Genomic DNA, 281,903 nt, shown 5'->3' on the forward strand with positions numbered 1-281,903 from the left:
ACTCTTTATTACTCATTGTTATATCAGGGAATGCTTCTCTCCTGCGCACATCTGGTTTTATGTAGTTCCTAACAACAGAAAAAAAGCAGAGAACATATTGTATGACATCTCTTTGCTGCCATATTTCTTTTCTTACCCTCTATGGGGTACTTATTTTTGTTTGGGGCCATAGTATATTTTTGGAGTAAATCTTTATTTTAATGTGATAAAATTAATGATAGATGATATAATGCTTGAAACAAATTAGTTCATCATTAACATCACTGTAAAATCAATTGAAAAAATAGTCTCTTGGAAGAGACATGTTTATCTTGGTAGTTAACTGCTTTCAGGGACTAATTTGACACCCACATGTATGTCTAACTTCTATTCTCAACAACTTTTGGCCAGCATAAGTAATTGATGATTTTATCTTTGAAGGGGAGAGGTCATCTGAGATCAGAACCTGAAACATGCTATATAATTGATGCTCACGGTAGGATACAAAGAACAACCCTTGAAGACTGACACAGTGTTGTACCAAAATGGGGTAGTTTATGTATATTATTGGATTCACTTGGATGCTGTGTTCCCTGGGGTGGGAGGAGAACATGGAAGGGAGCAGATCTCAGAAATCTCAGGACAGTCCTGGAGAGTGTGTAGATTTGTATATGTTGGGCAGTATTGCCAAACCCAAGCATTCAAAAATCAGGAGTCGGTACCCACCAAATCATGAGGTTTAAAAAAAAAACAGATTTTTAGTTTATTTTTATTTCCCTTCTGGTCTCTGAGCCTTTAGGATGCATTGATTCCTGTTTTCAAGCTGTTCTCTGCAATCATGGGTATGTCTACGCGGCAACTGGAAGCGAGCCCCCCGGCCCAGGGAGACAGACTCATGTTAGCACCCCAAAAATAGCTGTGTGGACATTGCAGCACCCGCAGAGGCTGGGGCTAGACACCTGAGATCAGATCCAGGGGGTTCGGTGGGTCTGAGCTTGGGTGGCTAGTCCAAGCCTCTGCCAGTGTGGCAACATACACAGTGGGGCTCCTGCACACACCATCCACACAGCAGTCCTCAGGATGTTAGCACAAGCCCTGCTAGCAAGAGTCTGTTGACCCGGACTGGGAAGCTTACTCCCAGCCACAGTGTAAACATACCCCATGAGGGGTAGAAATTGATTTTTGAGAGACAGAGTGAGAGATTTTAGTAGATTCTGTTGATTCCAGAAGTTGGTGCTTTAAGAAAAACCCCAAATATTGTAAGACTGCGAATTGAATATGCAAGAGCTGGCAACACTGTTGGAGAAGGGTGACTTTTGTAAAGTGAAAAATGATAATTCTATTTCTTACAGCTCTACCAGTAAGGCATGCTCCTGTCCCCTTGAGGAACTTGGGGATTCTTCTGAGTGAGACATATTTCCTCTACCGTAATGTATGTGGGGAATAAAAATAGGCTTGACCTTTCAAGTGTGGGCCTAATTCCAAATTTAAGCGGTTTCTTGTATGCCTAGCCTTGATTTGGACTGATCTCTAGCTGAAAACTTGAAAAAAATACACATGCACACTACATACACATGCACACACATACAGCACCGCTGCATCCCACCCCAGGAGTCCCCAACTCTGCTCAAGAATTATTGCACTATCCCATTAAAGCATGATGGTCTGTAAGTCCATGTTTATTTAATTCAAAAATATCTTCAGTTGTCAGAAGTTTCCAACATGGAAAATATTTAAAAAAACATGATTTTCTTCACTACTTGGAGTTTATTTATGTAAGGGACACAGAACACTGGAAACAATTCGCATCCACACTATGCAGCAGATCTGACAGCAGCATTTTGCTCATACACTGTGGAAATTGTTTATTGTAACTTCTCTCCTAAAATTCCCCTAATCACAAATTTTAATAGGTAAATCAGATTGGATTTTCTATAATTCAGGAAAATTAAAGTGATGCAAAATAAAATGTCCAAACTTTTGCAAGGAACTTAATTATTGCAATTCAGTTTAATTTAACTTGAAAGCAACAGCCTTGAGAAAGTGCTAAAAGTGTTGCAGAAAGCAGCAGCTCACCTTCTGCACGTCTGCTATGGAGGAGTAGAAAAAGATCTATACGTGGCCTTGGACCAGGTTTGTTCATTGTGTTTGCATCTGTTGGACCTCAGCCTGAGTTTTCTGCCACCAGTACTCTAGTTTCGGTTTCCCTCTCTCTCCATTTGACGTACGTTATCTGAGAACCATGGAGGCCTGTGTGCGCCACTAGAAGGAAGGGGCTGTTTGGGAGCCATGGTGGTGGCATCCACATTGTTGTAAAGACTTACCAGCTCTGCATCCCCTTATTCTGTTGGCCAGAATGTCTGTCATGGAATATGTTTTTTCAGTCTTTAAATCCATGAGCTTTTGGGATCTTCCTGGAGACTTGCTGGCATGAAGTGGCCGTCCAGACTCGTGCCTGGTTAATGAGGTTTTCTTTCTCCGCATTATTCCAAAGATCAGGTTCAGAGTGTGCCTGGCTACACAGGATGGTCTGAAGATTGTCAGTGAGGGTCTAGGATGAAGAATAAAAAGTGTCTGAAAGCTCCACTTGCCAGCCTAGATCTGTAGGTTTCTGCACCCCTCTGCTTGCAGATGCAAAGAGGTGAAATGGGGCCATTTTAAGTCATTTTTATGCAGCGTAATAAAGTGACAGTATTATGATATTGCACTTACTGGTGGAAGTGATGTCAGCTGAAGTCAACAGAGGCAGCAAGGTGTTGAGCACTTTTGAAAATCAGGTCACTTGTTCGGGAACCTAAATGCGGGCTTCACCTTTTAATGTTAGGCTATTGTTCTGTGAAACCGTGGCCTAAAGTTTTCAGTGCTTAGATATGATGGTGATAAGTCTTGTACACTGATAAAATGCGTAGATAGAAAGATAGATATTGCATCTTTGAACAAGAATTTTATTTGGAACCACAGAGAGGAAAATGAATGTCTGAACTGAATGTCAATTACCATCAAGTAGTGAGTTATTCCAAATGACGCATGACTAACTTTTGGTGAAGCCTCTGTGCTATTCAGGTTTGTGGTTTCATCAGTATTAGTTATCAGTAATGCAAAAAAGCAGAAGTGTTTGTTTAAAATAAGTCTCCCCTCCTGTTGTTTTGTCAGTGGGAAGCAAACTCTGGCTGACACAAGCAATGAATCATATTTTATTTAAGAGAGTAATACAGACACACCACTTCCCCCCCACACACACGCACAGCTCGCCTGGAAAAATAATGTTTCTTTATAGTGCTAAACAGCAATAACTGGTCAGATGTAGAGTACTGGCCGTTATCATGCAAGTTGTAACTGAAAATCTAAAACTGTGTCATCAAAACCTAATAATGAAACTACAGGCTCAGACAACTGATGAAGCAGAAATGGTAGGTGTTAACTTCTAGTAAATGCTGCACATTGACATTAGGCCAATTCCTGCTCTCCTTACTCACATGAGTAATCACATTCAAATCAATTTGCTTTGTTTCTGCAAGTAAGTTATCAGGATTTGATTCCTTGTCATATCTCTGCAGATTTTCTAACAAGAAAGGAGCTGGAATATATTCAGTTAATATCGGAGTGTCCTGAATTATTTTCCATCATTTCTCAAAATAATGTTTGATTTCATTATCACCTCAGTTCCAATTCACACATCTGTTCAACTTTTTTCCCCGGTGGCACAATGGTTTTTGATTCATATCAGATGAAGTGCTAAAAATGGGTGCTTTTAGGCAATTACATAGCATACCACCATTGAAATATGAAAAATACATATTTTGAAATAAATACAATTCAAAACGTTTTAAATTGACATAAACTTAATAACACAGTATAATTCCCAACCATTAAATTTAGATAGCAATACTACACCGAATCATAAGCAAACACTGATTATATGTTTCACACATGGTCAGTAAAGCCCTCTCCAGGGGCACATCCCAAACAACCATTCATGTCATTTCTGGTCTACATTTCAGGATGCAATTTTTTAAAAAGATGGTGCAGGAATTGCAACATTACGGGCCTGTTTATTTCAATCTTTTTCTGCCCCCCTTTTTCACACTCCCTCTGCTGCAGCTTCACTCTTCCTGCCACCCATGATCCTCTCCATCCTTCTCTTCCTCCTTTTCCTCTATTTTTTGCTCTTACCCTTCCTTCTTGACTCCTGAATAATTGCCCTTCTCACCCTTCCTTTTCCGGTTCCCATACTCCTGTTAACTAATTTTGTTTCCTCATCCCATTCTCCACTGTGTATTCCCATTAATCATCTGGTGTACATCAGCATCATTATATGGACTTGAGTGGAACTATGTCAGCTGAAAAGCTGGACAATAACATTTTAAAATAATAAAACTAAAAGAATTTTTAAAATGCAGAAACGCAGTAACATGGCCGCTTCCACCCATCAGACTGATCACTCTGCTTGTATATTATATCCCTCATCCAACCCTTCATCTGCCTTGTCTATTTTGATTGTAAGGCCTTCAAGTTGGGGATGGCCTCTCACTGCATGTGCACAAAGGGGCCGCCATCTTGATTGGAGCCTCTAGGCACCATTGTAATACAAACAATAATATATAATAATAATATAATAGGATAACTGTGTCTAATGACTGGAATAGGGAATCAAGCAACTGTCAATCAGTAAAATGTCTAAGCCCCTCTGGCTCAATCTCATGGCTTTTACCAGCTTTAAAGACACCCCCCTCCCAGCCCTTTTGCACATTTGCATTAACCACTGATTGCAGACTGGCTTTCTCTTGTTGTTAGAAAAACAATGGCCTAAATCCACCGCTACATTGTTTTCTTTCTGTGGGATGATCAAAAGGATAGAAACAAATGAACACAGCACTTCAAAACAAGTTTCTGCAGCTATAGCACTGAGGTTGTAAGCAATGGGTAAAGTACAATAAAGTTAGTGAAAGTGAAAAATGAGTAGTAGGGAAAATAAAACCTTGAGAAGCTTGAAAAGCTCTGTCAGTTTATGAAAAAGTGTTTCAGTTCCATGACTAGTCCCTTCTGATTTCTTATTAATGCAGTGACAGGTCTCATCAACAAGGTTTATGCGAGCTGCTTTCATATTGATTTTACTCTGTAACACTATGGCACCTTGGTTTTAGCATACAGCACTGGATATATCACACTCTCTCCTCTGGGAACAATTGCAAAAAGAGTGGTAGATCCAAGTGTTTTGGAAAAGCCCAAGGCATTGTGTTGCTGTCATGCAAACCTGACTACATTATCATTATTATCATAGATTGACATCTTTCATTGCCTTTCTGTTTTTGCAAAACAAAGGAGCCCAGCTGAGACTGAAACAAAGGAGAATACAGGGAAAAGGAGAGAATATATCAGGCAAGAATAGTTTGGAAAGGGCCAAAAGTGGAAAAGGAAGTCTAATTCTGTCTTAGTCCGGGGGAAAAAAAAGTTTTTTGAGAAATGTAAACAAATCAGGAAATCCTGGCACTTACTCCAGTTCCGATTTGGCAAAACACACCAGCCCTTTCCCTGTGTGTGAGCTGCTGTTTGTGAATGAAACCCAGATTAAGTTATTCATTGAGCCCTGCCAGTCCCACAGTTTCCAGGTTTCCTTTTTGCCTATGGCACAGCTTAAACCTTAAAATAATAATAATAAAAAAAACATATGCATGTTATTAACTCTCCATATTCAAATGGAAATACAATGCTATCATAAATCTTTTTTTCCCTAATGTAAATTCCTTTCTCCAGCACGAAGCTGCAGGAAAGCCATTGTATCTGAGTAATCTAAACTTGAAAGAGAATTTTTGTTAAACTAGTTATGATAGGGGAAACATGTTTTTCACTGAGTCAAAAGATTAAAGTTGATCATAAAAAAGGGTGGCGGGGTTGGGGGAGAATTACTGGTTGCTCAACTAATGATTAGATACAGGAATTCAAGGACAAATTAAGGAGCACAAAAAGAAAGATTTCTACAGATAAGTAAACTCCATTCCAATAGTATCACATAAAAGATGCCCTGTTTATCATACATTTTAATCTCCCCCGCTCAACTAGTTTAATTAGACAATGAGAGTATAAATTCCAATAAAGACAACCAATCTTTTATAGACTTTAACATCTACACCTTATTCCTGTCCCTCCCCCTTGCCATTCTCTTCCCTCTGTCACAATTTGTGGATTTTCCTTCTTCCTTTTCTAATGAGATTCCAGTTTTAAATGGGTGTCTATGTAACATTTCTTTATCCTTTTAGATTCTTACAGAAACACTAAACAGGTTGGCAAATTTCCCTGTTTTCTGATCCCCCAAAAATAGTTCTGATTCATTAATACCATTAAAATGTATTTGCTGAAAACTGCTGTTCTTAGGTCAAACTTGATTTTGCTGTGCAGTCATACCAACAAAGTCAGAAGCCAAACTGAGGGCCTGCTCAGGAACTCCTAAAGGGAAGCTCCCTGAGTAAATGGAATGCATTATATAACTCTATGTGGCCAAAAAAAGCATCTGTTGGTTCTGGAGAGTGAACTACCAACTGGTGGACAAACACCAAAGTGGACTTAGGTCCAGGTCCTCAAAGGTACTTTGGCACATAAAGCCCATTGTTTTGGGTGTTAGGGATCTAAATACCTTGGAAGATCTCAGCCCTAGTCTCTTATGGGCCTAATCATCTAACTTCCATTAAAGGCATCCATGCACAGTGAATTGTAAGGTCAAGACAAAGACAACAGAAAGACTCCCGTTGACTTTAACTGTGTCAGTCCCTAACTGGGTCCCTCATTTGATAGATGAACTCACTAGATCAATTTCAGTCATGTTGTAAGTGAGCACAAATCTAATGATTCAATGGAGTTGTGCCTTCTTACAAAAGTACTCAATTTGGACCACTGTGTTTCTGTGGCCTGTGTGCTACCGCAGTCAACAGTGAGACCCCCTCCTGCTGGGCTTCCTTCCAGAATAGATCCGGCTGCCCTGTTACACTTGTATTGTGACAAAGTTCTGTAGGTGCTGGGCTAGAATTGTATAAATAACTTCTTTACTATTTGAAAGTCACCTGGACTTAGCAGCTCACAGTGTTCAAACCAAAAGCCAATTACTGGTCTCCTTACCCACATGTACAGTGCCATTTAACTCAATGGAACAATCAGAGTGAGGAAGGTCAGCAGAATTTGACCCCAACGATCACAGTTTTGCCTCCTCTCCCTGTGGACTCCTAGTACATTTCATTGTTATTAGATACTATGGACAGGCTCCTGCTCCCATTTAAGTCAATGTGAGTTTTTCCACTCACTTCAATGGCAACAGGATTGAGCCTTGTCTCATGAACAGAAAATATTAACTGAATTTCTGCCCTTGAAAGAGATATTTGTAGAACCTGTAGAAATGTGAATAAAATGCAGATTAATTCAAGAGGCTATGGATTAAGTCTGACAGCTAACAAAGCTATAAAAAATCATCGCCTCTTGTCCCTTTATCAGCCTTGTCCTGCTGCATGATACAATACAGAAAGAGGTGAAGTTACAGCTAAGTCTCTGATTCCTTTCTGCTCCACTGAAAGAAGCTTATCCAGCCCCGCACGGGTGTCTGAGTGTGTGTGCGTGAGTGCATGCTTGTAGGAATGTTTGTCAAAGTTGTATGTGGTACATCTTTGTTCCCCTTTCAAGGAAAAAATGCAGCAGCACTATTAATTTCAGGCTACATTCTGTAGCCTGCATAGTGTTGTATTCCCCAGCACCGCAAAGAAGGGAAACAGGTGCTTCATCTCCTCCGCATCTGGTTTGGATGACCACAATACTCCGAACACCTGCACTTTGCAACCCAGCCAAGTCATGCCTCCCATTGTATTGCATTGGACTTTCTGCCTGTAGCAATAAAAAGGCATTGTTTATCAGATTTACCAGAGGAACATGGATTGCGAGGAGGGGGCAGAATAAACAAATCTGGAACAAAACTGATATGAAAGCAAATCAGTACCACGGCTTGAATATTTGTGACCATGAAAGGGAATCTATTGGTGGACACAGAGTGTAGGTCTACACTTGGGGGGAGGGGTTGACTTAAGATACGCAACTTCAGCTACGCAAATAGCGTAGCTGAAGTTGCGTATTTTAGGTCGACTTACCTGGCTGTGAGGATGGCGGTGAGTCGACCGCTGTCGCTCCCCCGTCGACTCCACTTCTGCCTCTCGCTGCGGTGGAGTTCCAGTCTCAATGGCAGAGCTATTGGGGATCGATTTTATTGCGTCTACACTAGATGCAATAAATCAATCCCAGATAGATAGATCGCTACCCGCCGATCCGGCAGGTAGTGAAGACATGCCCAAAGATAGAGAGTGTAGTGGGAGTGGGAGGGTCAGTCTTTAAGGCAGATTTCCTATCTGGTCTGAGAATGGGTGCCCCTTTTAAGATAATGTTGTTCTTTAGCACCATGTATTACATTTTAAGATATGAAGATTCAGTATTAGGAGTGAAATTCTTTGTCCTAAATCTTAAAGAATATAGATTCATTTTATTTTTTTTAATTGTTTTCTCCACAGTTGGCAAAACCAGTTACCTGAATCTACAGGCAAATGACATGTTGATAAAACCATGTCAGAACACATTTTAAAGGCTGTCTGATTTAGATCTCAATTTTGCAAGTGTAACTTTAAGCTTATGAATAGTCCCTTTGAAATCAATGGGACTACTTACATGTCTAAAGTTAAACACATGCTTAAGTACTTTGCTAAACTTGGGCCTTAATAATAAAGGCAAAGGACTGGAAATTGACATATCTGGCTCTTCTGCCACAGGTTTACTCTGTGACCTTGAACAAGTTACTTAATTTATCTGTCGTTGTTGTAATTTATTTGTATTCTCCTAGCACAAATATAGAACAAAAAGACAGTCCCTGTCTCAGAGAGCATTTCAGTTTCTCCATTTGTAAATTTGGGGCTGTATAGATTTACCTAGCACCTAGTGGTGTTGATTAATTAATGTTTGCATAGTTTTTTGAGATCCTCAAATGAAAGGCATTGCAGAAGTGATAAATATTTATCAAGAAATATTATATGAAGTATTTACAACAGTTTTAGCTATAAAACTAAGAAAGATCATTCCAATGGTCCTATTAATATAACTGAACCAAGTTTTCCACAGAAGAAGTGACATCCAAATCCACCTGACAAAGGATGTGTTTTTTAATGTTTGTGTTGAGTGCCAACTAGTGCTATTGCTATAGAACTACAAAAAGGAATAGGACTGAAATTATGCCCTGGTAAAACAAGTGTTAGGGTCTCTATGCCAAGGAATTTAGACAAAGGTAATTTATGGTACAAAGCAAAGGCCTTTGTTGAGGCATATTGAATTGTTGCTATTGTTTTTGCTTGGAATCTACTAAATAGGGGTTATAGATAGTAAAAATGAAGTAGGACAATAAAAATAGTTTGTTGTGTGGAAAAAAGATATCACATTTTGGAAAATTAGTTTAGTAGGAAATAAATGTCCTGAATAGGAGCAATGAACGGGCTGGAGAAGAGGCCTTATCCCACCGGCATGATGAACAAATAGTTGGCATCAGTGTAACAATTCCATTTGTGGGGAGTGGAGGACATGACGATATAACCAGGTATGGAATATCTGTCAGTGCATATGCAAAAAATAGAGCCATTAACTACACAAGAGCTCAAGAACATAAAGGGACACCTGTAAGACAGCATATGGAGCACTGGATTTTGTTAGAGAAACAGCTTTTTTTTTCCCTCTGAAAATCTCCATCCAACTTCACAATTTACTGCATCTCACACATAAATGCCATAGTTTAAGATCCACAGCTACCCTTTCAAATGAATGATGGTATAACACATAAAACTGAAACAGACAAAACCATACACAATGGAGAAATGAGAATAGGTGGAAAATATCATTTTGCTTGCCAAAATCGTTGACATATAGCATGCACACACACTAAGCACTCAGACACATACTCATGTGTGCAGTCCATACACAACCATATACACAAACACACTCATCCATACACATACAACTCTCGCTGTTGCTACTGCTAGTTGAGTTGCGCCAGTACAGGAAAATGTTTATGGATTTTCCAGTGCAGCTGCATCTTTTGAGATTTACCCTGTTTTTACAATACCTACATATACAAAACCATGATCCAATACATATTTTGTTAAAAAGCTAGGAGTCTTACTTGCAGACTAGCAAGTATGAAGATAAGTCACCACTGAATTTGGCTCCAATCCTGCAAAAAGTTCTCTACTGGTGGAGTGCTAGTTATAGTCAAGCAGGTTTTTTTACATAACCGCCAGGAGCCCACATATTAGGATTGTTTACTTGCACCAGTTTGCAGACTGGCATGACAAGGCTAGTTTATGGGCCAGTAAATCTGAAAGTAGCTGAACCATCATTTTCCAATAGGTTAAGCAAAGAAAATCTGCACAAAAATTGCTAAATAAATTTTGGATTTTGAACAATTGTTCGGGGCATTGACTGTTGCTTAAATAATCAGGAAAACACAGATCTTAGTGATGGTCACCTAAAGTTTCCTGGTAATTGTTTAATAGATTGAGATGTCCACAGGATCATTTGCAAAATAGGTTGTTTAAATACCATTTCATTGAGGACCATTAAGTCTCTAGAGTTCAAGGGTAGCAAGGGAGCTAATACCATGGCAATGGTATCAAATCTCTCTTTTTATGACATCAGCTTTCTTATAGATCATACTTTATAAATGGCCTAGCTGTGGAAAAAAGCTGTTATATTAATCTGTCCTATCCTTCACCTCATATCAAGGCAGTTAATTTAAAAAAGTGTGTTTGTGGGGATAACAGGACTAACATAACAGCCATAAATAATCTCCTTGTCAGAACTCGGTGTCATTGCATAGCATGATTTTTTCTACCAAACCCTGGGGTTTTTGTCACATCACTGTTAAGTCACACATCTTTGACTCATGGGCTCATTGGAAATTATTTAGTTTATTAATGAATTTAAAACTATGTAACAGTTTGGGATTATTTTTATGTTATTTCCACATCTCCCTCTAAAGATCTTATTCTCATAGATATTACAATTTGTTCTTCTAATATAAACCAAACAGGGTGATATCCTGGCTCCATTGAAGTCAGTGGCAAACCTCCAGTTGGCTTTAATGAGGCCAGGATTTTGCCCATAAAGTTCAACTCGAAAAAAATGTGCAAATAGGACACAGCAGCATACTCCATGATCATAAATTCACGCCATATCCTGCCATTCATACTCAGGCAAAAGTGCCTTTGAAATGACTGAGTCAAGTCTGATTAAGAATGACAGGATTATATCCTTAAATTGTTGAAGGTTCATGTGCATAACTGAATAACATTTCCTTTGAAATCTAGAAGAAAACCCTTCTAAAAAAAGTGAATCTGAATTTTATATTTTTCTGAGGTCTGTATCAGAGCCTGCAGTTTTTGCTTTGGGTCTTGTTTTTAGAAACTCAGACTTTTGGATGTTGTCCAAAACTTTTTCAGCACCTCATCATTATTAACTCAGTGTTTCTGTGTGAGTGTAAATTTTCCAGTCTTCATTGACTAGACAGACAGACAAAGCTAAATCAGTCAGGGCATGTTTGACACATCTACTGCTACAAAGGAATAATAGAGGGAGAGCTTCAAAAATAATATATCAAAGCACAAAGGAACGAAAATGAATGCATTCCCCTTATATACTGGTGTCAGAGGATCAACTACAATTATGCTTAACAAGACTCCATAGGAAGCAACAGTGAAAACAGCAAGTTTAAAGGAGAATGAGTTTGCTATAAAACTAGCACCTCGGTTTACCAGCAGCCATGAGAATTGAAACAAGGATGCTATTCATCTAAATAGGGTGTTTACCTAGAGTTTTATTAACCAGCCAGGATTTTTCTGTATTTATTGTTGCTCTGCAACAGCCATGTGATTTCTGACTAGAGCGTCAAATAAGTGAACTCTAATCCACAAAAAGAGAAATTCACCATCCATTTGTGATTTATTGACTCAGACAGATTTAGTTCAGCATCTGGTTTCTTTTTCACTTCCATATCTTACCCAGATTTCAAGCTTGGTGGGCTGAGGCACAAGGAGGTCAAGTGACTTGGCCAGTCACACAGTGAGTCAGTGGTTTAGGTGGGATTAGAGTCTAGAACTCTTCAGGTTCCCAGTGGTTTGCGCTAACCACCAGACACTACAGTGTGCCATGAGGGAGAAGTCTGTAGCATTTAGTAGGGATGCTAACAATAGAAATTATTTAAAACATATAGCATTTAACAGAGAATGACAACTTTGATATAGATTTTTTAAAAACCATTCTATTGAATTTAATAGATAATTATATTCTTGCTACAGCCTATTTTAAAGTTATCATTATCACTTTGGGCATGATGCAAAGCCCATTGAAGTTAATAGAAATAATCCCATTCAAACCCTCAAATTATGTAGGACTTTTTTATAAGGGTCCTTGTCTTTACTGAGTAAAATCTCCAGGTTGTGCAGTCTTAGTTGTAGAGATTCCATGTCACCCATAGCAGTTGCCTCTGATCTTAAGAGTGACCCATGAAACAGCTTTACATAATTAATATTTATTTAAAATGTATGTTGCAGTAGCATCGAGAAGCCAACCAGATCAGGATCCCGTTGTGCTAAAAATTGTACGAGACTATAGTGAATGACAGTTCATGTGTTTATAGCCTAAAAGAGAAGACATGGCAGACAGATGAAACAAAGGGGGGCTGGTTTTTATTTATAAATTACAATAAGGTCCCTTTGCACTGTTCTGGGTCATTTATGTCTGCACTCATTTGAAGGCCCCTTTATTCTAAGACGAGGACCAAAAGAGACCTGACTATAAATAAGCACCTACCACCCAGAGCTCAGCCATGGCACTTGCACTCATGTGGATCTGCAAAACAACTCCAGCCCAGCCCAGGCCAAGGCAATGAAAAGTGGCTCATACTTAAGCATCCAGATATACTGACTGAATGAGAATAATGACATTAAGGAACAGTTCTTGGAGGACTACTCCTTTTTGTTATTTTTTTCCTACTGCTGATATTCTTTTCACTCCTTGTGCTCAGATAAGATCTGGTGGTTCACCATGGTCTAACCTCTATGCAGGGACTGACTGAGACAGAACCAGATGATCTTAGATGAGCTTTAAGTATGTACTGTGGTCTTGCGTAATAACTTAGCTATAATTCCTTAATATATGTTGTAATTGTTAATGCCGTTGGTCTTCCTGCTTATCTGAAGTTGCCACACCACTTTTTAAGAAAAGATCCCTATTTCATTTCCTGTCTTTGTTTTCACCTATTTCTAGCCCATCTGTGTGCTCTGTGTTCCAGCATTGTCACTCACTGAGATTGGAAATTAAATACAAAAATGCACCCCACATCTCCAAGAATTAAAAGATGGAAGAAAATCTATTAGGTCATATGGTGCAACTCCCTGATGATGCAGGATTGTCCCTACTTACTAGTGTTTAGTCAGATCTAATTCTACGTGTCCTAAGGTATGGGCTTTTCATCACTTCCCTTGGAAGACTATTCCACAACTTAATAGATCTCACTGTTGGGAAATTTTCTGTGATATTCAGCTTAATTTTTCCCTTATAATCTCATTCCATTATTTCTAGTTTTACCTTGCACTACCTGAAATAATTCTTCCTCCTTAATGATTACACTTTCAAATATTTGTAGTGAAACATCAAAAGCTTTCCTCCTTTAGTAGCTAAACTATACATATTTAACTCTTTTAGTCTTCTCTCATATATCAATCCATCCAGACTTATTACAATTTTCCTTGTTCTCTGAACTCATTCCAATGTATCAACAACTTTCTGGCAATGAGGTATCTATGCACACATAAAAAGGGAATATTTTTGTGTGATGTTTCTGTGTATACAGCCTATAATGGTGTTGGCCTCAGCTGTAGCCACACTGCCTTGCAAACTCATGCCTAATTTATTGTCCAGAAGAACTGGTCAAAAATGTTAAGCATGTTTTGTGAAAAATTCTGGGGAAAATAAGTTGGGGATTTTTGTCAAACAATTTTGTGGAAATTTAGTGATTTTTTTTTCAATAAAAATACCCTTAAAACAGATTTTTAAAAAAAGTTTGTTGTCCTGTTTTGGGTGACCCACAACACCCACTGTTCTTTCCCTTTTTTATTTTTTTTTAATATCCCTCCTTTTTTCAGTGGCAAAATGGAAAAAAAATAAAAATAAAAAAGGAAAAAAGATAGAACGGGTAAAAGAAACCATTTTTACCATCTTTTCTACCCCTCAGGCCCACAGCCTTGATGGAATCCTTGATTTGTCTCCTTCCCCCTGCCTTTGATGCAGCTGTAAAGTCCAGCCAATTTATCCTCTACAATATTTCCAAAATCAATCTATTCCTCTCCATTTTCATTGTGAATATCTTGGTACAGGTCCAGGCTATTTCTCACCTCAGTTATTGCAACAGCCTCCTCTTTGACCTTTCAGATATCTTGGCTGCATTTTGGATGGATGGAAGTAGGCCATCAAGATGACCTGCTTTAATTTGTGAAAATTTTCTACCATTCCCAGGAAGGAGGACCCACTCTCATTTTTTTAAAGTGAAATATAAGAAAAAATACATTTTGGCATGTTGTATTCAATAAATATATTTGAGTAACTTATATATTAAAACTGCACAAACAAAAATTATCTAACCACATTATCCTTTTCTGCAACCTGCCTCATAATCCAGGCCTTCAAGTGTAACCTACTTGGTCTATGACTGAATTTGTCAAATGCCAAAAACTAAGCAGGGTTGGACTGTGTTGGCCATGGGCTGGTAGACTTCCAAAGAATGCCCTAAGTCAGCGGTAGTCAACAGGTGGACAGCAAGCCAAATCCAGACTACCAGCTGCTTTTGAACACACCCCAAAATCTTTTTATTTACTTATTATTATTATTTATTTATTATTTTCTCTGGAGTCTGGACATTGACTATACCTTGACCAAGAAATGTGGACCTTGACAAAAAAAAATTGACTACCCCGGCCTAAGTGCTACCAGAAATTGTGCTGAGGGCGCTGTTCCTTTTAATCTGGACTCATCTGATATCCTGATAAAGGACATTTTGCTGCTGGAACGACAAAGTTCTGACCACTGAGGGCTATTAAAGTTCTCAGGGCCCTTTGTGCAAAATATAGACATTAACCCCGTGATCTGAACAAATTCTACCTTTAAGCTGTGGAAATTTCTCTTTCCCTTCTTTCTTTTTTTTTTACTCCCTTTCCTCCTACCTCTCATGTCAATTATTAAAAAAGAAGAAAATCCCAATGCCTACAATACACACAAATAAAAAAGCTATGCCAATTCTTTATCATATCATTTGCTTGCATATAGTATCCTTATCTCCTACCTTTCATCTGTTTGTCTTTAGATTGTAAGCCCTTCAGAGCAACGATGGTCTCTTTTCTGTATTTGTATGGGGTCTAGCACAATGAGGCCACAGTCTCAACTGGGGCCTTTGGATGCTACCAATATATTTGCTACTACTACAACTACTACAATTACTACTAATAATTATTAATGATAAGTAACTATATTCAGCATACCTAGACATTCCTCTTGGAGTCTTCATTTGCTATGGTATTATTCACTTCCTGCTTTAAGCTGCACTGCTGTGTACAGTAAAACAACTGTTGTGTTATACCCCAGAATGAGTAAAGTGATCTATTTGTAGTTTATAAAGTGCTTTGGGATCCTTTGGAATGAAAGGAGATATATAAGTATAAAATGATGTTAACTTTCTCAGTGAAACGGATTCTAGTGTCCAGTGATGCGATGTATGTAAACTATTGCTGAGTGCTAGCTTCGCCAGAACATCAAATGTATGACCAGTATGTCACTCTTTGAAGTATTGTGATACACTGATGGCCTGATTCTTCATTGCCCTGCAACTTGTGTAGCCATTGATGCCAGTGCAAAGTGAATGTAAGACATGATTATTCTAAAAGGGTAGCATTGCACCAATGTAAATGACTACACAAGGTGCAGGCAACAGATGAGTATGAAAGGCATGATATAAAACCAAAATCTGTTCTTTCTAAGGCACTCCTAGAATGGTGTCAAATAAGAAGCCCAACTGATAAAGGTGAAATGCTTTTTTCTGGTGCACTCTCCCCTACCAGTGGCAGAAATGTGCATTGCCACCACTGAGCAGTCACATTAAACAAATAGTTTCTGCATGGAGACTACTGGGACTAGAATGGGCTAGGGATGGTGGCTTTGGGTGGGGTCTGGTTGGTGGCCCTTCACTCCACCTGCAAACAAAAGAATGTCACTCAAGAAATAAGTTAATTTGTTTTTCAGTTTAAACATTAGAAAGTCAGGAGCTGACATTCATATTTCAAAACATGACAAAATAAACTCTACAGATATGTAGTGATGTTCTTTAAAAAACTACAGATTTCAAAAACACATATTTGTGAGAATTGTAATGCAGTGCCAAGAAACGTCCAGTGTTCAAAAAATGTCTATGTTTATAAACAAACGACTTCACCCATTTTTTAGAACTACAAAGTGAAACTTGTTCCTAAATAACGAGGAGTCCTTGTGGCACCTTAGAGATTAACAAATTTATTTGGGCATAAGCTTTCATGGGCTACAGCCCACTTCATCAGCCGCATGGAGTGGAAAATAAAGTAGCAGGTATATATATACATAGTACATGAAACGATGGGAGTTGCCTTACCAAGTGCGGGGTCAGTCTAACAAGACAATTCAATTAACAGTAGAATACCAAGGAAGGAAAAATCACTTTTGTAGTGGTAATGAGGGTGGCCCATTTCAAACAGTTGACAAGAAGAATTACAGACAGCCCCCCCAACCTGAAGCAAATACTCACTGGCAACTACACACCACACAACAAAAACACTGGAACCAAACCCTGCAACAAACCCTGGTGCTAACTCTGTCCACATATCTATTCAAAGGACACCATCATAGGACCTAACCACAACAGCCACACCATCAGGGGCTCGTTCACCTGCACATCAACCAATGTGATATATGCCATCATGTGCCAGCAATGCCCCTCTGCCATGTACATTGGCCAAACCGGACAGTCGTTACGCAAAAGAATAAATGGACACAAATCTGACATCAGGAATTACAATATTCAAAAACCAGTAGGAGAATATTTCAACCGCCCTGGTCACTCAATAACAGACTTAAAAGTGGCAATTCTTCAACAAAAAAACTTCAAAAACAGACTCCAACGTGAAACTGCAGAACTGGAATTAATTTGCAAACTGGACACCATCAAATTAGGCATGAATAAAGACTGGGAGTGGTTGGGTCATTACAAAATCTAATTTTAACATACTAATTTCCCCCTATTACTCACACCTTCTTGTCAACTGTTTGAAATGGGCCACCCTCATTACCACTACAAAAGTGATTTTTCCTCCCTTGGTATTCTACTGTTAATTGAATTGTCTTGTTAGACTGCCCCAATACTTGGTAAGGCAACTCCCATCTTTTCATGTACTATGTATATATATACCTGCTACTGTATTTTCCACTCCATGCAGCTGATGAAGTGGGTTCTAGCCCACGAAAGCTTATGCCCAAATAAATTTGTTAGTCTCTAAGATGCCACAAGGATTCCTCATTATTTTTGCTGATACAGACTAACATGGCTACCACTCTGAAACTTGTCCTTAAATGACATTTTTGAAAACAACTGTGAACCATAATGTTTCACATATTTTAGATTTGGCATAGTTCTGTCAGAGAATTAGAATTCAGATCCTAGCACAATGGCTGGATCCTTAAAGTATTAGGGACAGGTCTTTTTCTGATCTCCCATTGCAGAGCTTTTTCTTGAACTATTGGAATCAAGGCTGATATAATTCTAGAAGTGCTCTGAGGTTTAGCAGTGTGACTAGGGCTTTCACAACATTAGGAAAGGGAGCAGTGGCTGCCAAACGATATTGTATCTGATGACTCATCTCAGTGAGGCAGGTATTTACCCTGTTATCCAGTGACTAATTGACCATTGAAATCCTGTTCTGAAAAACAGGTGATCCAAATGTAACAGCACCAAGTTTCACAACATTATGGATACATCTATGTTAGCAAAAGGCACTGTGTATCAATCGCAACTCCCCAAATACCTTCCTCAACAATGGTTAAACAAGTCTGGCCACTAGGCCCAAACTACATTCAACACCCTTGATAGAATCATGGTCAACCAGATGGAACAAATAGTTGATCACATTTTCCGTTGGCCTAATTCTAACTCCAATGGAACCTGGATTTGATCCGCTAAGGTGTTCAACCTAGCCAAAATCTAGCAGCCAAATATATAACCACTATGGAGGGGGCCTTCAAAAACACTGACACTTGTTGCTGTCCATAATTGTAAATATTAGTGCAAACCCAAGTGTGAAACTTTATTTTGTTAAATTAGGTCTGATGTTTTAGCCAGGGATGACGTGGCCAATCACCTTGCTTGGAAAGAAAGGTGAACACATCTCTGGAGATTGGAAATTGGAAGTATGGGTCATAATATCTGGTATAGGTAGTTGGAGATTATGCCAGTCTGAAGAATGCAGTTTCCAGTTACAGCAGCCTAAACAGTGTGAAGTTGTAAAGTTTGATTTATGTGTCACTTTTTTAGTGAGTCCTATGAAAATCGTTGCTCGGGTGGCATTAGCTTGTTCAACAATTGAAAGGTTTTAAGTTGAGCTATGAAAGAGCTGAGAGTGTCTCCGGGGTATATATAAAGAAAAGTGGAATTAGGGGGAATAAAAACAAAAGAGGAAATCCTTTCTGACAAACAGCCTTAGGTGAAGGAATAGGTGTTGTTTCCCTGAGTGCTTGGAGGGGCTTTTCCTCATCTTGCATTCCCAGTTTGAAAAGCCTATGTTTTTGTTTGGTAGCATTATCATTCTTTAGGGGTAAAATAAAGGGTAGCTTCCATTGAAATGCTGATCTCAAGGGAATTTTGAAATGTCCCTCTTTGGAACCATTGAGGTGAGTGAAATGAATCACAGACAGGTTCAGGCTTTTTTTGATTGGGGTATTAAGCTAAACATTACCATTATTTCTGTCACTGTGCTATGTGTTGTGGAGATAGATGTGCAGGAAGCTGAGGGGTAGAGAAGAGAATAAAGTATACTTTATGCCATTTTCTTTATTCCCTTCCCTAATTTTTACATATGAAAAATTTAGCGAATAATGGGGATTTCTTAAATAGACTTTAATCTTTAAGTAAAAGGAAAAAAACCTCTTTGAAACGTGCTTTGTATTAGGGTATCTGGTCAGTCACCAATAAGTGTGAAAGGTTTAAACACAGAGACAAACTCAAAGAAGTTCAGTTTCCAGTGTGAAGGGAAATGATATGTGAATTTACAGGTTCATCTGAAGGTTCATCTGAAAATTAAATATGGAACACAGGCTGCAAGGCTGTAGCTGGCAGCTTTTAAGAATATGCAATTTTCTGTTCCTGTACAACTGAGATCTGTTAAATGCATTGCCTCGGTGTAGAATAAATCCCTCATTTCAACAGGGTTATTCCTTAGATACCTTGGGTTAATTCAGCTGAAACATTGACTTAAATTGTTGCAGAGCAGATTTATTTATTTAACATGGTGTTTCACAGAAGGTTTTGTGCTAATTATTGGATTTGGCATGAAGTATTACGCTATTTCAGCAGATTTTTTATTTTCCTTTCAAATATACTCATTAAGGGTCTGATGCAGAACAATCAACTTATTCATTTGGCAGGTTTAAGTATCATGTTTGGTTGATTGCTGATGGCCAGAGATTCTGCACCAGTAAAACTGCTAAATCTGAACTACCATTTTAATGTAAATGATAAATTAAATAAGAGAAAGTGAATGCTAACATGGCCACCTTTCACCCCAAACATTGAGGCTCTGAACTGGAGCCTTTTAGTTAAATCGGTGCAACTTCTGTTTGTAGACAAGCCCTAGATGCAGCCATTAAGCAGATTAGGTGTGCTATTTGTCCATTGTTGAGTCTTTGAAATGCATTGGGTTTTGCATTGAATCTGTTTCTTCAAAATCATCCCATTCTCCATGAAGTATCTGTGCAACTTTTTTCAGGGCATTAAATAAATTCTACTGTATCACATAAGTAAGGAACAGCTCCATGATATTTAGCATTACAAAATAAAATGTTATCCAAACTTAGGAGGGAGGCTTCTGGAAATGTCTTTCTCTGAATTTGAAATTTCCATTATGGGGCTATGGAAAGACTGTATGTATTAGCCATTATTTATTAGGCATATGGTTCTCGGGACATCACTTATTTTTATCCCACATTTTTATTTTGCTCGACAGCGTTTAATTCCTCCTAAATTTCATAATTTAAATGACTCTTTGTTTTCTAATACAATGTCAGTGAAAATAAAGTCTGTTTCTGATACCCAGTATCATACATTTCCCCAGGGCTGCAGGGGTCTAAGGGCCTGATCCAAAGCCTATTGAAGTTGGTGGGACTTTCCATCGACTTCAGTGAGCTTTAAGTCAGGCCCTTAGGGCTTTAGAAAAACAGAGACTGTTATCAGTTTGAATCAAATCACAGCCCAACCAAATAAATGCAAAATATCTGTCAGTTTTCACTAATTACAGCACATGGAGAATTCCATGTATGCCCATAAAGGTCAGATTGAATTGAATCCAAGCAATTTTTCTTTTCCTCATATTTTAACATCTTCAGTTTCACTCTGTTAGCTCACTTTTGAGAAATAAGTTGAATGCCTTCTTGTGAAAGGAATAGCCTTGTACCGTAAGAGCCAAAAAAGGAATTGATATTTATGGGTTTCCGGAACAGAAATTCAATCCCACTTCTGTTGTTGTCATAGCTATGAGTGTGTTCCATTGTACAGAAATGAAAACAGAATCAACAATAAATACCAGATATTCTTTTCACATCAAACAACTTATTTGCCTTTGTTTGAACTCTCTGTGCTCCTCCCCTCAGTTTACTTTCTGTTATGGAGGGCAGAACAATTCTGTATCAGTGGCATAGTGACACCAACTGGTAATAGGAAAGACTGTAATTAGATAATCCATTGTCAATGCTCCTCATTGGAGCAGGAACACAAGAGGTTCTTGTTAATGCTTTTAGCAGCATCACTTTCTGAACGCGGGAGAAAGAATATTGCCTTGCACAATAAAATGCTGCCCTTCTGAAATCATATCTAAAGGCAACAACTCTGTGCTCAGTTACAATGATTTAAATTGAATTGTACTAGAATAAATAAGATAAATATTTGGCCCTTGATTTTTAAATGTCACTCTGATAAGCCTAAATGAAGTGATTTGTAAGGAAAATAAAATGACTGTGCAGGTGGGTGGGTGAGTATGTGTGTGTGTGTGTATGAATAGATGTGCATCTATGTGTATATATATTCAGACAGAGAAAATTACTGTGTTAGCTTTAAGGAATAACACCCATAAAAGTAACAGAGGGTCCTGTGGCACCTTTAAGACTAACAGAAGTATTGGGAGCATAAGCTTTCGTGGGTAAGAACCTCACTTCTTCAGATGCAAGAGTTGTATCTGAAGAAGTGAGGTCCTTACCCACGAAAGCTTATGCTCCCAATACTTCTGTTAGTCTTAAAGGTGCCACAGGACCCTCTGTTGCTTTTTACAGATTCAGACTAACATGGCTACCCCTCTGATACTTGACCCATAAAAGTAACATTTGAAAATGAGTATAAATTTACCCCTTGGAAAATGAATGAACAAAATTAATTTATACCCTTCAGGCCAGATCCTCAGCTCATGCAAAGCAGCATAGCTGGATCATCATCTACCCTACTCTGCTGTAACAAAATTACTTAAGCAATCCACAAGACACATTCTGCCATTCTCTTGTGTTTACTACAGAGGGAGTGGAGTGGAAATATAATGTATATGAGACGACTGTGCAGGATTTAGGGTGTCCTTTTAACAGACCATGTTTCAACAAGTGTTTTGATGCACAACCACATTCCAGAATTTCCCTTATGAAAGGGAAACATGCGGCAGCACATCCTTCTGAACATTAACTTTAAAGCTGCAGCAAGCTCTTTGTCAGGGACTGAGGCAAGAGAGGGGTGAAATTGTTTTGCCTAATTTCAAACCCACTTGACCGTCATGGGTTTTAAAGTTCAACTCAAACTTGAATGGTTATTCAGTTTGCATTCTTCTTTGGTGAGGCTGCGAGGGTGGCAGAGAGGAGGAGAGAGGTGCTAGAATATGTAAGATTAAAAAATGGGTCAGAGAGTGGGAAGAGAGACAAACAAATTCAGCAAAACAATGAAAAAGGAGCAACGAGGAGGAAAGAAAAAATATAAAGAGTAAAAAATATGCAGTACAGTATATTTATACCCTCTATAGCACACCTCATTGCTGATTGCTCTTCAAAGCCTATCATTGTTACGAAATGTGTTTACTATGGTCATGTCTACGGGACAACAGAGAATGGGAACTTGTGCTAGAATAATGTAGAAACATAGAAGAATAGATAGCCCCTGTTCTAAAGAGCTTACAATCTAAGGCCTTGTCTATACTGGCAAGTTTCTGTGCAGTAAAGCAGCTTTCTGCACGGTAACTCCCGAGGTGTACACACTGCCAAGCCACTTAGTGCGCAGAAACTGCGCAGTTGCAGCGCTGTAAAAAAAACATCCCGACCAGAGGCATACAGCTTTCTGCACTGGGGCTACACCACTGGTTGATTACAGCGCTGTGATTGGCCTCCAGGAGGTGTCCCACAATGCCTGTTCTCACTTGTCTGGTCATCGGTTTGAACTCTACTACCCTGCCCTCAAGTGACCAAGCGTGAACCCCCCCCCTTAAATTCCTTAGTAATTTTGAAAGTCCCCTTCCTGTTTACTCGGTGATGCGTGCAGTGGTCTCAGCGCATCTTTCCAGGTGACCATGCCTGCTCCATGCACCAGGCGATCCCCTGCTTGAAGCAATGCAGAGCTGCTGGACCTCATAAGCATTTGGGGAGAGGAGGCTGTCCAGTCCCAGCTACACTCCAGCCATAGGAATTATGATACCTATTGACAGATTTCACAATGCATGACAAAAAGGAGCCATGACTGGGACACACTGCAATGCAGGGTCAAAGTGAAGGAGCTGCAGAATGCCTATCACAAGGCGCAGGAGGCAAACCGCCACTCCGGTGCTGATGGTTCTACAAAGAACTGGATGTGATACTCGGTGGCGACCCCACCTCCACTGCGAAGGCCACTATGAGTATAACTGTTAAAAAGTTTGTTAAGTTCATGGTGGATGGTCAGGGACAGAACACATGTTCTGGGTGTCTCTAAGCCAGAAGCTGGAACTAGACAACAGCGGATGGATCACTTGATATTGCCCAGTTCTGCTCATTCCCTCTGAATCATCTGTCACCTGCCACTGTTGGAAGACAGGATACTGGGTGAGATGGACTATTGGTCTCACCCAGTATGGCCTTTCTTATGTTCTAAAATCGGAAGGGAAATAAAATGTTGAAAATAGAAGACATCAATATTGTCAGCTTGTAAATAAAAAGGAAGATTATATCCATAGGGCTCAGAAATATTATGTAGGTAGAAACCAGATGTTATGACGCAGATACGGAAAAAATTCATGTTTCTCGAGAAAAAGCTCAAAAAATGAACATCCCTATATATATTTGTTATAAAGGAGTTAACACAGCACAATATTAGGGACCAACAGTAAATATGGGTATACAGCCAAACTTTATCATAAACACCAGAGTCTTTAATAGCGCATTATCACCATATATAGAGTAAGTTTCATAACATAGAAATGGGCAAAACCATGTGGGCAAAACTAGCCATCCTATCTAATTTGAAGTTTAGTTACTAATATCATCTTGGAAATGCTAACATAATTCAAATTTTTCCTTATGACTTCTCTAATCAGAATCAGTGTCTGAAAGATCTACAACTTCTGATTCTGAACTTTCACTATGATCTTGGTGAATTCATTTAATTAAACTGAAGATTTGCACAAATTGAAACAGGTTTCTCAACCCTTTTACATTAGCCTGTTTTTTGATTTTGTGTCTGTATTTCCAGTCATTGACCAGTTTCTTTCGCATGCTACAGAACTTGGAGGAGTCTGAAGCAGATGAGAAGCAAGAGGAGTCAAGGCTGTTTTGAACAAAGGCTTTGCCATTATGTTGTAGAAAAAGCAGATTTTCAGATTGTTCTCTTGGGCCAAATACCTGAAGAGGTTCTGTATTCTGCAACATTTGAAAGCACTTTTCAACATTTGGTTCTAAGTATGTGACTTGTTTAGTAATCCAGTCAAAGGCTGTAACAATTCCTAAGGCCTCGTATACATTAACCCTGTAAGTTGATCTAAGTTACAACTAGTTAAGTTACGTAAGTTATGTAATTTAAGTCGATGTAACTTACATAGACTTAAAGCAGTGTCTGCTCTCCTGTCAGTGCTCTCCCATAGACTTAGTTCATCTTCACCAGACCTGCTAAATCAATGGCAGCAGTGCTGATTTAGAACTGTAGTCAAGACAAGCCTTAACATTACTACCTCTGAACCTTAGATCTAAGAGGTTTGCAGCAGCATGTATTGGTTTGCAGCAAAAATCTTCCCATCTCTGAATAAACTCCTTCACTTTTACTCCTTCCTGACTTTTGAGTGGAGGTGCACTTAGATTCTCAAAAACCGTTGACTTGCCCATAAGCTGAGGAATGTCTGACAAAAGTACTTTGTCTGGTTTAGATGCAGTGATTGCAGAAGCAATGGCTGTAGAATCTTCAGAGAGTTCTGCAGGTGAACCCAGAAGATCTCCTGATCAACTACAATGTATCATACACTTGTAACTACTTCAGTATCTTTAAATATCACTGTTTCCTGAAAATATACTCGGTTTTTTAATAAACTTTCAAATGACATCACCACACTTCCCCATCTTGTTTTGCTAGAAAGTTTCAGTGTTACCATTTTACTCTTACCATGCTTTTCTTCTGACTTCTTCTTAAACATGAATAGTTTTTCACATATTTTAGAACTTCTTTTCAGGGCTAAAATTCAGACAGAACTGTCCAGAGCGGAGCTCCAGTAAATATTGTCAAACCCCCTGGAGTTCTCATAGCATGTTGGAGCAGAGGAGGGTCTGAGGGGGCACTGGGAAATATTCTATAATAGTGGATCTCAACCTATTTAACAAAGTGTTACCTGGGCCGCAGGTTGAGAACCACAATGCCCCCCACCTAACTCCCCCCAGAAACCCCTATGCACAGTGCCCTCCACCCAGAGACCTCTCCACAGAGTGGGGTGAGGAGTGGGGCACAGGGCAGGTGGCAGGGACCCCGATCCCAGGCCCTGCTGCGTGGGGACTCCGAACCCCACTGTGCGGGGCTGGGCGGCAGCCTGGAGCCCACAGCCCGGAGCCTAGAGTATGAGGCGAAGTGGCAGCCAGTAGCCTACACCCCGAGCTCACTGTGTGGGCCAGGTGGCAGCCAGCAGCCCGCCACACAGCAGGGCAGCAGGATCCAGACCTGTGGCCTTTAGTACACAGCTGTTCTGGGCTACATCTGTGTGCGCTAATTGGGCCGCATGTGGCCCACGGGCCACGGGTTGAGAACCGATGTTCTGTAAACCCTGCTTCTTTTGCTCTTTTATAGATCTTTTCCAGTGTGCCCCATTTCATGAAATCATTAAGAAGCAACTTTTGACCATGGGGAGCATATCCTACTGTCGTAATATGTGGATATTTGTCCACTATGATACCCATGCTGCTTTCATATTACTGGCATTATGAGTTAGTATAGCAAACACTTCCCCATTTCCAATCTTCTCTAGTACTTCACATATTTCACTACTAATATACTCTGCGGTATGTCTGTTCTCTCCTGTTTCAATGCTCTTGTAATAAACTGGTAAAGGTATTGTTATCACAAAGTTTCTTCCCTCTGTACATGTGTTCAACCATCTGTAAGTACTGCCAAAGTGATTTATTGATATTTTTCTTGCACAGTTTGCATTGTGCATTCATACTCTGACTGCAGAAGAGGCTTGCTTGAAGAATGTCTGCTGGGTAACTGGTATGATGTTCTTACTAGTTTAAATGCTGTCTTCCAATAACTATTTTCAGTGACTGATAATGGAGTGCTAGAGGTGAATATTGCTCTTGAGAGAGCTTTGTCAATTTTTTATTGATGTTCAGGTGTCATCCTGTCTATAAATGAAGTAAATGCTGGTGGTATTTTGGATATAGTTGGTTGAGATGCCCGTTTTCCTGATGATTGAAGAGCTGAACTTGAAAGTACAACACTTCCAGATAGTGATGTCACAGAAACAGAAGGACCTCTGGATTGAAAACGTTTATTGCATGTGCAACCACTGTCATAGTCATTTACCTCATACTCTTCTTCTTGACCTTCATTTCCTCTCAGAAAGGATTTATTAATGTCTGCAGGACGTTTCATACATATGATGTGTTTGGTCATCCTAGTAGCATTTGGAAATGCAGATTTCATTTGGTGCTATTTGGAAAATAGAGGTCCTTTTAGGTCTGAATGACTTTCAGTGTGGAAATGCTTCCATATAGCAGAAGATGGTTACACCATTTTTGCTGAGGCAGAAGAAAAAAGTAATAAGAGCTCCTCCATGCTGGGTGCGGTTGGTTTCTCCTGTGGATCTCAGGGTAAGGATTCAGAGACAAGATCCATTCCAGCCTGCTGAGGTGAGATGACATCTAAGGGATGAGTAGGCTGCTCACCAGGGCTAGGCAGGAGGACAGCAACTTCAGGATAGCAGCTGCTTCTCCCCTCCTGCTCACATTGTCTCCACACCAACTCCACTTCCAGGACAGAAGTCACCCAAAACAGGCAGCCAGCAATCCACAAGAAAGGGCCTCTGTACTCACACACCTGTTCTCTAGCTCCCTCTACTGGTGCGGGCTGTACTAATATGCCCCAGAAGGTTACATAAATATATAAAGTATATAGACCTACAATATATAGGAATTGTACTTGCCTATTATTGTACGTTTTGAAATAAAGGAACATCATTTGAAATACTTATAAGTTATTAGAAAGCATTTTGAAGGACTGAAGTGTAGCATAGTAATATCATTTTAAATATTACTCTAAAAATTCTTTCACTGTATATTCTGAGAGGAAATATTTCACATAAATATTTCTTTTCAGTTTTCCCTCCAAATTTCCAATTTTTCCATACCAGGCCTCAGAGGGGGGAAAAACAGTTTTTTTCCTGAACATTTCAGGGATTTTTCCAGCCCCTCACATCTCTAGGCAGAACCCCTGTATTCTGTTGCTGCGTGTACCAGGTATTCCCTAACAAACCGCTAATTACAATGGGATGCATTGCAATGCAATGACAGCACAGTGGGTGCAGTAGCAGAAGAGCTCCTAATGGGATAATATTCTACTTTTATTACTTCCACCTAAATTTTATGTATTGTTTTTGTCTTCAAATATAATTCCTAATGTTCATTTTAATTGGCATCTGCCTTGGCTCATAAGCAGTACACCTTTTATGTTACACCTCTACCCTGATATAACGTGACCCGATATAACACGGATTCTGATATAACGCGGTAAAGCAGTGCTCCGGGGGGGGGGGGGACTGCGCAGTCCGGCGGATCAAAGCAAGTTCGATATAATGCGGTTTCACCTATAACGCGGTAAGATTTTTTGGCTCCCGAGGACAGCATTATATCGAGGTAGAGGTGTATTTTAAAACAGAAATCACACTCATTGGGCAAGGTTTTTTCAGTCTCTCACCAATCCAATTAAAATGTTTGGAGAGAAAAGGAATAGCCATATGGTTTCTTGCTGATGACATGTTTGTGCTCTCCATAGCTTTCTAACCAAAAAAGGCCACCATAACTCAAAGTTGTCATGGGATAAAAGGGAAGGTCCTTTCATGGATTGAGAACTGGTTAAAAGACAGGGAACAAAAGGTAGGAATTAATGGTAAATTCTCAGAATGGAGAGGGGTAACTAGTGGTGTTCCCCAGGGGTCTGTCCTAGAACCAATCCTATTCAACTTATTCATAAATGATCTGGAGAAAGGGGTAAAAAGTGAGGTGGCAAAGTTTGCAGATGATACTAAACTGCTCAAGATAGTTAAGACCAAAGCAGACTGTGAAGAACTTCAAAAAGATCTCCCAAAACTAAGTGATTGGGCAACAAAATGGCAAATGAAATGTAATGTGGATAAATGTAAAGTAATGCACATTGGAAAAAATAACCCCAACTATACATACAATATGATGGGGGCTAATTTAGCTACAACAAATCAGGAAAAATATCTTAGAGTCATCGTGGATAGTTCTCTGAAGATGTCCACGCAGTGTGCAGAGGCGGTCAAAAAAGCAAACAGAATGTTAGGAATCATTAAAAAGGGGATAGAGAATAAGACAGAGAATATATTATTGCCCTTATATAAATTGATGGTACGCCCACATCTTGAATACTGCATACAGATGTGGTCTCATCATCTCAAAAAAGATATACTGGCACTAGAAAAGGTTGAGAGAAGGGCAACTAAAATGATTAGGGGGTTTGGAACGGGTCCCATATGAAGAGAGATTAAAGAAGCTAGGACTTTTCAGCTTGGAAAAGAGGAGACTAAGGGGGGATATGATAGAGGTATATAAAATCATGAGTGATGTGGAGAAAGTAGATAAGGAAAAGTTATTTACTTATTCCCATAATACAAGAACTAGGAGTCACCAAAGGAAATTAATATGCAGCAGATTTAAAACAAATAAAAGGAAGTTCTTCTTCACACAGCGCACAGTCAGCTTGTGAAACTCCTTGCCTGAGGAGGTTGTGAAGGCTAGGACTATAACAGCATTTAAAAGAGAACTGGATAAATTCATGGAGGTTAAGTCCATTAATGGCTATTAGCCAGGATGGGTAAGGAATGGTGTCCTGTAGTGGGGCGGCTGCCCCACTCCCTGAGAGTATGGGCTGCGGCAGGCGTGGGCCTGCGCAGATGCACAGCCAATGGGAGAAGGGCTTATCCGGAGCCAATCAGGGCCCAGATTGGAGGCAGCCAATCAGGGGCAGGCTCAGCCCTATAAAAAGGCTGCTCAGGGAGAGGAGAGTCAGTCTGTCCCAGGCCTTTGACAGGGGAAGGTCTGTCTCCAGAGCAGCGAGACTAGCACCGTGGACAGCGCAGTGCTGGCCAGGCTCAGGGAGCAAAATGGTGCTCTAGCCCATAGCCTGCCAGGCTGCAGGCCGTGAAGGGAAGGGCCTAGCGGGTGCAAGGGGCCGTAGGGGAAGAGGCCCAGGGAAGCAGACAGATGAGGGGAGAGAAGGAGGACAATGAGGCTGTCACCAGGGAGTCCCTGGGTCAGGACCCAGAGTAGAGGGCGGGCCTGGGTTCCCCCCCACTTCCCCCTTTGCAGTATACCCAGCCATTGGCCGTAGGGAGCGGCCATTACAGACCACGGCAGATCCCTGACAGGAGGGATTAGACTTTGGGGTGTGTGGTTGACCACCATGGCTGGACATAGAGATTGCTGATTGACACACCCCCCCCCGGAAGGAGGTGTGGAAGGACTAAGGGGCACTGCCGGAGGGCAGTGGTCCTGAAGAGGATTCTGTGAGTTGGTGAGCGACATGGGCTCAGAAGCCAACCGAGGGCAAGACAACGGGTGGGATACCACTGAGAGGGGATGCTCCACTGGACTGAGCTAATTCCCAGAGTAACCAGTAGGAGGCACTGCGGTGGTGAGTCCCAACCTTGTTACATGTCCGTAGACTCTGTTTGTCAGAGGGTGGAGATGGATGGCAGGAGAGAGATCACTTGATCCTTACCTGTTCACTCCCTCTGGGGCACCTGGCATTGGCCACTGTCGGTAGACAGGATACTGGGCTAGATGGACCTTTGGTCTGACCCAGTACGGCCGTTCTTATGGTAAAATCTGAGAAGAAGATTCGTGGGCTATACCTTCAGAAATTCCTTTACAGTGGATGTTTGAAATCACCTCATTCTTGTTGTTTTGAAATAAAAGTTGTTGAAATGCATTTACATACCAGAAACTTTCATGAAGACAGAAAAGTCTGTGGTACTCTCTCTTTTCTTATTGTTATATTTTAATATCTGATGTGTTCACAATTCACCACTTGGACTTTTGTTTTCTCCCATTTCCCAATGTATCTGAGGATTTCAGTAAATGAAACGTGTTTAAAAAAATATTCCATTGCCTATAGCAGGAAACTAGACAGCCCTGATCCACCTGCAGTCTCTCCTGTTTCTGTGGCATTTGACAATTATTTTTAAAATCACTAATGTTAAATAAATCACTAGTTTAAGTGACTCTTGACAAGAGCAGAGCTTGAGAATTCAAGAAGTGGGTTTTTTTAGGCCTGCCCAGTCTCTTTATTGTAGAGGTCCCAACATAAGGTCTCCCTGTGCTAGACTTAGTACATACACATAGTATGAGACTGTCCCTCACCCAAATATCTTGCAATCTAAATACATAAAACAAAGGATGGGAGAAAGGAAGTAGTAGTAACCTCCATTTTATAGTTGGGGAAACCGAGGCACATAGATTAAGTGAATTCTCCAGGGATACAAAGGAAATCTGTGGCAGAAGCAGAAATGTAAGCCTGGTCTCCTGAATCCCATTCCAATGCATTTATCACAAGACTATCCTTCTCTATTCTTCTCCTATTCAGCATAACTTCTATGACTACAACATCATTGGCAGTGGCGTCAGGAGCACTGTAGTAATGCAGAGTGGCCTCACACCAGTGCTGATGGGGAGGAACCATTTTCCACCCTCCTGGTGGGCAGAGTCAGGCCAGCCCCACCCCCATGTTGGAGGCAGAGAAGCAGGAAAGGAAGTATAAGAGGTGGGGCCTCCATCTCAGTTGGATGAGATCCAGGGAAGGAGGCAGATGCCCCTGCCTTGCTGCTGAACCCTGGACCGGGGACTGAGTTCTGCAGCGCCCAGACCGGTCGGAGAGACTGATGGTGGGGAGGAACTCCTGGGAGTGCCGTCAGCCGAATACCCAGAGGAGCTGCTGGGACTGCCATCTGGTGAGTACCCTGACCGGACTGCGGTAGGAAGTAGCCCAGGGAATCCAGACATTAGTCTAGTTGAGTTACTGGGAGTTGAGTCAGCATGTTGCAGTGGGATCTTTGCTGACCCAGTGGCAGGATCACGCACCACTGCTAGTGCCATGGGCTGGGACCTGGTGGAGTAAAGTGGGCCTGGGTCCCTCTCTCCCCTGCTGCCAATCCCACCCTTGGGGGGTAGCCTATCCACCTGAGGCTGGAAGGCCTATGTGTGCTTGCTGTCTGCCCAAGCTAGGAAGCTGGGCTAGACTGCTAATTGCTCTGCCCTGCCCAGAGGGCTAGAGTCTGACTGTGTTTGCCATCTACCCAAGCGAGGGACCTTGGGTGACAGACTGCTGGTTACTCAGCCTAGCCCCAGAGGGCCAGGGCCCTTGACCATTAACAGATGCCATACCTTTCTAATCCCTGGCCAATTGACTATCGATAGCTAGGTGGCATAGTGAGACAGAGTGGCCTCCCTCTGAGGCTAACTGGGAAGAACCACTCAAAGCCACTACATATACCCACAGCTGTGTCACCACCAAATGTCCTGAGATGAAGACCAAGGACAGGGTAGGCCACTTCCTCAATGGGGGGGAAAAAACAATAACAGAAAATATAGAAATGGCAGAATTGCTATATTTTTTTTTCTTTCACTAGCGATCGGATATCTAACATAGTGAATGCCAGTGACAATGAGAGGATCTGAGGCTAAAATAGGGAAAGAACAAGTTAAAAATTACTTAGAAAAGTTAGATGTCTTCAAGTTGCCAGGGCCTGATGAAATATATCCTAGAATACTCAAGAAGCTGACTGAGGAGATATTTGAGCCATTTGTGATCATCTTCAAAAAGTCATGAAAGATGGGAGAGATTTTAGAGGACTAGAAAAGAGCAAATATAATGCTAATCGATAATAAAGTGGAATAAGGACAACCTGTGAAATTACGGACTAGTCAACTTAACTTCAGTACCCAGAAAGATAATGGTAGATCACAAGCTAAATATGAGTCAATGATGTAACACTGTTGCAAAAAAAACCCAAACCTCATTCTGGGATGTATTAGCAGTAGTGTGGTAAGCAAGACACGAGAAGTAATTCTTCTGCTCTACTACGCGCTGATTAGACGTCAACTGGAGTATTGTGCCCAGTTCTGGGCACCACCTTTTAGGAAAGATGTGGACAAATTGGAGAAAGTTCAGAGAAGAATAACAAAAATGATTAAAGGCCTAGAAAACATGACCTATGAGGGAAGATTGAAAACACTGGGTTTGTTTAGCCTGAAGAAGAGAAGACCGAAGGGGAACATGATAACAATTTTCAAATACATAAAAGATTGTTACAAGGAGGAGGGAGAAATTTTTTTCTCCTTAATCTCTGAGGATAGAACAAGAAACAATGGGCTTAAATTGAAGCAAGGGAGGTTTAGGTTGGACATTAGGACAAACTACCTAACTGTCAGGGTGGTTAAGCACAGGAATAAATTGCTTAGGGAGGTTGTGGAATCTCCATCATTGAAGATTTTTAAGAGCAGGTTAGACAAACACCTCTCAGGGATGTTCTAAATAACACTTAGTCCTGTCTTGAGTGCAATGTCTTGAGTGGACTAGATGACCTCTTGAGGTCCCTTCCAATCCTATGATTCTATGAGTTTTGGAGGCCGATACAAGAAATTAGGTTTGTTTAGGTAATCATGTATTCTCAACATAAAAAACATAGCTACTTTTCTGACCAAATGCATTTCAATGTATAGATATAGGATCAAATACAACCAGTGTTCAGATGCTCAAGCTAGAAGAGCCCACTTATTTTCTATTGTATCATCATGAAAAGTGCTGAGGCTTATTAGTGAACCATCAGGATTTGTTTATGGCATCGTTCCAACACTGGAAACAACACTAGACAATTTAGGAATACCCAGACTGAGAAGGATCCAGAATGATCACCTATGTCTTTCTCTTTCATTGTGTTAACAATTGAACTGCCCAGTGCTTGTTTCCTGCAAATAACTGCCCAGTAATTGTTTCCTCTTGTCTAGCTCATTTTTAGAATGATATTAATTTCTCCTCCTATTGTTGACCCTGTTAGTTTAGTCTGTAATGTATGTTTATTGCACACACATGGCACCACCTAACTTTCTGACCTTCATTAGCTTTAAGTGCAACTTCAGGGTAACAAACATAAGTAATTTGAAAAGAACTGTTTTTGCCCATGTTACTATTTATAATGCCAACTTATACTATTATTAAAATTCAAATGCACTGTTCATCACTTATGCCATTTGCTTGTTTTATGCATTTCACTTAGACAATGAGACTAGACTGACCAATTTCATTTTGTGATTCTGCTCAAAGATACAAATGTTGCCATACTTTGGTTACAAACACTGTAGTGTATTTACTTTTATTATTTTTAATCCAAGCAAAATCTCTTTTCAATTAACTCTTTGTTTTTAAAAGTTCCTGAAATATTCTATAAATATTAGGATTTTATAATACTTAAATGCTGGGCCTAATACCCGATAGCGTCCCCTTAAATGTTTTCTTGCCTCCGTCTTTAGGAAGAGCTCAGCACCTCCATCTTTTTTGTTCCATTTTGCATTCAGTTTACTTCAAGGAGATTTGATCCAGTTCTGCTCATTTTGAAAGCATTTAAGACTGGCTTCTCAGAAATCCTGATATTAGTGCTTTCCCAATTCTAGCACTATGGTGAAAGTTCTAATGTCAAGATTTTCTCTCTTTCTCTCTATTCTCTATTTCTGTCATATGTTTTAATGTACTGGCTTAGTGTTTCTCTCTAGTAGCTGGCCTGCACTGATGATAAGAGCCTGCTGCTTTCGTGAAGTTAAGGGAATTACTCCTCCAACTGAAATTATAGGGGTTGTGCTTTTGAGGACTGATCCAACACCCACTGACATCAGTGGAAAATTTCCCATTGAAGTCAGTGGACTTTGGATCAGCTCCTGGATGATGAAGGTCTCAGATTATATCACCAATAATAGTCCTTGTGGTTATATGTATGCAGACCTGGGTCCTTTACAAAATGGCATCCTAGATGAGGCTTGAACTTGATCCTTCTCCCCCATACTCTACTCATTGGATAGTCAATGTAAGGAAGAAAGAAAGGCGAAAAAAACCTAATGAAGAAATATTTAAGATAATTTCAAGATTCCATTTCCTGAATTACAGTTGCTGGATGATATAACCAACTCTCACTCTTCTTTATTTTCCACTTTGTTGAAAAAACAGCCATTTTGCTGACAAAAACGTAATTTTACTGTCAAGAATAACTGTCATGATTCATAACCTTAATGACTCCTCTCACATACACCAGGGTGACAAGAACAAATTCAGGAAACCCTGACCTCTGGCTTTCTGTATGTACTTCTCCTTTTAGCTTTGGTTCTCCTATTTCATTACTAAAACCAGCAATTAAACTGAAACATTCAGGCATTTTAAACAATGTTTTCTCTATTCAAATTTTATTGCTTTCTAAATCTTTATATATATATATTTAGAAAGTATTTTAAAGCAATACAGTTAGAAATATATATAGATACACACATGCATGCATTCACAAAAATTAGGATCAAATGGAGAGTCTTCCTGTGAGCGATGGCAAGAGTATGAAAAAGGAAATCTCCCCCTCCTCTGCACCATGCACCCAATGCTGCTAGCTCTGCTTGATCCAATGGGAAGGTGACATAGCCTGCCCAATAGTGTTCTATCGCCAGAAAAGGCACAGCCAGTTAGGTTGGGGTCATGGCCAGAGCCTTGAATCTGCTGTGCTCACCTCTGCATCTGGCAACAGGAATGGAGAGAATATGCTATTACTTTCTAAAGGAAATGTTGTGAGTTCTGGGGCTCATCATGTTCTGGGGTATGTCTACACTGCAAAACAAAATCTACAGCTCGGAATCTCAGAGCTGTGGTCAGTTGACTTGGGCTGTAGGGCTAAAAATAGCAGTGAAAACCTTCCTGCTTGGGCTGGAGCCTGGGCTCCAAGACCCTCCCGCCGCGCCAGGATTCAGAGCCCAGGCTCCAGCCCAAGCCTGAACAACTACACTGTTATTTTTATCCCCGCAGCCAGAGCCCCGTGAGCCTGAGTCAATTGACTCAGGCTCTGACAATGACGCTCAACTGCCAAGGTTTTTCTTTGCAGCATAGATAGACCTCAAATTTCCCACAGGCTCTGTGCCAGACAGGCAAACTAGCTACCTCCATGCAGTTGCTTCAGCTACAAGCTGTATTGTATTTTCCAAGTAGAAACCAGGACACTTTAGGGTCACGAAAGACTTATTCAAAAGACACTTTTTTCCGTGTGTGCTGGTGTTTCTACTGCCAGCCTCTGACTCAACACTAACACAGGCATATTTCTCAGAACCAAGGATTTTATTCTCCAGCAATTTAATGTTCTGAATTAGGTTATCATGAAACCTGTGCTGCTAATCTTCAACAAGGAGCAACAGAACAGCTCTGATAGTGTCTACATACACTCATTCAGCTTTTCTCAGCACTTTGATGACTTATTCTACAGCAGGGGCTCTCAACTTTTTCTTTCTGAGGCCCCCCCCCAACCTGCTATTAAAAACGCCACAGCCCACCTGTGCCACAACAACTGCTTTTCTTCATATAAAAGCCAGGGCTGGCATTAGCAAGCAGGGCAATTGCCTGAGGCCCCACACCACAAGCCCGCTACCCCAAGTTGCTCATGCTTCAGCTCCATGCAGTGGAGCTATGGCTTTCTGCCCAGGCCCCAGCAAGTCGAACACTGGCCCTGCTTGGTGGATCCCTGGAACCTGCTCGCGGCCCCGCAGGGGCCCCCAGATCCCTGGTTAAGAACCACTGTTCTACAGGACTGTTTGTTCAAAGCAACTTCTGTTCAACTATGCTTTGAACAAACATTTTGCTGTTATCAGAAAGCAACAACAAGCATTTAGATTGATGAAATGAAAAACTCTATCTTTTAGGTGTTCTAAAAGAAGTTCCTGGGACATCATATTTCAAGCCATGTGATCTCTCTAACCACTAGGTAGGCTCCTATCCCCAGTGCAGTTATTGTACTTAAAGACATCACTTGGCCATGACTAGTAATAATGAAAATATCCTGTTGAGTTTTGCATAGAAAGAATTTAAAGTAGACACAAATTGCACATTTTGTACCTCATGTCTCTTGATATGTAATGTGTGTAGCATTTCTATGCTTTACTGTATCGGCAGAGGTTTTTAAAATGGTAAGCATTAGCTTATGCATGATCATTTAAGGATTCCTTAAACTCCAGTAAGCTTCGGATAGCCTCCTAAAGAACAGAAGTGATACATTAGCTAGACTTGAGTGACAGAGTTTGCTAACATTTCCATTCATACAAAACAAGAGGAAACCTAACCTTAGGAAGACCCTGCCAATGCTTGTTGCCAGACATTTTAATCATGAAGGAAGGGACAGCTACTGGGTGTTAAATTGCATGAGCCTGTGTGCTGCTGTTTAGATTTGTCTGCACTCTTCAAGCATGAGGGAAAATCCATTTATCAGAATATTTGCTGTATTTCAGTTTGCCCTGAAAGCAAAAATATGGCATCTCCTCACTTACCTGGGAGCAAGTATTTGCACTGGAATATTGTTTACATTTCTGATGAGTTGAGCCCTGCTTGCACATGGCTCATCATGTCACATGTCACTGTGTTATAATATTAAAGGTGGTGCTGTGTAACTTGAATGCTTTTTAGTGCATCAAATGACACAATGAAATGAAGCAGAAAGAATGCTGTGACATTTCTCAATAGGAAACATTTAACTCTGCTTCATCAGTGTTTAATTGACTTGCAAACCACTCAGGACTCCATGAATGTTAAGTGAACAGATCCTTAGCAGACAGTTACACTTTATATTAAGTGTCTCTAAGTACACTTGTTTATAGTGTAAAAGTTCTGGAAATAACTCATTTTAAATAACATTCTGCATGTTAGTGACTATGTATAGCTTGGGCTCTATCCTCACTGAAGTGGGCAAGGGTTTCATGTTTGGAACTCTAAAAATTATTTTTGGAGTTACACAATGAGATCCCTGCTTATGTGTACCTGCAATCAACAACTGTTACAAAAAGCCTGAAAGTCCATTATCCGCAAACTGTGACAATTTTAAAAACAACTTTCAAATAATAACTAACTTACCATGCAAGTTAGGGCCTGAAACCATATTCCTTGGACTCAGTAGAAGTCTGGGATGTATGAGAAATCTAGGATTAGGGCCTTTACTGTCTTCTTTACTTCTAATATAATTTATTTTGAGATTCTGTTGAACCTCAAACTCTGTTTGAGATTCTGTGTAATTTTCTACACCACTTCATCCCATTTAAACGGTGATGATAATCTTCACCTCCTTATTATATCTTCCATGTTTGCTTGTTCCGTTACTTCAAGTTTGAAATATTCTTTGGGCCATCATAAACTACCCAGAATGTAACCCATTTCTACTAAATGAGTTATTGATTAAATATTGACAGATTTCTTCCCTCTTTACAGACTGGTCACTACCAATATGCTGCTCCAGAGCAGGGAAGAGAGAGGAGTTAAGACTCAATCCTTCCTCGCCATCTCTCTGTGAGGGGAGTAGTGGCCTTAATGGGGAGAGAGAAGGAAAGGGGCATTTTCTTCTGCTTTGGTTACCATAAGAGAGAGGGATTTAAAATCCTCAACCTTACAGGACTGTCCTCTCTTTCGATGACAATTCAGTTTTAGGCAAGACTGCTTTCTGTGAGGTGCACAGGCCTTTTCATCCCTCCATCTGTCAGTCATCTGGGCTAGGGCTTTGGTCCTGGCTAGGATGGCCAGGAGCACTGCCTGTTCTCATATCATCATCATCTCCTAATGGCTCCTAAGAGCTCTATGCATGGAGGTGACATTGCCGAGGATTTTGGCCCTAAAAGCACATCACAATTGGCTTTTATAAATTATCATGCTTGAAAGAAGTTAGATTTACAGGTTTGTCAAATTCCTTGGCACAAATGGTGTTTCCTAAACCTCGAGGTAAGGGGTAAACACAGTCCCATCAGAAATTGCATCCTGTAATTTCTATATAGGAACTTCAAGAATAATTTGCATTCCAAAGGTAAAGAGCTGCTTCTGCTACTTAATTATTTTAAACACTCCTCTTAACTTTCTGTGCCACAGTGACAACAAAATGGCCTCCAACAAAAGTCCCAGTATGAGAGATGAATGAAGGGTCATGAATCCTCAAAAACAACAATGCGACAAGTCTATTTTGGTAACTATCTTGGCAGACTAATATGGAAGCTTTTGTTAAGTGAACTACTTCCAAGTTTCAAGGGAGTGGGTCATAAATAGAATCTTCAGGAAATTCACAAATCTAGGGTCTGACATTGAGAAATGAAATTATTTGGTTAAAGGCACATGTTTGCATTTACCCCTCTAACTGAATTACTACAACTATGAAAGTTTTTTCGTAGGACTCTGAAGCTTTTCTTCTTGGCACCCTTCTTTAGATTTTTTTAAATTAAATTCCCCTCCCTTTTTAAAAGGAGAATTTAAATGATCAGGGAAGACAGTGATAAACTTTGAGCAAGGTTAGGGGAACATAGTACAATAAAACACATAGAGGTCTGTGTGATGACAGCAGGAAAAGCGCAAGAAAAGAAAAGAGAGTGCTGCTGAAGGATATGTGCCAGAGAGGGAATGGAGAGCTGAAGGGGAGGGAGGAAGCGGGGGTCAGAGAGTGAAGAAGATGAAGGAGTCCTGGAAGTAACTGTTATTTCAAGAGATGGCACTGATAGGCACAGAGTAGACTATAGAGCATGGCCACTGACCTTTAACTAGATTCATGTTACAACAGCTGTCAATCTCTAACAATGACAGAGTTGGTCCCATCTTCAATATTCCTCGGAAACACTCATACACTGTATTGCACCTAATTCTCCCAACAGTTAAAAAAAGGCTCACTTTCCACTGTGTGTTGTATTTAATCCACTCATAAATACCTCAGCTATTCAAGCAGACTGTGCTTTTCTGCAGATTAGAGATGGTCAAAAAAACATTAATCCAAACAAAATTATGAGGGGGGAAAAAAGGGCATTGTGAAAAAAAATCAAAATGTTTCACTGAAGGATTTGATTTCTTCAACAACAACAAAAAGACTAAAAATTTCAGAATGAAAACATTTATAATGTTCCACATTTTTTTCTTTTGTTTCAGTGAGAAAATATTTTTAAACCTTTTAAAAACACATTATTTTACTTTTTACTTTTTTTCCCCACTAGAAAAACATTAAAATAAATAAAAAGTCACAGAAAATGTGTGTGAGGAACCCTTTCTCTGACCTTTTTATTTTATTCTTTTCCACTGGAAAAAAGATTTTCTCTCTCTCTCTCTCTCTCTCTCTCTCACATATTCCCCCCCCCCCACACACACACACTTTTTCACTATCTTTTAAAAAAGAAGATTAGGGTACTTCCAAACTTAAATGCTTTGATTTTGGCTTAAAGTATTTGGTTTATTTGGTTTTCAATTTTTTATTGAAAAATTTACATTTCCCACAGAAGGGGAAAAATATTTTCTGACTAGCTTTCTATGGAAAGCAAGCAAAATAGAAAGGAATAGGGATAAAATCATTGGTGAATAAAAAAGTTCAAATTATCACTAAAAGAAAACTAAGTTCAACCCATTCTTTATTATTAATAGGAAAAATTTACATTTATATAACACTCCTCTCAAAGGATCCCAAAATACATTAGAAAGACATCTGAAGTACAAATAATACACAGGGATCACTTAATGTTACTGTCATGCCACCGCTCTGTGATGAAACTCAGCAAATAGTTAACAGCAGGAAGTGAAAAATATCTAATTGTAGGGGGAATACATTTATGTTGACAATATAATACTTCAGTTTTGTATCTGAGCATGTCACCACATTTAACAACTCTGTTGTGACAAGTGTTATGAAATCTTTAATGGCTCAAATGATCAATTGCATTGCATCTGCATGATGTCACCCCCCAGGAGCATGGTACTACCATAAAAATAGTGGGGACATTCCTGCCTGCTAAATCATGAACATCACTTTCTACAGCATTTGTGTGTTTCATGGACATCTCCTGCCTAAATACTATTCTGGCTTGACCCTATTCACATTATGAGAGCTGAGGGGCATTGCAGCACACAGTGGCATGGAAACTTAATATAAAGGGTTCATTCAGACTTACCACTCATCCTGCATTTTGTGAGACAGTCCTGATTTAATCAGCTCAGTCCTGGGGCCTTCAAACAGCACAAAACAAAAATTCCTAATTTAGGTTTTGTAGGAAACAAGACCTCTGCAGAAATTTTGTTGTAAACTGGGTAAGCCGCTAAAGAAACTTGATTGAAATCCAAGTTTGCCCAACATTTTACTGAATTTTCTTCCTTTAAATCATGGGGCAAATACAAGTTAAAACTGGTAGTTAGAACTTGTTCAACCTTTTATGCAATTATTTCCAGTGAATATACATGCCTGCAGGTATCATGCCAAGCAAGTACAATGCAAATTCCTGTGTACTAAATAAAGGTGTGCATTCTATTTGTTGTTTTGAAGCTTTCAATATTCTTTGATCAGCCTGCCATACCGGAACTGCTTTCTGAGGGATGTGGAGAGGAATGGCCTCTTAGTTACCCCCTGTTTTGTGAGAGTAAGACAAGTTAATTGGGCTTGACAATACAGATGACCCTTTCAAGTCATGTAAAATGAGACTGCTTTGCTTATCACAGATAGATAACCATTAATATTACTTGTACTGTCTATGGGAAGAGAAAGGGTCTTGTTTGTTTTAAATGTTTTCAAAGGCAGGCAACAAAAGGGTACTAAGGGGGTACCAGCATAGAGGAGACAGTGCTGCCATACAAATAGCTCAAAAGAATTAACAGACAGAATCCTTCAATAAAAATTGATCTTTGCTCCTAAAGATCCATCTATTTCTTTACCATTGGATTAAGCCTGCTCATTGAGAAGAACAAAAATTCAGAAACAGAATAACTTTATATTTTACTCAAGAGGAACTCCTGGGCAAAAATTCCGTTTGGTAAACCAAATCCCGAAATTTTTACCCACTTTTTACTCAATTCTTATTTACACAAAACCCTTATTGACGGTGATCTGCACCACTCAGGATTTGGACCAATAGAAATTTTGCCTGAGTAAGTGACTGAATACAATGCGAGTAAGGATTTGAGGATTTAGCACCTTACTGGCATAAGCATTTATGTGGCACAATTGCTATAGTATACAGGCACACTTTGCAATATTTAGATTTAATAGCAAACATCATAACTCATTAAATGGGCATATATTTTGCAAATCTAAGCAACCCTCAACTATCAAACATAAAATGGAGGGGGAACTAGTCAGTAGGGTAAGTGACAGGAGAATTTATAAGTGCAGCCAGTAGCCAGCCTAGCCAAAGAGAGAAATTTTGCAAACACTGTAGCTGGCCAAGTATTTTGTTTCCGTAGCACTAGTTATAGACCTGATTCAAAGCCTATTAAAGTCAGTTGAAATTGCCATTAAGAAAAGGAGACATGCCTGCCTACGAAAACTGAAAGCAAAATGTACATATTTCTTTGTTACATGTGGCTGTGATGCACCTTATGTGGTATCAGTCTATTGAAGTCCACGAAAAGACTCCCATTGGCTTGAACGGGCTTTGGATCAGGCCCTAGTTGATTTTTTTCAGAAAGATCCTTTGCCTGATGGTAGAAGCTTATTTCAGCTCAAAACTTAATGTTACAATCTAAAGATAGTGCAGGTGGAGACAGTATGCGCTGCTGTATGAACTTGTAGTAAAATAATATGAAAAAGACTACTCTGGTGTTTATTTCCCACCAAATATATCATACAATGATCATTTTTGTATTATTTTAGGGACACCACTGTAAAATATACAAAGCCAACTTCCCAAAAAGGCAGCCAGGCATAGAGCTCATTGTTGAAAGGGAACTCAGTGGAGACAAGGTAGTTCAAGCATTACTGAAGATGCCAAACCCTTAATGGGCTGGAGTTCTTAGTACCTATTTATTAAGGGTCGGGACACCATTTCGTTTTCTGAACTTTCTGATGAACATCTCCAAAACAGCAACAACAAAACAAAAAGAAAAATTTTGCCTCCTCTAATAAGTAAATTTTCTTTAAAGAAATCAATGCATAATTGTTTTGCTTCAACTGAATAATGAATTAAAATACACAAAGAGACTTTGTACAATATCAAACAAGAAGTTGGGTGCCTCATATCAGTAAAAAAGCCAGCATTTTCCAAATACCTTTTAAAAACCTTTGAAACTTTTAAAAAATAAATTCTATGAAAACTACTAGAGTTGGTCTAAGAAACAGAGTTTTTATTCTGCAGTAAATTCTGACATTTTGACATTTGATTTAATTTTGAATTGGAATGAAAAGTCTAAACTTCAACATTTCTCACAGAATGCAAATTAAAAAAAATTTGGAAACTTTGAAGCGTTTCATTTTGATAATGTCAAATTATTATAACATAATATAAAATTTAAAATAAAATATAATATTAAACAGAATATGCACATGTAATACAATAACATTGATATTTTAATATAATATAAAAGTCTAAACTAAATTAATTGAAACACTAAAGTTGAAACAAAATGATAAAGTCAAAATGATTCATTAAGAAATTTTTCTGGAAAAAAAACCTTAAATCTACACATTCCTTTGAAATGTTTTGATTTTGACAAAACTTCATTGGCAATGGAAAACTCTGTGTTCCACCAAAAATATGTCGATGAGCTCTAGAATATATCCTTCAGCATCAACTTCATCTTGGTATTTACAGTACTTTCTGTGTTCATCATTTCAGATGTTCCAGTTTACACTCCTTGATGGAATGGCTATTTACAGAAAGATGGCACAAAAGAGATAATGAACTCTATATTATATCTCAAGGCATATACTCTAAAATATTTTAACATTTTTTTTCAGTGAACATATTTATTAAAGCTGCAAGTGTACAAATCAAATTAAGTTAATGAATAATAAACTTGTTAATGGGCAATGCATTTTTCCATCAGCAGATTTAAGTAGTATTTTATTTCAACAACTCTCTTACTCAGGGATCACAAAGTACTTTACAAAGCTGTGGAGATAAATTTTGCTAGTACAACAGCCATATGTACTGAGCTATAGCTCACATACAGTACTGGACAGTACTGTATATGAGCTACCCTGAGAGAGAATGATGACAAGATATATTGAAGTTATTCTTTTTTCTTTGCAAGAAACATCATTATGTTCTTTTGACTTCAGTAGCTAGCTGAGATTATCATAAGAGAACTCTGTATAAAATTTCAAATGAAGGATTTATCCTCTTTATAAAAGTCTTTCCATCATAAGAATAATGTTCCTTGTCTACACTACAAAGTTTTGCTGACATAGCTATGTCAGCTAGGAGTGTGAAAAAATCACACACCCCTAGCCAATACAGAAATGCGGACAAAACCCTCAGTGTAGATGCAGTTAGGTCAATAAAAGTGTGCTTATGCTGGCTTAGCTAACATCATTCAAGGAGGTGGTGTTAATATGCCGGCAGAAGAACTCTTTCTGTTGGCATATGCTGCATCTACAGTAGGGGGTTACACTGACACACCTAGATCGGCATAGGGTCTGTAGTGGACATATGGCCTTCAGAACGCTGATAACTCCCTTCAGCCACTACCCCTAACCAAACCAAACCAAATGAACAAACTACTCTAAGAAGAGCCCTGACCCCATAATGGAAGAAGTGGCAGAGACTCCATGAAGTCCTCTAGGGACTTCACTATTGCTATTGATTTCATATAGATTGCACTCAGATTCTTCAGTGTTGGTCGGTCAGATAAAACCCTTAGATTAACTAGCTAGCTAGGATTGTGTCTCTAAATCCTCTTTCTCATAAGTAACAGGCTCCCGAGCCATTATTGAAAACAGTTTTAGCCCTCGTGTAAACCTTCATTTTAATTACTTGAGAATCCATTACTCAGACAATTTGTTTTGTCCTTTGGAAAGTCAAAGATTTTGTTTGCTTTCTATAATTTCTGCATGAGAAGTAATTTGCAAGGACAACCCGATGTACATACATTTTGAAGCAGGCCATAAAACCTCATGCACTGGACAAATGAGGCTATATTCTATAGAAAAAATGGACTCTGTCCATAGAGTTATCAGTTGGTCACTAGTTAATAAGTTACAGTCAATCTACAAACCCCAAGAAATGAACTCTTCATAATTCTACATCACCTGGGAAACTGTGCAGATACGGTCGCCTTCCATGATCTTATAAAATTTCCATTCATTGTGCTGGCTTCGTGCATATTAGCTTTAACAAAAATTAGTTACTGTCAATAATTGACCTGCTACAATGTGATTTATTATGCAGTAATACTCAGATAGATGTAGCTATTAACAGAGAAATTAATTTGAAATATTTTATAAATAATAAAACTACAAACAATTATATATGTATATTTATAGTACATGGAATTATTAAACTCTGAAAATATAGCTCTAAATTCAGTTAGTTATGCAGGATCATATAACATAAAATATTTTGTAGGTTATTCACAAAATCTGTCAAGCAAGTAGTTATTTATTTATTAAATCTTGATAACTTTTTGCTCTGCTGAAAACATATCAGCTTTTAATAGGCGGTAAACAGAAATGGAGCTGTTCAGGTTGTCAGGTTGTCTTGTTAGAACTAAATTTCAATCAAAATGCATTGGAACAAGTTTATCTCTGGCATAGCTAATTGGTCCAGATCCTAAATTGATATGTATTTGCGTAACTCCATTGTCTTAAATAGAGCTATTCTGATTTCATGTGCTGAGGATCTGGCCCAGTATTGACTTTAACACCAAGCTTAAATTTAGCCCATTCTTTTTTCCTTTCAAAAAGGAACAGGCACTTGAAGTTCTAAGGCATACAGATATCAGCAAAACTGGGTTCACCCCACCATTGGTGCTGAACCATTAGAGTTCCCCTGGAGTTCCACAAAAGCACTCTGGAATTGGGTAAAAATTATCCTTGCTATGAAGATGGTAATAGTACTCTACCCCAACACAAAACATGCACACAGCAAAATTGTACACAAATGGACACCCAAACTGAGAACATTCCCATCTCTCTCACACACACAAAGTTTCAAAGCGATGCTGTGTTCCCAACTCCTAATATGCCCCTGATCGATCCCGATTCAAAAACTACAGAGATTATTAAACTTTCATTGAACCTTAAAAATGTTTTGGCTCATCCCTTCGGCAATGGTTTGTATTGATTCTTATTTATATCCCTAATTAAAACATTCAGGTTGATTCTTGGGTTTGCTGTCAAATTTAGGAGAGAGCTGTTTTAACCACACATAGAATGTCTCAATTGTTTGCTAAAGGCTCAGCAGGTTGTGGTCAGGGTCAAATACCCTTGCTTTCAACAGATTTTAACTTTGCATAACACTAACTCCTGAGTTCATGATAAGGAGGTAAAGCAAACCAAGAATGAGATCTTCACACTGTATCTGAAGGAAATGCTGAATGTGCAGGGCCAGGTGTGCAAAGCATTTGTGGTGGGGAAAGAGAACAGAGTGCAAGGAGAGTGATCTTCCTTTGTATCTCTATGGAGAGGCCAGGCACATGATACCATGATAGTAGCTGCAGTACAAACGCCCAGATAGACAAATGTTTGGTGCTTGCACTTCAGTGAGCAGAAAGAGTACACAAGATTAGTGGTACAGGTAGTGCACACCTTTCCAAGGGTATGTCTGCCCTGCAGAGTAAACTGAGTCTCTTACTAGGTGTTGCCCCTAACCCACCTCCTGTCCATACACAAAACCTTCTCACCCAAGTTTGGCGGTGCTTTCAATCTGGGCTAGCTGGGCTAGCTTCCCACAATTCCCCCCAAGTGCCCAGAAAGACAGACAAGTTATCCCACAATTCACTGGGAAAGAATCATAGAGTGACCCAATTTACTGCAGCACAAAGAACCATGTGATGTGCTCCCAGAAGTCCTAGTGCTGCACATGGGTAAAACAAAACACAATAACTTGAGTGTGGTTTTTGCAGTATGGTTGCTCACACCTAAGCTAGGTAAATGTGGGTTCTCAGATCCAGGTGCCAATCACTTGAGTTAACTTTGCGATGAAGGCACGTTCCAAGTGGATGGAAGGGAAAACCATGGCTCGGGGAGTAAAAGCACTGGAGAGTATTTTGCCATGTAGTCTCTGCATAGATGTGTGTCTGTTCATTCAGGGCCACACTGTGATAGTCCCTTGTGTGGCTGCATGGGAATAGGAGGCCACATAATCATCCTTCATATGGACTAGAACAAGGAATGATCATAATAGCAGTCCCTCTGATCAGGGACTGTTCATCCTTGTTCTCACAAAGGACCAAATTATTCAGAAAGAGGGGAGAAGAGGCAGAACCTCAACTCCGCTTAACACTGGCCTGGAGAGTAGGAATGGCACACTGGGAGAAGCAATCTGTTCCATTTTAATGACTTACCCACAGTGTATAGCCTGACATGCCCACCAGGCAGCCCTACAAGAGCTTGAGCCCTCTGAGAGGAGAGGCGTTATTTTAACACAGTAAAAGATGTGCACTTTGATATATGCTTGGAACGAATGGACCAATTCCGTTTATTTTCCCTTGGAAAAGAGGGATTACCAGTTCATTTCCGTTGTCAGGAAGAAGGGGACTCTCTTTGTTTATTTTCAGCACCCTCCAGGAAATTAGATTGTTAGGTGCATTATCCTGAAGTTAGAAGACCAGTTTGCTTTCTTAAGTGGGCATAAGGGGTATGGGTACTGAACTTTATGAAACTTTGTCAGAAGACGGAGACTTAAACCAACCCTATTATCTCTCCTCACTGCTTGGTGCCCAGATGTGCATTGACTGAGCTTGCCAAATTCAAACTCAATTCGCCAATCCTCTGCAGAAGCCCTAAACATGCAGTAACCTTCTTTTCAATTAATTCAAAACAGCTCTCCATAAAATTATCAGGAGCTTGGTGAAAATGTATCTCCTCACATAAGTCATAGTTCTGTTTGTGGTAACATCATCCAGAAGCTGCCAGCTTTGTATTGTACATGAAATTCAATGCAGTCATCTTACCAGAGAAAAAGAAAATCCAGGTAACATTACACAAGAGAAAGGTACATTTCTTTATAGGATCTCTTTATTGCTAATAAGGTTTAGATAACATGCTTATCTTTAAACAAATCAAGATATTTTGCAAGTCTGACTTGGTGTGGTAACAACTATTACACTTTATACCTTAGTAAATATTGTGAAATTCACAACAGCAAGGACACAAATAAAGTTAGCAAACAGACCCTAACTCTGAACATCTCTTGCCTTTTAGCATGCATACTTAATTAAATGGTGAAAATTGATGTTTGGAAACTTGGTAATAAGACAAAAAACTCAGGTGACCGGAAAAAAATTCCCCTAAAAGATTTTATCATTTCTTGAAGTTTTTGATAAGAAAAAATGAAAAATTTGAAGAGAAGTAATGAATGAATTCAGTGAAAGGCTGTCTACAGCATTAGCAACATCAGAAGTAGAGATGGAAAAGACCTACTAGATAACCAAGACCATCCCCCTGGAAAAGTAGGAGATATAGCCCCCAATGTATAGTACTTGCATGTTTCCTTTAAAATATGAAAATGAGATATTTATTATTAATCATTATTATTTTATTTTTATTATTATCCCTCAGTATTACAGTATGGGAATAATTAAAAAAAAAAAACAAATAGCCTTCACTACATACAAGATCTTTAAGCATAAAAAGGAAAAAGCTACTGTCTAAACTTTATCCTTATGAGTCACTAATAAATCTGGATCACCACTGTCTCCTTTGAGTTGGGTAATCAGGAGTTTTGTTAAACCCTCCGCAGAATTCTTATATTTTAGGTGCTCAACTGCACTTGCTCCTTAAAATTCTTGCAGTGCCTAAGAGCAATGTCTTTTGGAGGTCACTGATCATGATGTCTGGCACGCCGAATGTGTTCTTGAGCGGCTCATACACCCTCACGGATCAGTCTGAGTGGTCCAATAATCACTGAGCTCTCTTCTGTTCTAGTTTTCCGTAATCATTCCACTTCGTGGCGGAGTTCGCCATACTTCACTATCTTCTCTTCTTGTTTCTTTTTTGTGTGTCTTTCTGCTGGTATGACACTATCTCATTTAACATGGTATTAATGATGATGATGATGATGATACACTGGATTATCATAAAGAAATTGAGTGTTGCACAGATGGAAAATTTGATATCAGTGCTCTGAGATTATAAAATGGAAAAATATAGGTTCTGATTAAGTAGTAACATTGACAAACAAAAACCAATTCAAACACTCAGGAGGACCAGCTCCTCAACTGAACTATGCTGATGTACATCATCTGAGGAGGTGGCCCATGATTTCTTTTTCTCTGCCCTCCAGCTCTGATAATCTTTGGGAAGCACCAATTGTTTCAGGCTGTTGATTAGGCTCCATTCAAATCTGACGCCAAAATTTTGGAGTATGTGAAATTATGGGATTTTATATCCTCATACTTTTTGAGGGAGGGAACGATCTGATCACTGATTCATTTCTCCAGAATGTGTCTCTTATAAGAAAACTCCCAAATAGTTTAGCTCTGAAATTCAAACTAAAAAAAGAAAGAAAGAACCAAGAATTTGTTAGGATGTATTTATTGATTTTCAAAATGTATTTCAATAAAACATTTTTTTTAGTTTTAAACCTTCCTAAAAAGTATAGAAATCACAAATTCAAGATTACAACAGTAATACAGAAACTGAAACAGAGCAATCTAATTTCACTGTCAAAGCGGAACAAAATGGAAAAGGTAAACCGTATAAATGGTTAAAAAGAAAATTAGATTTTTAAAAATATTTCAGTTCTAATAACCCACCTGATATTTGTTACACTTCAAAGGACAATTTCTTTAAATAGGATTATCTTGAAAATGCTCCTCTAGCTCTTTTGGATGTATGTTTTAGACATATACACATTTTATTAAGTATGGGAAGTGCTAGTGTTTTCAAGGCTAAACAAATTCCTTTGTACTTCAGAGAAACTTTTGATACCAGTTAACTTTCCTGCTGAAGGACCTTTACTTAAGTGGTGTAAATTGGGGTGTCCCTGTTCAGCCCTAACTTGGGGCAGAGGGAAAGGGGGATGGGCGGCCCTGAATCACAACTGGCTCAGAGTAAAGAATCAAAACCTCAAATTCTGCTTCAAAGTAATTTTATTTACTATAATATATTTGTCATGATCCTGTTATCAGTTTCCATTGGAGCTGTGCTGTCAGGGAACAGACACGGTGGTTGAATTCTCAAAGCTAGTAGAGAGGCACTCGATTGCCCTGTGCCTTCTGACATTCCCTTTGGGATGCTCAGGGTTTAAGGGTGGCACTTTCTCCCTCAATGATTTGGGTGAAATTCTGTGGAATTGCCTCTTGTGGAGTTTTCCTCCCCCTGAACTCTGTCATGGGTATTTCTGCAAATGGGCACAATCCACTCTGAAGATCCTTGAACTGTGTCATTCTTTTTTTAAATTATGGAGATATACATATCTCATAGAGCTGGAAGGGACCCTAAAGGGTCATCAAGTCCAGCCCCCTGCCTTGCCTTCACTAGCAGGACCAAGTACTGATTTTTGCCCCAGATCCCTAAGTGGCCCCCTCAAGGATTGAACTCCCAACCCTGAGTTTAGCAGGCCAATGCTCAAACCACTGAGCTATTCCTCCCCACCTAAATTAATAGAGATATCCTATCTCCTAGAACTGGAACTGACCTTGAAAGGTCATCGAGTCCAGCCCCCTGCCTTCACTAGCAGGACCAAGTACTGAATTTGCCCCAGATCCCTAAATCTTCTTTTGACAATGTTGAGGAATTCCTTTCCATCAATGACAAAAAGAGTTTCCACTTTATGGAGTGCAGTTTCACACCTGCCAGTTCAAAATCACCTAATAAAGCTAATAACCTATATATATCAATCATTTGGTTGAAATGCAAAATTTTCCTCCAAAATTATTTCCACCAGCTGTGAAGATAGTAAAAATAAATAAATAAAAATATTTAAAAATTGTGAAAATAACATTAAAATTTAAAAATTTAAAAACAATCGGGCTGTTCTAGTATCCAACACATCCTGCAATTTTTATACAGGAGAAATTCCACAGTCCCATAGTAAGGCAAACACTACCAATTGTCCTCTTTAAAAAAATGCATAAGTGGCATTGGATTTCAGCAAGTTTACTGTGTCTTCAGAAGCATAAAATTCATATCCATAAGAGGTAACTAATTAGTAAATCATGTAGAGATTTAATTAGTTTAAATGCTAACCATTTAAAATTAATTAGCTTTTATTAACAATGAATGACACTCTAGAATAGGAAAATAATGTCTCCATGCCCTCTCCAACTTTCTGCGGGAGATCCTTCTTGGAACTCTTCCTGTCTCCCTCTACACCTTATATTGGGGGTAATCTCAGGGTAATCTGATCTGCAATCATAAATTCAACTACCATCTTACTACCAATGACTCACAGATCTATCTTTCTGTTCCAGAGCTGTCTCCTTCTGTTCAAATTAAAATCTCAGTCTGTCTCTCTCACATCATCTCCTTGTGGATGTCTAGCCATCAGCTCAAGCTCCACATGGCTAAAACAGAGCTTTTAATCTTCACCCCAAGCACTCCCTGCTACCTCCTTTCTTAAATGCTGTGGACAACACCACCATCCAGCCTGTCACTCAGGCCCATAACCTGGGCATCATCTTCAACTCAGAGGCCTCTCTATGTTCTCACATCAAGGCTATGTCTAAACTGTGAAGATTCTTTTTTCATAACATCTCTAAAATACGGCCTTTCCTATCTAGCCACACCGAAGGCACCATGGTCAAGCGGCAAAGAGCAGGCTGGCCTGGAGTGCAAGGCTGTGGAAGGGAGCTTGGAGCAACGGGTGGGGATGCAGCAGGGCCTGGGGGCCACGAGGGAGGTAGAAAGCCTGGGGAGGGAATGGGGGACAGAGGGGATGGGGAAGGTGAAGGACCGGGGGAGTCAGTTGGGAACAGAGATAATGGGGATGAATCTGGGGAGGCAGCAGGGGTCAGGGATGCCAAAATACAAGTTAGCCCAAGGCACCATTTTTCCTAAGGCTGGCCCTGACTTGTGGACACTGCAATAATAAATCATAATTAATGAATAATTATTAATATAATTAATGTCAAATTCATTTATTAAAAGATTGGACATTTCTAATTTAATTACAGATTGTGTTTAGATTATGTTCATTTAGAAGAGAATCAAACACTATAGAAATTATCCAAACCTATAAAAATCAATTTTGAATTCTTTATGAATGCACTATTTTTATTCTGTGGTTACCTTGTTTTTCTTAATACACCTATTCGGATATTTATTTTGGAACAGAAATTCTTGTCTCCTTCTTATCATTTTCTCCCTTACGAAATGCCAATGATAATATTTAAAATAAATTGTTTTAAAAAGCGGGTAGAGAAATTTAACATGCAAAATCCTAGCACATTTCTTGATGTCGCATATCAGCTGTACTGATTCAACAATCTCTGAACTGTGCTGGGTTGGGTTTTTTATTAGTTTAGTTGGTTGGTTTGGTTTTGGGGTTTTTTTTTATGTTAAGACGTTCTTCTCAGAGACATTCAGTTGACACTCATACAAGCTGAGCTTGGGATGGCTTTTCTGGTGTTTTTTACTCAAAAGTGTCTACTCTTCCTATAGAAATCTGGGGCATTCTATGAAATTATAATGCAAAATCAAGCATGTGGTGGTAGACTGGGGTGTTGTCAGAATGTATGTATATAATAGAAGACATTTATCCATTTCTAAGAGTTTGATAAATGCAAGCAAAGTGTGTATATATTCAACATATAAAATTACACAATGACTTCCTGAAAAAGATCTTTCATGCTGAGAACTTTTGTAAACAAGACAAAGAGAGAAAATTGTTTTTATTTCCCAGGAAAATATATCAATTTTCCTATATTTAGTATATTCCAGACTCTGTCAACAAGTCATAGCTTGTGAAAAGAAAGTTGATTTCTATGTTGCCTGCTAAGAAATTCTGGCCCCATTGAACTCGATGGCAAAACTTCTTGGATTTCATCCAAAACAACTAAATGTTTATTGTTAGCTTTTGAAGATTGAAAAGAACACTCCCCTCCCATTCACACTTATCTACATTTCCAAGGACTGCACATTTAAAAGCTATTCATAGTATGATCATCTTCAATAAAAAGGTTATTTTTGTAGATATTGATGTTTGAAGATAGAAATTTGTATATAAAGTATTTTTGCAATGTACAACAAAAAGAATAGAGTAAAGCAAAAATAATAGCAAACATATGTAAAAATAAACACACATCTGTACTCCCTTTAATATTTTTGTTCTGTATATATTTCTATAGAAAAGAATAATTTATTGTTTACAGACATATTTTTGTTTTTACAGAGTGATTTTTGCTGAGCTAGGGTGTGATCCAAACACCACTTAAGTCAATGAAAAGACTCCCATTGCCGGCTATGTGTCAGGCCCAGATGCAGTGTAAGACACTACAGAGCAACATAATATAAACAGTTCCAGCTGCTCTGCAATAATTTTCTTTAGAAGAACAGAAAATGTGTATTTTGTTTATGATGTCATAGCTGAATTAAACTATTTAGAGGTTTAAAAAAGTACTGCTTTGTATTAGAGTGGGTAAGTTTCCAGAAATGCTGCAGGAAGTACAATTGATCTAATGGCATACATATATTGAGGGACCAGTCCAGCAAAGTGCTGGGCTTTTCATGGGAAGTAACGATTGTGCTCAACCACACTGAATTTTTCAGTGGGAGTTGAGAGTATTCAGCATCTCCTCAGAGGCACTGAGGCCCAATTTTTCATAAATGGCCTCTAGTTTTTGGCACCTGTATTTTTCAGTGCCCAAGTCTGGTAGAGTTAGGCAGTTAAAAATTGAAGGACCAAAATTAGAGGCCACTTTTAAAAATCTGGTTGTAAGTTTCTTGCCAGATCAGGCCCTAGACTATTTTCTTGTTGAAAGAATATCCTATATTTCATTGCAAAAGAAAGGGAACATGTTAGGCCTTCTCTACACAAAAAGTTTCACCACTTTAACTAAAAGTATGTTTCTAAGCCAATTTAGTTAAACTGGTACAACTTTTTATGTGGATATTTTTATATCAATTTAAACTTGGTTCATATTGCCTTAGCTTGTATCTGTGTGCAAACTAAATTGATATAAGATGCCAACAAGTTTGAACCAGTTTAACTAAATTGTTTTTTTAACCAGTTTAAGTTAAACCAGCGCAACTTCTGTGTGTAGACAAACCATAAGCACTTCACAGGGTGATGGAAGTTCCACATTTCATCTATATGGACAACAAAACTATCCAAAGTTATTCTATTAAATACTAAAAATCAAGTTTTGGAAAAGATATAAAACTTCATCATTCAAGGGTTAAGCCAGTCTCCTGCTTTAGGAGCAGATTTTTCTGAGGGACAGTTTATCCTACTACTTACTTTGAGGCTTTCCCCACCTTCCTTGGAAGCATATAATGCTGACCACTGTCAGACACAGAGATTAGATGGACCATGAGTCTGATCCAGAGTTGCAATTACTATGTATGAGCATTCTCTTTTTTAAAGAGAAACATTTCTTTTTAATTTAATGTATTACAAAATAAAAATATATGTTTGAATCATTTGACTGAATAATTTCTTTCTGAGAGTTTTAGAAAAGTATTTTGCTCATAGAACTTCAGTAATTTCTGGCACCTTAGAGACTAACAAATTTATTAGTTCTGACCTTAGTCTCTAAGGTGCCACAAGTACTCCTGTTCTTCTTTTTGCGGATACAGACTAACACGGCTGCTACTCTGAAACCTGTCAGTAATTTCTGAGTCTAAACAAGCAGCAAGTTAAAGTAAAAAGAACTAAACATTATTTTAGCAATTACTTCCATTTTTAAACAATTGATATTATTGGGGAGTTGTGTACCAAATAATATTTATTTAATATGCTGTTGTATTATACAATACTAAAGACATATATAGAGATATGAATTTCATATTTCATCTCTACAGCCATGCAAGCTATCAATTATCCATAAATGATTTACATGCTAATAAAATCTAAAATGTATATAGTGGGTAAACATGATTTAGGACAGGGGTCAGCAACCTTTCAGAAGTGGTGTGAGTCTTCATTTATTCACTCTAATTTAAGGTTTCGTGTGCCAGTAATACATTTTAATGTTTTTAGAAGGTCTCTTTCTATAAGTCTATTGTTGTATGTAAAATAAATAAGGTTTAGAAAATGTTTAAGAAGCTTCATTTAAAATTAAATTAAAATGCAGATCCCCCTGGACAGGTGGCCAGGACCCGGGCAGTGTGAGTGCCACTGAAAATCAGCTCGCATGCCGCCTTCAGCACGCTTGCCATAGGTTGCCTACCCCTGATTTAGGAGCTTAAGTCTAATTGAAAAACAATGGGATTTGGGCTCATAACTCATTTCGGCATTTTTGAAAAATGTACCCACTATAGTATATATTTTCAGAGGCATATTTCCTCCAAACATTTTCCTGATATTATTAGATAAATTTCAAATAATTCAGCAAACCCTGATAAAGATAAGAAGCTTTACATTTAGCTGGTATTGGTGAGAATGTGAAAGATTGAGGTTTTGCTGCCACCTGTTGGTAAATATCTGAAGAGCAGGATCTGTGTTTTGCAATAACGAAAAAACACAAAAGTTGAGGAAAGCAAGAGTGAGGGTAGAAAGTTGACATCTGGCTTGGGGAGAGAAAAGTTTCAAGTTATTAAGTCATAATGATCAAATGAGGTGGGGAAAAGGGAAGGTAAAAACTGAATTCACAGGATTTTTTTTCACATTTTTCTTTACAGAAGCAATGAGGTCATTTCCTACTGAGTCAATATACTACTGGAAGTGAGTCAGTGTGGATATGCTGAGTAAGTTGAAAGAATGTAGCTAATGACTGTATGATAGCCAGAAATATAATTATTAAAAGAACACAATGAACCAAAATATGTTTTTGAAATGAACAAACTAGTACTAATATGGGAGTGCAGTGGAGAGTATAAACCACATGCAGTGTTTGACCTTCAGCGGTTAAAAACCTTTTTTGAAGAAAAGGAAAAGAACCTTCCTTCACCCACTAACACAGAGTATTGTCTTCCATTTAAAAACTCAGGAACCATCTTGCAGGAACTGTTGTGTTGATAAAGGGGTTTCGGGCCCAACAGAAAATAATAATAATATCTAGCTCTTCTAGTTATCATATTTTGTTAGTAGATCTCAAAGCACTTTACAAAGTTGGTCAGCTTCCTTATTGTCCAGGGGAAACAGAGATGGAGTGATTTGCCTAAGATCACCCAGAAGGGAATAAAACCCACATCTCCTAAATCTCAGCCCAGTGTTCTATCCACTAGGCAACACCCTTGTTTACTGCTACAACCCTGAGGCCTGATCTACACTACAAAGTTAGGTCCACGTAAGCCACCTTGTGTCCACCTAGTTGTGACATGTGTCTACACTTAAATTTGTCTCCCATTGATGTAAGTGTCCAGTTACAGTTATGCAGTAAAACCACCCCTCCTCCTGCCCCCCAGTAGCGTTGAGCCATGGTCAACATACTGAAGTCGACTCAAAGCTAGTGTAGACATTGTGTTACCTATTTCAACCCTAACAGTCCTCTAGCAGCTGATCCGCAAGGCCCAACACTGACCACTGTAATTACAATTGTGAGCGCCACACTGCCCAGTGGTCATGGAGACTAGAAGCCCCTTCTCTCCTTTAAACCCCTGTGAATTTTTGAAATACCTTTTCCTGATTGCCCATCTTGGCAACCACACCTAGCAGCTCTCCATTTTTGTGTGCAACTGCCCAGCAGACTATGCCAGCTAAAGTTTCATTCAACCAATTTCATTCATCCCTCCTCAATTCCATTTCTCTGGTGCCACACTCACCATGGCTGATGCTGTGAGTGGCATAAAGCAGCTGCAGGTAGTGTATAGTTTGTGCGAATGCATACTTGGCTCCTTGCATCGGCACTGTTCATTCTTCCCAGGAGTGCTTGTGTTAATGCACAGTGTGGCACACCATGGGTAGAGATCCCAGTGTGTAACCCACCACCATCCAGCACACTGTCTTTTGGGAAGTTTTGGCAATGCATGGTGGGGCAGAAACAAGTCGCACAAGGTGACTGAGAGCAAGAGGTCAACTTCACAGCATGCAATTTTCTCTGTCCCATAATGTCATCTGTCCCATAATTTAAAAAAAAATCCTATGAACCAGCAGAGTCCTCCTTGCTGTCCACCATCTCTGACAGAAACCTGGACATTACTCTGCACTATTGTCATAAGCATTGAAAGCACAGGACAAACAATCCTCCGGTATTTGCAGAGCCACAAGAAGAAGCGAATCAGCAGGGAACACACTCTTCGTTTAGCTAGCATAGAACTATTATTGCCATGGTTGCTGAACTCTGAGCCTGTTTTCTTTAAGACAAAACAAGACAAACACATGAAAAAGACCAGAGAACAAACAGCAGAGAAAATTTAGCTTCTGTCTCTGGTGCTGACTTTCAAAAGTAATTTCACTACTGTAGAATCACAGGCTCAGTGCATGGTCTTAATCAGCCTGACTCTGACACCTGGTAAACTATAGGCCAGAGATTGGCAACCTTTGGCACGTGGCTCGCCAGGATAAGCACTCTGGAGGGCTGGGCAGGTTTGTTTACCTGCTGTGTCCGCAGGTTCGGCCGATCGCGGCTCCCACTGGCCGTGGTTTGCCGTTCCAGGCCAATGGGGGCTGCAGGAAGCAGCGGCCAGCACATCCCTCGGCCCGCACCGCTTCCTGCAGCCCCCATTGGCCTGGAATGGCAAACTACGGCCAGTGAGAGCTGCGATCAGCTGAACCTGCGGACGCGGCAGGTAAACAAACCGGTGCTTATGCTGGTGGGCTGCGGGCCAGAGGTTGCTGATCCCTGCTATAGGCTGTTTAAGCAGGGCTGGCTCCAGCTTTTTTGCCGCCCCAAGTGGCAAAGAAAAAAAGAAAAGGAAAAAAAAAAAAAAACCCTGATTGAGCTGCCACTGAAGTGCCACCGAAGAGGAAGAGAAGGCGTGAAGGACCCGCCACCGAATTGCCACCGCAGACCTGGACGTGCTGCTCCAATAACGGATGGAGTGCCACCCCTTTCTACTGCCCGCCCCAGGCACCTGCTTCCTTCGCTGGTGCCTGGAGCCAGCCCTTTGTTTAAGGCATTGCTTTTAGTTGTCTTTCTGGTCAAGTGCTCAAAGCACAATAGCAAAAGGTGTGGTTTTCTTGGTGGCTAACACAGAAGGGGGCTATTAGAAGACAAAAAGAGAAAGATAGAACAGAGAAGAAATAAAGTGAAGAAGGAAAAGGACACACAAAGGAAAGAATGACCGAAGGAACCCAAATCTGACATTCCAGGTGTTCAAGATTTAGCTAAAGCTGGTGGAGGTGATGATGTCATTTGGTTCCCTCTTTATGGCCCAATGTGTTCAGAACGTCTTTCAGGATTAGAACGATGAAGGCCCAACAGTGTTATGGTAAAAAGAACGAGGAGAACTTGTGGCACCTTAGAGACTAATAAATTTATTTGAGCATAAGCTTTCGTGGGCTAAAACCCACTTCATCGGATGCATGCAGTGGAAAATACAGTAGGAAGATATATATATATATACACAGAGAACATGAAAAAATGGGTTTTGCCATACCAACTCTAATGAGACTAATCAATTAAGGTGGGCTATTACCAGCAGGAGAAAAAAACGTTTGTAGTTTGTAGTGATAATGACCCATCCACTCCCATGATACTTTGCGTAATGACCCATCCACTCCCAGCCTTTATTCAAGCCTATTTTAATGATGTCCATTTTGCAAATTAATTCCAGTTCTGCAGTTTCTCGTTGGAGTCTGTTTTTTAAGGTTTTTTGTTGAAGAATTGCAACTTTTAGGTCTGTAATTGAGTGACCAGGGAGGTTGAAGTGTTCTCCAACTGGTTTTTGAATGTTATAATTCTTGACGTCTGAGTTGTGTCCATTTATTCTTTTGTGTAGAGACTGTCTGGTTTGGCCAATGTACCTGGCAGAGGGGCATTGCTGGCACATGATGGCATATATCACATTGGAGGATGTGCAGGTTAATGAGCCTCTGATGGTGTGGCTGATGTGATTAGGTCCTATGATGGTGTCCCTTGAATAGATATGTGGACAGAGTTGGCAATGGGCTTTGTTGCAAGGATAGGTTCCTGGGTTAGTGTTTTTGTTGTGTGGTTGCTGGTGAGTATTTGCTTCAGGTTGGGAGGCTGTCTGTAAGCGAGGACTGACCTGTTTTGGGGGGAGAGATAGCTCAGTAGTTTGAGTATTGGCCTGCTAAACCCAAAGTTGTAAGTTTCAATCCTTGAGGGGGCCATTTAGGGATCTGGGGCAAAATTCTGTCTGGGGATTGGTCCTGCTTTGAGCAGGGGGTTGGACTAGATGACCTCCTGAGGTCCCTTCCAACCCTGATATTCTATGATGAGTGAGGGATTGTCCTTCAGGTTAGGTTGTAGATCCTTGATGATGCACTGGAAAGATTTTAGTTGGAGGCTGAAGGTGACAGCTAGTGGCATTCTCTTACTTTCTTTGTTGGGCCTGGAGTAGATTAGGTGACTGCTGGGTATTCTTCTGGCTCTGTCAATCTGTTTCTTCACTTCAGCAGGTGGGTATTGTAGTTTTAAGAACACTTGATAGAGATCCTGTAGGTGTTTGTCTCTGTCTGAGGGATTGGAGCAATGTGGTTGTATCTTCGAGGTTGGCTGTAAACAATGGATCATGTGATGTGGTCTGGATGAAAGCTGGAGGCGTATAGGTCAGTATAGTGGTCAGTAGGTTTCCAGTATAGGGTGGTGTTTATCAACACTGTAGTGTCCAGGAAGTGGATCTCTTGTGTGATAGCAGCCACCTTGGCAAAGCTTGCTCCCTCCAGACCACCTGTTGCCATGCTCCTTTTTGGTGCCTCCCACCCTGAGTTAAACAGTGTCCAGAATAGGTGGCAACCTCATCTCATTAAAATTAACCAGTCAAAACACATATAAGTGATTTCTACTATAAACATTCCCTCCAACTTCTAGAGTCTTTCAGCTCATTGTCCTGCCAACCTATGACAGGAGCCCCTTATCACCATTCTTTTAACTTAATTCCGCTTGTACCAGTTATTAGTTTCCAACTGTTACTGATTTTTACAATTTTATATTACAATTGGACTTCTGTTACCTTGGACCACTTAGACATCTGCTCAACAGAACCTTGGTTGTTCGTGGGGCTAACACTGGTAATTCACAATCAATAGCAATACCATGGCCAGAAATCAAAGCACCCTTGTGTTTGGCCCTGCCTACCATAGTGTGAGAATCCAGCCGATGGTGATTTGTAAGGCATCTCTTTCTACTTTGGACCTGCTCCTCCTCCCACATACACTGATGCAAATCAGAAGTCACTCTGGTGAAATGGTTGGGACAACTGAAGGTAAGACTTAGGTGGCTGAAAAGGGAATCGGGCCCACTGTCCTAATAGTTCACGGCTTGAAAATGTTACCAGATGCCCACTAATTGCAGGATTAAACCTACTAGTTACTACTTAAGAAAATACGTTGTTGGAAGACACATAAGCAAAGTTCAAAGACAATGGCCTGATGAGAAGTCCAACACTCCTGCCACGCCCAGCAGCTGGGAATGGGAAGGGTCACAGTGTTGGGTTTTCTACCAGATTGCTCCACTTTGTGTATCAGACTGAGGGCTTGTCTACACATGGAAGTTATTCCTGAATAAGGTAGGGTGTGAATTTAAAGGGGGCCAGCTTTCATAACCCCATTTGTGGACTCTCCTATTCTGGAATACCAGTGCTTTGTTCTGGTTTACTTCTATCCACTTCCAAATCACTCAAACTAATTTGAAACAAACAAACAAACAAACAAAACCCCACGGTTATTCCAGGTTTGGTGTCCACACTTGGGAGCTATTCCTGAACAGCTCATGTGGAGACAAGCCCACAGGTGCTTGGTGCACGTGCAACTCCATCCCCCCGCTACCTGCTGGAAGGGAACGAAGTGGTCAGTGTTTTTGTCCTTCCCTCCCAGCATCTTCTGCTGTGTACAGGGGCTGCTCCCGGCTGGCACTCTGGGGAGCTGGGCAGGACTTGGCCACTAGCGTTCTCTCTTCCCGCTCTCTGCGGTGGGCGCACATCCCCGCCTCCGGCCTCACTGGGTGCACTGCCCACCGCAGTAGCAGCGGGCGGAGCCCTGCACCAGGATGCCACAGCGCCACCAAGCGGGCAATGTCCCCGCAGCCCCTCTAGCGATCCGCGGCGGGGGGGGACTGGTGCAGCCTCTTCCCTGCAGAGGGCGCTGTGCTCGCTGCGCTGCCGGCTCCCCGGCGCACTCAGCCCTCTTGGCTGCGCGCAGTGGTGCCAGCGCAGCCGCTTCTTGTCAGGTGGGAGGGTCTTGGCTGCCGGCTCCACCTGAGCGCGGCTCCACGCCTGCTTCCGCCTGCAGAGCCAGCGCCGAGCTAGCCCCTCTCGCTGCCCGCCCGGCCCGTGGATCCCGCGCACCATGCAGAGCTTCCAGTACCCGGAGGCCTATCGCGACGAGGCTGCGGTGAGTACAGCCCTGACCCCGCTGCCTTTCCTCCCGCTCCCCGCCGCCTTTGTCTGCAATGGGCGGGTGGCCCCCCCCGGGGTTGCTCCCGAGCAGCTTCCCAGCCCCTGCCCGGCACCTGGGGCCCTTCTCCTGGCCGGCCCCGGCTCTGCGCCTGCCGGGCGTGCTGGGAACTGACAAGGTAGGGCTGGGACTGTCTCTGCTGCTGTTGCCCGCAGAGGGGAGCGGGGCACAGGCTGAGGAAATGGCATTCCCTTGGGGTTAGGTGGAGGGGCAGTGCGCTGTGTTTTCGGCCACTCCGGTAGGGCCTTCCAGCTGGGGAGCCCCAAATGACGTGTAAACCGGAATGTCCCCTCCCCATCTTATCAGTTAGGAGAGTATTAGCAACCCCATTTTACAGATGTAGATATTGAGGCTCTCCCTTCAGTGAGAGGCTAAGTGACCTGCCTGACACGCTAGTTAGCAGTGCTTGCTCTGAGCCTAGGATGACCAGACAGCAAATGTGAAAAATTGGGATGGGGGTGGGAGGTAATAGTAGCCTATATAAGAAAAGGACCCAAACCTTGGGACTGTCCCTGTAAAATCGGGACATCTGGTCACCCTCTCTGAGCCAGCTGGACAAGGGTCTTTCCTTTGTTTTTGTTTTCTTTCAGGAAACTTTGTTAACATGATGTTATAAAATTGTGCTTATTATTTTTGTTGCTAATCGCTGTCAGTATTGTATGATGTGGTGCAATTTGTAGCACTGGTGTCAGTGAAAGGCAAATTTTGTCAGCAACATGTGTACTGTGAGCTTCATCCCAAACTTGAAAATGTTTTCTCACAACCCTCACCATTTTTTTTTCCAGCTAAGCAGGCAGTAATGCTTTAGATTTCACACCCTTGATAAATAAAAGTATAATCTTTGTCCGGTAAATGGTACTTACATTTTGTTTTAGTTTTATAGAACTAAAAAGGTGCTCCTACTGGAATTCTGCACCACTGTGCAATGCAGAATTGTCCAGTTTAATGTTCCCCTGTGCTGCTGGTGCTGACAGCAGGAGTGTGATTATATTGTGTTATTTATAGGGCTGTCAAGCGATTAAAAAATGTAATCATGATTAATCTTGCTATTAAGCAATAATAGAATACCATTTATTTAAATATTTTTGGATGTTTTCTACATTTTCAAATATATTGATTTCAATTACAACACAGAATAAAAAGTGTACCTTGCTCACTTTATATTTATTTTTGATTACAAATATTTACACTGTAAAAAAACAAAATAAATAGTATTTTTCAATTCACCTCATACAAGTACTGTCGTGCAATCTCTTTATCATGAAAGTTGAACTTACAAATGTAGAATTATGTACAAAAAATAACTGCATTCAAAAATAAAACAATGTTAAACTTTAGAGCCTACAAGTCCACTTAGTCCTACTTCAGCCAGTCGCTCAGACAAACAAGTTTGGTTACAATTTGCAGGAGATAATGCTACGCTCTTCTTGTTTACAGTGTCACCTGAAAGTGAGAACAGGCATTCTCATGGCACCATTGTAGCCGGTGTCGCAAGATATTTATGTGCCAGATGTGCTAATGATTCATGTGTCCCTTCATCTTCAACCATCATTCCAGAGGACATGCATCCATGCTGATGACATTTTCTGCTCAATAACAATCCAAAGCAGTGCAGACCGATGCATGTTCATTTTCATCATCAGAGGCTATGTCTACATTACAGCCGGGATCGACGTTCTGAGATCGATCCACCGGCGGTCGATTTAGTGAGTCTAGTGAAGACCTCCCAAATTGACAGCAGATCACTCTCCAGTCGACTCCTGTACTCTACTCTCTGCCCCCCCTCCCCTCCCCCCCCGATGAGAAGAGTAAGGTAAGTCGACGGGAGAGTTTCTCCAGTCAACCCGCCCACAGTGTAGACCCTGCGGTAACTCAACCTAAGGTATATTGACTCCAGCTATGTTATTCACGTAGCTGGAGTTACGTAGCGTAGGTCAACTTGCAGCGGTAGCGTAGACGTAGCCTGAATGAGATACCACCAGCAGAGGGTTGATTTTCTTTTTTGGTGGTTTGGGTTCTGTAGTTTCTGCATCTGAGGGTTGCTCTTTTAAGACTTCTGAAAGTATTCTCCACACCTTGTTCCTCTCAGGTTTTGGACCGTACTTCATATTCTTAAACCTTGGGTTGAGTGCTGTAGCTATTTTTAGAAATCTCACATTGGTACCTTCTTTGTGTTTTGTCAAATCTGCAGTGAAAGTGTTCTTAAAATGAACATGTGCTGGGTCATCAGCTGAGGCTACTATAACATGCACTATATGGCAGAATGCAGGTAAAACCATGGAGCTGGAGACATACTATTTTCCCCCAAGGAGTTCAGTCACAAATCTAATTAATGCATTATTTTTTTAATGAGCATCATTAGCATAGAAGCATGTCCTCTGGAATGGTAGCTGAAGCATGAAGGGCCATACGAATGTTTAACATGTCTGACATGTAAATACACTTCTACCTCGATACAACACTGTCCCCAGGAGCCAAAAAATCTTACCACGTTATAGGTGAAACCGCGTTATATTGAACTTGCTTTGATCCACTGGAGTGCATAGCCCTGCCCCCCCCCCCCCCCCCCCCCCCGAGCACTGCTTTACCGCATTATATCCGAATTCGTGTTATATCGGGTCGCGTTATATTGAGGTAGTGGTGTACCTTCCAACGGTGGCTACAAAGTGCCATGCGAATGCCTGTTCTCACTTTCAGGTGACATTGTAAATAAGAAGCAAGCAGCAGTATCTCCCGTCAATGTAAACAAACTTCAGAGTAGCAGCCGTGTTAGTCTGTATCGGCAAGTACTCCTGTTCTTTTTGCGTAAACAAACTTGTTTGTCTTAGCAATTGACAGAATAAGAAGTATGACAGAGCCTACATGTCCACTCAAACGTTTTACACTTTTTTGTTTTTTAGTGCAGTTATGTAACAAAAAAAAAAATCAGCATTTGTAAGTTACACTTTCGCGTTACAGATTACTCTACATCTTGCATCTGAAGAAGTGAGGTTCTTACCCACGAAAGCTTATGCTCCCAATACTTCTGTTAGTCTTAAAGGTGCCACAGGACCCTCTGTTGCTTATTACTCTACAGTACTTCTATGAGGTGAACTGAAAAATACTATGTATTTTGTTTCATTTTTACAGTGCAAATATTTGTAATAAAAATAATAAAGTGAGCACTGTACACTTTGTATTCTGTGTTGTAATAGAACTCAATATATTTGAAAATGTAGAAAAACATTCAAAATATTTAATACATTTCAATTGGTATTTTGTTGTTTAACAGTGCGATTAATCACGATTAATTGTTTTGAGTTAATCGCATGAATTAACTGCGATTAATCAACAGCCCTAGTTATTTCGATAAATAAAATATGCAGAATTTTATGGAATTTTAAAATATTGTGTACGGAATTTTTAATTTTTTGGTGCAGAATTCTCCAAGGAGTACAGAGGGGTAACAATGTTGTGTTAGTATAGGGATCGGCAACCTTTTAAGCACCCTGGGTAAGCACCCTGGCGGGCTGGGCCGGTTTGTTTACCTGCTGCATCCGCAAGTTTGGCCAATCGCGGCTCCCACTGGCCGCGGTCCCCCATCCCAGGCCAATGGGGGTGGCGGGAAGCGGCGTGGGCTGAGAGATTTGCTGAACTTGCGGACGCTGCAGGTAAACAAACCGGGTCGCATGCCAAAGGTTGCCGATCCCTGTGTTAGTATAATCATAGGACAAATAAAGAAAGGAATCACTTGTGGCATTTTCCCCAAAGAGTAATGTCATTGTTTGGGTATAAGAAATAAAAGCTAAACTAAATCTTAAATTTATGGCAACTTTTAAAAAAAATTATATATGTATAATTTATGTAGAAAAAACAGAGATTTAAATTTTCCAAATGTGACTAGCGTATTGCAGATTTTTGGATCACCAACTTGAGACTTTTAAAATGGCCTGACTCCTATAGTGCAGGTGCTCAGTGTGTCCAAAAATCAGACTCTTTTGAGAGGTCTCAAGTTTAGCATCTAAAAATTGAGGCCTCCAAAATCTCTAGTCTCTCTTGGAAAATTAAGGCCTTAATCTAAATGATGAAAGATGCAGAAAATTAGAAAGTTTATCTTCTTATATGAGGATGTACCTGTAAGACTCTCACTTTGCTTTCTGTACATCAACATTCAGAACATATATTTCTAACACTTAACACCTCTGTGTTCAAATGGTGAAACTGATGTTCATTAAAAATAACCATGTAGGTTCTATTAAAACTGGTCGGTGTTTTCCCCCCCTTCCTGTCCCACAAAAGGCAGTATTTTAGGCCCTAATCCTGTAATACATAGGTATGTGTTTAACGTCCCTCATGAGAAGCAGTGTTTGCAGAATTGGAGCCTTAGTTGATACTGGCAAAAAGATCAGCTTGACTTCCTACTTTTAAAGCCGAGTGAATTATAAAACTTGAAATGTCCGAACTAGATTCACACCCTGCCTTGCCATGTAGTAACTTGTCATGTAGATAAATCACTACTTAAATAATTTTCCTTGGTGTCATTAATACTGGTAGAACAACTACAGTCAAACATACTTACTCTTAAATAATTGGAAACTTTAATTACTGAGTGACTGTAAAGGTTACTAGTGAAATGAAGTCACAATTCCAGTTGAACACTGGTCTTGTGGCCGTCTTAATTGTACCTTCAGATTGCTGAGCAAGACCATGAAGAGGATGCTAAATTACGGTTGGTTTGGTTTGGTTTTCCATATGAAAAGAGTATAGGATTTATATGTACCTTCTAGTAATGAGTATAACTCCTGATAATCATCTGACTTTTTCTTTCACTGTGACTGCACTGAGTTGGCCACCATTCTCCTGGCCATAGAATATTGGCTTGCTCATTTTGGAGCCAGGAATTACTGGGGTGTTTACTCGAGCAGTGCTTCTTACTTCCCAGCTCTGGTGTTCCACAGAGCCTTCATCTTGATGTGGATCATTTGCTAATTTCAAAACAAAACAAAGTTTGCTTTTGTGTTTATTAAAGAAATGTCTTTCTCTTAAATTCAGATACATGATTACCATGGGTGTAAAATATGCGACCCGTATTGCTGGCTGGAAGACCCTGATGGTGAACAAACAAAGGTAACTTTTTAATCTATAAAATTGGATGTTTTGACACTCATCTCTTTGTAGGCCTGCAAAATATTGGTAACTTTGTAATGCAGGGAGATTGTCAGCAGTAACAATACTCTTTGATATCAATGAAACAATGGTATTAAGACACCAAGTCTTGTGACTTTGTTAATGTAGAGATAAAGATATTAAACAATTTAGATAGTTCACATCTTATTTATAGTGCAGCCCACATCGGGGTGCGGCAGTGGTAATAACAAAATAATGCTTTCTGCTTTCAGCACCGCCCCCACTATAAAACTTGTTCCAGCATCTTGCCCCACATCGACAGATGATTCCTGAATATTAAAGGTTACCAAACTCAAGTTTCTGTTTCAAAATGTTTTAACACCTAAAATCACTGTAGCCAAAATAGAGGAAGAAGGCTCTCTTTTCTTTAGTTTGTGTATTTGACAGCACTTTGTGTAAAGTTTCATTCTCCCTCCACCCCCCCACCCCCTGTATAACCAAGATAGCTCTTGATCTTGGGATTACTCTTGTGAATAAGGTTACGCATGTTTATAAGTGTTTGCAGGATTGGCCCAAAAGTAGTCAGGCTATCATATTAGAGTAGGTCTTTCCTGCAGCACCAGGAGGGAGAAAACTATTTTATTAAAAATAAGAAATAGTCATAGGAACTTGGGAAGGATGGGACAGAAGTAGTGTCTGAAATGGCTATTAACTTTTTTTCTTTTAAGGTGACTGTTGTCACAATTCAGGGCAACTGCACCAGTATTTCCCCTCCACCTCTGTGGTCCAATAAGGGCCCATGCTCTCAGGCTTCTGACTCCCCAGCTGTCACCTGTCTTGGGTAAAGACACGTGTCTCTTTCCCTCATGACCAGGATTTTTCCAGACTACGCAATTCTCTGCCTACACTGAATTCCCCAGCAAGTCAAACTGCTTCAGCAGGCCCACTGTGTTTTTCTTCTCAGAGGCGATAAACAGCGTAATTACCCATAGCTTTAAGTTGCAACACAGCTTTTCCTAAGTAAGCACACTTATTCTTAAAATAAAAGCATTACCGAGACAATATTTTAAAATAATAAAAAAAATCTACAGGCATGCTAATAAGCTTACCAGATCACCAAAACTCTGTATAAGGGCTTTGGCAGATGTACTATCCTTTAAACAGCACCAACGATTTTTTTTGTGTGGTCACTGGTCACAAGTTCACAGTAGCCGTTAGCTCAGAACAAGTACGCCCATGAATATGTGATTTTTTTTTTTTAATAGTTTGGGTCTTTGATCCTTAAAAACCGTGAATAGGTAATTTGTCAGGCAATGTATTTTCCTCAAGATGTAGCTTTAATAGGTTGGGCCCAGAAGTGGGGAATTAGCATTCCTGCCCCCCAGGTATTTCTCTAGGTATCCCACTAAAATTTGTTTATCCCAAAAGTACCTCCTTCTGTGTCCCATTGTTCTAAAATAGCCCTTTGAAGCTCATAATGCTTGCCAGCTTTTGCATTAGTCATGTCTGCCTCTTAGAGATGTTACGTACAGTCCCACAATAATACATAAATATTTGCATTTTTAATATGAACTCCTAAAATGCTTAATTCAATAAGGTTTAATTTAATTCGGTAAGGCTTAACTTAATTCAAGTAAAAGTATAAAAAGGCAGGCCATGAAAGAATTTGAAGAGCAACAAGTTAGACCCAAAAATTAACTGCAACTTTTTTTTTAAAGTACATCAGAAGCAGGAAACCTGCCAAATAGTCAGTGGGGCCACTGGCCGATAGAGGTGCTAAAGGAGTACTCAAGGAAGAAAGGCCATTGTGGAGAAGCTAAATGAATTCTCTGCCTCAGTCTTCACTGACTTCACTGCAGAGGATATGGGGGAGATCTGCACACCCATTACATTCTTTTTAGGTGGTAGATCTGAGGAACTGTCCCAGATTGAGGTGTCAAGAGGAAGATTTTGAACAAATTGATAAATTAAACAATAATAAATCACCAGACAGTATTCACTTAAGAGTTCTGAAGGAACTCAAACATTAAATTGCAGAACTACTAATTGTGGTATATAACCTATTGCTTAAATCAGCCTCTCTACCAGATGACTGGATGGTAGATAATAAAACACCTATTTTTAATTAAGGGTCTGGAGGCAATTCTGGCAATTACAGGCCAGTAAGCCTAACTTCAGTACCAGGCAAATTGTTTGTTTGAAATTATATTAAAGAACAAAATTATCAGACACATAGATGAAAATGATATATTGGGAAAGAGTCAACACTTACAAAACCCTGCTTTTGTAAAGGGAAATCATGTTTCATCAATATTTTAGAATTCTTTAAGGGAGTCAACAAAAACGTGGACCAGGGTGATCCAGCGGATATAGGGTACTTGAACTTTCAAAAAACTGACAAGGTCCCTCACCAAAGGCTCTTATCCCATGACAGCTTACTTTGTTTAAGAGGGAAGGTCCTCTCATGGGTCACTAAGTGCTTAAAAGATAGGAAACAAAGGGTAGGAATAGATGGTTGGTTTTCACAGTTGAGGGGGGTAAATAGGGTGTTCCCCCAACAATCTGTACTGAGAGCTGTGGTGTTCAATATATTCATAGTATCAGGGGGTAGCCGTGTTAGTCTGTATCTACAAAAACAACAGGGAATCTGGTGGCACCTTAAAGACTAACAGTTTTATTTGGGCATAAGCTTTCGTGAGTAAAAACCTCACTTCTTCAGATGCATAGAGTGAAAGTTACAGATGCAGGCATTATATACTGACACATGGAGAGCAAGGAGTTGACAGGGCCAATTCAATCAGGGTTGATGTAGTCCACTCCCAATAATAGACGAGGAGGTGTCCATTCCAGGAGAGGAAAAGCTGCTTCTGTAATGAGCCAGCCACTCCCAGTCCCTATTCAAGCCCAGATTAATGGTGTTAAATTTGCAAATGAATTTTAGTTCTGCTGTTTCTGTTTGAAGTCTGTTTCTGAAGTTTTTTTGTTCAATGACAGCGACTTTTAAATCTGTAATAGAATGACCAGGGAGATTGAAGTGTTTACTTACTGGCTTATGTATGTTACCATTCCTGATGTCCGATTTGTGTCCATTTATTCTTTTGCGGAGGGACTGTCCGGTTTGGCCAATGTACATGGCAGAGGGGCATTGCTGGCACATGATGGCATATATAACACTGGTGCCAGGAACTGGGAGTGGCTGGCTCATTACAGAAGCAGCTTTTCCTCTCCTGGAATTGACACCTCCTCATCTATTATTGGGAGTGGACTACATCCACCCTGATTGAATTGGCCCTGTCAACACTGGTTCTCCACTTGCGAAGTAACTCCCTGCTCTCCATGTGTCAGTATATAATGCCTGTATCTGTAACTTTCACTCTATGCATCTGAAGAAGTGAGGTTTTTACCCACGAAAGCTTATGCCCAAATAAATCTGTTAGTCTTTAAGGTGCCACCAGACTCCTTGTTGTTTTAATATATTCATAAATGATCTGGAAAAGTGGGTGAACAGCATGGTGGAAAAATTTGCAGATATTAAATTATTCAATATAGTTAGGGCCAAAGCTGACTGTGAAGAATTACAAAGGGATCTCACAACTGGGTAACTGGGCAACAAAAAGGCAGGTGAATTCAGTGTTAAGTGCACAGTAATGCGTGTTGCAAAAAAAATAATCCCAACTATACATCCAAAATGATGGGGTCTAAATTAGCTGAAACCATGAAAAAGATCTGGGGTCATTGTAGATAGTTCTCTGAATACACCCGCTCAATGTGCAGCGGCAGTCAAAAAAGCTAACAATGTTAGGAACCATTAAGAAAGGGATAGGAAATAGGGACAGAAGCTGGGACTGGATGGTACTGGGTGGATCACTCAAAATTGCCTTGTTCTGTTCATTCCCTCTGAAGCATCTGGCACTGGCTACTGTCAGGGAGAGGATAATGGGCTAGATGTCCCCAGTATGGCCATTCTTGTATTCAATATGGTTTGTCCAGGATGTTTCAGGAAATTGCTGTGTCTGTGGCAACTATAATTTTAGGGTTGCACCATTTAAAGCACTGGTGTGTACTGCCAAATAGAAAATGGAGATCAGCGTCTTGATTTAAAAGTTAATAGATCCTGGAGGGTAGCAGCCCATTAGTGAGATTATGTCTAGTATATTAACTATGTATTTACAAAAAATTTAATAAAGCAGAAGGTGGTTGAAGAATAATGGCTGGAAATGTACTAGAAGCATCAGTAGCAATTGTTAACTTATAGAAATAACTATGACTAAAAAACACCAAATCAGTGTATTATGCTCCTACCACAAATGTTTTAGAGCCTGAGCCAACATCCAGTGAAGTCCACTGTAGTCTTTCAATTGAGTCCATTGGGCTTTGGATAAGGCCCCGATGAAATATATCATCACTGGGGTTAATACTGCTGAGAGTTTAAAATGCAAGAGGGCTTGGAGAATTTTGATAGATTTATTAAATAAAAGGGATATGGTAGAGTATTCCATTTCACTATTGGATGCTGTAGGAACTATATTACTTGCTTTGAGTAGCAGCCTGACCCCCACCCCGCCCCCATTCTGTCTACACTGCAATTGCAATAACCCAGGGCTCAGAATCAGGGTCCCAGGACCCTGCGGGGCTGGAGGATCCGAGCATGACTTAAGTTGGTGGCCAGGGTCTGAGCCCTATTGCTTTGCAGTGTAGACACAGCCTCGCTTGACTCAGGTCCTGGGAGTCAGCTGGACTTCCTTAGTCTCTCTATCCCTACAATCCGCAATCACTCTATTGTAAATGGAAGCTACCCCACCCCACCCAAAGGGCAGCAGCTCAGGTCCGCATTAAACCATTAACTTCTGATCACTGATCTGCAAGCACACTGTTGGGAGAGTCTCCTGGGTTTGCAATGGAGAGTGAACCGATCAAGCCTTTTGCAAAGCGAGTTGCTTCCTGGTAACATGCAGTAAAGTTTTTCACACAGTGCACTACAGTCCTAGGGCCATAGGGGCCACATTTCAGGATGAGGGGAGGGTGGCTAGGAAATCCAAAATATGATTACTTCAACTTGGATCTCTCACTGCAGTGTGAATGCCAGAGCCCTAGGTTCAAGCACAGGTGAGAATAGTCTTTTTATGTAGGGTTAAGATGCAATGTAGACACTCAAGCCCAGGTTTACCTAACATTGGTCAGCTGACTTGACTCCCACTAACCCTGGGCTTACATTGCAAAGTAGACATACCCTGAGAAGAGCTGAAATGTTGGCCCTGAGTGCTAAGCTGCTGCTGCAGAGCCTCTTGTAGTTGTCTACCTACTTTCCTCACTGGCCTCTTGCTCTGCAGCAGAGGGAAGAGGACATGGGTCTGCTTTCTCTCTCCTGCGGGGAGCAGGGAATTTGATACTCCTGTCTTCCTCCTCATCAAAAGGGGTAGGGCGGAAGAGGAGGGACAGCCACGCTTCCAGCAGCAGAACAAATAAGCAGGGACTGAGGGTGTAAGAAGTTTGGACTATCCAGGGTGCTTCAGAGACCTGTGCCCATCCCTTCCCTTCGCCCAAAGGCTTTCCATTTCTTTGTGGGCTGAGGGTGCTTCTCAACACTCCCAGGTATCTTGGGGGTGGGGGGCGGGGAGTGGGGAAGGGAATAAAATCTTACTCAGCTGACCCCATAGATCACTTTTATGTCTTCTGCTTTGCTTTGAAGGAGCAGCCTGTGTCATTTGTCTCCATAGAGTCAGCGTTGCCTGCAGCTGATGCTGCCTCCCCTGCTTTTTCTGGAGTGAGCAACCCCAGCTGGGGGGCGTAGTGTCCTTCCTAGAAACAGGAAGGAAAGCGGGAATCTTGAGTTGAGGGTAAGGTGGGGCAAGAACCTAATGTTAACTTTAAACAAACAAGATCAAAATTTAGTCTCTTATCCAAATGGACCCTCTGTTATTTAAGTAGGTGCTAATGTGTGTATATATAGGTGACCTTTAAAAATAGTTGTTGTTTTTGTTCTTTTAACAATTGTACTTACCCCCTCCGTACCTCATTCTCCAATCCTGTTGTGCCTTTGTATGTTATTTAGAAATGCTACCAGGTGTAGCTAGACTGATCTGAATCCTAGAATGACCAATCACTGACGCTTCAAATTTTCTGTCTTGTTTATTTTTTAAATATTCTCTAATAAAATTTATATCTTTTTTCTATATGATTTTCAAATTCACCTTGAGTCAGGCATGCTTATCCTTACTGAGGGGAGGCACCTAACATTTCATCCAACCAACTCCATAGATAATCTTCGCTGTCTTCTTTTTACACTGTTATGTACCCGTTTAAAAGATACTGCGTTTGAACTCTCCACCTTGGTGCTATCAGGCTATTATTGCTAATGCAGATTAGCTGCAAAATACTGAGGTCAAATTATGTGAAGAGCCTACTTTAAATTTACAAGAGTAAAGAAATTCCAAGCTAAAACTGAAAACTCTGATATTCTCTCCTACCAGTGCGACCAAAGCAGTCACCATTAAAATGCGGTCATGATTAAAATATTGACATCTATATCAGATATTGAATTACGTTCTTGTGAACACACATTAACAGTGGTTGAATTTAGCAAAAGTGTAATGACGTGTTAAGGTGATCCTGAATGCTTATACGTCAATTCATAACATGCATGAAACTCTTACCCAATGACTGTTTGGGTCAGGGAGATTATACTAAATGACTCGCCCTTTATCTGGGCAGTTGAACCTTTTCTGAGGTTCCTTTGTAACGCAGCTGCACGAAGAGGGGTTGATGTCCAGGCTGTCCCATTGTGGCCATTCCATCCTAGAGGAGGAGCTCTGAACAGGGGGTTGGGGTGGACTGTCAGTGATGTTTCCAGGAAGGAACAAGGAACAGTATCCTCTGAGCATTGAGAGGCAGTTCTGAGGCTGCTGCTGCTTGGTGATGAGGCAATGATGCCGTACCTGAGGTTTGCAAGAGGGACTTGCCTGTGAGCAATTCGTGACCATCTCTGTTCAAGGAACCAGGAGTCGTGTACACTTCATAAGTAAACACATTATAGTTGTAATAGGTTAACCCCATGTCACTGATTTTTTTTTTATCTCTGACACAAAACTGATCAGCAAGGGCCGACATCTGCTACTGCTTGGCAAAGGGGCAAAAGTAATCATGCATCTGCTATAGCAATACTGTGATTTTTTTTTTTTTTTTAGACCAATACCCTTAGGAAATAAGCTGAATACTAAGCTTATCCTAGTGGGTGTTATCTTTGAAGGTGAATTGCAAGAAGTTTCTCCTGTTGGTTGGCTGTCTTTAAAGACCCAACTTCAGCATTAGCTGCTGAATGCCCCAGGAGTATGAGCAGACAAGTAACTTTGATTGTTGCAAACTGCCACCTTATCGATCACTTCTTGCTGTGGAATGCCTCAATATGTACTCTGTTAGTAATATAACCACCACAAAATGGGACAGAAGAATATCCTACCCAAGGAAGGAAGGTCCTTCCCTTTCCAGTCCCTATATTTAGATAGTGCATGCAGAACATGAAATAACCGTAATAAAGGAAACCATATAGAATTACTGAATAGTGGGGCCTGGGAGAAACGGTACTTATGCCTTTAAAAACAACGAGGAGTCCAGTGGCATCATAAAGAGTAACAGATTGTTTTATATATAGAATAATATATGCCTGTATCTGCAATTTTCACTCCATGCATCTGAAGTGGGTTTTTTACCCACGAAAGCTTATGCCCAAATAAATGTTACTCTTTATGGTGCCATCAGACTCCTCATTTGTTTTTGTGGATACAGACTAACATGGCTACCCCTCTGATACTTACTCCTTTGTTATACTCCATTTTCGAGTCCATTTATATAGCAGCTGTGACAACAGCAATAGAGCATGTGCTGGAACAAGTAATTGGATTTAGATTTGTGATCAGACTTTGCAGCTTTGGAAAAACAAATTGGAAAAACACTTCTGATAATCCCTTCAAGTCTACATTTTAGGCACATTTTGCATTGTTGATAAATAAGTTAAAATCACTTAATCAACCCTCAGAACTTGAAGAACAATTGCAGTTAGTTCTTACTAATCCCAGTGATCTTCCAAATGTCTGTCATTTATTGCTTGTGTGTTCTCCCCCCCCTTCTCTTATTTATGGATAAGCTATGTGCTCATGAAAATAATGGGCTAGTTGCTGTGTACTGTATCTACTTCTGTGCACTCATATGCCTACAAGCTTAAATCCTAACCTTCAATATGCCTTTTTTTCTCCTGAAGCTTTTTTGATCACACCATATCTTATTTTACAGTATGATGATACCTTCATTTATGACATTGTAATATATTTTAGAGTTTGGAAAAAAAAATCTGGTTTATGTTATGGCATAATATATGGTCGGTGACTAATAATGCTCTGGGTGGCATTGAGCTAAAATTTGTTACTTCATCACAGGGCTAGAACATCTTTATAATCCAGCATAAAAATAGGCAGGAAGAGCATTTCTCAGCTTTACGGCCTCCTTTTCTTATTTATCCCTCTGTTTCTATTTTTATGCAGTTCAGTCTGTGTGCATGAGGTTTGCTTATTACCTTTTGAAGGACAACAGAAGAAATACTATACATCTTATTTTTATGTAGTGGCTTTGATATCCAGTATTGCAAAATGTGTCACCAAAAATGTGTGTCTGTCATAAACTAAAGAGAGAGAGAGGATTTAAGGTGAAATTTAAAGTGAGGCTTGGGAGCCTCAGTCTGAGTATCACTGCGCTAAGAAGGCCTTTGCTCACCTGTGAGGGGGAGGCTTGCTGGGCGTAGAACAGAAGTGGGACAGAACTCCCAGACAGAGTTATCCAGGCCTGAAGTGTGTAAAAGCAACTAGAAGAAAGGGAGAACCTGGCTGCCTCCATTAGTAACTGCTACTGCATAAGAGGCAGAGAGGAAAGCATAACAGGTTTGTCGGCTAGGGTGGATTTTTTTTTTTTTTTTTTTTTTTTTTAAAACACTCCTATCCAGAAAAACTTTTAAGTGTGGGTCAAGCCTAAGCCATGCTGGCAGAAGCCCAGTTTTGTCAGTGTAACTGCATCTACACGAGGGGCTTTTGCCAGGACAACATATCACATCCTTAACTAATGTAGCTATGTTGGCAAAAGTTTGTATTGTTGATCTGGCCTGAGAGGCAGACTGGGAATAAAAAGATCAGAGATCAAGCAGCAAGAGCAGTTAATTTGGGGCGATGGAAATATAATGTAATTATAAGCAGACGGTATGCTTGGAATAATGAAGTGAAGTGGAAGTGAAACTATTTTAAAAGGACACAGTCAGATAGGTTTATAGTTATATCTGACCTATGTTTTGTTTATAAACAGTTTGATCCTTCTCCAGTTGCTCTTTGACTTGTCTCTTTCCCCTTTATTTAGTGAAACACAATCCAGCAGAACTCTGTTTAGTTTTATATTGTAATATTTAACTCCATCAGTGATACCAGCTCTGTTCTGGGGGATGGGTTTTGTTAGAGTGATTACCCTTTTAGTCCTAGGATATATATTTCTGTTTATCTCCTGAACAAATAGAACTCTGTACAGTTCACTTACAGAAATTCTCAGACCACTGCTGAACGCTTTCAAAAATTCCACCCCAACTCTGCTCTCACAGAAGTCAAAGATAAATTCCTCTCTGACTTCAGTGGGAACAGAATTAGGCCAGGGCTGAGCACTTTTGAAAACCCCATCCTGTGTGTGTGAAATTTATTATCCTGTTAAAAGAAAGTATACCTATAACCAGAGAACTGGTGGGTATGACAAAGAATTGGTGAATAACTTAACAAACTCTGCTGCATAATTATTTGAATACTGTTCAACCTGCTCTAGAGTGAGTCAAATATTTTATTAATAAACTATCAAAAATCCATCCAGAATTGCTGAATATTTTACCAGTTGAATATTCAAACAGGAACACGCATTGTTTCTGATGTATTTCACGTTTAGCCATTCAGCAAAAACTTCAGCAAAAAGCCCATGACAAAATAAAACAGGTGGCTAGTTGTGTATGTTATCAAAAAACTGCACACCAGTTATCCTCAGTCCAAAAGTGCAAAATATTAAGGGCACTGGATGGTCCTTGCTGGTTTCACTTGAATAGGGGGATAAAGTTCATCCGTAGTATTTCTGTAGAAATAAGCTATTGTATTTCCAAACTACAGCCCATATTATTCAACTTACAAGCAGGCAGACTGCTGCACCTGTTCAGAGCCACATTGACTGATATGGGATTCTGTGTGGGCGTGGCAGTCCATTGGTGTACAAGTAGCAAGAACAGGGCCTGTTTCAGCTACCTTTAACAAGAAAAGGTAAACCTAACAGGGGTGTGGCTTCTGATACAACACTGAACTTTAAGTTGACATTGTAAGGATAAACTAACTATTGATTGTAAAACACACTGGCGCATACTGGAATTTAACACACTGGCAAATAAGACACCACTCTCTAAGTAGCATTGAATGTTTCCCATGAAAATGTAACAAGGACTGTTTTGTGGTCTCTTCTCTTTGGGTAGATTTTTTTTAAATAAAAAAAAATAGTGGTGGTGAAGTGTCTCTCTTTTTCATGTGTGTATTTTACTTTGTGTTTTTAAAGGTACTGGTTCACATATGACTTCCCCCACCACTTAAGGGCTAGGAATCTTAGCTATTGCTTGGTGAGTTTCCTTGCAGACATGGTGGTTGGGGGAGGAAGTGGAAATTTGTGACTGCCCCTTTTCCCTACACTGCAAGTGAAAGGTGTGATCGTTATGCTGGTAGGTATACCCATGGTAGCTTTAGCAGTATAGCTGTGGCAACACAGGCTAGCAACTGGAGTATCTGCCCAGAGTCCCTGGAGGGCCCATGCCATCACAACTATGCTGCCATTGTTACCTATACTAATGAGATTAAAGCTTGCATGGGTATGTGTATCCTTGCTACATTCATATCTTCATTTGCAGTGTAGCCGTACCCTAAATGGCCAACTCCATGTGCATCACTGAATACAAATGTCCATGCTGAGGTTACAGAGTCTAATCATAGGTCTCTGACCATGTAACTCCCAGACCTTGTCAAAAATGTGCATTAACTTTTTGGGTAAAAAGTAAGGCTGCCAAACGATTATAACATTAATTGTGATTAATCGTGTGATTACAAACAATTAAAAATAAATTGTGCTGTTAAAACAATAATAAAATATTTAAATAAATGTTGTTCTTGGACACAAGTCAAAACATGAAGGGGTATACAAAGGTTTAGCATATCAGGTACGTAAATATCTTGCAACACTGGCTGCAACATTGCCATGCAAATGCCTGTTCTGACTTTCAGGTGACCTTGTAAATAAGAAACAGGCAGCTTTTTCTCCCGTAAATGTAAACAAACTTGTTTGTCTTAGTGATTGGCTGAACAAGAGGAAGGACTGAGTGGACTTGTAGGCTTTGAAGTTTTACATGGGTTTGGTTTTGAGGGCAGTTATGTAACAAACAAAAAATCATTTGTAAGCTACATTTTCATGGTAAAGAGATTGTACTACAGTACCTGTCAGAGGTGAATTGAAAAATTCTATTTCTTTTGCTGCTTTTTCCAGTGCAAATATTTGTAATAAAAAATAATATAAAGTGCTCACTGTACACTTTGTATTCTGTGTTGTAATTGAAATCAATGTATTTGAAAATGTAGAAAAACATCCACAAATATTTACAGTTTAAATTGGTATTCTATTATTAACAGTGCAATTAAAACTACAATTAATCGAGTTATTTTGTTCTGAGTTAATCACTTGAGTTAGCTGTGATTGACAGCACTAGTAAAATAAATATATATACATTCAATATGTTGAATGAATATTTTAAAACACAACTGGTGTGTGTGTGTGTGTGTATATGTGTATATAAAAATAAATAAAAATTTTCCCCCTGGTTTTCATCAAAAACAGAAACTTTGAAATCTTTATTTTTATTTTTTTTCCATTCTCCCTCCCTCCCCTTTTTCTCTTTTCCTTATTTATTTTTGCCACTCAGTGCAGTAGGATAAACTGTCTCTAGATTTTTTTTCACCTTTTCTTTAATTGCTCTGTAATTTCTCAAAGCTTCCTCAAGTTTGGAAATGATAGTTGCAAAAGGAGAAATGAAACTCTTTAACTGTTACTGTGTAACTCTTTATTAGAGAAGTGTTGAGAAATGTATAAAGAACTGAGGGGGCGGGGGGGGGGAAGGAATCTGGAAATAATTCCCAATCCCTGTGAGATGAAAAATTCTTCTTTTTTGGGGGGGGGGGAGGGGGGAGAGAGAATTTTTGGGGGGGGGGGGGGGACCAGATTTAGCAGTTTTAACTGCTGTTCAATTCCTGCCAGCAGATGATCTAGAACTGCCCCTCGTATCCTCTTGTGGTGGTTTGCAGATATTTGGGGATGTTCCGTAACTCTGTAAAGTATTGTAAATTCACTCAGATCTGAGGGGACTGTCCCCCTGCAGAATGGCTGCTGTGACACCCACCTTTATCAGGGCAATCAGTAGAGTGCAGTGGTGTACATTTCTTGCATTCCTGTTGCCCTGCATCAGGTCAGTTGAGCACTGACATGCAAATAGAATGAAGGCATTTCAACTCCCTTTAGATTTATGTAACAAACAAGAGATGGCAAAGCCAGCAGACAGCAATAAGTTTTATTTTTCTCTGGGTAACCTTTTTAATGCAGCTAACACAGATTAGCCCTCCTTTGCTTTATTCTTTTTTCGTCTTTACTTTCCTTGAAATTGGAGCTTCTTGTGTGGTGTTTGTGTGGTTTTGGGGGGTGGTGGTGGTAGTGGTTGTTTTTTATTTTTAATAATTTCTCTTCCCCCCCCCCCCCCCCCCCCCCAGCCCCCTTAGGTGTCCCTTCCTTCTGTGTCTTACACAGAAAAATTGTTTCCTCCAGCCACAATTCTGAGTAAATCCATGGTAGAAGAGTATACTGGTGTGCATTACTTTTCTTTTGCTGCAGTACAGGAAATACCCTACTGTTGAGCCCTTTCTTTGCTGTCAGCAGTCATATAACTGTTTTTAGTCAACAGCTCACCTCTGCAGAAGTGAGATGTTGAACATTGGTAGAACAGGGCATCGGGCTACTAGGGTGGAAGTTGAGAGTTGATGTTGATAGGGGAACAGAAGGAGGGGGCTGAATAGGGAGGAAGGTTGCTGGGAAGGTTGTCTAGTGTATTTAACTGATATGTAATATTTTTAACATTAACCTGTCACCCTATTGTGTTTGCTTGTATGACATATCCTATTCCCTCAGCCTTCATCTGATTTTTGTTTTAATAGAATGTGTGCTTTTGGGGCAAGGACTATGCCTTCTTCGGTGTTGGAAAGTGCCTAGCATGCTTTGGACGTTAACACAATATAATTAATTATAAAACCAGTATATCCTTCATTTAAATTGCTGATATGAAACTGTGGAAAAATAGATACGTGCATTTGGGGTTTTTTGTGCTCTGACAGGGAATGCAAGAGAAATGTGGCTATTACTATAATCTAACTGGATTTAAGATTAAACAAATAAGGGAAAAATGTCTTTTTGGTAGGCGCTATGGTAAACAGCAGAAGTGCTAACAGAACGAGTTATGCTATTTTTGAGGTTGAAAGCAGATACTTTTTTTTATCGATCTATGGATCTATCTATCCTACATATTCCGCTACTGGGTTAGTGAAGAAGATAACTATAATAGCTTTCTGTATAGTGTTTTTCTATATCAAAAGACAATCTAGTATGTTAGAAAAAGACTGTCAAATATTTAACCACGCCTTCCATTTTTGGGTATCTATGTAGAAGATACATGATGGGGTGCTATACTGTTATTTATAATGCTTCATAGGGATCTGCTAGCACAGGTCTCTTAACTACTCAGAGTCCCAGACCTGGGAGACTCTGCTCTGCCCTTTCCTTCATAAGCATTGGGATTCCTCTGATCAGAAACCAGATACAGGGACTGAATATTTGTGAACTACAGCATGAGTTTGATTTGAGGTTCTAGCTAAAGAAAGAGAGGGATGGCAAGTGGAATATAAGTTAGAGGATCTATTCAAACTAATTGTCTGAATTTTTCTTTCAGAAGAACCTGTAGTCCTACAATGTGATCAGCAGGGAATGAAGCTCGCTACTATAAATGCATTTGCTACAGTCTTTAAACATATGGCTGTTCCCCATTTTCTCCTCACTAACTAACTGTGAAGCTTCACTTTGAGTCTTTGTACTGTACAAATCAATCATTTAAAATGGCTTTGTCATTTCACTTTTTTTTCAGGGCTTTTAGCTCGACTAGAGTAGTGCATTCTGTGGTGACATCTTCATAAGAAACTGGCTTTCTTTTTTTCCCTTAAGCACGAACTTGAAAAAAAGCCAGGTTATTTGTATGAAAGACACACGTATTTTGTCTCCTCTTAACCTTTTTATTCTCTCCTTCTCTGCTATTACTCAGTTCTGTACTTCTCCAAATCTTATGCCGTGACATTTTACAGTTGTGAATTTCAACAAAAAATACAGGATCCTTCTCTGTAGGCTCATGAAAGGAGGGAAGGTAGAGAATAATTTTGCTGATCTTTTATATATCTATCCTGAATGGACTCTGGGTTGGAGGGAAAGTAAGCATTCTGTTTAGTGCCTTTCATTTGGATGTGGCTATTTAGTATGAATGTTTCCATTGGCAAATTTAATGTGTTCAGTATATGTTCTATAGAGTAGTGCCTCATTTGCGTGCAATCTTTTGGAAAGTCAGGGTTGTTGTTTGTTTTTTTTTTTTTTATTTTTTTTATTCTTGAGGGTAGTTGTCTGGATCTTCTCTCAACAAAACTCTTGCGGAACCTATTAATTCTAAGTCATTTTTTAGACTCTGATAATATCCCATTTATAAATATTTTTGTAACTTTTGCAACATACTTTGTGATTGAGCAGAGGCAGGGGGAAATATAGTGAAGTATTCCATAATGGTAAAATTGGTCTAATCCAGAGGTTCTCAAACAGGGGAGGTGGGTCCCCTTAGATGGGAGGGGGTTGTGGAATGTATTCTGGGGGGCATGAGAAACTTTATGGAGGAAAAAACCTCACTATACACATTTTACCCCACAGCAACAAATAACTGGCAAAGCTGATTCCTCCAGACATATCCGGTCTTCAGATGGCGCTCTGTGTGTGATGGATTTCTGCTAAGCTTGCATAGTATTATACAAAGTCTTTACCTTAATCCATTTTCTACAACATGATGTGCACAATTAATTGTAAGCATGCATCACAATCACAGTTTTGCTTTTGCTCTTATTAGAATGGATCAAACGAATGAGCCAAACTCATATGAAAAATACAGAAGCCAAAATTGATTCAAGTGAAGTGCCTCTGCCACTTTTATCAGTATATGTACTTGTGTGGCGGGAGGGATGGGGGGCGTGAACTACTACAGACACAAAGAAGGAGGGCGCAATCAAATAAATTTTGAGAACTACTGGTCTGATCTGACAGTGAGCAGAACAGTTAATGTGTAAGTATTACTCTATTCAACGTGCCCTATAGAACATAAGAAAAGTCCTAAAGTGTTTATCCCGGGTCTGATATACCAGTACAATTCAGGATAGCAAATGGAATAAATGTGTGGCTATTTATAATAATTTGCACACTTACATTGTCCCTTTGATCTGCGAATCTTAGTGTTTTGCAAACATTAATTTAATTAAATGAATAGCCAGTGTGTTTGCTATCTACATTCTCATGATGGCTTAATTGAAATAATCAATTTGTTTTCTCTAAATTAATTTTTTTGTTGGGCATTTATAGCTCCTAAATTAGTACTCTTTGCTAGATTTGGTTAGTACCTGTACTAGCAGACCAGGGGCTTATGTGAGTTCCTCTCGCATATGCAAGGTTTGAATGGTACTTTTTACTCCATTGCACAAGAGGTAAATGAGTACTCAAGGTACAAGGCAATGGACCGCTGGGATCCATTTTGTTTGTATAGCACCTTGCTTTCTGAAGAATTGTAAAGTATTTTAGACTGCTATTTAAGCTATAAAGTGCTCCTTTCATCTGCTGCTGAAAAGAACTCAACTCTGGGATAAAATACAGCACCTACTTAACAGCTCCCGGACACCCTACATAATAGTTTTAGGATGTGAAATAGAAGAATATCATTTCTAATTGAAATTGCAGAAGGAACTTGGGTAGGCAAAAGATAATTGAGTTGGATTTGGCCTTGAGACCAGGGTTGACATTACCACCCTTTTGTGACACTGAAATTTTAATGTCCACAAGTGATCAGGAACGTGATCATATGTCTCTCGAGAACAGAGACCCAGCTCAGAACATACCTTTATGCACCATTCGAGTCCTCTTCACATGTGTGAATCTCACCTGCTGTCATGAGGATTTGGCTCAGTGCATTCTGAGAAGGAAGAAGTGCTGTCTTCAGAACTGACAAAACCAATTCCTGTTTGTACCCTGGGCTTTCCTGGGTTTACTGTCCAATTTACTGTACAATTCTATATAGCTTGTGAGATGTGATGGATTGACACAGCTCAGTGTTATGTATGTCTGCTAGTCATACGCTGCCATATAAATACTATCCTTCTTGGTAGAGTACTGGAGGCTGTACTGCAGCTCTGTATACTTCTTGTGATGCAAGTGAAGCTAACACTATTTATATACACACTATAACAGGGGTCGGCAACCTACGGCACGCGTGCCAAAGTTGGCTGATTTTTACTGGCACGCGGCATGGGCTGAGCCACTCAGCCCCACCGCCACTCTGGAGTTCCAGCTGCCGGCTCCTGCGGGACCTGCTGCAGGACCCACCGCGGGTCCAACTCAGCACCCGCAGCTGGCCTGGGGGGAAGGAACCCCAGGCTGGCAGCAGGCTGAGACCCCGGCTGTCAGGAGCCTGCAGCCGAAACCCCAGAGCGGGGGTCGGGCTGAGCCACTCAGCCCGCCCAGCTCTGGAGTTCCCGCTGCTGGCCCCTTGCCAGCCGGGTCCCGCCGCTGGTCCCACTCAGCACCCGCTGCCAGCCTGGGTGAAGGAACCCCAGGCTGGCAGCGGGCTGAGACCTCAGCTGGCAGGAGCTGGGGGCAGAAACCCCAGAGTGGCGGCAGGCTGAGCCAGTCGCTGCTCTGGGGTTCTGGCTGCTGGCCCCTTGCCAGCAGGGGTCTCTACCGTGCAGCTCCACTCACCTTGCTTACGGTTGGAGGCTCTCTTGCAGACAGGGTCCAGGACTCCAGCCCTGCTCAGGCCTACCAGCCACCTACTCCACTCACCTCAGCTGCCAATCTTGGTTTCCAGCCCTTGCTCAGCCTGCTTTCGGGCCTGGAGTCCCAGCAGGCCACCCTGGGCTCTGCTCCTGGCCTTGGATCAGTCCTCTTCAGCCTCCCTGCTGTGGCCCACTGTCCCAAGCCTGGGACAGTGAGGGTTGCATGCCAGGCAAGAGGGGGTGCAGCTCAGAACCCCATCTTAAAATTGCTTATCTTAGACCACACTGCCTTGGACCTTGTGCCTGCCTTCTATTGTCATTTTTTTTCCCACTGAGAGTTAAAGGGAACATTTGACAAAATGGCAGCTCCTAAGAAAGCGAAGCTAGATGTCCGATCATTTCAGCCTGCTTGGACAGATGCATTTGGATTTATTGAAAAGAAGGACCGTGCTATTTGTGCTTTCTGTTATGAAGGTGGTGTTTGTCGCACATCAAGTGTTCGACATTTTGAAACGAAGTACGAGATGAAGCAGACGAGACTGAATCAATCAAAAAGGCAGTAGCAGCCTGAGAAGCAAAGCAGTGTTTTTAAAAGCTTAAGTGTAAGTAAAAATCAAGCTACAGAAGGAAGTTACAAGATTGCACAGTGCATTGCAAAAAACAGAAAGCCATTTACAGATGGGGAATATATAAAAAGTTTTTCTCAGCAGTTCAGAGATTTTGTTCAATGATTTGCCAAATAAAGATACAATCATATCTAGAATAAAAGAACTGCCCATCTCTGCCAGAACAGTTTAGAGACGCATAAGTGAAATGGCAGAAAACATTAAGGAAAAGCAGACGACTGCATTGAAATACACAGCAGTGTTTAGTGTTGCAGTTGATGAGAGCGTGGATATAAACGACGTTCCACGTTTGGCGATTGTTGCAAGATACTGTGCTTCCAATGAAATCCAAGAGAAACTTTGTTGCCTAAAACCCCTGCATGGCACAACAAAGGGGGAAGATGTACTGGAAAGTTTTGTAAACCATTTTGAAGAACGAGTAGTTAACGTGAGAAAAATATTGTGTGACAACAGATGGTGCTCCTGCCATGGTTGGAAAACAGAAGGGATTTGTAAAGTTACTTGAAGATCAAATTGGCCATCCGACAGTCAAATTTCATTGTATCATCCATCAAGAAAACCTGTGTGCAAAAATTTCTAATTCAGAGCTTAATAATGTGATGAATACAGTGGTGCGAATTGTGAATTTCCTTGTTGCTCGATCTGCTTTGACTTGCAGACAGTTTCAAGCACTGCTAGAAGAGATGGACAGTGCTTATAACGACATCCCACTTCACAGCAACATTTGGTGGCTAAGTCGTGGCAAGGTTTTGGTGCGCTTTTGTAAACTGTTTTGAGGCAATCAAGGCCTTTTTGTCGGAAAAAGAACAAAACTACCCTGAACTGGATGATGACAAATGGCTGTGTAAGCTCATGTTCCTAACTGATACCACTGCTCACCTGAACGAATTTAACCTCTGTCTCCAGGGTGCAGGGCAAACAGTTCTGGAACTTTATGAAGCCTGGAAAGCATTTGTTGTGAAACTAGCAGTTTTTTCTAGGGATATTCAAACTTCTACTTTCCGCTACTTCCAACACATAAAAGAGCTATCGACACGTTGCACTGTCAGTATCGATGAGATTGGAAAGTACATGCAAGAACTGGAATCAGAATTTTCTGACAGATTTCAAGATTTCCAGCGATTTGGCCCAATGCTTTCTTTTCTAATTAAACCTGAAAAGTTCAACGAAAGCGACTTGGATTTGTCTGTATTTCAGTGGATGAGTGTTGAAGATTTCGAAATCCAACTCATTCAGTTAAAAAGCTCAGAATTGTGGATATCAAAGTTTGTGGATCTGCGGAGCGCACTTGAAGCTACCGAGAGAGATCATGGGGCCTCTATTCTGACCTGCTGGACATCCCTGCCAGTGAAATTTAACTGTTTGAAGAAAATTGCAATGCTTTCAGCATTTGGATCCACATATCTGTGTGAACAGGTATTTTCACACATGAAATCTGTCCTCTGTCCCTCTCGGAGCCGGTTAACAACGATCACTCAGAAGCCTGTATGCAGCTTAAAGTATCCAAATACGTGCCAGACATTGGAAAACTCAGCAAGGAAAAGCAAGGACAAGGACCACACTAAACAGAAGATCTGCATTTTAATTTAATTTTAAATAAAGCTTCTGAAACATTTTGAAAACCTTGTTTACTTTACATATAACATAGTTTAGTTATATATTAGACTTACAGCGAGACCTTCTAAAAAGCGTTAAAATGTATTACCGGCACGCGAAGCCTTAAATTAGAGTGTATAAATGAAGATTCGGCACACCACTGCTGAAAGGTTGCCGACCCCTGCACTATAATCTGATTTTTACCCAAGCCTCTTGGACAAATATGAGACGCTTTCTTAAATGCTTCTTTTTGGGGGATGGGAGGAAATCTGGTTTTTGGTGGCTGTAATTTTAATTACACAAGTGTGCCACTGAGAGTCAAGATTGAAATCTACTATTTTATCTTGAATACTTTATTTTCTATCACTTTATCATGATATTATGGAGGTAGGCATTGAGATCCTTCATGGGTGACTCTACACATCAAATACATAGAACAATTCTTTCTGTTGGACTTGTGTCAGAAGATAGATAGTATTTCTTGTACGACATATAGGTATGTTTGACTCAGCATGTGCATTATTTTTTACCTTCAGGCTTTTGTGGAGGCCCAGAATAAGCTTACAGTGCCCTTTCTTGAGCAGTGTCCTGTCAGAGGGTTATTCAAAGAACGAATGACTGAGCTCTATGACTATCCCAAGTACAGTTGCCACTTCAAGAAAGGAAAAAGGTATGTAAAGAAGCTGTTGGGTGCTTTTAGATCATAAAGCTGAATTCTAAGTCCTGGTTATAAGTAATAACTAGGATTACTAAGCTGGAAACGTCGAGGGGGGGCCTGAGGAAATTTTGCTATTTTTACCTTGTGCAATTGACAGGACTTTACGTAGTCATTTTCATTATCTTTCTATGGATATTCTTTTGCTCAAAAGACCTTTAAATATCAGCAGAGGAGCAGAAAGTCATACTGTTTAACAAGGATTTAAAAAAAGAAAATAGGACTATAAGGGTACTCATTTAAAAACTTTAGTTACTGACAATTTTGCCAATTTAAATCGCAACTTTTGTTTCTTTTAACTAGGCGAGGGTAGAAAGCGGGATGTTGATTTTTGGGCTTTCCTCAACTGCAGAGATGGAGTTGTAGCTTGGGTTACCTCGTCCTATGACATCACTACAGAGACATGCAACAGTTCTCAAGCAAAAAGAGCAAAGAGGGGACGTGATAGCCTTGTTTGTAATGTCCGTTTGTCCCATGTGGACATTTATTAATTGTAAAAATTCATAAAGAGCCCTTTCTATCTTTCAGTTCAGCCTTTTTTCAGTCAACCAATAGGTTTTGATGCTTTGCCACAACTATCCACAGGTGCAAGGAATTCCCCTATCTTCCTTCCGTGCTGCTTCACAGAGATTGGGAAAGGAGGACTACTCAGAAAGTGGCTTTGCTACACAAAGCCAGGGAGAGGAGCTGTAGCTCTTCCGATAGCATCCCTATCTGAAATATGTATTCACTATCCATTAGTAAAGATCAGCCTCATGTGAGAGACTAACTTCAAAAAACTGTGATTGTTGTACCACTTTTAATCGTATTTATCCAGATCTAGAGATTACATGATATAAAAAGGACTTTCTCATGTACATCTTACTCAGTTGAAAAAAAGGCCTATAAACTTCTTATGGTTATAATATTTAGAAATTCATAAATCATATCATTTCAACTATAAGATAAGAAATAGCAGCTGCAACTAAGCATCTCTGAAACAGCAGCTATTACAGATACTCTTTAAAAAGCTGAGGGAACACAAAAAGTGTTCTGGGAAACAGTGATCCAGTCACGCTAATTTAGTAAACTAGGAAGTGAAAATACCTGGCAACACAGAAGTGAAATTAACTTAACAAAAAAAAAAAAAAAAAAAAAAAACACGTTTGTAGTGATAATCAAGATGACCCATTTTAGACAGTTGATAAGAAGGCGTGAGGATACTTAACATGGGGAAATAGATTCAATATGTGTAATGACCCAGCCACTCCTAGTCTCTGTTCAAACCCAAGTTAATGGTATCTAGTTTGCATATTAATATTAAGTGTCCTCACACCTTCTTGTCAACTGTCTAAAATGGGCCATCTTGATTATCACTACAAACGTGTTTTTCTCCTGCTGATAATAGCTCATCTTAATTAATTAGCCTCTTACAGTTGGTATGGCTACTTCCACTTTTTCATGTCCTCTGTAAGTGTGTATATATATCTTCTTACTATATGTTCCATTCCATGCATCTGATGAAGTGGACTGTGGCCCACAAAAGCTTATGCTCAAATAAATGTGTTCATCTCTAAGGTGCCACAAGGACTCCTGTTCTTTTTGCGGATACAGACTAACACAGCAGCTACTCTGAAACCTGTCTCCTGACACTTATTGCTGTGCTAGACCTTAGCAAGGAAATGCAGGGAAACCATTTCAAATGCAGTTTCTTTTATTTAAAACTTACTTATCAGCCACCAGATACAGTGCTCAGGTTGGAGGGAAACATAAAGGAGTCATTTGCTCTAGGAAGCATATGAGGGGAAAAGTTTAGAGAATGAAAACTGTGAATTATTATTTTAAAAACTTTGAAATAGTAATATTGAGTGCAAAGGTTTTTTTAAGGTAAACTGTCCTATGAACCTTCCCTAACTTGCTAAGATGTCAAAATTGTCAAACTGTTCAGTGTCATGTTGTAGTGTGGAAGTTACTTCATCCTCTATTGTGTATATAGTATGTGTGTGTTTTGTTTGGGTTTTTGGTTTGTTTGTTTTTGGTAGAAGGTGGCTTACATGAATTCCATATCCCTTTATTCCAGAAGCATTTGGATACTCTGTTGTAAAGATGTCACTACTGTATGGCTTCTGTTTGTCTTTTATGGCTTCTTACCAATCTTTCATACCTCCTCCTCCTCCTCCTCCTCCTTTTTCTTTCTTTTTCTTTTTCTAGCTGAGCTGGAAAATAAAAATAGAGTTCCTTTTTTACTCACTCAGTTTGTGTTTTCCAGGTATTTTCACTTTTACAATACTGGACTACAGAACCAACGAGTATTATATGTGCAAGAATCCTTGGATGCTGATGCCAAAATATTTCTTGATCCAAATAAGCTTTCTGATGATGGCACTGTGGCTTTACGAGGTCAGTGAGGCAGGAGTTTTTTTAAGAACAGAGATTGGGATTATTTTGAGGCTACAAAACTATAAAAGTTAAGGTTTTTTTTTGTTTTGTTTATATCAAAACATAATGTTCATAAGTATTTTTGTGGGGAAAGCTATGGGGTCTGATTGGGGTTTTGTCTACTAAAAAAAAAAAAAAAGCAAAAGATAAAAAGATTTCCTAATGATTATATGTATGGGGAAAGAATATCTAAAGTCACTTGGGTAATCTTTCCTCTTTCTCTCAGAACAGTCTGTTGGCTTTCTGGATTGTTTTATAATCCCCATATGCATTTGTGTGATGGACACCTCTAATTCTCAGGTGCCTCAGCACTTTCTAGTGTAGTTTCTTTCAAATGTCAGTTCAAAGTATTTGTCCAGCTTTATGCCAGAAATGGTAATTATTGGGCAAGGCAGAGTGGGAGTTCTCCAGAGTAGTGCTTTGCTTCTCCACTGATTGTCTATACAGTACAGAGTCCAGTTAAAAATGCTGATCTACCTTTTACAAAAGTTTTTGTATATTAATTAAGCTGTACCTGTGGCACAGTCATGTCAGCCTCATGCTACATCCATGCACAGCCCAGCTGCGTTGAACAAGCAAGGAATGCCTCTAACTTGAGGCAGAATCCTAGTGAAGGCCAGGCAGTATGTAGTTTTCAAATGAGTTAGCCGGTTGAGAATGTGTGCGGGAACTTAGGGCTTACCTTAACCTATTAACTCATGTGAAATGTACCCTCTGTAGGCTGAACTGTTTGGCAGTAGTGACCATAATGTAATTAAATTTAACATCCTTGTAGGCGATGAAAATATCAAAACCCCCACCACAGTAACTTTTAACTTTTAAAAAGGGGAACTACACAAGAATAAGGATGCTAGTTAGATGGAAATTAAAAAGAGCAGTCACAAAGGTAAAATGCCTGCAACCAGCATGGAGCCAACTTAAAAACACTAACAGGCTCAGACTAAACGTATACTCTAAATCAAAAAAGACTACCACCGTGGCTAAATAGTGGAGGCAAAAAGGCATCCTTTAAAATATGGAAGTCAAATTCTAATGAGGAAAATAGGAAGGAACATAGACACTGAGATATATCCTAAGTAGCCCTGGGATAAGAGTGAGGGTCCCTTTGTAGATCAGTAACTGGTTGCAAGATAGGAAACAAAAGGCAGGAATAAATAGTCAGTTTTCACAATGGAGAGGGATGAAGAGTGCAGTCCTCCAAGGATCTGTATTTCACCTGTACTGTTCAATATATTCATTAATTATCTGGAAAAGGGCATGAACAGTGAAGTGGTGAAGTTTGCAGATACAAAATTATTCAAGATAAGTCCAAAGCAGGCTGTGAGGAGTAACAGAGGGATTTCACAAAACTAGGTAACAGGGCAACAATGTCCGATGTAATTCAACATAGATAAGTGCAAAATAATGCACATGGGGGGGGGAAAAATAATCCCAACTATACATATATAATAGATTCTAAATTAGCTGTTATCACCCAAAAAAGTGGTCTTGGAGTTACCATGGGTAGTTCTCTGAAAACATCAGCTCAGTGCATCGCAGCGATCTAAAAGGCTAACAGTATGTTTGGAACTATTAGAAAAGGAATAGAAACGAAGACAAAAAATCGTAATGCCAATATATAAATCCATGGCGCACCCATGCTTTGAATACTGTGTCCAGTTCTGGTTGTCCCATCTCAAAAACATTCTAGTGGAACTGGAAAAGGTTCAGAGAAAGGCAAGAAAGATGATCACAGGTAAGGAACAGTTTCCACATGAGGAGGGACTAAAAAGATTGGGGCTGTTCAACTTAGAAAAGAGACAACTAAGGGGGGGGATATAAGACAGGTCTATAAAATCGTAAGCGATATGGAAAAAGTAAATAACACTTCGCTGTTCACCCTGTTTATTTACCTTTTCAAACAATACAAAAACCAGGAGTTACCTGATTAAATTAAGAGGCAGCAGGTTTAATTCAAACGAGAATGTCCTTCTCTCACAAAGCACAACTAACCGGTGGAACTCATTGTCATGACGTATGATGGCCAAAAGTATTACTAGTTTAAAAAAAGACCTACTTATGTTCATGGAGGATAAGTCCATCAGTGCCTATTAGCCAAGATGGTGAGTGATCCAACCCATGCTCAGGCAACCCTAACCCTTTGACTAGCAGGGAGTGAAAGACTGATGGATCATTCCATAATTGCTCTGTTCTGTATACTCCTCCTGAAGCTCTGTTGGGAGACAGGATACTGGGCAAAGTTGATGATAGTCTGGCTCAGCATGGCAGCTCTTATGTTCTTACCTCAAGTGAGTTAACACTTTTTTTCCTATTGAAGACCAGGCCTCATGAGCTATAAAGGTAGGTAGAGGGGTGGTGCGCCTATGCACAGGGGTGAAGGAAGGCTTTTTAAAAAAATAAATAAATCTTAATTTAATTTGTAATTATATTGCTAGTGGAAACACCAGGCCAAATTCAGGCCTGGTGCAATCCATTCTCTTCGGTAGAGTTGAGTTTGTTTATAACCAGACTGAATTGTCCCTCAGTGTCTGGGCCAACATCCATCTAAGGCTCTCCTGAAAGATGTTGCAGAATCTTGTTTTCCTCCCATAATTCAGATAGAACTACATAAATCTCGGGTCTTTTCCAACTAATTCTGTTAGGACTGATGGTGCACAATTTTTCCAGTTTATTTCTCTATATTTTCTATTGCTCTGCAGAGTCTAACTTGAAATGACTGTCTCTGGAATGGCAATCACTTTCTTTGAGGAAGTTTGTCCTTTGTCAGCCCATCTCTACCCCTTTTAAATTAATTCATTATAAGCCTGCCTCTCTACTCTCCCCCAGTATTCACAGGCAAGTGAGGAAAAGGCTCATAGTTCGGATAGTTGTTAGTAGAGTGTCCTCCGCATTTGTCACGTACCAGTCTTTCTTTGTGTAAAAAGGATGGCATGCTAAGCTAAACTCTCAATCAGTGAGCTGTGAACTTCTGGAATCTCCAGGGACTCCAGAAAAGTGAATACCATGTGTTTGGGAACAATTGATTGTACTAAAGATCCCTTCATATCCCCCAGAACGAATTACCAACCATCGCTGATGAGATCTTCTGGGGGCAAGCAGGTGATTCTGCTAATTATGTTGACCTCTCTGGTCGTTAATGAATACTTGAATATTCTGGGTGAAGTAGTATCTTTTATTGGAGCAAGTTCTGTTGGTGAAAGAGACGAGCTTTTGAGCTACACAGAGCTGTGTGTAGGAACTCTAATAAATTTATAGATTTATTATAGGGTCAAACAGTGCAAATTTTGAAAGCTGCATTTGGAAAAAAAGTGTGCCGCTTCCCAATTTAATTACAGACAGGTTTTTAGGAGGGAGCGACTTGAACACTGCAGAGCCCACCAGTAAAGTGCCATGCCTCCTCACTTCAGCTGTGATTTACTCTAAGCAATGGATTGGAAGTGACAGACGCACTAAATAGTTCCATCAGTGGCAGCTCTGGGAGTAGAAATCAAGAGTCCTGCCTCGCTGTCTTTTGGGATAACCACTAGACAGCACTCCTTCTAGTTACTACATATGTGTATAAATAACTTGCATCACCACTTCATTTTGGAAGATGGTAAGATGCTTCCAACCTAAAGATGTGCAGTAGATGAGAGATGGCCAGCAACCAAAGATCACTGGTGCTGCCAGTGCATTCACTACTAGTTGCTGGCGGAGGGAGGAGCCACAACCTACTTCAGTAGTTGAACCCCCCCCCCCCCCAAAAAAAAAGTGTGCTCTAAATGTTTATTTAAAAGTGAAAGTTATTTTTTTAATGCTTTTCAACTTTAAACTGGTGACATGCTTCTGTCTGTCTGTGGCAAATGGTAGAAAGTTGTGCAGCCAAATAGAAAGAGTGACCTAGGCATTTGTTTGTCTTTATCTATAGGTTATGCATTCAGTGAAGATGGTGAATACTTTGCTTATGGTCTGAGTTCCAGTGGCTCAGACTGGGTAACTATCAAGTTTATGAAAGTGGACGGTCCTGAAGAGCTTCCAGATACGCTGGAAAGGGTTAAATTCAGTTGCATGGCTTGGACCCATGATGGAAAAGGCATGTTCTACAACTGCTATCCAAAACAAGATGGGAAAAGTGATGGTAAGTATGCCTTGAATCAGTGGAGAAAAATAACCCCTTTTTTCAAGAGGTGGGTGTAATAGTGGCTAGAAAATTGTTTTACTTGAGCACTGTTTAACCACATACATGGCAAGTTGCCCCAGGAAATTTCCTTAGGCAGTTGAGAAATGTGTAGAATATTGATTGACCTCTTGATACTCACTCCCCTCTGAGATTGCTACTTCTACAAGTACTGTATACTGCACTCTCCATTCCTGCAAAGACTTAACTAACATATATGCATTCCCTGATCATCGTGGTAAAGGTGTGTAAGTCTTTGAATGATCAGGGCCTAAATCCATATACATGATTTTCCTTTAAGTGTTTTTTTCCCCTCTCTCCTTTCTGATCCTTTGTTTATTAAAAAAAAAAATTTACTCATATTTCTTTCCACAGTGAGGTTTTTGAAGATCTTGTACCAAGCACTTTTTGTTACACATACTGGGAGCAAGTCTTTCTCTTATTTTTACACATTCAACTGCAATGGAACTATAATTTGGACAAACTTCCAAATTTTGGAACCTTGCCTGTCCTTTTTGCATTGAAATAATGCTCTAAGTTCAGAAGTTAAAAAATCACATCGCGGTGCTGTAGTGTAAATCTAGAAGTATTTGGTAAGGATTGAGTTACTGACTAAACTGCATCTGTCTGTCACTCCTGAACATTTAAAATAAACAAATGGTTAATGAGAAGAAAAAGAAAAACAGGAAATGCAGCCTAAATGTTAAATGCCCAAAAATTACTGGGCCAATATTCTTTTTTACCTTGATTTGATTAAACAAAATCTAATGGCATGGATTCCTATTTTCCTATCCCAAACTTTATCTAGCACTTCAAGCAAAGCTTTAAAATATCACTTCTTGATTTTCAGCAAGTATTATTATATGAACACTAACTGATAACATTGGTATCACTAGGATATTATCTTACTAAACATCTAAATATCTTACTTATTAAAAGGGATGACTATAAATGGCATCTCATGTTACACGATGCCAAAACCTACTCAGATATTTTGGACTCCTTGAATGTTTGCAGTTGCTGATAGCTTCCAGAAAATGGAGCATGAAACAATGAGTCTTGAAATTAGCAATATTTGTCATACCTGCTTCTCCCCCGAATACACACCCTTCTTGTGTAGTGAGAATAAGAATGGCTGCTGACCCTTATCCGGCTGCAATCCTTGAATAACTCCATTCACCACAAGTGTGTGTACGGAGGCAGAGAAGCTTGCAAAAAGTTTATGGTGTTAATGAAAATTAAATAATTCCCTTCTGAATTATACCAGGCACTGAGACCTCCACTAATGTGCACCAGAAGCTGTTTTACCACATCCTTGGGACAGACCAGTCAAAAGATGTTTTATGTGCTGAATTTCCTGATGAGCCAAAATGGATGGGTGGAGCTGAGGTAAATTGCACACTTTATTTATCTTTATGCATGTTCAGCCTCTTTGATTAAACCAAACTGTAATATTTATTACAAACAAAAAAATCTGTGCTAAGACCATTATTAAGGTTGCAAAGTCAAAGGCTCAAAAGTTAGGAAGTGCCAGAATTAAAGCTACTTATACAGTTTTAATTCGGTCATTCTGTACATCTGCATTATGATACAGACTTTAATTTCATGATCTCATACTATTTTTTTTTTTTTCCCCTTGGGATCCTGCGTCATTCAGCACAAAGTTTGGACAAGCTCTGGGGATGAAGCAGGGTAGTGTAGTGAAGGAGACTGTTGCCTATAGGCCCCCTGACTCATTTGTTGTGGAAGTTGAAAGTGCATTGTGAATGAGGCAGAGTATGTGCAGGAAAAGAAAGGAGGGTTTCAGGGATAAAGCAGGTGAATGCTCTCCTGGAGAATTGGATTTTATCCTTCCCTTGCCACAGAATTCCTGTGTGATGCTGGACAGGCCATGTAAGGGTTGGTCTACACTGGGGGGGGGGATGTAAGAAACGCAACTTCAGCAACAGGAATAGCGTAGCTGAAGTCAACATATCTTATTTCGACTTACCTCGGGTCCTCACGGCGCGGGATTGGCGGCTGTGGCTCCTCCGTCGACTCTGCTACCGCCGCTCGCCCTGGTGGAGTTCTGGAGTCAACGGGAGTGCGTTCAGGGATCGATTTATCGTGTCTAGATGAGACGCGATATATTGATCCCCGATAGATCAATTACTACCCGCCGATTCGGCAGGTAGTCTGCATGTACCCTAAGTCACAATTTTTACAGGTGATCACTAATTGTGACTGCCTCATTGTATGGAGCCTGACGTGGGACCCGGAGGTCTGACTTGCAGAGGTGCTGAGCACTCACAGCTGAAACTGAAGTCCACAAAATCTGTGATTTGAATATTAAGTGTATATAATATATAATGTTAAATACTCTGAGAAATCAGGTCCTAGATGTCTTAATTTGGGTACACAATTAGTTAATACTTTTGACCTTGGTCTCAGTGTCTCAGTTCCCATCTATAAAATGGGGATAATAATACCGTTCATCTCATAGCTGCCGTGTGAAGCTAGATTAATGTTTATGCAGCGCTCAGATGCTATAGTGATGACTACTCCAGAAAAGCCTGCAAGGAAATTAATAGTTGTCTTCAGGGTGGGATTTGAATAGTGTTAAGCAAATAAGCAGAGCCACACACTGAATAATAAAGATAAAACAAAACATTGAATAGCTGCCATTTAGTAAGCAGCATCCTATGGTACATGGAAGGAGGCAGGGTTTTTGTGGAAAAAATTACATGTGATTAAGTAGTTAAAGACACTATCATAATTAAGGCTAAGATTTTGTCATGGATATTTTTAGTAAAAGTCATGGACAAAAAAGATTCACGAAGCCATGACCTGTCCGTGACTTTTACTAAAAATATACCTGACAAAATGGGGATCTGCGGGTCCCCACACTGTCTGAAGCGGGGCAGCTGCGCAGGGGCCAGGAGCTGTGGGGGCCCCCCACTGCCCGTGGGGGCCAGGAGCTGCAGGGGGTTGCCCACGGTGGCCTGGCGTTCCCCCCCAGCTCCCGACCATTGCAGGCTGAAGTCCATGGAGGTCACTGGAAGTCACGGATTCTGTGACTTCCACGACCTCCATGACTAAATGATAGCCTTAATCATAATGCATATTCAGAAGATGCCTGAATTAAGGTTGCATAGGTAGGAACTGCCAGAATTAAAGTTAACTTGTGAGTGCTTAACTTTGCAATCCTAATGTTCTTTTAACATAGTTCTCTGTGTAACTTCCTGGGTTGTGTGTAGAGGGGGGCTTTTTTTGTTTTAATTTTTTAAGGCACACTGAAAAAACAAATGCCATCATATGGTGGCATGTTGACACCCACATAAGTCATTAGCAGGGTTGGAAACTTGAGACCAACTAAACAGACCTCTGCCACATGAACTAACAGAATAACTGATAGCAGTAGTAGGTTGTCATCCTCTATGTGGAGGGGGATGGAAAATTACCTGTGAAATCCACTGGCATCTGCTGACTGTAGAGTAGTGGTGAGACTTGGGATTCTTGGGCTCCATTCCATGCTCTGGTGGGGAGTATGCTCTAGTAGGCACAGATTCTTCTTCGAGCTCCCCAAACGTGACTCCAACCTGTCCATGTCCCAGTCCTGTCTCTTCCCCACTCCTGCTCGCATTCTCCTCACCTAGCCAGTCCTAGGCTTCACTCTTTAGGTTTCTTACCTATCTTACCGCCCAGCCAGTAGTTCCTGCCCCTGGGTGGATGGATGTGATCTCAGTCTGTCTTCTCCTCTTCCCCCTCCTGTTGATTTACCTTACTCTTCTCGTCGGAGGTAGAGTACAGAGGTCGACTGGAGAGCGATCTGCTGTCGATTTGTCGGGTCTTCACTAGACCCTGCTAAATCAACCGCCGGTGGCTCGATCTCAGAGCGGCAATCCCGTCTGTATTGTAGATGTTGCCTTAGTTTCCTTGCCCAACGAGTTTGTCTTCTCTATCCATCCAGTCCCATTGTTCCATTCCCCACTCCTTAGTCCAGCTCTTATCCCTTCTGCATTCCAGTCAGGGGCAGGGGAAATCATTTGGGAGCATTGGGGAGACAGGTTCCCATGCTCTCAGTTTAGGTGACCAGACTTGGCACCAGCAGGCTGAAAGTGTGGGGAAAAGTCCTGCTCATCCCAAGAGTGGAGTCTCTGATAAGCATGTGTAAACTCCAACTTTTTTTAAAATGTCAAATATAGATAGTCTTTAATGGGGATGGTATTTTAAAAAAAAAAAAAAAAAAAGGGGGGGGGGGGTGCATCCCTGGCACAAAGGCCACCGCTGCCAAATTTCAAGTTCCCTATTCCAAAGGATAGCAAAACACTTCCCTGTCCCCACCCCCGAGTCTCCTCTGAAACGGCTGAGCTGTTTTGACTGAAATTTTCCAAAACAATTCAGCATGAGACAGACCGCAGGCGCAGAAAATCAGTCCAAATGGTTAAACTCTGGCAAAGTTTTAAAAGCATCCTTTTAGTGGGATGTGTTGGGCAATCTTAATATTAGGCTGCAGTACCAGTCTCACCTATAATAATTCATTAAAGAGCCACAGGCTTGAGTGGGTTGAAAATAGCAAAGTATTGGCTACAGAGTAACTCCTACCCTGCATATAAATTGGCAGACAGAATCGGTGATAATAGTCATCATTCAGGTAATCCTAGAACTGATCTTCTTAATAGTTGATATTCTCTTGGAATTTTCAGATCTACTCCAGCTACTGTACTTAACCACTCTGCTCTACTGCTATTTATGATCTTTTTATTATTTTTATTTTTATCTCCTTTGTGATGAATAATACTGCTTTTGTCCTGTTTGGTGTACTCAGCACATAGAACTACAGTAGTTAAATATTTTTTTCAAAATTGCAAGTCACTGTCAACAGAAAAGCTGGAACAGTTGGAAGACAAATAGTTTCTATCAAAGAATTTTAAAAATCCATTTAAGAAAAAGGCAGTGATCCAGATTTCGATCCCTCATTTGTGAAATTCCTTGGGGAGAAAAACCTCCGTGAAGCAGGGGTGTGTTTTTTTTGTTTGTTTGTTTGTTTGTTTTTGTTTTTTGTTTTTTTTTTTTTAAATTAGAGCACATATGAATCATAAAATCTAGAGATGGCAAAGACCTCTGAAGCAAGTGGTTTCTCAACCAGGGGCCTAGAGGCCCCTGGGGGGTTGCGAGCAGGTTTCAGGGGGTTCGCCAAGCAGGGCCAGTGTTAGACTTGCCGGGGCTCAGGGCAGAAAGCTGAAGGCGCACTGCATGGTGGTGAAGCATGAGGTCCTGAGCTCCGCCACCTGGGGCTGAAGCAGAAGCCTGAGCAACTTAGCTTCATGGTGCCCCTGTGGCATGGGGCAACTGCCCTGCTTGCTACCCCTTAATGCCGGCCCTGGCTTTTAGATGCAGAAAACCAGTTATTGTGGCACAGGTGGACCATGTCGTTTTTATAGCGTGTTTGGGGGCCTCAGAAAGAAAAAGGTAGAGAACCCTTGTCTTAGGCCATGCAGTCCATCCATGAAGTAGTTATTCAGTAGATCACATACTATAAACTTTAATCTGTCACTGAAAATTAGTCAAATAGTAAAAACTAGAAAGTTTATGGAGCTAAATTGATAAGAAAGGGATGTAACTTGAAAACTATTGTCCTTATTTTCTCACTCTTGTAAATAAACTGATTCCTCTCAGTCTGTTGGTGACAGATGTCTCATAGTGATGAACCCACTGATTCACACTGGTGACGCACATTGTTAGAGTACACATGTTGTTGTGAAAGCTAATTCATTTTCCTTTTGGGCACTGTTTTCTGATATGAACTAAACCTAGGGGATCTTTTTATGCTAGCTAGGTCAATAATATAAGGGGTCGTGGTGTGCTCTCTTGAGGGAAATCTTGCCTCCAAACTCATAGTAGGAACCTGTTGAATGATCTCTTGTCGGTTAATGGAGGGGAAACCTGCAACAGAGGCTTTTCTTATTCAAGTGAAAGAAGCATGGTAGACATATCTTGATGTGTGACATCAAGCTGAGTGTGAGAACTCATTGTAGAATCTTCATGGTGAAAGGCAAAGTGTCCGCCATGCCAGGCACAGAGTTGCTGTCACACCTTTGGCCTCTGAAAACCATGTCCGTGTCAGTTCTGTATGCAGTGGTTCCACCACCAAGACAGGGAGCTTGAGGAAGATTTACATTAATGAAAGATGTGGCTTTTTTTCTAGTAAAATTTGCCTTCTGTGACATTTTGTATGTGATAATGACACAATATAGTCCTTATGTTGAATGAACAAACCACCTTTCTAATGTTTTGTAGCAAGAATTTATCTTTGTATAGCGTGAAAACTAATATGAAGAGCGTAGGGAAGCTGCCAGATCTCTTAGGGCCTGCAGATGTTGAAAGGGGTTGCTGCTGTGAACCCTGGGGAATGTAATCAATAGAGAAATTTCTGGATAATGAATTAGTATTGCTTCCCTGGGATCTAGGAAGAATAATCCTCCTGAAATTCTGATCCTGGGGAGGGAGGGAGAAAACCTAATGGAGTTTGTTTGTTTTTTTTAAAGATTTGAGCGTAGCCTACCTGATTTTACTGAAGAGACAAATCGCTATGTACTAATCTAATAAAGATGCTTAAACTGTTAAAACTTGTAGGAGTGCCCTGGGCTCCTGTTGTGAAATACTTTGCACCTGTATGTATTAGATGAAAAAAACAAGCTAATAAAAAATTAGGACTCTTACGGAGGGGGGAGAGGGAGGCAGTGTGTGGAGCTTGCCCATCAGTTTTAGTATCTTGAATAAAATTGTTTTATTGTTACTTTAATTGTAGTGTTTTCCCAAAGTCCCTTCAGGGTAAAAGGGAAAATGCTGTGTGTAAAGGGTGGGAAAGTAGATCAGAATTTCTCTTTATATGAACTTGGTTGTAAGACTTGACTGAATCTTGTCTGGCAAACTTTTGAAGGGGTGTGTGAGAAAAATGGCCGAGACAAAGTTAATTGGAAAAATTCAAGAGACTTTGTACACCTAAGGCATCTGTTATTAATTAAAATGTTTACTGGCTTTGCTGCGCTCTTTAAATATCTGACTGCTTATTTTCTCTTAAGGTGTTGATATCCTATGAAATGTAACCATCTGCAATTGAACATCTTTTTATTAAGCATATTTGTTGTGTATATCCAGAGTCGTCTTCTACTTCCTTAAGTGACAAAAAGTTTACGTAGTGCTTAGCCGTATTGGCCTAGCAGGGCTGGGAGAGCTGCATTCTCTTCCATTTTATACAGTTATAGCAGTGCAAACCCAAATAAGGCCATGGGGTATACTAAGTGTAATTGAAAAGCTTAATCTGGCCTATAGAACCTTGCTTGTTGCTGGTGCTACCGGAGATGGAAAGAACTCCTTTTGAATCTTGTATCCAAGCCTGAGTTTGCAGGGCTGACCCCTAGGTGGGGGAATACACTTGAAAAGGAAATCCTTGGGATGACAGTCACTGTAAAGCCACTGTACTTTAAAAATTCTCTATGACAGATGTAGACCTGATTAGGTATATTTTTTTTCAAAGGAGAAAAATGAAAATAGGTCACTGACTTGGGGAAAGCAAAATAGAAGAAATTTGGTCAGTTTAATACCTTTGAGAGACAACATGCAATAAAAAAGCCTCAATTCCCTGACTCATTGCTCAGTCACTTGCATGTCTGTCTGATACAATAGCTGTTTGATTTAAACAATTGCTGATGCTGCAAATGGTATTATTGAAAGATTGCTTTGAAAGATTGATTGATAGAAACAATTTAGTTTATTTCCAGTCTGTGCGTTTTAAAAATAATCCAGCTATAAATATAAAGATGATGGCATCAAGTCTCTTCAGTACTCCAGAATATTTTTGTATTGAATTTAAGATGGGAAGGGGGAAAATCAGTTTGACTAATTTCCCAGTAGAGGGCAGTGTGGAATGAAGATTTCTGAAATGAATACAGTGTTGTAGGATATCTTAAAAAAGAACAACAAATGGGTTGTCTTAATTAATACTGATGTTTGTGTATCATGGTGTATTTTTACAAACTCCTACAGAATATATCCTTGTATCATCCAGATTCATATTATCAAAGTTAAGCAGTAAATTTCGTAAAGCCTTTCACAGCTGGTAGAGTTGAAGAACAATCATTTCCTAAGACTTCCCATTGTTGCTACCAGTGGTGGAGCTGAACTTGAGATAGGAGTAGGTGAGGAAACTCTGTGGGCTGGTGGAAAATAAGTTAGAAACAGCCTGAGAGGGCTCCACCAATGTTTCTGGAGTGTTTTAACAGTGAGATCCACCTAGGTGGATATAGAATAAGAGATGGTTCTCAAGGCCAGGTCCTCAGCTATTCAGGGTTTAAACAACTTGCAGTATACTCAAAGGCAAATAGGAAGAAAGTGCCACATGCACATGCCAGTGTTTGCAAGGTTAGAGCTCCGGGAGGAGGTGTGAGGAGAGGGAGGGAGGGAGTTTGGGGTGCAGGGCGGCACTTACCTCAGGTGGCTCCCAGAAGCAGCTGGCATGTCCAGCTCCTAGGCGGAGACGTCAGGATTCTCTGCGTCCTGCCCATGGCTGCAGGCACTGCCCCTGCAACTCCCATTGACCGTGGTTCCCAGTTCCCTGCGGGAGCAGCGCACAGTGCCCCCGTGGCTGCCCCTGCACCTAGGAGCTGGACATGCTGGCCACTTCCAAGAGCCGCATGGAGTCAAGGCAGGCAGGGAGCCTACTTTAGCCCCACTGAGCTGCTATCTGGACGAAAACCAGAAGCCTGTCAACCCTAATGATTGGGGCGGGGGAGGGGGGGGGACTGTCCTAGGTGTTATGATGATACAAATACTTATGAGGTCACTGATTTAATTACATTAACTAATTTTAGCCAAGCGTTCATTTCAAGAATGTACCAGATCATTGCCATAGAATCTCACTCCTGATGGGTCTTAGACTGTCACACAAAACATAGCATGAAGTGCAAAACAGTACTGATGTCATTTAAAAGGTGAAATACAGTAGTTTTGCTTTGTCCTTTCTGCTTGTCAGTTCAGCAGCAGTCCTCCTCTGTTGTGCCTGCAATCTTTCTTTTGGTAGTAGTGCTGGAAAATAGCTCACCGTTGCTGTTGACATCACTGTGGTTTCTGTGCCCCTGGGTATTGGTACTATGCATGGTGCAGCTGGATCTATGTTGCCACCAACTCTTCCTTCTCCAGGTGGTCTAACCTTCCCCCACCTGGTTTATGGGAACAACGAGTCCAGTTCCTAACTCAGCCACTTGGCTCCACTTGAATGTTTTGCTGAGTTTGTTCTGTTTCATTAGGAATACATTATGTGATAATGACCATTATCCTCTTTGGTATGCAAAGAACACCAGTGTTTGAGGAAGAGCAGCAGTTTGTAAAAAAAATAATGATCAGGGTTTCTTAATGACTTGAGGGTGGGAATTATAACAGCATTAAAAATGTTTGGAGTTATGGCAAAGTGAATTTATCTTCCCTCAAACACCAATGTGTTCTCTAATCCCTGAAGTTTTCTGCATTGAAATATATAATTTATATTTCATAGCTTGTTAGGCAAAATAATTTCTGAACTGATTACTTTTCCCTTGCAGTAGTACAATAGGACAAGATGAAGGAAGGTAAATAGGCTTGCTGGCTTGTATCAGAGTAAGATGCATAGTTGCTTGATATATAATATGGCAGACTCGAAGGACAATCCTTTGTGAAATAAAGAGAAAGTAAGAATGCATCCATCTGGAGTGTGGCTGCAGTGACTAGCAAAGTAATTTTAAAAGCATTGGTTGTACTGTTGATGAAATCTTGGACACGATCAATATACTTTAAAATGTTTTTGTTTTTGTGTTTGTTTTTTGCTTTCAGATTAAAATCATTTTATAGATGTTATAGTTGTGGAGAAATACATAAAGCCAAAAAGTGTGAAATTCTCAATCCTTGGTAATTTGAAACACAAAATTGGATGGTTTTCTAAAAGATATATACTCCAGCAATTTTGGGGAAGTTCTGTGGCCTGTGTTATGCAGAAGGTCAGACTAGATGTTCACAATAGTCCTTCTTAGTCTTAGAATCTGTGAAAATCCTGCATTCTCCTTTGTATTTTATTTTATTTTATATATATATAAATTAAATTATGTATGCAAATCTTGGTATTCTCTAAGCAATACACAGATTGAACTCTGTGGCCCTAACATAAAGTTTTTTTTATTAAATTCTCTTTTGCCAGTGGATATGATAGACCATAACTGCTATATGTATTGCATTCATAAAAGTCCGCTCCTTCGGATTGCTAATATAACAAAGGAACTAATCTTTTTCTCTACCAAATAATGTGTAGCCTGCTGGAGAATATATTTGACTGACTGATACTGAATGTTTGAGTTCAAATGTTTTTTTTTTTTTTCTTTTTAGATATTAATGCATCTGTGTGTTTCATGGGTAATCCCATCTATCACCTAACTATCTTCCTAAATAGGTAACTTTGTTTCTTGGAAATAAATATATTGATGTGAACAGAAAAAAACAAAACAAAAGATCCACCAAACCCTAAGTTAGAAAATGAAAAACTCAGCCATCAAAAATGTAATGGTTACAGAACGGGTCCAGTATTTTGAAGGGCCGAATGAAACAAAACTTATCGGACTAACTTTGTCTACTTCCTGGGCCTCATAAACTCACATTTGTGAGGTGGTGTACTCGCAGTGCTTCTCAAAGTTGGGCTGCCGCTTGTTCAGGGAAAGCCCCTGGCGGTCCGGGCCGGTTTGTTTTCCTGCCGCGTCTGCAGGTTCGGCCGATCGCGGCTCCCACTGGCTGCGGTTCGCTGTCCCAGGCAAATGGAAGCTGTGGAAAGTGATGCGGGCCAAGGGATGTGCTGGCTGCCACTTCCCGTAGCCACCATTGGCCTGGGACAGTGAACCGTGGACAGTGGGAGGCACGATCAGCCGAACCTGCAGACGCGGCAGGTAAACAAACTGGCCCGGACCGCCAGGGGCTTTCCCTGAACAAACGGCTGACTGGCTTTGAGAAGCACTGGTGTACTGTATAACTTTGACAAATGTTTTGTCTAGAATGCCATTTAACTAATTGCTTTGTTCATTTCCTAGTTCAGAGGCGTATACCAGTGCGCCGCCCCCCCCCAGCCCCCCCAAAGTTCCAATCTGGCATATTGGCAACGAGGCCAAAGATTTGATGGTACTTGCAAACAAAGTTGAGGTATGCTGCTGGATTAATATGGCGAACTTTGCACTACTGCCTGTGCTCTACCCATTTCATCCATAGAGGCTTTCAATCCAGCAGTTTTTTAGCACTAAAGTCTGTCAAACAAGTTCAATATATGAAAAGTTCTTGACAAATGTTCATGTATGCTTCTATTTGAGGCTATTGAGACCACAGTTTGAGTGTATGCCTAACTATCTAAACAAACATGTGGACCCCAGAGCGTAATCTTAGTTTTGGAACAATTATTGTCCATGTGCCAGCATAACAGTGGTAAATTTGTACATCCTTTTATACCGGCAGTCTTGGGAAATGGCTTCAGCAAAAAGCAAATACAAATGAATTCTAGAGCTTGGCCCTGTACCAAGAATGGTCTGCTGTTTGCCCCTAGGTGTTCCACTGTGGAGATGTAAGGCCATTCTCTGCTGGTAGTAGCTGCCATGATGGGGTATCATGCGAGAGGCAGTCTAGGAAATAGACTAGAAGAGAGCTCTTTTGCAATTCAGGGCTCCATAGATAGCTATGGACATCTTGGATTCCACCCAGGAATGAATGGGAAGCCAATGCAGCAGCCAGACAGAGAGGTTTCAGATAGGGCAGAAGCATTCAATAGGTCTTCAGTGCTAGCCTCAAATAGAGCATGTTACGATAAGGCCACCTGGAGGTGAGATAAACATGGATAACTGTGAGATCTATAGCAGCGAAGAAGGCTGGCATTGTCATCTGGAAGTCTTGCAGCAGTGAAGAATCCCATAATATAAATAGTGATTGTTAGGGTGACCATATGTCCAGTTTTGGCCAGGACAGTTCCTTTTTTAAGCCCTGTCCCGGCCGTCCTGACTTTTTTGGCCAAAGTGGGAATTTGTCTTGTTTGCTCTGCCGACTTGATCAATTGGCAAGAGCAAACAAAACAAATGTCTACTTTTGTCAAAAGGTGGGGAGCAGAGGAATTTGTGTGTGTGTGTGTGTGTGTGTGTGTGTGTGTGTGTGTGTGTGTGTGTGTGTGTGTGTGTGTGTGTGTGTGTGTGTGTGTGTGTGGAGATGCCAGCCCCTTGCAGGGGAAAGAGGCAGGGCTCTCATGGTGGTGGCAAGCAGGATTGCAGTGAACAACAACAGCCTCTTCCAGGGGCGGTAGGTAAGGTTCCTGCCACCCTAGCCTCTTGTGGGATGGGGCAGGATTCCAGCAACCCGAGCTTCGTGGAGGGAGGGGGGTCAGGCAGGGTTCCAGCGACCTCAGCCTCGTGGGGGTGGGAGGGAAGGGGCCTTGGACCAGCCCCATATGTCCCGTTTTTCCCTTTGGGAAACATGGTTACCCTAGTGATTGTGAATGCAGAAGAAAGGAAGTCACACCTGCTCAGTCCAGATAGAAATTGCTCATTTCATTTAACCCCTCATGAATTTTCCACCTTAATTCCAGTCTCTTTCTCTTTTGTGGATTAAGCCTAGCTTTCGTCCAGGGGTTCCCTCGACAGACCCTTCACAAATGTTGAGTTGGATATTGACAGTGCAGTGCCGTGTGTTGGTAAATATGGCTGTCACTAACGGTTTTAGGAGTACAAGTCACATTGAAAGACAATGGGATTTATGCCCCTAAATTTCTTAGGCCCCATTGCCTTTCAATAAAACTCCTGCTCTTAAATCCGATGCTTTTGTTAAATCTCCCCCTTAATACTCATGAATGGGTCTTACTCCTTTGAACATCAGGAATTGTTTTACTGAGGTGAGGCCTGGTCTACACTGGGGGGATCAATTTAAGTTACATAACTTTTCATGTAGCTGAAGTCAATGTTCTTAGATCTACTCATCGCAGTGTCCCCTCGTCGACTCTGCCTGCGTCTCTCGCGGTGGTGGAGTACAGGAGTCCACGGGAGAGCGCTTGGGTCGATTTATCGCGTCTAGACTAGACACGATAAATCGACCCCCGCTGGATCGATCGCTGCCTGCCAATCCAGCAGGTAGTATAGACAAACCCTGAGAGAGGTTTGCATTGACCAGCACTCCAGATCTCTCTCAGAAATTGCCAGGAGATCTTTTAATTTCCACTCGGACTGATAGAGGACACTGGGAAAATTTACCTCCAATTTAAAATCTTGCATAAATTGTCACCTCTCATAATGCAGCTGACTCCCCTGATTGTACTTGTGTTTCAGCATAGGATTTGAACCCAGATCCTAATGTGAAACTTAAACTTTGTGGGCTATCAGTGAGAGTTACTAATTGGTCTCTTTGACAAGATATGGCCACCTGAAGAAAATCCAAATGTGGGTGGGGAGAATACTACTTCATTTTTTTTCTTTTGGATACCACACCCAATCTGTTTACAGCACAGATTGGCCAATGGCATTTTGAGAAATGGATGTCTACCTCTCCAGTATAACATTTGTTAACATTTTAGTATGCTGCAGCCAACAGTGTCTTGCCCTGTTGCTGTTAAATTCCTTTGGGTTACAGAACTCACGGATGTAACAACAATTAGAGTGATGCAGACAGACCTAATTGGCATCCCACCAGCAATATACTTTGGGAATTCCTGCCTCAAATTAAACATAAACTGCTATCAACTCTTCACCAGTCCATCTGGGAAATGCTGAAGGAAAACTCATTAGATATGCTCAAATCTGCTGTTATCAGAGGTCCTAAATTACCCTTTTAAAAAAAATGTGGTGCAAACAAGTTTGTTTCTCTTAAGCATTAACTCACAATATAACTTCAAAAAGTACACTGGTGTCAGTGATCCTGTTCATGGTTGAAGAATTGCAAAGCATCATATTACTGAGTCAAATTATAATTTAAATATACACTAGTCATATAAACACCTTTATGATTCTCTGAAAAGATGAAAGCAAAATATTAAGCAAACTAGTTTATAGTCATTAAGGAAAAAATTAAATATGTAAAATATGAACAATAATCAAAAGTGTATAATCATTTTTGTTTCAGCTGACTGCAGTGCACTTGTCTGTTACACCTTAAACATGCTTATCTCTGCAACAGTTAATTTTGATTTCAATCTCTCTATGTAACTTTGACTTGAAATGGATGAATTTACCTGCTGTGGATAAAGACAGCTTGAATTCATTCATCTGTTTCAGTGTACTGATGTTAATGCAAAATTAAAGCATGTTGCCCTTTGCTGTACCTCTCCCCCTCTATCACCAAAGGTGTTGCAACCTGTTAGAGTGGAGTCAAAGATGGGATTTAGGTACTCTTAAACTTGTTGTATAGCATCAGTTGCAAATATTAACAATCCTTGTATCTAAGAAAGGATTAACATATTTAACCAAGAAATGTAGGGCCACATGAAACTCTTCTGTCACTAAGAATCACATTTCATAACTACAGAGCAAAGTTTGCTTTAGATCAGAGATTCTCAAACTGTGACCTGCGAACCCCCAGTGGTCCGCAAGCTCCATTCAGGTGGTCCGCAGATAGTTCCCTCTAAGGTGCGCGCCTGGGCAGCCGCACACAAGAAAATGAAGGGCCACCCACCTAATTAGTGGAGCCGCGCAGGCATGGCTCCACTAATTAGGTGCCTAGACTCTGGAGAAAACGCACATGTAAGGTGAGGTGGTGGCCTTGGGGGGATATAGGGGGGTGAGAAGAGGGGGGAAAATGCACATGTAAGGTGGGAGGGGGCAGTGGGGTGAGAAGAGGGGGTGGGGGGAATTTGGTACGTGCAGGGCTGCGGCAGCCAGAGAAAGGCAACTTTCCCCAGCTCCAGGGCTGCGGCTGCCAGGGAGAGAGCGCCTTCCTTCCCAGCCTCAGCTATGTGACTGCTGTGGTTGGGGGAGAGACCCTCCTCCTTCCCAACCCCAGTTTGGGAGCTGCTGTGGTGGGGGAGAGACCCTCCTCCTTCCCAACCCCAGCTCGGGGGCTGCCGTGGTGGGAGAGAATGGGCATATCCATCGCACTAGAAAGGTAAGACTACTGATATTAAAATATGAGTTGTGTGCTTTTATTTGTAGAACAAAAAAGTTATTGGTATTTTAATATAGCGCTTTTATCCAAAGAGCTTTACAATAGTTAGCTAACGGTACAAACAACATTTGGAAAGATCATTAAGTGGTCCACTGAGACCCTCAGCAATTTTCAAGTGGTCCGTAGGAAAAAAAAAAGTTTGAGAACCACTGCTTTAGATATCAGATATTTCCTGTACACATTTTGCTACATCCTTACTGCATCAGTGTGACATACCCCATGGTACAATCTGGACTGTTGGATAGCTGTGTCTCCTCAGTTCTCCAACCTGGAATGCCTTTTACACTGCTTTACTGGTAAACAGCCCCTCCTGGCCAGTTAACATACAGCCTCCAGCTGTAACTTGCTCCCAGCTGCACAGTATTGAGTGCTACTAGCTAACCACTCGTAAATTACACTGCAGAAGAACACCAGCAGATTCCTAGTCCCAGCCTTGTCCCCCAGAAATGTCTTATACTGCACAGTACACTACCGAACAATGCAAGCTCATGTAAAATCCCATCATTTCCATCATAGCCTTGTTATCTCAAATGGAGTTTCCCACACACCTTAATCCAAAAGCACTTTTTAAGATAAAACAATAAGATTACAAGTAATGATGCATAAAACTCAGGATAGGTTACAAAAGAAATAAGAGTAAAATGCAAGCTAATACCCAACTTAACAAGCTAAGTGAACTTAAAGCAAAAAGGTTTTGTCTTACCATTTGTACTGGTGGAAGACCCTTCCAGCCAGGACCACTCCTGTCCTAGTTCAATGATGCTTTATTTGTCTTTTGAGAGCATTGTAGCTGACCTGAGCAGAGATGTGGGGGGAGAGAGGTGATTTGGAGGCCATTGTCTCTTTCTTGTACCAGACAGTCTCTACGCAAAAGAATAAATGGACACAAATCTGACATCAGGAATCATAACATTCAAAAACCAATAGGAGAACACTTCAACCTCTCTGGCCACTCAATAACAGACCTAAAGGTGGCAATTTTGCATCAGAAAAGCTTCAAAAACAGACTCCAACGAGAAACTGCTGAACTTGAGTTGATATGCAAACTAGATACAATCAATTTAGGCTTGAATAGAGACTGGGAATGGCTGAGACATTACAAACATTGAATCTATTTCACTGTGTTAAGTATTCTCACACCTCTTGTCCAACTGTCTGTAATTGGGCTATCTTGATTATCACTACAAAAATTTTTTCTCTTACTTAATTAGTCTCTTAAAGTTGGTAGGACAACTCCCACCTTTTCATGCTCTCCGTATGTGTGTATATATCTCCTCACTATATGTTCCATTCTATGCATCTGATGAAGTAGGCTGTAGCCCACGAAAGCTTATGCTCAAATAAATTTGTTAGTCTCTAAGGTGCCACAAGTATTCCTGTTCTTATACCACTTTCCCCTCTTTGAGGATTACCTCTAGCTGGGGTTCAGGCAACAGGCAATCTGTTTACTTTACACCCCACCCCACACCTTCCCACTGTGTCTTTATCAAAATGTAAAGTCCTTTCTCACACCCTTCTTCCTGCCACGGAATGTTTAATTAGGTAATAGACGATTAAGACCTGGCTGTATGTTGGTCTGTCCTTTGTTTCTGAGAAACTAGTTTAGACCTACTTTTCTTAAACTTAGACCAGGTTATAGCAGTGATACATAGTAGAGTCTTACAACTTCAAATACAATGTTGATAAGCTTATCTTACCAGGACAATAATATTCAGACGATTGACATTTCAACTGATACCTCACAAGGCAGACTGCACAAAATTTATCATAGTCTTGTGAAAATGGTGAACATAATAGTGTAGACCATCACAATCGGTTTCTAATGTGACTTCCAACTCCAGGATTTTGGATGACTAAAAATGTACAACGGCTCACTTAAATGGAAAAACTTTAAATTGATTACTTCCCACCACAAAAGCTTTAGGCAAAGGACTAAATATACTTTTTTTTCCTTCCCACTGATCAAGTTAATAATTACATTTTCTCTTACTACATTGGTACATGTTACCATGCCTTTAGCACCAGGAAACAGGACACCTATGAGAGAAGCCTGCATAGAAAAGAGGACTTATTGGTGGCTTCAGTTATGCTTTTCCATTAGAGCAGCAGGTGTTGGAGAAGAATTGAGTATATGCATACCACAAATGCTCAGCTGGATATTATGATGCAGCTGTTGCTCCATAAGGTTGTAACAGAGTTCAGTTTTAACAGGAGCTTCAAACCTTTATTTTGTGTAAATCTCATTGAAATGGCAAAAACTAAAACCTAGAATGTAAACTTTAAGGTCTGCTGAGTTTTTCATGTTGGTTTGTTGAAAAATGAATTAGGAGAATAATAAGAGTTTAAAAATTTCTACTGTGGGGACTTCACTTCCTATAACATTTTAGCCCTCCCGGAAAACTTATGTGCCAACTTGAATGAGTTGGATTTTAATATGAGGGCAAATCTACCATGGTGCAAGTGATGTCACTCACTTCTGGAGATGCTAAATATACACTGACAACCCTTCACTAATTATCCCTACAGCCTAAAGCAAAGTTCCCTGAGCTGGTAAAAAGAAGAACAGGAGTACTTGTGGCACCTTAGAGACTAACAAATTTATTAGAGCATAAGCTTTCGTGGACTACAGCCCACTTCTTTGGATGCATATAGAATGGAACATATATTGAGGAGATACATATACACACATACAGAGAGCATAAACAGGTGGGAGTTGTCTTACCAACTCTGAGAGGCCAATTAATTAAGAGGAAAAAAAAAAAAAAAACTTTTGAAGTGATAATCAAGCTAGCCCAGTACAGACAGTTTGATAAGAAGTGTGAGAATACTTACAAGGGGAGATAGATTCAATGTTTGTAATGGCTCAGCCATTCCCAGTCCTTATTCAAACCGGAGTTGATTGTGTCTAGTTTGCATATCAATTCTAGCTCAGCAGTCTCTCGTTGGAGTCTGTTTTTGAAGTTTTTCTGTTGTAACATATGTAATATGTTGTCTGTACTGGGCTAGCTTGATTATCACTTCAAAAGTTTTTTTTTTTTTTTCTCTTTTTCTCTTAATCAATTGGCCTCTCAGAGTTGGTAAGACAACTCCCACCTGTTTATGCTCTCTGTATGTGTGTGTATATATATATATATCCTCAATATATGTTGCATTCTATATGCATCTGAAGAAGTGGGCTGTAGTCCACGAAAGCTTATGCTCTAATAAATTTGTTAGTCTCTAAGGTGCCACAAGTACTCCTGTTCTTCTTTTTGCGGATACAGACTAACACGGCTGCTACTCTGAAATCTGAGCTGGTAAAGGAGCCCAAATCTCACTTCTGAGTTCTGTTTAAATTCCAGTGCTACTCATGCTACTGTTATTAACTAAGGCCATGAACTTCCTCCTAGAAGACGGTTAGGTAACAGCTGCTGAACATTTCTCTGCCTCTACCTGCTTTTTTTTTTTTTAATTATTATTAAACTCATTTGGCAGAGAGCTTATGCAACATCATGGCAGGCACAGAATTCAGGTCTCTAATGTGACAAACACCAGTCTTACCCGCTGCCTCACACTGTCTGTCTTTCAGAGTGATTCAGCCAGTTTGGTTCATCATGTATTGTCTGTAATCACTATAATCCACACTCCTCTCCCAAAGTCAGTGATAGAATCTAGGATTCCTGGTCACTCATAGTCTGCTGCTGTCTGGTTGTGTAACCCACTAGAAAAGTGTGTGTCCAGGAAGAGGCTCTAGTCTCTTCTCGGCTTAGTGAATAGCAATTATTCCTGTTACTCAAAAGTAGGAATCTAAAAATCAAGGGGTTCAAACCCTGCTGCTGATCTGAGTGGATGGCATGGTTGAATGTGAGTCTCACAGTGAAAAGACCTCTTCAATACAGGTTTTGCACTGAAATGTATATGATGATGTGTAAATTGTGTGAATTGCCAAATACACATTTCAGTAATATGTCACACATTTTGTTTTGTGTAAACCAGGTGGGGGAAGGGTGTTATATATGAGGAGTCTCACTAACCATAGAGGATCTGTCCTCATCTTGGGAACTTGCCTTTTTTGCACAAGCTTTAAAGACTCTCATGCTTTTAGTTCTGGAGGTCATCTGTTTAATCCCCAATGTTGGCTGAGATGGCAGCTGTACACTTGCTAGTGCAGGACATCTGCATGTTTATAGGTGGAGAGACATGCTTGTATGATGCATCTGAAGAAGTGAGTTTTTTACCCACGAAAGCTTATGTCCAAATAAATCTGTTAGTTTTTAAGGTGCCACTGGACTCCTAGTTTTTTTGTGTGGATACAGACTAACACGGCTACCCCTCTGATGCTTGTATACTGTTTGGGATGGGGTGCCCAGAGGAAGGATCAGCACAATAAGCAGACCTGCTGGTATAATAGAGGCACATGCCTCTTGTTTCTCCTGCATCTTCTGTCTTTATCCAATTTCCACAAGTCCATGAGAGGCTATGGAGTATTGTGGGAAGTGAGTCTTGACAGAATCAACTTCACAAAGGTTCTTTCCAGCTGACAGGTTATATTGCTAATTCTAAACACAGAAGGTTGCTCTTGATGGACCTTTTTTTCCCCAATAACTTTAAAACAGGTATAATCTTCTCTCTATCCAGGGTTATGACCGCGTTCAGCCCTTCTTAAAATAGTGAATCAGCAAAGATATTTTATTACAATTCAAGTTTTTCCTTCTTAAATCGGCCTCTGTACCAAGGGACTAGAGGTTAACTAATGTAATGCTGATTTAAAAAAAAAAAAAGGCTCCAGAGGCAGTCCTGGCAATTATAGGCCAGTAAACCTAACTTCAGTATGTGGCAAATTGGTTGGAACTATAGCAAAGAACAGAATTATCAGACACATAGATGACATTGTATGTTGGGAAGAGTTAACATGGCTTTTGTATAGGAAAATCTTACCTCACCAATCTGTTAGAATTCTTTGAGGGAGTCAACAAGCACGTGGATAAGGGTGATCAAGTGGATATAATGTACTTGGATTTTCAGAAAGCCTTTGGCACAGTCCCTCACCAAAATCTCTTAAGCAAAGTAGGCTGTCCTGGGATAAGAGGAAAAGTCCTCTTGTGACTCAGTAACTGGATAAGAGATAGGAAACAAAGGTAGGATATAGTTTTCACAGTGGAGAGAGGTAAATAGCAGGGTCCAAGGATCTGTACTGGGACCAGTCTGTTCAACATATTAATAATTGATCTGGAAAAAGGGGTGAACAGTGAGGTGGTAAAATTTGCAGATGATACAAAATTACTCAAAATACAAAGCAGACTGCAGAGTTATGGAGGAATCTCACAAAACTGGATGACTGGGCAACAAAATGGCAGATGAAATTCATTGTTGATAAATGCACAGTAATGCACATTGGAAAAAAATGCCAACTATACATACAAAGTGATAGGTTTTAAATTAGCTGTTACTACTCAAAAAAGAGATCTTGGAGTCATGTCATCGTGGATAGTTATCTGAAAACATCTGCTCAATGTGCAGTGGCAGTCAAAAAAGCTAATGAAATTAGGAACCATTAGCAAAGGGATAGGTAATAAGACAAAAAATATAATGCCACTACAGGTCTGTCTCATCTTACGCTGGGGTTACGTTCCGCGATCAGTGCATAAAGCGAAACCGCATCTAGTCAAAATTACATTGAGTTCAATGGCGGGCAGAATCGCCTGCACTACAGATACAGTATTGTTGTTTTTCTCTTTTTTGTTTTGTTTTTGTTTTTGCTGACCACGTAAAGCTGAAATCGCTCATGTTAAATGCGCGTAAGATGCGACAGACCTGTATAAAAATCTGTGGGATGCCCACGTCTTGAATATTGCATGCAGTTCTGGTCACCCCGTCTAGAAAATATGTGTATTATAATTGGAAAAGGTACAGCGAAAGACAACAGTAATGATAAGGTGTATGGAACTGCTTCCATACTAGGAGAGATTAATAAGAGTGGGACTGTTTAGCTTAGAAAAGAGACAACTAAGGGGGGATATGATAGAGGTCTATAAAATCTTGAATGGTGTGGAGAAAGTGAATAGGGAAGTGTTATTTGCCTTTTTCGATAACACAAAAATCAGGGGTCACCAAATGAAATTAATAGGCAGCAAGTTTAAAATAAACAAAAGGAAGTACTATTTCACACAATGCATGGTCAGCTGTGGAACTCATTGCCAGAGGATGTTGTGAAGGCCAAAAGTATAACTTGGTTCAAAAAAGAATGACCGGGGATGGCTCAGTTTATAATTGCCATCTTCTGCTCATTCCCGCTGAAGCATCTGGCACTGGCCACTGTCAGAAGACAGGATACTGGGCGAGATGAACCATTGGTCTGACCCAGCATGGCCATTCTTTTATGTTCTTCTTTATACCTAGCTCTCGTCTTCCTTTCTGCTCTTATCTCTTTTAAATTCTTCTTCACCATCCTCTCTTTGCTCAGCGCATACCGCTCATACTGAGGCTCTCCCTGTGACCTTTACTCAAGATCACCTCCATGCCTGCTTTTATCCTTCGCACTCTTCCTAGAACTCCCTTGTTGGACCATGTCTACCTTGCCTTCGCCCTCTCCTTCCTAAGTCCATTTTCAAAACCTGCTTCTTCAAGGATCCATAGCCTCTTTTGTGTACGTACGTACACACACACACACACACACACACACACACACACACACACACGTGTGTATGTATGTATGTACTTGCATTTCTAATACATTCAAATATACTAAATATATAAATCCTCTTTCACTTTATCCAGACATGAGCATTAGCCTGCCAAGCAACAGAAATATCATATTTGTCCTCATCCTCATTCTTCCCTCTGCTGCCTTTCTACATTTCGTTGTTGTTCTCGTCTAAAGTTTTCATTTCCTCTCTAGACTGAGTTTCAAGCAAGCTGGTGGAGCAGTATATGAGAGCCCTCACTGACTGTGATGTGTATACATTCTGTGGCTATGTGAAGGGCATCTGCCTCCAGTGCCATCAAATGAGTGCCTTTCAAGAGCACTAAAACTTGTTTGTTTAAAGTGCAAGATTATATATTTGATGAAAGGTGCAGATCTTATACTTAGAAAATATGGTTGCGTGTTTTAATATTTAAAGCCTGCTAGAAACTGAACTCAGTATCTGCAGACTTGCCTTTTAATTTTTTTAATAAGATGAGTAGTTGACCTCCCATTTTTATGTTTGGGAAGCTAACCCTGATGGTGTATTGGCACAGATGACTATGAAAAAGTGAGGTGTAGAGAGGAGAGTGTAAATGAGTGAATACTACCAAGGATAGTAATGGGTAGCCCAGGGGTCGGCAACCTTTCAGAAGTGGTGCCCCGAGTCTTCATTTATTCACTCTGATTTAAGGTTTTACGTGCCAGTCATACATTTTAATGTTTTTAGAAGGTCTCTTTATATAAGTCTATAATATTGAACTAAACTATTGTTGTATGCAAAGTAAATAAGGTTTTTAAAATGTTTAAGAAGCTTAATTTAAAATTAAATTAAAATGCAGAGCCCCCTGGACTGGTGGCCAGGACCCAAGCAGTGTGAGTGCCACTGAAAATCAGCTTGCGTGCCACCTTTGGCATGCATGCCATAGGTTGGCTACTCCTGGGCTAGACATTAACAAAAATAAGTCCAAGCATTCTTTGTCTCTTCCATTATGTCTCTGCTGTAGTTTGTATGTTCTATAACCAGTATAAAGCTACTTGATCCTATACTGTCAGTAGAAAATGAAGACACAACAGAAGTATCTACTTTTGTTCAAATAGCACATATTAAATAGCCTTCCCTTTCAGTAAAAAACAAAAACAAAAAACCCCCACCAAATTTTAATTGTGAATTTTATGTGCTAGTCTTACTTCCTAGTAAAGTTTAACAGGAAAATTGTGTTCCTTCTTAAATAATTGTCTTGAATGTCTTAAATGTACATGTTACTGATTTTCCTATTTAGAAGTATCTCTTAAAATAATGTGTTGTCCTAACTTTCTGTACTTTCTTGGAGGTATCTGATGATGGTCGGTATGTCTTATTATCCATACGAGAGGGATGTGATCCAGTGAACAGGCTGTGGTATTGTGATCTACAAAAGGAATCAAATGGTATAACGGGTAAGTCTTTCTTTCTTTTTCTTTCTTCGATTGCTTTTTCCATATCCTCTATATAAAAAGATACATAGCTAACATTCAACTTCTTCTGTTTAACATCAAGGACAGTCATTATGTATACATCCCATTTTTGATTTATATGTCTAAAAGCATGATAAACATTAAACATACATTCATGCATATGATTTGGTATTACAGACTGCTAACTTTTTTTCCAGTGTTTAAAAACAATCTGAATATTTCTTCATGCCAGAATTCTGTGGTGCCTTTAAACTCAAAACTATCATGTTCATTTTCAAAAGTGCCTGACTTGGGTATATCTTAGATTTTCTTTGTACATTACACTGGTCTACAGTTTTTTGAGAAGTCATCTGCTTCAGAGATAAAATGTGCTATTTATTTTGTATTTTGATGTGCTGAATTCAAATATGACAATTAAAACAACTGATTGGCTACTGTTTCTAAGATATTTAAGTTTTTACATTTTATGTCTGTGGATATTGTGTAGATAGAGTTTTAATCATAAATTCTAAACCTAGGTCTTTTCATGTGTTTATGGTTGCTTTACATGATGATATTTCACCTGTCCTGTTTATGTAACACTTTAAAAATCAGCAAAAGGGTTATATAAATAAAATTTATTATGAAACAAAAAGCAAAAAACTATTCTGTACATAGTTTAGTTCTATTCAGTGTCTACTCGGCCCTTCTTGGCTTGTCTCTTGTATTCATTAAATGGAGCATCTCTTGTCACTGTCCAGCAATAGTCTGCAAGCATTGATGGGCTCCATTTGCTCTGATAGTGTTTCTCCATTGTTGCAATGTTTTGGTGAAATCGCTCGCTGTGCTCGTCGCTCACTGCTCCGCAGTTCGGTGGAAAAAAATCTAGATGAGAGTGCAAAAAACTTATCTTTAGTGACATGTTGCAACCAAGGCTTTTGTATGCCTTGAGGAGGTCTTCCACCAACAACCTGTAGTTGTCTGCCTTGTTTCCGAGAAAATTTATTGCCACTAACTGGAAGGCTTTCCATGCCGTCCTTTCCTTGCCACGCAGTGCATGGTCAAATGCATCATCTCGAAGAAGTTGACAAATCTGAGGACCAACAAAGACACCTTCCTTTATCTTAGCTTCACTTAACCTTGGAAATTTTCCATGGAGGTACTTAAAAGCTGCTTGTGTTTTGTCAATGGCCTTGACAAAGTTCTTCATCAGACCCAGCTTGATGTGTAAGGGTGGTAACAAAATCTTCCTTGATTCAACAAGTGATGGATGCTGAACACTTTTTTCCTCCCAGGCTCCAATGACTGTCAGAGTGGTCAATCTTTCTTGATGTAGTGGGAATCTCTTGCACGACTATCCCATTCGCAGAGGAAACAGCAGTAGTTTGTGTATCCAGTCTGCAGACCAAGCAAGAGAGCAACAACCTTCAAATTGCCACAAAGCTGCCACTGATGTTGGTCATAGTTTATGCACCTCAAAAGTTTTCATGTTGTAGGTTTCCTTTATATGGACTGCATGACCAACTGGAATTGATGGCAAAATATTGCCATTATGCAGTAAAACAGCTTTAAGACTCGTCTTCGATGAATCAATGAACAGTCTCCACTCATCTGGATCGTGAACAGGCTACAAGATCACCTTCCATGAAGAAGAATGGGACAAGATCCTTTTGACGGTTACAGAACATGGAAACCGTAACATCACCTGCCAGGAGATTCCACTGCTGTAGTCTGGAGCCCAACAGCCCTGCCTTACTCTTGGGTAGTTCCAAATCCCTGACAAGGTCATTCAGTTCACCTTGTGTTATGAGGTGTGGTTCAGAGGAGGAGGGTGGGAGAAAAATGTGGGTCCTGTGACATTGATGGTTCAGGACCAGAAGTTTCATCCTCTTCCTCTTCCTCGTCTGACTCAAGTGAGAATGATTCTGATGCATCAGGAACCGGCAGTCCTTCTCCGTGGGGTACTGGGCGTATAGCTGATGGAATGTTTGGATAATGCACAGTCCACTTTTTCTTCTTTGACACACCTTTCCCAACTGGAGGCATCATGCAGAAGTAACAATTGCTGGTATGAGCTGTTGGCTCTCTCCAAATCATTGGCATAGCTTTCCTTTTCCTGTTCAACCACTGGCGAAGGTTTGTTGCACAAGTGTTGCAGCATATGTGTGGGGCCCACCTCTTGTCCTGATCTCCCATTTTGCAGCCAAAATAAAGGTGATAGGCTTTCTTAACCATAGTGGTTAAACTGCGCTTTTGTGATGCAAAAGTCACTTCACCACAAACATAGCAGAAGTTATCTGCACTGTTCACACAAGTACGAGGCATCTCTGCTCACTTTGGCTAAACAGAAATGTGTCCCTTTGCAAAATCAAACATTGACAAATAAGAGAGCACGACACTGTATGATTTCTAGAGCTGATATAGGGCAATTTGTTCAGCAGAGTGATGTAAGCTTCGTTATGATTGCATCATCCATGACTTCTAGGAATAACATGATGCAATTCATATCATGTATGACGCAATACCAGCTTCAGATTGCATCACTCATTGTTTTGCCTAAAAAGCAAGTACTGTCCGAACCCAGTCATAGATTTATTCATAGATCCAGTCAAAGATGTATTTTAGTAATTTCTGGTTTAACTTGAGATCCCTTCCCTTTATAACTCACTTATCCTCCGCCATTCCCAAGTCAAGGGTCGTATATACTGACCCAATAGCATATCTTGAAAACTAGAGCCAATCAACAATTTTAAGCATCATGTTCGTTCTCAGTGACCCAGAATTAGTAAAGTTTGACTACATTTATTTCAGAAGCATTTTGGCTGTAGAGCAGTGTTATCCATAATAGAGTGAAATATTTCAATTCATTTGACTTAAGTATAGTGTCAAAAATTTTACTTTGTAGTGTCGTTTCATCTCCAAAGGTAATTTTAGTAATTGTTACTTCATCAGAACTTTGAATGTAGTTATATGCATTGCTGTTCTAAGGAATAGTTATCATACATTATAGCTGGATTAACATAGTTATTGTTTATATAATAGCAGTCTTATTTATCTTTCTAGCCACACAAATGAGGTTAAAAAAAAAGGGGGGGGGGGACACAGAACTTATGCATGTGGTGTGTGTAGCTGCAAAGTCTAATATCTTCATGTTGGTAGTTTATCATCCAGTATTTTTGATATTTCCAGAACATTAGCTAGAGAAATCTCCTCCTAATATGCTCTCTGGGTCGGATCATAACAGCACATCTTTGCTCTGCTGGATTCTTGTTGTGTTGAATTAGAAATTTACAGACCGACTGAATAAAATCTACAACAGCTGCCACATCAAATGTTGGAAAATTGCATTTGTGCATGTAAACCGAGTACTAGGGGGCTATTGTGGTGATTTGGTACAATTTGGAAACAATGGAGCATGGGATGGATTTTGATTTTGGTTCCTCAGTCATTGCCATTACTATGCTATATGATTCCTGGGACATCCCTTAATTGACACACATGTTGTTCAGCTTGGCTGGTAAACAAAACTAAATCATTTGAACTTTGAGTATTGCTGGAATTTGTTTCACTTCGGATACTTCATATCCTTGTGCTTGTGCTTAAATAATGCGTAGTTAATTCTTAACAACTCCTTTCCAAGAGGAATACTCCTTTAAAATGTGGACACTCTTTCCGCAAGCAACGCTTTCTAACTGCTGTCAGTGTGCCCTTGTAATACCGTTTTGGACAGCTTAGTAACTGTTTAATGAGCTCTTATAGTTGTGATAACTATAGGATAGCAGGTCCAATGAAAACAAAGTGCAACAGTACAGAAAGGTTCTTGAGAAACATAAAGACAATGTAAAAGACTCTGAAAATGAAAGTGTTAGGGATAGTGGAGACAGACTACAGAGATATTTTGCTAAATAGAAAACCATATACTTTTTCATTTGAGCTGGAGAAGCTGAAGACGGGGGGGATACTGAAACTACATTCAAAACACCTTTCTTCCTTTCCCCCACATCATCCCTCCCACCACAAATGAATATACCACACAGCCTTAGAGAGAGTGCTGCTATGGCGTCTCAGAAGACCACATGGGCTAATGAAGTTTGTATTATGTATAGCTAAGGCCACGATTTAGTCACGGAAGTAACGGAATCTGTGACTTCCAGCAACCTCTGTGACTGCAGCCTGCGGTGGTCAGGAGCTGCCAGGTCCCCCACCTCCAGCGGGGGCAAGGAGCTGCAGGGACAGATCAAGGCTTCCCATGAATTTTTCTTTTTTGCCCATGACCTGTCTAACTTTTACTAAAAATATCCATGACAATATCTTAGCCTTGTGTATAGCTCAGTGTGAAGTAAAAGTTAGTATATACTAAAGTTTAACCTTTTATAGCCTCTTCCTTAAGTCAGGTTGAACACATGCTTGCATGCTAGCAATAATATATAATCCTGCTTTGCTTGACTAAGTTACAAGATACAAAAATAACAATTTTAAAAACTCATAAATGAGAACTTCTAGAATAATAGAAGTATCATTTGTTAATGGGGGTCACAGTAATTGTGCATGCTCAGTGTGCCCTATTCTCACTACACCTGTATGAACCTGACTACCACGATGTTGTAGGGACTTCCATTCCTTTCATGTTAGTTTCTGGGGAGGTGCAGGATTTGAAAATGCTACTATTCCCATGGATTAGTGCTGCAATACATGATATGAAGCAGTAGCGAGCTCTATACCAGCTTTGGGAATACTATTTGAGTCCAGATCATCCCCCTTGGCTTTTTCTTCTGACCATATCACCTCCATTCTTTTAATCACCATGCTGGCTTCTGTTTCTCCTTATCAAGTCTAAGGTCCTGTCTACACTGGCAAGTTTCTTTGCAGTAAAGCAGCTTTCTGCATTGTAACTCCCGAGGTGTACACACTGCCAAGCCACTTAGTGCACAGTTGCAGCGCTGTGTGGTTAAAAAAAAAAAAAAAAAGGGCGACGGATTAGGCTGTTGATTGACTCCCTCACTTTACGGGAATATGCCTCAGAGGTCTCCAGGAAACTCTTGTGGAGATACTAGGAAATCCGCTGCTGCATGTTCTTGGGCAGAGCTGCTTTGTTTCTTGCCCCATTAATGGTAACTTTCCCACACCGCTCTGCCGTCACGGAGGGTGGAAGGGGGGACTATTGCTGCACACAGCTTCAAGTTGCTGCCTCAAGGCATCCCCGATACTTATGGCCCCGCACTGTGCCCCTCTAATAGCCCTGGTCTCTGGCTGGTCAAATTCAGCCTCAAGGTGCTGAGCCTCAACAGTCCAGCCCTGGTGAAGCTTTCACCCTTTCCTTCACAAATATTATGGAGCGTACAGCACACAGCTGTAAGCATAGGAATATTGTCATCGGCCAGGTCCAGCTTCCCATATAGGCAGTGCCAGTGGGTCTTTAAATGGCCCGAAGCACACTCAACAGTAATTCTGCACTTGCTCAGCTTGTTGTTGAACCACTCCTTGCTGCTGTCAAAGTGTCCCATGTATGGCTTCATAAGCCATGGCATTAAGGGGTAGGCGGGATATCCCAGGATTACAATGGGCATTTAGACTTCCCCTATGGAGATCTTCTGGTCCGGGAAGAAAGTCCCTGCTTGCAGCTTCCTGAACAGGCCAGTGTTCCGAAAGATGCATGCCTCACGCACCTTTCCAGACCAGCCTGCGTTAATGTCCGTGAAACGCCCACGGTGATCCCCAAGTGCCTGGAGAACCATTGAGAAATACCCCTTGCGATTAATGTACTCGGTGGCTAGGTGGTCTGGTGCCAGAATTGGAATATGTATGCCATCTATTGCCCCTCTATAGTTAGGGAAACCCATTTGTGCAAAGCCAGCCACAATGTCATGCATGTTACCTAGACTCACGGTTCTTCTGAGCAGGATGCGATTAATGGCCCTGCAAACTTGCATCAACATGATTCCAACGGTAGACTTTCCCACTCCAAACTGGTTAGCGACCGATTGGTAGCTGTCTCGAGTTGCCAGCTTCCAGATTGCAGTAGTCACCCGCTTCTCCACCGTCAGGGCAGCTCTCAATCTCGTGTCCTTGCACTGCAGGGCTGGGGCGAGCTCATCACCCAGTCCCATGAATGTAGCTTTTCTCATCCGAAAGTTCATCATCATCCCAGACTTGCATGACGATGTGATCCCACCACTCAGTGATTGTTTCCCTGAGCCCAAAAGCGGCATTCCATGGTGGTGAGCACCTCTGTGAATGCCACAAGCAATCTTGTGTTTTAGCTACTAAGCATGGCAAGATCAATGTTGCACTCCTCTTGCCTTTGTAGTTTAAGGAATAACTCCACTGCCACTTGTGATGTGTTAGTCCGTGCGAGCAGCATACTGGCCAACAGTTCGGGATCCATTCCTGTAGACCGAAGAGGCAGAGCACACAGTACACAAACTGTTGAAAGATGGTGCCAAATGTGGACGAAAGCACAGAGATTGCTGGAATGCGAAGCAATGCATCACTGGGCATTGAGACAGGAGCCAGGATGCCCCGCAACGACTCCTCCCCACAACTCTTAGCGGCAGAAGAGGAAGAGATTCTCTGTGGGACAGCTGCTCAGAGTGCACCGCTCCGAATACCGCTGCAAGTGCCGCATGTGTGAACACGCTATTGCACAGGCTGCTGACAGTGTGAACACACAACAGCAGTTTCCCTTCAGCGCTCTCTGAGTGGCACTATAACTCTGCCAGTGTAGACCTACCCTTAGCTTTTTTTGTTCTTACTTTGAAGACTCTGCATAGCTTTGCTTCTCCTTCCCTTCTGATGCAGCCTTGTCTCTAATTGTATTGCTCCTCAATTCTTCCACTTCATCACTGCTGCGTATGCCCCCAGTATGCTCTACTTGAGCTCACCAGCAAGGCTACTACTGCTGCTGCCTTCTCATTGAAATTCCTCTCTAAAACCTCTCTCTGCTGTGATGTGTGCACACAATTAAGCAGGTGATAAAGGTTAGATAGAGAGGTGGGTAGTAATTGGTCATTGTAGAAGGACAGTGTGCCCCTTTAAAGGGTCAGCATTCCTTGGGCCAGTCAGCTCTGTTCAGTTAGCCTCACCCTACCCCACTAGGGCAGGGTGGGTATAGGACCAAAGGAGAAAAGCCTGGCAGTTGAAGGCTGGCTGGGGAGGAGAACAGATGGGCTGCTCCAACGTGTGGCAAGAAGCCAGGCTTGAGGAAGGAACTGGCAGAAGACCACAGCCTGCCAGACGCCTTTGGAAGGAGGGGAGACCTGACCCAGATGGTTGTTTAATTGGAGCCCAGGAGCTTGTGGTTAGACAGTGGGAGCCCACCTATAAGGAAGAGGGCTGAAGTCTGACCCAGCAGGACCAAGGACTCTCTTGTTTTGATGTTGTGTTAGACTTGGACTAACAGATTCTGTTATCCCAGAAGGGGTTGACCACTTTAAAGTGCAAGCACATGTCTTAACAAAACCCTAATATTATAAGGCATGTTCCTGCACTTACTGAATATAGTGCGTTTCCACTCTGAGTAGTAATAGAACTACACTTTCAATGCCAGCAGGATCGAACCTGTATTTATTAAAGTTTCTATATATTAAAAATATACAACATTCAGAGGAGGGGGACTCCCCAGCCAGCTAAGCAGAATCTCTAGCCTGCTTCTTTGAATATTATCCTGATCCCTGAGTAAGTAATGTACAATGTAGTATGTTAATGTTTTACTTTATTGTAACTTTGCTTTAATAAAGTTTGAAATTTTATATTAAAAAAATAAACACACACTCAACATTTGCTGTCCTCTGAATCAGTGGCTGTTTTAATGAGATAATTTGCATGTTTTTATCATCTCAGTCACTTCATGCTTAAGCTCCTTCAGGACTCTTGGATGTAAACCATCTGGTTTAGTTGACTTATTGCTTTTTAAATTATCCTTGCTCCAGAATCTCCTTCTGGCACCTCAGTCTCAGAGTAGCTCATCTTTATTACCAGGAAAAAGGCAGGTCAGAGGTAAATATCTTCCCCAATATCTTGGTTGTGAAGACTGATTGAAGAAAGGGAAAAAAAAAAAAATTAGCTTCTCAACAACATTCTTATCTTTTTCAATTTCTCCTTTTAACCCCTGGTGATCCAGCAGATCCACCAATTCTTTTGCAATCTTTCTGCTTCTCATCTATTTATAAAATCTTAAGTTTCAGAAATATCTTTAGACTTCATATTCAGAATGTTAAATCATAACAGCATTCCCAGCCCCAAAGACAAAAGTGTAACAGAAAAATCTAGGAGGATTTTTTGTGGGGCAGAGATGTTAGAGAATATTATTTCAAGTGACCTCCGTAATCTTTGGGGATTTTTCTTTGTGTAACTAAAACTAAATTTTAGAATAAACAATGGATTAAAATCTGACCTCATTGAAGTCAATGACAAAACTTCCACTGACTTCAATGGGGACGGAATTTTACCTTTTTATCTATATCCTTCAAACTGGAATACTGAATGGCAAGGGTCTGAAAAGGAGTACTGGTAGATGTTAGTCTGTAGTGAACATAAGATTATGTAAATAGCCTTTAAGGTATGAGAACAGATGGGCTGCTCCAACGTGTGGCAAAGTAATTCGTATTAAACAAGTTTATAGATCACTTTATTGTTTACAACCCTGTATGTACTACTTTAACATTTTACAGTCTACAAACTTAGTTGCAAATATGTTTACATAGACTATTAACTTTTCTTTGAATATTTGCTTTCTAAATAACTTTTTAGAGTTGAGAATCTAAAAGTTTATGCCATGTGGTAAAGAATAATTATTTGAAACTGAAGAAATCAAGTGCTAAAGTGCGTTGAAATACAATATGTCAAGCTGTGAGATAAAGAATTTTCTGTCTTTTTTTGCTTTTATGGCACACTACAGAAATACCAAGAACTGATTCTAATCTATGATTAATGTTTACAAAACCTGTTTTAAATATAATTAAAGTTACCTTAATTAATTTTTATTCACAGTGGTGTCCAATGTAGTGAACAATTATGCTGGCTTTTCCTCCCTTTCCTATGACAGGAAATACTCACATTCTTGTGCCATGTGTGACAATTTTTTGTTTCAGCAGTAGATGTTCCGGTAGTCAGGAGATATGATCATCACCAGTGGGTTTGTTTTTCTTTTGGTATACTGAGTGCCTTCTAGAGCTAATTGTAGTGCTGTCACTGTTTCTTTGGACTTGATGATAAATGCAGCCTCCATGTTCTGAGTTCTTCACAAATGGTTGTGAAGAAATATTATGAAGTTTAGTCAGCATGTTAGAATTTGAGGCCTGAGTGACAAAATCATGGATTGTAATTTGTACAGACACTTTGGTAAAACATGTCATATATAAACCCCCACAGTTACAGAGAAATCTTCTCTTCACAAGGTTGCAAAACTTAGCTTTCATTAGGACCTAACTTGAGAAATCTTTCCAAAATGTATGATTTAGAGAAGATAACCCATAGGCATTGATTTTTTAGGAATACGTTGTGTTGATTCATTGTAAATCGAAATGATTTTGGAAAAGCGTTTCCCATTACAGATTATTTTGGGATGCCACAGTGAGGTAAAAAAGAATACTTATTTTGTGAATAAAAACAAAAATTCACACATGCCGTGACTGACATTCACAGTTCCTTAAACATCTCTGATGAAAATATTCCTTTGCCTTCTTGTTATTAGCAACCGAAATGGCCAAAAAACCTGGCAAAAGGTGACATGCTGCCATCTGTGTAGAGCAGGCATGGCTGCTTAAGTGGAAGTTGAGGCAGGGGTAAATTCAAGGGTAGTGGCAGCCTGGTCCCTCCCTCTCCATCGGGCCCCAGCCCAGAGCTCTGGTATTGGCAGGAGCGCGTGTCACTGAGTCAGTAGGGGGGTCCAACCAAAACTCGCTGACTCAATGCTCCAGTTGACCAACCAGGCCACTATTTGTTTCCCCTGGGCTGCTTCTTACCATGTTTCTCACTGCTGCAGTCTGGGCATCTCAGCTGTCTCTGGGTTCCCCAGGCTGCGCTGTCCCTGGCAACTCTGGACATTGCAGGGCCTCTGTGGGTAGCCTGATGTCTGCCTGGGTTGCGGCATCTCCGGCTTCAGCTGATCCTTGACTGGAGCCTGCAGTATGCATCCTTCCTTTCCGGCAGTTAGTCCCAACTGACCTGAGCTGCTCCCTTTTATACTGGCACATTTGGAGCATGCTCAGTAGAGTTGAGGAGGCATGGCTTCCTCAGCCCACAATGTAGGGTTAACCCCTCCCAGTCCAATGCAGAGTGAGTGCGCCCATCACAATACCATATAAAGAAATTTCTCTTAGCCACTGCACTAGCAAAAATGCCATCCACAGTTCCTTGGAATAAAGAGGAAATGAGTATGAAAATAGCTACTTTTTCTTTTCCTGAGCTCTGAAATAATTATTAAATTTTTGTGGCAGATTGTCTTAAATCAGTATTGACCAAATCGGATCTCATCCGTGTAGAGGACTCTGTTTCGCACAGCGTATAGAGTTGCAGGTTTTTATTAGCATTTATTTCCTTCTCTTCCTGACTGATTTGTTCAAACAATTAAAAATCCAGTAATTATATTCTCTTTGCTGAAGAAGAGCACAATAACCAGCTTTCTTTATATTTAACCTGTATTAAGGATTTTTAATTAGGATTTGGTTTTGTCAATCCCAAAATGTTGTTGTTGTTTTTTATTTGATAGGAGGTGAACAATTCAAATTGAAAAACAGCAGATGGTAGGGGGCAGTAAAGGAAGAAAAAAGAAAATATGATCTGTTTAGCCTCTTCAATAAATAATGTAATACATTTTCACAATGCACCTCTTTAATCAATGATGATCTTCAGAACTGACAAAACTCCAATTACCAGAGTAATTGGACACTCTTAAGCTAATAACGTCCCTGAATGAAATTAATAAATATGAACAGCTTTTATATAAGATTCCACAGACAAGCGGAGTGATTAATGGTGGTCAATTTTCATATGTTAAAAATTATAGAGATTTGAGTGACTATCTTGTCTTGCCTTTCCTTCCCCTACCCCCAAAAGCCATAGGGGCAACTTGCAGTTATGCCTGGTATCTTTATGCTGTGTCTGCCAATAAGGGGTACAAGGCCCAGTAAATTTAATGCACTTTGGTGCTTTCCACTATTACTAAATAAAAGGCCCAGCACGGAACTTCCTTCCCAGGGGAGGGGATAATGTGGCGTTGAGCTACCTTTGTGCCCTCCCGGTCCTGGACTGCAGAGGTTCCTGACGTAACTGAGAGAGTCTAGGGGCCTGTCTGAGTCATGGCAGCCTCCCTGGGCTGTGGGACCACTAGGAATCTCCATAACACTGTGTGTGTTGTGGACCTACCCTGGCATTTGCCGCACACCCGGTCTTGTGATGGCATCTTTGGGTGTTAGCTTTGCTGCTGTCATCCACAGTGCCAGGGGAATCCTCCCCCAACTGTAGACTTTTCAGGCCTCTTTAAGCTGCTCTGGCTTATTTACCCATTGAAAAGGGTCTGGAACAGAGGGTAAGGAACTTGTCTCAGAAATTTAAGTGAAACTTATCTTGCTATGAGGACAAGTACAGTCAGGAAATGGAATCTCTGGAAATAAGGATCATAATGGAAGTGTTAGTATAACAGCAACGGCTATAATATGTCATTTGTACATTAAGGCTGTATTTGCTAAGGAAGGAAAGAGTTACATGCATGAGCAGTTCTCCATCTCTCTCTCTCTCTCAACATGTACTAGTGTACACATGCCTACATTATAGCCACAGCAGACAGAGTTTGAAAAGCAGTCACCTGGAATAAATGTTGGAATATCATCTCAGCCCCTTTGTCACACTAGCGTGTGTGGATGCCGGAGGAGGCAAAGCCAGTACAAATCCCATAGTGTGCTTATGGTCTCTAAGTTGATCATCTTATAATAGAATAAGGTTTGGGTGCACTTTTTGTTTGCATGGAGAATTGTGATGCTCCATTGTTGCCATCGTTGGTGCCATGACGGTTTGCCAAAAATTGAGAAATTAAAATACTGTTTAAAAAATTGAATTAGATATCATCTGTAGCTGTGTCATTTCATGATTGTTTTGCTAGTTTTGGTGAATGACAGAAAATGTAATAGTTCCAAGTGTCTTTACTTTGAGTCCGTGCATATTAGAAACACTTATTTAAATGCTGACAGAGAAAATACCACTATTACCAAGTGTTTGATACACAGCTACAAAAGAAAAATGTTTAATAATGAAAAACTTTTTTAAAGGTTTTTCATTATTTCTTTGGAAAGGCGCTTTCTCTTTAAAGAAGAAGAATGGTCTTGTGTTTAAAAGTCTCTATTGGACTGAATGGGAGGGGAGGCGGCAGGAGATCTGGATTTAATTCTCAGGCACTACCGCGGACTTCCTGTATGAACTTGGGCAAGCTTTGTCTCAGTTCTATAATATGATATAATATAATTAATAATCCTCTCTCCTTTGGCTCTTGTCTACTTAGATTGTAAGCCCTTTAGGTAGGGGCTGTCTGCTATTGTGTTTGTACAGTGCCTAGCACAATTTGATTGGTGCCTGCTGGCATTACTGTATTCTCTGAATTATAATTTAATTGCAGTGGTTGGAAATAAGATGTCACTTTCAATCATAAAGTCAAAAATGAACAGATGTCAGTAATATTTATTTCCAACAACTGACAAGTCACAGGTTTCCACAGAGCTCCTTAATGAGCTATTAAAATGTTTACTGTGATCATCTGCTCCTGAAAACAGTAACAGTGTAACTTGCACTGCAATTAACAATATGTTAGACAAAGGTGTGCTCAAAGCTTAAATTAGTTCTGACCATTCACACCACATAAGCTATGTCCTGTAGGCCTGGCTGGGCATTCGTAACCTGATATAAATAAGACCTCATTTCTTAGTGGGCATGATTGGGAAGGTGACTGGAAGTTGAGTTGTAAAAAGGGACTTAATAAGCAGTGTGTTGAGTCAGGATGTCTGTGCTAGCTAAGATAAGCAAGAACATCTTGGTATTAGGATCAATGGACAAGATATACCTGGAACAACACATTCTGTTCACGGATTGGTTCCTGAAAAGTAACCAAGCCAATCATGAAGTGTATGATGCAATGTATAGTGAAGAGTGCATGTGTTATTGGTGCTAGTAAAATCGTATATACAGATAAGTTTTCCTGTGTAACTTTGGATGTGTGGTATGCCCTATGCTTGAGTCTGATCAACTCAGCATAGCTTTGCTGTATGCCAAATAAAGGAACCTGAGGGAAAAGTTTGGAGTCAAACTGAGTTATTGGGGAACTGAGTGGAAGAGGTCTCAGGAGAACCCCAACATGTCTACATTTATGGCAGCATGTAGAGTACAGATGCTGCACACCCCCTAGCACTGGTGTAAATAATGAGGCCCTCTTAGGTGAATAAAGAGTTGACAGAACCTTAGTGGTATATACCTTACATGGCTCTCTACATATCCAAGCAGTGCCCCCTCACCCCCATCTAGACTGCTGTTTTTAGCAGTGTAGCGTCCTGCTGTTGGAGCCTTTCCTGACTGCAGTGAAAGACTCCAGCAACAGGGAAAGGCCCTGACAGTGGGGAGTCAACAGGGAAAGGCTGCCGGAGTCTTTCCCCGCTGCCTCCCCACATCAGAGCCTTTCACTACCGCATGTAGCTTTGAACCAGTGTGGACACAGCCTGTTTTTTATTGCAGAATGTGGCTACACCTACACTACATGCTGCTGCGACCTGTGTAGACAAGGGCATAGTAGTGAAAACATATCTGAATCTGACAATCCAACAAGTGGGATGTAGATTGGATATATAATGACTGAGACGTGCTACCATTATGCTATTTCCATTCTTGTGTGTGTTCATTCTGCAGCTTCACTGCATTCAGTGTTCTGAATGGCTGCAGGACTTAAGAAATAGTGGGTGGATAATGGGGCATTCTTAAGTTATACTGTATATTGGGAATTTAATGGCTGTAGAGCTCTGAGGCAGTTCTTAAAGGTTACAAGAGAGAAAGGGGAACATCAGAAATATAAGGTTCCTAACCGGCTATGTGCTATAGGAGGCTAAAGGCCTAAATCAAAGCCCACTGAAGAAAATTTGTGGAGGAGGGTGTTTCTTTTCATTGAATTCAGTGATCTTTGGATAAAGCCCTAAGAGAATTAATCTCTTTTACTCTGTTAGAATGTGTTTCTCCTAACTAGACTAGATTCACTGGGGCACTCTAACTCCTACACAACATTTTGACGATCGAAAACCATTGTCAGCCTGGTCTGATCAGCCACTTAATTTGGGTTTATGGAGTGGCCCAAAGTGGCTGGAGCATAGCAGTGAATTTTGCTCCATATGGGGTAGGATGAAACCCCATCCAAGTAGTTTGTGTATCTTAGAGGTAATTAGAAGATGTTATAGATATTAGTGAGAGCTGTTTTTTAATTTAAAGTAATGTTTCTATGGTATAGAAGTAGACATACCATAAGAGCCTGACTTGCATAGTGATGGACAAGGCATCATGATCTTTGAGAAATGCTGAGGAATTAATGGTTGGTTGGTTGCCATGCAGTATGGATCCTTGTATTTGGTTTCTGTTACACAGTGACGACATTTTCAAGAGTGGTCGGTACATTTGTGAAAACACTTGGTTGCATTTGAGGCCCACGCGCATGAGTCACGAATGCCAAGCAAGTGCCATTTGTGCTCAACTTGCAAGTTTTTCCCTGCGCAAAACTATGGGTTCAGGTACAAATATTTGGGGCTTGATTCCCCATTTCAGCACTCACGTTTTACAGCCATTAATTTAGTTCCAGTAGAGTTACACCAATTTGATACTGGAGTAATTCAATTGGACTGGAAGAGACCTTGATAGGTCATCTAGTCCAGTCCTATGCACTGATGCAGGATTAAGTATTATCTAGCCCAGAATATCCCTGACAGGTGTTTCTCTAACCTGTTCTTAAAAATCTTCAATGACAGAGATTCCACAACCTCTGTAGATGGTTTGTTCCAGTGCTTAACTACCCTTACGTTAGGAAGCTTTTGCTAATGTCTAACCTAAATCTCTCTATCTGAAATTTGAGTCCATTACTTCTTGTCCTGTCCGTAGTGGTTAAAGAGAACAATTTATCATCCTCTTCTCTATAATGTTTTATGTACTTTAAGATTATCATCATTTTTTTTTTCCCCTCCAGACTAAATGAACCCATTTTTTTTTTCAATCTTTCCTTGTAGATTAAATTTGCTAGCCCTCCAATCATTGTTTTGCTCTCCTCTGGACTTTCTCCAAATTGTCCACATCTTTCCTAAAGTGTGGTGCCCAGAACTGGACACAATTCTCCAGTTGAGGCCTTTATCAGTGCTGACTAGAGTGGAAGAATTAGTTCTCATGTCTTGCTTACAACAATCCTGCTAATACATCTCAGAATGACGTTTGCTTTTTTTTTTTTTTTGCAGGTGTTACATTGTTGACTCATATTTAGTTAGTGATCCACTATAGCTGCCGGTTCCTTTTTTGCAGTACACTTTCCTAGGTGGTCATTTCCCATTGTGTATTTGTGTAATTGATTGTTCCTTCCTAAGTGTAGTACTTTGCATTTGCCCTTATTGATTTCATCCTATTTATTTCAGACCATTTCTCCAGTTTGTCAAATCATTTTGAATTCTAATTCTGTCCTCCAAAGCATTTGCAACCCCTCCCATCTTGGTATCGTCTGCAAACTTTAAGTGTACTCTCTATGCCAAATCATTTATGAAGATATTGAATAGAACTGGACCCATGACAGATCCGTGCAGGACCCCACTCGATATGCTCTTCCAGCTCGATTATGAATAATTGATCATTACTCTCTGAGTACGCTTTTCAAACTAATTTTACACCCACTTCATAGTAGGATCTTCTAGGCTATATTTCTCTAGTTTGTTTATGAGATAGTCATGTGAGACAGTATCAAAATCCGTATGATCACTCAAGATCTTGGGTGTTTTAACTAACTGTGTGTGTTTTGGATGTGCCTTGCTACTTAAAGTTGGCATATAAAAGCTGAATTACCTGTTTTACGTTAATATGATATGTGTATTTATTAGTTAAGTTTTGAATATGGGGACTGTATCTTATGGTGACGTCAAACACAAGATAGTCTCCAAAATCCATCTCACACGTGACAGATTTACAATTTTGAGCTCATTTCTGTAGGGCTCCTGCACTATAAGATTTAGCACTACATCACTGCCAGTGAGCATTTTGTATAAATGTGTAAATAGCCTGCACATTGTATATTATGGATAAGATGGATATGTTTTGATTTTCCAAGATGGCAAAGCTAAGGAAAACTTTAGATTTTGGAATTGGGAGGGGGACCGCTAACCTATTCTTGTCTCAGGGTCCTCTGCCGCCTTGCTTTGCCCCTGTAAAAGTTTGGAGGGAGAAGGTCTTCTGCCAGTAGTACAAATCTGCTGCTGGAAGGTGGAGATAGCTAGTATATTTTTAAACACAGATGTGAGTAATGGCCAGGTGGTATTGACTGAACTAGTTATTTGATTGCTAAAGGAGATTGAAAGAGAACAAAGGCTCCTATTAGATATTGACAGAAATATGAGAATGATCTTCCAATGAGATGAAACTGCCAATAGAGTTTTCCCTTTTCCAGGTAAAGGGAACTGTTTTTTCCCTCTTCCCTCCCAACACCTATCCACCTGTCTCTGATGCATAACACATATATAAAACAAGCACAAATAATTTTGGAATATTATGGGGGAACTGGTAGCGAGCCCCATATTTAGGTGACCTAACATTTAATTATAACAGATTCTAGTGAGTTTGTTTGTTTATTTATTTTTAAGAAGATCGAACACTTTCATTTGTTTGTAGCTGGCTTTTGAAATTTGGTAGGGGCGAAACCGTCTGGGTGCAGAAGTGCCTTTCCATTTAGGTTTAGCAGGGTTAAATTATTGAAAGCAAGCGACAGAATGGAAATAGCGATTTGTCAAGAACATTTTGGCAGCATACCAAATGAATACCTGAACATTCTGAAGAGCCATGTCCATACTGCAAAACACTGTATTGGGAACATCTATAGTGATGAGGTGGGAGAGGGGGAAGGAGCTAGGACAGGCTCCTCTTCTCCTATGGGCAACATATGAGGCAGGAGTCACCCATCTCCTGGGCGTGTGCTGAGGAAGAAAGCCAATTGGGCTCCCCTTTGCTCTCTGGATAAGAACAGATTTAAAAATTTTATTAAGATGATGTTAAAAAAAAAAAATAGTGAACAGAGTTTGAAGAAGTTTCTGGTTATCAGGGAATAGCCTACAGATTATCGAGGGTGCAAAGTTTGGTTTAAGATAAGGTGGTATGAGGAATGGTGCTAGTAACCTCTCTTCTCTCCCCGACCCCCCACCCCCTGGGATAACTTTCTCTTCTGTGAATATAGTTAGTCCTATGGCTCAAGTGCTGCAGTGGTGAAGGTTCAGGGTTAAAATCCTGCTGATATGTGATATAATATCAGTTATTATAGTTATATACAACTGAATTTGTTTTTACTTTTTTCCTTTTAAGAAAATACTGTGAAATCACATTTTAAAAAAATGGGATAAAATATGTACATGAAAATGTTATTTTGGTTGCACATTCAAGCACTTGAAAGTTAGGAAGTGCCATAATTAGGTTGCCCATGGAACCGTAATTCCGTTCTCTTGTACATGTACTTGTACATTAGGATAGTCTTTAATTACATGGTTCAATACTGTGTTTTACACCTCTACCTCAATATAACACTATCCTTTGGGAGCCAAAAAATCTTATTACATTATAGGTGAAACCGCGTTATATTGAACTTGCTTTGATCTGCTGGCGTGCGCAGTCCCCCTTTCCCCCCCCCCGCCTCAGAGCACTCCTTTACCACGTTATATCCAAATTCGTGTTATATCGGGTCGCGTTATATCGGGGTAGAGGTGTATTTACAAGACCATGCCTCATTCATTGATTGTACAAAATGGACATACAAAAGGGCAGAATTGAGGTTGCATGGGCATCTGTACATCTGACATTTCCTAACTTTCAAGTGTCTGAGTTTGCAATGTAAGTAACTTACTTTTTTAATATCAGAGGGGTAGCCGTGTTAGTCTGGATCTGTAAAAGTAGCAAAGAGTCCTGTGGCATCTTATAGACTAACAGACGTATTGGAGCATGAGCTTTCGTGGGTGAATACCCACTTCGTCGGATGTATTCACCCATGAAAGCTCATGCTCCAATACGTCTGTTAGTCTATAAGGTGCCACAGGACTCTTTGCTGCTTTTACTTTTTTAATGTAAAGCAATAAATATTCTGTATCTATTTATTAGAATGAGGTAAAGTACTAGCTCAACTATTCCCTTTGTGTGACTGTATTTTTAATGTATGGGAAGATGCCTAAAACATAGGATAGTGCTTATTTAAAATATGTACTATGAACTGGAAAAAAAAATCTATTCCTGTGTTCCCACTTTCTGAAAGTTCTGTGTTAACCAGAAAGTCAAAAAATCTCTACGTTCCTCAGAATCTAAATAAAACAAATACAGCTTCTGGTTATTATTTAGCTTCCATTTTCAGGACAAAGTATAGCAGCACCTCCCACTCCCCAAATCCCAGCCTGGGAAAGCAGGGGAAAAGGCAGGAATGAAAAATGAAGTCACTTTTTTCTGTGGGGGGAATATAGACCATTTCTGAACTCTGCCTGACAGAACTCAAAAGGTTGTGAATTGAGGGATGAGTCAACTACTCTGGCAAGTATCACACAGCACCGTATAGCCCATAGCAAGATTACAGGAGTCCAGAGGGATGTTTCTCACCCCTTAGCAGATAAGATGAACATGGAATTTACTTTATTTTACTTACTACGTATTTTTTTATCTCATACAAAATATGTACCTTCCTCTTCTAAGTTAGTTTCATAAACCTTTCTCTGTTTTGAAAAGATGAAAACAGTAATTACAGTAAAAGAATGAGCTGTTTTAATCTAAAAACAAAGATGTAAAACTTTTTTTTTGCTTCCTTAGATCAGGAGGAGAAGGTGCCTAGCACAAATGGGCCTTGATCCTTAATTGGGCTCGTAGGGCACCCAATCTAGGCTCCTGGCTCTTCACCCATGTCTCTCTCTTTCTCCTGAACAGGGTTTTTCCAGGCTGCACAATTCCCTGCCTACACTGATATCCCCAGTAAGCCAGGCTTGCCTAAGCAGGTCAGTGTCTGTGCTTTGCTTTCTCTTTGAAGATTATGAACAGCCGTAATTGCCAGTAGTTATGTTACCACACAGCCCTTTATAAGCAAGCACATTCATTTTAAGGTGAAAGCGATATAAAGAGAATATATTAAGAACAATAAAAGAACCTATATGTATGCTAATGAGCTTACCAGAGATCACACCTAACTCCAGCAAGGCTTATGGTGGGAGTCAGTCCTCCTAACCCCACAGACGAGTTTTTTTTTTTATGGTCTCTAGTTCATAGCAGTCTTAGCTCAGAACTAGCCCCCAAGTGACTAGTTTAGTTTTTCCTTTACAGTAACTCCTCACTTAGTCGTCTCGGTTAATGTTGTTTTGTTGTTACATTGCTGATCAATTAGAGAACATGCTCATTTAAAGTTGTGCAATGCTCCCTTATAACATTGTTTGGCAGCCGCCTGCTTTGTCTACTGCTTGCAGAAAGAGCAGCCCGTGAGAGCTAGCTGGTGGGGGCTTGGAACCAGCATGGACCGGCAGCCCCTGCATCAGCTCCCCGCTCCCCTAGGTTCCTTGTGTGGCAGCCACCCAGCAGGCTATCAATTGCCAGACAGTTCAGCTGTCCCTCCCTGCACTGCCATGTGCTGCTCCTGCCCTCTGCCTTCGTGTTGCACCTGGGAACCTCCTGCTTGCTGTGCAAGGGGAGGGGTGCTAATGTCAGCTCCTTTACCCCATCTCCACGGGGGGGGGGGGGCAGAGGGCGGACACAACAGGGCTCAGGTCGGAGAGAGCTTGCTGGTAGCAGCTGCTGTCTTAACTTGCTGATCTACTTAAAAAGGCAGTGTACTTAGAGTGGGGTCAGCATACTTAAAGGGGCAATACGCATCTCTCTCTCTCTCTCTCTCTCTCTCACACACACACACACACACACACACACACACACACACACACACACACACACACACACACACAGTGTCTCTTTGTCTCTGCCATGCTCTCTCACCTCCCTCCATTCCTGCTGCCTTGTATAATGTGAGGCTACATTAACAACAATGTGTTAACCCTTAAGGGCCCAGACGAGTGCTAGTTCATCATTTAGTAGTAAGGCATTCCCTGGGAAATATTCCACTCTCTGACTTCACCACCTCAACCAAGCTTCACAGTCATCATTGCTGTGTACAGTATTAAATTGTTTATTTGTTTAAAACATATACTGTGTATATTTGTGTGTGTGTATATATATCTATATAAATATATATATATATAGAGAGAGAGAATGAATCTTTTGTCTGGCGAAAAAAATTTCCCTGGAACCTAACCCGCCCTATTTACATTAATTCTTATGGGGAAATTGGATTCGCTTAGCATTGTTACACTTAAAGTTGCATTTTTCAAGTACATAACTACAACGTTAAGCAAGGAGTTACTGTATACAGCTTGGGCCTACGAACTTGAGGCTGCAGCAACAGGTATTGAGGAGACAATGGTCTCCTCCTCAGGGTGTAACTTGAAAAGGCTGTGGTTTTGCATAAATCGAAGTGGCGGAATTTGTTTTCAGATTCCCCAGGCAAACCACTTGACCCTGTTTGTCCCAAAAGTCCATGCTCATCTGGCACATTGTTCTTTATAGTCCTTTGAAGTTCCCCACATGCAATCCCAGCCCATAATAATTAATAAACCAATACAATGAACACCAAAGATACTTAAACTTATTTCAATAAGGTCTCCCAAGGATATTGCAGGAAATTACCATATCTGTTACAGGTAGCATGACTGATTTATAGAAATGAATTGTTCCTCCTGGAAACTACTGCATTTGGGAGTCTATTTTACAACACTTACTCATCCATGTAGATTTGTTGAAGCTGATGCAAGATTAAGCCCTATGTTTTGACTCTTCTAATGGTATAGATCTTGAGGCTTCATAATCATGCCATTTCTACAGATGGAGAAATAATACTGGATTAAACGCACCACCACACAACTAAATACTGACAATGTGCAGAGTACTGTACAAGATACAAATATAAAGACAGTCCTTGCCCCAGAGATCTTACAGTCTAAAAGTTCTCTCCATAAGCGTTGTCCTGTCGCTGTTTGCTAGCCCTAAATGGTTTCTAAATATGTTAACACAGACCTTTCTTTACCTGTTGGTGGTCATGTTTTCTAAAATATGTTGACACTCTTTTTAAGCCTGTAGGGATATTGTGTGCTGTAAAGCTCACAACAAATCATGTTAGTTTTCAGATTATTGAGCAAGAAATTTCTCTTGTAGCTTACATGTCTTACAGAAAACCAAACAAATTGAAATTCTGGTAAACTGCTCTCAATCCCTCATTAGGGTTGAGGTTTATCAGAGTGTTTACATTTCTGTGAGCGAATGCTCCAATGAAATGGTGTGCTCAGTCCCTCTGAGCTAATTCGGTTTAAACTAAATGGAAGGATTAACAGAATTAAATCAAAGACTAGGGTTTACAATTTTAAAAAGGCTAATTTTAATAAATTAAGAGGATTGGTAAGGGAAGTGGATTGGGCAAACGTATTAATGGATCTAAAGGCAGAAGATGCCTGGGATTATTTTAAGTTAAAGCTGCAGAAGCTGTCAGAGGCCTGTATCCCGAGAAAGGGAAAACGGTTAGTAAGCAAGAGATTTAGACCTAGCTGGATGAACAACCGTCTCAAAGGAGCGATTAGGAAAAAACAGCGTACAAAGAGTGGAAGAGGGGAGGGATCAGTAAGGAAACTTACCTTATTGAGGTCAGAGCATGTAGAATGGAGTGAGAAAGGCCACAAGCCGTGTAGAGTTGGACCTTGCGAGGGGAATTAAAAGCAATAGTAAGAGGTTTTACAGCCATATAAATAGGAAGAAAGCAAAGAAAGAAGAAGTGGGACCGCTGAAGACTATAGCTGGAGTGGAGATTAAGGATAATCTAGGCATGGCACAATATCTAAACGAATACTTTGCATCGGTGTTCAATGAGGCCAATGAAGGGATTAGGAATATTGGCAGCGGGACAGAGGGGGATACAGGAGGGGGGATTACCGTATCCGAGGTAGAAACCAAACTTGAACACCTTAACGGGACTAAGTCGGGCGGACCGGATGATCTTCATCCGAGAATATTGAAGGAACTGGCGCGAGAAATAGCAGGCCCCTTAGCGATAATTTTTAATGAATCTTTAAACTTGGGGGTGGTACAGTTGGACTGGAGAATAGCTAATGTGGTTCCTATTTTCAAGAAAGGGAAAAAAAGTGACCCGGGTAACTACAGGCCTGTCAGTTTAACATCTGTAGTGTGCAAGGTCCTGGAGAAAATTCTGAAGGAGAAAGTAGTTAAGGACCTTGAGGTCAATGGCAATTGCGACAAATTACAACATGGTTTTACCAAAGGCAGATCGTGCCAAACCAATCTGATCTCCTTCTTTGAGAAAGTAACAGACTTATTAGATAAGGGAAATGCGGTGGACCTAATATACCTCGATTTCAGTAAAGTGTTTGATACTGTACCGCACGAGCAATTATTGGTTAAATTGGAAAAGATGGGGATCGATATGAAAATCCAGAGGTGGATAAGGAACTGGTTAAGGGGGAGACTGCAGCGGGTCGTATTGAAGGGTGAACTGTCAGGTTGGAGGGAGGTCACCAGTGGAGTTCCTCAAGGTTCGGTTTTGGGACCCATTTTATTTAATCTATTTATTACTGACCTTGGAGCCAATTGTAGGAGTGGGCTGATAAAATTTGCGGATGACACAAAGCTGGGAGGTATTGCCAATTTGGAGGAGGATCGGGGTATTCTGCAGGGAGACTTGAATGACCTTGTGAATTGGAGTAACAGAAATAGGATGAAATTTAATAGTGAAAAGTGTAAGGTGATGCATTTAGGGATGACTAACAACAATTTTAGTTACAAGCTGGGGACACATCGGTTAGAAGTAATGGAGGAGGAGAAAGACCTCGGGGTCCTGTTAGACCGCAGGATGACTATGAGTCGACAATGTGACGTGGTGGTGAAAAAAGCCAATGTGGTCTTGGGATGCATTAGGCAAGGTATATCTAGTAGGGATAAGGAGGTGCTGCTTCTGTTGTACAAGGCACTGGTGAGGCCTCATTTGGAGTACTGTGTGCAGTTCTGGTCTCCCATGTTTAAAAAAGATGAACTCAAACTGGAACAGGTACAGAGAAGGGCCACTAGGATGATCAGAGGAATGGAAAACCTGTCGTATGAAAGGAGACTCGAGGAGCTCGGGTTGTTTAGCCTGACCAAACGAAGGCTGAGGGGGGGATATGATTGCTATCTTTAAATATATCAGAGGGATAAATACCAGGGAGGGAGAGGAATTATTCCAGCTCAGTACTAATGTGGACACGAGAACGAATGGATATAAACTGGCCGTGGGGAAGTTTAGGCTTGAAATTAGACGAAGGTTTCTGACCGTCAGATGGGTGAAATATTGGAACAGCCTTCCGAGGGAAACGGTGGGGGCGAAGGACCTGTCTGGTTTTAAGATTAAGCTAGATAAGTTCATGGAGGGAATGGTTTAATGGGATAATATGATTTTAGTCAAAGGATCAGCGTGCCATCACTGGTAAATAGTATAATGGCCAATGAGGGCCTGGCTGGAGAATCTTGCATACATGCTCGGGGTTCTACTGATCGCCATATTTGGGGTCGGGAAGGAATTTTCCTCCGGGGTAGATTGGCTGAGGCCCTGGAGGTTTTTCGCCTTCCTCCGCAGCATGGGGCAGGGATCGCTAGCTGAGGATTCTCTGCTAATTGAAGTCTCTAAACCACAGGATTTGGGGACTTCAACAGCAGAGTCAAGGGAAAGGGTTGGGACGGCTTTGTGGCCTGCATCATGCGGGAGGTCAGACTAGATGATCATAATGGTCCCTTCTGATCTTAAAGTCTATGAGTCTATATGTCTGCAATAAACAAAATGACCTCCAGCTGCCCTCCTACTCAACTATTATTAACTAGCTAACCTTTTTGTAGGCTTCACGGAAGAAATAAGTCTATATTATTACATGAGCTGTCACTTACACTACTGTGCCATTGTTAAGTTGATGGGGAAATCTTTTGTTAATTTTTTTAATTTATAATTTATCTTGTGTGTGAAATATGCTGATTGACAGCAATGGCAAATGAAATTTTCTCTCCATGACCAGATTGCCGTAGCATAGGCCCTAGCAGTATGTGTTTCTCCAAGTAATGTCTCTGGTCTAACTGCATGGACTGTCTCTAGTGATTAGATTCCATGCCCATTCAATCACTGGTCTTTCTGCTGAGACTGGTAGCCCCAATGTGACGGTTGACTGAAATATCAGTCTCTCTCTTAGCAAGTGTTACTTTGCAAATAATGGGAATAATAATTTATTAGAAGTTGTAGACTAGACAAGATTTCTCCTCTGTTTTTATTCTCTTCATTTTTATAGTATTTTAATATCTTAATTTTTGGTGAGCCACTTTTGGGCTGCAAGAGATATTGACATGCTCTACTCAACTGAATCAAAGTGTAAAAATATAGCTGTTAAATCAGATATGCTGGGTTTACATCTGGAAAGCATCTTCTGGAACACACTTCAGCTCTGCTCTACATTAGACACTAGAGACCTAGACATAACGTAATAGAAGCATCTGAGCAATTTTTCTGATTTTAGCTTTTACAGAAGTTAATATCTGTTGTTTTTAAACTGTGTTCTGTCTGTTATTTGCCATTTCATAATTGCATGAGTAATCTTTACTCACCACATTTCATGTACACTGTGCTTAGTATGAGTTGTGGAATTCTGTTACACGCACTTTCTGTAAATTTTAAGTGAAGAGATAAGGGTGTCATTAAAGACTAGGCAAGCGTGACATTTTATTAGTTCTGCTGTAGAGAAGGCAGCTGTGTCTTGCACATTCATTGATTCTTGATGTGTAAGTGTCTGTGGAATAGTTTGAAGTTAACTCATCCTATGTCTGGTAAAAAATGAATTTAACTCTGAAAAGGAAGGCACATGTGATTATATGTTACTATCTAGTAGAGTACGCTCTAGTTTAACTCATAAAGCATATGCTGGTTATTTAAAATGTCTCCAGAAGACTTAAGATCAGAAGCATTTCTCTCGTTTCTAGAACACTAATTTTAAGATAGCATGACAGCCTGACCTACTCAGAATGTTTGAGTATTAACTGAAGAAAATTCATAACTTTTTGTCAATACCTGGAAAGCTAAATTAATTTGCAGCATGACATTTTGTAATAGCCGTTGTCGGTTTGTCTTCCCCGCAATCATAATCTACGTGACACAACATTTCCAGTTTTGGGCTACTGGAAAACTGAAGGGAGCATCTGTTCAACTTTCCAGGTTAGTTAAAATGCCTTTCACGCTCAGTTTTTGTAACCTTCACACTGTGTACAATATTTGTTTTATTTCTTGCATGTTGTATATGTATAATAGTTTTAACAGGGCAATCGTGAACTTCTTGATAAAAACCAGAGTAGGGCAGTGACAGGATGTGTAAACCCCAAGTGGTCGAAGAAGGGGCTAAGGAGTCTGTTTGCTAAGGTAGCCCTGCCCCTCTGTTCCTGCCAGTCATGTGTGGTATGGAGGAGGACTTTAAAAGGAGGAAGCTGCAGTCAGCAAAGGGAAAGCCTTGAGAAAGGAGCAGCTTCTGAAGCAGCAGAAGGAATCCCCCACCTCGGAGAGAGAGAGACCCCCAGCTCCGCAAGGAGTCCAGCGAGGCAGGGATAGACTGATTTGGCTAGGTGGCTGGAAGGACTCCAGTAAAGTTGCTACACAGGCACTCCTGAAGAAAGGTGGTGCCATTGACCTTTTCTCTTTTTGTTGACCCCAGGAAGGGCTTGGTCTCTGAGTTTTGAACAAAAGCTTTTTCCCACCCATAAACAAAGTCAGAAGGCCCACAAGGGTGGGGCCCACTGCAAGGACTAGGTGGCTGGGGCCTGAAGTGGGCTGACTCTGTAGTGGTAACTGGACATGGCAAGGGAACCCAAACCCCGCTAGAGAGGTGCCTCAGAGAGACTCTCTTTTACAAGTCCCTTTAAAATAGGGACACTACTTAAAATTGAAAACATTTTTATATAGTGAAAAAGAAAAGAGATGTCTTTTGTAATGTGAACTTTGATTTAGTGTGAAATGTCAAAGGTAGTAAGATTTGTAGGTTGTTTTCACCACCACCCCAACCCAGTTTTTCTACCTCATACTGTGTGTAAACTGATCTCTCTTAATTTTGCTAATTGATATCTTATGGTTAAAATGAAAACCTACTGGGTGCAAACATATGGTCTTTTATAAAGAATTTGTCTCACGGAGAAGCCTACCCATAACCCACCAGTTCTGGGAGTGTGCTGGGATTCCTACTAGGAAGCTGTCCTTGGACTCTGCTTACAGGCTTCACCTTGCCTACTTTACTCAATGGCAATATGAATTTCATTAAATTGAAGCTACGCTGCTTCTTCTACCCTCAGTCATGGCCGTTCAATAAAACCAGGATCTTCCTCTATGGACTACAGAGCTTCCTGAGTGAGTCTTGGGAGTAACGACTATTTTTCATTTCCCCAGCCCACGGCCTGCCATGCAAAGCAAGGAGTCTCACTTGCACACATCTCCATAGCCTGTTTTGGGGGCTTCTGCCCTTGTGTTGTCTCCTCTGTTGCTTATTGTTCTCAGAAGGGACAAGGGGAATAAAAATGTGAAAATTCTTGACCATTTCACACCTAGGGTTTCTCAATCATGAAATTGACTAATCTTGTTAATTTCATTTTGCTGCTTTTTAGGAAATCTAAACAGTTGAGGCACTGGAGCTGTGTGTTGACTCAGAAAGATAGTACTGGGGGTTCATATTTGGAAGGTTTTCTTCACAAGCATAACAGCTATATGTTTTTAAAATAAAAGTGTAAATTTTGCAGAAATTGAAGACTTAATGGCTGTAACTTGAAAAAGTTTCCTAGTGCACTGGCCATTAGCAAGTAGATTTCTAAAGCTCTGGTTTTAAATAAATGTGTGTGTGCTTATTGTGGGATTTATTTATTTTTTGTAGTGGCTATTTTGTCAAGCTTCTTCTGACAGCACTCTGGAGTCTGCTTATATGTTGAACCAGCAGAAGAAGAAAACATATCCCATTAATCATTTTCCTTTGGCTGTTGTCCTGTGCAAACCGGGAAGCATGTCTGATGGTTATCAGAATAAGCTGGACACACAATAGTCATGCACTTATGCATTAGCAAACCTTCCTGGTACTCCTTCCTGTATCCTGTGGTGTTTTTCTTAGCATGCCTGTTCATGTTTCCATTTCTGGTAGTAATTTTGATTTGTCCTTTCACTAGAAATGAGATTGTTCCATTTTATTAAGTTGTCAGTGCTGATTGTTCTTTTGAATATGTATTCATGTTTTAATGCTTTTTGTTGCATAAAGAGAGAGAAATCCAGGCTCTTGAAACAGCAAGTTGCTCCCAAAGAAAAATCAACATTGGGTAAAAACTTTTAAGTTAAAAATTCTTCTCAGCCATCTCTGTGACTAATCTGTCTTGTTAAGACATCCTTTGACATTTGAATATTATTTTGTGTGTTATGGTAGCATCTAGGATGGGGTGGGCAAACTATGGCCCGAGGGCCGGATCAAGTCAGCCCACGAGCTCCTGCTGTGGAGTGGGGTCAAGGGCCGCACCACGTGGCTTGGCCCCACTCCGGCTCCTACGCGCTCCAATGGCCTCCGCCAGCGCTCCAATGGGAGTTGCAGGGGTGGTCCCTGCGGACGGGGCAGCGTGCAGAGCCACCTGGCTGCGCCTCCGCGTAGGAGCCGGAGAAGGGACATGCCACTGCTTCCGGGAGCCACTTGAGGTAAGCGTCGCTCAGAGCCTGCACCCCTGAGCCTCTCCCCATGCCCCAGCCCAGAACACTCTCCTGCATCTCAAACCTCTCAATCCCAGCCCAGAGCACCCTCCTGCACCCCAAACCCCTCGTCTCCAGCCCCGCCCCGCCCCAGAGCCCTCACCCCCAACCAGAGCCCTCACCCCCTCCCACACCACAACCCCAATTTTGTGAGCATTCATGGCCCGCCATACAATTTCTGTTCCCGATGTGGCCCCAAGAAGTCTAGGAACACAAATCAAGGATCAGGGTCTCATTGTGCTAGTCACTGTACAGTCAAGTTACAAAAGAGGCAGTCCCTGACTCAAGGAATTCACAATCTACCTTCAAAAGAAGGATTCTACAGGTGGATGAAACTGTAAGGGTGGGTTGGAAGCAGGAGGTAAAAATAAAATAAAAGCTTAGTAGAAAAGCTGACGTAGCTACTTGCCTAACCAATGCCAGATGGATGTAGTAAAGACCAAAAGGTAGATTTAAGGAGTGATTTTAAGAGTGGCAGCTTTATGAAGTTTTGAGGGGCATGCTTGGGGGATAATTCGGAGGTGCTTGGGAAAGAAGCAGACAAGCAGGCTGGCATCATTGATAAAGCAAAGGTGAGATTTCACAGCATTATAAGCTGATAGATCTGAGTAAAGGTGTGCTGGTATCGGGAGGGAGAGGGGGTTCGATGTGCAGCATAAAAAAATGCACAAATAGTACTAGATACAGTAACTTCACAGGGATGAATCAGAAGAGGGTACGTAGGCTAAAAAATAATCAAAACATTCAAAATGAAAAGGAGGTACATAATAGCAGAGAGATGACAGAGGTACAAAATCACTAGATATCATTAAGAAAGTGAGACATGGGGTGAAAAGAAAAATAATTTAAATAGAGAAAAGGTGAATGATTTTTTTCACTTTCTTATTTCAAGGTAAATCTTTCAGTAATAAATATTAAAACAAGGTCAATCTATCCTAGTTTTGTAACAAGCAGCAAAAAGAAATTTGAACCTTAAGAAATATGGAAAGACATTTAATATAAAAAAAAAAGAAAATCCAAAGTTCACCAACCCTGGAGTTTGATTTAGCAATATGAAGTAAAAGATTTAAATCTGAAGAAATTTTTCACTGCTTGATTTATGCAATTTCCAAAGAGATTGAATATTTATACTTTATAATCTAAGTATAAACTTTAGTCTAGTAGCAAGACTAAATAGCTCCTTGTCAGTATCAAATTGTTCAGATGCATCCGAATAAGTGGTTTTTTACCTACAAAAACTTATGCCCAAATAAATCTGTTAGTCTTTAAGGTGCCACTGGACTCCTCTTTGTTTTTGTAGAGATATGGTTGATTTGGGCTGCTAGTGGGAAAAGTAAACCATATGTTCACATTAATCTTCTTGTTACTAAGATCTTTGCACCCCAAGAAAAAGCACATTGGACTTGAGATAGACAGAGCATATCCTAGGAAAACTGCTCTAGGGTGAAAGGGTATTTTAGTAAAGTTTTTTGTAACAAGAGCTCTGAGAGAGGCCAGAGTGAGGGGTTTAGTACCTGTAAGGACAGCCATGTAATGCACTTTTCTGATGTTGGAGTAGGGAAACCCCATAGAAGAATACAGTTATTCTGAAGAATCCGAAAGAAAAAAGCACGATGGCACTATCTGACTAAACTGAGTGCACTATCCAAAGGAAAATCCGGATTCCTTAACACACTGCAAGAGGCAGTGGAAGCCAATTTTCTTGCATATCCGGAACAGCATGAGATACAATCTGTTCTATGATAGGATGAGAGGGAGAAAAAGGATACAGATGATAAAAGTCCAACAGGAACTGTGAGCAGATTATTTGCTAGGGAAAAGCAGTAACAATTGCTGCTGATGGGATTAGTCTAAAGACGGGAACAAGAGAAAATTTGAATGGTAGAGAAATGAAATCACAATGGTAAATTCTAGATAAAATCTCATGATACCATTGCATTTATTTTTTTATAATGGAAGGCTTTGTGTATCCTATGCTTCAGGTTTTAGAGGGAATGAAAGAGATTGTCTGGTGTGGCTAGCCAGCTAAATCTAATCTTCAGTATGCAATGTTATAGCCCTCAGGATATTAGAGAGACAAGATGGATGAGGCAATATCTTTTGTTGGGCAAACTTCTGTTGGTGAGAGACAAGCTTTTGAGCGTACACAGAGCTCTTCTTCAGGTCTGGGAAACTTGCTCAGGGCAAGTCTACACTACAAAATTAAGTCGACTTAAGTTACGTCAATGTACAGCCACCACAGTAATTAAATCAGATTTGCACGTCTGCACTAGCTCCTTTTGTTGGCAGTGCGCATCCGCACCATGAGTGCTTTCACCGATTTAACTGTCATGGGGGGACACTGACAGCATCCCGGGGCAGTGGGGCTCTGGCTGTCCCTCCGTGGAGGGTTGTTAGGGTTGCCAATTTTAGTTGGATGTATTCCTGGGGGTTTCATCACATGACATAATCTTTAATTAAAGATTATTCTTTAATTCCTGGAGACTCCAGGACAGTTTTGGAGGGCTGACAATCCTAAGGTTATTAGTAGGTTATAGATTGTTGTAATAAATCATAAATCCAGTGTCTCTATTCAGTCCATGATTTTTAATGTCAGGCAAAGTTATGACACTAAAAATCATGGACTGATTAGAGAGACTGCATTCATGGCTTATTACAACAATCTATAACCCACTAACTACCTCCCTCCCCCGCTTCCTTCCCTCCCTGTCACTGGAGGGGTATTAACAGGCTACTTCACCTTGAATTTCCCTTGAAATATCTGTTAACTGCTTATGCTAAACAATTTGTTTCACGTTATATTTAGCTGTGACACTCTGAGGCCTGCTCTACACCATTGGAGATCAAACTTTTTCAGTCACGCCTCCCCCTCCCAATAATGGAATCTGTGCACACACCCCTCCATTACTGCACAGCAAAGACTTCCTCAGCAGCAGAGCTAGGGCTGAAGGCAGAGCTGGGGGTGGAACCAGGGGTGGGGAGGAGCTGGGCTGGAGGCAGAGCAGAGGGCGGAGTGGACCTGTGGCTGGGGTCGGAGCTGGCCTGGGGCTGGAGGGAGAGGGAGGGCGGAGCTTGGCCTGGAGGCAGAGCAGGACTGGGGGATGAATGAAGTTGGAGGCGGAGCAATTTACGTCAACCTAACTCTGTAAGCATCTACACTACAATGTTGCTCCTGCCAATGTGAGTCACCCACTGCACTGATTTAATAACTCCACCTCCGCTCGGAGCCCTGTCACTCGGGCTGACAGCCCAGAGCCTCGCCACCCAGTGCTGAAGGCTGGGGCTCCAGGCTGTCAGCCACGGGCAGTGGGGCTCCGGACTGTCCGTTAAATCAGTGGTAGCACCCCACCGACAGAAGGAGCATAGCATGGCCATGAAAAATCAATTTTATTACTGCAATGGTTGTACGTCAACATAAATTAAGTCAATTTAATTTTGTAGTGTAGACTTGCCCTGAGTAAGTTTCCTAGACCAGAAGAAGAGCTCTGTGTAAACTCAAAAGCTTGTCTCTTTCACCAACAAAAGTTGGTCCAATAAAAGATATTACCTCACCCACCTTGTCTCTCTAATCTTCAGTAATAGAGATTGGCATTCCAAGAACAAAAGTTTTCTCGTTTATATAAAATGTGTTAACTTTTAAACATAAGCACCATTTTAAGAAATATATTAAAGGTTATGTAGACCACTAATCTTAGTAAACTGAATCTTCGAAGAATGATGCAACTTTTAGAAAATGAAAATCTGGAGGCAAGAGGTGCCTAGATGTCAGAGATAATGAGTGGCACTTAAATAGGGAGGTGGAAAGACAGAAATTATGTGGGAACTAGTTAATTCTAAATTGTTTTCCTGTAATACAAAAATTTTTAATCTACTAACAAAATTCTAAATTATTTGGAGTGTAAATATTGCTTTCCTGCAAGACATACATGCAGAAGGAATATCTAAATCTCAGAGGATGGCTAGAAGTGGCTTACAAAGTTTAGTCTTTAAAAAACAAAGAAACAATAGGCGTTCATTGGTGTTGCACACTGAGGTATAAGCGGTGCAACCTAGTGGTTGGAACAGGAATCTTGCCTAGTAGTCTGAGAAGAATCAGAGAGCAGAACCAGAGGAGGGGTCAAGGAACAAGCCAATGGTTGGAGCCAGGAGTTCAGAGGAAGGTAGGGACTAGGGTTGGAGCAGGCATGGTTTGGAGCAAGGGCTGGTCCAGGAAGCATGTCTGGCACAGCTGTAAGCATGGAACACGGTGAACAGCCACTGTGCTGCAGTTGCTACAAGCCTAAAGTGATGATCTATTGGCCCTTCTGTCCACAGTCACTTAGTGAGGGTTTACTGGGCCCAGCTAGTTGCCAGGCAACCGAGATGAGTCAACTGAGTTCCTGACAATGGGTGGGGAAAGCAGTGAAATTCTTATATATATATATAATTAAAATGGGATTTTTGCTCCTGGAGGAACGGGGGCTATAGATAAAGAAGGGAGGCATAATAGGTGAGGCCTATTACATGAACAGGAAGTAACTCTTATATGCCCCCAATGTACAAATAACTTGCATAAATGGATGAATTCCTCTTAATTGCTTGAGTACTGCAAGAAAGTATCACTTATGATTTGAAAGTAACACTTCAGTGTTTATATCCATAACTTCCAGTGCCTTTCACGAGGCTTAAACATCAAATTGGATTAAAGTCTGGGAATTGAAAAATGGAATAAAGTTTGGTACAGACTTAAGTTTCTAAATGTGATTCTTGAGTATAATTTGGCCTATTTTATGTACACAGAATTGTTTAGACGTTAGTGAAACCACCCAATACTAGGTTTAGCTGTAGCCATCCAGCAAATGTTAATTCTGTCTTGCTGAGCCAGGCATTCTGGTTTACAGTCTGACTGTCCCCAGCACTCCAGATTTGTGGAGAAGCAATCATTCTTACACAAAAATATAAGTGGCAGCAATTGAAATGGAACATAACTTTGAGATTAAAATCTGTATCCTTACCAGTTAACACAGAGTGCTACAGTACATAAAAAGGTAATTGATATTTTTTACATTGTTCATAAAACTTGCTGTCCCTCTGATGTTGTAAAACTCCCATGGGAGCGTTAGCTGATCGATGCCTGTCTCTTCAACTTGCACACGTGAGAAGATACTTGCTACAAAATATATGATGTACTGACTTCTCACGAAGTGTGGAGTATAATGGGAATTGCTTCGAACCTCCTCAAACTGATGAATAGTGACTCGCTCCCAATGCATCATCTCTCCCCCAAAGTGGATGGCATTACTATGAGACAAGCAATGGTGAGGGTGGAGGGGGACCCTCTGTAGCCATTCTTGCCGTCATAATTGCATCTTGATCAAATCGGTTTTTCCACCTGTTTAATCCACAGGCCTGAACTTTCAGTGAGCCTTGGGTAGACACATGCCCTGCCCTGTTGTGGCTTGTTCAGAGTTCATAGCAGAACTAGGGCCTGAATTGGTACACTTCACAGATGTGATTTTTTTTTTTTTCCTTTTAGGTTCAATACAAGAACAACATTATTAAACTTTAAAATATTTCAGTCATATATGTTGTGGTTTTGTCCTTACCTTTTTTTTATTGGTATGCTATTGATTTCCTGTTCTGTTGGGTTTATTGATGTTTCAATCAAATGAAGAAAATAATCTAACTGTAGTTCTTATCAGTAATGTAGTAATCTGAACATAGTAATAGTGTAGTTTTTCAATTCATACACTTATCTGTGCAGGCGTATATAGCTCTTCAGCATTATACCTTCCAATGCGAAGACTAGCAATGAGAAGGATTCAGTAAACTGTGTCAAGTGCTTTGCTTCTCCCTCACTGTTTGTCTCCAGTAGAATAATTCTCTCTAAATGCATGCTTGAGTGGCCTTTATATCTGAGCCCTCACTGGTCCCAACATAGGAGACCAAGAAAGATTGACTGGTCCATCAAAAATGCCAGTTTTCAATAGTTGTTTCTGAGACCGACTTTCTCAAAGGGATGCTATGTAAATGTGTAACTGCTTACTCCATCTCATCTACATTAATTTTTAAAATACCTTTTGACTGCATATAGTTATCCCTGTCCCCCTTCTCCCTTTGTACTTTGTCATCTTAGATTGCAAACTCTTTGGGGCAAGAATTGTTGTCTTGTATGGTTGGACAGTTTCTAACAGACACTATTGGATTATAAAAATAATAGTTTCTCCACTTCGTTCAAACTTGCATCTCAGTTTATTGATTTTTTTTCAATGTCATTTTAATTTTTATTCATTTTTGCATTATTTGACATTTTTAATAGCTGGTTTAAAAAAAAAGAAGTTTCCAGACGATTTCCAACCTCAATATCCTGCTTCTGACAGAGTTTCACATGAAACCAAGACCTTCACTGATGTACAAGTAGTCGTCATTGTCATCTGTAGGCATTGTGCCAGGAGCAAATCAAAAGATCCTGTACCCCATTAAGTCCATCAGCCACTCAAGATTCAAATTTGTATGTTTCCTGCTTTGCTTTATTTGTGATTTTTGTACTGCAATGACCTAAAATGCTTTATTATGGTGGGAAAAAATTATGTTGACGCTTCCCCCCCCCCCAAAAAAAAATTTACTGGTACATGGTAAAACCTCTTTGTTGTGAACTCTGATATAGTGCAGTGAAACTCTGCTCACAGGTCCTTATTCATAGGCTTAAGCACTTTGCTGGTGAATGAGAACTTAATGCAGTAAAATGTAGTGAAACGATTTTTGAGTTTTCATATTTAAATTGGAGTGAGGATGTTCAGTTAAGGAAGAAGCAGACTTCACTATGAAAGAGTTCCAAATTGCTGACTTGAAAAACTGTAGTATGTTCTGCCTGTCTTGTGCTACAAATTGCACAGTATTTCTGGTCTGCATGATCCTAAGAGATTTGATTCTGTGGAGAGAAAGAGGGACACATTTACAATAACCCTCCACTGGTAATTTCAATTCCCTCATTGGAAACAGTCACCCAGTCCAAAATGGTTATCAGAAAATACCATCTCTTTGCACAGCGTGGCTGATCCTTTTTATAGGGTTGTGTTATACTAATACTATAGCTTTGAAAAACATTTTAAAGACTGACAACTGCAGTTAAAAATAAAATTAAATACAATACAGAATAGGGAAAAATTAACCTCATGAATTTTGTCTCCGAAAGGATATTACAGAACAGAAGGGGGTTCAGAGAAGAGCAAGGAAAACGGCAGGGGGCATGAAAAAACGTTCATATGAAGAGATAGAAAAGACTGGGATTATTTATTTTAGAAAGGAAATTAATAAAGGGGAACGTGATAAAGTATATGAACTAATGAACGATCTAGAGAAGGTAGATCAGGTGCTCCTGTTGTCTGCATCTCATAACATACCGGTAAGAACAATGTGCCATTCAATAAAACTGAAATATGGAAAATTCAAAACTAGTAATAATTAGATTGTGGAACTTTGCTACAAGATGTAACTGAGGCCAAGATTTTAGCAAGATTGAAAGAGAAAATGGACATTTGTGTGGATAGCTAGAATAGAATTATTATTAACTATTATAACAAACATTTTGGAAGGGATATTAAACCTCAGGCGTCAAGCCTTAAAACAAGCCCCAACTATTATCATAAAGCTTTAATAAAACACAGATTATCCCATATCATCATACCTGCACCATCCTTTTATGCATCTGGGGTAAACTGTTGGCTGGCTCCATTGAAGTCAATGTCAAAACTCCAATTGATTTCATTGGAGACAGGATTTTTCCACATGGTGCTGGCCACTGTCAGAGACAGAATACCGAATTGGATAGAACGCAGATCTGATCCAATATGCAATTCGCAAGCGGCCTTCATTTCACTCTAAATTATTTAATATAAGTTAAAAGTAAATGATTTAAAAAAAAATTGTATTGCTGGGATGTAAATAGATTTAGTTGGTGCATAGATCACCTTTCATGTAAAGAGGAGGAAGGTTTCTCAAACCAGAATGGCAATTAAGAAAAGTTAGCTTTATTGTTGCATTAGAAGGCTCTGATAAACTAACTTGTTACATTAAATGCTGTTAAAGTGGCCTGAGCCACCCAATAGCTCTCTTAGTGATTGTTTTGGCTTTTTTACTTGCAGCAATTAAAGCTCAATTATAATCTCTACTTTTCTTGCATTATTTCAGTTCATATTACTGAATGGGGGGTAATTTTAAAAATAAATTGATGTGATATTTTATGGAGCCGGTACATTGTATATCGGGGATCGGCAACTTTTGGCATGCGGCACGCCAGGGTAAGCTCCCTGGCGGGCCGGGCAGGTTTGTTTACCTGCCACGTCAGCAGGTTTGGCCCATCGTGGCTCCCACTGGCTGTGGTTCGCCGCTCCAGGCCAATGGGGGCTGTGTGAAGCAGCGTGGGCCAAGGGATGTGCTGGCCGTCACTTCCCGCCGCCCCCATTGGCCTGGAGCGGCGAACCGCGGCCAGTGGGAGCTGCGATCGGCCGAACCTGCGGATCCGGCAGGTAAACAAACCAGCCTGGCCCGCCAGGGTGCTTACCCTGGCAGGCCAAGTGCCAAAGGTTGCGAATCCCTGTTGTATATCAACTTAACCTACACACATGGGTTATCTATTTTGCTTAACAAAGAAAAGGCTAGATCTGCAAGTACCTACCTGCAGAACAAAATCTTTAATAATGGGTTCTTCGGTCTAGCTGAAAAATTCTAACACAATCCAGTGTCTGGAAGTTGAGCTAGACAAATTCAGACTGGAAATAAGGTGTAAATTTTTAACTGAAAGTAATTAACCATTGGAACAGTTTGCTAAGGGCTGTGGTGGATTCTCCATCACTGACAATAGTAGGTCAATATTAAGGTTTTTTTCTAAAAGTTATACTCTAGAAATTATTTTGGGGAAGTTCTGTGGTCTGTGCAAATAGGAGGTCAGAGTACATGATCACAATGATCCCCTCAGGCCTTTAAAACTGTGACAGTCTCTGTCCTTGATGGCATAGAATCAAGCCTCAGTTCTTTTGGATGTTTTTGAATCCCCCAAGCAGGCAATTGGTGGTGATGTTCTTGTATCCTCTACTTTAATAAGGAACCTGATTTTCAGTATGGCAGATGCTGCATCTAAGAAGTTTAATTGATTGGTTAGGCTCTGGACGTAGCATAAGTATTGTATATCTGGTTTATTCTTGCCTTCTTTTCTTTCTAGAGTCCTATATACCTATATAAACATAGTAAAATGTAAGAGGAAAAGTATTGGAATTTGTCATACAGTCTGTTTCCCATCCTCAAATTTATTCAATTCTAAGGTTGTGATATAAAGTGACAAAATCAAGCCAATTCAGATTTAAAAGCAAACTGCCCTTATTTTACCCAATGAAGCATTTTCAGAAGTTCCTAGGAAAATCAAAGATTCATGCCACACAAACTTAAAAATTACTTTATAATTAATATTGATGTCTGATCTTCCTTTGGGTAAGTACCAAATGCTGTAAAGTAACAATGTGTTGGAATTTCATTTCTGAATTGGTAAGATCGCTGCTGCTATTCATTAAGTATTCACCACAAGGCTTGTTTGCGATTATATGCAGGAATAACTAATACAGTCATTATTGCAGAAGGAGGAAGAAGCTACGGTGCAGTCAGAAGAACTTTATTGTAAAGTATTAAAATAAAATGTTTCTTGTTTAAAGAGTAAGGAATTAATATGAATGATTTGTTTGCTCTTAGGAATTCTTCAATGGGTGAAGCTGATAGACAACTTTGATGGCGAGTATGACTATGTCACCAATGAGGGAACGGTGTTCACTTTCAAGACAAACCGCCATGCTCCAAATTATCGATTAATCAATATTGACTTCAGTGATTCAGATGAATCCAAATGGAAAGTGCTTGTCCCTGAGCATGAGAGAGACGTTCTAGGTAAGAATATAAACCAAGTGAAAGATGTCCTGTTTTGTTTTTTTCCAAGTCAGTCTGCTACTTTTTGAAAAGGGCTTGTCTTTTAGACCCCCTTTTTTTTCCTATTTACATTTGTAGGGATTCTTTTGAGTTGAAGGATAACTTTGGTTAAGGCACCAGACTGAGACTGGAGAGATGTAGGTTCAGTTCCTACATTTGTCGCAGACTTCCTGTGTGACCTTGCTCAAATTGCTTGTTTCTTTTTGTGCCTCACTTCACTATCTATAAAATGAAGCTAATTTTATCCCCATTTCATGGGGCTTTGTGGAGATTGATTTAACATTTGTCAGGCACTCAGATATGTTCATGGAGGTTAAGTCCATTAATGGCTATTAGCCAGGATGGGTAAGGAATGGTGTCCCTAGGCTCTGTTTGTCAGAGGGTGGTGATAGATGGCAGGGGAGAGATCACTTGATCATTACCTATTAGGTTCACTCCCTCTGGGGCACCTGGGATTGACCACTGGTGGTAGACCAGGTACTGGGCTAGATGGACCTTTGGTCTGACCCAGTACGGCCATTCTTATGTTTCTTATGTTAACTGGGGCCCTGTAAGCAGACAAAAATAAGAGCTAGCTTAACAGTGGTATGGTACACTATAAGCCAGGGGATCAGACTTTGAGACACAGGTTTGATCTGTCGTTCTTGAGCTGACAGGAACTGGGAGTGCTGAAAGGCAAGATTTGATGGCATAAAAGAGGTGGGTAGAGTATTTGATATTTTGAATTTTGTTTTTTAAGGAAAAGTGAAAACAGGACCTTCTGATTTTGAATTAATTAAAATAAAGATGCAGTACAATAAATTCCAGAACTTTGCACTAACTCACTCATTTTGGGAAATTTTTAGTATTTATGTGTGTGAATTAATTGTAGATATTGTAGAAAAGCCTATCCTGATGCATCTTTACCCCAGTGTTTCAAAGTTTAATACATTTCGGTGCTCCATGCTCCTACAGTACATTGTGTAATTATACCTGACTTGCATAATAATGGCTGTTTGAAAACTACACATTTGTTTACCAGTTGTTGTTTTTTTGTTCAAATCCCCTCACTGATTCTGTGGAAATTTTCCTATGCATAGCTTTTTACATTGGTGATGAAATAATAGAGTCCTGTATACTTACAAAGTGACTGCTGTATCCCAGCTAACACAGCCTCCGCTCTCTTCTCTTCCAAAACACTGTTAGATCACTTCTTCCATGACATCCAGAAGCTGTGAGTTCATGAGAATAATGTTTTAAGAACTCTATGGATGATTCCCTCCTTTGGATTTCCCAGTGTATCCAGCAGTCTCTGGGCCACATCCTCGCCATACCCTGGGTTCTATGTGCCACAAAAGGGCTGTAAAGCTGCTTTAAATTGGCAGCTGAGAAATCCCCCAGCATGAGGAATCCCTATCTGGCATAGAACCACCTTAGCCAGCTCTACACCACCGTTTCCTATCTCTATCCCTGGTACAGGGATTATTTGGGGGGGGGGGGGGGGGGGGGAATGGAGCATGACTGGACTATGCTATTCCAAGTTATGCACAAAGTCAAAATGGGCCTTTGGCTGTCGCAAGGTTTTGGGGTTGCAAAGGTGGCAAGCACAGCTTGGTCATACTCAAATATTGAGCCCTCTAGGTCTCTATTTTAGATTGTAAGCTCTTTGATGCAGGGAGCTCCTTCATCTTTTACTTGTGTAGGGTGGAGTACGTTTTCAGTGCTATATGTATAATAAATAATAGTTAAAAGTGACAAATTATCTTCCATTCTGGTCATCTGTTAACTATTCATCAATCTCTGAATCTGTATTTAAGTCATAGGTAACAGCAATGTAAAACATGGGTTTGAGTTAAATATATAGCTAAAAGTCTGACAGTGCCCAAATGCTATTGATCTTGGCACTAATACATTTTGTTACTACTTTTCGGGAATGAAAATCCTGTGCTCTACCTTGATGTTTAGTTTTAGCACATGAGGGGTTATTTCACAGCAGATTTCTGCTTCAGCTTTTCTATTCTATAAGCAAAGTCAAATTGAGTATGTATGTATATTCATATAATAATTTTTTTAATGCATCAAAAACATCTTTAAGGGATTATATTTGGCAACCTTGAGTATTCAAACGGAACTAGGACCTCATTTAGATAACCAAAGGTTCAGATAAATGAGAGTACTGAGGGCAGTGGCCATTAGAAACTAAAAAATTGCTCAAACACTTCAACCCAAACATCAGTGGACATATCTGACCTGCAGTGAACTGAAAGTTTCGGGTGACTGTGGTCTGGATAATCAAAATTTCACTATACATACATGCAGAGCAGCAATACACAATAATATACAATGTCTAGAGCGGAGTACCGGTAAACATTTTCAATCCCCCTGGAATTTTTCTAGCATGTTGGGAGTATAAGAGGCTCCAAGAAATACTCTGAGAATTTAAGCCCTGCATGTACTCTATATTTAGCTCTATAGAGATAGCTGAGTGGCTTCATTAGATAATGGGGATTAAATATATATTAAAGCAAACACTAAAATGAAATAATCTAAAACAGTTTGGTAAAATATGATGGCACCTGTAAATTAAAGGGCTGCATTCTTCTTCGAGTGATTGTTCACGTCCATTACACATTAGGTGTACGCGCGCCGCATGCACGGACGTCGGAAACTTTTTCCCTTAGCGGCTCCCGGCGGGCCGGCGGGCCCCCCTTCCCGCCAGAGCGGCGCCCCGCTCAAGGGTATATATATCCCTGCCGACCCGACCACTCCAGTTCCTTCTTACCGTCCGTGGCGGCGTTGGAACAACTCTGTCTCTCGTCTGAGAGTGTCCCTTAGCAATAGTCAATTAGAGTTCTAACCAGTTATCAGTTAGTTATTGTAGTGTTTAGTCAGTAGTTAACAGCTCATTAGAGTACTTAAAGTTGCTGCCGGGATTGTTTGTTCAGCCCCGGCACCGGCCCCGGGCGGTGGGGTATGCCACACGCCCAAGGCTTAAAGGCTTGTGCCACGTGACGTAGGCCCATGCCATTGAGCGACCCCCATGCTTCGTGTCTTCGTTGCCTGGGGGAGGCTCACCAGAAAGAGCGCTGCAAGATCTGTAAGGCTTTTAAGCCCAGAACTAAAAAAGAGAGGGACTTCCGCCTTAAGCAGCTGCTCATGGAGACGGCGTTACAGCCCTCCACTTCGACGGCACCATCTGCCTCCGTGCGGAGTGCCCCTGCCTCGGTGCGAGAACCAGCGCCGGTGGGTCATCCGAAGACCGCGGCGCCGACCCAGCGGGGAAATACACGACGCCGATCGTCTTCGCCGGCGAAAGTGAAGGGCCAACCTAAGGCCCGAGGTCGCTCCCCGCACAAGAGGGCGGCACCGGTAAAGACCTCGAGTGCCCCTAAGGCCGATACGGCCCCAACACGGACCCCGGTAGTGGCTCCGGCGCCGAAGGGCCCGTCGAGCCCCGGGATGGGCGCGTCGAGCGAGGAGGAAGGGCTGGAGGAGCTAGTGGAACAGCCCTCCACTCCGGACACGTTTGAGGCAGCTAAGGACCTCATTGCCTTGTCCGTCGAGGCCCCGGCACGCGCTGAAGGCGCCCCGCCTATGCTGCCGCGCAGAGGCAAGCCGGCGATGGTGCGCCCATCACGGTCGCCGTCTCGGCACCGTTCCAGGGACCGGTCCCGGTCGAGCTCCGCCTCGGTGGACTCCCGGTTGCCCTCGGCGCAGGAAGCACCGCAGCAGTTGGGCTTCAGCAAACGGTCGGCACCGACTCAGCAACCAAGCACGAGTCGGCACCGCGAAGCATCGGCAGTTCGTTACCCAAGGCCGACCAGCTGTAGCCGTTCCCGGTCCCGAGATCACCGGTACCGTTCCAGGTCGGCAAGGCACCGTTCCAGATCCTGGTCGCAGAGGCGCTACTCCCCAAGACCAGACCGGCACCATCCGACGGCGCCACCGTGGCCTTCCAGATCACCGTCAGTGGTCTCGGGGACTGACTCCGACCGATACGGCGGGTATGCCCATAGGTCACAGGACAGCAGGGACTACGGTCAGTCCCAATGGGGCCAGCCGAGCCAATGGCCATTCTGGACACCCTGGGCCTACCACCAACAAGGGCCCCCATCGAGAGCCTCGAGATCCGGGCCATCCCGGTACCGATCCCGCTCCCCGCGGCACCGCCCGCAATCGTATAGGGAGGCAACGGTCTCTAGACCACCGGAGCGGGAAGGAGTGGACTCGGCACCGAGTACGGTACCGTCCCAATCCCACGCTGCGGGTCAGGCCGCAGAGGAACAATTGGCTGACGCAGGTTTACAGGACAATGAGGATGGGCAGAAGGCCCCGACCTCTTCCTCCTCGCCAGATGAGGCGGTAGCGGGCACACTGGTGTCCGGCCCTCCCCCGATTGACCACCGGGCACACCAAGACCTGCTTCGCCGGGTAGCCCTCAATCTGGGCTTGCAAGCGGAGGAGACTGTAGAGCAGGATGACCCCATGGTCGATATCCTGAGCCCAGAGGGCCCCTCCAGAGTCGCACTCCCCATTATACGGACAGTACAGTCCAACTATAAGACGGTGTGGCAAACACCGGCCTCCAGTGCTCCAACTGCAAAGGGAGTGGAGAGGAAATACTTCGCCCCATCTAGAGGGTTTGACTTCCTCTTTCTGCACCCATCCCCCTGTTCTTTGGTGGTCTCGGCGGTCAATGAAAAGGAGCGGCATGGCCAGCAAGCTCCTGCCCCCAAGGGCAGGGAAGCCAAGAGATTGGACTTGTTCGGGAGAAAAGTCTATTCTTCGGGGGGCCTTCAACTGAGAATCGCTAATCAGCAGGCAATTCTAAACAGGCACAATTTTAATTCTTGGGCATCAGTCGCCAAGTTTAAGGACTCCCTCCCATCTGACGCGCATCAGGAGTTCAAGGCCCTGGTGGATGAGGGAATGGCAGTGGCCAAGACCTCTTTGCAGGCCGCGCTAGACTCAGCAGACGCTGCGGCTAGAACAATTGCGTCGGGAGTCGTGATGAGACGTTCGGCGTGGTTGCAGGCTTCAGGTCTCCCGCCGGAGGTGCAGACCACGCTGCAGGACCTCCCGTTTGAAGGTTCGGGCTTGTTTTCCGACCAGACGGATGCCAGGCTACATAGCCTTAAGGACTCCCGAGCGACCCTTAAGTCGTTGGGTATGCACACCCCGGTAACGCAGCGTAAGCCCTTTAAACCCCAGCCGCCGCAAAGGCAATACCATCCTCGACCCCGACACGAACCGTACCGCCGTCGAGGCAGGGATAACAGGCGGAGACGTAACAATACGCCTAACCAGGGCCAGAGTCACAGCCAGGGCAAGCCACAGCCAGGAAATAAGCCAGGCTTTTGAAGTTATGCCCGAGGACAGCGTACCATATCCCATTTCGGATCCTCCTCTGTCTTTCAAAGACCGCCTGTCCCATTTCTACCGGGCATGGTCGCGCATAACATCGGACCAATGGGTCCTGCGCACAGTGAAGGCGGGCTATACCCTCCAGTTTTCCTTGCCCCCTCCCTGCCATCCCCCTTCCCCGTCCCTCTTCAGGGACCCTTCTCACGAGCAACTTCTCAAGCAGGAGGTTCAGTCCCTTCTCGCTGCTGGAGCAGTAGAAGAGGTTCCAATAGACCTGAGGGGAAAAGGATTCTACTCCAGATACTTCCTGATCCCCAAGGCAAAAGGAGGCCTCCGTCCTATTTTGGCCCTGCGCGATCTAAACAAGTTTCTGATCAAAGCTCGCTTCCGTATGGTCTCCCTGGGAACTATTATTCCATCCCTGGATCCGGGGGATTGGTATGCTGCCCTCGATATGAAAGACGCCTACTTTCACATCTCAATCAATCCGGCCCACAGACGCTTTCTGCGCTTCGTCGTCGACCAGCGCCACTTCCAGTTTACGGTCCTGCCCTTCGGCCTGGCGTCAGCACCACGAGTGTTCACAAAGTGCATGTCCGTGGTAGCAGCCTTCCTTCGAAAGAGAAGGATGCGTGTATTTCCGTACCTGGACGATTGGCTACTCGCGGGCAGGTCGGAGGCCGAGGTCCGGTCTCACGTGACGCTGGCCCTGCAGACGTTCGACAAGCTCAGCCTCCGGGTCAGTGTGCCCAAGTCCACGTTAGTCCCCACACAGAGGCTGGACTTCATAGGTGCAACCCTGGACTCAGTAACCGCACAAGCGAGCCTACCAGAGGCACGGTTCAGGTCAATTCACAGAGCCGTAAGCACAGTCCTAATGTTCCCCACGACAACGGCAAGGTGTTGCATGCAGATTCTGGGGCATATGGCAGCTTGCACACACGTGGTCAGACATGCCTGCCTGAGGCTTCGGCCCCTACAGTTGTGGTTCGCCCATACGCACCGCCCCAACAGAGACCCATTGGATCAGGTGGTCACGATCCCAAACCAGGTGCTCGGCTCGCTACGCTGGTGGCTAGATCACCAACAGGTATGCGAAGGGATCCCCTTCGATGCCCCACAGCCCACTCTGACGTTGGTAACAGACGCATCGGACTTGGGTTGGGGGGCACACCTGGGAGAACTGCGGACCCAAGGGCTGTGGTCCAGAGAAGACAAGCGGCTTCACATCAATCTGAAGGAGCTAAGAGCGGTTCGCCTCGCCTGTCAGACCTTCCGCGCCACCTTAAAAGGTCACAGCATGGCAGTCCTGACGGACAACACTACCGCCATGTTCTATATAAACAAGCAGGGCGGGTCACGGTCTTCTCCCCTCTGTCGCGAGGCACTCCAATTATGGAACTTCTGTATAGCCCATGCGATACACCTCATCGCGACGTATCTTCCGGGGATTCAAAACGGCTTAGCAGACCACCTCAGCCGATCCTACCGAATGCACGAATGGACGTTGAGGCGAGACGTCCTGCATTCGATCTTCCGGAGGTGGGGCTTTCCCCGGGTGGATCTATTCGCCACCAGGGACAACAGCCAATGCCCTCAGTTCTGCTCGTTCCAGAACCTCAGCCGGGGGTCATTAGCAGACGCTTTCATGATTCCATGGGGAGGGAGCCTGGGATATGCCTTCCCTCCATTCCCACTCATACACAAGGTTCTCCTCAAAATCCGCAGGGACAGGGCGACGATCATACTTATCGCCCCGGCCTGGCCACGCCAGCATTGGTTCACGTCCCTGCTGGAGCTGTCAATAGCCGATCCAATCACCCTCCCCCTCCATCGCGACCTAGTCACGCAAGACAAAGGTCGCCTACTCCACCCGAACCTGTCTTCGCTACATCTCACGGCATGGCATCTCTCTGGCTGAATGATGCAGAGCACAGGTGCTCTCACCAAGTCCAGCAAATCCTCCTTAATAGTCGGAAGCCCTCGACAAGAGCAACCTACCTGGCAAAGTGGAAAAGGTTCTCCCACTGGTGTGAGCCTCAATGCATACAGCCTTTACAAGCCTCGGTTCCGTCGATCCTGGACTACCTTCTGCACCTAAAGAATCAAGGGCTTGCGCCCGCCTCTATTAGGGTTCACTTAGCTGCAATCTCGGCCTTCCATCCGGGAGAGTTGGGAGTGTCAGTGTTCTCCAACCCCACAGTGGCCCGATTTCTCAAGGGGCTGGAAAGGGTGTTTCCCTACTCGCGCCCGCCTGTCCCGACGTGGAGTCTGAACCTAGTCTTAACAAGGCTCATGAGTTCCCCCTTTGAGCCCCTAGCCACTTGCTCCCTTACGCACCTCTCGTGGAAGGTGGCGTTTCTCGTGGCCATCACTTCGGCCAGAAGGGTATCGGAATTGAGAGCCCTCTCTTCGGAACCACCCTATACAGTGTTCCATAAGGATAAGGTGCAACTGAGGCCGCACCCCAAATTCCTCCCAAAGGTGGTAACACAGTTTCACATGGGACAGGACATTTGCCTACCGGTGTTTTTTCCTAAACCCCATACGGACCCTCACCACCGCAGCCTACATACCCTGGATGTCCGCAGGGCGTTGGCTTTTTACCTGGAACGGACCAGGCCGTTCCGCAGATCGCCTCAGCTGTTTGTTGCTATTGCGGAACGTATGAAAGGCTTGCCTATCTCGTCACAGTGCTTGTCGGCATGGATTGTGCATTGTATACGCACTTGTTACGAGCTCGCCAATGTTCCGGCCCCGGAGATCCGGGCCCACTCGACTAGAGCCCAAGCGTCCTCAACGGCCTTCTTGGCGCAGGTCCCTATCCAGGAGATCTGTAAGGCAGCCACCTGGTCGTCGGTGCATACGTTCACAGCCCACTACGCGATCCATCATCAGACCAGAGAGGACGCGATGGTCGGTCGGGCCGTGCTACAGTCAGTTGTATCTTGACTCCTACCCACCTCCAATGGTAAGCTTGGGAATCACCTAATGTGTAATGGACGTGAACAATCACTCGAAGAAGAAAGAACGGTTACTTACCTTCTGTAACTGTTGTTCTTCGAGATGTGTTGTTCACGTCCATTACACTTCCCACCCTCCTTCCCCTCTGTCGGAGTCTCCGGCAAGAAGGAACCGGAGTGGTCGGGTCGGCAGGGATATATATACCCTGGAGCGGGGCGCCGCTCTGGCGGGAAGGGGGGCCCGCCGGCCCGACGGGAGCCGCTAAGGGAAAAAGTTTCCAACGTCCGTGCACGCAGCGCGCGTACACCTAATGTGTAATGGACGTGAACAACACATCTCGAAGAACAACAGTTACAGAAGGGAAGTAACCGTTCTTTCCTCTGTGCCAAAGGAACCATGAGTGCTTGTAACAATCTTGAGACATAGCTCTGAATAAAAGAAAACAACACTAGATTGCAGCTGATTAAACCAGAATCCTTCATTCCTAAAGAGCAAGCTATTGTAGTGAAGAAAGACCAGCCTGCCATTATATCATACTGCTTTAATCCTTCCAAGATTTGGTTTGGAAAGACACAATTATAGCAGACGGCACTTAATAATTTATTGCCATGAAAGCCTTAGAGTCAAGTGAATTTGATTTTATTTGTTACAAAGATGACACGGTAATAGAACGCCTCCTACAAAAGCTATGACTATAAGAATTCAAAGGTTAAATGAGTATTTGCTGCTTAGAAAGACAAGGTGAGTGAGGCACTATCTTTTATTGGGCCAACTTCTGTTGGTGAGAGAAATGAGCTTTTGAGCCACACAGAGCTCTTCTTCCAGTCTGGGAAAGGTACTCCCAGTGCCACAGCAGATGGTTTAGCATAAGTAGTTAGCACATATTGTAAGGGACCATTCAAGGTAAGGTGGCCTGTTAACACCTCTGCAGCCATAGAACATAAAGAGGGGTTTAATGGGTTACAGATTGTTGTAATAAGCCATAAATCCAGTGTCTCTGTTCAGTCTGATTTTTAGTGTCTAGAAGAGTAATGAATTTAAGTTTCCAGGCTTGTCTTTTGAGAGTGTTGTGCAGGTTTTCTTTGAGGATGAGGGTTGATAGGTCAGATGTAGTGTGACTGCTTAGTGAAAAGTAATAGGTGATAGGGTGTTTTGTCTTTTTTTCATTTTCCTGCGTTAGTTCATTCAAGAGCCTAGGCATTGCCTAGATTCACCCACATCGTTGTTATCGGGGCATTTAGTGCACTGGATGAGGTACACCACATGTTGTGGTAGGCAAGTGTAGGATCCATGGAGCTTGAAAGGTGTGTTGGGGGGGGGGGGAGAGTTGATCATTGTAGCAGTGGAGATATGTGGTTTTGCATCTGTTGTTCTGTCAGGGTGCCACTTTGAGTTGGTTTGTCCAGACTCCTGGTTTGTGGGGAGCTTGCTTCTGATAATGAGCTTTCAGAGGTTGTGGGGGGTCTGCTTGTCCAATTGGTTGTATATAATAGTGATTATGTACCCAGATATAATTAACAGTATTGGAAATCACAAACATTTTAGCAACTATTACTCAAAGTCACAAATGTTTTTCTTGCTTAGAATGGAATATGGAAATCTGTAACTCAAAATTCTGCTACATTTCCATGATCTACTTGTTAGCCATATCTTCTCCTTTTCTGGATATGAACATAGTCTGAATTTCATAAAACAACCACCACATTATAATGGAAGTAGATTTTGTGAGTCAGGATTAATAAATATGAAACTCTGCCAGTGTTCTCGAGTGGCAAAAAATTTCCACAGAATATAAGGTAATATGTCCTACTGCATTTGTAGTGCAGCTAAAGCCTAACTAACAAAAAAAATACACATACCAAGAGATGAGTGAATTTAATTTAATTTGGCTTGACTGACCCAGTCCTCCCAGGTACAGTTGGCCGTGGGCTTTAACTTGTGTTTGAGAACCAGTTCTGCATTACGAGTTCCATAAAACTTTGAAAAAACAAATGTATTCCGATAATATGGGGTTGTAAATATGACAGATGTTTAAAAGCACAGAGCGTAAAGAATTATTCATTTGCATTCTTATTTTGAGTCAGTCTCTCCCAAACAGTGAGCACTGTCAAGGTTTACTTAATTCTCAGTAGACACTTCACACAAAGTAAAGATAAATTTAGAACTCTAATCAGTGAACGAAGGGGAAAAAAACAAATGCCAACCATTTTAAAATGAAAATAGTTAAGTAAGGGCCCCAGGACATCTGCATTTGCTATGAGATTCATTTCCACCCATGCTCCCCCAACTGGAAAGCATTTGTGTTGTATTACATTTAATTCTCAGAGAGTATAAACCTTGACAAATATTTGTGAATTAATATTAAAATGCAAGTTTAAAAGATAACAAAGGCAGTATTAAGTGTGCAGAGGTCATTCATCAGAGGGATCTCGGAACAATGTGAGATCTTACATACCACAGACAGGGCCGGCGCAACCCATTAGGCAACCTAGGCAGTTGCCTAGGGCGCTGCAATTTGGGGGGCGGCGACCGCGGCGATATTTCTACGGCGGGACCTTCTGCTGCCTCTGTGGGGGGGACGGCATTTTGGGGTGGGACCTTCCGCCGCCCTAGGGCAGCGGAAAACTGGCGGCGCTCCTGACCACAGAGCTTGTTTAAGCACAGCAAGGTGAGTTCAGTATGAAGTTTAGATTATCTCCCTCAGGATGGCTGGTAACTGGACCCATGAGGTCCCACCTCTTCCCTCAAGGCTCCACCCCTACACTGCCTCTCCCCCCAAGGCCATACATCCTTCAGTTTGGTGTCTTCTATATTTGGGGGGGAAAGGAATTAATGTTCCCTTGCTACCAGTGTGGCCACCTCCAAAAGTATTTTTTTTAGTGCCTATATTCAAATATATTGTGATAGCTCCCAAAGGCCCTATGTAGGATCATGACCCCATTATGATGGGTAATGTAAGAACAGATAGGAAGACAGAATATGCCATTGAAGCAGGTTATGCTAGATTTTTACTGCTGGGGACTGACAATGGTATAGTGAGACATGGGGGAAAGATAAAAATACGAATTTTCACTGGTTGACATTATTTTTTTCTTCTCTAGACCCTACATATCACTAGTTTTCCCCCCTGAATGCTTGACTGCAGGAGTTTCACGCTATCCTTTTGACAAAGTATTGTTCATTTTCCTAGGGCGATATTCTTGATTTTTGTCAAAATCCTGTTGAATTTAGCTGTGCTCATAGGGCCTCCCTGCACCTGTCATACAAGGGATTGTTGGAGGAAAGAGTCACACTGCCTAGGCATTTGGCATTTCTCCAGCAGCAGAGAAAAGGAGATTAGACAATAAAGCCACAGAATGTATTTCAACCCTTAGTCCGGAGCACAAGTTGTGAAATGGCTTCACTTCCCCTCTGGAATGTGCAGAGGAGGATTCCTCCCTTTTGGACCTCGCCTGGGGCCCAGTTATTGGCCCCTAAGCAAAGGCTGTAAGAAGCCGATTTTAGTAAGCTTCCAATGTAGTTATACATTGCAACTCAAAAGAGAGAGTAGAGTTACTTTAAAAACATTTCCATAGGGCTCCATGTTTTATTAGTTGCCAGTGATACTGAATCAGATGTGCTTGTTTACAGGTGAAACAATGGTGGTTGTTTGGTTGTTTTGTTTCTCCCTCCTCCCCTTTACTGATCGCCTTGCAGAAATTCACCATGCACTGAGAGAGAAAAGCAAGATTCATTCCATCATGTGCATCTTCACTATGAATAATGGGAGATTAGGCCCTCAGTTACATCTATGTGATACTGCTGGCTTCAGGTGTAGGGTTGCCACCCATCTGTGTTTTAAACCGGGCAGTCCATTTTTTGGCTTCTGTGTCCGGGTACCATTTAGGATTGCCAGGTGCCAGGTTTTCGATGGGAAAGTCCAGGCATTTAGGGAACCTGGCAACCCTAAATGGCACCCAAACCAAAAGTCAGGCTACTGCAGGGTCATTGGAGGTGCCAGGTCATTAACCTGCACCAGTCCCGGCTCAGCCAGGGCCACCTCCTACCTGCAGATAGGCTCCTTGAGATGATCCAGCAAGCAATGGGGGAAGGTGGGGAGAGGAGTGACTGATGGGGGTGGAGCCTTAGGGGAAGAGGTGGAGCCTTGGGGGAAGAGGTGGAGAAGGGGTGGGACCTTGGGGGAAGAAGCAGAGAAAGGGCAGGGCCTTCGGGAGGAGGTGGCGAAGGGGCAGGGCCTCAGGGGTCGGGTTACAAGCCATTAGAAAGTTGGCAATTCTATTCAGGTGTAACTGATTGAAACTAAGTAAAGAATTATTTTGGTAATGCACAAACTAGAATAGAGCCTTCTGTTCATTCAGTCATAGATCGATATATTGGCTTTGCAGGGGTACCAAGAATAAAGAGCAGTCATTTAAAGTGAATAGATAGGACTCTGAGTTTGGAGTTAGCTGTAATGATTTCTAAATTTATATCTTGACCTGGGATTGTGGTGTTTGTTGTATGCATATATTGAGTTAATTCAATAGCAGGGCAGTCAGGAAATGACCCCAGAAAGGCAAAGGGGGTTCCTGATATACCGTTCACAGCAAACACTTGAGACTGTGCAAGAGCTGTTCACATTGGTGCTCTGGTTTGACCCCTTGCTAGGCTTGCCAACCATGTCTCCCTCGGAGTTACTCAGTCTTCGGGGGAAGGAGGAGTTCAAAGCATCCTGGAATGGTTAAGAGTGAGACATAGACAAATTTTGGGGGAGACCATCTCCCCAAAGGTTAGGGGTCTGGAGCAAGACTTAAGCTGTGGGATAAGACAGGCCTTTTGCTGTTTTAAAAAGCCTTATTCTCTTATGTATGCTTAGTTCCTATCGTTAGATAAACAATACTTTTGTTTTAAGAAGGCTGTTTTGAGTCATTGTAATCTACTGGTTGCAGATTCCTGAAGGTAAGGACCAGACTCACACAGAGTTGCTGGGCAAACACAGTCAGCACACAAGATACTGTAGCCCAGCACCTGGTCTAAAAGTGGAAGAATTGCATGGTTCCACCTCAAAGAGAGGTAAAAGTCATGGGGCCTGATACCTGTGGGGCTGCAATCTGGAAAACTAGAGAGGGGACAGAGGTGCAGCAAGTCTAGGGTAGGGCAAACTACAGCCTGCAGGCCAGATCTGGCCCGCCAGCCATTTTAATCCAGCCCTCGAGCTCCCGTTGGGGAGTGGGGTCTGGGGCTTGCCCCGCTTCAGCAGGGGAGCAGGGTCTGGGGCTGCTCCACACGGCTCCCAGAAGCAGCGGCATGTCTCCCCTCCAGCTCCTACGTGTAGGGGCAGCCGGGGGCTCTGCACACTGCCCCTGGCCCAAGCGCCATCCCTGCAGCTCCCATTGGCTGGGAACCATGGCCAATGGGAGCTACAGGGGCAGCACCTACGGACAGGGCAGCATGCAGCTCAGCCACCTGGCCACCCGTCCACGTAGGAGCCGGAGGGTGGACGTGCCGTTGCTTCTGGGAGCCTGCCTGGAGCCTGCACCCCTGAGCTACCCTGCCCCTGCACCCTAACCCTCTGCCCCAGGCCCAATCCCCCTCCCGCCCTCTGAACTCCTCGATCCCAGCCCAGAGCACTCTCCTTCACCCCAAACCCCTCATTCCCAGCCCCACCCCAGAACCCGCACCCCCAGCCGGAGCCCTCAACCCACACATCCCCTGCCCCAGCCTGGAGCTTCCTCCCACATCCTGAATACCCCACCCGAGAGCCAGCATCCCCAGCCAGAGCCCTCACCCCCTCTCACACCCCAACCCCAATTTCATGAGCATTCATGGCCCGCCATACAATTTCTATACCCAGATGTGGCTTTCAGGCCAAAAGTTTGCCCACCCCTGAGCTACCCTATAACTCTGACAGACTCTGAATAGCAATATTGAATGGGTCTATTGAGTAAAAAGGTGTTATTTTTACGTAGTAATTTAAGACTTAGGACTCAAAGATGAGTTTTATGTTCCTGGCTGTCACAGACTTAAGTGACCTTAAGCAACTCGGTTAACCGCTTTGTGCCTCAATTTCCCCTCTCCAAAATGAGAATAGCAACACTTCCCTACCTCACAAGGTCTTGTAAGCCTTAATTCAGTATTTTAAAGTACTTTTATTCCCTCATGTAGAAGGTTATATACAAGTGCAAAATGTTATTTATCTTATCACTTTTTTTCTCAGTTTTAAGCTTCAGATTTGGAGCCTGCTAACATTATAAATACCTAAGCCTTGCCCTGTAGGCATCTTTTTTATGGCAAAGTTTGGTAATAAAATAACCTTTCTGTCATTATTTTGCTGTTGGTATAACACAGATTTCTAATTGCATTTTTTATTTAAATTCACTATAAAGCACCCTTCCAAACCTCTGGGCATTGCCCAATCAATATAAAACTTAAGTGCAATGTGTCAAAAAGTTTGTACATTCTTGCAGAGCTTACTTGTTCAATGCTTTTAAGTATATAGTGCATTGCAATGGAGAGACAAGATCTGAAAACTAAAAACTCTATAATCAAATATATTCCAATAAAAGTAAGATTATAGCAAAACTAGGTCAGAACAAAATCAAACTTTGGAATCAGGGTCACAAAATTGTTGATCCTGATGAGAAGGGATTGTTATCTCTGTGAGTAATAACTATATGTTTATTCCAACTATCAGGAGACTTATGCATTCCATTACTTTCATGTTGTCTTTAAAAATATCCATGACTTTTTACGCTGGAGAGTTTTGCATGCAAATTGAAAGTGGATGAGTGAATGGATGCATGAATATTCTTGAGGAACAGTTGCACAAACTTTGTTTAGAGCCTTAAGAAAATACACTGTGAATTGCACAGAAGGCTAGTTGGGAGCAGGGAATTGGCAGCTACCCAAAGGACCAGATTGGTGAGCTTGTATAGAAACCATTTAGTAGTTGGGGGTGTGGATTATCCCCAGAGTTTCCTAGCAACAACTCTGAGCTGCCTTTGAGATGCTCACACAACCAGAGCATGCTCAGGCCAAGAGACAGTCCATGAGCCTCAGACAGGAGATGTTCTAGTCCAGAAGCACATCTTTGACTGAAATCTTTGTCTGACTTTTCATGACCAGGGCTACCACAGGTCCGTCATGGCTTTTTTCTCAAAAGATACCATGGCAAACCCGCACCAGTCATGATTGAGCAAGGTATAGCCCTGGGTTTCTTGAGAGGCTTAGTTCCCCAATGTTTGCAGCTTCAGAACAACTTTGCACTTTTTTCCTCTCTCACATATAGGGTGACCAGATGTCCCGATTTTATAGGGACAGTCCTGATTTTTGGGTCTTTTTCTTATTTTTTCACACTTGCTGTCTGGTCACCCTACTCATGCATGTATGGCAATATGGGTTGTCTGAGAGGAGGTGTACAATCTTAGCCTTGTTGAAGCCAGTGGGAGTTTTGCAACTGACCTTAAATGTGTTGGGATCTTATTTTAGGGTGTCCTTTGCCTCCTTTTTATGTGTTTGTTAGATAGGGCCACTTATAATATAAATCTACAATTGAGTAATGCTTTATTCTGTAAACTGTTAATATTGTCTTTGCAGGTCTTCCTACACATAAATAACTCTAGGTTTATTGTAGTGGGGGGAAAGTGCTATTTTCTATGAGTTCTACAAACGTGACTGTGACTCTGAAACGTGGACTAACTCACATGGCAGAAGAAAGGAAAATTGCACATTAGCAGCTGTCTTTCAACTCAAGCTTTGAAGCTCCATCGAAATGTTCCCCTTATTAATGGGGTTGACGCATGTGCTTGCTCAGGAAGTGAGTTTGATGTTTCCTCTTAGGAATTATTTGCACATGGATCTTGTCTTCATTTTGGTTCTCTTTTCTCCTCCATCAGTGTTTCAGCATAAGAATGTCAATATGCATCTGTACAGTTGGATTGCTTGACATGATGTGTCTAGCACTGAAAAAATAAAGGGTCAGCACTAATTTCAGTACCTTAAGTTTTCAGGATGGATTTTTGACATGAAGGAATTCAACATACTGCACCTAAAACCATATTAAAATTATTAGGAGGGAAATTTTGTTGATGGAACAGAGACACATCCTTGACCCCAGTGAAATCCATTGTACTAAAGGGACTTTTTTTTTAAATATTAACACATATTTATAAAAATATGGTCTGGACAATCTCTCCTAAACTGGAACTGTTGACACATTTCTGAGCTCCCAGGCATTATTCATGACTAAAATTTTACTCTAAGCCTCTCTCCAAAGCCTAGAAAAAAACAGCTCAGTGCTGAAAACCCCTTGTAGATTGGTTTTAACAAAATCCACACAAACCCCAATGTACAAGCAGTGTGTAGAGTTGCAACACAGCTCCTCTGTGCTCTCTCTGTAGTGGCTTTGAGTCACTATCTCTGCAGAATTTAATATTGTGTAGCCATTCTTACAGCTCACCTCCAGTAGTCCCCTCACCTTGTGTAACCATTCCCACCCCCAAAGTGGGCCGGGGGGCCTTGAAAACACAACTTGGCACTTCGCGAGAATTTCATCCAAGGAAAACAGCATTCAGTATCATAACAGCAAATTCAGTTCTTTAACCATTTGCACCAGCGTTATAAAATGTGGTTTGTATGGGTTTGTTTAAGAAGTCCATAACGGGCATCATCTTTTTCTTTTAGCTGTAACATATACAGTAGTTTGTGTGAATGTTAATAAATATGTGCCAGAGAATATTATGATGGCTACATATTGGTTAAAAAGGAAACTTTCTGGATATACAGTCTAGACTCTAGAAGTTTCCTTGAGGTGGAAAGAAACCAGTTAAAGCATTCTGGATATGTGCTTGGAGTGTCAGCAAAGGAGGTGAGGTTGTGGGCTTGACTACAAAGTACAATAGTGTCTTGTGTCTCCGATTCTCAAAACAGAGATTAGGGTACAGAGAAATTCAGTTCATGGTTTTATATAGAGAAATGGTTATTATTAACAATTTCAGCATTATTTTAGTTTGATAATTTAGCACTTTACTTAGATGTAGGTTCTTTACTGTTCTTTTAAGTCTGGTTCAATTTTTTTCTCTTTCTGTACCTGTATAGCCCATACTAGTATTTATTTTCTGAAAATATATTATGGGGGAGACTTTCAAAAGTGCCCTATGCATTTATGAGTATAAGTCCAATTGACTTTCCATGGGACTTATGCTCCTCAGGCACTTTTGAAAATACTCTTTCCCTCCCCCCTCATCTTGTCATCTGTTTTCTCCACCTTGTGGAGATTATTTATAACCACATAATGTACTAAAGGGATGAATAAGAGGTAATATCACCACCTTCAAAGCATGCTCCATAGTATTTGTAAGAGGTATCAGTGGAAATTAGATGCCTTTGCCCTGAAAAATTGAAATAGAATGTCAGGTTTGGAAGGGACCTCAGGAGGTCATCTAGTCCAACTCCCTACTCAAAGCAGGACCAATCCCCAGACAGATTTTTTCCCCCCAGATCCCTAAATGGCCCCCTCAAGGATTGAACTCACAACCCTGGGTTTAGCAGGCCAATGCTCAAGCCACTGAGCTATCTTTTCCCCCTCCCCCCCCTTAAAAGGGAAATTTGGTGGACGTGAAAATATCTAATTAATTTTAACCTGTATTGAAAAGATCCATCAAATTACATTGTGTAGCCAACTAATCAGTGAGGAATCAGTGATTGTCACAACTGTATTTTAAAATGGAGAACTTTTGCTTGATATTTTTGATGGGGAGTGAGTATTTTCACAAAGAAAAGACTAAATAAATATTTTTGCATGCATGTTATGGGTTGTACCCAATTCTGAGATTAATCTGTGTAGCTCTTTATATATCATCTTATACAGCTTTAAGATGCAGAACATTTTTAATATAAAATTTGAGAATTTTCTAGTTATAGAAGTACATGGTCTACTGGGAACACAAATTGCACTTCCGCAGCCCATATTTGTATTGCCTGACAATTATTTGTGTTGCCAGAAGTAGAATATTGCCATTATTGCATTTATGCTTTTTTCTTGTTCATATTTTTATTAATAAACCAAAGTTCTAAAATGAACTAAAACCAACTTGAACTTTGGCATCTTGCAGATTCTACAGTTTGAATAAAACTGCCTATTGTACGTAGGAACCATATAAAAAGAGGCTATGTAATAATAATGTCGAATTTCTTATTTTAGTTAGAGCTAGGTATGATGTTATAACTTGAAATGCATAATAAGATGTAAGAAATTAAAATGTAAATCTATATTTCTTTATCCGTCCTCACGTATAAGATTTATTCCACACCATAGCAACTACTATTTTATAAAGGGTGCCATACTTATCTATTACAGTATCTTGTTATACCAGGTCATGGCTCCATGATTAAAATTCCAGTTAGTATTCCAGTATAAAGTGTCTGGGTTTGGGTTTGGCCTGAAAGTTGCCAGGTTTACGTTAAAAGAACAGGAGAATTTTTTCCCCAAAAATCTGAAGAAAATGGGTCAATCGCTTGAGTTGCATATGTAATGTTTAAAATAACATAACTAAAAATTTTAAACTAGTGTCAAATTTTCATTGGCCCTTCAGGAAAGAGGGTGAGGGGAAGGTGATGACTCTGTATGGTCATTAGGATTCAAAGGTGAGCAGAAGCCAGGGTGTCACAATGGTGGAAGGACAGATCTGACCTATATAAGGAAAAGAAACAGTTAAAGAAGTTAAGGCTTTATGGACAAATTAGTTTTGATCTACAATTCTGAGAGTTTGTTATCCTTATCTAAAATTATGATGACGAGGAAGAACATAACATATCCTGGAACTTTTGTTCTGAAAATTGGATGTGCAAACATGTTTTTAGTCTGTGTTCAGCTTTGCTCTAGTTGGTTTAAAAAGACGGTTGGGGAAACCCTGAATTCCCATAAAGAGTTTAAAACCGAGGGCAACCTGTAAGATGGGTCTTTGTCATATTTTGGTCAGTTTTGTTTTGCTTGCTTTGTTTCTGTGTTGATTTTCTTTGTTTTCTATTTCTAGTTATACAGTAGAATCTGAATTACAAACACCTTGGGAATGGAGGTTGTCCATAACTATGAAATGTTCGTAACTCTGAACAAAAAGTTATGGCTGTTCTTTCAAAAGTTTACAACTGAACATTGACTTAATACAACTTTGAAACTATAATATGCAGAAGAAAAATGCTGCTTTCCCTTTTTTTACTAGTTTACGTTTAACACAGTATTGTATTGTATTTGCGTTTGTTTTTTTGTGTCTGCTGCTGTCTGATTGCGTACTTCCAGTTCCAAATGTGGTGTGTGGTTGACTGGTCAGTTCGTAACTCTTAACTCTGAGGTTCTACTGTAGGTGCAAAAACTATTGGTCATGATGTTACTTAGTGTAACAACATACCCTTAGGCAATCCTAGGTCTAGTCTTTGCTCATTTAATGGCATCTGCAGTTTCTTGCAACCAGGAGCCAGGAGAAAACTTTGTCCAACAGTTGGACCTTGGCTGTGATCCAGCCCTCCAACCTGATCCAAATGGACCACGTTCTCTTCCTGCCAGGGAAAGAAGCCACAGTTTTGGCCCGAAGAAGACAAGAATTGTTACCCACTTATCACCTGGCAAGAGAAAGGAGAACTTATTTTATATTTTCCCCTAATCTCCTTTCTTATCCTTTACCTCTGTATCCATTTTGTCAAAATTTGGTTGAGGAAGTTGACTTGGCAAAGGAACAACTGTGAGTAAGTGAAAATGTTTGTTAGTTGCCAGCTAAGTAACCCTTTTCCTAAATGACAGAAATACTTAGCGAGAAGCAGTTTTCTATAAGCTGAATTTTTCCCTTATGTGTAAGTTAATAAAGAAAGGCTTATTATGTGGTTAATAGGGATCTAAAGCCTATGGCATGAGAGAAACCCCAGGCATTTTAGGACATACTAAGAATGGTGTGCACCAAGCAACATCTAATCTGTAAGTTAAGGCAGAGCATCCAAGTACCCAGGTGAATGCCACATGATAATATGCGATGTGAAAACTGGCACCATAAAGAGCTCATAAGCTTCCCAGGATAGGGCGTGGTAGGGTAGAATCAGGTACCTTAGGGATAGAGCTGGTCAAAGATTTTTCCGACAGACCAGTTTTCTGTCAGAAAATGCTGATTCAATTAAATCAAATCATTCTGCAGGCTTACCAGCCCAGAAATGTTAGAAAATTCCATTTAGGTTCTTCTGAAACTGAATGTTTCAAAATTTCCATCCTGTGGAAAATTTTGCATTTCTGATTTTGTTCCAATTTAGAGTGAAAATTCTTTCAGAAATGCAAAATTTTCCGTGAGATGAAAATTCGGTTCCTGCCCAGCTGTCTTCCCTATCTGGGAAGTCCTAAACTCTGTACTGGCCTTATATTAGATTAAAAGAAACGACACACACATGCTTGCTCGGAAATTAGCTTTTATATTCTGATGATATCTAGAGGCCTCAACCAGGTTGGTACTCGTGATATGCACTGTACAACCATGATAAATGACAGTCCTTGCCTCTGAGAAGTTACAATCTGAAAGCCAGTACATATAAGCAGTCTGTGTATGTCCCCATAAGAGGTGAATGAACTGCAGTGTGGTGTGTTAGTTACGTATTGCAGTTCAGTGAGGATTTGTGAAGGTTTGTAGCTCAGGTTGGAAATGTAGGTGATGTATGCTGGATAGTTGTAAGAGGATTTCTGGTTCATGATTAGACTCATTGGAAGGGGCAGAGTTAACGTTGTTGTTTTTTTTCAATCTGCAATGTAATATTTTACACTTGTACATTTTAAGAGATTATATGAAGTGTGAAGGTGTGTGAATATTTATATTTCTTTGTGTCTAAATGCTTAAGTTTTTTTCTTTTTCCAACAACATTGCTTGGTATATTTTAACTAATATCAAAGTAACAGCATTAACTAAAAATTAGCTCTTGTCCTTTAATCTGTATACTTCAAAATAGCTTCTCTTCATACTTAAAGGCTTAGTACTTTTCAATATTAAGTATTAATCATCTGAAAAAGAAGTATATAATCTTTGTCTTAACTTCATAACTTTAGTGTTCTCAGAACACTAGCTTGGGACTCCATGGATTCCATTAGGCATCCTTAATCACATTGGAGTAGTTCTTATTCATAAGAATAGTCTACTGAATCCTTTAAAAGGTACAAAAATGGCAATGTACTGTACACGGCTGTTCGCCTTATCATTCTCATAAATTTTGTGCACAAAAGCTATGGTTTAGTTTTCAGTCTCGTATGCTTCCATAGATAATTTCCCTGATATCTTTTTGACAGAAAGATTACCCTTTCATGAAGAAAAAATTGTAGATTTTGTCAATATAGCTTTGAAACACTGGACATACAATAGCAACATGAACCATTAAACACTGATATAGAAAAATCTTTTAGTTTGTGTACATTAATTGCATGGGGTTTGAAAAAGTATTTGTTAGAATGTAAGTCTTATGAATATTACAGCTCTTTCCTGGCATCTTGTCTTTCATATTTATATATAACTTTTGCTGATATTTTGAAGAACTGTTTATTTTCACAGCTGCAAGGAAACTTTGAAGCTTACAGAATTTTAATCAGATATATGCCATAAGAGGTTTTGTGTGTGTGTGTGTTTAAAGCAATTTTTAAGGTTAGTTATATTTAATTATTTCATTCCCACAGTAGTTTCAGGATTTTGTTTCACTTTACTTTTTTTTTCTTTTACCCCTTTTACAGAATGGGTTGCTTGTGTTAGGTCCAACTTCCTGGTTTTGTGTTACCTGCATGATGTGAAGAATGTTCTACAACTTCATGATCTAGCCACTGGCACACATCTCAAGACTTTTCCTTTGGAAGTCGGCAGCATTGTGGGTTATAGTGGCCGAAAAAAGGACACACAAATATTTTATCAGTTTATGTCCTTTTTATCTCCAGGTAAGGTTGTTTATTTCCTCAGGTGTTACCCCTTTTACAGGGGACCTGCCCAATGGATCTTTAATTTAGGAGGTACTGTACACATAATGAGATTGAATTTCGGTATGATCTTTAGAGACATAGAAAAAGGTGCTTTCCCCTAAATAGTGTGTAGTTGTTTGGACTGTGCATTTAAAATATATTAATGGAGAAGACTCTTGGATCTCATGGATCTACAGTGAGTTAATACGTTGGAGATCTGGGTTCAGAAATGACTGAATATTACAAAGAGTTCTATGGAAGATTGCAACTTCTTGCTCATTCTGTCCTCCTAAAGAAGGAAATTGATGTTGCTTTCATAGCACCGATTAGAGGCTGTACGAATGTGCTTTGAGCAGAGCTGCATGATCATGTAAAAGTGGGCCAGATAATACCTTTTGACCAGCCCACAGATACTTAATAAACTGTCTCTGAAAATTAGGTCATTAGTGCAGCCCAGAAAATGAACAGTTTGATGCTAAAACAAGGGTGTGCTTTCCCATCATATATAGAAGAGCAAGCTTCTACTTTGTATGGTCCATGACGTGCTACTGACCCAAACTTCTTTCTTCTGAATAACAAAATATCAAGTAGTTGCATCTGGAGAAATGGTTAAAATTCATAATTTTGCATTTATCCCAGTTTCTGCTCTGCAGTTCCTGTTGAAGTAATACATTGGCGCACTCAGTGGCATTCTGATTTTCTCTCACTAGTGGCAGTTTACAGTTGGCCACACAGAACTTATTCCAAAAACAGTTTGTGTGTGACAGGCCCTACACTCCACTGTGCTACGGAGACCCTCCAGTCACTGTCTAGAGTCCTGGCTTTCAGAGGTATTGAGAACACATAACTCTCATTGACTGAAAAGAGAGCTATGGGTGCTCAGTAAACCAGGCCCTATGCAAACAAATTAATTTAACAGTGTCCACGGAGTGATAAACACATCATGCAGCCACACACATTCTGTTGTTACTGAGTTTTCTTGATTACCCAAAAGTCAAGCAGAAGTTAATCCCTGGATTAGTAAAATAGGTGGAAGGGGGAGAACCAAGGTCCCTAGAAAAATACTGATGCATTCTAAAGGCAAACATACTGGCTAAAAACTGATCATGGAGGTCTTAGTTTCCAAACTTAAACTATATTTTTTCTGTAAGTGGTCCTTGCTATAGATGCCAAATTTTAACCATGAAGTATAACTTTCACACAGACAATTCATGTGCTGCAATAGAAGATAATGTGCATGCAGTTGTTTGGGAGGGAGTGGTGTTCATTAGCCTGGGAGGAAGTCATGCACTGGCGTTTTAATTTAAAAAAAAACCCCGAAATATCTGTGACGGAACATGGCTTGTTTGGATGGGATTACTGTCAAAGTGGACTTAACCGACTCCTAATACCCTGAAAAGTACCCTTTTCATTTTGTCATCCAAACTCTCCCTACATTTTACACTAGAGTAAGAAAATTAATCTACAAAACATAAAATATTTTCTTAAAATAAGTTTTTTTTTTTTTTTTTTCTCAGTTTCAAGCATAAAAAGAGAGGCAGGGAAGACTATGTATCCAGATTGGAACTGATCTGAATATATGCTCTCAACATGAGTGGCGGTGTTGGGAATGTTGATAATTGAGTGTGGAGCCAGAAAGGAAAAACCCCACCAGTTTCAACCAGAAAGATCATGCAAGTAAAATCTTGAAGTTACCTCAACAGACTGCAGAACAAGGCTGTGCATAAAGGCTTAGCTATGTAAACTAAATAATTGCTGGATAAGATGGGGAAGGATGATGAGTGCAGAATGGAATGACTCATCCTAAGTGTTGATAAAAGCAAAAGTCCCAAAAGGCCTGTATGCTTCTTTCAAGCAAAACCATGTGTCCAGTTATTTCTGCAAGAGGCCGGAGTTACCTTGTGAAATAAACAGCCCTTTTGTCCCAATGTATAATAAAAGGGTTCAGAGTAGGTGCAAAACTGTTCATAGTAATAGCCAGAGAGACTAGGAGACAAATATTGCTAGTTTGGGGGTTTGTAAGCAAATTATATAATTTAAGGGAGGGGGTAGATTTCTTGCTGCTTTTCCTTTTCTGAGCTCCCTGCTGTTTAAATGGTCCCTGCTTTTTTACTGCTTCTACTACATGTTAATACAGTACGATGTACTGAGGAGCAACTTGGGTTAAGAAATAGATTTTCTTACTGCTACTTAAATCATAGATTTCTGTCCTTAATCATCTGATATAATTAAGTCTTCTATTATTTCCTCTTTGCTGATAGGTAAGGAGATCTAGTACTGAATGTTTGTTAGATACAAACTCACTTTGTATTAATGTACTGTGCTGAGAGCAGCCAAGAGAATCTGCAAGCTGGCTATGTGCATCTTATTTTTGGCAATGTTGTCAAGTCAGTCAGTATACAGATAGACGGGCAATTTGGGCTGACCTTACTTTTGTTCCACTTACTGGCTCTCTACTACAATTGCACTCAGCTCCTCTGCTGTTTATACTCTGACACTGAGTGTTTCTCTTAATGGTGATGGTATTGTACCTATTAGAGAGAAGAAATCATTTAAAAAAAAAAAAAAAAAGTGGTAAATTTTGGTACTTCCATAAAATCCAGTAAACAGAATCTAAATCTTGTTCTCTCACTCCATCACCCTCACACTGTGTTTTCCTCTTTAATCTTAATTTATCTAAATTTGAAAGGGCAGGGCTCCACTTGATCAGAAAAAGCCCTATCCTAGGTTTGTCACCGATCCTGAATTTTTTCCAGATTTTTGACAGAATGATCCTCTAGGTCCTGCAAGCCTATCTTAAGGATATTGACTGCTGGCTGTTGAAATTGTTTATTTGTATCATACTAGGATTCCCAACCAAGTCTGAGGCCCTGTTGTGATAGGGACTGTACAAACATATGTTAAGACTCTGTCCTGATGAGCATACAATATGAATAGACAAGACACAGGGTTAGAGAGAAGCACTATAATCCCAGTTTTACATCTGAGGAACAAAGGCACAGAGAGACAAAGTGATTGTCCAAGACCGCACAGGAAGTTTGGGAATTGAACCCTGATCTCTTGCATTGCAGTCCAGTTCTTTGGCCACAAGACTGTCCTTATCTTTTCCTACCAACTGACCACCTTGGAGACCATTGGGGAAGAACGTATCTTTATCAGGAATTTTAGAGAACAAAATGGGGGCAGAGAATTTAAACACATGGTTAAGTATTTGCAGGATTGAATCCTAGAAAAGAAAATTACAGTCTAAAATCCAGATCCTGCCTGGCCCTTCCACAGGTGCACAGTGACTTTTCCTCCCTATTCTCCTATGGGAAGGGCTCGGTAAAGAGGAAATGGGTGCATGGCTCTGTCCACTCCATAAATGTGCAGAGGATAGAGAGGTGCTCCCCACAAAGGGGTGTTTCAGCAGGTATGCTGTCAGTGGGTGATGGATGTTCCAGAAGGCCTTCTGCTTCCCTGAGCAGAGTGCCTCCATTCCCTCAGGGGCAATGCGGCTTTGCCTCAATCACACCTTTAAAAACGAGTTTGTCTACCAGCTTCATCATGGTCATGTGCTTAAGCACGTGAATAATGTTACTCATATGAGTAATCCCACTGATTTCATTGAGCATACTCAAATGAGTAAAATTATTCACATGTTTAAGTGTTTGCAGGATCAGGCCCTAAGTGAACATATTAGACTAAATTCTGTTCAGCTACATTGGTATAATCTGTATTAACCCATCACATTTCCAAGTAGACTCCTAAATCTTTCCATTATCTGAATTCTGTTGGATTTATCATTCTTAGTAAATGCAAAGCAGCTTAATTTTTTTCCCCCTTGTATTTAGTTGGTTGTGAGAATTCTAACTTCGCATGCTTAGTATGGGCAGCGATAATTTTTCTTTGCATATAGAAAGGCTCTGCATTCTTCAGTGAAGAAGTGCATGTCAATTATTAAATTTAAGAATGTATCAAGGCTGCTTCTTTACCCTACTGGGTTAACTTTGCGATCGTTACAGTCTTTCATGTTTTTTAATCCAATGTCTTTTTAATGATGTATGTGCACTTAATTGACAAATTTGACTTCTGTTTCAGGTATTATTTATCACTGTGATCTGACGAAAGAAGAACTGGAGCCAAGAGTTTTCCGGGAGGTGACTGTGAAAGGATTTGATCCTTCGGTTTATCAGACAGTTCAGGTAATAACAAAAACATGAATTTTTCTACATTGTTTTAATCACTTGTGAAGCAGGCTAACAAAAGCTGCAGTTAAATGAAAGTAAAATCTCTTTCAAGCAACTCCTGTGTAATTTTCAATATCAGAGGTTGTAGAGTTTTGAGGCAGGACTAATGGGCTTTTCTTGGGTAAGTGTCATTGAAGCCATGGCTAGTGTCATTTTACTCCCCAAACAGACACCACTTGGACTCAGTGCTCACTATTCCTACCCTGGTCCTCACCTGTCTGGATTGGTGGAAGGACCCAGGGTCAGTAATGATGGGGGTACCTTTGTTGCCCCTCAGCCATCAGTCTCCCTAGTCTCGGATGCATCAGATGTAGATTGGGGAGCCCACCTCGACTGTCTCAGGACGCAGGGCCTATTGGTCAGGGAATTCAGGGCTGTATGTTTAGCTTGCCAAGTGTTCCTCCCTCAGATCTCAGGCAAGGTGGTGCAAGTTCTCACAGACAATACCACGGCCATGTTCTGTATCAGGAAACAGGGAGGTACTCGATCCTCTGCCTTGTGTCAGGAGGACATCCATCTGTGGGAATTCTGCATGAAACACTCCATCTACCTGGAGGCAACATATCTCCCAGGAGCCCGGAATGTACTGGCAGATAACCTCAGAAGATCCTTTTCCCTTCACCTGGAGGTGGTCCCTTCACCTGGAAATTGGCAGGTTCATCCCTCAAAGGTGGGGGTCTCCCCAGGTAGACCTGTTCACGACCAAGCAAAACAGGAAGTGCAATCAGTTTTGCTCGCTTTGCGGGCACAGTTTGGACTCCCCGTCTGACACCTTTCTGCTCCCCTGGTCAGGACCCCTGCTCTACGCTTTTTCCCTGGTCCCTCTTGTTCACAAGGTCCTCCTGAAAATCAAGCAGGACAAAGTGAGAGTTATTCTCATAGCCCTGGTGTGGCCACACCAGTGCTAGTTTAGCATGCTACTGGATCTTTCAATAGCATTCCCTCTTCCACTCCCACTCCATCCAGACCTGATCTCACAAAACCACGGCTGGTTGCTCCACCCAAACCTCGTCTCCCTTCACCTAACAGCATAGATGTTAGATGGCTGACCCCGGAGGAGCAGGCCTGGTCAGAGCAAGTTCATCAGGTCTTTCTAGGTAGTAGGAAACGGTGCACTCGGGCTACCTACCTGGCTAAATGGAAACGCTTCTTGATATGGGCATCTCACCGAGGTGTCTCTCTGGTTTGTTCTTCCCTGTAGGCTATCTTAGACTACTTGCTCCATCTAAAGCAGCAAGGTCTGGCCTTTGCATCTATCAAGGTGAACTTAGCCTCAATCTCAACCTTCCACCTGGTGAATGACAAGTCAGTATTCTCCCATGAGATGATGGTCTAATTTCTCAAGGATCTGGAGAGACTCTACCCTCAGGTCTGTGAGCCAGTCCCTCCATGGTACTTAAACCTGGTTCTGTCAAGCTCATGGATCCTCCATTCAAACCGCTAGCACCATGTCTGCTACTGTTTCTCTCTTGGAAGGTCACTTTTCTGGTGGCCATCACCTCAGCCAGAAAGGTCTCTGAATCAGGGTTCTTACATCAGAGCCACGGTACAAGGTCCAGCTGTACCGCCACCCAGCCTTCCTGTCAAAGTGGTGTCACAATTCCATAGCCAGCAGGCTATTTTCCTCCCAGTCTTCTTTCTGAAGCCTCACAAGAACTCAGAAGATGCTCATTGGATGTTAGATGTGCTCTCACCTTCTATATTGAGAGAACTAAACCCTTTCACAAATCCATGCAACTCTTTGTAGCAGTAGCAAAAGGGATGAAAAGGCTCCCAGTGTCAGCCCAAAGTATCTTGTCCTGGATAACCGCCTGTATTTGAGCTTGCTGTGAGCAGGCAAATGTCCCGCCGCTAGCCATCCTAACCACTCACTTAACGAGAGCTCAGTCCTGTTCAGCAACGTTCCTTGCGCAAGTTCCCATCCAAGACATCTGCAGGGCTGCAATTTGGTTATCGGTGCATACCTTTGCATCCCACTATGCCATCACCCACAGGCTCGAGGCGATGCCAGGTTCGGAAGAGCAGTGTTGCAGTCAGCATGTTCATGAACTCTGATCCCACCACCTGAGGTACTGCTTGTGAATCGCCAAATGTGGACATGAGCATGCACTCGAAGAAGTGGTTACTAACCTTTCGTAATTATTGTTCTTCAAGATGTGTTGCTCATATCCTTTCCACAACTCACCTTCCTACCTCTCTGTCGGAGTTGTCCAGCAAGAAGGAACTGAGAGGGTGCGTGGCCAGCAGTGCTCCTTATACCTGCGCATGAGCGACATTGCTCCAGAGGGCACCAGAGCCGCTCTGACAGATACCACTGAGGGGAAAATCTATGGCAACGGTGCACGTGGTGTACACACACCTAACATGGAATGGACATGAACAACATATCTTGAAGAAAAACAGTTACAGAAGGTTAGTAACAGTTTTTTCATCTATGTGCCAGATAATTCTGTTCTTTACTATAGTTTCAACCAGTTTGTCTGGTACTGAAATTAGGCTTGATGGCCTGTAATTGCCAGGATTGCCTCTGGAGCCTTTTTTAAAAATCAGCGTTCCATTAGCTATCCTCCAGTCATCTGGCACAGATGCTGATTTAAGCGATAGGTTACATAACACAATTTAATATATGCACAAGGCTGTTGTAAATAGCCTCATTCATCTCTGGTTGCTTCTGTAGATAGAAAGATGAGCTTTGCAAAGGCCAGTTTGCCAAAGATGCAATCATCGAACATTTATCTCTTGGCTTGAATTCATTAGGGAGTCTACTTCTTCTTTCTCTATTTTATTTTATTAATATATAACAAACTTTAGAGGATATGGAGTTGAAGGAAGAAAACAGCATTCACTTTGAGAAAGAACATGATTATATAACTAATACTATCAAGTTGAGTGAGATAATGAATTAAAAAAACAATATAATAAATTAAAAAGAGGTTTAGAAATAATTACTGTAAATTAGGCATATTATATTTTACTGGCAAATCAAATGTTTTATTTAAGAAACAATTGTGGAATCAAAAGCCACTTTTACATATAAATCAATTATTTATTAAATTAGGCTAATAACTTAAGGAATTTATTTTTAATTAAGAGAGCTCTTCTCATCCAGAAGGATCCCAGGTTTTTTGGTTGTATATAGAAAGGGATTATTTTCCCCACCACTGAGAAGCTGCTATCTTTACCTTGCTTTAGTGATGTATCAGTGATTCACTTTCAGCAATGCTCCACGTGTTTTTAAAGCAAGAAAAATAACCATCCGTTTTCACTACAGCTGGAATTTAGATAGTTGGAATTTGATTAGCAATGCTGACTTTAGCTATAACACAGCAGTTACTACAGCATTATAATTCTGATAAGTGCCCTTGGATCCTTAATTACGTGGGGCGGGGAGACAGTCCTTGGAACCTTGTACACCCCAAATACAGCACCTGTGATAACAGAGTGGTGCCCTTGTGCAATGGGATATTGTGTTTTGCTGACTTGGAAGGAAAGGTGCCATATCCTGAGACACAAATGTCACTTCCTATACCATCCTGTGTGTGTATGCTTCCTTGTATTTGAGATTTGAGGAGACTCCAGCATCAGAGAAGAGAGATTTCATACCTTTGATCTGGCCAGTTTATTATACATTTAAATCTCAAATTCATTTGAAATTGCTCCTTTAAAATGACACCTATATACATGAATTGCATTGAGTTCAATCACAGCTTTGCCATAAGCCCTGCGTTAGTGTCAAAGTATTGGTGCAGTGACCCTAAAGCTGCCTAAATCACAGTTGCCCACCCAGCCCATCTCTGCTTCCACTCCAGGAAAGGGAGCATGGTGTGTCAGGGCTACCCGAGTTTTGTATGCTCTCCAAGATTGGGGAGGAGCTGCACCACTGGGTGTATTGTGGAGCTAAACCAAGATTCCACCCCATTCCTTGCCTACTCCCCACCCACTTGCATGGGGGAGAGGGGGAAGGGGGCAAGTAGATGCTCCGCAAAGGTTGCGTTCCCCTCCCACAAGGAATCTGCGTATGTATGTGTATGAATCTAAATGATAACCTTGCTCCTCCTTTTACTTCTGTACCACCCCAGAGCTCTGGCCACAATTCAGGCAATTGAAAAGGATAAACTGAAAATGGATGCAAGAAAAAGTAGTTGTGCGGAAAGTCACAGGTTAAGATTAATTACTTCACTATAAATAACATTGTATAATAACCTCGGTTTCATTATTGTGATTTATATCAAAATTGCCGAGTGCTGAAAAGGAGAAAACAGAGCTTGCTTTTTTTTTTTCTTATTGGACCAAGGCAAATTTGATTCTGCACTGAGGGATGTCCTTTCTTAATAAGATACAGATGAAAGGAATATCCCATACAAAGCTTTCTACATTTATTTTCTTCCACTTGAATGAACAGAATGAATGCACACACACCTGCGGGTTTCCTAGATTTATTTACATAACATATATGAAACTTTATTGAGAGTTGTTCTCTAGTAGTCTCTGCACATAATTGAGCAGAAGTGTTAGAAATGAAGTGTGGGGGGGTGTGCGCGTGTGTTTTAACCTAAACTGAAATTGTCAAAGTGCCAAGTCTGTACTCTTTTGGGCACGTTTTCAGTATTGCATGGATTTTTAGTGCAAGACTCTACATGACTTTTTTTTTTTTTTTTTTAAATCCCACTGCTAAATCCCCATGCAACATATCAAAAATGTACCTTACATCCTTTGGTTAAAGTATGTATTAATCTTTAACTAAATAATGTTTCCTGATAGGTGGAAAGGAGTTTTGATTCTCTAGATAATTTCATCATGTGATATTTTACGGGGCGTAGTAGAGAATAATGGATTTATGAAGGGAAACATTGGCACAATTTTGTTTAACTGAGCAACTTATAAGTAAAATTTATCATAACTTAAATGCTCCTTTAACTAAAGGTCATGAATTTTATCTTTATGAACTTGCCAACTGAGTTCTTATGTGCTTCTTGTTACACCTCATGGTGACACTTAATCATTGATAAAGAGGCTGCTGTCCTGTCTCTGAATTAACCTACTTTAATGCTGGCATGCAAGATTGCAGGTGTTGAAATTGTAATCGCGAAACAAGTTGTTTGGATCCCTTTGCCATTCTTTTAATATCTTCCAATGTGTTTTAAATAGTTCAAGATTGCAAAAGAGTATGTGCGCCTAGCAAGGGTTGTACTTTGTTTAGCTACTGTCTTGTAAAAAGAACAGGAGTACTTGTGGCACCTTAGAGACTAATGAATTTATTAGAGCATAAGCTTTCGTGGGCTACTGCCCACTTCTTCGGATGCATATAGAGTGGAACATATATTGAGGAGATATATATACACACACATACAGAGAGCATGAACAGGTGGGAGTTGTCTTACCAACTCTGAGAGGCCAATTAAGTAAGAGAAAAACATTTCTTGAAGTGATAATCAAGCTAGCCCAGTACAGACAGTTTGATAAGAAGTGTGAGAATACTTACAAGGGGAGATAGATTCAATATTTGTAATGGCTCAGCCATTCCCAGTCCTTATTCAATCCTGAGTTGATTGTATCTAGTTTGCATATCAATTCCAGCTCAGCAGTCTCTCGTTGGAGTCTGTTTTTGAAGTTTTTCTGTCAATGACAGACCTGCGGGTGGCTATCTAGTCTCTAAGGTGCCACAAGTACTCCTGTTCTTTTTGCGGATACAGAATAACACGGCTGCAACTCTGAAACCTGTCTTGTAAAAGAACTCTGAAATTCATGGTATAACTTAGTTTGATTTAAAAGCAGCTGCCATTTTTTACATTGTATCAATAAATGGCCGGGTGGTGGGAGAGCAGGATTAATTGTATTCTGTGTCTTTTATAAAACCTATCTTTGTAGGAACTAAGTAGCACTATGAATTATTTCATTGTTCAGCCACCTGAGGAGACCTGGGTTCAAATTATGGATAGTTAACAAATGAGAATGATCTTACTGTCATTCTAGTTCTTCACAGAGATTTATTTACACCATACAGCTTGGCACAATCGGTGTCGGTGCTTCAGGGAAGTTTAAAACTAAGAAGATGAATCAGAATTGAGATTGATTGGCAGAGTTGTAGGAGAAACTTGTGCACAACACCTACCAACACTATTCCTGGATCTTGCCATTACTATTAGTACATCAATTTATTAACATTAAATTCACTCAGTAAATTTTTTAAAAACACCCTTATTCAGGGGTGTGCACAAGGGGGCCCCAGTAATCCGTGTGGGCACAGAACTCCTCCAGCTCCAGGGACACGGTGGAGGACACCGCGTGAGCTCTTCCGGCCCTGGGGCTGCAGCAGGGGCACAGAAAGTGCCCCTGCAAAAGCAGTCAAATTTGTATTCCTGCCTATGCTGCTGGCCTTATTGGTTGGTTTCCTATGGATGTCCTTATCTTTTTAGATCTGCCTAGCAAAATATGAGCTTCAGTTATAATTTTTTAAAGTGGATGTGAAGAAGGACTTATTGTTATTTCTTGTCTTTTCCTTAGCACAGATGAATGGTTGTCTGGTGTTTAGAGCGAATTTTCAATGGCTCTGTCATCTCAGCTAAGATGTAACACCTTCAGTATAACAGACAAAAGGCACATTCTTCAGATGAGTGTCATGTTAGGAAGCAAAATTAAAGAACACTCTCTCCTCTTTCTTTCTTCAGTAAATAAATTACTCTATACTATTTTCCATCCTCTTCCCCCTTCTCTTTAACATGAAAGCGCTTTTAAAGCTGTAGCTTTTAAAGGCCTGGGTAAAGAATGATGGATTTTGAAGAATTATACCATATTATTATACCATATTGGTTCTGTGGATGCTTGGAGTGTTTGATTCCTCATGATCTCACTGTAAAGGCATACATTTTAATATTAGAAAGGGCAAAACAAGTCAGTTGTTCCTGTCTCCTTCAGTTTTACTATTTTTAGTTCCTCCTGGCCTCCCAATTCAGAAAGATAAAACATTTAGCCAACCTTGTTTTGTGTAAAAATTCATAGTTATTTAATGCCTGCCACAGTATGGCAGCATCGTGCCCCCATCCAGTTGCATGCATAAGGAATGTTGCTATTTTAGTTGCTTCAGTTTCCATTAGAATTCCAAGAAGAGCACAGAAGGTTTCAGCTCTGATCTCTTCCTGCAGTTTGGCAGTGACTGTATTGTTGGCACCAAGACAATAAACAGTCCTGCTCTGGAGGACATTAACAAATTCATTTTGACAACTCTGGCACTGTTGGCTACATGCCTTCTGAATTCAGTACGGGTAGTAACTTCTTACTCTACTAACATGGGAATATGGCAAATGCCACTTTAATCTGCCATTGCTTTCTCTAATTGCACCTCAGTGGAGAGGGGCAACTCAAAATGCATTGTTCCAATTTTAGAATCCTGTATTTTTTTAAGCTCTAGAGAAATATTTTAAAAGGTGAAAGTGTAGCCACACTGAGCTCCTTTTAAGAGGGGTTCCCTCAATATGAAGAATTATAAAACTAGAAAGAAACTTCTAGAAAAGCATCCATAAAACTAAATGGAGGATTTTGTTTAGTGATCTCACACTTTTCTTGGGCTTTGGATCCCAGACACTTAATTAGATGAGAGGTAGCTGGATGTCCTGTAATAATTGTCAAGGGTTAGAGCAGCTCCATGTAACATGCTTTGAATAATTAACAGAGAAATCCTAGTTGATGTTGGCACTCTCTAAATATCTGGACTAGTAGGTAGATCACCTTGTTCTTGACTGGTATATGGCACAGTGGGTTATTGCACTAGTTTTCACCTCTAGAGTTCAAATGCAGGTTGAGGTCCCAAATTAAGGTGGTTATGGTAGTCTCTCATCCTAATCTCTGTTTGTGTCAGAAAACAAATGATTGGCAGAGTTTGCTCAATAGGAAATGGAATAGTGGTAATGCTTTGGATCAGGACTGGGGTGTGCATAGCACAACTATAAGTGGGAGTTTGCACAGCACCAGACCATGCCTACATCTGAAACTAGTATTAAAATACTAATCTCCCAGACACCTGGACTATCAAATAGCCTATGGGGTTCACCAATCCCAGCCTCGTAATTACACTTCTACTCCGATATAACGCGACTGGATATAACGGGGTAAAGCAGCGCTCCGGGGGGGGCGGGGCTGCACACTCTGGCGGATCAAAGCAAGTTCGTTTTAACGCGGTTTCACTTATAACACAGTGAGATTTTTTGGCTCCCAAGAACAGCGTTATATTGAGGTAGAGGTGCATAGTGTTTCCTTTCTGTTTAAGATGCAGGGAAATGAGGTGACTATAGAGGCGGGCGGGAGAATCTTCAGACACAAGGTCTTACAATAAATATTCATTTTTTTCAGCCCAAAGGGGTGGTGATGCAGAGCTGCTTAGTAGTCTAGCTAAGACCAAGAGAAATATATTCTCCTTTTTGACTTTCACTTTTAAAACTTTTTGCTTTATACTACTATTTGCTTTTGTTATTCCCACTGCTAATGAAGAGGAATATTGAGGTGGTGTATTTGATCCCAATTCAGGGGCCTTTGTTTCACTTAGAACCTCCCAAAACAGAGAGCTAAAATAATATAGATCTGTTCTAATCCATAACCATTGATCCTAGCATATGTGAATCACTTACTACATGTAAGAGTGACTAGGAACTAGCGCTTAAATCAATTTTAATAAGAGTTTAAAGGATTGCTTTCACATCCTCAAATATCTTAAACAACTGCATAACTACTGGCAAAAAAATTAGTTTTACAGTAAATGGGTGAATACAGTTTTGCTCTCAGGAAGAAACATAAGCCACTGGGAACACACACACCCCTTCTTTTTAAAGGCAGTGTGTATTTAAGACCCAAGTATCTCAGAGGGATGGGGTGGAGGTTGGTTATGGATAGAGACAGATTAAAATGAGAAACATCTTCATTACAAAAATAAGAGTTTCCTTCTTGTCAACTTTCTAAAGCGATTACTGAAGACTTTTTCCTTCTTTTTCCTTCCTTCTCATAAACACTCATCCCTAAGTTTGATTTTTTTTTTTCCCCCTCCAGTACTTAACCATTAACACATTACTAATTGACTTAATTCCCTTGGTCACAAAACAGGGAATAATTTAATCTTTTCTCAGTGGTATTTTCTCCCAACTTCCATTCTTTTCTCTGAAGATCCCAAAGTACTTCCCAAAGGTAGAGAAGTATGATTAACTTAATTTTACAGATGGAGAAACAAAGACATTGATAGATTGTGTGACACATCACAGTGATCAGTGGCTGAACTAGGAATTGAGCCCTGCTCTCCTGACCTCCAGTTCACTGTTTTGACTGCAAGACTGCTGCTTCCAAATGTATTAATTTAGCAAAATGAGTCTTCAAAATGTGTTTAAAAGTAAAATTGTAGTCTAGCCAATTATTATAAAGTCTCTTCTACAATCAGCATAGCATAACATTTCAGTACGAATATAAAAACAAATCTCTCTAATATAAAACATTAACATTCAATCACTATAGTATCTGGATGTGCTTTACAGAATTTAGATGAGCAGTAACATTTCACAAATATAGAGCTCAATCCTTTGCCCACTGAAGTTAATGATAGAGCTCCCATTGTCTTCAGTGGGGCAGGATCAGGCACATAAGCAGTTCCAACAAAACAAACAAACAAAATAACATTGCAGTTTTTCCTGAACTGATCACTTGATGATTACCTGTTCTGTTCATTCCTTCTGAAGCACCTGGCATTGGCCATTGTCAGAAGATGGGATACTGGGCTAGATGGATCTTTGGTCTGACCCAGTATGGCTGTTCTTATGATTCTTCAGTCCTTCTACAGACAAAACTGCCATTGAAATTAGAGAGTTTTACTGAAGTAAGGACTAAAAGGTCAGGCCTGCTGTCAGTATTTCTTGCAATGAAAGAGATAAATGATGATAACTGGCAAAATATGTCACTGTTTCTTCTGTCCATATTTTTCTATATTTTATTTGGATCAATAAATCAAATGAAAATATAAAACTTCCCTGTGCTTGGATGCCAGATTTGTTCAGGAAGGGATTACTTTTATGAATGTGGGAATTGGTCAGTCCCCCTGCCCATTTATTTCTCTGCTGAGCCTACCAACAATGGTGTTAAATTGCTACAACAATTTTGTGACATCCCTCTGTAGGACTGAGATGTCCAGCCATATTTTGCACAGCTGGCAAAAGGTCTTTAGATGGCTCCAGCTGTCAGTTATCATTGGCATGAGCCAAATTCAACTGCTGTAGAAGGGAAAGGCACTGTATTACCAATCCCTGGACACATCCAGCCTCTTTGGAAGGCTGATGCTGAGTTTATTGACTTTTTTTAGTGCTACATTAAAGGTGTTGTACAAATCTACTGAATAGTATTAAGTAATGTTAGGTCCCCAAAGAATCAGTGAAGAGTAATATACACAGAATAGTCTGTTATGTCTCTTGCAGCAATAGACTCAGAAAGCTTATGGTTCTGAAATTACATCTGATTTGGAGAGCAACAACAATTGTGTTTGGCAATGAAGCTCACATTTCTTGTGTTTTTCCCAAGCTTGCATAATACGATGAGTTCCCTGCATTAATGGGCATATGCTATTTAATGTGTAGTTTATATGGAAGTCTCTTTTGAATGCTGAATAATACTCAATGTAAACAATTTCTAAACCTGGTTGTGGTTAGAAGGGACCAATGTGTATTCCAGAATTTTAAGGCAGAAATAAGTATTTTGGGGTTTCTTTGGTTGCCAATCCAGTGAAAGATAGCACTTTTCTGTTTCCTTTCCCAATCTTTTTCTCTCCCTGCACATTGGATTTCTTGCATATATCTCAATTTCTGGCCATTTTACCCCAATGAATAAAAACTATTTCTAGGTGTCTTCTCTCTTTAATAGATGGTGGTTTTGGTGAGAATAGAAGAGAGAAAAGGGGGGGAAACACTTGTTCTCTTTCCTGACGCTTCCAAAAAGTTTGAGATTTCTCCCCTTTCTTTACTGCTTCAGGACAGCATCAAAATGCTGTTCATGGATTCCAAGGCCACAAGAGACCATTATGATCATCTACTCTGACCTCCTGTCTCACACAACCGTAGAACTTCCCCAAAATAATTTCTAGAGCAGATCTAGAACATCCACTCTTGATTTAAAAATTGTCAGTGACAGAGAATCCACCACAATCCTTGGTAAATTGTTCCAATAGTTAATTACTCTCCCTGTTAAAAAGGTACACCTTATTCGCAGTCTGTTTTTTGTCTAGCTTCAGCTTCCAGCCATTGGACTGTGGTGTTACTTTTTCTGCTAGATTGAATAGGCCGTCATTAAATACTTGTTCCCCATGTCGGTACTTACAGACTGGTCACCTTCTCTTTGTTAAGTTAAATAGATTGAGCTCTTTGAGTCTATCACTGTGAGGCATGGTTTCTAATCCTTTAATTATTCTCATGGCTCTTCTCTGAACCCTCTCTAGTTTATCAACATCCTTCTAGAACTGTCGGACACCAGAACTGGACACAGTATTCTAGCAGTTGACTGTTGCTGATGTCATTGCCATATTTGACTCTGAGTCTCCCACTCTAGGAAATCTGTTAATAATTATGGGCAGAAGGGATTGTAAGCTTCTCCACAGTTCCGTACCCAATTTAAACTACTATGGTAGTGTACAGAATTTCTGATATAGCAGGATGTTCCAGTAGCCTACCAGAGCCTTCAAAACAAACATTGCTCAAAGGAGATTGGTTTGGTTTATTAATTTGCTTCAGGTGCAGATCTACAAACCCCAGGCCTTTAAACACACACTTCAGTAGTAATCCGTAAATGATTGGGGTCTGACATAATTACAGCAGCCGAGAGAGGATAAAATTGGAATAATTCCAGTGCCCGAATCAATCATGGGTATGGATGCGATTTTTGTCACACTAACGTTAGGCAAAATTCATGGGGCAGTCATGGTAAAAATGTACAAAATCAGGGTATGATCACACTGGGGCTGGTGACATCCGTGATCAAATCATATCCTTAGTCATAGGCTCCTAAATAGGAAAAAATGCCTGATGGCCATGAAAGAGTAAGTCACAATTGTGTAGGGGGTCCAACATGTACAAGAGCCCTGAAATTCAGTTGGTGGCTTTAGCCACAATAATGGTAATTGTACAGTGATTACAGTAATCAAAACCATAGGATAATTAGTGAAGTTTATAACTTGTGCACTTGTAAATATTCATATAAAATGCAAATAAACTTAATTTATATTAGGTCATCCTGGAAAAGTTCTACTTACCCACTTATGCCAGAAACATTTGTTTGATGGGCAAGCCATTTGTTATTTTGTAATAATTCATCATCATGGTGGATGGCAGGCAATTAGGGGCTGATCAATGGCACCTTACTGGGAAATTGCAGATCACAATGTTGCCAAAACCTTACACAGACCCACTGAAAATAACTAGTATGGCTACTAATACAAACATAATTATGGAGGCCCCAAGAAGTTTACTAAGACTTCATAACTGTAAATTCAAATGGGCAATATGAGTCAAAGGAAAGGAATTAATGGGGGGGATGATTGCATATTATTATGTAAGATATAGTTGCGGTTAATCCTTAGCTATTTCTATTAATATGTATCAGAGGGGTAGCCGTGTTAGTCTGAATCTGTAAAAAGCAACAGAGGGTCTTGAGGCACCTTTAAGACTAACAGAAGTATTGGGAGCATAAGCTTTCGTGGGTAAGAACCTCACTTCTTCAGATGCAAGTGAATCTGAAGAAGTGAGGTTCTTACCCACGAAAGCTTATGCTCCCAATACTTCCGTTAGTCTTAAAGGTGCCACAAGACCCTCTGTTGCTCTATTAATATGATTAGCTAAGAAAAAAGATGCATACTAAATAATGATGTATAACAAATTAATTAACATGATGAATTCATACTGTGGTAAAACAGTCTTGAAAGTGGAAATGGGCATATTTCGAGGAACCTCTCAGAGCCTCAGTGTTTTGGGGAGCTTTTTGGTAGCCTATATCAAAATGAAACAATGTTCAAAGCCCTTTTCTCAACAGCCTGTTGATGTTCTTGATGCAATAAACAAAATAACCTCAGTTTAGAACATGAGAACAATGGTAGTTTGTTAGCAAATTTATGACAACAGCAAAGGAAGAGTTAAGTCAACTTTAATTCAGTAGCAAGTTATCTCATGAAAAGACTAGAACTGAGTTACATATTCTCATTCACTGGTCAAAAGACACGACAGGTGAACCTCAGGAAGTTTGGACTTTGCATTTGGATAAAGATCCAAAAATTCAAGTGAATCCAAATTACTTGAATCTGTGGAAAAACTGTGCTGGAAGTCTTGTGTTAATAGGCTTTCTTCTCATTAGATTTTATCACTCCTGTATCATGCCATGGCAAAAAAAAAAAATCACCTTTTTTTTTAAATAATATCTGAGTATTTCTGCACCTTTGTAAAAATGGTTTGTGTCAAAAATGACCAAAGATCACAATTATCTCTTTCCACCCACCCCCCAAATCCAGTTCAATCGCTAATTACAAGAGTTTGGGTTTGGTTTGTTTTAATTTTTTTTCCTTGCTTGTTAGTTAGCTGTCTTTAACACAAAACAAATTCATCAGTGGACAATCTTATTAAAGATATTTTAGTTAGCATCTTCATTTAGGAGTTGACTTAATTCTGTTAACATATAAATACATTACCCATAGGTATTTAAAGTATATTATCTTTACTTAGATTAATTATTTCTGTTCTGTCCTTGAGACATTTCATGGAAATTTATGGGGTAAGGGAAACCTGTTGAAAGTATCATTAACATTCATAACAACCAGTGTTTGAACTGCTAAGATGAATGATAGCAAGAAATAGAAGGTCTCCATAGTCCTGGACTGCTGTTCTCACAGATAAGAGAAAATATGTGTTCGTTTTTCAGCTAATATATGAACTAGCATCAAAGGTGACAGCGTGTGGTAAACAATGGTAGCTGCTGACAGTAGGAAAGACTGATGTAAAGTGGTATTCCTCATTAAGAGTCATTGCTTATGTGAGAAGATTTCTATGTGTAGAGGAGTTTCAAATGTAAGGCTATGTCTAGACTGCAATTAAAAACCCATAGTTGGCCTGTGTTAGCTGACTCGGGTTTGTGGGGCTTGGGCTGAGGCTGTTTAATCGTAGTGTCTGCACGGCTGCACTGCATTTAAACAGGCTCTTGGCCTGAGAGCTGTGAGCCTGAGTCAGCTCACATGGGCGAGCTGCAGGTTTTTTATTACAGTCTACACCAGGGGTCGGCAGCCTTTCAGAAGTGGTGTACCGAGTCTTCATTTATTCACTCTAATTTAAGGTTTCGTGTGCCAGTAATACATTTTAACATTTTTAGAAGGTCTCTTTCTATAAGTCTGTAATCTATAACTAAACTATTGTTGTATGTAAAGTAAATAAGGTCTTTAAAATGTTTAAGAAACTTCATTTAAAATTAAATTAAAATGCAGAGCCCCCCAGACCGGTGGCCAGGACCCAGGCAGAGTGAGTGCCACTGAAAATCAGCTAGCGTGCCGCCTTTGGCAGGCATGCCATAGGTTGCCTACCCCTGGTCCACGCATACCCTAAAAGGCCAGGACTCCTGAAATCAAGGAATGCTTCAGTTTAAATATTCCCTGGGTTTCCCGTCTACACTTTAGTGTTTGTTGAACTCCATTAGAACTCGTAGTTCTGGAAGCTAAACTACCCAGAGATTTGCTGAGTTACCATCATTATTTTTTTCTCTTTGGTGATTTAACAATTTTGGGAATTAGAAAGAGATGGGGTTTTTTTTGCAATGTTGTTTGCCGATGGCCCAAGGAAGAGATCGCTGTAGACTACCCATTATATCCACAGCATCATGACATACTTTAAATTTTTTACCATTCTTTTTGGTTTTTGTTTCTCCCCTAGCCCCAGAAGTATTACAGCTCTGGGTCACTGTACTTTTTGACATTAATATTATCAGACCGAAGAGCCAGAAGTCCTAATATGTTGTCCTGTGAATCAGACCATAAACTGATATTGCTACCAGGATGCATTATTTTATGAGTATCTCCAGTGCCATTTTTTTCTCTAAATATTGCTACAGCAGTGTTACAGGAAGTCATTCTTAGTATTCTTTTCTGCTTTCTACTGTTCGTTGGGTTACTTTTCTTCAGGTTCATCCATGGTTTTCAGATTTAAAAACAATGAAGTGTCATCTCTGCAACATTCTAACACAGGAGGTGCTCACTAGGAGATGCTGTTGAAATCAAAGTACCTGATCCTTAGTCCTTTTGTAACCTACCACCCTGGGGGTTACTTGAGGGGGGGGATTTAATTTCTCTAACCCATTAGCAGGGATAATCAAGTTTTTCCATTTTTGCTTATGTAGATTGGGGAAAACACAACCTAAACTCAAACCCAAGTCTAAGACATAATGTTGGTCCTGATTGAGAAACCTCAAATGGAAGGGCATCACAGGCTTTTAAGTCAGCAAAATCTTTGGTATAAGCATTTGCATGCGCTGGGGTAAAATGTGTGGAACTGGTTTTGAAGCATGTACTGGCAAGTATAGCAAATCCCTGCACATTTCTTATAAAGAGGTAAGGACAAAGAACCTCATAATTATTACTTAGAAATGGTAGTGCCCATTGCCAAGATTTTTGAAAGTGTGAAGCCTGGACATGACCACTACCACAATCTGCCTTATAAATAAACAGTAATATTGTGTATATTAAAGTCCTCTAATCTCAGCCTTTATTAAGAAAGAAATAGGGGGTTGCTAGATTTGAGTGTCTGCTTCAAAACTAGAAAAGTAAGTGCTTGGTTAAATAACAAACCAAAAAAAATTTCTACACAACTTCCAAGCACACAGGAGGCGGCCACAAAGACTACAGTGTAGAGGTAGTGGCTCTGGTACGCTTTGCCAAAAGGAGCAGTAAAATCCAGTCAAGCCTTGCCACCAGTTTGTACAAACAGAATCTCATGGGAACATGTCTTTATCTTGGTTAGAGATGGCTCGTAGCCACCGCCTCTCCTTTGTTTCAGTATTTTTAAAGCACCTGTTGTATCATTCAGTATGCTATCCATTACTGTTGCCAGTTGTTTAGCTGTATCACCTCACTTGGAGAGTGTTTGGAGGAGGACAGTGAAGGGGAAAAAGGAGTTACCACTGTTGTCTAAGATGAATTCTTGTCTACATCATTATAAGTTGAGCTGATTTTCTACATGGAGGTGATTGTGGTTGTGTTTTGGCTTTTTATCTGTCAGTATAGTATTATAGTAAATCTCTTAGAGCAATCGCTTCATTGAAGTAAAGCCTTGTTCAGGGTGGATTTGATTTATTTAAATCATGATTTAAATCACTAGTCAGGAAGACTCAATGTAATCATGGTTTTCTACATAAAAATACATTCTTGTTGCTTGTTATAACCTTAATACATATTCTTCACAACTCAGAGATAGATGTAGGTTTCATTTTTAGAAGGTACACATTATACATTTTTAAACAGTGATTTATTTTGAAAACTTTTCATATTAGTTTTACAGCTATATCAGAAAATGACTGATTGTTTGGTTGTTTCATTTACCAAAGATAATTGAAGCAGATATTTATGAAGTCATTGGGAGGTGAACTACCTCCAATTAAACAGGTTAATCATATTTGGAAGATTTTCTTGCCATGCTGTATTAGGAGGAGAACATCACCAGACAGACATTTAAATTATTTTATTTAACTAAAACAACAACGTTAAGTATTCTGGATTTTTTTCTTTAACAGCAAACATAAAATATTTTAACAAAACAAGCATGTGTCCCTCCTGTCTCACATTTATCTCCAGACTACTTCTCCTTGTCCAGATCTATTCCACCCCCAACAATCTTCTATTCATTGAACTTTTTGAAACTTTGCACTTTTAGAGAGAGGTAAGTGATTGACTCTGTGTACACAAATTTGCAGAGGGACAATAGAGTTGAGATCTGTTATTTCTCATCTCTATATATTTATTTATTTATTTTAAAACATTTTTGCTGTTAACAAGCATGTTACCTCTGGAGGTACAAATCCACAGTTTGAGAACTGCAAAACTAAGCATCTCTGATAGTATCTTCTAAACCAGGGATCGGCAACCTTTGGCACGCAGCCCGTTAGGGAAATCCGCTGGCGGGCCTGGCCGGTTTGTTTACCTGCAGCGTCCACAGGTTAAACCGATAGCAGCTCCCACTGACCATGGTTTGCTGTTCCAGAGCAACGGGGGTTGCGGGAATCAGCGGCCAGCACATCCCTCGGCCCGCGCCGCTTCCCGCAGCACCCATTGGCCTGGAACGGCAAACTTCGGCCAGTGGTGGGCGCTTTAGATGGGGGGGGGGGTTTCCCCCTCAAAAAGCATTTTAATAAAAAGAAAAAATCCTATTTAATTTTGAAAAATTCAATTTTTTTTTTTAATTATTGATTTTTATCTATCCTGGCCTTGTTTTAATTAAGGGAATCAGGCTACCAGCTGTTAATTACAATTTTTTCTTTGTAGTAGCTTGCTCACATTGTGTTACACTTTATATGTATGTGTGTGTATATATGCACACACACAGAAATCATGTAAGAAAGACATAGTGATCGCCACTTGGGCTAGAAACTTCAAATAACTTGCCCCTTTTTGTTCCAAGTGCAAGGCTTACTTCTTCGACCTTGCCTTCACTAATATCAACACATAGCACAGTGTACATTTTAATTTATAACAAAAACAAAAATAAGACACCAAAACACTACACTGCACACCCAATTTTCCCTCTGGGGAAACGATGACAGAGAGAGAACAAACCACACATGACAAGTGTTAGTTGCATTACTGGAAGGGTCTCAGATACCACCATGATGAGGGCAGTAGAAGAACCTTTATAGAATGGTTTAATTTTCTATCAGATTTTTAAAAGCATCCTTTATCTAGTGGCTCTTTAAAGGGACTGATTTGGTGCATTTTGCCACTTACACTTTTGACACTTGATATTTATGCAAAGGGAACAAAACCTTTCATTTAACCAAGTAAATGAATGATTCAAAAATAATTTTTTCTATGCCTTCCCTGCAGGATTTCTGAACTTTGATTTATTTTTTTCTCACTTTCTCCCTATTCCTTCTACCACCTGGTGAGCTGCTTCCCAGCAGCCATTTGCTGCTAGATTGCTAGGCTCACTAACGAGGAATGTTTCTAAATGACTATCTTCTGGCACTTAGCCTCCATCAGCATGAGACTGCTTCGAGTCCCAATGGGTGGGTGGTAAAATGATCTCTTCTAAAGAGCTTCTTGATTATTTCTGTAGTGATTTTGCAATTATCTGTAAGAGGTGGTCTTTGAGGCTTTTACCTATATGAATTTTTTACTATGCCCAAGTTACTTTGGCTCAGGTCCTGCCCAGTGTTAGGGCAGTTTTGCATCCATCTGCCAGCACAAAGTTGTCTTAAAGCCAGTGTAAGAGGCCACTGTAGGATTCCTCCTGCATAGCAGGAAATCTCAAATAGCATGGAGCTACTGTAACAGCTCTCCCCCACCATTCCTCCCACCGCCTGGTACATATGCATGAACAGAGAGAGAGCAGGTCTCTTGTACTCTGTCAGTTTCTGTCAGTGAGAATGGCCACTTGGTCCATTGGCTCCTGACACAAATTTATCCTGAGGACTGGACTGCTGCCAGCATTGCCCCAATATTAGTTGAGACATCCTGTGATGTGCTAAGCACTCCTCAGCCACAGCCCAGAATTTAGGCATTCATGATACCGCAGTGATGAGGGCCACATAAGAACTAGACTAGAATAGAGTGTAGAGTGGTTTTCTCAATGTTAACACTTGGTTTTAAAAACTTGGAAACCAGAGCTGAAATTGTGGCTCCATGGAAGTCAATGGGAGTTTTACCATCGACTTCAGTGGGGCCAGGATTTCACTCCAGGTGTCAAAAGATTTAAAGCCAACATTTCAAACTTGGCTACTTAAAATTAGGCTTTTGTGGTCTGCTTTTCAGAGGTTTTTAGTGTACTGGCAATTCCCATTAAAGTCATTGGGAGCTGTCTGTGCTCAGCACCACTGAAAATCAAGTCACTTTTATTTAAACATCCAAGTATAGATTTGGGTCCCTAGCTATAGCCACAATGGTGTGAAAATTTTCTCCAAGTGTTCAATTTCTATAACTGCATTCCTCCAAATATATTTGTGTGGGTTTTTTAAAAACTGTGCAGACTTTTAATAAAGGTACTGTTGGTGCCCGATCATGGTAATTTGGGGATATAATATTATACCACAAATTTCAAACTGTACACCTCTGTGGTCTTCAAACAGAGAGTTATTTTAAACCCAATCAAGGGTCTCCATTTCATAGTTAAGCAGGGAAAGGTTTTGTGTCAGGTTGGGCACTTGAAATTAAATTTAAAAAATGAATTTAAAAGAAATAAATAAGGCCTATTCTTCAGATTGCTAGTGCATTAATTTTAGGACCCAGTAATCTGTAATCTTTACTATAAAAACTCTCTAACTTTTTTATAACATCTTGAAATCTAATCCTTTATTTTCAACTTTTTTTTTTTTTTTTTTTTTTTAATTTCAGGTACTACGCCTTCCCATTTTTCCCTTGACAATTTTTGTGGGTTTAAAATCAGATTTTCCTATTTTTAAAAAAATCTTCTCCATTCATGCTGTGTGTGAGAGACCTACACACACAGAAGGAGAAACTGGCTAACTAAGTGATTAAACAGAGGAAACAGTGAAGAGAACTATTCATAAACTGCTGTCACATGAAAGAAACAAATACGTCACAACAAGGAAAAACCTGAAAATAAGGTGATTTTCTTCCAACTGCCCCTTAGTTCACTTTCAATTTTAATAATTTTAGGTATTATAATAGTATTGAGAGGATGGGGGGAAAGTCAGACAGAAGTATGACTTTTAAATTGACAGTGTCCCTTGAGGTGCACGAACTGAAACAGATTTTATAATTACTCACATGAGAATTGTTTTGGTGATTTTTAGGAGGTTTTTTGGTTCGATGTGTCTATCTCAACTTCGGCATCTTTTTTTTTTTTTTTTTTGTGAGTGATGGAAAATTGTTATCTACATTCATCCTATCCTGAGTCCTTTTCATGTCACACCAAAAGCTAAAGTATGTAAGCAAAGTCTATGCTCTTGCACGGTTCTGGAGGAATGGAGCAAAGGACACTACTTGTCACCTTAGAGGTTGAGTTGGATAACCATAGATGCTTTCCTTTTCAAGGGCTATCTGTTTCATATATAACTGAATGGCAGATCTCCTATGCTGTAAGTGAATCTTAACCAAAAGAAATAAAGGCTTTCTACCTATTCCCCATATATAAAAAGCTTTCAAAATAACAACAATAAAAGAACAAAGACCTGTACAAGAAGTAGGGTGTAGGAGGCAGAGTCCCGGGAGCCCCGTGTGGTGGTGTACCTCGGGCCCTAGAGTGCCTTAAGAAAACAGAACTTATGTAGCGCTGAAATGCTTCCTGGAACAGGTGGGGTTTTTGGTGGCAAAGGTGTGCTCTAGACGTGCATTATTTAGGGGAGCCTTCAAAGCCTAAGGGACAGCGTAAGAAAAGGTACAAAGTGATGCGTGAATAATGGGAATTCTAGAGAAGCCAGGGTGGAGAGTGAAAAAAATTATCAAAAAAACACTTAGCCAAGTTGCCTTCTTCATTGAGGATGATGACTATGCAAGATTTTAAGTTTTAAAACAAAGTTTCTGTAACGCTTGGATGACTCAGAAATGGTGCAGAAGACTTTCTTAAAATATTTGTTTGATTGGAAGTCTTTTGTGCTTATTTCTTATGCTTTTCTTAAGTGTTCGGGATCCTGATTCTCATTTACACTAAAACCGCCTTGCACTGCTCCAACTGCATAAAGGGTCCTTAAGCTCAGCAGAAGATACATTTACAACCACTCCAAGGCTTCCTTACCCTGCCAGAGCAGCACAAAGTGTCGTGTATAATAAGAGTGCTTTCTCAACTCTATAGCACCGTTTGCTGCAGGGCTATAATTTTGAGAGTGGTTGTTTTTAGTCTTCCCTCCACCCCATAAATTAGTCATATGTAAGTTTATCTCCTAATGTAAGGAGATTTGATTGAAGCCTTGTCAATGTTTTCTTCAAAAGTTGATTTATTTATTTGCCTTTTTGGTATATACTATAGCTGCAACAGACTTGCACTCTATTATTAACCATTGCTAATATTCTTTAATAATACATTGTAACTAGCACAAGTGGATCTCTCCTAGCTCTGATAAAACAGAAACCAGTAGTACCCTTTTATAAACATTCTCCAGTAAAAGCTGTCAGAGTCTAAAATTAGACGTGAAATACCATCGCTAGACATTCTTCCCTCTGTAGGGCTTGCCCTTTCCAGTTTACCTTAATCTCTCAGATAGAAGCACTTCCCGTTATTGGTCCTATGAATAAACTGATAGACAGTTACTTCAGAGAGAGCACCAAATTTAAGGTGAGATTGAATCAGTTGAAAATAGTCTATTTGAAGAAGCGTAAATAGCTTCACATATCTCAGTGTCTCCTGAATTGATTCCTCACCCCCTGTTTGTTCATCCTGGGGGGAGGGACAGGGGAGTAATCATTATTTCAACAAAGATAGTTGGAGTGAAACACTTTTAAATTCTGAACAGCAGTGTCACCTTGACGTGCTGTTTTTCTTTGTTGTCTTTTCATTTAAAGGAGTGTTTAATCTTCACTGATGATAATGATAAAAAAAAACCCTCTTAAACCAGTCTTCAGACAGTTGTTAGAAAAGCTCAAGTTTAGAATGGGGGAAGGGAAATTACTGACAGCCTGTAGTCAAGGGAAAGTAACTGATCTACCAACAGCAGTCACTTGGTGGGAAGATTTGGAGGGCCAGATCCTCAGTTGGTAGAAATTGGTGTAGCTCCACTGGAGTCAATCAATGAAGTTTTTAGGAAGTGTTTTCCCTGAACCTCTCGGTACTGGTCTCTGCCCAAGCGATTTTATCTCCACTGAAATACTTTAACTCCTAGAAGTTTTTAAAATAAGCATTTTAACAAAACAAAACAAAAAACAACACCTACCCCAAACGAACAAAAAAAACCCAAAAACCCTTTTGATAGCTTTATAACTATTTAGTGATTACTGGTGCATGTTTCATGGGTGACGCCTGTGGTCATGCCAATAGCTAGAAACCGTTTTAAGGTGGGCAAAAATGATGTAAAGCTTTGTCCCTAAATTTCACAAAATGATATATGATATAAACTGGAATAGTAAATTAAAGATAACTTTTGTAAACTTCCCAGGGGTAAGTTCCCAGAGGTATGCTTTATTTGTTTGTTTCATTTGTGAAATTACTTGTATTTGCTTAGCCCCTCAGGAAACAAAAATTGGTGGTGGTGGGGGGGGGGGTGTTAAGTGAGATGCCATGAAGGCTTTGTATTTCACTTTACCGCTAGTGCTCATGATAAAGATACTTACTAAATACCATGTGTTGGAAAGGATCATATTTCTGTTGGGGCTCATTGGATAGCTGTAAAAATAACTCCTGTTTAGTGTTCAGTGTGGTGTCATAAACATGAGGGTGTCTCACTTTCCTTTGAAAACAGGCAGCCGTGTAACAAATGTCATTCTGCTTTTGTTTCTTTTTAGTTTTAATTAGAATAGAAGCTGTAAATAATTATGCTAAAAAGCTCAGCCATGAAGAATAACTTCTTCAGTTAAATTGTCATTAACTGAAAAGTTTAGGACAAGCAGTTGCTAACTGGTGATGCACTCATAAGAAGGTTTTTTAATCCAAATCTCTTTAAATATTAGAAATGTGGATTAATTACAAGCATCATCGTGAATAAAATGGAAATTAAAATCCTTTTAAAAACACTGCGTGCTTGTTAGAACAAATCTGACTGCATTCCTTGTGATTTAAATCTTCTATTTATCCATAGAACAAATACAGCATAGGTAGAAACAGTGCAAACTACCACACCAACATGCCTCAAATCTAATCTAGTGGGGCACTTCTGGGAGCTAAAATACACCAAAATAATTGGTTTTAGTTCACACTTTTTGTTGTTTTGGTGCAAGTCTGTGTGTGGGTGCTCTTGTTTTGGATTAAGAATGTCTTATATCAATTTGGCTTAATTTGGTTTTTATTTAAATCCAAAATAGGACAGGCTTAATGCTAAGTAAGATTGTCCACAGGCAGACTTGCACTGAAATAACAAAAGGTGTTGTTGGGTTTTAATTGTTAGTGTGTAGTGTCACGGAGTATTGGGGGACTCAGGGCCCTGCACCCCCGGCTTCCTGCGATTCACCATGACTCTCAGCCAGCCAGTAAAGCAGAAGGTTTATTTGGATGACAGGAATACAGTCCAAGACAGGTCTTGCAGGCACAGACAACAGGGACCCCCTCAGTTAGGTCCATCTTGGGGTCCCCGGGCATCCAAGCCCAGCCCCCCTTGGGAGGTCAGAGCCATCTATGCCCCCCAGCCATCTCTCCAGCCTCCTTCTAGCCTGCTTCCAGCACTCTCCTTTTGCGACCCCTCCCACAGCCTTTGTTCAGTTTCCCGGGCTAAGGAGTCACCTCACCTTCAACCCCTTCCTGGGTTCTCATGTTACACACTCAGGTATGCGCCCTCGGGCAGATCCCATCCTGCAATGCAGACTATCCCAGCACACTCCCCTGTCAGCATTCACAGACCACCGTGAGAACAGGCCCAGTTCGTCACATCTCTCCCCCCTTCGAGACCGAACTGAGCAGGGTCACTTTAGCCAGTGACCCGGGGAAGTTCGAACCTACCCCCGTTCCCATGGATGCCCCCGCATCCCTCCCATTCCTTGGTGAGAATTACACCAGGCCCCTCCAGTTTCACGCTCCCCCTTAGGTTGGGGTTGCTTGATGGCACTCGCAGTTCGCATGTGGGAAGGTTTATGTGGCCTGCGCCCTTTTCCCACCCCCATACCTCTGGGGCTCCAACTGGGCTGTGGTCTTCTCCCAGCGCTCCAGTCTGGAGGTCTGTGCTTTGGGCTCTCTTGGTTTAGAGCCGCCCTTTTTACCTTGGCCACCCTCCGAAAAGGCTCCTCTATGCTGGGCAAGGGTCCTAAAGCTGTTTTCCCCTTGTCCCAGGCCTTCCTCCCCCTCTGACAGGGGTCACAGGATCCGCAGTACTGTCGGACAGTAACAAAGACCCCAGGCCAGTAAAAGCTCCGTAGCAGCCTCTGCTGGGTACGCCAGGTTCCCTGGTGCCCTGAGAGGGGAATGTCATGGGCCCGGCACAGCAGCTGGCGGCGATACTTCTGGGGTACCACCAGCTGCCTCCTGATCCCCCCTGACTCCATTTTCCCTGGGGGAGCCCATTCTCGGTACAGGAACCCCTTCTCCCACAGGAACCTTTTACGGCCACCTCGTCCCATGGTCTGTACCGCATTGAGGTCGGCTAGGTCCCTTATCTTCCGCAAGGAGGGATCTCTCTGTAACTCGGCCTGGAACTCAGCAGCTGGGACAGGGATGGCCACCTGCTCTTTCTCGCCCGCTGGGTCCGAAGCTGCAGCCTCCCTGAGCCGCGTCCCTGGGCGTTCCCTCCCCACCAGCTTAGGGTCCCGCGCCTCAGGCAAAGCACCCCCCCCAAGGCCAGGGGGCAGTGCCCCTTGCCGGCTCTGACCGCGGGTCACAACTAAGGCGGTCTGGGGGCTGCTTGGCCAGTCCTCTAGGTCCCCCCCCATCAACACCTCGGTGGGCAAATGGTGGTGCACTCCCACGTCCTTGGGGCCCTCCTTGGCCCCCCATTTCAGGTGTACCCTCGCTACGGGAACCTTGAATGGGGTCCCGCCCACCCCGGTCAGGGTCAGGAAGGTGTTGGGCACCACCCGATCTGGGGCCACCACCTCGGGCCGGGCCAGTGTCACCTCTGCGCCCGTGTCCCAGTAACCATAAACTTTCTTCCCCTCCACCTCCAGGGGAACAAGGCACTCGCTCCGCAGGGACAGCCCCGCGCCAACCCTGTAAACGGAGAACTTTGAATCCGGAGCATCTGGCCCCCCAGAGAAGCTAGCCTGGGGCTCTCCTCCCTCCTTAGCAGGTGGTACTCTGCCAGCCCCCCTTCCCTGGGAATGCTGCCTCTCGCCGGGCTGGGTCTCTACCCAGTCAACCCTCTGTGGGTTCGGCCTGCTCAGTCTGTCCCTGAGCCTGGGGCACTGGGCCCGTATGTGGCCCTTTTGGCCACAGTGGTAGCAGCCCATGTCCCGTGGGTCCCCTTGAGTGGGTCGGATGGTCCTGATGCCGGATGTTCCCCTCTGATGGGGTTTTTCTGTATTTTCCCACGGGGAGGTCCCATGGTGACTCTCTCTCTGCGTTGTGGTGGGATTGCTCCTTTGGGACTCCTCCCTTTTATCTCCTGACCGGCTCTTTACGAACTCATCGGCCAGCCGGCCTGCCTGTCGCGGGTTCTCTGGCTTTCTGTCCACCAACCACAGCCTCAGGTCGGATGGGCACCGCTCATACAGTTGCTCCAGTACCAGCAGTTTAATCAGGTCCTCCTTCGTCTGGGCCCCACCAGCCCACTTGCTGGCGTATCTTTCCATGCGGACGGCTAGTTGCAGATATGAGATCTCAGGGGTTTTATCTTGACTCCGGAACCTTTCCCGGTACATCTCAGGAGTCAGCCCAAACTCTCGTAGCAGGGCCCTTTTGAATAGTTCGTAGTCCCCTTTCTCTGCCTCTCCCAGTTGGCGGTACAATGCCACGGATTTGGGGTCCAGTAAGGGGGTAAGGACCCGGAGTCTGTCCGCGGGGTCCACACGGTGCAGCTCGCAGGCCGTCTCAAAGGCCTCCAGGAAGTCATCCATGTCCTCCCCCTCCTTGTATGGGGCCATGATGCACTTATCAAAGCTCCGTGCAGTCCTGGGTCCACCCTCACTCACCGCAGCCGGGGGTTCGCTGCCCTTCAATCTCGCCAGTTCCAGGTCATGCTGACGCTGTCTCTCATTCTCCTGTCTCTGTCTCTCTTCATGCTGACGCTGTCTCTCATTCTCCTCCCGTTCACGCTGATGCTGTCTCTCTTTCTCCTCCCGTTCATGCTGACGCTGTCTCTCTTCACGCTGATGCTGTCTCTCTTCCTCCTCCCGTTCACGCTGATGCTGTCTCTCTTTCTCCTCCCGTTCATGCTGACGCTGTCTCTCTTCATGCTGTCTCTGTTGTTCACGATCCTCCAGCTCTCTCAGTTTTAGCTCTTTCTCCCATTCCAGCCAATTCCGCTCCCCGGATGCCGAACGTCGCCGGGAGGATCCTCTGCTGGCCGGTGGGCTTCGCCGGGGGGACCCCCTGCTGGCCAGGGGGTTCACGGCGCCTTCGGTATTTGCTGGGCTCCTCCCCACCCTTCCCCTAGGCATAGGAAGGAGGGGTCTCGGGAAGCCCTCAGCAGCCGGCTGACCACTCCCAGCTGGGACAGACACTGGTGCCTGCGCTGCATTTGCCAGGCTGCTTCCCTGAGACACAGGGATCAGTTCATTCGCGCGATCTTCCGCCTCCAGCTGGGCAATGAGCTGTTCTTTGGTGAGCCTCCCAATGCGCAGCCGCCTCTGCTTGCACAGCTCCACCAGGTCGCTCTTAAGCCGCTTGGCATACATCTTCCTGCTGGCCACTCACCGGCCTGTGTGCTCACAGCTCCCCACAGTTCCCAGGGGGCCCCCCTAGTGTGCCTGCCCTTCTCGAGGTCACCGCCTCTCTGCCAGGGTCGAGCTGCAGACTCCTCCGCCCCTGGGACCACTCGCTGCGATCCCCCCGGGGGACCCTGTTACTGCAAAAGTCCTTCTCGCTGGTCACACACTCCCAGGGGTAATAACCGTCTCTCTCTCACTCTTCAGCACGCCTGGTCCCCGTCAATCCCCCTTCGTTTTACTGCTCCCCAGTCACTTACTGCAGGAAGCGCCGTCCACGGGGTGCAGTAGATCCCACCGCTGCCACCAGTTGTCACGGAGTATTGGGGGACTCAGGGCCCTGCACCCCCGGCTTCCTGCGATTCACCATGACTCTCAGCCAGCCAGTAAAGCAGAAGGTTTATTTGGATGACAGGAATACAGTCCAAGACAGGTCTTGCAGGCACAGACAACAGGGACCCCCTCAGTTAGGTCCATCTTGGGGTCCCCGGGCATCCAAGCCCAGCCCCCCTTGGGAGGTCAGAGCCATCTATGCCCCCCAGCCATCTCTCCAGCCTCCTTCTAGCCTGCTTCCAGCACTCTCCTTTTGCGACCCCTCCCACAGCCTTTGTTCAGTTTCCCGGGCTAAGGAGTCACCTCACCTTCAACCCCTTCCTGGGTTCTCATGTTACACACTCAGGTATGCGCCCTCGGGCGCCCTCGGGCAGATCCCATCCTGCAATGCAGACTATCCCAGCACACTCCCCTGTCAGCATTCACAGACCACCGTGAGAACAGGCCCAGTTCGTCACATGTAGACAACCACAGGAGTGAGAGAGAGAGAGTGCATAGAGTTCAGCTTTCAGATTCATACCATCCTTTGGCAGTCTCAGAAAGGTAGTTTTTGTGATATGGACACTTATCTGTTTGGGAGCAGACATCCTTAGACTCAGTTCATAAAGATCAGTGATTTTCAGCTTGTATGTCAGAGCTGTTATGAGTGGTTTGCAGAGAGCCAGCTGGTTCTCTGTATTGGTACTCCTTGTTTCCAGATGCTAAATTTTGTTAAGACATCTGAAATACATTAAATACTTACCTGATATTACTTTTACAAGTCAGCAATGTATGTAGTTGCCACTATAATATGCAATCAGAAATGGAAGGGGAGGCAGTCTATGCAATTGAAAGGGAAGTGGTCCTCAAGAAAATCTGTTAAGATTTGGTACATACTGTGCAAAACTGAGAACCCCTGATATAGTCTACTGAGCAGCAATTAGATGGTAGCAACATTTGATCTCTACCAACCTGAGACTTGATTTGAAGCTGCCACCAAAAGCTTGAGGTTCTATCTCCCATTACCAATGTCCTGGCTCATCCAACTTCTCATGATCATTTTTTCCAATAAGTTTAACCTGATTTTTTTTGTCAGAAAATTCCAAAGTCAGGGATGGCACTCAATGGTCAGCTTCTACCCTGGTGGGGAGTACAATAGCCAAGGCTGCCAAATGTGACAAATTTTGCATGATATTCCCAGACTTGGTTGCCCTGTCATGCATTCCCACATCTCAGCAGAATGCCCGTGTATGTGTATGTGGCTGAGCTGTGGGAAGGCAGCAAGTGTTTGCCAGCGGTTCTGCCTTTCTGCCACATCACATGGGGCAGATCCTTGAGTTTCCCTCATGCTGTTCCCCATACTGGAATACAGCAGGGAAGGAGCAGATGGGAGGAGCAGTCTGCTGCAGTAGTTGAGAGCAGATGCAGCAGCAGAAGCCACACAGCTAGTGAGGGTAGATGAGTGCTCAAGACTGGCCCCCATTGCCCACTCCAGAATGCCATGTCAACTCCCCCAACTACTACTTAGACAACCCCACCTACTTCCCATACAGTACCCGAGCATATTAGCCACCTACCCACCCCAGCAATCTCAGAAGCCTTCAGACAGAGCCCAGAAACACCAGCACACCAACACCACAGCTGCAGCTATACCTGCCAAGTGTTCTGCAGCTCCATGCCCTACCCCTGGCCAATGCTTGGGGGCAGGTGTGTTCTTCATAAGTTGAAATTTATGGTTGTATGCCCTTCAGCTCATTAAGTGATTTTCATAAAATGTCACATGTGGAGCTGCACAAAACTTGTCAGTTATGAATAGAACAAAGTTATAGTGGAGTGCTTGATCTTATTCCTTAGTCTGTGGAGACAGTTGACATCTGAAAGGTAAGGAAGACAAACTGATACAAAGGTATGCTCAAAGCCAGTTTGCAGGAGCTGGGAAAGCTCATAATGTATATGATACACAGCAGCTTAGAACCTTTGAATCCCTAAACTAGGGGAGCTGGAGGGAAGGAATTGGTACAATTTATTACGAGAGACCCATGAAATTTTTTTTTTTTTATAATTTTGCATTTTATTTTTTGTGAATTTCTTGTTATATCATTTTTTCCAAACTCCCCCTCCCCACACCAGCGGGTCGGGGCCTGCCCCCCAGGATGGGAGTGGGCAGGTCCTGAGCGGCACTGCAACCCCATGTGTCAGGTCACAATGCCACTTGTTCAAATTTGGCGCGGCCACCCTCCCATCATCATGACAGAGGGGTGACGAGGCCAGACCTGAGCAGCACTGTAATCCCATGCACGAAGTTGCAATGCCCAGAGCAGGGATCCAGGACCAGCCTGGAGGGGCAGGAGCTGCTGCAGAGTGAGGTTTTTCATCATATGTTGTTTTAATCATTGTTTTTTGTTTTATTTTATGTTTCACATTTGCAAAAAAACACAGGGCTCTGCTTGCCACTAACAACATAAAATGAGCTACGCTATTTGGTGGATTTCAGAATAGTGTGCAACCATATGTTAGGTGCTGTAATACTCATTCACACTGAAGTGAGTGGCTTAATACAAAACCACTGCCTTGGAATTTCTGTGCTCTTATGAACTGAATCAGCACCATCAGTTTAAGGATGAGATACCCCCAACTTTTCCCCCAGATTTAGCAAGATCATGGTAGCCACAAAATCCTTGTCCAAAACTCCAACACAATGGTACTTTAGCCTGTTTGCAGCTTGGGGGAAGATTCGGACCTGACAGTCAATGATAGCAGCGAAATGCCCCATCTCCTGAATTTCCCTCCAGGATTTTTCTGCCTCCACAACAGCTGGCGGCTTAGTGAGGCCTCCCTGCTGCAGAGCTTTACTGAGGGAAATTCCAAACAATTTCCAATTTCTGACTAACAGCTCGGCTTTGTAATGTGTTGGTCTGATCCGCAGCTCTGTCCCAGGGCTGCATTGATTTTAGGGGTGATTGTCCCCTCAGCTGTGCTTCCCCTTTTGAGGTGTTTGCAGCAGCTGGTTCCCCTGCAGGCTTAAGGGAGAAAGTTAAGCTGAGAAAACCCAGGGGCAAAAGGAAGGGTCTGTGTCTCCTGCTTCAAGCCTTTATTGAGTGTCTTGTTGGAGAGCTTGGCTGGCTCTGTGAGCAGAATACTGTTCCACCCGACTGCGCAGTTCATACGGGATTGACTCAGCTCCTCTTTCTCCCACTCTCACCCCCCTCCCACCCTCCCAGGAATAAAATACACCAGACAGGATTGGATAAACTGACTCTGGGCACCTGGCTTCAGTCCTGGACCCAGTGTAGTCCCCGGAGCTTTCGTAGCCCTGGTCTACACTACAAACTTTGTTGGTATAACTACATCACTGAGGGATTTGGAAAATCTGACCTAACCATCGGCATAAACAGTGCTATGTCAAAGGAGGGCCTCTCCCGTCGTCAAAGCTACCGCCTCTTGGGGAGGTGGAGTGCCAATGGGACAAGTTCCCGTCAGCACAGGTAGCGTCTTCACTAAGTGCTCCATCGGTGCTGCTGCACTACTGTAAGTGTAGATAAGTCCTTTGGAGATGAGGCTTTCATTTCTGGATGTAGATTGCTATTTCTATTTTTATATTTCTGCCAGATGTCTTGTCCTTGGTTTCAGTGCATTATTCATTCATCTTAAGAATTCTTCATGGTTTGTCTTCTGTATTAAAATTTTGTGAGATTGTAACATCCACGATTATTTAATATCCTCCTGTTCTTTCTTACTCCACTGAATAGCATAAGCCATTTTTCAGTCCATTAGCCTTAGTCAAATTACTTGAGATTTGTTTTGTTCCTCTATGCTGTATTTTCTTCTGCGTTCTTTCCCACCAGGCTATACAGCATCATCCTATTATTCATAGTTAGGTATGTACAGTGCAAAGCAAACAATGAGTTGCATGCTGGCCATTTTGTCACTTCCCACCGATTTCACCACTTCAGCCCTTTCACCCACCACAGTCTTGACATTTGTACTTCTTTAATAATACTCTCTGGTTTGTATTCCCAAACCAATTTGAATTTGATATAATAGTTTCCTATTAATTTTTTTTAACCTTGCAAATCAGCCAGTTCTAAGGTCAAGTGTAAATGCTTTTTCTGAAATCCGTGTGTGTGTGTGTGTGTGTGTGTGTCCCTTACTAGATTATACATTTTAAAAATGTTCAGTAGTCTCTTTCCATCTCAGTGATTTCATTACTATAAAAGTGTTTAGAGTTAGACCTAAACTGTTAGACCGGTCAAAGATCACTCTGTTGCCTAAAATATGATGTGTGAAAGTGACTCTTCTTCTGATTGATGAAAAATGCTGTTAATACAAATGTAATAATGCAGTTGTGGCTAATGATGGAACAGCCATGGGCCAACCCAAGAATATCCACAATAAAAATAAATAAAACATGAAGTTTTTCAAACATAAATATTCCTAGATATATTACCATGGATTTTTAAAATGCTGCGGTCTGCTTCTCATGGTTAAAATTGTGCTTTTAGGTCCCAAACTCCAGTTGACTTCAGTAATCTAGGATCAATCCCATACAGGGGCTACATTTTTATTTTATTTTATGATCCTTGTTTAAATACTCATATGGTGTCACGAAATCTCCAGTTATCTAGTACTAACCTAGTCCTTAGTGGGCTATCACTAAATTTTTACCATAAGCTTATCAGTTTCTCCTGTTGCTAGTGCAGCAACAGTATCTGGAATTTTGAGATGTAATTCTTAAAAGAATTATTTGTCAGCTTCTGATAACTCTAATTGAGTAGGCAATCTTTTGGGGAGCTGCTGAAGCATTAAATTCATTGAAACCATTGGCATTGGTCAACATTTTTTTGTCACAAGCTTCCTTCTCCTGCCTCTGTTACCCTGCTTTCCTTCTTGTGTCAATGTCTAGTTCTAGTATTTTAAAAATATATATTTTATCTTAATTTGTAATTTCTTTCTTATTACTGTCTTTCCTGTTTGTCTCTGTAGCTTATTATATTCCTTTCGTAAAGTTTTCAATGACCATTAGTCATTTGAGTAAGTACTATTCAGGGTGAGTAAAGGTAGCAGAATCATACTCTTAATAAGGTGTTTGGTCTTATTTTGGTACATATTTTTTAAAACTGTCAGTCAAGTCAGGGACAAACTATTTCACACACCTTGTGGATGATGATAGCAATGGCCTTCCTCTATTTTTTCAGTAACAAACTATTAAATTACGGGGAAAAGGCTACAGTTCGACAGTTCCCAGACTTCTAGCTGTATAAAATAAAAGCGTAGAAATAACTACTTGTGACTTGTGAGTTTTCATAGTTCCCAGCACTAACAGTACTTCAAACATCTTTCCTCTGTGTTATCCTAGGTTTTCTACCCCAGCAAAGATGGTACCAAGATCCCAATGTTTATTGTCCACAAGAAGGGAATTAAATTGGATGGATCTCATCCTGCTTTCTTGTATGGCTATGGGGGTTTCAACATATCTCTTACTCCAAGCTACAGGTAAGCAGGACATTTTTGACAGCTACTGTTCCAGCACCTTCCTCTAAAGTATCTGGTGCTGGCCACCCTTAAAGACCGGTTTCTGGGCTAGATGGACTTTGGGTCTGATTCTGTATGGCAATTCTATGTTTTCTTTTGTGCCTTTATAAACAGAACAAATTAGCTCATCATCGGGGTGGGGGGGAGAATTACAGGATGTGTCCAGTCTGTGTTTTCCCTAAAAACATTTGCAGCTCTTTACTTCCTTCAAACTAATGATGTACTAGCTACTGAAAAAGCTTTTCCCAGTGCTAAGTCCATAAGTGGATGCACATGGTCCCAGAAGCTTGCCAATGGGAACTTTCCTTCTCATTCAAAAAAATAAAATATGATCACTGTAACATAATAAAAGTACAAACTAGCCTTTTAATAAAATATGGCAAGATCTTCTCTGTGTAGGAAGGCAAGAACTGCCAGCACAAGCTACCGGTACAAATTCTCCTTCACTAATACTGTCTATAGCTTCCTTAAACAATTCTGGTACACTATTTTTGGCTGAGAGATTAGCTAATTTCTGGAATCTTTAAAAACATGCAGGAAATGCTGTTCACTTGAATCTGTTATAAATGAATTAATATTAATATAATAAAGAAAATCTCAACCTAGCATGAACTGTCTTATTTTAAAAAAGAGAGAGCAAGAGGCCCAGCTAGGAACCCAATATTATTAAACATACCTCGCAATCTTCAATGTATTTATTCTTGCCACACCCCTATGAGACCGGGAAGTGCTATTATTCCCATTTTGCAGAGGGAGACAAGTGACTTGCTCGAGAGCACACTTGAAGTCTGTGGCAGAACAGGGGGTCAAACCCCAAATCTCCTGTGTCCCAGGCTAGCACCTTAACCATTGGAGTATGGACTCACTTCCTCAGTGGTTTCCTCGTTGCACTCAATGGGATTGCTTATGGGCTTAAAATAAAGTATGTGTTTAAGCACTTTGCTGAACTGGGACCTTAGAACATATCTTTTCTGCTCAGTAATACAAATATCAACGTGTGTAGAACAGAGAATAAAAGGGAGTGTGTAGGAGGGTTTCTTTTCAAGCAAATCAGTGCATCAAAGATCAAAAGTGGGAAGTTTAAAACAGGACTTCCAGTCCGTTCTATAGTTCATGAGCCACAAACAGCAGCCTGCTTGACCCTTTAATAATCTTTAAAAAGGGAAGCAATGTTTACTTCACCAGCAAGTGAACTCTTATTGTAGGCTTGCCAAGATATGACACTGGGATTATTTTACAGCTTTCATTACAAAGCAAATCCTGCTAGACACAATTTCTAAAAAAAAAAAAAAAAAAAAAAAAAGGCAAGTACAGGATAAAGGAAGATTCTTCAGACAGTAGGTTTGCATCTTGTCACAAAAATAATCTATTATTGAACTGTCCTGTTAAATTTACATGCAATATTAAGAGCTACAGCAGTTTGCTACATGCTATAATTCTTGCATTAAAGTTGGCAAATCTCATGAAATCCTTTGCAGACCTCATTCTTTCATGGTTATTGTGACTATATATTTTCAGATAGCATTTATAATTTTCTGGTCCTTCATATCAAATACATTGTGTAACAATGGACCATACTCTTATGATGTATCCTGAAATTATCTGAATGCTCTTTTCAGCTGTCTTCCAGAAGCTACATTTTTAATTTCCTGTGGTTTGTGTAAAACAGAATTACATACTCTAAATAGTTTTTTTTTTTTTTAAATATTTATGTAAAGAAGGTTCAACCAGTGATGTGTTAGTTCCTAGTAGGATGTGATGCACTGTAATATATTGGGGAAGGTGGGTTGGGGAGATAAAAAAAAAAAAAAAAAAAAGCTGGATATATTTGATTTAGAGTCTCGCAAAGTACAGTAAGCATGCCTGCCTAATGCTCTAGGCATTTTTGACAATCTTTTAAGAATACACTAATTAAATAGACCCATCAATTCCCCCAGATCATATAAAATACCCAGTGACAATGTTAATATAATAGAAATTAACTAACCCACACACAGTCCCACACTAGAACTTTACATCACTACTTACCAATCCTTCCCAATACCTAGCTCCTCATGGGCAAAGGAGGGAAAGGAGTGACCTTATAGTGCACCCTGAAAACTAAAAAAATCTGGCTGTTACAGTTGGGGAGGAAGTGAATTCCAAAGGCCATGGAGAATGCCAGTCATTCACTTTGTCAGACTGATGGAGGAGATTCAGCTTAGGTGCCTCTGCTGACCGCAACTGTGGCCACACGTCAAGGAGAGAAAACAGTTTTAGGTTCCAAGCCATTTACAGACTGTATACAGAGAGAGAGTTATTGATAGATGATGGAGATGAATAGGTCATTGTGTTAGGTGAGTATCACCCTGAAAATATCTCCTCCCTCCTCCATTAAAAATATATTACTGACTTCAGCTTGTGATGCAGAGTGTGTGTTTCTTATAGAGTAAATTGATAAACATATCATATTGCTTTTAATTATTCACAGAGAATCCAATTCACAAGACCTCACAAGATTATTTATTATTTATGTTGTGGTAGTGCTTAAGAACATCAATCAAGGACCAGAGGCCTGTTATAATAGGGGTTGTCCAGACAATAACAAAGGAGGGTTTACAGTCTGTATGTCAGGACACGACAGGTGGATGAGACAGACAAACAGGCTGAGTTGAGAGAGTGAAATTACACGACAACAATATAACAGTAAAACAAAACTCAACTCATTTGCATACAATAGGTTGGAGAGTATAGTACTACATAGCCCTTGCCTAAAACATATATGGAAATAAAACTAAATTTAATGAAAATTTCATCATAGTTTTCAGCTTTTTTTATTATTTCTGGTCTCCACTGAATAACCTAGAAACAGAAGGGTTTCATTTTTTGTTAAGATAAATATTCAAGATTTTTATTTGATCTCAGTGCTCCTGTAACTTATCACAAATCCAAGTTTTTCCAGTTTCTTCTTTTCTTCCTGGGGACTCTGTTTTTTCCGTTATCCTTTGTACAGTCAAGTAAGATGTCACCCAGCTAGTGTTTTATATTATTGCCTTTTAAGCCTGAGGAGCTAGCCTTGTAGGTTTGTTTCTCTTTGAATGAGAAATTATAATGAAACTCAGAGATATTCTTAATGCAATCTTGTTTATTAATAAAAAATGTACATTAATTTCCTTTTTCCTGATCGCAGTAGAAACAAACGTCAGCAGATCATTCTAGCAAACTGTGCCCAAGAATCTCTGTCTCTGTGCTTCCCTTCAGTCACACACTCTCAACACTTGCAGTCTTGCTCCCTTCAACACACAGCTTCCAATTGGTCTCTCGTAGCCCCCTGGCATTTTCAACCAGGAAAACCCTTATTAAGCCACCTGGTTGAGCGATGCCCTGGCTATTTGGCCTGGTGCTTTGGGCAGTAGCTACATTGTGTATGTTGGCATTGTATTTTGTTGTTAGCAATCTTCTTTAAATGTATCGTACCCAAAAAGGGAACTGCAGCTGTTACTATGGTTACTGCTCACTACATTTTAAGGAAACTACAACAGCATAGGATGAGTTTAGGTCGATAGATCCAGAAGTAAACACAAATAAGTAACAGCAAACCAAAGTCATTAACCCAGTTAGAGTAGTACTTTATTTTTGGATATAAGCATGCATTTTTTATTTTTTTCTCTCTCTCGACTGAGCAGCTGGATTTAGAACCAATTCTAGTAGAATACACACTGTAGCACTGTCATCAATTATACAGCCTTCATAGTCTGTATAGAAACACCACAGCTAAAAAGTGTGGTAAAATTGATGGCATTCAGTGTGGGCTTGGCAAAGCTGTGAAAATATTATTGAAAACCCACCAGTAATACCTCAGATTCTGCACATCACCCTGAAGGAGGTGCCATGTTTTACCCTGTTGCTCTGTATGTGCCTTTGTAGGTACAGCAGAACCAGTTTCTAGTGTATACTGAAATGTTGATTGTGAAGTAAACCATAAATCTAAATTGCCATTCCTGTTAGAGGGCCAGATTCTATCAGGCCCTTAAGCAAGAGCATAGTGTGGAGGAAGGGCATAATGACCCCTTCCCCCTTTCAGAGCACACATAAGGGTCAGGCAAAATAGCAGCCACTGTGTTCTGCAAAGCACAGGAGTTGCTCCTGCCCTGCTATCTCTATGGCACCAGGGCCAGCTCCAGGCACCAGCTGAGCAAGCAGGTGCTTGGGGCAGCCAAGGGGAAAGGGCGGCACCTCGGGCTCTTCAGCAGCAATTCGGTGGAGGGTCCCTCGGTCCTTGGAGGAGGGAAGGACCTGCTGCCAGATTGCCGAAGAAGAAAATGGTGCAGTGGAGCTGCTGCATATCACGATCGCAGCTTTTTTTTTTTTTTTTTTCCTGCCGCTTGGGGCGGCAAAAACCCTGGAGCCGGCCCTGTATGGCGCACAGCCCCCCAAAGGAGGTGGGGAGAAGGCAAGTCCATGGCTTTTTCCTCCTTTCTCCCAACACATTGTCCCACCGCACAGGAGAGAGAGAGAAAGTTGCATCTGTCAAAAGAATATCATCTCAGACATGCACAGTCTGTGCATCCAAGATTTCTTGGAAACATTTTGCCTCCCTGAAGCAGAATTCCTTACAATCTCCCTCCTATAGTCTGTGGCTAAAGGCACAGTCTTCCCCTAATAAATATCCACTTACAGTGAAGTTGTTCTATGCACGTGGGGTAAAATGTTCAACATTTCTAAGTAACTTAGGAGCCTATTCACTGAAAGTGAATAGGACCTTAGCCTTTGTATACCAAGGGCAATTGACAGAAAAACTAATGCTGAATAACTTAGATCCTTTTTGAAAATTTGAATCACAATGACTGCTCTGTTAAAGTTCCAATGTTTGTATACTTTTGGTATGGAATGAATTCCCAGTTTGGATTTGAGTTGTACAAAAAAAGGCACTGATAGTGAAGTATTCAGAAATTGCTTGGGGGGGGGGGGGGGGGGGGATTTGTTTTGGTTTTAGTTTTTTAAATAGCTATGAACAACATATATTGAGTTAGTGATCCCATGCTCAATCAGCTATATCCTGTAATTGGTCATTTAGCATCCAAAAGCAACCTATCAGGTAGGTTTGGACATAAAGTCATCCCTTTTGATTTTGTTTGGGATACAAGGAATGAAAAGAAGTACAATAAAATCTGGGAGTTCTTTCTTTGACTATAATCCACCAAAAATTGATTGCAAAACCACAGTCTCTTGGAGCAGTGTCAGGCTATTCCACATTAACTATTGCAGCCTCTAGAAATTAGTCACTCTACAGTTGGGCAAAACATGCACTGTGACCCTTTACACAGTATATGTCTGGAATATAAATCTAGTCTCTGACCAGGACATCAGAGACCTAAGCCTTGAAAATTGATTTGAAACAAAAGAGAGAATTCACATTGCTCTAGGTGAGCTGATGGCTGTAGATAACACACCTATTGTGGAGGATTTATCCTTTGGGTGGATGATGAAAGTACAGGAGCCTCTTCTCAATTCCCCTTCTACAAGTTTTTTTTGCTAAAAAGTTTACCCCTGTACGTACTGTGCAAGAGAAGTCACCAGCAGGTGTTAGTTGTTTTTAGAGCTATGAAAATATTACTCTTTTTGTAACTACAGACTTATGGACACACTGTAACATTATAGTCTTTTCTGTGATTAACAAAACAACTTGGTAGGTGAGTTCACAAGAATAATTGTGCTTCTTTAGGAAGCATTTGACAGCAAATGCATGGGAAATGACTTTTCAGAAATATTTCTGAATGAGTCTCATAAGTGGCATCAGGCTTAAAGACATAAAGACCCAATTCTTACTTATGTGAGTTAATAAGACTGATTCATATAGGAATGGAGTTGCCTACGGGGGGAAATCTGGTTGGGGTTAATTCCCATGTTTTACTATTCTCCTTGGTGCTCCTGGTTTGCCACCTAGAGCTCTGGCTACATTAAGCTTTTGCCTCAATTGATGGGAGGCCTGCTTCCCTTCCTGCTTCCTTTTTGATTGTCAGATATGATTTAAGTGACTTTTAATTAAATCTCTTTTTAAAAGATATTAATGACACTAATATCGGAGTAATTTAATATTGAGATATTTTTATATTACATTAGCTTTCATCCAACATCAGAAAATACCAGTGAGGTCAGCTACCGAAATTTAGATTTTAATGTTCTTATACTGAACGATGTAAGTAAACAAAACAGTTTTGTTTTGTCAAGAACTCCAATGTATAACCACTGGTACAAACATTGGATGTAAGAACATGATCTCTTTTGCAAATACAGCCTTGTAAATGTCAGAGGCAAGTGATATTAAATACAAATTTAATGCCTATTCAAAGACTTCTACAATTCCTAAACAAAGCCAGGCCAAATGATGGCCTTAACTTTTAGCTCTTGTTCATTTGTTAGCAAATAGGTTGCTTCTCTGAAGTTGCAGATGGCTCTAGACACGGTGGAGGAAGAGTTTAGAGAGTCTACATGGGGGGGCATATGTGTTGCAGAGCCTCGCTCCCCACACTGAAGAGTTGGGAGACTGTCAAGGAATAGAGGCATCACCAGTGGATCTGTGGTTACATAGATCTGCTGGCCACTGCCCTTGAGGAGGGCTCTTGGAAGAAGATTGGAGTAGCTTTGCTTTCTTTAGAGAGAGACTCATAGCAGTATCCCCATGGAACACTACTGAGACAAGTCTGGCTACTCGGGCTTGGCAAAGAGGGAGGATTTAACCCTTTATATTGTCACATACATTATGCCAGACTCTCCTGCATCTAACATACCCACAGCATTGGGGCGAGGAGGGAGAAGAGGTAGACATTGGGGGGCAGGAAATGCAAAGTAATCTACTAGCTTTCTGTTTTTCTCCTTCAGCGTATCAAGACTTATTTTTGTGAGGCATCTGGGTGGTGTTCTAGCTGTGGCTAACATCAGAGGAGGTGGTGAATATGGAGAGACCTGGCACAAAGGTAAAGCGTTCTGAGTACAAGAACAAATAGTGGTTTTAGCAGTGATACTGACAAAGGATGTGTCTACATTGCACAGTTAACCCACATTATTGTGCTCCTAGGTGTAACCTCGCCTGGGTGTGTGTCCCCCTATAGCAAAGCCATTCTTGTGTTACTATGTTCTCAAAGTTTGTGCACCTGCCCACGTGTGCCTGGGGGCATATCCCTTGGTTCTTTGTGCAAGGATGCTCTGGGATTCTTTTCCAGTCAGTTGTATCCAGTTGTGGGAGAACTTGTCTGCCCTTCAAGGGAGAAGGTGGGAAGGCATGTGAGTGATGAGCCTGTCCTCACTACAAAGTGAGCAGCTTGGAGAGCCCATGTTCTAACCCACATCACCAGCTGGATAAGGTAGCGTGGGCTTAAAGCACCTCCAAACCTAGGTCACAGGCTTTTCTGTATGGATGGGAGCAAGCTTGAGGCTAAACCTCTGATAAGAGCCCAGATTAACTGTGCATAGTGGACATATCCAAAAATTGTCTGCCTTTCTTCTCTCGCTCTTTAATTTTGACTTTCATAACTATCTGGGTAAATATTGTCAAACAATCAAACTTATTTCTTGCACCTGTAGCTCCCTCATATTATTTGATCTTTGCAGTTAGATTGTTTTGTTTGTTGCATTCCAGTTAAAAATATTACAACATAATGTAAAAATTTATTTTACAACAAACGTATACGTTTTCCAAGAAAATTATTAGCATTTTTACAAAACAAGATCAACTTTCTGGATTCAATGCAAATATTGTGAATGCTACTATTTATCTTGAATCAGCTTTCCAAATGTATCTAACTGTACCAATATTTGCATACTATTTCTGTTGTTACCCTAAGGTAAGGTGATTTTGCTCAGTATTGCTCTTTCATCGCTTTCTGCTGTAACACCCGTCTGGGACATTTCCTTGTAATTGACTTAAAGATGTAATGGTTTCATAAAAAGAAACAGCATATGCTCAGGCATGCATAATGTCATTGCTAAAGACAAAGTATCCTTCAGTCATTTGAATTTGGCCATCACTTTTTAATGAGATTTTATCTTGCTATGAAAATGCTTCTTTAGTCCCCCTATTTCCTGTTTAATTTAATTTCAGCTCAAATCTGTTATCTCAATTGCATAATTAGGTGTGTATCTGTTCTTTGTTAATTTCAGAGACAGCTAGTACAGATGTCTATTTGAGTAGCTTTAACTTCATGGATAGGGTCCTGACCTTAGACCAGACCAGAATTATTCAGTATTCTGAGTAAAGCACAGGATGTCTCTTCACTTCTATTTCTCCTCCACTGTTGCAGTTTTGGGAGTTAATTAATATAAAAATATCCAACATTCCCAGGACACCTCTTGTATGGTCTTTGTATTGGATGAATTATGTATTCTGTATTTTTAAGAAGTTAGTTATACAGTTCTGCAAAGGGATCTGTACAGCTGTAAAGTCTGCCCACAAGAATTCCTTTACAAGATTGAACATAGCCTTTGCTATGAGGGTACCAGCACTTAATTCTCAATTCCCACCTAATTACAATTCCTAATTAGTATTTAATTACCCAAGACTGGACCGTCCAGGTCAGATAGGGGTGGTATGCATTTACAAAGCTTTATGCAACCTTTGATCGGGAGCCATTTATAGCCTCATATCAAATGAACTTCTTAAATGGGAAAATGTAAATTGGAGTTTTGGTCAGTTGTGAATCCTTCTGTGAATATCATAATTTGGCAATTAATATTATTTATTTTATATAAAAAGGTTACAGAGCAAGACTGCCTCCCATATGGGTTTTGACATTAGAATTAGAATATCTCTTGCATACAAAATTCTTTCTTCCCCAATTTTTTAAAAATTGTACATTTATTTCCCCTTATATGAGCCTTGTTAAAATTGTGTCTAAAAAGACTACAGTAGCTTCACTATAGTAGATTAATAAGACAGTAGCTTTTCAAAATTTGAGCTATCTTAATGAAATGCCAAATTAAGATCTGGCTCTGAAGTCACATTTCTATCATAGCTGTATGTCATCAGATTTGAAAACAAATAATAATAAAACCCAGTCAAGTTATGCATCTGATGTCCAGCAAACATTAGTGTTAGCTTATTTTTTTACAGCAGTAAGTTTGAAGTTTTATCTTCTTAAAAGATCATAAGTGAGCTTAATTCTGTTAAAGTTCCATTAAGACATACTTCAAGTGGAATTGTGTGTGGTCATTTTGTGTAAAATTGGCAGTGCAAAGCTTTTAGCTGGAATCTCAGTAGTAAGGAGCATTACCTGTTCGATCCTCAGCATAGATATGTATTATTCAAGATTTTTGAGAGCATTAGAGTCATTGGCAGAACCATCTTATAATTTTTGAGTTGGAGGAGTTTTTAGTTTTCCTTTGCCTTTCTCAGCTGCATCAATTATTAAAATGTTCATGAAGCTGGAATTCATCCTAAGCATTTCCACATACACCTCCTTCTGAATAGGTGCTGTCAAATGCATTTTATAGAACTAACTGTTTTGTTTTCCTTGTGTGATAGGTGGTATCTTAGCGAACAAACAAAATTGCTTTGATGACTTCCAGTGTGCAGCGGAATATCTTGTCAAAGAGGGATATACATCTCCAAAGAAGCTGACTACTAATGGAGGTTCAAATGGGGGTCTCTTAGTGGGTAAGAACTATTTGTGTATTTAGTGTTGTGTGGATGCTAGTACGTGGATGGTTTTTCATAAGCTAAGCACAGGGAAAAATTTATAAGAGCCGTTGGGTATAAAAATTGGTGGCATGTCATTGTGTTAATACAGATAAAGTAATTCAATTCCACTTCAGTCTCTGGTGGCATGGGACATTGGCATTCTGTATCCTTTGGAAAATGCCCACTGTTAAAGGCCACACAGACAATTGCTACCCATAGTCAAATGCATGTTCTTCATGTGTGTTGGAACCTGCCCTGCACAGAATGTGCAACAGAAACTGAGCTGGTGGAGAAACAGGGGGAGATGTTCATAAACAAATATAACATTTTTCATTAAAAATAAATTTGGGAAACTTCATTCAAATTCACTAGCACTTCTCCATGGTAATAGCCGCAGATGGGTCAGTTGACCATTGGATCTGCATAATTTACCCCAAATTCTCATAGTTAGCCATGCACCTACACCCACATTCTGCAAGCCCATGGAGAGAATTGCTGCAAAGTTTCCTACTCTGCCTTTCTATGATCTGTTGTTTACACACACACACACACCATGGCAATTCTGCTACATTTAAGGCCTTTGTGCACAGATGAGTAACTGCAACATCATTTGACCCTATATTCGTTGAAAAGATGACAAGGAAACAAATACCTCTGACAAAAATACATAAAAGAAAAATTAAGTATAAATAATGGGCAAATTTTGATTCTCGGAAACAATATAAATCTAGCACGCCATTTATAAGTACACCTTATTAATGTATAATTCTCTAACTCATCTTTACTCAGAACAATTTAATCTTAAATATAGAAAGTCCATCTCAAAGAAAAAATTCTCACATAGCCAAATTTGTCCCTAAATAAATCCTTATTCTCTCATGTGCTCTCATCCTAGGTATCAGAGGGAACAAAGGGAAAGGGCTTTTTACCCCACCCTAAACTGGGGTACAATGACAAAGGAATAGTTGGGAGGGAGGAGGGGGGAGAGAATAACTTTGAGAGGGCATGTTGCAGTTTGACAGCCTAAGGCTACTGAAATAAAAACACAAAAGGATTTAAAGAAATTTTTTTTTACAGAATTAATGTTTCGGTTTCAGCATCAGCAAAATTAGACTTTTATGTTCAACTTACTTTCTTTTTGCTAGAAGATATTGTGTATTGTAAATGAGAGCATAAATAGAAAGGGATGTTCATGGTAAAGAGCTATTGGGCATTGATCTCTCTGCAGTTCAAGCACAAAAAAGTCCATTTTTACAGGTGCTTTTGAGAACTCAGTTTAACATTTAACTGGCCATCCACCTTTTCTGGTTTTTATTTGAATTTGGTGGTTTAACTGCTTGTGAAAATATTACTTTGTTTTATGCCTGACTGAACCTTAATGAGCATTTAAGCTATATTCTATCAAAATAGAGCTTTAAAGACCTGTAATTAGAGTTCTCCAGTTTGATTTCTTTGATGCATAAGGAACAAGAAGGGTTTTTCCTCTCCTTCAGCAGAATCAAACTGCTATGTTTTTGTTGCTCCTTTATTTTAAAATTCTTACTTGTGCTCTTTCTTCAAAGCAGAACTGAATTTTTTTTCTCTTGTTACCCAAGGGATTTCAAAATAGCTATTCATGTCCTTGTACAACAGCTATCATGTGCCACTAATAGCTCAGATGCAAGGGCCCAATGCCATATTTCCTCAGTTTGCATTCATTGAAGAAAAGATTGTTGGCGTTCCTCCAGAATACTGTGTTCCCTTTTAGTCTAATTACTAAGAGGTGACTCTGGATAGGCTAAAGCCATAGTTTCTGGCTCATTCAACTGCAAAACAAGATTTCCTTGTCCTGCACGATGGAATCATAGTGTGAGGCAAAGGCTTAGTTGGCAGCACAGCTGTGAGCTAAAAAGGCCTCTTCAGACAAGGAGGATCCCTGTACTGTACTGTTTGACCTCTTGTACTAGCTTTAATAAACAGTTACGGGATTTTGTGGTCTTTGGCTTCTGTACTTGCAATTCAGGAATTTGTTAGCGAAAAACTCTAAGATTCTGTGGAAAGGGAAAAGCCTGTAGAGAAAGCTGTAGTGTCAGAAACCAGTGTGCTTTAGCTCTAGTGATTAGTCATGTGCACTCCTTAAAGTGGGGCAGCCGTTATTCTTTAAAAATGCCCTAGAGTAATAGGCAGATTGGAAGCATAAAGAAACAAAATACAAGCATTCTTTAAAAAAATGAACTCCTCCCTCTGTAATTACAACTGAGGCCATGTCTGCAGTATGGGGACAATTGCATCATAGCTACAGTGTCAGCATAACCCTGTAGTGTAAGTGCAGCCTAAAGCAACGGAAGGGTTTTTCCCACTGCTGTGGGAATGTCACCTCCCCAAGTGACAGTAGCTAGGTCAACAGAAGCATTTTTCCATCATCCTAGCTGCATCTCCATGAGGGGTTAGGTCGGCATAGCTACAAGGGATGTGGATTTAGCTATGTCAGCCTAAAGTTCAAGTGTAGACCAGGCTTAAGTCAGAAATGATTATTTATCAGAGTTCTTTGGCTTGCATATAGCTGAAAAATAAAGGAACTACTATGTTCATGTAGCAATAAAAAGAGCTTTATGGTGCCTTTTCACCCATGGGGAGCAATAAACACAGATTTGTGCTTTCAGTTTCTTTTTCCTGACAGTGATATCAGAACATTGGAGAGTGCCAAACTGTAATTCAACAAACCAATATCTTTATTATGTTACCAATAACACTATTGATCGTTAAAAGTGAATTTCTTGTTTGAATCCAGTTTGTTTGTCAGTAATTACACTCTTGGGCTGGAATTTACAAAGGAGCAGAGAAAGTCAGGTGACCAACTCTATTTCAATGGTATGTGGGCACCTAACCCCCTTCGACTGTTTTAAAAACCCCATTCTTTGTTTACACTGTTCATTTGCCTCAGTTTGGACAATGAGAATTAGTGAATTCACTTACACACTTGTTTTTAAGTCAGTTTCCCTTTGACTTTCTTTGCACCTAAACCAAAGCCCATTGAAGCCATTGGAAGTCTTCCCTTTGACTTCAGTGGCTATTGTGGCAGGCATTTTTAATCAATGTTTGTGTTTCAAGCACTGCATGGGGGTATTTATTTTTTAAAACAATTGTTTTCACTGGATTTTTCCAAAATGTGTAAAATTGCCATCCTTAAGTTTTACAAAAGCTGACATTACAAAATTTAATGCTGAGCCAAATTTATGTTGACTGTACCTTTTATTACTGCCCTTGATTTCTCCTTTAGACTTCAGTGTTAATAGAATTGTCTTGCTGTTTTTAAGCTGCGTGTGCTAATCAACGTCCTGACCTGTTTGCTTGTGTGATTGCTCAAGTTGGAGTAATGGACATGCTTAAGTTCCACAAATACACCATTGGTCATGCCTGGACAACTGATTATGGCTGCTCTGACTATAAAGAACAATTTGAATGGCTCATCAAGTAAGTGCCTTTTGGTGTTTTTAATGAACCGACTGCTGTGAATGTTATATTGTGCGGTAGCTGACGGGTAATTACTGAGTGAAGTCTGACTATTTTAAATGGCAGTTGGCAGTCATTAATAACTAAGTATTGTACAAATTAATTTCGCCCTCACCCATGTGAACTGAGTAATGGTATGGATCAAAATGACTTCATTAAATGAAAGAGATAAAGTAGGTGAGGTAATACATTTTATTGGCCAACTTCTATTGGTGGAAGGGGAGACGCTTTCGAGCTTCACAGAGTTCTCCTTCAGATCTGGGGACAGTACCCAGAGTGTCCAAACTAAATACAAGGTGGAACAGACTGTTAAGCATAAGGAGTTCACGCATGCTATAAGAGATCACTTAAAATGAAGTAGGCAGTTAACACTTAGTTGTACCACGACAGAGGGTTAGCAAGCAGAAGGGTGTGTTACAAATTGTGGTAATGAGCCGTAAAACCATTGTGTCTGTTAAGTCCTTGATTTTTAGTGTCCAGAAAAGTTATGAGTTTGAGGGTATGTCCACAGGGTTTGAACTCACACTCAAACCTACTCCCCACCCCTTCTGCCTGTGTACAAATCGCACTAACCCAGGGCTTGAACCTAGGGTCCGCGGACCCATAGGGGTGGAGAGTCTGAGTGTAAGTCAAACTGGGACCAGGGGTTCAAACCCCGTTGCTTTCCAATGTAGATGAAGTCCCACTGGATTTGTGTTCTGGGAGTCCGCCAAAAGTATACCACAATCCCACAGGCTGACTTTGTGTCCTCTGGACAATTAAGTTTGGTATACAATCAAGTTTTCCCACGCTGCACCATGAACAAAAGGCTACAGTCAGCCACATTTTGGGAGAGCGCTAGGCAGTCTGGGATATGGATGGTTGGACTTGGTCCCACATAATGCAGTGTAGACACTGCAGCCCCTGGTTGGGACCCAGGGTTCAACCATTTCTAACTTGGTATTTCAAATGAGTATAGATGCTCAAGCCCTAGGTTAACAAACCCAGGTCTACTATCTAAACTTCTACTAACCCTGGACTTGTATTGCAGTGTAGACTTACCCTACGAATATGTCCACACAGGGATAAAAGCCCTATGGCATGGCCATGGCTGGCCTGGATCAGCTGACTTGGGTTCAGGCTGCAGGGCTAAAGATTGCTGTGTAGATGTTCGGGCTTGGGCTGGAGCCCGAACTCTGAGACTCAGGATCTTAGCGCTCGGGCTTCTGCCCAAGTCCAAATGTCTACACAGCAGTTTTTCAACCCCAGAGCCCAAGCACTGTGAGCCCAAGTGGGCTGACCCACGCTAGCCGTGGGTTTTTTATTCTCATGCAGGGGCATAGCCTAAGTTCCCATACTTGACTTTTTGAGGGTGTTGTGCAGATTTCTTTGAGGACGAGGACTGAGAGGGCAGGTATGGAATGATCAGTTTGTGAAAAGTTTGCCCGTGGGTGATAGGATGTTTTTGTCTTTCATCATTTTTTCTGTATGAGTTCTTTCCAGAGCTTAGTGATTGTCTGGTTTTACCCACATTTAGTGCACTGGGTGAGGTATACCACATATTGTAATAGGCATGTGTAGGACCCAGGGATCTTGAAAGGTGTGTTGTGGGGGGCATTGATCATCATTGCAATGGAGATATGTCTGTAGGTTTTGCATCTGTTGTTCTGGCAGGGTCTGGTGCTGCTTTGAGTGGGTGTGTCCTGGTCTTTGGGGAGCTTCCTTCTGATGATGAGCTGGGCAAGGTTAGGGTGTTATTTGAAGACCAGAAGAGGGGATTTGGGAAAGATTTCTTTTGGTATTTGGTCCCCATCAAATGTGAGTTGTAATTGTTTGATATTACCCCATATGGGTTCTAGTATAGGATTGTAGGTGACAGATAGGGGTGTGCAGTCAGTGGGGCAGGTTCTCCTGGGGTATTTGGGTGGTCATGTCAGGGAACGGATCTACTTCTCTAGGTGGAGTGTCCTTGTTTAGTGAAGGTGGTGTTAAGGTGTGTAACCTGGACTTTCTCTTCAGAGCAAATGGTATCTGAGTGCCTGGCTGTAGATAACAGCTTTCTTGGTGTGTCCAGGGTGGTTGCTAGATCTGTGGAGGTCAGGGTGAGGATCCTTGAGTTTCTTGTATATAATCCATTGCTGAAACTGATTGTGGTGTCCAGGAAGTTGATAAACACAGTGGACACTGAAAGTTTAAAATTAACTTTTAAGTCGCTTTTATAAAAAGTAGATTTGTACCTTTCTACTTTTTGGAAAAATTCTGTAAAGCCAATGGGACATTATTTTCAAAAGTTACATACCATGCAAGGTTGGCTTTTTTTAAGTAATGACTACTTTTTCTGCTAGGCTGTCGAACAGGGCACTCAGCACAACAGCTAAACAAATAGTGTTTTTAATTATATGGGAGAGCGGATAGCTTTTCTAAGTTATATTTTGAATGTAGATAGGGTTTATTTGTATAAATTGATTGGGAGTGGGGCACAAAAGGAAATTAATTCAGGTTTTAACTTGCTCAGAAGCCTGAAAAGATTCTGTATTTTCACAGACCTGTTTTTTTTTTTTAATGTGTTGCAAATTGATAATGGATAATAAAGAGCCTGTTACAATATGTAACATCATTTAAAAAGTACTTCTGTAACACTTGCTCTCCTAATGCTGAATTTTCATTTCTTTAACGGTGAAGACTAAGAATGAGGATTTCTCACAAATATTAAACTACTATGTAAGATTTAATACTAAATCTAGATATTAGATACTAAAATAATAGCCCCTTTAGATGTAGTGTCTAGATACTAAAATAATAGCCCCATTAGATGTAACTGAATAGATAATCTAACTCTTATTTGTGAGCTAAAGCATTTATTTAAAATATCAGAGTTCAAAAGAAAATTTAATGCAAAATGAAAATACTTTATGATCTATTAGGCCTATTGTAAATCATTTGCCTCTTGATTGCCATTTTATCAAGACAGTATAAACTTTCATATGGTGATATTAATGGCAAGGCATTTTTACAGTATTATAGTGCACAATAAACTTTGTTAATTGTCAAGTTCATATTTTGAATTTTGTCAGAGGATTTGTCCCATAAAATGCATCTATTGTAGAATATGATACAAACGTTTGTGTGCAATAAAACTTGTTTATATACTAGTGAATTCAGATATGATGAAATTTGGAGTATGGAGAATGAGCAGGAGAATCTTAAATTTGCTCTGTGTGTGTGTGGGAAAATACACATAGTAAGAAGATTCCTGTGTAGTCTGTTGTACATATGTCCATTGTAGGCCTCTCAAAATCAAAACAGGTGTTTTAGAAACCATTTTATCTGATGTTAATCTGAAAAGTTAGTCTTTTTTTAGAAAGACAAACTAGCTTAATCTACTGTACCATCATATTATATCTAGAGCAATGAGTGGTTCCTTTTGTCTAATCAACTGTCAAACAACTGGTAATCTCTTACCAAACAAAGCAAGATATTTGATAATGTTGTGTAATTGTGCTTAGAAACTACCATTATGGGCATCCTAGAAATACCTTAAACAAGTATAATGCTCTTTATTGTCCAATATTTAATTTCTCAATACAAAACCTAGTTCTGTGATCCTATGAAAAAAAAAATTCCTTCTAGTAAGCTGTTAGGCGCTGCTAAACCCAGACAAAAATAAAGGAATTTCAGATATCATGAGATAACTTTGTATGTACTCCTTCAGTAAGCAATCTGAAGCTTGTTTAACTAATGTGAAATTAAAACAAAATTAAAGCACAAATACCAAATGAGCTCAGTTGGCCTCTGTATTTGTTATCAGTAAAAACAGGAAAAAATAAAAATAACATTTTCAAATAAGGAAGCTAACTCTTCTTCTAAAGGTTTTCTTCTCTCTAAATGAAGTACGTGTTACAAAGGGGAGGTCCATATTACAGGCCAGTAAACCTAACTTCAGTATCGTGCAAACTGGTTGAAACTATAGTAAAGAACAGAATTATCAGACACATAGATGAACATGATATATTGGGGAAAAGTCAACATGGCTTTTGTAAAGGAAAATCATGCCTCACTAATCTATTAGAATTCTTTGGGGGTGGGGGTCAACAAACATGTGGACAATGTACTTGAACTTTTAGAAAGCCTTTGACAAGGTCCCTCACCAAAGCCCTTAAAGCAAAGTAAGCTGTCATGGGATAAGAGGGAAGGTCCTCTCATGAATCAATAGCTGGTTGAAAGATAGGAAAGGGTAGAAATTAAGTGTCATTTTTCACAGTGGAAAGAGGTAAACAGCAGGGTCCCACAGGATCTGTACTGGGACCAGGGCTGTTCAACATATTCGTAAATGATCTGGAAAAAGGGATCAGCAATGAGGTGGCAGAGTTTGCAAACAATACAAAATTATGCCAGATAGGTCCAAAGCAGACTGTGATCTCACAAAACTGGATCACTAGGTAACAAAATGTGTAGTTGTAGCCGTGTTGGTCCTAGGATATTAGAGAGAGAGAGGATGGGTAAGGCAATATCTCTTATTGGACCAACTTCTATTGGTGAGAGAGACAAGCTTTCACAGAGCTTGTAAACTTGTCTCTCTCACCAACAGAAGTTGGACCAGTAAAAGATATTACCTCATCCACCAGGGGCAACAAAATGACAGATAAAATTCAATGTTGATAAATGCAAAATAATGCAGATTGGAAAACATTACCCCAACTATACATACAAAATGGTGGGGTCTAAATTATTTGTTACCACATAAGAAAGAGATCTTGGAGTCATTGTGGATAGTTCTCTGAAAACATCTGCTCAATGTGCAGTGGTAGTTTAAAAAAGCTAACAATGTTAGGAACCATTAGGAAAGGGATAGTTAATAAGACATAAAATATCATAATGCCACTATATAAATCCCTGGTATGCGCACACCTTGAATACTGAATGCAGTTCTGGTTGCCTCATCTCAAAAAAGATATATTAGAATTGGAAAAAGTACAGAGAAGGGCAACAAAAATTATTATGGGTATGGAACAGCTTTCCTATTAGGAGAAATTAAAAAGACTGGGACTGTTCAGTTTGGAAAAGAGATGATTATGGGGAGATGTGATAAAGGTCTATAAAATCATGAATGGTGTGGAGAAAGTAAATAAGGAAGTGTTGTCTACCCCTTCGCATAACACACACGAGGTCACCCAATGAAATTAGTAGGCAGCGGGTTTAAAACAAACGTAAGGAAGTACTACTTCTTCACACAATGTGCAGTCAACCTGTGAAACTCCTTGCCATGGAATGCTGTGAAGGCCAAAAGTATAAAAGAACTTGATATGTTCATGGAGAATAGGTCCATCAATGGCTATTAGCCAAGATGGTCAGGGACACAACCCTGTGCTCTGTCTCTCCCTAACCATCTGACTGCTAGAAGCTATGACTGGATGACAGGGATCACTCAATGAAGTGCCCTGTTCTGTTCACTCCCTCTGAAGCCTCTGGCAGCAGCCACTGTTGGAAGACAGGATACTGAGCTAGATGGACCATTGGTCTGATCCAGTATGGCTGTTCTTATATTCTTATATTATAATCCCCTGTGTTTTAGTATTGCTGTAATGTTAATTTCTAATATAAAAGGAGTCTTGAGAGAGTTTATGGTATGTTAGTGTTTAGGGCTATATGGTGCCCATTGGGAGTGAAACAAATTATTGGAAGCCAGACCATCCCTCGCTCAGAGAATCACCCACGAAGGGGTTGGTCAAAGAGGCAGGAAAACTCCATCAGGTTCCCCTCCGTTTGGGGTCTGAAAAGGGGTCCAAAGATTGGAGGTCCCCAGCCTCTTAACCCCATGGTCCCTGGAGATAACCATTCCCGGATCCATAAAGGCCAGGAGCCATCCCTATGGACAAGTCAGCTGCTTCTGCACAGTACTTGGTTGATTCCCAGCAGCAAAGCACCTGGAATGGATGTGGAGTGGACGCTCCAGCCTATTCGGTTTCCCTATTTCACATGAGTACTATTGCAGTTGCTGATAAGTCTGATGTCTGTCTAAAATGTTTGCATATTTACTTCCAAAATGGAAGGAGTTTACTAAGGGCTTCTACAGGGCTGAGAGCCAGAATATTCAAATAGAGAGATAAGTGACCATTGTTCTGCTTTAATAGTACATAAGTGATAGAGAATCACTATCTACATCACATAAAATTGATTTTATACAAATGGGGGACTGACTTTCTGAGTGCTGTCAGACACCACTCTGATGGCTTGAATATTAAATGGCCTTGTGTCTTCTTTTCAGGTACTCTCCACTTCATAATATTAAACTACCAGAAGAGGACGGAATCCAGTATCCCTCCACGTTACTTCTCACCGCAGACCATGATGATCGCGTGGTCCCTTTGCACTCACTGAAATTCATTGCTACTCTGCAGTATGTGGTGGGCCGAAGCCATAAACAAACAAACCCACTTTTCATTCATGTTGATACCAAGGCTGGGCATGGAGCAGGAAAACCAACAGCTAAAGTTATAGAAGAAGTGTCTGATATGTTTGCCTTTATAGCACGATGCCTAAATCTTGATTGGATTGAATAGGTAGAATACACATTACTGTCTCAATTAGAAATCAAGGGCTTTTACACTATTTGAAAACAACCAACCAGTTGGTGTAGTACTTACATTTAAGAACTGCAGTTTAATATCTTATTGATCCAATCTGCTGTGGAGTTTTGGTCTTTTAAGCTTCCTTCTTTTTAATATTTACTGGGGTTTCTTTTCTACTAGATTCAGGTATATGTTTTAAATAGCACCTTTGAATAGATAGCTGAATTGCTGGCAATCCTGTTGTGAAGATTTAGATTCCCGAGTTGGTGGTAGTTGAGCTTATTTCATATAAATCAATTTTAATGTATTTTGCACCTCTAAACATATCCAGTTCACCTGTAATTAAATGTAAGTACTGTTCCTGTACAAACACTTGGAGAATAATATCTGTTATTTAAGAATGTTATGGTTATTACAAAATCTTTGCAATTAAAATACTGAAGTACAAATACGTTGGATCATTTGAAGTCAAATATTGCTGTTAAAAAGCTTACATTTCACGTTATTCATAACAATGTATTACAGTCCATCATACTTCTGTTGCTTAACTTAATCAGTTTCTTGCAGATGTCCACTTCATCAGCTTAGTATCAGGTAATTTATTTCCATATGTAATAGAAACTCAACCTGGAGAACTTGGATTATCTCTAGAATTTTGCTCTGTTCTTTTCAAGTTGCAATGTTGTTCTCATTGCTCCCTGTATCTTTAACTACTTCTGAACAATATACTAGCTATCACCAGTGTTGCACACACAGCCCTGATAGAGCTCCCCCAAAACTGGACGTTCACCAGGCTGTTAGGTTTGGGGCCCAACTCACTGGGAACTGTGTGGTCTTTAAGCCTTCTGAGTCTGAACAGAATCCAGGTACTACCCCTGGCTTACAGTCCCTATGCATACTCAGGGTGAAGGTCCTCTTGTCTGGCAGTCCCTCATGAGAGATGAGACCCTGCAGTCCAACTGCCCAGCCCTTCAAACTAGTGCTGACCCCTCATGCTCATCTGTAGCTTAAATACATACTCTCCCAGAGCTCCAGCCATGTGAGCATTCTGGGTTTACAGTTTAGCTCCGTATGGTCATTCAACAGTGAAAGCAAACAGACCCATTAACTTTGCATAGGATTCTAAAATAGCATTACTCTTTTACTCTTGGGGGAATTCTGGACCACCATGCATGTGTAGAATTTATGTCCCTCGCAGATTTCTGTGCTTACCTGCAGAAAAAGGACTTTCTGATGGGGAAGCAAAAGGAAGCCACAAGAGCAGTTATGTAACCCTCCCCAGGAGTTTTGAGTGCGAGGGTAGCCAGCAGAGAGGTAAATCACTGCATGGCACCCAGGGCTGTGTCAGACCCACCCCCAGATTTCTTCCCGTCTGTAGGAAACTCTGCAAACTCCCCTGTCTGCCCCCCCTCCCATTGCGCTTCCTGCACCCGTCACTCCACAGCTGCAGGGGGAGGGATCACTGTATGGGGAGCTGCTCCCCTTTCCACCCAACCCCCTACATCCAGACCCCCTCACACCCAGACTCTCCCGCCGATCCTCACCCCCCCACACACACCCAGAACCCCCACACCGACAAGCCCCACTCCCCCTGTACCTGGACCACCCCAATGAGCCATCTGCACCCAGATCCCCACTCTACCAAGCCCCAACCAACTGCACCTGGATCCCCACCACATTGAGCCCCACTCCCCCAGCATCTGAACCCCCCCACTCAGCTCCCCATACCTGCCAAGCTCCAATCCCCACGCACCCAAACCTCTCCCTGCTGAGCCCCAACCACAGTCACCTGGACCCCTCTGCAGCGTCCCATTACCTTTGCACCCAGAACCCCCCCAACAAGCCCCTGTACATCCAGCTCCCCCCCCCCCCCCCGCACCCGGATCCCCTACTGAGCCGCCCAGACCCAGATTTTCCCACACAGAATCCTCTCAACCCACACCTGAATCCCCCACACACACTAAGCCCCTCCATCCTTGGATCCTGCCTTGCTGAGCCTGCCTGCATATACCTGGTGCATCTGGCATGGAGGGACAGGGCCCTGGGTGTTTCTCGGGCAGACCCCGTCCTTGAGCTGTGTCAGGGAGGGGGGAGCTACACAGTGATCTCCCACGTCTGTGAAGCCAGTGGCCTGTGCTCCCCAATGCCATGCTAGCGCCTCCACATTTATTTGACGAATAACATTTGCAGAATTTCAAAATATTGTGTGCAGAATTTTTATTTTTTTGGCACAGAACTTTTAATTTTTTGGTGCAGAATGTCCTCTGGAGTAAGACTCTTTACTTAGGTAGCATGAGAAATACAGAAATCTAGACAAAATAATGAACACACTTGTATGCATTTTCCCTGACTCAGTTTCCTTGCCACTCTGAAGAGTTCTTGGGGCTTGAACAGAGTTCTCTGGGTAATCCAAGTATAGCCTGCGGCACATGGCTTCTCAGAATCATGGCATCACCCTTTCTCCTGCAGCTAGCTTCCTTTGCCTTTGGCTGGGCCCACTGTTAAACAGAACACCCCTGTGTACAAAAGCATGCCATTCTCTCCTGCCCAAAGCTTCCTGTATATCTCTGTGTGTGTCTCCTTCGAGTTTATATATCCCACTATCACCACACGGGTTGGATTGGGTTTTTTGGGGGGGCGGTGGAGGGAATGGGGATTACTTTTTGTTCTTCTGCTGAGAATTTTCCAGTCTCCACTTTTCCAGCCCCTTGCAGAGCAACTTGGTCAAACTGGTTTCCCCAGGCTTCAGCCAACACATTGTCCCAAGATGTTTTCACCTACACTACAGCCCTGACAGAAGGTGGCTGACTCCACATCTGCACTGAGGCACAGAGTCCCCAAATTGTCACAACCAGAAAATGGTTTCCAGTTTGGTTGGATTCACCTTATCCTGATGTCCAGAATACATGTATACCCCAGCACTGGCATTTAAACAAGGCAATGAGAGCTGGGTTCAGTTATAGCTTTAACACGTGCACTTGCACAGTATTTGAGCTGCCATTTCTTATCTTCTAAGCCAGCAGTTCTCAAACTGTGGGTCGGGCTTGCCAGGGCTGGTGTTAGATTTGCTCGGACCTGGACCCCAAGCCCCACCACCCGTGGCCGAAACCCAGTGTGGCGAGGGTCAAGCTACAGGCCCCACACCTGGGGCTGAAGGGCTTTGCCCCCTCTACCCCCCCACTGGGGGCAGCGGGGCTCGGGGTTTGGCTTTGACCCCCATGTGGCTCAGGCAGGCTCAGGCTTTGTTCCCCCCTCCTGGGATTGTGTGGTAACTTTTGTTGTCAGAAGCAGATCACGGTGCAATGAAGTTTGAAAACCCCTGTTCTAGGCTGAATGGTTAAATAGATGAAGAAGTTTGGTTCCAGACTGCCTAAACGTCCACACTAATCATGCTGGAACTAACTTTTGACTTTCTAGAAAAAAAACGTATTCCTCCGATTTTTTTTTTCCCCCTTCCAAAAAGTAGAAATCACTGTTATTTTCCAGTTTTGGATAGCCCAGAAACACCCACTTCTAGTTATTAAAACTTCATTCTAGAATCTTTAGAGCAAAATCTGTTCTTATATCTGTGTTTTTCATTGGCTTTTGTTATAGCTGTGCACACATCTGAGTGCAGAATTTGGCCTTTAATGTTGTTAGCCTACCAAAACAATGTATGTTTATTTTTAAAATTCAAAGTATGCTAATTAATTACTATGGTCTAGAGTGTGAGTTTAGGTACAATGCTGAGAGAGAGGCAGGGTGTAAGGCCTGGTCTACACTACAAACTTAGGTCGACATAAGCCGTGTTAAGTCAATCTAATAATGTATGTGTCTACACTATTGAGTCTCTTCCGCCGACCTAAGTGGCCTGTAAAGTTGACTTCTGTGCTCCACCTCTGCGAGAGGCGTAGCACTTGATTTGACATCCATGAGTCATCATGGGGGATAGTGTAGCCACTGTATTGTGTAATTCGAATGAATTGGCCTCCAGGAGATGTCCCACAGTGCTCTGCTGTGACCGCTGTGGAGAGTACTTTCAACTCCACTGCATGTCAGCCAGGTACACAGGAAACAGCTGCTCCCCTGTTGAAGCCACGGGAACTTTAGTATTTTCATTTCCTGTTTGATCAGCATGGAGAGCTCATCAGCAAAGCTGATCATGGAGGCTCAAGGCCACAAACGCGCTCCAGCATGGAGTACACAGGAGATGGTGGATCTTATTGCTATGTGGAAAGAAGAGTCTGTGCAGGCAGAGCTCCGATCCAACAGAAGAAATACCGACCTCTATGCCAAGATTCTGCGGGGCCTGCGGGAGAAGGGCTACACCAGGAACATGCAGCTGTGCCGTGTGAAAGTAAAGTGTACCAGAAGACAAGGGAGGTGAACAGTCGTTCTGGTTCTACCCCACAGACATACCGCTTTTATGAGGAGCTGCATGCAATTCTCGGCAGCAACCCCGCCATCACCCCAAAACGCTCCGTGGATACCTCCCAGGATCCCCAGGCGACCTCGAGCAACAACGAGGAGGACATTGTTGAGGAGAATGTGAGGCAGGGGATCCATTCTCCCTGAAAGACAAGAATGTTTTTTAACCCTGGAACCCATCCCTTCACAGGACCAGTTGGCAGCAGTGCGTGATGCTGGGGAAGGCTCCTCTCATGAGGACACATTTCCAATCAGACTGTAGGAGTTACATGCTGCTATTTTTTATGTTTAATCTGAACAAAAAAGTAGGTGTAGTGGGTATTGGTGGCCACTCCAGCTATGCAGAGGGTGATCTCTGAAAAAGACAGTTTATGTGCACAGGGATGGCCCAGGAATCCTCCATGGAGATTGCTAGGAAGCTTTCATGGAGGTACTCTGCAATCCTTTGCAGAAGGTTTCTGGAAAGGGCTGCCTTATTTCGTCCACCACAGTAGGATACTTTCCTGCGCCACTCCAGTATTAACTCTGCTGGCATCATTGCAGCACACAGCATTGCAGCATAAGGATCAGGTCTGTACCCAGAGGCTTGCATCACCTGCTCCCTTGCCATCTCCGTTACCTTCAGGAGAGTAATATCTCATAGGGTCACCTAGGGGAAATGGGGGAAGTTTTGAATGCTAGCCCTTAAACCGCAAACAGTTTAACAAGTAATCCGCCCTGTTTGGTGAGATCTGGGTCATACAATCACGCTTTCCCAAATGTGCCGTGGTTGTGGTTGGAAGGGATCACCATGTATTGTAAGCAACATTGGAAAAAAAAAAAAGGAGGTGGCGGCTTCCTGTTTGTCTCCCTTCCTCCCCAACTCAGTGCTGCTTTTGTAAAAAAACAAACTATTTGGGGGGCTTTACACTGGTGTCTGTCCTCAAGCACCATCCAGGTTGTTAGGGGAAAGAGGGCTTTTCTCAAGTTCCAACTTGTGATCCCAAGGATGTCTTCACAAAAGCAGCAGCACAAGGCCTCTGGCCCGTGCCTCATGGCCTTACCATGGCTGGAGCAGTAAACCGACTCTTGCAATAGCCAGTGGTTGTGATTATGTTGTGGCTTGCAGTGAAGTGTATTGAGGGGTGGATTTTTTATTAAAAAAAAAAAAAAAAAACTTGCAGCAGAAACAATGTATGCACTGACGATGCTACCCTTGTGCTTTGCATTCCTTGCAGCTGCATTCCTTGCCTGTTGGCACATCCTCCACACCGAGACAGAGACTTTCCCAGATTAGAAGGTGGAAAAAGAAGACTCAGGAGGACATGTTCAATGAGTTAATGTGTGCCTCTGAGAGTGACAAGATCAAGCTCAGAGCATGGAGGATTACACTGTCTGAGAAGCTGGACATGGACAGGGAGGACAGGAGAGCTTGCAGGGAACAAGAGCGTGCCATGTAGGAAGAGATGCAGATTTTGAATAAGCAATCAGACATGTTGAGGCATCTGGCTGAGGTTTAAGAAAGGCAGCTGGATGCTAGAGTCCCTCTGCAGCCTATGCTGAACCTGCTGTCATCATTGCCCAGTTCTACATTCTCCTTCCCCAAATGTCCTATGGGGGTGGGGGGCAGGGAGTTCGGTATCCCTTGCACTCAATGCCAGGGGAGGGTACAAGGACCAGAAGGCACTCATTCCCACACCTTGGGTTGTTATTGTACTGCATCTGTGAACAAGCTTTCCTTGTTTCTCCTCCCACAATGTTATCAGCCCTTTTGCCCAGGTTATCTTACTTTCCTTTGCTGTCTGTGTGCTTGTGTGCATAATAAAGCTTAACGGATTGAGGAGAAAAGGCTCTTCATTCATTCAACACACAGAGTTTGGTGGAGGTGGAGTTTACAGAGGAGAAAATGCACTGGTGGAGACAGTTTGGTAAGGAACAACACAGATAAGTGTCACCTTACTCTGGCTCATTGCTGAAACTGGTTTTCAAAGCCTCACAGAAACACACAGCCCCTTGATGCGCTCTTCTTATTTCCCTGGTGTCTGGCTGCTCAAAATTGGCTGCCAGGTGATCTGCCTCAAACCCCTACCCCGGTGGAAACTTTTCTCCCTTTACTTCACAGATATTATGGAACACACAGCAGGCAGCAATAACAATTGGGATATTGCCTTCACTGAGGTCTAACCTAGTAAGCAAACAATGCCAGTCACCTTTTAAACATCTGAAGGCACATTCCACCACCATTCTGCACTTGCTTAGCCTATGGTTGAACTGGTCCTTACTGCTGTCCAAGCTGCCTGTGTACGGCTTCGTGAGCCATGGGAGCAAGGAGTAGGCTGGGTCTCCCAGGATCACAATTGGCATTTCAACATCACCAACGGTTATTATGCAGTCCGAAAGAAAGTCCTGTTTGCAGTTTTCAGAACAGACCTGTGTTCCTAAACAGATCTGTGTTCCCGCGTGTCATGCTCCTTTCCCGACCATCCCAGGTTGATGTCGGTGAAACAGCCCCTGTGATCCACCAGAACTTGCAACACCATTGAGAACTACCCCCTTTCATGTATATACTCTTTGGCAAGGTGGTCTGGCGTCAAGAGAGGGATATGCGTTCCATCTATCACCCCACCGCAGTTAGGGAACCCCATTGCAGCAAAACCATTAACTATGTCCTGCACATTTCCCAAAGTCACTACTCTTCTTAGAAGAAGTCTGTTGATGGCCCTGCAAACTTGGATCCCACGGTAGATTTACCCACTCCAAATTGATGCCCCACTGACCGGTAGTAGTCTGGGGTTGCAACCTTCTACAGCGCTATCGCCACTCACTTCTCCACTGTCAAAGAAGCTTTCATTTTAGTATTGTTGCACTTCAGGGCTGGGGAAAGCTCTTCACACTGTTCCTGGAAAGTTGCCTTATGCATTTGAAAGTTCTACAGCCACGGCTCGTCATCCCTTAGCTGCATAACGATGTGGTCCCACCGGTCAGGGCTTGTTTCCCGGGCCCAGAAATGGTGCTCAACTGTGTCAAGGTGATGTGTGATTGTTGCCAGCAACTGAAGATTGCTCCGCTCTGTCTTCCAGCAGGACTGTTTGCATGACATCACATTGTTCCGTGCGGCGGCTCCTGCATCGGCTGTGTAAATACTGCAGAATTAGGCACAAAGTGTTTGTAATGATCACAACAACAGTGTACAGCTGAGCGGGATCCATGCTAATTGTGCTATGGCGTCCATGTGGGTAAACCCAGGCTTACAAAAAAAGGCATGAAAAAGGCTTGGTTTGTTTGCCATTGAGTTCAGGGAGGGAGGTAAGTGCATCATCGGAGGCTAACGCCATGTTCCCATAACCAATGTTTTGGTCCCATAAGTCATCGCAAGCCCAACCCAAAATTCCACTCAGCTACATGCACTGTGGGATAGATACCTACAGTGCAGTGCTCCGTGCATCAATGCAAGTCCTGCTAGTGAGGATGCACTCTGCCGATTCAATGAGCGTAGTGTGGACACGCAGGATCGACTTGCTTAAATTGGAGGCTCGATGTCGACTTACATGAAATCGACTTAACTTTATAGAGTAGACATGGCCTAAGGTGAACTACCCCAGAAGCAGCTCTGAACTATTGAGCTTGTCCACACAGGAAGGCTAATTCAGATTAAGGTAGGATGTGAATTTAAAGCAGAATACCTATTCTTAGGGTATGTCTACACTATGAAATTACATCGATTTAATATGTCAATTTTTTTATAAATCAATTTGATACAGTCGATTGTGTGTCCCCCCACTTAAGACCATTAAGTCGGCAGAGTGGGTCCACAGTACTGAGGCTAGCATCAACTTTCGGAGCGTTGCACTGTGGGTAGCTATCCCACAGTTCCCGCAGTCTCCACCGCCCATTGGAATTCTGGGTTGAGCTCCCAATGCCTGATGGGGCAAAAACATTGTCGCAGGTGGTTCTGGGTACATGTCGTCAGTCCCCTCAAACCCCCGTGAAAGCAATGGCAAAAAATAATTTCTCGTCTTTTTTTCGTGGGTAACCCATGCAGACGAGATACCACGGCAAGCATGGAGCCCACTCAGCTCACTGTCACCGTACGTCTCCTGGGTGCTGCTGGCAGACGCTGTACTGCAGTGCTACACAGCAGCAGCTCTTTGCCTTGCCCTGCAGACGGTACAATACGACCATCGGGGAGGAGTACAGAAATCCATTTTAAGAGCCCTTTAAGTCGACAAAAATGGCTTCGTTGTGTGGACGGGTGCAGGGTTAAATTGATCTAACGCTGCTAAATTCGACCTAAATTCGTAGTGTAGACCAGGGCCAAATTAAGTTCCTACATGGACTCTCTTATTCCAGAATAAGAATGCTTTATTCTAAATCAGATTAATCCATTACCAGAATGGTTTAAGTTATTTGGAATAAGGCACTTTTATTTTAGAACAAGAGGATCCACCTCAGGAAGTTAATCAAGAATAGCTATTCCTGAATAACTCCCCAGGTAGATAAGCCCGTTGTAATATAGCAGCGTACCTCTGAGTCGCTGTTTCTCCCGTGCTTCCTCCTAGTAATTGATGATTGTTGACGTAACTTAAATCAACTTAACTTTGTAGCATAGACATAGCCCCTGTGACAGCATTTGGGCTGCAAAATAAAAAATGAAAGGCTCATTTAATGTTCCACAAAATTCTGTCATTTGAGGGGAAACCACAGAATTTTTTGCAGATAAACTTGTAAACTTTCAGTACAACTTCTATTCGATTCAATTATAGAAACCTCATTAAATTAACCACAAAACTGAAGCAGGCAAAAAGAAGCCGCTCCGTTATTAGGGAGTGTCCCCCACCAGGAGTATATTAGTGATTTGAGATCTTGTTTTGACCTATCAAGTCTTTAAGACCAAGATTTTCATTCCTGAGTAGTAAGGTCCACTGCAAAATCATTAAACAATTTAAAATAATGGATTTTTATGTCTTAAGATTCAAAGATAAACAAACACACTTGGAGTAAAATGTTTTGCACAGTATTACCATGGATAAGGTTTGACCACTGCTCTGTGCACTTCTTATGTTCTATTGCAATGGTAGCTTAAAAATTAAAAACTAATTTTAAAAAAGGTGGGGATGGGGAAATGAATACATTTTATGTTCTGGTTCTTAGTGATTCTGTAAGATTTTTCTTAAGGAAAATATGACCTGGAAATGTATCTCTTATGGCTGTAGATGGGATAATAGATGGAGAAGGCTCTAACAGCTGGTCTTCACTACGGGGAGATTGACACTGCTGCAATCGATGCAGCGGGTGTCGATTTAGCGGATCTAGTGAAGACCCACTAAATCAACGGGTGAGCGCTCTCCGGTCGACCCCGATACTTCAGCTCCCCGAGAAGATTAAGGTAAATTGACCGGAGAGCGTCTCCCATCAATGCAGCGCAGTGAAGACACCAGGGTAAATCAATCTAATCTAGGTTATTCACGTCGACTCCAGCTATGTTATTCACGTAGCTGGAGTAGCATAACTTAGGTCGACTTACCATGGTAGTGAAGACAAGCCCTAAGTTACTACAGAGAATTCTTTCCCAGGTGTCTGGTGGGTCTCACCTACATGTTCAGAGTCTAACTGATCACCATATTTGGGGTCAAGAAGGAGTTTTCCCCCAGGTCACAATGGAAGAAACCCTGGGGTTAGGGGGTCACCTTCCTCTGCGGTGTGGGGCATGGGCCACTTTCTGGTTTGAACTAGAGTCAATGGGGGATTCTCTGTAACTTAAAGTCTTTAAATCAAGATTTGAGGACTTCACTAACTCAGCCAGAGGTTATTGGCCTATTACAGGTATGTGGGGGTGAAGTTCTGTGGCCTGCAGTGTGCAGGAGATCAGCCTAGATGATCCTAATGGTACCTTCTGGCCTTAAAGTCTGTGAGTCTATCGATGTAGTTATACAGCTAACGAGCAGAAATTATGTCCCCAAATGGGGCCTGATCCAAAGCCCACTGAAGTTGATGGATGGACTCACATTAACTTCCTTAGGTATGAATCAAGCCCATGATCCTTTAGTGGACTTTCCTTGCACCGGGGCAAGGAGTCAGCTCCTACACATACAGTTCCTCTGAGATATGGAAGAAGGAAGGGTCATCCATATTGCTGGTAGGTACCTTCCCCATATAGTGATAATTTAAGCCTCATAGTCCTACCCATGTCTAAGCCTAACTGGGAAAGTGGATAAAAATAATCAAATGTCACAATAACCCATAACAATAAATGTTGATGGGGAAAGGTGCAAAAGGGAGACAGATACTGAACGAATCTAAATAGAAAGGCCTACTAACATCATTCAAGGACTGTGTTAATATCATGCCTGGCAAACAAAAAAAGCGTGGGACTGGAAATCAATTGACCAAAATTGTTGTGTCAGAAATTAGGCCTAATTGGTGAACAAAATAATGAGAGGATGAGCTAGTCCACCCACCATTCCCTTTTGGGGTCCTTAACAGAAAAGACTTTGGGGAGAAAAATGGGAGGATGCGAACACAACAATTACTGACCCACAAAATGGGGAGAAGCAAGCTTTCCATCGTGGCTGCCACGCATGCGGTCTCCTGTGACCCTGGGATCCACCGTAACACCACTGGGCCTTCGTTATCCTAACCCTGTGATATGACCTGACCACATTGGGTCACAGAAGGGGACCCAGAGGATATTGTCACAGCCACCAACTATGGCTAAATCCTGAATACCACCTGGGATGTGAGTATCTGCCATCGCCCTCCTTCCCCATCTTGTCTCTTCTCTTTCTCATCCATACTCTTGTCTTCTGTTTAAAAAAAAGTCTGGCTTCACACAGCCCAATGCTGAGACAAGTTTGTCAGGTCTCAGAGTAGCTGATACAACCAAGCGCTGTGCCTGTGTTTTGCCAGCAGTGAGGTTAGAAGCAAAAGTCAACCCCAGAGACAGCAGCTACATTTTCCATCTTTGCTGTTCTTTTCTCTCCCTTTTTGTGTGTCTTGTTTTGTCTTTTAGGAAGCAGGATCAGACTTTAACAAGAGCTCTAGCCCATTTCAACTAAATTCTCTTAAGGACAGTTATTACTATTTTATCACCATCTAAAAGGCTGTGAGATGTGCGGGAGGGGTCCTTCTAAAAATTCTCTCCAGCTAATGAAAAAGGGAACAAGGAATGTTGTTACAATTAAAGCCTTACTTAATACTTTACATTTCAAATGCTTGGACTGTTCTTTTTTCTGTATCGTTAATAAATAGTTTAAAAGATTTTTAATGGAGGTAGCCATGGTACTAAGCAGGCTGAGGTCTGTCTACCATCTTGTTTAACGCTACTTAATGTTGCGTAGTGACAGGGTTGTGTTACAATGAAACCATGCTGCTAAGGACTTCCATGGTAAACACTGTGTGGAAGTCTCACTAGCTAGGGGAAAACATGAACTCCATACTGTAGAGGGGACACTTATCCAAACTAATGCTTGTACATTATTTATTAATTTGTACCAGGTTTGAGCTTGCTGAGTGTGGCTGATAATGTCACTGCAAGCTGCCATGCCCCATCTTACGCCCTACGGATCCAAGTAGCCAGAATCCCAGGACACATCCATGAACAGGCTTCTGCTGGCTCAGAGGAAGGAAAGCAGGAAACAGGACCCAAGCCAACACATCCCACTTCCTTGACCCCCGTCTTGTGCTCTTCTTTATTGCTAGAGATCCACATTGGAGAGGAGAGGCAGAGCACACCAGGTAATATTCAAAAGGTTTAAAATTCTAGATTCATAATATCCCCATGTTCATACTCAGGGCTCATATTTTTAATATGACTTTCAGGGTTTGCATTTAAACAACTTATGTCAGAATCATCAGAGTAAAAAACTTTTCCTTGAATTGTATCAGCAGTTGGCCCCCTCAAAGGTCTGTGCTCCTGAGATTGAGCTTGTGGCAAGTGTAACAGCTGGATCCTCCACAAGTACCGTAATTTTCAGTGCCAGAAAATATAACTGTTTATTGGGTTTAATAAAATACACCTCCACCCCGATATAACGCTGTCCTCAGGAGCCAAAAAATCTTACCGCGTTATAGGTGAAATCGCATTATATCGAACTTGCTTTGATCCGCCGGAGTGCGCAGCCCCACCCCCCCGGAGCGCTGCTTTACCATGTTATATCTGAATTCATGTTATATCGGGTCGCGTTATATCGGGGTAGAGGTGTATATCCTAATTGCTATTTTTCTTCTGTAGTCTTCTATCAGAAATGCTGTCTGATCTTAAATAGTCAAGGAGTATATTTGTTTTCAAATGTTTGTGTATCAGGGTTGTTAAACTTGCACTAAAGAATGTAATGGGTATGTAGAAGGATTTTGCCCACATTCAGTATCACAGGCTGGCAGTGTTTTGCTGACACATTCCATTGGTTGATCCTGCTGGGAAAGGGTTAAGTGGTTGTGCTGACTCAATGAAGCAGGTAGTTGTTAGTCTCCTCCCTTAAGGGAGGTGCAAGTGGCTGGAGTGGATCTGAGCTAAGAAGTTCTGAGGTGGGAGCAGTAGCCTATCCAACTCAGAAGATCGGAGCTGAATTTTTGTGGTGGTGTTCCTGCCAAAGCTCAGGAAGGGAATGAATTGTTGACTCTACCCAATATGAGGTGTTTGTCTGCTTTTAAAGGCACCTGCTCACCGTAAAGTGTTCCCACATGCATCATTTCTGGAAGACAATCATCTTGATGAGGATCAATCTATTTCTGAAGCAAGATCTTGATTCTGATTTTTAATCAATCATACCTAGTCACACCAGTCAATGAGATTGATTGGACAATCAGAAGTAATGGTTTCTTATGTCTGGTCTACACTACAGAGTTTGGTCAATGCAAGGCAGTTTACATCTACCAAACTATGGAAGTGTCTACACTTAAATTTCGCTCCTGCGACCAGGGCCGGCTCCAGCATTTCTGCCGCCGCAAGCAAAAAAAAAAAAAAAAGCCGCAATCGGTGGCAGCAGTTCAGCGTCAGGTCCTTCTCTCCTAAAGGGAGTGAGGGACCTGCTGCCCCCAAATTGCCGCAGGTGCTGCCCCTCTCCCTTGGCCGCCCCAAGCACCTGCTTGTTAAGCTGGTGCCTGGAGCCAGCCCTGCTGCCAACGTAACTGCCCCGCTACACTGACTCTATGCCGCTTGTGGAGCTGGAGTTATTGAGTCAAGGTCAATGTAGTTAGGTTGACGCAGTGTCAGTGTAGACACTACATTGCTTATGTCAACTGTTACTGGCTTTCATGAGCCACCCCACACTGACAGCACAATCAATACAAGTGCTCATAAGTTAGGTCAACTTAATTTTATAGTGTAGACATGGCCCTAGAGCTACCCTAGATCCCAAGTCACTCAATTCTATATGGAAGAAGTGCCATATCTCTAGAAATACACTGGTGTTGCAGCCTTTTGGAAGTGATTGAATTTGAGAGTTTCATTTGCTATGTAGACTGAATAGACTCTGTATAGCTGTATAGAACAAATGTGGATGCTCTTTTGTGGACCTATATGTGGGTTAGAAGTGCTACTTTAGATTCAGCTTATTGTAAAGATGCTGCTTCTGTTCTCTTGAAGTAATCATAGACATTGAGATAACCTCTGGGATTGTCAGGTACTAGTTATGCTCTCATCATAGTATAGTATTTAAACCTGAGTGTTGATGGTTTGGCTTAAGGAGACCTGGAACCAAGTCATCCCTAACTACATAAAACTGAAACAAGATCTCAGGCCCTCTGTGGGTGGGTTGGTTGGTTGGTTTTTAAAGTGGAAGTGCTAATTTCTGTATGGACAGAATTTCTGTATGGACAAACTTTATATGCACTTCTGGTTGGCTTGTGCCTACTGATTTTGGAGGATGAAGCAAATTCTTCTGCAGTGAGGAAGTTAACCTGATCTATACCAAAAAGCTGCTTTTAAAAAAAGGGAATCTGTTCTTTGCAACAACTAAAGTAAAGTTTTATTTGCATAAACTGAAAATATTGCTTTGTTTGTATTATTTTTATTAAACATGTGCAACATCAATCTTTTTTTTTTAAGTTAAATTTTCTTTCTGCATTTCTGTCCTTTTAACATTCTTCACAACTAATGAATAGATATACTAAATTAGACACTTTTCCAGCGAGAACATGTTATTGATAGAATTGGTTTCTGTGTGAGAAAAGTCAAAAGTGTTGGGGTTTTTTTTTGAAGGCAGGAGAACAAAATAAATGCAGTTAAAATAGCAGTTAAAATAGCATCTCAGTGGTTTTAAGTTGTTTTTTAAATGGGGTTAATTTAAACTTTTCATTACACAGCATAAATATCAACTTACGGGTGCCCCTTGCTCCCCAACAACACATATAACAAATTGAGGGAGTGGGAGCAGGTATATTACTGACAACTGGGATTTATCCTGCCACACCAGGATTTCCTTTAACATGGCCCTTGACTGAATCCACCTCCTCCTTTTCCTGCAGGAAAGCTTAAGTTTGTGCAAGGATGACTCTGCATTTAAAGCTCTCCATATCTTTAAAACATCTGTTTCTTGAGCTCATTTATTTATTTTTAGGCACAGGGGCACCAGCTGACTTCAGAAGAACCTGATTGTGGACACTTTCTGACAACCTTTGCTTTCAGAGGGCTTTCTGAGTTGTTTGGGTAGGATTTTCTATTTGGAGCTGGAAACCATCCTGGTAAGTAACTGCCCCATCTCTTACCAAGCTTCTCTGCTCTGAAATTGTTTAATAGACACAGCTTCTCCTGATACTTACGCACAGTGTCTTCATTCAGCCAACCATTATTATTATTTAGATATGCAACAAGAATGCTAGGCTAGGCCACTGCTTTCCTTCCTAGTGTCTTCATCTCTCTACTTTTTCATCAAAACACTTTTTCTTTCCTGTTGTTTTGGAGATGAGTGCTTGGTTTCTGGGGGTGAGGGGGTGAGAGAAGTTCTTGTTTTGCCTCTGTTACTGTTGGATATTTTTCCAGTCTCCTATTTTTGTTGACAACCCACAATGTGTCTACCTCTGAGGAGTATTGATATTGGGTGAGTTACTCTTGCATCTGAAACAGAAGGTATATTGGGTTGAAGTCCCGTAATAGAACCATGGCTAATTAGTCACAATCAGACAAATACCAGAGGAGTGCTAGTTAGATAAATGAGTTAGTACTTAAAGCCCTATTTCCCATTCTTACTTGCTGTCCATGTGAAAGTTAAGGGTAAACTGTAAAGCTGAAGTTTAAAAAGTGTGTTCAGCTCAGCCAAAAGGTGAGAGAGAACTTATCAGAGGGATTCTCCCCCCTTCCACAACCCCTCTACACTGTTGTGAGCAATATAAAGCCTCTTAACCACACAGAACTTGCTTCATGGTCTTGCTCTTTGTTTCAGTCTCTTCATCTGTAAAGTAAGGACAATTCTGAAGCTACTTATTGGCAACAGAGCCACTACAAGGCCACTATTACAGCTTGAGGGCTATTGTAACTTCTACAGTTGCTGCATCCTTGAAAAGTTTAGCTAATAGGTCCATATAGCTGCAGACCCAATGGCCCCCCATAGCAGGAAGCCATGTAAAGTTCTGCTTGGAAGCACCTAGGGTCTGTGGATACCCTGCATGTGTTCTACTCATCCCACCTGATCCCAAATGCACCACTTTCACGGCTTATCAGGCCTTCCATGCCCAAGGAAGTGGTAGGGCTTTGTCCTTACCACACTGAACTGTTGCTTTTTTGCTGTTTTTTAAATCATGGATACAAAAAAAAAAGATCCTTTAAATGTCTATAATTCTGTAACCTGCAGACAGTACTACCTGAAATACTAAACCCTATGATCACTGCGTAATCTTAACAAGACCATGTCAGTAGTTTGGAAGCGAAAATATCATCTGAAACTGGATTACATTATATCTCAGCATTGTTTTCCAAATGTACGAGGGGAAAATTATTAAAAGGATAGCAATGAAAAGAAACCATTTCAGAACTGTGTTTAACCCCTATCATTCACATGTATTATCTAACCTCTTCAATATTTTAGGGTACAATATGCACAGTCATAAGGACCCTAAAATGAACATCCTATTCAGTCACATCCCGCCCAAAAGAAACCATGGGGGAAATACTTATAGCACTTATAAAATGGGAAATACTTACAGCAATGCTACACTGAGTTGAGTGAAATATCTTCCCACTCCAACACAAAGGCAAAAAGGATTAGAGGTGATTGTTTCTTTTATTTAGTGACATGATCTTTCTCATGCACGCATAAAGCTGCTTTCTTTTCTCTGTGAAGGACTATGCCTAACCTATAAAATCTCCTCACTACAGAAGCAGACAAATGGTTTTATCAAGATCTACTGCATTTCAATGATGCCATGCTACTTTCTGTAACATCTGACACTACACTAGCCCTGTGGGAATCTGAAAGTGTCACAGGACTGCAGCATGTATCCAAAAATATTGCTAGCTTTGGCACCCAGTGGTCATGGAGCAACAGCGAGTATATAAAATAACTTAGCAATTTATCCCTTAGTTTAACACAAATTGATGCAATTTTTCAGAAATTCTGATGGGAATACTTAACAGATGAAGAATTTCTCTGCTTCATTAAGTTTTTAGGCTACTTCCTAGCATGAGGCAGCAACCTGTCATTTTGACAGCAAATGACAAAGTGCAGTGGTGTGGGCTGGCTTTCTTTTTCCTTCCCGGTAAAGAAGTTGAATAAAGAGTTCAGTTATTTTACTATTTAGAATCCCTTGGAGTTGTGACAAGAAGAGAATGTCTCCTGCCTCTTTCAATCTAAATAGTACAATTCTCTTATCAGAATCTGATGCTTGTGACAGTGCAACCAGGTGCGGTACTTTTGGGGACAATTGTATTAATGTTATGGTTTATGTGTATTGTTGTGGGATAGGATTCTGCACCATGGGGGAGGGTTACCACAGTCCCTCCGGGAACTATAAACAGTGGGAAGTAATTACTGCAATCCCTGGGACCGTAAACCTGGGACTGTTTGCATATACTCCTTCAAGATAGGTTTCCGAGAGAGGCGGGAGACAAAACAAGAACATGGGGTCTAAAGGTCCTGCTTGACCTGACCAATTCAATGAATGAGTATGACTTTTTGTCCAAGGAAGGACCCAAACCTGCAGAAGGGTTGGAAAGACTGGAACTTGCCCAGGTCTCTGTAGGACTAATGGTGAAACATTTAGATCATGTTACTGCTTGTTTTCTCTGTATAATTTTGTCCTTAAATAAATGTTCTCTGCTTTGGAAGACCTGTGTGGTCCCTCAGAACTGCTGGCATTCCCTGATCCTGGACTTTGGAGAGAAAACATTCCTTAGATAATCATAGTGCAACTGCAGACAGCTGCATGGGCACATGTCCCTTCTGAGAGAGAAGTGATGGCTAGAGGCGTAACCTGAGAGGGCATTTCTCGAGCAGACCACAGAGGGTGGCCAGAGGTGCAGTTACCTCAAAACTGTGATAATGCTTATGAAGTACTGGCATAGGGCAAAGAACTACATCCTCAAAGAGAAAAATCTGCTCTGGGATTGACTGCATTAAAGTTTATATATGATCAGAAATTAAGTCCAGATTGGCTGTTAATGTTAAAGCACCAGATGTGCCTACCAGCTTGGCCAACATAATTTACACATTGAAGTTTGATATTTATAATTTTTCTGGGTTATATTGAAAAATGAAATTCACTTTGCAATTTTTTTTAAAATGTGTATCCTACGGAAAATATTGTTGTGGTTGAATTCTTCTCTATAGAGAAGGCGACGATCTAGAACCATGAAAATGCAATGGACACGAATTTGTAGCTGCTGATATGGGCCACAGCCTCAGCTGATGTAAATCAGTGTCTCTCTTGTCCATTGTATTTTAACAGAAAGTCTCTTCTCCAGCTTGACCTGGTAGTTTGAAGAACCTTACCTTTAGTACAAAAAAGGGGAAATAAGCATTTGTAATCAGTCTGGTATCTAGGAAATATATTGTTACTTCATAAATGTATAATCCACCCTGTTTGCTTCTAGGGGGAATTAAAATAGGGGGTTAATAATTAAAGAGGTTCAAACCTCCTTGAGCATTGAAGTTCAGGTCTATACCTTAACTTCATGCTCTGGTCCAGCTCTTAAAATACCTGAAGACAACTTTTGAGAATTGGTTTTTATTTGCTGTGTGATTATCCTGCAGAACTGACTTCTAGAGCTTTGGCAGCCAAGGACAAACTGGAAAACATACTCCTCTCACAGATGACAATCATTCGCACAACAGCCCAGCCATTAAACAGTGTGCTGCCCATTCTTCCTGTATGGTAGAGCTTTCCAGCCTTCCTGAACCTTTCTAGCATTTGCTAAAGAAAATAGATTAGGGGAGGGGTTTCTTAGTAAGAATAAGAATTTTCTGTTTCAAAATTAGCAAAGTTGTTTCTAACTAATGAATCAGAAATTCTATTGAGATGAAACTAGTTCATTAGAATTTTCTGGCGGTATTTGTTAATTTTTATACTTGTTCCTTTCATTAGGATTTAGGCAGCCTGTTCTTTTGCATGCTAGGCACAGCTCTGCTGGGGTAGAGAGAGAACACGGGAATTATTCCATTGTTACACGGTTCACATCACATGTAGAGAGATTCTGAAAAAAACATGTTTTAAATAAACTTGTTTTTAATACCAAACTACATTTATTTTTGCCTTATTTATCAAGTTAGATTAGATCATTTCAAGGGAGCTTGTGCTATACATTTGACTGAAGAGAGAAGCATAATCCTATTTGATCCACAAAATGAACATTTGGTACCTGAACGAGGCATCTGTTTGCAACAGTACATAGCCATATACATACATAAAATGTAAGCACTGGCCAAACATAACCATATAAGATCAAGGAGTGGGGGTGAGGGGGTAATAGAATTAGAGATTTGTGCCTCTGTGACCAGAAACACAGACCTCAACCCATGAAACTAAGAGCTGTCCCCTAGCTGTCAGAGGCTACTGTTATATAAGCTGATCTATTGTATCCTGTCAACTGTAACTGATCCCAAGTGCCCAAACCAGCCATTGTACTAGCTTTGGTGGTTAACTATTGGCTTTGAACCCTCATAACTTAGAATGCTCTGTATCTGTCTGTTGCTTTGCTGTTGGTTTGGGAGCTTGGGATAAAACACAGATGACTGGAGGAGAGACGTGATGAAGTGGATCATTTAAAAGGTCCCCTGCTAGGATATTATTCAGACAGAATTTATCTGAGGCTTTAAATTCAAAGTGCCAAATTATGCCCACAGTTAATGGCTACAGTCAGTGGGGTTGCAGGGATGTAACTGACAGCAGATTTTGGCCAAGAGGCTTTTTGTCTCCGCTGACCCATCTGGGAAGGTTAACTGAGATTTTCTAACATAAAAGAAAGAGCAGACATGACCCTGCACGCATCTCATTTAATCAAACATGGGTAGAAGGAAAAACAACTGAAAGTAGCCTGGAAGCCACATGTATAATGAAAATTGTTGTGAGGTGTACGGTACACATGCCAAGTGTGCTTCTTTCAGGAAACTCAAAGCTTTGGGATGTGTTGATACAGTTGGCAAAAAGGTATATTCTCAACCCTACTGTAGAGTCCAAAAGAAAAGAACTTTTGGCATTGCAGCCTCAGTTGCCAAGTCTAGATGCCTACTTGCTGCTGGCAGGAATAATACTAGTATAGTTAGTACCTCTGTCATTGTCCCAGCTTTTATAGTGACTAGAGCACCAACTCATAAAAGGATACTTGCTTTCTGTACGAATGCCAGAGCACATCTTACTCTTGACATAGTTCTTTGCTGTTGATGGAAATGAGGTTCTTTGCAACCAGGACAATGTATTTTCACCTTAAGAATTATGCTCCCAAATGTCTTTTCTCAACTGAAGGCCTGTATCCTGTCAAATTACAATAGTGATCTCTCTCTTTCTTCCATGACGGCATTGCTGCCTGCCAGAACAACAGATGCGAAACCTGCAGACATATCTCCACTGCTACAATGATCAATAGCCCCTCAATACACCTTTCATGATCTGTGGGTCCAACACATGCTTATCACAACATGGAGTGTATCTAATCCAGTGCATCAAATGCAACTATGTGGGTCAAGTATCAGGGGGTAGCCGTGTTAGTCTGTATCTACAAAAACAACAAGGAGTCTGGTGGCACCTTAAAGACTAACAGATTTATTTGGGCATAAGCTTTCGTGAGTAAAAACCTCACTAAGTGAGGTTTTTACTCACGAAAGCTTATGCCCAAATAAATCTGTTAGTCTTTAAGGTGCCACCAGACTCCTTGTTGAACTATGTGGGTGAAACTAGTCACTATGCTCTCAAATGAATTCACAAAGAAAAATGATAAAAGCATGTCACCCATGAGTGAATACCTTTCACATAAAGATCATTCCATATCTGATCAGCCCTCGTCCTCAAATGAAACCTGCACAAATCTTCAAAAGATGAGCCTGAGAGCATAAATTCATAACTTTGCTACACACTAAAAATCATGGGCTCAATAAAGATTTGTGGCTCATTGCAACAATCCGTAACCCACTAACCCTCCTGTGTCCTATGATGGTTAGGTGTTAGCTGCCCACTTCACCTCGAAGGTGTCTTTCAACATGTGTTAACTTCTTTGTTTAACAATCTGTTCCACCTTGTATTCATCTGTGACACTCTGGGTACCTTTCCCAGACCTGAAGAAGAGCTCAGTGTAAGCTCGAAAGCTTGTCTCTTTCACCAATAGAAATTGGGCCAATAAAAGATATTACCCAGCCCACCTTATCTCACTAATATCCTGAGAACAACACAGCTACAATAACACTGCAAACATTTAAACGCATATGTGATACCTTTAAGTCTGATATTTGCAAACATACCCATTAAAGGCTATTTTCTGTTCAAAGGCTATTTGCTGTGTTGTCAATTTTTGTGGGTTTTCCCCTCTATGCAAAATGACATGAAATGTGTGATGGGATGTACCTACCCACACCGGTTCAGCAGGGGTTAACTGCATGTGGTGGCAAAGGAAGCCACACCCCATCATCCCTGCTGGGCATGCTCCAACTAGAAGCAGAGGATAAAAGAGAGTAGCTCAGTTCAGTCTGGGCTGGCCACCAATGAGAGCAGACATGTGTTGCAGGCTTCTGCTGGGAAGCTACTGGAGCGCCAGGCTACAGAAGCCCCCTGGGCTGAGACTCCAGCAGACCAACCACTGATTCCAATGGAGGAGAGACAACAGAGGCTGCTAGACTACCAGCATTGGAAAGAAGAAAGTAGCCAGGGAATGGGACTGTAGTCATGGGTGACGGAAACTGATCATAGAAGTACCAGTTCCCTAGGGCCCGGGGTCAGGACCCAATGGAGAAGGGTGGGCACAGGTCCCCCTACTTTGGCTGTCCCGCCACCTGAGGCAGCTAACATCTGGAGGGGTGAACTTTGCCACAGAAGAACAGCCTTAGTGACTCTGGCCATTGGGACATACTACCCTGGGCTGCAGAGCCACTACATAGACCCTGGCCACTTGGGCTGTCAAATACCCATTTGGATAACCCTCAGAATCCAACACCCCATGATAGGGTGCACCTACCCCACAAGAAGATGTCAAAAAAGAGTTGTGTGAGTAAAATCTGACATCTTATGTTCAAATGTAATTATTCAAGTCTTTGAAGTCTGTACAAGCCTTTTGTGAGGTCATGTCTCCTGTATTTCTAGCAGGAAATGTCTTGTAAATGCTGTTTGCATTCATGAAAAGCTCTTTCACTGTGACAGAAACAAAGAGTCAGTGGGGGAAAAAATCTTACTAACATATCTGCAGAAAATACCCTGAAGTGCTATTCTGTGCAGCACTGATTAGGTCAAGAGTTAAACTTTCTTTATGTTGGTCATGGCATTTCTCAAAGAATAAGGGCATGAAAGGAAGGGGAGGAAGATGGGCCATCTCCAAAGATGTCTCCTTATCACAGTGCCCTTGCACTGAGCACCCTGGAAGAACTCAGAAGATTCAGTCTCTGTCTCCATTTGTATAGCTATTTTCAAGAGACTTTCCTTCCCAAAAGCTCTGTTTACAACTGTGTTCTTTCATCTATGCTGTCAGGTCATGTGAGTTTTCCTGCCCTCATCTGAGACTCTCTCTCTCATGGTCTCATGAGCCTTATCCCATTGCTCTCTCTCTGCAGTGCAGTTCTTTTCTCCTTGTATTAAATGTGACAACTGCATCCCATTTTCTTTAGCTACTTTTAGCTCCACAAATAGCCCTCATTTACTACTCCTCAGTTGTAGTAATAACATTACCTCTGTTCATCTTTCATTCTTTGGCTCTCCTGCTCTTTTAACCTTGCCTATACCTTGATGATCTGGAGCTTTAGTCTGCCGGATTTTTATACCACCCCAAGTGCAAGGAAACCTGTATTTTGCACAATTTTCTCTCTGCTCTGTTGCAGATCACAACTTAGCACTCCATGTATCGCTAACAGCAGTCACTTCAAGGACAGCAGCTCACTTTGGACGAAGGATTATGCTCCTCTTGAGTCCTATTTCTGAGTTGTAAGTGATGCCCAGACATTGTACCTCATCACAGAGATGAATTGCTTTCATTGAGAATGCTTGGTACCAGTGTGACAGCTCCTGTTTTTCCATCAGTTCTTATCCTTACTTTCATTGTATTTTCAGCTCTTTGATGTTCGCTCTACCAGTCATCGTCTTAATGGGAGACTTTCCCAACTAAGGAGTCTCACAAGTTTGATGGGTCTCCCCTTTAGATGTTCAGCTAGTATTCCATGCTCACATTTTCCATTCAGCACTATCAGATACCCACATTTTGCTTCTTTGAACATCATCCTGGCCTGCTTGATTAACTCCTCTAATTGGAACTATCTGTGATTTAACTTGCATTGCTATGGGGTTTTTGTCATTATTTCATCAGTGTAGGCCATTCCTACAGACTACTTTACTCTCCCATCCTGTGTATACTCCTTCATTATCATATTAATTGAAGCTGCAGGCAAAATCACTTCACACGACTTTACCTTTTCCTTTGCATGCTTAAAGGATATAGGGCTAATAGAGTTTGGAACGAACAGAGATTTAGCCTCTACAACTGTTACTTGGCATTATAATTGTTTCAAATGTATAAGCTCTAGAGACTGCTTTGTTATCCTCCTACTGCAAGCTTTGTATAGTTTTCATTATCACATTCTTTGTAGCTGCAAAGAGAATTAATTGGCCTGACTTTACATTTTCCTTTTCACATTTAAAGTGTATATAGCTAATAAGGTTTAATAGTCAAATACAATCCAATTGACTGATGGAGTCATGTGCCCTAAAAATGTTGTACTGTTCTAGCTAGCCAGTAATTTTGGGTGTTGGAAGCTGATTAACAGGATAACTTGACCTGCTGTGTACTAGATCCAAAGCCTATTGAAGTCAATATGCATCTTCAGTGAGCTATGGATCAGATTCTGTGATTGGGTGTCTACCTGCACACAAGGCCTGAGGATGTAAAAAGGGCCAGTTAACCCTGCAACAGGCTGCACCTGGAGATGGGTCAGGGCTGATAAGCTCTGACTGATGATGAAGCCCAGCTGGGCAGGGGGCAGGCTGAGCTAGTAGAAAATCAGGAAGTAGGGAGCAAGAGGGGCTGTAGGAAGGAACTTTGAAGTCACTCCCGAGAGAGAAGGGGAGTTGGCAAGAGACAAGGAGGGATCCTAGCAGGGAATAAGCCCTGGGATCCTGCCTGGGACTACAGACTCTGGCAAGAACCTGAGAGGGGGTGAAGAAGTCATGTGGAGCAGAAGAAGCTTTAGTGGCAACCCAGGGGGCCAGAAGATAGGAAAAGGAGGAAGGAGGCTGAGGAAACAGCAACAGGATCTGAGATTGTGTAGACCATGGTTCCTAGGCATAGGGTCCCTGGGCTGGAACCTAGAGTAGTGGGTGGGACTGGGTTCCCCTACCAGCCACTGGGGAGCGGAGGGCAGCCTGAAACAGATCGTCCAATGGGACTTTGATACCCTGAAAGGAGAAAATTGTAGTGATCTGTCCAGAGGGCCTAGCCACAAAGAGGGAGCAACTGAGTCCAGAGATAGACACACACCCTGTGGTGAGCAAACAAAGGAGGGAGTGTCAGACTGGTTGAGAGCCAATCACCAGATGTGGCCACAAGGAGGTGCCAAAAAGTGAGTAGTAAACCCTGTGACAGATCTTAACAGAGAGACTTCAGCAGAGTCCTTCTGATGCTGCAGAATGTATAGGGGAAAAGGACCCTCTATTTGAGATTTTCACATAATACAACAGCTCTTCTGTTGCTCTTTCATATTGATCTTTATACAAGCCATAGAGGATCCTGGTAAGTATGGACCAGTGAGCCTTCGTTCATTAATTATCATTCCAAACAAACTTGTTGATAAAGAGAGAAGTTTAAAACAGCTAGATGAATATGCGCAGTTAAGATTATTTAGCTTCTGTAAAAGAAAATTTTGCCTCTCCAATCTACTAGCATTCTTTGACCTAGCTACTATTTTGTTGACAAAGGGAGAATCACTGAAACAGCATGCCTCAGCTTTCAAAAACCCTCTGACAAAGTCCATCTCAAGAAGCTATTAAGGAAACTAAGCAGTGATGAGAGGAAGTGGTCTGTCATGGATTATAAACTGGCTAAGAGACAGCTGGCTGAGAGTAGGAATAAATAGACCGTTTTCAATATAGCACAGTGGGGTGACCTCCAGAATGTTGGGTACTAAATATAGTCATTAATTATCTGAAAAAGGAGTGAACAGTGAGGTGACGAAGTTTTCAGAAGATATAAAGATACAGGGAATATTATCTAGTTTCTTCAAGACTAGAGAACTTCAAAACATATAGCAAATCTATGCAATGTGGCACATGAAACTGAGTATTAGCGAATGAAAGATAATGCACATTAAAAGGAATAAGGTGAACTGTTGGGTTCTCGGTTAGCCATCACCATTCGGAGGGGGAAAAAACCTTGGCATTATTTGTGGGCAGCTAAGTAAAACATCTCCTCAATTCATAGTGGTGGTGAAAAAAGCAAACAAAATGTAGGGATACATAAGGATTGAGAGAGAATTCTGAAAATATTATGTCCATATATAAATCTGTAATAAACAGTCCTCCAGAATACTATCACCAGTTCTGTACATCAAATATCAAAAAATCTATAACAGAAATGGAAAGATCTAAAGACTGGTAACAAAGATGATTGGATGCATGAAAAGATTTTCAGATGAGGGGAGAGAGCTAAGACTATGAATACTGTATTCAGAGGGGAGAGATGGATGGGAGCATGTGACGATGAATGGTCTAGAGGAGGTAAATCAGGTACTACTATCTATGCTGTCTCATAATACAAGAAGTGGGCACCCAATGAAGTTAAAAGGCAAGAATTTAAAACAGAGAAAGGGAATTAGTTTAATCCAACACATAATTAAGTGTGGAACTCATTACCACAAGATGTTGAGGCTGAGTGCTTGGCATGGTTTTTAAAAAATTGATAGGACATTTGCATGGTTAATGAAAACATTCAAAGGCTTCAATTGCCTTGCTGCAGTATAATCACTGGAATTTAGAAACCAGTTCTGTTGATGATGCAAAAGAAGGGATAGAATTCAGATTGCACTCTTAAGGGTGTGGTTGGCTGTGCTGGGACTAAAGCAGTAAAATTTACTTCTTACTACTGTAATCAGAATCGTCTCTAAATGCAAAGAGGGAGCAGATCTTTTGCACTGATTAGTTACTTTTCAGAGTAGAACTGAGCTTTGAGCTCTGAAGGGGTGGCCAGAATATTCAGTGTGTGTGTGGGGGGGGGGGGCGGGGGGGACTCAAATGTGAGAAACAGTGTAAAAACCAGAAATATTTTCACTTATTCAAGTTGCTTGTCCCTCTTACTGCTGGTGCTACATTTTGAGCTGAATTTAAGCCATAGCAAAGGATAACTGATGCCATCTACATTTAGGTAAATATATATATTTCAAAGGGTATCATTTGCAGTTTTGCCTTAAACATTATATTCCACCCTTGATGAGGTTTTTTCAACTCAGGAGACAGTCATTTTCACTATAAACAGTACTCCAATGCTTCAGTTTCTCTCTCTTACATATGATCAATATATATGTGTATAGTCACTGGGGTGGTTAAGAAAACCAACAGTTTGATTTATTTTGAATCTCTCTAACACGGACTATTCCAAGAAGTTGGAAACAGTTAACAAGCTAACTGTAAATTACAGATAAAACTTACCCTCTTTTGTAAAGAGCTTAGTGATCTTGGAATATAAAAAGCTATGTAAGTGCTAAGTATTATTATGGTGATGATGTATGGCTCCATCAAGGATTCTCCTGAGTTCTTCCAGTTCTCTTTTGTTCAGAGAGAAGCTTTTGATGCCAACATTTGTTACTGCAAGTATATAAGGCTATGTCTACACTAGTACTTTTGTCAGTAAAGGGTGTGAAAAAAACATACCCCCAAGCAACATAAGTTTCACCGACAAAAGTGTCAGTGTGGGCAGCGCTACGTCTCTAGGAGATGCTCCCACCAACATAGCTACCATTGCTCGTTGTGGGTGGTTTAATTTTGCCGGCAGGAGAGCTCCCTCCCACCAGCATAGAACAGCTATACGGGACACATTACAGTGGTTCAGCTGCAGCGGTACACTGTGCCGCTGTAAGGTCTGCAGTGTAGACATAGCTTAAACCTTTGCAGATCCTTTGCTCTACTGGCACTTATTATTGGTACAGGCCCATTTGGCAATTGCCACCTAATTAGCCTAACCGCCTTAGAATTTTTTCTCTCAACTTAATTAACTGCACTGTTAATGCTAACATTGATACCAGTGCATTCTCAGGCCATGCCCTTATGCCTTTGGACTTCCAATTTGCATCTTTACAATATTTCACTGGTGAGGACTAAGACCTTGTCTAAAATTAAATTGACCTAAATTGGGTTGATGTACAACCACCGCAGTAATTGCTGCTGTTTTTCATGTCCACGCTACCCTCCTTCTGCCGGTGGTGCGCGTCCTCGCTAGGAGCGTTTGCACTGACTTAAGTGGGGCACTGGGGATGGTGGGAGACTGACAGCCTGAGCTATGAGCCCCACACGAGACTGCCAGCTCGGGGCTCCGGTGGCTAGTCCCCAGCTGTGAGTCCCAGGCAGGGCTGACAGCCAACAGGCGATGTAAGTAAACACAGTGTCTACACAGACACTTCATCCCCCCAACTACACTGACCTAAGCACTGCACCTCTCGTGGAGGTGGTGGTGTTAGGTCGGTGTAATGGATGATTTACATGCCAGAGGCAATGTTGCAGTGTAGACGCTTACAGAATTAGATCAACATAAGCTGCCTTATGTGGACCTACCTGTAGTGTAGGCCAGGCCTAAATTACCTAACAATTTTTTTCCATCTGTAATTACTCTGAATCCCTGAGTGGTAGGTACCTAGCTAAAGAACATTTCATTGAAACATTTCTTATAGACTAAAGGTTGCCATACTGTGGTTGATGGACCTTTGGTGGTCCATGAAGGGCTGGCTGATCACACGGCACTCCCTCTCTCTTACTTCCAGCTGCTCAGCTGCATTAAAAGTCAGCTACTATAATAAAAATACTACTTTTCCTTGTAAGCAATTGCTATAGTTCCCACAAAGATGTTCTGCAATCACCAATGGGGAGTAGACCTGATCCAGAGACAAGCTCTGTATTAAAATGTGGTCTACATTAACCCAAAACTTTTCATAATCTGTTATGGTCTCTTTGGGACGTATTTTTCTCCCATGTCAGTTTTACTCCATTGACTTTAGTGGATTCACTCCTATTTACACTATTGACTCAGGTCCTTTATTTCTGTCCCGCCTGAAGGAAGAATTGTAGCTCTTTCTCTTTCTGTGGAAGACAATCAAAACTTATCTAAAGGGAAAATTTATTTCCTGTGATGAACAGCTTGCTCTGTAGTATATCACCTCTTCTCCCATGCCCTCCAAATGCCAGAAATTAATTCACAATCAGGTGATTGTATTGTATACCTTGCAAACAGCAAAAGGAATTTGCAAAGTAGGCAGTCCTAGCAGGAATCTAGCAAGAGACTGACTAGCCTTTCCTCTAAAATGGATGACTAGAGCTGACCAAATTTCAGCAATCAACTTGGACCCAGATCCTCAAAGTATTTAGATGCCTAACTCCTATTGTTGGGTACCTAAATACCTTTGAAGAGCTGTGCCTTGAAGAGCTGTTCCTAAATTTTTAACCTATATTTTGCTAATATCTGCCCCAGACTATTCCCAGCCATTGACATCTTTGTTAGGTCCCCTCATCAGACAACCAGCAATGCTGTTTGGAAACCCCTGTTGACAGAGAGGAAACATGAGCCCAAGGAACAGCTGTAGTAGTAATAACAGCTTCCTAACTGATTTTTTACTGTCTCTCTGACATACCAGCTTCCTTGTAGTTACGGAAGTTTAATATAGAGCTGGGCTTGAATGTTCAGATCAAAATTTCCCCAAAGCTTGGGGGTGTTAGAGGTGGGACTTTTGGTATGGCTCCACCTTTATTTTTACTTTACTAAAAATACTCTGAGCCTTCAGATCAATGTGGGAGTTACCACTCCACATCCATAGGCCATGTCTACACTAGAGCTTACAGCAGCGCAGCTGTACCGATGCAGCTGTGCCGCTGTGAGATCTTCTGTGTAGCCGCTCTATGCAAATGGGAGAGAGCTCTCCCATCGACGTAAAATAAACCACCCACAACAAGAGATGGTAGCTATGCTGGCAGGAGAGTGTCTCCCACCAATATAGCGCTGCCCACACCGGCGCTTCTGTCGGTGTAACTTGTGTTGCTCAGGGTGGGGTGTTTTTTTTTCACACCTCTAAGTGACGTAAATTATACCAACAAAAGTGCTAGTGTAGACATAGCCTCAGTCAGTGCAATTCATAAGTCTCTTGCCAATGTCTCTGTGTGGTACGGGAAGAATGCTCTTCCAACCTCATCCATAATCACTGACCACTTACTTACAATTTTAAGTGTGGTGACAGTTTCACAGGAGAGAGAGGATTCCCTGGCTGTTCTCTTTGGCTTCCAACGGGGTGGAGTTATCTTCTTAACCTCACTAAAATCTGATTTGACTGTATATTTAATTCTTCAGTCTGACTTTACTACAGAAATGTTTTTGCCTCATGTATGAAAAATGTTCTAAATACCTCATCTAATTACTTCTGTACGTCATGGGTGGTAGTAGTTTGTTTTTTTTTCAATTTCATTATTTATTTCCCCTCACCCCCCCACCTCCCTGACCAACACCAATGTCCTTGCTGTTTTGTTTTCTAATCCCATTCTTGTCCCATTAAAGGAACTGGGAGACCTACCATTTATTTTCAAATGGGATTAAGCTTTCCCCTTTTCTCCTTTCTTCCTTCCATTTTGAAGGGAGATGGGTCTTGCAAAAAAATTGTTCCTTCAAAGAAAAACTTATCTTCCTGCCCACCCACTGTTCTCTCAAATATGGGTAGTGGCTAAAGCACTGAACCACTCACTTTTTATTTGGGGCCCTGAGTTCAAGGTTACCGTAACAGGCTGACAAGCAGATTTCACTTCGCACAGGTCTTTCTCATGACTTTCACTTTTCAGAAAGCCACAACTGAAAAAGCTGGGTCACAAGTGGCAGGAGCTGTAATGTGATAATCTGGCACAAACTGCCAGTCTCTATCTCAGAGATGGGCAAACTATGGCCCACGGGTCACATCTGGCCCGTGGGACCATCCTGCCCAGCCCCTGAGCTCCCAGCCAGGGAGGCTAGCCCCCGGCCCCTCCCCGCAGAGCTATGCCGCCGTGCAGGCAGCACTCTGGGCGGCGGAGCTGCACACTCCTGCCGAGCAGAGCGGCAGTGTGTCTGGCTCTGGCTGGCGCAGCAGCCAGACATGCTGCTCTGCATGTGCTGCTTGGCATGGTAAGTGGGCCGGGACCAGGGCTGGGGGGTTGTATAAGGGGCAGGAGACCCCGGGGGGTCAGAGGTCAGGGGGTTGTTGAATTCAATTCAATTTTTTCAATTTTTTAGTCAATTTTTGTTCACTTACTGTAGTGTTACAGTGACTCTCAGGAAAATGACTTGAAAGGATAATCTTCCATTGTTGTTTGCAGTGTTGTTGCAGCTGTGATGATCCCAGGGCATTAGAGACAAGGTGGGTGAGGTCATATCTTTGATTGGACCAACTTCTGTTGGTGAGAGAGACAAGCTTTTGAGTTTACACAGAGTTCTTCTTCAACTTCTTCAGGTCCTCTTCTTCTTCAGGTCCTGAAGAAGAGCTCTGTGTAATCTGGAAATCTTGTCTCTTTCACACAACAGAAGTTGGTCCAATAAAATATATTACTTCCCTATGTCTCTTTAAAGCAGGGATTGGCAACGTTTGGCCCACAGCCCGCAATCCCTCGGCCCCCACCGCTTCCCGCAGTCCCCATTGGCCTGGAGCGGCGAACCGCGGCCAGTGGGAGCCACAATCGGCCGAACCTGTGGACGCGGCAGATAAACAAACCAGCCGAGCCTGCCAGGGTGCTTACCGTGGCGGGCCACGTGCCAAATGTTGCCGATCTCTGCTTTAAAGGGATAAGACAAGTACTCTCTTTTCCATCAGACAGTTGGGCAACAAAAACATTATGATTAACAGTCTATGTCAGCTCTGTTAACAATAAATCTTTTATGGGTGTGAGTGATTATTTAATGTATTTTAAGCATAATTTATTACCTGTGGTGCCCTGTTCACCTCTCTCATCAAAATTAAAATTCCCTTTTCTTTCACAACATGCTGTAGCTGGAAGAGAATTTGCCCTACATAATTCTAGTCAGATTTTAATATACTGCAAGAGGAAGGTCATCTTGGGTTTTACTTACCCTCTCCCCCCGATCCACCCCTCCAAAAAAACCAAAACACATCTGTCACATGGAAGAAGAAGTGTACTCCATTTCACTGCAGTTTCTCTTAGAGAATGTTAACTATTTCTTGCTGGCGCTTTCATTTTGTGTTTTGTAAAATAGAGGCACATGCTGACTTTCATGCTGTTTCAGAGTTAATCAAAAATACCATAGATGGTGTAAAAAGAATTCTTTTGACCAATTGGTTAAACATAGGGCTTCTGTTGAAATTTCTTATCTTCTAGATAGATTGATCCTTCCTAAATTTACATAAATTGCATGATATTCATTCAGCATATAGCTCTGCTTCTGTGGGACACTGCAGTGCAGGGTGAAGTGTATGAGAGCTGAAGATAAAGGGACAGCTCCTCAGCTGGTGTAAATTGTCATAGTGCCACCAGCTTCAATGAAGCCATGACAATTTAACCAGCCCCAAAGCATTCTCAATCAAAATTGTTGGAGGTCAGGCTAACTTTAAGGCATAGTGGAAGACCCTCCCTTTGAGAGAGCCTTCCTATTGTAACTGTAATGATACAGCAAGAGAAGAAAGAAATGAAATTATGGATATATATCCCACACAGAGTCTCCTATAACCAGGGGTGGGAACAGCAGAGACAACATGATATCAGGTAGGGACTTCACCATGTAGACTTAGTTTTCCTAACAAGTGCTTACATACTATAGTGCTGAACACTATAGAAAACCCAATGACAGATCAGAATCGAGCCTTTACAAGATTTATATAACCTATTGTAGATATGCCTATTTCAGATAGGCTAATCAGTGGTTGCTAACAAATACTGCTTCAATGGTGTTTTTAAGACATTAGAAACTGATTATAAAATGTTTTATAATCAATTACCTGTAGTTGGGCTAGCAATGCAGAATGCCCTTTGCGAAAACCTTGAGTTGGCCAGAAGGGGTCATCTAAAGAAAAGGTCAATTATTTATGCTCCTCTAGGGAGTCTGCCAAACCGGAATTTATATGTAGTATTGTTGTAGCCATGTTGGTCCCAGCATATTAGTGAGACAAGGTGGGTGAGGTCATATTTTATTGGATCGTCTGTTGGTGAGAGAGACAAGCTTTCGAGCTACACAGAGCTCTACCTCTGGTCTGGGAAAAGTAGTCGGAGCGTCACAGCTAAATACAAGTTCAAGCAGATACTTTACCACAAGTCGTTAGCACATATTCTAAGGGACCCTTCAAGATGAAGTGGCCAGTTAACACCCCTGTAGTCATAGGACAAAAAGGAGAGTTAGCGAGTTAGACTATGTCTACACTATAGCATATGTTGGCATAATTTATATTGCTCAGGGGTGTGCATAAGCCACCCCCCTAAGCGACATAAGTTACACTGACATAAGCACTGCTGTGGACAGCACTATGTCGGAGGGAGAGCTACCATCACTCACAGAGATAGTTTTATTATGCTGACAGAAGAGAGCTCTCCCATGGGCATAGGGCATCTTCACCAGACGCACTGCAGTGGCACAGCTGCGGCAGTGCAGGGCTGTATGTGTAGACTTGGCCTTAGATTGTTGTATAAGCCACAAATCTAGTGTCTTTACTAAGACCACGTTTTGGTTTTTTTGAGTGTCTAGCAGAGAAATTAATTTAAGCTACCAGGCTCATCTTTTGAAAGTGTTCAGATTTCCTTTGAGGACTGATAGGTTAGATATAGAGTGATGACTTTGAGAAGAGTGTTCACCCACAGGTGATAGGGTGGGTTTTTGTCTCTGATCATTTTCCTGTGTGAGTTCATTTGAAAGCATAGTGATTGTCTTGTTTCACCCACATAGGTTTTACTGGGGCATTAACTGCACTGGATGAGGAGGTTATTCTCTGCTATAGGTCTGCTGCATAGCATGCATGATTGATGGAGCTAACCCAATATTCATATAATCAAGTATGCTTTAACACTCCACTGTTGCTGTGCCTATGTATAGAATCTAGACATTAGTGTGAGATACTGCTTTGATTTCCAAAAGAAAATCTGTCCTGCAACAATAAAGAAAAATACAGTTCTGATCATATCATGGCATTTCATTCATCTCAAATGTTTCATGTCCTTGGATTATAATGAAGGATCTTATATGCCAAATTGATTAACAAAAATCTCTAGTAGCAGAGGCTTTATTATGCAAAGCTCTTTGGTTAGCATTGTATGTAAGTGTGGAATTGATGGTGGCTTCAGAGTTACTTTGCAGATCTGGAGAGTAATTAATCCCTTGAGAAGCTGTCCCTTTATTTTTGGAGCCTATTTTTTTTAACCCACTTTTTGATTCAGAGCATTTGTGAATTAAGAAATTCAAAATAAATTCTCTTGGCAATCTTTCCATGGAATCTATCTGTGGTTATCTTTGGACTCAAATGTTTTCTGCATCCATCTTTTTCACAGACATCGGCATGCCAAGATATTTTTCTTTAGGTGCAGCAGTAACACATTTTTCATGATAGATCTAGTTTAAAATTCTCTTGCACTCACACCCCCAATCCCATACTCAACTATTCTACTGCTATTTCATTCAGGTTAGGATCAAATATAATTAAACCAAACACCTACAAGGACTTAGAGGAGACCCCTTGCTTTAATTTTCTGACAGATTGAACTTGCAGAAGTAATGACAGTTATATTTAATAATTATTGTAAAGAGCATCTGCTGTTTTATGAAGCAAGTCTATTTATAGACAATTCTGCATATGCTGCATGTTCCATATTTTCATAATTCCTTTTTATTTTTTGAGTACTTACGGACACTTTAAAGGAAATAGGATATTTTGCTTTAAGAGTTCATCTGCTCTTACTTGTCATAATTCAGAAGTTTATCATCCTCTTTATGACATCACACTTCCACGGCAACCCACAATGTAAAAAAGAGAGTGGTATAGCTTTAACTGTGTGGCACATGAATAAGGAATAATGCACATCAGCTTTTAGAGACAATGAGTTATTTTGTACCTTTCTTTAGAAAAACCGTCGGGAGAAGGACAGAGAGCCCAGGAAACTCAATAGTCTGGTCTATACTAGCGAAGCTTTATAAAAACTTCCCACTGTTGGTAACACCAGTAAATCTGGTCTGATCAAGAAATATGAGCACTAGGAAAACGTACTTGGTTAAAAGATGTTAAAATGTTTTAACTAGCATAGTGTTTATACGCCACAGAGTGTAGGGGCAAATCATGGTTAACCTTAAGTTGTTCCTACAGTTAACCATGACTAGGGCCCTACCAAATTCACAGTTGATTTTGGGCAATTTCACCGACAGCATTTTAAAAATCTTAAATTTCAGTTTCAGATACTTAAATCTGAAATTTCATGGTGTTGTAACCCTAGGGGTCCCAATCCAAAAGACAGGGATGGGGGGGGTGTCAAAAAAGTTATGGGAGAGGGGTTGCGGTATTGCCACCCTTACTTCTGTGCTGTTCCTGGGGGAGGTGCTGCCTTCAAAGCTGGGCAGCTGGAGAGCAGCAGCTGCTGGCTGGGTGCCCAGCTCTGAAGGCAGCTCTACCACCAGCAGCAATGCAGAAGGGAAGGTGGCATGATATGGGGGGTCCTAAACTTCGGGGGGGCAGGGCTGGCGTTACTGGTGGGAGATGTGGGTGACTGCCTAGGTTGCCATGGTTGGAGGGGGGGTGTTTCTGTGGTCACCCCCCACACACACACACACACAGCCAGCTCAAGGCCCCTTTAATCCCAGAGCGCTGGAGCCAGGGAGGGGCAGGGCTTGGGGCACCCTGGCTGAGGACTCCTACCATACACCAGACTCCAGCTGCTGGTGAGGGACAGAACTTCCTTTTCCCCTGCAGGGGCTGCTCCTGGGGCCAGGTCAGACCCACCTCCAGGAACCTCCCCCTGCTGCAGGAAGCTCTCTGGCTGTTGGCTGGGAGCCCAGCTCTGAGCACCATGGCCAGCAGCAGTGCAGAAGTAAGGATGTCATGGTATGATATTGCCTCCCTTACTTCTGCACTGCTGCTGGTTGTGGTGCTGCCTGCAGAGCTGGGCTCCAGCCAACATCTACCACTCTCCAGACATCCAGCTTCAAAGGCAGCGCAGAAGTAAAGGTGGCAATACTGCTTCCCCCCTACAGTAGTTTTGTGACCTCCCCCAAAAAACCCTTTTGGGTTGGGACCCCCCACTTTGAGAAATGCTGGTTTCCGCAGTGAAATCTGTATAGTATAGGGTATAGGGTAAAAGTACACAAAAGACCAGATTTCACCATCCGTGACGCCTTTTTTTCACGGCCATGAATTTGGTAGGTTCATGACCAATGGACACATTTTGAAACAAGAATGACCCATTGTCACATCACATTAAAATGTTAGTTAACATCATGCCTTTTCGTATTGCAGATAGTACTGTAGTCTCAGCAGGTTTACTGATGTTAGCAATGGTGGGGAATCTTGACAAGACTTAGGAGCTAATCAGTGTGGCATTTAAGAAAGGCTGTGACCACAGGAGTCTTGTCTTTACCACTGATCCTAAGGTTGCTAACACCACTGCAGCTGCACTATTGTTAACAACGGAAGCGGGGAGATTTTTTAATCCAGTGTTCCTAATGTAAACAAGTCTTTTGAGGGGTTGCCTTCACAGAGCTTTCTCTGTGATCCCATGCATAATATCACAGCATGTAACTAACAACTGGCAGCAGTCCAAACACTGTTTAGTGCTTGTTTTCTTTTTCTTTCATGAACAATTTGCAGTCTGGTGTGATTTTCCACGTTATTCAAGCCTGATCCTGTGATATCCTGTGTCTTCCTTTACCACTGAAGTCAGTGGCAATTAAGGACTCAACTTCACGGGTTATTATAAACATAGGAACTGATCAGGTTCTCCATCCATTACATTGGTGGTATGATGCCATTGTAACTCTGATTTCATTGGGTTGGCTTTAAACCAGTGTAACACAGAGGATACCTCTCTTGTTTTCATCTTTCTTGGTGAACAAAAAAATCCCCTTAGAATCAGCACATTTAATCTGCCTCATCCAGAAGTGGATTTCTGGATGTTGGCTGGCTTCTTACTTCTTCCACTGAATGTGAGCAGGATTTACAAGACGGCAGCAGACTGAGACATAGTATTACTCCACAGGGATAAAGTTCTCCATTTTCTTCACTATTATTTCTTTATTCTTAAAACAATTCTCTGTCTTAGAATACGTAATTTTAAAACATAACTTATGTTCCTGTGCAATATTTTGTATCCACTGAAGATAATACCCAAAAATACAATCTACTACTATACATAGCATTCGATGTTACTTGTTTAAAACATGTGGCTCCAAATTCATTCCATATAGAGGTGCATTGGGCCACAAAGACATGTATAGAGGAGAAGAGGCACCTCTGTGAAGGTGGTCGGACATGGCTCAGAAAGAGGACCACAATTCTAGGTGAAGGAAATGTCCTTGTCTGTAAACATTCCTTGCCCTTCCCACTCCCCAGGCAAAAGTCAAAACTCAAGGGAAAAAGACTCCCGTTGATTTCAGTGGGCTTTGGATCAAGCCCTCGGTGAATTTTTTTTGTCATCCAAAACTCCCATTGACTTCAGAGGGAAATTTGGTGTCTTCTTTCCAATGTTTGCTAAAACAAGCATAGATGTTAATGCTCATGAAACAATCTTCACTATATTTTTGTTATTGTTTTTGCCATATCTCCTTCTTCAGACAGGATGCCTCTTTATATTCCTTTTTACTGAACATTCATTATAATATACTTTTTAAATAAAGGATGTATATAAAAGAGATTGGTGCTGTGCTTCATGGTGGAAACTAGTGCTATCGTGTACATTTTTTTTTTCTTTTAAACCAGACTGCATCCACTTTCACTAAACTCTACACTCTTTAAGGAGGTGGCATTCAGATAGCTGGAATATTACAGATCTCTCTACTCTCCTATAACATCTCATCTTTTTCGCTTGCTTTAAATTGATCCTCTACGTGGCTTTACGAACTGGAATGTACTAAACTAATCATTTGAGTGTTTCTCAGGAGGTAAGGAATAACTTTTGAAAAATTTAGAAGGGTTTTAGAAGCCATCCGATAACAATGGTCATTTGCTCTGAAGATGATCCTTTCTTTGAATCTGAAGGACGCTCTAAAATCAATAAAACAATGGGGACCATGAAACTTTAAATATTGAACTTTAAATACCTGCATTAACTTAAGCCCCAAACTGCTTTTCTTGCTGCCAAAAAATGGGTTGGTGCTCAGAACTTTCTGAAAATCAGGCCCCTCAATTTGGACCCCTGAAACTTGAGGCACCTAAAATTATTAACCACTTCTTTAAATCCTGGCCAATAGCATTCTCCTTGCTTATGGCCTTTCATCACCTCTGCTGCCTTTCCAAGAATGCTCTGAATCCCATTGTGCAAATAAATGATGGTCACTGAGACTTGCAAAAAATGGTGTCATCTATAGAAAGATTGGAGGTGGTGATGCCTTGAAACAGTGGCAGTCACTGAACTTCATAATCACTAAGTTGTAACCACTGAAACTGGCAATTATTTTTTTTAATGTGATGCTGACCACTTTTAAAGCTATATCTTAAAGCTCAGAACTAATGACATGTTTAATATTCTGGAATAATTCACCTACCTGCACCAGAATCTAGTAAAAAGGATCCCCTGTGCAGGGCCGGCTCTGGCTTTTTTGCCGCCCTAGGCAAAAAAGCCACCTGCCGCCCTCCCTCCCCCCAGCGCGGCAGGGGAGGGCGCCGAGCAATCCCCCACCGGCCGGAGCGTCGGGAGCAGGACGGAGAGCCCAGCTGGGGCTCTCCGTTCTCCCCGGTGGCCAGAGCTCCGGGGGGAAGGCGGAGAGCCCCCGGCGGCCAGAGCACCGGGAGGAGGGCGGAGAGCCCAGCCGTGGCTTTCCCCTCTCCCCGGCAGCCAGAGCGCCGGAGGGAAGGCGGAGAGCCCCCCCGGCGGCCAGAGCGCCGGGAGGAGGGCGGAGAGCCCAGCTGGGGCTCTCGCTCTCCCCGATGGCCAGAGCGCCGGGAGCAGGGCGGCCAGAGTGCTGAGGGGAGGGCAGAGAGCCCCCGACGGCCAGAGCGCCGGGAGCAGGGTGGAGAGCCTGCCGCGGCTCTCCACTCTCCCCGGCAGCCAGAGTGCCGAGGGGAGGGCGGAGAGCCCCCAGCGGCAGGAGCGCTGCGGGGAGGGTGGGGAGCCCAGTCGCGGCCCCGCTCTCGGGCCGGAGCACCCCGCCGCACTGCCCCCCTCCAGGCGCCGCCCCAAGCACATGCTTGGTGGGTTGGTGCCTGGAGCCGGCCCTGCCCCTGTGATACTGCCTGTGGCTGGCATGGCTTGCTGTGCATTTATCATAGTGCTCCAGACAATATTAGTATTTAATGACTGTGCTCTGATCAATCTGAAATTGGATGAACAGAGTATCTTCCATCTAGTTGTACTTAGGGTAACATCAACTTTCATTTGTATCATAGCCATTTGCAGCCCATTCAAGTATACTCCAGAAATGCTGAAAGGGATACTCTTATCAAATCACAGCTGAATGAAAGATCATAACAATGAGTCTGTCTTTCCTACTGTCTTTGGATTACTTTAATAAAAAGCATTTGTATCCAGAAAGGAAGCAAAAAATATAATTAATCAATGACACAACTGAATAGGCACCCTGTCTAAGTGATTCATTAGGAAGTAGTTTCAAGAATATTTATTTTGATATACTCTTTATAATTCATTAGCAGCATAATAAAGTGAAGACACTCAAATGGTTGCATTTCTATTTTTATACCTTTGAATTAAATATAACAATGCCCCAGCTACCTGCAGCTGTGCAGAAAACACTGGGAGTCTCTCGGTAAATGGTAAGGGCAGCAATCATGGTGGATGCAATTAATGCACCAGGGAGCCTTGTATTGACAGGAGACCTTGTTGTACTCATAACTACCAATCAAGCCAGGAATCTGACACACAAAATCCAACATTATAACTTAAGATCCCTGGTGGCAGTCTCAAAGAGACTGATAACTGAATGTTTGTGAATACTGAAAAGACAGTTACCTTTTTCCCCAACTGGTGTTCTTAGAGATGTGTTGCTCATGTCTATTCAACTTAGGTGTGTGTGCGCGCCACATGCACCAGTGCCAGAAGTTTTTCCCTCAGCAGTATCCGGCTCTGGCACCCCCTGGAGTCGCGCGCACATGCCGCGGTATATAGGAGGCCGCTGGCTCCCCCCCACCCTCAGTTCCTTCTTGCCGAAAACTCTGACAGTGGGGAAGGAGGCCGGGTTGTGGGATGGACATGGCCAACACCTCTCGAAGAACACCAGTTACGGAAAAAGGTAACTGTCTTTTCTTCTTTGTGTGCTTGCTCATGTCCATTCAACTTAGGTGACTCCCAAGCAGAACCCCTTGGAGGTGGGTAGGAGTTCATGGACGTGTAGATTGCAACACAACTCGGCCAAACCCAGCATCATCCCTGGTCTGCTGAGTGATGGCATACTGGGTCGTGAATGTGTGCACAGAGGACCACGTCGCGGCTCGACAGATGTCCTGGATCGGGAAGTGTGCCAGGAAGGCCGCCGAAGATGCCTGTGCTCTGGTCGAGTGGGCTCTGACGATCGGCAGCAGAGGGACTCCCGCTAACTCGTAGCAGGTTCGAATGCAAGAGGTGATCCAGTTAGAAATCCTCTGTGTGGACACTGGGAGGCCCTTCATCCTACCAGCTGTAGAGATGAAAAGCTGAGTCAACTTACGGAAAGGCTTTGTCAGATCTAGGTAGAAAGCTAGGGCCTTTCTTATGTCCAAAGTATGGTGGCACCTCTCTTCACAAGTGTCATGGGGCTTAGGGCAGACAACCGGAAGGAAGATGTCCTGGCTCACATGGAAAGTAGACACCACCTTGGGAAGGTGTCCTTATAAAAGACCAGGTACCCTCAAAATGGACACTTGCCCACCTGCTCATTGCAGGTTGAGCTGGACTGAGAAGCCTGCGAAGGCTGGTGGCTAGGACGCCGCTTGTAGCCTCTGGATTTTTTATGGGGAGGCTCCTGGCGAGAGTGACTCTCCTGCCCCTTGAGGCTGCTGAGGCTTAAGCTGCTTGCGGGCAGGGCCAGGAACGTACAGGCCCAACATTTTCAGGGTCGTGCAGGAGTCCTTGAGGCCATGGAGTTTATTGTCCGTCTGTTCTGTGAACAGGGCTTGCCCATTGAAGGGGAGGTCTTGCATCGACTGCTGAGCCTCCGTGGACAAACCGGAGGGGAGCAGCCAGGAAGTCTGCCGCAAAGCGACAGCCGAGGCCATGGTTTGGGCGGCGGTGTCCGCTGCATCCAACACCGCCTGGAGTGTCGCCCCGGCCGCACTCCCCTCCTCCATGATCACCCTGAACTCCTTCCTAGAAGCCTCAGGAAGGGATCCCTCAAACTTGGCCATGGCCTTCCACATGTTAAAGTCATAGCGTCCCAGGATGGCCTGGATGGTTGGCTACCGTCAACTGGAGACTAGAGGATGAATAAACGTTATGCCCAAACTAGTCTAGACTCTTGGAATCTTTATTCTTAGGGGTAGCTCTGGGTTCACCCTGTCACTCCCTGTGGTTAACCGCCTCTACCACTAGGAAATTGGGGGCAGGGTGAGTGTACAGAAACTCATGGCCCTTGGATGGCACAAAGTACTTGCGCTCAGCCCTCTTGGAGATGGGGGTCAAGGAGGAAGGAGTTTGCCACAGGGCCTTGGTGATCTTTGAGACCACTTCATGAAGGGGCAGAGCTACCCTGGCCACTGCTATGAGCAGAGGACATCGAAGAGAGTCTCCAAGGGCTCCTCTAACTCCTCTGCCTGAAGGCCCAGGTTGGTGGCGACCCTCTTCAACAGTTCCTGGTGTGCCTTAGCATAATCCTGAGGAAATGGGGGAGGGAGCCCCATTATGGCCTCGTCTGGTGACGATGAGGAAGATGCCGGTGCCATAGGGTCCTCCATGACCATTGGTGCCCCAGTGGCTTGCTCCTCTACTTCCTCATGGATCTTCGGGATCCTTGTCCCTGAGGCTTCGTGCACCGGGGGACAGTGGGAAAGAGAGGCAGCTAGTCTCTCTGAGGATCTGGACACCGTGTGGGCGACCTCGGAGGGTTGGGTGAAGCCCACCGGTTCCATGGGTACCACAGCGCCGGCCATTGAGCCTGAGGTCACAAGACCAGTTTTGATGCTGACGATGTAGCTGGCACCACTAGTACTGGGGCTTGCCCCACCATCAGGGAACCTCGCTCTGAATCAGAGCTGGAGCCTGAGCAGTCACTCTGAGGTGACCAAGACAGGACGGAGTGGTGGCTCTGTCCCGAACGGTGCTGGTCACTCTACCTGGAATCTGGACCTCAAAAGGTCCACTAGTGCAGCCCCCTGTGCTGTGGCAGGACCAAGTAAACCTGGACAAACACCTGTCAGGGATGGTCTAACATGTTCCGATGATGGGGATTCCACAAACTCCCTTGGAAGTCTAGTCCAGAGCTTAACTATCTTTACAGTTAAAAAGTTTTTCCTAATATATAACCTAAATCTCTCTTGCTGCAGATTAAACCTATTACTTATTGTCCTACCTTCAGTGACATGGAGAACAATTGATCCCTGTCCTCTTTGTAACAGCCCTTTGAAGACGGTTATCAGGTCCCCCCTTGTTGTCTTTTCTAAACCTTTATCATTTTTATTGCTCTCCTCTGGGCTCTCCTCTGTTTGTTCACATCTTTCCAAAAGTGTGGTGCTCAGAATTGGTATTATTAGCTGAGACCTCACTGGGCCAAGTAAAGCAGGACAATGACCTCCCATTTCTTACGTAAGACACTCCTGTCAATTCACTTGAGAATATTAGCTTTTTTTTTAAACTGCATCATATTGTTGGCTCATATTCAATTTGTTATCCACTATCACCCCCAGATCCTTTTTCGCAGAACTTCTACTTAGTCAGTTATTCCCCATTTTGTAGTCATTCGTGTGATTTTTCCTTTCTAATTGTAGTATTTTGCACTCGTCTTTATTGAATTTTATCCTGTTAATTTCAGACCAATTCTCCAATTTGTTGAAGTTGATTTGAATTCTAATCCTGTCTTCTGAAGTGCTTGCAACCCTACCCAATGTGGTGTCATCTGCAAATTGTATAAGCATAATCTACACTCCATTGTCAAAGTCATTAGTGAAAATATTGAATAGTATCAGAGCCAGGACAGATAATACAGGATGACAAGACTTGGCTTTGGAGGGGATGCCTTGTGAACATTATAAGAAAGTTATTGGAATACATTTCTTTAATTTCTCTGGGGATATGATAAACCTGGCACTGTAGAGTCATTCTCTCACTCTCTCTCTGGCTCATTGTATATTTATACACATGGAAGAGCTGCAACAGGCAAGATGGAGAGAGACCACTCATCAGAATACCCCATAGTTTAGTGATTATTGTGCTCAGCCTAGAGGTAGGAAATCCATGTCCAAATGTCTTCTCTCTATCAGGCAGAGAGAGGGATTGAACTGGGTTCTCCCACATCCTAGGTGAGTGCCCTAACCAGTGGGCTAAAGATTGTAAGAGAAGCCATCTCCCCCAGCTGTTTTGTGTGGATTTGGGCATGCTTTGAGAACACCTACCAGATCAGCCTCTGCAGACAAGTTAGGTGGGCAATGACTATCTTCTTCTGGTTGAGGATTCCATTCAGGCTTGGGTGTAAGATAGGCACTCAGGTAGCTACACTGATGCATTGTGCACATGGCAAGTGGCAGAAATGTAGGCACCTAAGGGACTTCTACAGTGAACGTTTAGGTGCTAAAGGCTTTAGGTGCCTCCAAAGTTAGACAGCTGAGAAGAGATTTTCAAAAGTGGAAATTAGGCACCTACATCCTTTTGTGGGTCTGGGACCTAGTAGCTGAGAATAGTCCAGGAAGAAAGAATTCAGTCAAGCCAAATTTAAGAAGCAGAAGATTCCATCCTACATCTCCAGCAAGTTGCTGCACTTTGTATCTGGGACTACACCTGGACAGAAGCTAAGTACTACCACTAGCACTTTCAAATGTTAAAGCCTATCTAGACTACCGTCTAACACTTTACACCTTATTTTCAGCTAAGAATCCTGTAAAATACACAAATACTACAATGGTCATCTGAAAGCCCCTGCAGGAGAAAAGAGAAAAACTATTAATGAACTTTAAGCTTTAACATTTTGAGTGACATACGAAACTTTTGTGTAAATTAAACCTGTTATATCTGGAACAGAAAATGAATACTTCGCCATAATTTGAATTTTGGTTTCTTTGGTAGTACAATATATGAACGACAGAATTGTATTATGTTGAGATAGGACCTGTTTTTTTATTTCTTGCTTTTATTAGTCGGTAGTAAAAAGTCAAATTTAGTTAATGACACAGGTGGAGTCCTAAATCCTTTGTCCTGAATTATGCTGAATGCTAAATAATTTTGGCTTTTTGTTTAGGAAAAGTCAGTCTTCTGATAAGGCTTTTCAAAAATTTATAAAGACTTGGGTTCCAAGTGACTAATATTCCCTCCATATTGTCCTCTTCAGATGACCTGAAAAAATGAAGTATTACATTCTTAGAGGGGGGGAGGGAAAACTATAGCCTCTAAAAGAAATATTTTATCATGTTACCATAGTAGTCTCTCTTGCTTTTTAAGTTATCTTTATTGACAGAGAAGACAAAAGAATGCAGAAAAGAAAAAAAGCATGTGCACTGAAGATTTAGTGAACATCAAAGATATTCTAAGAAAATAAAAAATAACCTCTTGCTAATTTATGTCAGAGATACAGGAAATGGAGCAACTTGACAGTGGTAAAGGAAGAGAAATAGAGTTGTGAGAAACCAGTTAGTGGATATAAATCTGAGAAACCCAGGGGAACTACCTTCTAAAAAATTTAATCAAACATTACATTATTGACCCCATCATGAGGAAATCACTAATTCTTCTCCAAGGGAAGATAGGATGTCAGTATCCCTTAAATGAGCAGTGTTTAGGTCTTGCTCAAGAAACCATCTCTTGACCATAATGATGTCACCTAATTACTGCTTTTTAGTTTGGAGGCAGGGCTGTTAAGAAGGGGATAGCAAGACAACCTTGGTATTTTATGGAGTAATCAGATTTCGTTGATCCTGGTAAGATGAGTCATGGTGGTGAGTCTCTACTTCTCTTATGTAGCCTTAAGCCTTCACTGTCATAGATGGGTTCTGTCTCATGGGTTGATACTAATCCTCAGTCCATGCTGATTCTGTTCGCTATAACAGCAGTCTTTGATACCACTGAGTTCTAACTTACTCTTGGCTGCCAAGGAGTTGTTCCTGCAGCTGGGAATAGCCAAAGCACAGGGTCACGCCGTTATACCAGCAGCTGGGACGGGGTGAGGATAAAATATAGCTGCTGCACTGGCTCTCTGCCACCTAAGGAATCTCCCTACACTCTGGGAATTCCTGGGTAGATGGTTGTCAGCAATGCATTACTGCTGCTTTATGTTGCCAGAACTGTGCAAAGGCAGCAGTTTGGAACCAACAATTAGACCCTTGATGTCATTCATCTGACTTTCCTTTGTACACTTTTTTACAAGTGCATGAAATGTTTACAGTTAAAAATGTGTAATTTATATTTTGCATGGGACAAGGCCTGTTGTAATTTGCTTTTGTATTTATTGTTTCATTTGATCTCAGAATGAATCATTTTAGGCAGATAAAAAAAACACAAGACTTTTGAAATTAATCCAGGAGGAGACTAATTACTCAGCTGGCTGATTCAAAGCATGATAGGCAAGGTAAGTATATCCTCATTATGCAATTTTATATCCATTCTATTATTTTCCCACTCATCTTGTATGTATACTCATATTTTTAATATGCATCAGTCATGAGAGAAATTGTCCTACAGGAAGATGGGATCTAAGGTGAAGATTTTCAAATGTGATTTTTTAGGTCCTCAGGTTTTTGAGCTTGGGACATCTCATAAGGGCCTGATTTTCAGTGAATAAATGCCCAACGCATTCTGAAAACCAGGTGTCTCAGTTTGGGACTCAAAAATTAAGGCTCACAGAATGACAGGTCTCTTTTGAAAAACTTGATCTAGATCTCCTCCCTTCTCTACCTATTTTGTGATGCCCTAATAAACTATTTGAAAGCAGTGATGGTTTTGTTAGTAAATCAATACTGACTTTTGCCCTTTTCCACACTAATTCCACCAAATGTGCACTTTTTATGCAGTTTATTTCACCAGTACATGCATCCCAGTGTACTGCACTGAGACGAAATCTAGCAGGATATTTGTAATCTCAGTCCCAAATTTCAATGGCTAGAAAATATGTGCTATAGATCTGAGTGGATTAAAATATGCAGCACTGTAGTATATTAACTGTGCCTGGATGATCCATGCTGTGGAAGAATTTAGGTTTCTTGGTCAATGCTTGAGACCAAGAACAATTAGAAAAGTATCTCACAGATAAGTTACCAAAAAGCATTAGAATTTCTCCTTTCTCCAGTAATGAAGAGCATTTTTAATTAATGAGTAAACCATTAATCATTAAGAATCACCAGTAAGAATTCATCAACCAATATATTAATTAATCTAATTTCCCAAGGTCAGTTCCCCACATCAGTTATACTGATTTATATGAATGATTGGATCTTTATAGATAATTTAATTAGACAAAAATAGAAACTTCAGAAGTTCTCTTCTCTTCCTCTCTATCCCATCTGTTATTAGCCCAATGAAAAATAAACATAATGGATCAGGAACATCCTTAAAGCAACTGGGAATGAATGTGAACCAGTGATCAGAAACCTTCAACTCTATCCTTATATCTGAACTTTGCATACATGACACAAAGATCACAACAGTGCAAGGAACAATAAAAATAACCATGGAAAAATGTAAACCTACATAACCACTGATTTAGTAGTGTAGAAATCACAAATAAATGGTGTTGCTAAAATTAAGAATTTTTCATGACCTAATATATAAATCAGGTTTGAGAAAAAACTAGTGAATACTACTTCACACTCTCAGAAAGGAGTACTTTTTTTTATTAAATGTTAGAATTTTGTGCTACTTCTAGGAAAAGAGGGGGGGAGGGGAAGTATGTCAGACAACTACAGTGAAATCCTAGCTCAACTGAATTCAATGGGAACTTTAACACTGACTTCTGTGAGGCCAGGATTTCACCCAAGCTGCTTTAGGCCTGGTCTATACCTATAACTTGACCTAGCTATATTGATCAGGGATGTGAAAAATGGTGTGCCCTGAGTAACGCAATTAAGTGGACCTAACTCCCAGTGTAAATATGACTAGGTCAACAGAAGGATTCTTCCATAGACCTAGCAACCATCTCTCAGAGAGGGGGGGATTATCTACATCAACAGAAAAACCTTTTCCATCACTGTAGGAAGAGTCTACGCTACAGCAGCACTGCTGCACAGCTGTAGTGTAGACATATCCTTAGGGTGGAGTGGAGAAAGGAGGGATTAGCTATACCGTACAATGACAAATATAGAGCTTGGTAACTACTTTCCAATCAAGATCCCAGATGCTTTACTTCAGTGTACATTTTGTTAAGGAAGCTTAGGCCCAGAGCCAGCAAAGCATTTAATCACATGCTTAACTTAAAGCATGTGAGACATCCCATTGAATTCAGTTTGTGTCTGCAAAACAATAAACACGATAGACTCACTTCGGACCTATTCCAGCACAAAACATTTTAAACATCTTCTTCATTCTAAGGATTTGAGAAGTCCCACTGAAGTCAACTCTTTTATCTTCAGGCAAAAAAGCAAGCTTGGCTGAATTCGATTTGTATTTTTTTTTATAATTTGAGGGATAATGTTGATGTTTATTTTTAAGCATTTTTAAAATGTTTATCTATTTACATTTTCTCAGTTGTGAGAAATTATGTGGGTGGAGTCAGACAACAATTATTTAATGACAATAGATGTAGAGATTCAAAAAGTGAAAGCTTTACAATTGGTAAAACACAAATTGTCAACCTCATATGTCACAATATACAAAGTAAACATCCTTAAATCAAGCTCTCTAATAAGTTCTCAAGCAGCATTTTTCCCACCTTGCCTATCTGTAAATTTCTATTATTGATGGAAATATTTTTGTCGGTTTGTGTGTGTATGGTGAAATCGATGTGTACTGATAATAAAAATCTAATCCTTCCAAGCCTATCCTCATCCTATTTGTGTTGTGCTATTGGCTTCAGAGGGCGCGCAGGATTGAGTCCAGAAATGGAAACGCTGCAGAAATATAACTGAAACTTTAAAAAACTATTACCTACAAGTTGTGTTCACAACACCTAAAAGGCAGGTGTTTAGAAAGGTGCTGTAAAGGCCTCTATCATTAAAATTTTAGGTTAATAGACTTAATATTACCCTACTATATAGGTATGCTTTTTCCTGAAAAAGGTAGACTGTAGCCAGACCATGGCATTTTGGATCTATGTAATGTAGGGCTGCTGTTGGAGCTAATCATTCTGATGGGCTATTTTTCAAGTATTAGGAGAACAAATTAATGAGGAAGCATGTGTCTTCTTCCCTGACAAATTTGGAGCTCATATCTAAAAACATGGAGAGAGAAGCCATGGAAAGTGATTCTGAAAGTTGTTGCAATAGGTCCCAATTCTGCAATTTTAAATGCATAGGTAGACTGCTCCACCCGCTCCTTTTCTTTCACCAGGGGCACGTCTTCACTACCCGCTGAATCGGCGGGTAGCAATCGATCTATTGGGGATCGACTTATCGCGTCTAGTGAAGACACGATAAAATCGATCCCCGATGGCTCTTCCGTCGACTCCGGAAATCCACCGCAGCAAGAGGTGGAAGCGGAGTCGACGGCGGCGCGGCAGCGGTTGACTCACCGCCGTCCTCACAGCCAGGTAAGTCGACCTAAAATACGCCACTTCAGCTACGCTATTCATGTAGCTGAAGTTGCATATCTTAGGTCGACCTCCCCCTCCCCCGGCGTAGTGTAGACCTAGCCCAGAACTCCATGTGGGCACAGCAGTTTGACTGTATATTTTAATTTGCAGAATTGGGCTTCAGTCCTCACAGCTGGCCACTATAATATTATATCACTGGAAATCACAACTGAGGCTCTCCACACTTAATGTTTAAATGTGCATAGCTCAAACTCTAGTTCAGGGGTAGTCAATAGGTGGACCATGAGCCAAATCTGGACTGCCAGACCCTTTTGAATGGACTGTGAAATCTTTTTATTTATGTATTATCATTATTATTTTCTCTGGCGTTTGGACCTTGACTATATCTTGACCAAGAAATTTGGACCTTGACAAAAAAAATAATTGATTACCTCTGAGGGTGGCTCCTGTAACAACTGGAACTGTGCATTTTATATTCTGCAATTTTTATGTATTAACTTGGAATGACAAGACTGTCTATGTCAATCCCTAAACTATATTTCCCCAAAGTCGCCACTAGAATTTGCAATTAACATACTACAAGAGATATACATCAACACAGGGTTAACACTTTTAATTAGATCTTGTGATACATTTGTTTATTCTAAAACAAGACAACTAAAGATGGTACAAACAGAAGCATTACAATCATGTAATGAAGAAATATAATTTTCATAGTGCATTTCATAGAACAATATATGCTGGTTAACTAGAAAAAAGAAGGAAATTAGATTTTTGTTTAGTTAGACTGTCCTCTAGAACTATTCATTTCTAAGGTAACGGTTTAAAGGAAGATGTAATTCTAGTTGGTTCTATTGTTATTCTGTTTTTAAATACCTGAGAGGCAGTCTGTGATAGCAGTTGCATATAAGTACCTAGATTGTCCAATGAGGAGATAGATAGATGACACTTTACAGCACTTTTAAGATAGAGAAGGAGTTTATAAAAGGAGCTCTTTGGCTAAGCAGGCTCTGATGCGATCTGTCACAGCTGGCAGTGCTGCAGCTATATCAGGTCAGGAAAAAACATG

The 281,903-nt window shown here is 41.5% G+C and overlaps 1 protein-coding gene across 2 annotated transcripts; it reads left to right on the forward strand.

Moving 5' to 3' along the window:
* Nucleotides 1-60,675: 60,675 nt before the first annotated feature.
* PREP (prolyl endopeptidase) lies at nucleotides 60,676-233,125 on the forward strand. 2 transcript variants are annotated; one of them, XM_054023548.1, is made up of 15 exons: nucleotides 60,676-60,816; nucleotides 65,911-65,985; nucleotides 85,942-86,075; nucleotides 88,369-88,499; nucleotides 92,446-92,655; nucleotides 93,962-94,083; nucleotides 115,864-115,969; nucleotides 153,780-153,971; nucleotides 176,041-176,238; nucleotides 180,340-180,443; nucleotides 212,804-212,940; nucleotides 219,841-219,935; nucleotides 222,479-222,610; nucleotides 225,931-226,087; nucleotides 232,371-233,125. In XM_054023548.1, the coding sequence occupies exons 1-15, from the start codon at nucleotides 60,772-60,774 to the stop codon at nucleotides 232,663-232,665; spliced, it is 2,133 nt and encodes a 710-aa protein (XP_053879523.1). In that variant the 5' UTR covers nucleotides 60,676-60,771; the 3' UTR covers nucleotides 232,666-233,125. The 2 variants fall into 2 exon arrangements, with proteins under 2 accessions (XP_053879523.1, XP_053879525.1); XM_054023550.1 differs by lacking the exons at nucleotides 60,676-60,816; nucleotides 65,911-65,985 and adding an exon at nucleotides 81,100-81,230.
* The last annotated feature ends 48,778 nt before the right edge of the window (nucleotides 233,126-281,903 follow it).

This window comes from Malaclemys terrapin, chromosome 3 (genome assembly GCF_027887155.1).
Source record: "Malaclemys terrapin pileata isolate rMalTer1 chromosome 3, rMalTer1.hap1, whole genome shotgun sequence".
NCBI lineage: Eukaryota > Metazoa > Chordata > Testudines > Emydidae > Malaclemys > Malaclemys terrapin.

Excerpts from the sequence above, each read along its gene's own strand:
- PREP (XM_054023548.1), top strand. The coding sequence starts at position 60,772 with ATGCAGAGCTTCCAGTACCCGGAGGCCTATCGCGACGAGGCTGCG. Across the intron at positions 86,076-88,368 it reads CACTTCAAGAAAGGAAAAAG|GTATTTTCACTTTTACAATA; the intron begins GTATGTAAAGAA and ends TGTGTTTTCCAG. Across the intron at positions 222,611-225,930 it reads AAATGGGGGTCTCTTAGTGG|CTGCGTGTGCTAATCAACGT; the intron begins GTAAGAACTATT and ends GCTGTTTTTAAG.